General features: G+C 36.4%; 1 protein-coding gene and 1 long non-coding RNA gene across 4 annotated transcripts; both read right to left on the reverse strand.

The window, feature by feature from the left end:
* Positions 1 to 54318: 54318 nt before the first annotated feature.
* On the reverse strand, positions 54319 to 59077 carry LOC146438221 (uncharacterized). 2 transcript variants are annotated; one of them, XR_014852036.1, is made up of 4 exons: positions 58826 to 59077; positions 58557 to 58639; positions 55021 to 55086; positions 54319 to 54482 (listed from the first exon to the last, which is right to left on the reverse strand). It is a non-coding gene; the product is annotated as an uncharacterized LOC146438221 (long non-coding RNA). The 2 variants fall into 2 exon arrangements; XR_014852035.1 differs by lacking the exons at positions 54319 to 54482; positions 55021 to 55086 and adding an exon at positions 57298 to 57390.
* A 3329-nt stretch (positions 59078 to 62406) lies between these two features.
* SPOCK3 (SPARC (osteonectin), cwcv and kazal like domains proteoglycan 3) lies at positions 62407 to 210256 on the reverse strand. 2 transcript variants are annotated; one of them, XM_085058640.1, is made up of 11 exons: positions 210152 to 210256; positions 209635 to 209808; positions 152860 to 152905; positions 144406 to 144520; positions 118225 to 118351; positions 102101 to 102215; positions 76004 to 76123; positions 73391 to 73612; positions 66875 to 66937; positions 65554 to 65691; positions 62407 to 64553 (listed from the first exon to the last, which is right to left on the reverse strand). In XM_085058640.1, exons 2-11 carry the CDS (start codon positions 209806 to 209808, stop codon positions 64384 to 64386), a joined length of 1290 nt encoding a protein of 429 aa, XP_084914766.1. In that variant the 5' UTR covers positions 210152 to 210256; the 3' UTR covers positions 62407 to 64383. The 2 variants fall into 2 exon arrangements, with proteins under 2 accessions (XP_084914766.1, XP_084914765.1); XM_085058639.1 differs by lacking the exon at positions 210152 to 210256 and adding an exon at positions 209968 to 210079.
* Between the last annotated feature and the right edge of the window lie 78102 nt (positions 210257 to 288358).

Genomic DNA, 288358 nt, shown 5'->3' on the forward strand with positions numbered 1-288358 from the left:
GAACAGATGATTTTCAAGTTTAGTTTGATTTGCTAAGAATGTCCCACAACAACAGAAGGGGTTGCTTGTGCCAAGTTAATTTACAGTTAGCTTGAAATGAGCTGTCTTGACAAAAGTAGGTTTTGTTTTTGAATTCGTGTTACCTGACATATAGGACTTTACATAAGGTGACTTGCACAGTGTACTAAGGAGAATAAAAAAGATACAGATTTTTATTAGCTGCAACCAAAGCCAAAATTTTAAATTACAACTGAGATATATAAATTCAACTGAGATCTATATATAACATGATAACTTCAGGAATCTGTGTCACATGTGAATTTTAGGATTGCTTACACCAGCAGCACAATACAAATAAGTGAGGAGCAAAGCTGATACCCTCATGATGATCATACAAATTAAATGGTTCCTTGTAAGGGAAGAACATAAAAGCCTTTACAAACTGGAGTTTGGGGGCTAGAGTTGATCATTCTGTGTATATTAAGAATTACAATAACTTTCTATTATATTTATATTTTAAATTACATTACATTATTTATGTTAACTCATGAGATTACTTCTGTGAGTCTACATGTGGCCCCTTTACAATACATGTTCAAAAGTACTTAAGCAAAATTATTGTATGAAATATGCATGATAATCAAGTAAATGCAGACGTGAGATTTTTGTTGCTTTCTGTGTCAGGCTAGAATACAGCAAAAATTATTTCATGGGGGTTTTTTAAAGTAATTCTGATTCCAATCGCTTCCAAAAGTTGTCAGGTTAAAGATGATTTAGGAATTGTGGGAAAATGTGAACAAAACCTCCATAACAGTCTTATACTGGAATACTCAGAACTATCTGAAAGAACAAATTATGTCTCATGAGAAAAAGAATAAAATTCCAATTTTGATTCCTTAAAAGAATGTTGAGAAAGAGACACATGGTGTCTTCCCTCTGGGCAACATATTCTAGTGATTAGAACAAAATCTTTTCTGGTTTAATCAAGCTTTTTTTCCCTAAAAAGTATAACAGTTCTTAATGAAAGGTAGACCTTACACCACTGTGGCACATACTGGCTTAATTTAACCATAACGTATTTAGAAACACTCTTGTAAGCATTTCTAGATGAGAAATACCAAAAACTGAGGTTTTTCTCCCCAGTGTCTCTCTACACCTGTCTTTTTTTTTTCCTTAAGCTAGAGAAAGTCGTGACCATAATGATCTCAGGTGACACCATGCCAAATCCTTTCCCAATGTATCTGAGGTGACATGACAGTATATCACACAGTGAAGTAGAAGTTACCACCATCATGACCTGATGAAACCTAAAAAGAATGCTTGAGCTCTTATGTTATAGATTTTTCTGACTTTTAGCCCTCTCCTAGATAGAAGTAGAATACTTTGATCCGGCATTTTCATTCGCTGTTATCCAGAGAATAATAGGATCACAGAATTACTCCCTAGAATTTTTGCATAACCCCAACGTACAAAGATATGAACACATACTTTGTGGGCATTTTGATATACAAGACTTCTATAACAGGATTTAAATGCACTGTAAAGTAGAAGCATTTCTATTTCAATGTTTGCATAAATTGATTGTGACTAGGAAAAAAGCAACTTTGTTTTTTCAATCAAAAAAGCTTAGATATATCTAATCTAATGTGGAGCTTATTCAAAATCAACTCATATTAGTTGAAGGCTGAGCCCTTCAGACATTATCCACCTCAGTGAACCTCACAGGCTTTAATGGGATCATTTGAATATGACGACTATTTCATGGTGAACAGAGGTTAAAGGAACAGGTCTCAGATATATGCAATAAAGCAGAGGTGCACAAACAGAAGAAATACTGTAGAATAATTTTGTCTTCCTAATATGCATGAATATAAAACCTTTTTATATTACCTGAAAATTTTGATTTTGCTTATAAATATAGTTGAATCAGGAAATACATTTAGAACTCTCTATTTCTGACCTCATCCACACTGATTTCAAACCAATGTAATTTCATATACTTTAATTGTATTATTTTTGTTTTTCCTCATTGCAGACAGTCAGACCTAAACCCTTATTATCCCTCCAAATAAATTGCTCATTATTTTAACAGCTTCCTGAAGTCAGAGTTGCTCAGCATGTATCACATTTCTATTTCTTAAGATAGAAATGTAAAGCAGTTGGGGGTCTGCCTGATTTAAAGTCCAGATTTGCTTTGAGGAAGCAAAGATGATTTTTTGTTTCTCTGTTCACTGATGATATGTGGTCTTTTAGCTTCTCCAACTATATTTAGGACTCATCAGGCAGCATTACTGATAAAAGAAACAAGCTAAGCCCAGGTCTCAAACAAGGTAATCAAAGGTACTCACATCCTGCTGGGGGACTTAAACCACCCCAACATCTGCTGGGAAAGTAGCACAGTGAGCTGTAGGCAGTTCAGGACACTCCTGGAATGCATGGAGGATAACTTGTTGAGCCAGCCAGCAGACAGCCCCACCAGAGGGAATGCAGTACTGGATCTGACCAACACAAGGCAGGTAACTAGGGACATCAGGACTGGAGGCAGCCTGGGCTGTGGTGATTGTGCATTGTTGGAGTTTGCAGTCCTGAGGGATATGGCTCAGATATGGAGTGAAAGTAGGCCCCTGTGCTTTAGGAAAGAAAATTTCCAGCTCTTCAAGGATATGGTCAATAGGATCCACTGGAAGACTGCCCTCAGGGACAAAGGAGTGGAACAGAACTGGCAGATCTTTGAGAAGTCTTCCACAGAGTGCAAGAAGTGGCAATCCCCAAGAGCAAAAAAATTAGGCAAGAGACCAGCATGGCTGTGTAGGGAGCTGCTGGTCAAACTAAAGGGAAAAAGCAAACACACAAGCAGTGGATGCAAGGAAAGGTCACCTGGAAGAGTATAGAGATGAGGTCTGGTTGTATAGGGGTGAGGAAGGCCAAGGAGAAGCTGGAAATGAACCTGGCAAGGGATTCAAAGTATAGTAGGTATAGGTTAGCCAGAAAAGGAAGGTGAAAGAAGGTGTAGACCCCCTGGAAAACAACAATGGCAAACTGGTAACAGTGGATTAGGGGAAGGCTGAGGTACTCAACAACTTCTTCACCTCAGTCTTCAATGGCAACCTCTCTTGCCACATCGCTTGAGTGGATGAACAGCAAGATGGAGGCTGGGGGATCAAAGTGCTTCCCACTCCAAGTAACGATCAGGTTCATGACAACCTGAGGAACCTGAATGTAAATAAGTCTATGTACATAGATGAGATCTATGAGATCTGGCCCAGAATCCTGAGGGAAATGGCTAATGTTGTTGCCAAACCACTCACCCACTCTCCATGATATTTGAAAAGTCACAGCAGTCAGGTGAAGTCCCAGGCGACTGGTAAAAGGGAAACATTGTACCCATTTTTTAAAAAGGGTAGAAAGGAGGACTCTGGGAAGTTAATATAATTTTTAACAACACAGACAAAGGGATTGAGTGCACCCTCAGCAAATTGGCAGGGATCCTACAAGAAACATGGACAGAATTTTTTCAAAAGGGCATGTAATGAATGACAGGATAAGGAGGAATGGCTTCAAACTGAGAGTAGGTTTAGATTAGATATTAACAAGAAATTCTTTACTCTGAGGGTAGTGAGGCACTGGGACAGGTTGCCCAGAGAAGTTGTGGATGCCCCATCGCTGGAAGTGTTTAAAGCCAGGTTGGATGGGGCTCTGAGGAACCTGATCTAGTGGAAGGTGTCCCTCTCCATGGAAGAGAGTTTGGAACAAGATGATCTTTAAGATGGTCTCTTTCAAACCAAACCATTCTATGATTCCATTAAGTTTAAAAAAACCAAGAAAACAACCAACACACTATTTTGCTAAACCAGAGCCAGTGTGCTCCAGAGCAGTCCTCTGAGGCATCTGGAGACCTCCTCTACTCAAACACAGGCTTCGGTATTGTTACACAGGCTTGGATTTTAAAGGTATGAGTGGTCAATCTAATCCCTGAAAAAAACTGTGTGCATACTCAATTTCAGCACAAGTAATCCTGCTGAATTAATAAGTGTTTGGAAAGATGATGAAATATTTTCAGGTTTTAGAAGGCTGAAGGCTGGATGATGAACCACTCAAAAATTTAGTATTTTATCCCCTATTTACAAGATTGTAGCAGTATCTTATTTCAAGTCTTAAAACTGAATTATAAATTAAAAAAACTACAGATGAAAAGGCAGGCCAGGACATTTGGGGAAAGATGCAAAAACTGAAAAATGTTTCTTCTTAACTACTTCACTTGGAAAACTAAAAATAAAAAGCAAATATAAATCTATATCACTTGAAAACATAAATTAAACTTTTGCACATTTCTGGCATAAGATGGCAATTTAACTCATTAAATATGGCACTTGACTTACACCAAAATTGTGAGAAAGACAAGGCTACATTTTTTGAACTGCAAGTGCCTTTTCCTAGTGCTACAGATTGTTTAGAAAAAAAAGTAATTATTTTGAATTTCTTAATAAGTTTCCATGTGAGCAATTTGTCTAAAATAACACCTTCACCTTAGCCAAATAATTTCTGGATTAAAAGAAAGTGAAAAACACCCTTTCTACAATTAGTATGGGACCTTCTCTGTTTTGTTCCACATGGGGAATCTCTGCTAGAAGAATCAGTACACACTGTGGAGCAGAATCTAACAAGTCTAACAAAGAAACAAGATTGTTATGTCTTAACTGGTTTAAAGGGATTTTAAGTGCTCCTGCTGAGCACTTAATACTTTGGACTTAGTCTCCCACTGAGGTATTTTTATCAGCCAAAGATAGAATTGGAAATGCATAAATGTTTAATTCTATTTTGGCCTCCTTGTTCTCAGAGCAGGTTAAGTGCAGATACTTGCCATACTTTGGCAAAATGGTGTATTGAAACACTGAGTAAATATGGCTGTTTGTGTCTGTCCGAGATACACCCAGAGCAAAGGAAGATTAGGGAATGATCTCACCTGCAAGAGCCAAAATCTGCCCTATTGCCCAGCTGTTGGTTTGCTCTCTGGCTTCTGCTTGGACTCTGCATGCTGCTCTCTCCAAAGCAGTTCATTTAAAGACATCTTACAAAATGTTATGGGAATGTCACAGCATGAGTTTTAGATTCCTCCATAGTGCACAGCAATTATTGCAATTTCTGCCTCACATGGCAGAATATCTGAGTATAAAAGACACCTTCACAAAACAATGTGGACACAGGTTTGATTCAAAGTTACTTGAATAGGTGTAAAATCTAAAGGTTCCAAGAAGCTTTGAAAACAGAAACCAATCTTGTGTCATATCTAAGCCTTCTCTAGCTTCTGAAATGGATCTGTGTGAGTGGTACACACTAAAGGATAAATCATACACTTGTGCAGACTAAGTGAGGGTACCATAATAAAGTGGGAAACTTCTGGCTTTCTGCTGCAAACCTGTCTATCTGCTCCAATACCAACTCAGTATGAAGTAGGTGATTCCAACACTGAGTAGAAAGCCATTCTGAAGACAAAATGAACCAGGCAGATAGTCCCAGAGGCATGATTTTAAACAAAGATAGGTTCTGCCAGCCAAACCAAGTGAAGCAAACAAATGAACTCAAACTGACAAGCCTCATGACAGTAACTTCTAAGTTTTGAGAGTTAATCATGCTGCATTTTGACAGATCACTGATGAAATCTTTCAGATTTGCCTTGTCAGTCATTTATTAGCAGACATCTAATGAATAGCATATAAAGTAGGCTTGTTAAGTATAGTGCCTGCTGACAGTTCAATTTAAAAGTGAAGGGTATAGAAAATTCACTCCAGAGCAATTGTCAGTTTTTCCACAGGAAAAGCCTACTTTGTGTTAACAGTCTGCACAGGTCTGGTAGGGATGTCCTCCATCTGTGTGACCCTGGCTGCCACAAGGATACAACAACATTTAGCAAAGAAATAGTCGAGCACCCAGGCAAATACTACTGAAATGATGACATTACCATCTTAATTTCCTTACTTTGGAGAGATAATTAAAAGATACACCTTGAGGCGTATCAGTTATATTTGAAACTGATTTTATTGCAATTTTTTATTTTATTTATTTACAATCTGATTTATGAGAAGAATTATTATTCTCATTAATTTAAGCTATCTCTTTTCCCAACATAATACAGTATGTAAATAATAACATCTAGAATTAAACTTACAACATAAAATGCATGTTTATGAATTGGTTCCTATCCTATTGACTTTGGAAACAAGGTATAACAAAACAAAAAAATCCTTGCTGAATGTTCAAATCTTTAGGGAAAGAGATTAAAGCAGATTCAAAGGCTCCATTTATATTTTTTATATTGAAATATTTAACTTCTCACATACAAATACATTGGCCCATACAAACACAGCATTGCTAAAAAGCACAGTAAGACAAAATGACTGAAATGCAAATAGAAAAGCTAATTATGAGAAATTGATAAAATACCAGTTTATTGGTTTCTTTTAATATATATTCTGAAGGACCACAGTTTTTGTGAAGGAACCTTAGAGGTGTTCACTTGCAGTCTTCCAATTTTTTTACTTATGTTGGTTTAAAAAATTGAAACTCAGCTAGTTTTACAACTTTATCCCTCAAACAGGGATACAACTTACACTTCCAGAAAGAAAGTCATCTGCAGAGTTGCTGATCTTGGAGAGGACCAGAAAAGTAACTGCCTAAATTCCCCAAAAAATATTAAAATAAACCAGTAAAAATTTACTGTGCTCACAGAAAGACAAAAAGCAAATTGAATGGACATCAGCAGCCAATCTCATAAGTATCCAAACAGTAATTAAAAAATCTACCAACTTCACTGTCTGAGGAGGCTGCCAAAGCATAAATTCATTTGTTAAAACAAATATTTTAGACAGTTTGATAGCCAGATCTATGACAGCTGTGACAGTCTGATGACTTTAAAAAAAAAAAAAGGACGAGAGAGATATGGCACTTAATCAAACTTACTGAGTAAAACACACTTCCCTACTTTGCTACTTTAAAAGGACTACAGAACCCCCAAGTTTTTTACAGTAGATGTATTCTTCATCCTTAATTTTTTCATTCTGAGGCACAAAATTTCCTTCTACAAATATTTATTGCACCGAAAAGATCAGACTAAAATTATTGACTGTTGATGCATTTGAGAAAATCAAATAAGCTGATGTAGTTAGGATGGGGGTGGCTGTATCCCATCCCTTCTAAATCAACAGCAGATCTGAAAATTGTCAACAGCACAGACTGGTGGGACAGTTAAACTCTTCACTGGTCCTGGGAGGTTTGAATGTTAGACACTTGGCTACTGTGATTTGATCACAAAATTGGGGATCAAAGTAAATGACGGATTTGGGATCAGGGAGTTTATTTTGCTTTTGACCCCCTTCAGACAGGTAGGAACCATAGGACTCACATATGGATGAAAGAGATCTCCCTCCTGACCTGTCTTTCCAGGGATCTGGCACTGCCAGCACTGCACTCTCCTGTGCTGAGCCTGCAGCACCCCACAGCTCAATCTTCTGCAGACTGAAAGGGTTTAGATCAGCTTAAAATATTCAGTTCTATACAGCAGTGAGGCAAGGCATGTCACAGAGGTGGAGACTGAACAGTGTGAGACACAGGAACCTGGTCTGGGATGCCTACAACCCTGGACTTTAGGATACCTTGCATTCCTGGCACTGCCAGTGTAGGCTGGTAAAGAGAAAGAGCATGGGAGACAAACATATAAGCTACTACAAACTTAAGAAATATTACTCAGAACATTAAAATTATTACTCCTGGCTTTCTTATGCAAATTTCAATTTCCCATTATTAATGGCAAAGAATTACTGACCCTTATGGGAAATCTGTGCTGCAAAAAACTCTTGAAAAACACTCATTCTGGTCCTTAGGTTCATTGTGGAAGGTTTTAATCATTGCAATCACCACCGTGTGGGCTATAAACAGTAAACCCTGTTAACAGAAGCATAGAAAAGGTCAGAACACTGAAAAAAATGTTTTCCTTCCATACTTACCTCCAAACTGAGACCAAGAAGTAACTTCAATAATGGTAGTTATGGGACATTTTTCAAGACTTTGTCCCAACAGTCTAAAATCCTTATATATGTGGCACTAAAAACACCACTTCCCTTTCAGCCTTATACTCTGCAGCTCTTCTTCTTCACAACTCCATTCTAGTGTGTATCTAGACACATTATGGTTATAACAGCTCAGTCAGATAACTCAATTATTTAAGGAAAGCCATACCAGTGTGTCTACTTCCTTTCAGATTTGTAATCCAGATTTATTTATTTTTTTAGATAAAATATACAAGCACCTAATTTCTCATTCAGTAGCTTCAGTCCTTTGCAGCCAACTGATTTACTTGTGGATTATGCCAAACCACTCAAACAAACTTTATAGTTTATAGTTTAGTTTACAGGGCTTTATAGATTAAATAACTCTATGTGGATATTGCCAAGTGTATAAACATGACACATTGTTTGTTTCTGGTTTTAGACCTGACCCTGTCACTTTCTGGTTTATACGTTTTCCTTTCAACAATGAAGTTCAGATACTTTCACTATCTTTTGGCTGTTATTCATATTTGGCTACCCACACTTATTGTGATAATAGCTGCAAGTTCCCCACACCCCTTTCTTAACGACTGTACTTGTCACCTATTGTCCTGCCTTCCCTACTCCACATAGTCCTAGCCACGCCCCCAGTTTTCCCTATTGGTTCCTATACCCTAACCCCGCGTGGCCCTGGCCACTCCCTCGGGTTTCCCTATTGGTTCCTGTACCCTAACCCCACGTGGCCCTGGCCACTCCCTCGGGTTTCCCCTATTGGTTCCTGTACTCCTAACTCCGCCCCTGTACCTCCCCTGTACCCAGAGGTCACTGGGCCTGTGTGCTGTCCCTGCCCCTCTCTGTTTCCCTATAAAACCCCTTACCCTCCACCATCTTGCTGTCTATGCTCCACGTGTGTCTATGCTCCACGTGTGCTGAGCATGTGAGGCCGTCGCCCTCGAGGCATCTCTGCCTCAGGGAGGTCGTTGGCCTCTGCTGCACCATGCGAATAAACATCTTCCATGGACACAACGCATAGACCCTCCTCGCCTCCTTTATCACCGCCGGTTGTGGAAGCAGACAAACCAGAGCTAGCCTTATGGCTCCCCAGCCGGTGAGAGCGCAGTGTCCAGCCCTGGGACAGAGGGTTTGGAGCACTGAGGCGCTGAACCGGGCTGGGTAGAGAAGCTCTAGGGTAAAGTCTGCTGCAACATCCTCTAAACCGCAACAAATGGCGCCCAACGTGCGGCAGAAGCCACCCTGGAAAGCGTCCCCCTGCAGCCGCAACTGCGGCAGGGGAGTAGTCGCATTTGGGAAGCCATTTCCCCGACGAGAAGCTTGCATTCAGCGAGAAGACCGAAGGGGCGGCCGGTAGCCTCTAGAAAAAAGTCGCGCTTTTCAAAGAGGTCGGCCGAACGGTGGTGAACCATCCTGAGTGCTTTTTTTTTGATTCTCCGTGCTTGGTAAGCCCTCTGGAAAGCCCCTTAGGAGGGGAGCCGGTGGAGGCCTGGTCGGCTTGGTACGGGAGTCCCTTTTTTCTTTTTAGTTTGTTCTTTTTGCCTCGGGGTGGGTGGAGGGTTAGAGGTAGTGTCTTGTCGAGGTGAAGGGAGTCGCGCTCCATGCAAAGTCTCGACAAGAAAAAACCCACTTCTAACAAGGGGAGACCTAAGTTTTGTGCCCCCATTTTGGGAGAAGCTTTTCTTATAAAATTAGACATATTTTATATGGAATGGGGAATCAGCTGTTGTGTGGGTAGTTTTTGCGCGCGAGAGATAAAATAAACTAATCTGTGTTTTGTTTTATTTAGTTATCTAGCAGTAAAAAACCCTTGTTCTCTCCCTAATAAGCACCTTCCCCTGCATGCATCCCACAACATGGTGCCGGCCATGTGTTGGTGGCACCCCCTCCTCCACCAGCTCGTGCTCCCCCTCTGTCCCTCAGGAAACAGCTGATTGTACGTTTTTCAGCCTCTCCTGTCCCTTTCCCGGGTTAGAACTGATCACTCTAACTCGAGATCCCTGCTAACCTCCTTTCCTGTGCCCCAAACCTCAGCCGAGCTGACTCCACGTGTTTTCCAATATGGCGCCGGCCGCATGGTCAGGCACGCCATGTTGTCTTCTTCCCCTTGAAATTTTCCCGGGCTTGCCGAAGCTCCACCCCCTGCATTCCTCGTGTTCCGTTGTAGCCCCTCCCCCCGCGTCGGTGGGCGCTCCCTTCAGTTACAGATCCTTCCCCATCTGAGTGTTTCTCTTCAGTGCGGGTCCCTCCTCCCATCCTTTCAGGTGTTCCCTCTCAGCCAGAAGCAGCTATGGCCTGGCCGAGAGCGGAGCCGCACCTCCAGTTGCCCGCAGCAGGCTTAAAGGAGCCGGTGGGGCTGCACCTCTAGCTCCCCGCGGCAGACACTGCCCCCGGCGCCTGGTGAAGCTGCACCAAAGCAGTCCCTGAAGCTGTGCTGCTGTCCGGCCGTGCTGAGGCCTAGTAGAACTGTTCCAGACCCGGCAGAGCCACAGCAGGGAAGAGCTGTGTATCACCCAGCGGAGCTGCGCTGCGTCCAAAGTCTTCTCCCTCTCCTAAGCTGAGAAAGACTTCGGTGACAACCCCGTTGCTGCTGCAAACCCTGCCTTCATCTTAGCAGCCCCAGCAAAAGAAAAACAGACTACAAACATGACTGCAGTCTGAAAATTCAGCCTATACTAAACTCCAACAGCAAAATCAGCCAGCTGCATCATCGTTTCCCCCATACTCACAACAAAACTAATTTTGTTATTGCTTTACGTTATGTTGTTGTTTTGCCATTTTCCTGTTATTTAAAAATTTGCTATGAAAGCTTTTAGGAAAAGCCTTTCTTTCTTTAATTTAGTAAAAAATGGGGAAATATTGTGATAATAGCTGCAAGTTCCCCACACCCCTTTCTTAACGACTGTACTTGTCACCTATTGTCCTGCCTTCCCTACTCCACATAGTCCTAGCCACGCCCCCAGTTTTCCCTATTGGTTCCTATACCCTAACCCCGCGTGGCCCTGGCCACTCCCTCGGGTTTCCCTATTGGTTCCTGTACCCTAACCCCACGTGGCCCTGGCCACTCCCTCGGGTTTCCCCTATTGGTTCCTGTACTCCTAACTCCGCCCCTGTACCTCCCCTGTACCCAGAGGTCACTGGGCCTGTGTGCTGTCCCTGCCCCTCTCTGTTTCCCTATAAAACCCCTTACCCTCCACCATCTTGCTGTCTATGCTCCACGTGTGTCTATGCTCCACGTGTGCTGAGCATGTGAGGCCGTCGCCCTCGAGGCATCTCTGCCTCAGGGAGGTCGTTGGCCTCTGCTGCACCATGCGAATAAACATCTTCCATGGACACAACGCATAGACCCTCCTCGCCTCCTTTATCACCGCCGGTTGTGGAAGCAGACAAACCAGAGCTAGCCTTATGACTCCCCGGCCGGTGAGAGCGCAGTGTCCAGCCCTGGGACAGAGGGTTTGGAGCACTGAGGCGCTGAACCGGGCTGGGTAGAGAAGCTCTAGGGTAAAGTCTGCTGCAACATCCTCTAAACCGCAACACACACTGACAAATACTGCTCAACTATACTTCCATAAAGTTGTCCATGTGGGTTTTGTAACAAAAGCAAAGAAGGTTCAGAGATAAATGATTCAGTCTCTACAGCTCTTGGAAGCTGGTCAGCCTTTGACTGCTGAAAGATTAAAGGAAATGCATCTTGCTCTGAGTAATGAGTGAGGAGGGAAGAATCTATTTCTTAAAAGTAAAATGTTACCTAAACTATGGATCAGCTCGAATAGGGGTTTCAAGGTGCAGCTTTGTAGGAATTTGATAGATTTCACATCATTGGCTGACCAATTTATTTTCTGCCAGCCAAAACAATGTTTGTAAACTGTACTGCCTAGTGACTGATGATGCCAAGGGCAAACAATGAAAAGAGAATAAGAGAAGGGATGAAAAGAAGTTCAGCTGGCATAATGAGGAGAAATGGTTCTTCATCAATCTATCAGGCCTATGGCTCTGCAAGTTATAAATCACTGTCCTCAGCTTCACAGCCAGGATAAGCACAGCAAAATAAATCCATTAAAATACAGCATTCAGACTGCTGCATGTATTTTTATGTGGTAACAGGTTTGTTTTCCTGACAGCTTTACAGAAATGCCTCTTTTGTTGGAATTAATCCATACAGTTATAAACTGAGCTCTGTTCATGATATACATTAATATCTAAGCAACAAGAAATGTGAGGCACACTTTATTTGATAGTGTAAATCAGTTTCAATACTAAACTAAAGTACTGTTTTGAGCTAAACAGTGCTTTTTCATTGCCTCTATGCCAGACTCAGATGACAGGAGCACTCTACTGGGTCTCATTTCCTTTTGAATAATCCAAATCAAATGAAGATTGGTTTATGATTTTCTGCAGTTTGAATCTCTCAAAGCAAGTTTAATAAGAGAGTTACTGACTTCAAAATTGTCTGGTTTGCAATCAGGATATTATTAAACCTAACTGTAAAGAGAGCTCTGGATCTTCCATTTTTACTCTTAGGGTAGAATTGCTCTTTGATGTGATTCATATAACACCATTTTATATATATATATATACACAAACACACGCACACACACATATACACACATGTCTATTAATGAAGGAGATTCTTTCATTACTGAGGAAAATGAATGGCTCTTCATTGAATAGTGTATAGCAAAGCACTTATAAAGTGCCCCTGCCCCTGCCATGAACAGATCATTTTTTTGTACTATTTCTCATAGTTTCCATGCATTCACAATTGCAGTCTGTAAGTGAAAAGCAGTTTCAAGGCAAATTGTCTAGACATTAAATCTTATTTATATTGCAATATGATTTGTATATATATCCATCAAGTAAACCTAATGCCAACTTCTTTGGCAAAATTTCTCAAGAGATTACCCTCACCATGGTTTAAACTATCTATCATACTTATGATTTCTCATTTCATATGTCAAGAAAGAACTAAACACTGTTGTAAGGACATTTAGTTTTCTTGTGAGAATTGGATTTCATGTGAAACAAGACACAAGAAACTCAGTGTGCAGTGTCATAAATCATTAACACTGATTAATGAAACTCCTCTGTCATTAAGCACTCATAGTATGTTTAAATTCAAATTAAAAAATTTGACAATTCAGTTAGTATTTTCATAAGAAAATACGTAAATAAATTGCTTATAATACAGGAATTGAAATTTGAGAATAGGTTGTAAAAACTCTCCTACTAAAACCACAAAGCAATTGGCAAACACATTCTTACAGGTTGGTTTGGAATATATTGTATTAACATATTAAACTATGGGAGTCCCTATAAAGTCCTAAAAACCTCTGTTGACCCACACTGAAACTTGCAGTAATGTAGGCTTCAGGAGCACACATAACAATTAATAATATTTCAGACAAACTGTGCCAAACCATCCAAAGTTTTAAGAGGATTAGATGGAAAAGACTCAATCTCTCATAAGAAATAAAATTTTTACTGCACACATGTCCTTTGGGTAGCTACTTCTTTATTGTTACTTTAATTTTATTTTGCTCTAATTGTTTTAATTGAAATAGAAATAATATTACCAGTAAACTACTAGCTCTGGGCTTCAGATTAACTGTGTTTCCAGAGGACTTTTGAAGTTCAAATACGGGCATGTGTTCTGAAAATATCTAAATATGGTGCACCAGGGGCCACAGGGTCTGACACAGAGCTGTTTACACAGAGAAGACCACATTACATTATAGGATGCAAGTATCTGAGGTAAATGTTGTTTCTGAAGGGCCAAAATGTACTTACCTGCTAAACACTCCTCCCCACTCCAATGGGCTTTCCTCTGAATAAATGGCAGCAACAGAAGCTTTAGTCCATAAGTTCAATTAGGTCATAACTGACTGAAATCCTAATGCCTCTAGCAGACATTGGATGCACATAGAGCATAGAAGGGTGCTCTGTAGTCTAGCACAGCAGAGAAACATTACCTCAACCTCTTGCTAAGAATGAAGTAATTTCAGAAAGCAAGCTGGTTATATGACTTTGTGATGAGTCACTATCTTGAGCAGGGCTAAAAATTCCCCTTGGAACAATGATGCCCCATAAAGTCCATAGGCTGAATAGTGTGATGGCTAAAACCACTGCATGGAGAGTGGGCAAGTGGTGAACACCTCTGTGGTGCAGGGGAAAGGGAGGAGACAGGACATCAGTTATCTGCAGGTTCTAAGAAATCCAAGCTGCTTAATCACAATCTCTAACATACATGATAAATGTGTTAACAGTAATCAGCAGGAGGAAAACTGGCACAGCCAGGTCTCTTTGAATTAACAAATTCAGCCTGGAGAGAAACACTTAAAGGCACACAAAACCTGTGGAAAACTTCAAATTTGGAGAGACTTAGGACATATTAGTGGAGATATCACAGAATCCAAAGTGAAACATCATTTGAGCTCCTATGAGATATAGATAATGTCCAACAGCATGGGATATTTCTATATCACTCCCCTTTTAATCCAAGGGTAAATCTTTGCCAGGATACCAGCAATCATGAATTGATTGTAATCATTGCAGAGAAACAGACAACACTTTTATATAGTTATGTAAAAACCTTTGCTTTCTCAAGACTGGGAAAGGCTGGGAGTAAAATCAGTGGGAAAATGTAAATAGAAAAATGTATGTGAATCTCAGTAGAAACTACTTACTTTGGGATGTGTGGAGGTCTGATCTATCAATCATAGTTCCCTAGCCATAAAGGGATAAGCGTAGCCAAAGCTCTTCTGGTTCAGTACAAAGTAATGAACAGCTGCTAGAAGTACAAGAAGCATTCATTGTGAATTGAAAAGAAGAAAAAGATTAAAATTAAGAGCACTTAAATATTCTAAAGTGAATTGAGAAGGATGGGAAAAAAAAAACAATGAAAGGAAGGCTTAGGAAAGCACAGAGAACCAAAGAAACCTCAGCAGTGACTTGGGATTTTTAGCAGGTAGAAGCAAGATGCTAATAATGACAGAATGCATGATAAATAGTACCAACTGTTTAAAGTTCAACTATGATCACTGAAAATCATATCAAATTTCACAATCATACAAGTCTTGTACTGCAAAATACTCACCCAGCCCCAGAGCCAGGAGTGCTGCACGTCCTCACTCTACCTGCAGCACAGGAGGTGCAATCTGTTGTCCAGGCAGAGGGCTTCCACCATCACACAAATTCAATAGGGCATAGATGGACTGTGAGCAGTTAGCTCATTCCTCTTTCCATCGCTGGAAACTAAGGAAGTGGCTGCATGATGGATAGGGAATGAGTGGTTGCTTTGCAGTAAATGATTTTGGGGGTTTTATTCTGTTTCTGGTGTAATTTTATAACAGGAGAACTTCATTAAGAACCTTAGGAACTAAACTCATTATATTAAGATGTTTACATAAATATTGAAATATCTCACAAAAGAAAAGGGGCTGGTATTAGAGTATAACTACTGCAAGAAGAAAATAATATTAATGGTATGGAGACATCTGCTTATAGAGGTGGCATTATAAAATTATATATTCTTATAAAAAATACATGAGACTGGAGAGAATATTTGAAATACCTTCAAATTAGATAGAATGTTTTCTGCCTACATGAGTGGAATCTAAACTGCTGAGCAACCTAGTTGTCCTTTAAGTTATTGTTAACATCAAGACAAAGCAATTCTCTTACTCTTCAGTAAAAAATAAATCTGGCAGGCTAGGACTCCATTACCTTGCCTGGACTGATTAAGAACTTACCTCTGTATGGTATTGTTACTCTTCTCAGCTGGAAAAAAATGTAAAGAGAATAAAATATGATATCTCATTATTCTGCCAGGTTCTCTGGATCATCCAAGTGTGTTTTCATAAAGAATTATCCATATAATTCTTTATTTTCTGAACAAAAATGTGCAAGAAGAAAGCTGTTTACGTATTCTTCTCACTACAGACAAGTTCATGCAGAAAAATTATATGTAATTTCCTGTCCAATAGCTTGCTTACCAATTATATTTCTGACCCTTCACAGAAAAGGATTTTCATTCTTTCTAATGGATGGATAGATGGATGGATGGATGGAAGGAAGGAAGGAAGGAAGGAAGGAAGGAAGGAAGGAAGGAAGGAAGGAAGGAAGGAAGGAAACTAAGTGTTCTAGAACTAACCTCCTTACCATAGAGGGGACACAGAATTACTGTAATATAAATACCTTTGTGCCACCCACACATCAGTCACCACTCCCCACACTGTTACTATCCCAGACCTAAATTCCACCTACTTACAAGCTTTGTATCTATTCAATGATCCTTATCTCTCCTTTCATTATGAAATCAGAGGGGAAAAAAATGAAATTTATAATCCTGGTAGGAATCAGAAAGAACACACTTGTAAGTGCAAGGAATGCTCATTTAACACATTTGGAAGAAATATTTCAAAAAATCTGGCTTTAGAGGACCCACAGCACATTCTTTCCCACATTGTATTACAATTTACAGCATCTTTTAAGTGCACTTTATGAACATTTCTAACCTCACAAAGAGGTTAATCATCAGATAACACCATCAAAACATTTTCACTGGCTTTCCTTGAGCAACAAAAGAAATACTAAAACAATACAAATGTGCTTTACCATGGTGTTTTACTTACTTAAAAGTATTTCTTGTTGAGTTTTGTCTGTGTAAAAAGTAATATAAAAGTAGTATTTGGAGGATGAGTTTCTAATTCCATCAGACAGAAAACACTAAGGCTCAGGTCAAAATCTGGTATTTTCAAGTTTTTCTCATAATTCATGGATGTTTACATATAGGACAGAAGTTAATGGTACTGCATTATGAATCAATCAATATCAATTAAAGTGAAAATTAAACGCCTATCAACTAACATTAGGCCAATGGTATAATACAAATTGGAAGGTAAGTTTTTATGCAACAGAAAAAGAAAGAAAATTAATTTTTAAAAGGACTTCAAATACATTTTTGAAATAAATTAATACAATTTTAAATCCCATCAAACTGTAGAGATTATTTTAAATTAATCTTTTAAAATCCACTTTTAAAAATCCTTCTAGATGTAATCTATGGTTGAGATAAAAACCCAATTCCATTTTGGTTTTTTTTGTTGTTTTTGTTTATTTTCCAGGCAAAACAGACTATTCTATTTTGGATCACATGAGCTGCTATTAGAGTCAATGAATAATGATATTTCTTATGCAGCAGGGGCTTAGACAGTCCACATCATCTGTGGTTTATCCAAGGGGATTAATCATTTATAATCAAATCCAGGTGGATTAATCATGCCCTGGATAGGAAGACTCAAAGCTGGCTCTGTGCAGAGCCAGTCCAGGTTGTCTGGGCTTCTCAAGGCAGGTGAGGTGCAATAAAGATACTACTCTGTTTCCAGGCCACACTGTGAGCAGGAAAAGGTTCATCTCTTCTGCATTGTGCACAACCTCAGCCAGCCACACCCAAAGGCCCAAGTTAGTCATATTCACCACAAATTGGTTATCTTGAGCCCCATGAAAGTATTGAAAAATACAATGCAAAGACATGGGGGGTCACATGAGATCAGCTTGGGTGCTGTTGGATTTCCCAGTCTCCCTTCAGATGTTTCTGCAGCTCAGAGCAGCTGTGCACAAAGGACTGAAACCTTGGCTGCAGATTTACCAAATACTGGCTACATTTGTCATGGGTAACACAGCTTAGAAATTCGGTGTTTGCTTCAGTACTGTCCTCTCTTTTTAAGTGACACAGTCAAATTCATGAAGTCCTACACTGAGGTAGAACCTTGACCCTACTGGAGCAGAGCACTGGAGGCTTTACAGGCTGGGAGCTTCTGAGACAGCACCATGCTAACCGCTGTAAACAGAACAATCCTGAGCTCCATGTGTTGGAGAGAAAGACAGAAGTCTTCTTGAGTTGTATTCCTTTCCTCTTATCTGTACCAGGGCTGTCTACAAAACCTGTCACTGACTTTAGCTCTGCTCTCGTTTTCTGCACTGGCTTTCACATGATGGTTTGGAAGGGAAGAAAAAAAAGGAAGAAAACAGATAAGAAACAAGAGTTAAGGGGAAAGGCTCGTTTACCTACTTGTTTCATGTAGAACAAGTCAATTTTCTTCTTGGCTTATAGCAAATATTTTTTCATCACCTTCCTTATGTGCAAAACATCATTTTTGGCTACAAAATCTAGGTAAAAGCTGAAGGTGAAACAGGAGTTCAAAGACTAATAGGAATATCAGACCACATGACTCCCACACAACAAAGAACTAACTTTGTAGAACTAACTTCAAAGGTTGTTCAGGACTTGAGGCAGTAAAGTTTTGAAAACCTGTAGTGTGCAGATTCCACAGCCTCTTCGAGCAAGTTGTCCCAGTGTTAAACCACTGCCATTGTGAAGTTTTTTGGTTTTTTTTTCTTATGTCTAATCTTAATTTTCTTCACTAAAACATGCAAAAATTGAAACTACTACGTCTTATTCTGTCATTGTTCACCTCCAAGACATGTTAAAAACCACATCCTTTCTGTTCAGGTAACAATGAATCTACACTCCTCACATCATGATCAGCCTAACCATTAAACTAAAGCCAATCTCAAAATGTTTATTCCTCTCTGATTAATTTTTTTTAAATTTCATTTTAGATGCAAAGTTATTAATTTTAATATAAATTAACTACGACATCTAGATGATGGACTTTGCTATTTTTGCAATACATTGCTTGTAATATTGTATGATTGGAATATTTAGCCACCAGGTCAGTGTCAGATCATTAACCTATTCATCAGAAATTTTTACTGAATGAAAAACAGGCCTAGAAAATTAAAGCTTTCCTGCTTCTGTACCTTCTTCCTGATGTAGCATAGCTGTCATTGTATGTGGAAAAAAATAAAAAGAATACCATACACCTCTGCTAAAAACAAGTCAAGGGCAAGAAACCTTAGTGGTGATTTCAGACTCTAAGTGCTCATTATATGAATAGTATGTCAAAGTTTTTTATAAAAAGTACAAGAAAAAAAGTGAATTTTTAAGTTACAGACAATGAAATGTCATTCTATTTTCTTTCATTTAGAACCAAGATTATTCTTGACCTTTGGAGAAACCCGAAGTTTATTGTAAAGGAAAACTTAGTAGCTGCAGCTTGTACAAAGCTAAACAAGAATAAAGACATTCTAGTACAATAAGTCCAATTTAATATATGTTCCTCAAGGACTTTTGGTGCCACTTGTCACATATTTATAAGTGTCTTACATTTAAAAAGTTATAAACAAGTTATTATTTTCCTAATTTCAAGTCCTCTTACAGCGCAAGGAAAAAAAGTAAGTTATCTCGTTGCAATTCAAATTCAAAATTCAAGAATAAGTAAAAATAAAAAATTGCCTTTTTCTCCATGAAAAATTATAAAACCAGGTTCTGACACAGAAAATTCAAATGATGGTGGTGTTTTTCAGTGGTGACTGAGAAGTGATTGAATATGATAAGCAAAAGTGAGCATTATAAAGTAAATCTTTCAAAGCCTATTTTTACTTAAATGAATAAATGGGAAATTGGCTTATACCCCAATTTGCCTTTGGTTCTGTCTACATGAATTTTGAAAGGTGAATTATCACAAAAGAGCTTTGCAGTCACTAACATCCAGTGATAAAATGATCAGCAAATCTGCAGACAGAAAATAACTTTCTAAACTCAGACAGAATTTTACAGAATTTATTTTCAGACAAAAATACTCAAACAGTATTTTTGGAGGGTTTTGGGGGAAGCATGTCTGGTATTTTGTTTTCTTTTTGTAGCTGAGGTATGGACCAGCACACCAAAAGCCCTGTGATGTTTATGTAATGAAGCCTATGTTTGAAGGGCTTCTGGAAAAGAAAGAATCCCTGCCTTTCCTGCTCTTTCCTCGTAGATTTCAACCTTTTATGCACATTGTAGATGGGAGCACAAAATGATGACACCAATGTTCTTAGTCAAGCATCTACTGATTGTGATCATGGAAGAATGTTTTTTCCTGACCATTTTCACTATGTTCCTAAATCTGAAAAGAAACCAGTAGCAATAACATTAATTTGGATCAACACATAGAAAAGACTGGATAAAATCTATCCACTGATTATCATATGTTAAACTAATATTGAAATATCAGCACTTGTTTGCTGAAATATCAGTTGTTGTTGGAGAACTGCTCCCCCTTCCCAAAATGTCCTAGAATTTCACAGAACAGCTGAATAAATCAGAAATGCATTCTTGGTACATAATGAATGTCTGATAGAAAATTAAGATGTGTTTATGTTGATTGACAGTGGCAATGTAGAAAAGTAGATGAAGACAACAAAAGAGGTGTTAAGCAAGTTACAAAATAGAAAACAAAGTAAAAATGCATGAAAGCAAATGAAAATGGAAGAGTGAATTAAATTAAAAGAGCAGGAAAAATTATTAAAAGCAGAGTAAAAAGATAAAGATTAAACAGCATGAAGACCATGAAACAGAAATAGGAATTGACATGTAATGGAATTTGTTGTATAGAGCTATAAAAAAATAAGCAAAAGAAGGATATAATTTGGAAACAGATCAAGTGTTATAACAGATCAAGGTAAATATTATCTGCTAACAAGGAAAATGGTAATTTATGCCTCATATTAAGAGAAGATTTCTCTATATCTTCAGTTAAAATATAATGCTAGAAACAGTAAAAATGAGATGCTAATACAAAGGGCATTGATTAAGAAAATGAAGTTAATTTCTACATTATAAATTTGAGATTAACTGAAAAAGATTGCAGTTTTTGTGGCTATGAAAAGTACAGAAAAAGCAGTCCTGGCAAAGGCTGGCACCCAAGGGTTATTCAGTGAAATGATGCAGGATCTATAGCAGGAAGACATGAACTGAAGTTTAGAAGAGACCAGGCTAGATGAAAGGCATCTAGGAAACAATGTCTTTCCAAAAAATTGTAATAATAAATCAATAAAAAAAACTGGGATACTTCTTCTTCATTCTTATACTAGTACAGGATGTTGATTATAAAGGTGAACAGGTTTTTCTATTTAATTTTATAATAATAATTTTAATTAAATACATAGAGTGCCTGTGTGTGTACAGCTGTCTATTGGAATTTTTTTGGTGAGGACACATATGGGACTGCATGGACATATATTTATTTGGCTTTTAAAAATCAATTTATATTAATTCACTCAGCTATATGTAATCTACTCCAGGGGTTTAACCTTGAAGTTACCTACAGCCCTCCAAAGTTAGTCGTTAGACTAAAAAATAAACTGTTGCTACTTGTGCAAGGAGAAGGAAGTCAGGCTGCTGCTGTATGCCTTCTAACCCAGAGCACAGACTAAAGGTCAGAAGACATAAGTCTGCTGCAGTGAAATAGAAATATTTTGGAAAGAGGTGAAAAACTCTCAGGGACAAAGAAACCTGGAGAGGAAAGGGAACTCAATGAACTGGCTAATTCAGTGTACTTACAATCATCCCAAAGTCTGACTTTGATGATCATCATTGAATCTTAAAAAATGCTTCGGAGTAGTTGTCTCGTCCCATTTATTATCATTATTGTATGTTTTGTAATAGAGGCAAACATGAATCAAGTGTATTTAGTAGGCTATGCTGCACAAATGAGGAGAAGAAAGTTTCTTCTGTTGTGAAATAAGAGTCACAATAAACTGTGCAAGCAGAGATCACCAGGGAGAAGCAAACTCATGGCCTTAAAGTAACCAACCTGAAATCATTACAGATTAGCAAATATCAGGTAGAAATAGTGTCAAACTATTTCATCCTGGCTTGAAGAATTTTTAATGTACTAAACATTATGTAATTGTTATTGACTCACCCATTTTATTTTTATTTTTTTTAATTCCTTCTGTTGAAATGGTTTCTAAAGTCAAAATAGAAATAGTAGCTCTTTTTATAGCACCTATGTAATCAGTGTCTTAAGTACCAGGGCAACTGGCAAGCTAGGAAGGAAAGAACAGCAAAGCAAGGAGAAATAAAGGTAATGGTAAATGTCTCTTGTGAAATAAACCTGAAATACCACTGCAGACACTATAGGGATATTGACCTTTGAAATAAAGAAACTGCAAGGGTTTTTTGTTTGTTTTTTTTTTTGTATTCCACCCCATCTATGGTAATTTGAATGTCTATATTTATGGAGACAAATCTCCTAACTGTATATTTATGTCTTTTTACCACTATCTGTATCCTGTAACCTCTGTCTGTTTGTCCTTAGATTCTGAATGTCTTCTACCAGTCCTATTCCTGAATTTTTGGCAGGTGTCTAGGACATCATAGATAATGACAGAGATTGTAACTGCTTATCCAGTTAATGGGTTGCTTAAATACTGGAGTTTATAAAACAGCAGCATTAGGCTGGTTCAGAATAGTTGTCATTTAAGAGACATGATCTTCGAGTCTTATAAGACCCTTGTAAAGCTCAGGTGAAAATACATTCAGTTGATATGATCTAGATCCATAGTTTGAGCTGCAAGTGCAATATACAGTGCACTGTATAGAGTACACAGTTTACTGCAATATAGCAGTGAAGCTCATGAAAATATCCTTAAAAATGAAGAAAACAGGTTAGTGTCCTATTTATTACATAAGACAAGTGTAATAGTGAACTATTGCCATCTATAGTTTCATAACATCTACTGGTGCAGTGTCAGAGATTAACCTATGAAAGAAGGAAACAGATCTCTGAATAATGAAATGCTATTTATAAGCGTGGTCTCATTTGGTAAGGAAGATGCATGGAAAAGACAAATAGTTTAACCGTGACTCATAGTCAAATAGATCATGACTGGAATTACAGGTAATTATAATTTCTGAGTAATCCACCCTTGAGTTTGGACAAAGTGTCAAGGACTCTTGATTAGCAATCTGCCACCTCTATAATGCTGTAGTAGGAACAGGAAGCACAGAGGGCAGTCAAATCAACCTTCATTAATCTTGTATGCTTAAGCTTACAGCTCATGTATAAAGAGAAAATTAGGATAAATTACCAAGAGCCAGTGTTCTGCTGGAAAAAACCCCAAAAACCCCAGTGTCAATGACTTTCGTTGGCGTAAAATTTGGCATAAAAAAGTGTTTTAATCTATATTCACTGTCTGTGCTATATTGTAAGCTTATGTCCCTCAAGCAGATGGCACTCCAATTACTCATATTTGTAACAGACTTTTTCCCCCCTTCAGAAAAAACTAATGTGAGCTAAATTTCAAGCAACAAAGCAAAATTTTTAATTGTCTTCAGCTGGTAAGCTAGCTGTGGAAGACTTCTTAATCCTTCTACTTGTATCCTTGTGGAAACCCTTTAGGTCTCTTTTCATGGCATATTGTTTCCTCATTACTTCATCAGATGTGTTTTCATTAAGCTTGAGACAGATACATCGATCTGCACAAATCACAGTCTCCCTCAGACACAATTAGGATTAGAACAAAAAAAGAAGGAAGATGTAAATGTAACTCAAAATGTCTTTCTTAACTAGGATATGTGTCTTAGAATATATCAAGTCATCGGACTCAAAAGCTGTTCTAAACTTTTTTCTTTAGCATCTTAAATGCTCACAGGTCTTAAGGAACAGTAGCAGGAAACACTTTTGATGCAAGAGCACTGTATTAAAATATGAATTTGCTTCTGCAAATCTTAAGGGAAGTGATATTAATTTCTGATGGCAATGTTTAATACATCCTGTTCATACTCTACGTGTTGGTTTCCTATGGACACCAAAACCCAGGTTTTGAGAATTCTCATGGTTATATTTTTGCATTGAAAAATTAGCTTCTGAGATGTGATGATATGTGTAAATCTCTCACTGCTAAAATAATAAGGCAGACAACTGAAATGCAGGATTGGGGTTGAGAGAGGTCAACTGAACGAAAGCAAATAGGATCTGGTTCCAGCGACATTTTCTGTTAGAGCTTAGCAGTTATGGTGAATAAAGAAATATTAAAACCCTAGGGTTTCTACTGATAAAGGTTGCTATAAGATATAAAGGACAGAGTAGTCTGTGCCGTGCTGGAGCAACATTTAGGTACAGGTCATTCTCATGCACAAACCTCCTTTTTCTAGTTGGAGCTGATTTATAAGGGATAGGAGATTCCTTAAGGACAGGGAATATTAACAAAAAGTAGTATTTTGGAATTTTTTAAATTAATGCATTAAAAATGAAACCTAAAAAATGCACTTGAAAATGTCTGTGACAGAAGAAAATTATCCCACCTCATGCATCAGTTTGCGCAAGTTCACCACAGAGACAGCCCACAGAGGTAAGGAGGTCCTTGAGCTGGTCTAAACCTCTGTGATAAAACTGTTATCCTCTAAACCTGTTCACACAGCAAAGCTGTGCCAATACAAACAAATTTGTCAACATGCAAGTCTTGGTAAAAAAATCCATGAAGCTGATTATTTAAAGCTCAGCGTTAGCCCACAGCTACTAATCATAGTAAATGCCATTAATTCATATCCTCTAATAAGAGAAAGGAAGGATGTGTATGCCTCATTGATCTTCCACGTGCTAATTTCTGCCACTCCTGTGCTAAACCACAAAGAAGTTCCATAACCCTTTCTGATTTAACACACAGAAAGCTCTTATTCAGACTTATTCACTAGAAAATGGGCTAATTAACTTCTTGGTAGCCTTGAAGCACAGAGCTATCTTTTTCAGCAAAAAATGTATACTTCTGCATTTAAAATTGTGTGACCATTTACAAGATGTAAGTCCTTCCTATCAGACCATTGAAGTGTCTACAATTAATAATCTAGTTTCAGATAAGTCTAAATTTTTTTCGCAAGAGTAACTAACCCCCAATTTAAAAGGTATTTGATCAAATTTGAAATCAAACCATTACATTTAAAGGCCAAATTCTGAGGAAGCATAAATGAAGGCATGAAAACTTTACAAGATGACCACTAGGCTCTTATTCCTAAGCACCGGCACCTGACACTAAAAATGCTTGATAATTTTTTCACCTTTACCAGTGATTTTAAGGAGGGTCAACTTATCATTGAAGTTATTGCTGCAGTATTATACTTATTAAAAATACCAAGAAAATCACTCATCTTATCAATCTTTTTTGCTAACATAATAAGTAGCTATAGTACAATATGTTTAAGCACAGAAAAAAAAATTTAATCAACTCTGTGAATTTTATTCACTGAATGGTAGTGGATCTACCAGTCCTATCATGTGTGTTGTTCATTGTCCTTTCCCTGTGGTTTTTTAATGTACATGTTCTTCCAGTCTGTATACTAAACAGATATCAAGTTTACCTGGAACCCTTAACACCAGTAGTCATGCCATGTGCCATATGGAAGGTAATTTTTTCCCCCTGAGTCTTGCAGAAACATCCAGATTTTTTTCCCTCTGGTGTGACCAAATTATGAAAGTCAATATTGTAAGTATATATAAGAATATCTATCTATATATATATGTATAAGTATATATTGTATTATTATACATTATATGTTACATATTATAAGTATAACCACCATGCAATAGCTGGGAATCCTTGCATGCTGCTTTTCCACTAAGTCATTTGCAGGACTATACAGTCTTACATATTCCCAGCAGGTTAACATTTTACCATTTTTTTATTTTGAAGGCCATTGCAAGGAATTTTGCCATTTCCTCTCAAATTCACTTTGGTTGATCAAACATACCCTGGGAAAGACAGAAAAAAAATTAAAAGGATTTTTTTTTACTGTCCTGTTTTTTTACTGCAACTGTCACAGTTTATACTTTTGAGATTTCAAACTCTGTGAAATGATCACTCAGGATAGACACTCTGAACATAGTTAAAAGTAGGGACAGTGTATTTTCATCAGTTGGGTAGATTTTTCTAAGCAGCAGGCATGTTCTGTTGTTTCAGATATAAAGTGTGTTCTCTTCTGTTACTCACAGCAAGAAAATTACAGTTGGTTATTTTTATATGATGCTAGTAGGTTCAAATTTATTATATACCTCAGAAGAGTTTCTCATTTTGTTTGTCATTACAATTTTCAAAATAAAATTCTCCAGCTTGATAGGTAAGTTCTCATTGCACTTTGAGGTTTTGGGGTTTTCTTCACAAACTATGTATGCACATGATGGTCAGATTTATCTTAGCTGCATAGATTGAAAATCAAATCATTTTGAAAGTGTTTTCTCCAACAAGTGCATATTACAGGATATTATTAAAATAAGTTATGGAACTATGTAATGGTGCATTTTGTCTAATGGTAGAGAATAATTAAGCTATAAATACATGTTTAGATTATATTAAGTGGCATATTTTCCAGTTGATGCACAGGAAATTAGCCTTAAAAGTCCTATTAGTGTTAAGTGGAAGCTATATTACTAAATCTGCTTGCATCACTTTAAAGGTTTACCACTTATGTTAGAAGCACTCATGATATTCAGTGAGAGTGAAATGGTGCTTTTCTCACCATATAGATGTCAGAGTTGAAAATAATCATTACCTGACAATATTCATCACATTAAAGCATAATTTGTAACTTCTGCTACAATAATTCATATGTATTACTCTGTCAGATGCCACATAACTCATCCTGTTAATTTGAGAAAGATTGAAGCAACATACTATCAACCACATAACCACATACTAGAGCCAGCAGGTCAGGATCCAAATCTGCTTCTTATTCCCATTTCTTCTTTTAGATAGACTTATGCAATCAGAATAGATGCATAACAGGATGGACAAGTCACTTTCTGTTTTCCTGTTGGCCTGTCAGAAATTGTTACAATATTTGCAAAAATAGCACCTGTGTAGGAGAGAGACTAACTGCCCAGAGCAAAGCCAAAATCACAAGTCTCTGCCAGGGAGCTTACACATGTCTGCAAGAGCAATTGTCCCTTTTCTCTAAACCATGGTAAACATCTTCATACAGAATAATCACAGGTCATCCTGTGATTACATGGAGTTTTTGTATGTACAGGCATGAGATACAGCATGAGATTTCAAAATCAGTATCAACAGATAATGGGAAAACAAGTAAACATATATTATACTAAAGCAGGTAAAAGTGATGCAAGAAAATGCACACATTTTGTTATTCATGCCCTGAACTGTTCCTTTCTCTTGAAGAGGGACATCAAGAGATACAGATTCCAAATACGACAAGCCAAATATAATTATAGGTTTGTTATCACAAGAGGCATGCAAATGAAGCCCAGAAGTTATCATGGCTTTGAAAAGAAATTAGAAGTCTTGTTTTAAAATCTACCTTTTACAAAGTAATATTTAAAATGACTATATCAAAAAATATATACAACATTGATACCATGAATAAACAGCCAAAACAAATAAAACCATTTAAACCCAAAACAACAACAAAAAAATACATGTATGACTGTCTTTGAAGTTCAGATTATTCTTTTTAAAATGACTGAACAGGGAGGTCTATAAAAAATTCCTAGTACAGAAGCCTGCTTTTAGATCACTTAGGGGCTGTAAATTGTAAGGATGCAAGTCAACAGAAACACAAGTAGATAAGTTTTTATAATTATTGTCTTTAAAGATTATTATAGTTTTTAGGAAGAAGATGTAAAAAATATATATATTTCAAGAAGTATTCATGTCTCTCTTTGGTTGTTACAGTGTCTAGCTAGAAAAATGCAACTTGAAGTTGTTAGCACTTCATAATGTTATGGAGTTTGCACAAAACATTAATCTGAATGTCCCCTTGCTAGCTTCCTGTTGTGCTGAGGAATCATGATCAGGGGTTTCCTATTACTACATCCTTTGCTATTCAAATACCTTGATATATTTTTCTGCAATCTAGAAACTGCAGTACTGAAAAAAACCCTGGAACTGATTCCCATTCACTGTCACAGCCAGTAAAAAAAAAAAAAAAAAAAAAAAAAAAAGAAAATCTCAATGCCCTGAAAGATAGCCAGTGCAGATCTCATATTCTTCATCCCTGGATGCATCCATTCAGCTCTAAATGCAACCCCAAGCACCTCCCATGACTCCCATGAGACAGCTACTCCAAGCTTCACACCAGCACCATAACCAAGGCCTTTCTGATATCAATTGTTAGTGCTGTTTGTCAGCACCTTTGATGGATACACCTTTGGAGAGAAAATCAAACATATGGCAAAAGCAAAGACAGAGACAGAGACAGGGAGGCAGGAGCTGCCTGCAACTCAGCACTGCACTGCTTGGTGACAAACTGCAGCACTAGACCACTGAAAAACCTGCCCTGACACACAGACTCAGAACTGTGCACCCAGGGGTGCCACTCTGCATTCCTTTCTAAGTAAACAATCCTCATGTATATTAAAGTATCAGTTAAAAGCTTCACAAAAAAAAAATTACACATTGAGGGCTATCTTCTGGGAAAAGAGGCATTGCTAATTTTAGCCCTATATAGACAAGAATATATTTTATTGCACATAAATAGAGTAGACTTAAACCAGCTGATGAATATTGATGTTAACTTATGAAAATTCATGGTTTACATGGTGCATAGATAAAATAGGCACACACTTCTCCACCTGTTATCTTACCATAAAATTCATCCTTTCTGAGTTGTGCAACACTGGGGAATTTTAAGCTTCAGTATTTGGTGTATATGTGCCTTGCAGAAATTCCATCTTCTGAAACTTCTTCTGGGAAAGTATGTCCTGTGGTAAACTGCACTCAGTAATATTTCCCATTTCTTAGGACAGCCTCTATAAATGTACATACCTTGTCTCTCCTTCAAGTAGAATGTTAGCACATGAAAAATTATTTTGCCATTTCCATTGCAACATTCCCTGGGTTTTCTACAACCCAAGCTTTTAAAAGTAAGATTTAGTTACATGTTTCCATTTAAAAGTTGCTTAAGGGACTGAAAAAATACTTATTCTTGAATAAATATTCTACATACAAACTTGCCATACATTATTGTTTGTGAAGAATTATTCAGAAAAGCCAGGTATACAAACTGCCAGAATAAAGTATCATGCATTTCTTTAAAAAAAAAAGTTGAACAGTACATGCACTTCCTTCTTTTTAAAGCTAAGGGTAGGCTTATATTTAAAAAGTAAATATGAAGCTTATAAAACTTTAGATTTGAAAAACTGATGGATGATATATGTTTCTGGACCCTACTCTGGGAGTTAAAAATGATGCTGCATACACTAATATGAATAATATTTTTCTTTCCACAGCACACATAGTGTGTGCCCAATCCCGTAAATAAAGCCACATTGCTGGTGATTTCTCATTCGAGAAAGCCTGCCCTGTGTGAGACTTACTGTGAAAAACAGACTTTAAAATTGATGGCATGCTGTGAAAATGTTAGTTTGTATGTCATACATAGTGCTATGCCAGTTGTGAATTTTGATTTTTTGTGGGACTTTGGCAGTTGAGAAATGTTCAGGCTCAATAACGCTAAAACCACAAAAGCCTACATTTATCCACATCATGGGGAAGGCAGAGCACAAACCTTTTACAATTCTGCTCTACTTCACATAGGATTCATCCACCTTCAGTGAAATGAGTCTCAGCTGAAGGAAAACAACCCTTTGTGATGTGGTAAAGATGACCTCATGTCCAGGATCGAATGTTAAAATGACAGAAAAGGTAGGAACAATATTTTTATGTTGAAAGCAACCATTCACTAAGGTTTGTGGACTGAGGGAAATCTTTCTGCTCACAGCAATGGACCATTCTGCTGAGGAGATATTGTCAGAATTCAGGTGGAAGCAACTTTATTACACGAGCAATAGTGCATTCAGTTTGAAGGATTTCAGCATTTAGATTTTCAGAAACGTTAAAATACCTGCTATTTCTGAGTCCTCAATAGGTTTTAAAACCTCCACTCATTTTAGAAAAATTGGTTTCAGAATTGCTTCCAGCAAAAAAAAAAATTAAAAATGTAATAATCTTTGAAGCAAAATATATTTGTTTTAGTGAATTCAATATAAAAAAATGTTTTTTTCACCCAAGAAATTAACACTTTACACTTTTATCTATTTTACCTTTAATGAAGGTTTACATCTGACACTTTCTCTATGAGGTTCTTGGGATCTAGGACAGCACCATTTTCTTAAGAATCTCACCCTTCACATTTTCTGAACTGCCTACATAAAAGTTCTTTTAAATTTAATTTAGATTAATTTTCTCTGCTAGCATGCTCTCAAAATACTCCAAATAGCTCTTTATTACCTATATATTAATTTTATGCCAAATTAAGAGAGGAGTATAGAAAGCTATCCTACATCTGATCTCATTTCCATGTCTACTGTGCATATCCCAGCTGTTCATACATTTAATAAACTAGCCATGCAACCTGCCTCCCTACGTATTTCTTCCCATGTTGAAAACGTCCAGTCATGTATCCCTGTTGAAAGGGATGATGTATTCAAAACAGTGCTTCATATGCAGTCTTCATATGTAAGATTCATATATTCCATATAAAGATATGTAAGATATCTTACACATGTAAGATTCATGTGTTAGTTAAGCTGTAGCAAGGAACAGAACCTCAAAAGCTAACTGAGAGACCTCGTTAATTCAGTCCTCTGTTGTCACAAGAAACTGTGTTATGTAGACTTGCCATAAGAGCTTCCTCTTAATTTTAAATGCTATAAAATAATACAGAATCTAAGTACATGCCCATAAGTGTCTTGCTGTTGGGAAGCTCTGAGCAGTCAAATAATAAAAGACCCCCCAACAACAAAACAACAAATACAGGAAGACATTTGCTTTGTTAATGAGGTATAACATGCTTATTTCTTCAACTAGAAATACTTTAAAATGTAAATTAGAATGTTTTGATATTATTTGAGAATTAAAATGTAAAGGGTTTTACAAAATGAGCAATTCTGTAAAATGCTTGTAAGATACCAAGGATCATAGAAATACTGCAAGTATAAGTGTAATAGATATTTAATTAGGGGCATAAAATATAATGCATTGGGAAGCATTCATTAATTAGATGCTTTAAATCAAAAAGAGATTTAAGAAAGAGGTTTAAGCAGCTTTAGTCACAAGATGTCACCTTTTACATGTGCTGGCTACCTTGTTTTTCCATATCAAGAAGGTTGTGAGTATTCAAGAAGAAATAGATAGCCTATCAAGCATTTGTTTCTTTGTTCTCTGTCACATTATTTCACTGCTTACCAAAACAAAACAAACAAATAAAAAAATTAAAACCCCATCATCTGAAATGTGGTGACTAAGAAGCTTCCTTTGATACAGTTATGGAGGTTTTAACTAAGCTGCAATGATACTCTCTGACAAACATATAACTCCCCTTGTACATGGACTTCCCATAGAATTGGCCATAATGTATTCAGCACTAGGTCTTTGCCAATTACTAATTCTTGACAGAAAAAGTCAAATAATAAAAACCAAACCAAGCTATTTTCTACATTATTGAACCAATTTATTTTCCATAATTTTCAGCCAAAATCACTTTTAATTGAAAACATGCAGGTATTTTAACCAGCTTTATAAATGAAGTGTCAGAACTTTTCCCAAGTTCCTCTTTTTCCTCATTTTTCACACCTTCAATAATGAGAAACTGTTCAAACTGGTATCAAAGACATAGATTAATTCAGAGCAGCAGTTCAAAACCACATCAATACAATGGCCAGGGTATAGGTCTGTCATTCCCAAGTTAGGACTCATAGGCAGTACTTTGCCCACAAGATCCTCTCAGGTTGCTCATGTCTCCCATTTTCCACAACTATGTCATCTCATAGGCTGACTGGAAAAGCAACATGTGATGTTGCTTGCAGCATCCTATTAGAGTAGAAAAACTGGAGATCACTGTTTGAAGCACCAGATTTCATTAAACTTACTGAAGCCAGCAAAACCGAGAAAATGTTAATTCAGTATTTTTTCATCCCCCAGCAAATCTTGCAGCAGCAAATTAAGGGCTGTTAGTTAAATATTTGTTTTAATGTGTCTTGGAAAACATATTGATGTCTGACTTTGTTACTATTGCAGTTAAAAACTTTGTTGCTACCAAAAATAGAAACCAAATAATCAAATCTCAGTTGGTTCCTGAACATGTCTATTTCCAGCAATTTGTATTGCATTAGTAGTACATTAAAATTCTCCACAAGCACAATCAATTCTGAAGTTAGTTAAATGCTAAGCTTTTCCTCATTATAATGCCATTAAGGATGGAAGTGTCCCTTGATGTGATTAATGGACTCACACAGAAATTTGTGCTAAGCACTAGTCCATCGCTGGTACTTGCTTTTTTGGTGGCATTTACCTTGTATCTTTCTGGGATCTTTTCCTAAACAGTCAGAATACCTTCACCTGCGTTCAGTAACTTGTAACCTCTGCAGCTGGGAGAATTGGGTATTGAACTGCCTGCCACTTTGTTAAGAGCTTTTAATTTTTACTAAGCAAAGTTATTCTAACAATAGGACTGCAAATCTACTGGCTTCTGTAGTGCCTGTGGGAGGAAACTGTTCAATTAGGGTGAAGAAAGTATTTCTTTGCCTTGATTAACTGAGATCAAAGTGAGTGTGCTGCTGCCAAAGCCTAGGCAATGGCCCTGGTGATGTACCTCAAAGAGCTTTACAGTGAAGGTCATAGTAACATTGCTTCTCTTTTAATACTCTACATTTATTTTAAACCTCCTCTGCACTGCTTCTTTCCTCATTATGCAGTGTGTCTTCTGTGTTGATTTTCAGCTTGCCATTATTTCAAGACTGACTTTTCTTGTGGATACTATTTTCTTCTGTTCTCTCAAGAGGCTGTTATGGCAGGAAAATAGACTCCAAAATGTGCATTTCACATTGACAGCAAGGTGCAAGTGGGGTTTCCAAAAATACTTCTCTGGTGAGGTCTCACTGGCTCTAGTGGGAGCAGGATTGACACTTTGCCCTTCAGAAAATTCTGCATCATTTGTGACTGCCATTGCGAACTTGACCCCTTACTGTCACAACCAAGGAAATTAGTTTGCAATGTCTGGAATTCCACAGAGTCTATGAGTGCTGAAATTGGCCATCATCAGAAGCAATCCTCCAATTACCAAAATACCCTCTCTTTAGCCAGGAGAGTTTATGTACTCACAGCCTGATGCCTCCCACTCACATGCAGCTGCTTTCATTTGTTTTGCTTATGCTTGCTCAGTACACAAAGAATTCTGAGTGTTTAAATTTTTAGTAGGATTTTGAAATGGATTTGTGAAAGGAAGAGCAAAGAGAGTATTGAGGCAGTGCACTTACAAGTAAATACTCACATGCTAGTTCTGGAATTCAGAAAGGATTTTCTTTTGTCACTACACTGAAGATCCATGATTGATTTTCATTCTCCTTCAGAGCAGCCTTAAAGTTTCTCAGTATTAGCATTGAGAAATGCTCAATATCAGTTAGAAAAGCTAAGAACTGAAAGATAACAATCATAATCACAGCAGTTTAATCAATACTGAGGTTATTCTATTTTGCCCCTTTGTCAAACCTGCAAAACAAGGTGAAACAATACAGACTGTAGGATTATTTTTTCTTCAGTTTGTGGTATATAATGCTTGCTGAAATGTGGCCTAATTTTAGAAGGCACACCTGACCTTTCCTACAGGCAAAATTAAATGGGTCAGAAAAATCATCTTGAAACCTTTTTATGCCATGAGGATTTCAAGCTATTGCTGAAGTGCATGTCCTATCTATGATGAGAACAAGAACCTGGAAATTGGTAATTCTGGCAATATTCAGGGCCTTCACTTGACAGGCTACTGCCTGAACATCAGGAAAATAGAAAATCTGAAAACAACAAATCTTCCATCTTTTCCCTCGTGTACCTCAGCAAATTTCTTCTTTCTTACACTCCAGGAAATCAAGTTATGGAAACTCCTGGTTTTCCTCAGTCTAAGGTACATTTCAGGCACAGTTTTGCTGTGCAACTCCCTCTAACATCTCTTATAATACTGTGTGACCACCCAAGCTTTTCGTTGCAGCTTTAAATTTGCCAAGACAGCGACTTTCTAAGAAGAAAAAACCCTTCTATTGAATGACTATTTAGGACAAGATGAATTTCTTTCCATCTTTTCAAAGTTACCTTTTCTACTAAACCATTCTACTAAACTCTTCTTCAAAACCCTTTCATATGCCTTCCCTTTGAAGTGTCCTGGTTACTGTGGTGTGTATTTCAGGAGCTCTATAGCTCCAAGCCTCTTCTGGACTAGGTATACTTGTCAATCGTGAAGAAAATGTCACCAATGCTGGAACTTCAAAAGTGTTCAAACAAAATCTTTACTCATTTGACTCCTAAGAAAAGCTCACGTTTAACAGTTTGAATCATTCACTAAGTAAATGTTTGAATGAAGATTAATGAATCTATATAGAATTGAAACAACCAGTGCAAATGTTAGCACTTTGCTTCATTTCTAGTTACACTGAGGGTTTAATAGAACTACACGAAGTGTCAAATTAATTTCTTTTCAGAATTAATGTTTAAAATGTTCTCTATCTTCCTCCTTAGCCAAGGTGTAGTACACATACCTGGCTCTCAGTCCTACCCTTTCCAACAGAGCAGTCCAGCTCAAGGGACCACATCTGCCTGTGGTTTGGACCACATTGTGAAAGAAATTGCTTAAGCTGGGTTTTCAAAAAATCTCAAAATAGCCAAAGTAAACCTACTTGAATCCCTGCCACAAAGTTAATAGTGAGTTCTTTACATCTTCCTCTCTTCCTGCTCTCCTTCTTAGAACAAGCAGGATGGACAATAATATCAGATAGTTCATGATCATTGCTGATCCAGTGGAAATTGCTTGAGCAGGAAAAAGGATTTGTACCCACATTCAGAAATTTTAACTTTTGGAAATGAATTATTTTCATATTGAGCTACTCACTGGTCAGCTACCACAATGTAACCTCAAGAGAGGAAAAGAGGAAGACCCACTGCTTCCTACTGACCACTGAGAGGGAAAGAGAGAGAGAAAAAGTGATGGAAAGGTGTGGAGAACTACATACAATTAGTGGAGATTTTGTTGAGAAGCAACCAAGCATAGGATTACAGTTGGATTAAACCTGATTTTCCACCCTATGCTCCAAGCAAAGGAAAAGCCCTAAACATATGGAATACTTCAGACTGAAGGATCTTATCCATCCACTGATTAGTACCTGTAGCACTCATACCAGTAATGCCAGTAGCATTGGTACCAATAATACCAATAATTTTTAGCTTTGACAAAATGACAAACCTTCGGACACATGGCTTGTACACATGTTGTGGTCCATGCAAAAACCTGGTGGAGCCCCTTGAAGCTGAGTGAAAAAAAGCTATGAAAACTTCCCCTCTATCACTGAAGATGTGCTTTAGGACACAGGGAAGAGTTTTCTGAATCTGCATTCTTTTGGATTACCTAGTTGACTTAGTAAAAAAAAAACCTTTGAGGAAAAATAAAGGGTAACTTTACTTCCCGTTTCAAGCTGTGCTTTGGATTTGCCATTTATTTGAATTTCAAATTGTATGAATAAAATATTTATCTGGGAGGGTTTTTTATAGTTTTTTTTTTAACATACTAAGCAATTAATTTTTTTTTGAGGTAGACTAAATGCAAACTGAAAAACAGAACAGAATCTTGTATCTGCTCTTAGTGCTAGCACTTAAAAAGGGCAGGGTGTTTCAAAAGAAAAGCTGAGGATCAAAATACTTTTAATTTATTAATTATTTTAAAAACTAGTTCAGCTAACTTATTTGTGACTAAGCATATTATAAACAAAGTGGCTGTGAACATATACAATGGAATATATCATCATCATGAAAAAAATTCTTAATGTTTCCCTGCTTATATTATGAATAGTGCAAGTTTATCTCTGTTTTCTACCAATGAAATGCTGTCACAAGGCAATCTCTCAGTCATGGACCAGAGGGAATAAAAGGTAAGTAAAAGTAAAAAATCTAGAAATAAAACAGGAAAATGCAGCTTATATTAATAGTTTTATACATAAAATTGTAGTGGGTTTTGTAGCTACAATAATGGTACTGAGAAAAAGATCAGCAAATTAATTTTAATTAATAAGAATTAACCTCAAGCCGTTCACAAAAATAAGAGATTGGCTGCTTTCCTGCATCACCAATAGTATCTTAAAGTCAAAGCACATATCATGTAGAAATCTATTACAGGGCCAGAGGAAAGAAACACAGAATGGGCTTGTCACAACATGAAGAGAAAAGCAAGGAGAACAGAGAAACAGAGGTAGTTACCAGTGTAACAGGTATAAAGTATTATTACTAGTAGGGAGAGAGTTTGAGGCTATCAGCTTTTAATTGGCTTGATCACAAATTCACTGAAATCAATGAAAATCTTTCCAGCTATTTCAGCGGGGTTTGGAGTAGTTTTCACTATCTTATAACCAAGATGCAGTTGCCAAAACAATTATTTCTTCATTCCTCCTAGAAGGAGTTTTCTGAATAACCTTTAGTGGCAATTAATGCTTCTTAAGTTTCTTGAGTTATTAGCTGAAGAAGAAATACTTGCTGAATGTACTGCCTCAGAATGTGGTCACTGACCATATAACAAAACCAGGATTTGTAAAAAATAACCAAGAAATCATCAAGGACACTTTTCCATTCTAGTTAATGAAAGTATTGTCTTTGCAATATATATAATGCATTATATTTATAAAATGCGTGCAAGGATGCATTATTTTAAAAGACATTCTACACAAGAATATCACTAGAAATAACCACATTTTTCTATTAGTATTAAATCCTTACTCATGAAAATAGACCTTTTTATTATATGCTTTGTGTAGGTATTGCACAGAGAAGCTGTAAAGAGACATAGCAAGCACCTTTCTAGCCTCCAATCTCCACATTTCAAAGTATTTGTATCTGAGCATCAGCTCTCCTTTGAGAGAGATTTTCTCCATCACTGTTCTGAAGGCATTTGTTACTTAAATGTTGCAAAAGGGAAACATATGGACAAGCGAGATGAGGAAGTACTTAGAAAAGCCTCAGTAGTAAAATAGAGAAAATAGTAGTACAGTCTTAGCAGTAGCACTGTTCTTGTTTTCATGAAGTAATTGTTCAAATATATATATATATAAATGCATGTAATATTTCATGGAGTCTCTACTATCTGTCATTTTGCACATGTAAAATCACACTCAGCTCTTGAAAAAACAGTTGCATGTAAATCTGCTTCTGTGGCAAAAAATGTCCCAAATTCAAGGTCTACTTGCTACTACTTGCTGATTTTTATCCTTGTAATAGAACACAATGAATCTTTTGCCCTCCATCAGCTACAACCTTCTTTTAAATCTCTCCTCTGAGCAACAAGGTTTTCCTGACATTTATTTGTAAAGTTCTTTATTGTGCAAGAGAAAGCACAGAAACTTCAGTAGAGGCCAATGTCATTTTTGGCTGATGAATCCATTATTTCAGAGCTCTGGAGCACCCACATGGTGACAAAGCCATGCTGCTGAGAATAATGTAAAATTGAAAAATTTTCACATACAAAAATGAATGAGGTTTGCACCTTAAACCTTATACATAAGTATAATATTTATATTATAAAATATAATGCCTTTGAGTTGGACCGCTCTGTGGCAGAAATACAAATACTTAAAGACATAGAAGTACTCTGGACATAAAACAGAGATAAACAGTATGTACAGATACATGTGATGTCTGGCATAAAATCTAACTAAAGGTCACTTTTGTTATATAGATTCATCTTTTCTTTCATCTGTTGAGACACCCAAAGGAAAGCCTGAAAAGAAGTTCTGAATGGAACAGGATGGTCCATTGTGAATGGAACAGGATGGTCCATTCTGAAGAAAGAGGATGGTCCAAACAACATGACATTTTATAGATTACTTTCAAAGAATACCTCTGGTAATTCTTAGCTCTTAAATCAGAATGCCAAAAAACTTTTCCCTAACTTTCAAAAGAAGACATTCACTTATACAAAATCTTCATTTTTACATTTATATATGATTCAGTGGAAATGTTTGCTTTATCCGTTGATTATGCCTCTGGTTCAGGCAATATCTCACTGTCTCACACTATATTAATTAAAGATTTAATTTAATAAGCTTGTTCTCTCTCTCTTCTCTGTCATATATGTGTATAAGGATTTATAACAAAAAGGGCACTACAATTGCTGCGCCATGCTCCAAGCAGGGGAGAAACGGGCTGAGGGTGATGGTGTGTTTTCTGACCTGAGACCATTCTTTTACTCAACAGGTGGATAGCTAGTGAATTTTATGGGATGAATTGAATCCCAGGAATTGTGTATACATGTGTACATATATAAATATATATATAAATATATCTATATCTACACCTATATATATACGAATGTATGTACGTATACACAGTGCCTGTTCATGTCTAAGACAAGCCTTCTTGGGAAAAATGGGAATGTAGCACCTTCACAGGAAAGGGGAGCAAACACAGAGAGACTGACTCCTTGCTCTCTCAAGCTGGAAAGGCAAGAGATGAAAGGCAGAATAAACAAAAACATTGACAGGGCAAGAAAGACATATCTAAACGAACAGCTACACAGAAGTGTACGTAGATAAAAAATTAGAAATTATTTCATGCAGTTATCTGGCAAATGCTTTGGAGAAAAAAAACATGTTCAGAATGTGAACAGAGAAGAGATAATTCTGGCAATGTCTCATACAAAGAAAAGGTTATGTTCAAGGCCTAATTTTGCTGGTTGTCTAAACTAGCAACCACTTTTCATACATAAGAAAACTCTTATATCTTTCTCTCCTAAACTTTTAACAACAAATATTTTAAAGTTTTTTGGTTTTTGTTTTTGTTTATTTTTTAACTCTCAGGTATACCAGGAATGAAAGTTGGTCACTAAAATTAAGCCCTCACAAGAAGAGATGAAGTTCTTGCTGATCAAAGATTTTCTGTCTGGTAATGGTTTCCATCCCTTACAAAGGAGAGTCGTATATACCAGAAGTTGGTTTCTCCATGGGCTACTTCAACTTCCTGAAGAGTTTAACACTTCTTCTAATAGAGTCAGAGGTGAGAACTTACTTCAGGCTTCCTTTGATCTCAAGAAGGCTGTTCCCCAAGTCCTCTAACCTGCCTCACACATTTCAGTGATTGAAGAAACAGTGGCATTCAGTTAGCTGATGAAATGGTCACAAAACAGTGCAAATATATTACAAAAGTGAATTATTGAACACATCACCAAGGGCAGACTGCTGGCTCATCAGGAAACCTCCCACTTCAGCTCTTGATCTAACTCTTTCAATTACCACAAACACATGTAATCAAGAACATCCCAAGAACTTGTACAGTCACAAAGTAATTCTAAACACTCAGGATATCTGGCAGGTTCAAATTAAGCATTTGCTCTTATGGGTTCCAGAGGGAGCCTGATACTGGTTTTTAGGCATTTTCTTACTCTCAAAAAAATGATTTCAAGGTAGGAAATTCATAAGGAATTATGCAACATATTTGAAGTAACATGATATTATTCTTTACTGTCACTGACTTGTCACTATTTGGCCGGATCACTGAATGCTCTACCTACTGTTAATGGCTATCTTTGAATTTCTTCTAAAATATCTGAAATGGGTATTAGCCTGCTGAGACCCCTAGAGTAATTTTTCTTCAATAAAGACACATGTTATCCACCACTGGTCACATCAACAGGTGTATCAGATACTGTCATTCACTATGTTCAGCTCCTGAGATCTCAACCTACTTGATCTGAAATGTTGACAATTTTGGGGCAGAAAATAGCTTCCTTTGAGGAAGATTTTATTTTCCTACCTGTAACAGCTTGAAAAGCTTTTAACTCAGCAAACATTTCTGGGGGCAGGACCAATAATTTTTATTTTTATGATCTGAGCCCTGTATGTGATACTTAAACATTTTAAATAAGATGCTGTCCAAAGGGCATTTCTGTTGGCTTTGTCACACTGAGTAATCAGGTCTTGCTGATTTTTTGGAAAATGTCTGCTGTCTCAGGAAAAGAATCTGCAGGTTTATCTTACACTGACAGATGGTTTGGTTAATAAATGTGGCCACATCTCCAATGGTGTCATAGTCCTGGCAGCTGGTCAGCGTTGACTGAGTCGATGCACCGTTCTACATCCACGTATCTATAATCATCTCTTCTTCCTTCTTTCTGAGCTGTAAAGAGAACAACTTGCCACAGCCCATTTCAAATGTACATGATTTGTGAAGACTCCCTTGCCAGAGGAAAGCTTCCTCCTCTTCAGTGACACAGAAGGAGCAGTGACTTACTGAAAAGGCTCCTTTTAAAAGCTTGGTGGAAGAGCAGAAGGCACAAGCACTTAGGTCCTTCCCTCTCTACCCCAGTACAATTATAATGACCCTTGAGGGTCTCTTTTCCCACTCCTTGCAAATGCCTTTGTCAGTCTCAACGCCATGTCATCTCCTCAAATAAACAGCTTCCTCCTTGGACATGTCCACACTACCAAGAAAGCACAGGAAGTACATAAAGAGAAGAAAATGGCATGAAGTGATTCCCAGGCAGACTAGGTTTAGCAGAAAATGTTATGGTAAAAGCCTAAAGAAGACTAAATGTGTTGAAAGATGACTTTAAGGATAAATAGATGGGTAATTACACTGAATTAATTACCAAACATGGAGTTGAAAGACAACACATAACAGATTACAGTTGTCCTCATTAATTTTCAAAAGGTTCCTTTAAAATAGACATTTCTTAATCAAAGGGAACAGGTAACTGCAATAGAGAAAAAAAGGCCACCTAGTCTAGTTTCTTAAAAGTCAAATTTGAAAGTTTTTTTTTAAACCTTGTTTCTTCTTCTGTCTTTTTAAAGTAGTAACAAAGGGCTCTGTATTTTTCTGGAGTATTTAGCAAAAATTTCACCTTTTGAGACTCATGACTTTATAACATTGTATTTTTTACATATGAAAACGGGACACATTGTGCACACAGTTAGATAGCATGAACCAGTTTCTAGGACATCACATCCATGAAAAAATGTAGGCAATATTTCTAAAAGGAACCTTATAAATATTTTTCCAAATATTCTAGGGACATAGACTCTGTTCCTGTCACATTGAAAGAAGAGAAGGTGAGCAAAAAAGGAATTTCATAGAATAGGAGTTGAGCTATGTAGAAGTAAGGAAAAGTACCAGAGACTAGCAGGCTTTAAATATTTAAATAGTAGTCTCTCTAAACCAACAGACCGGTTTTAAAATTGAATGGTTACATTCTCCTTTTCCATTCCCCTTCCTCTTTCCCTTTTTTTTTTTTAATTACATCTTTAATTTTTCTTTTTAAGCCATGGCCTCAGTGACCAATAGGCAAAAAGACTGCAAAAACCCTTTTAGGAACAGAAACTTAGTCACCACTGCATTTCTGTTCATCTTTCCAAAGATTCCCCATGAGTCTGGATCCCTCACTTAATAATAAGATGGAACCAGATAACAAGACACTTGGATAACGCAAAAATCCCCAACCCAAATAAGTAACATGGTCTAAAAGCAGCTGTTTCTCTTCTACTCATTACCACCTTTTACTTTCAATTCCATTTTGTAATCCTGTGCATTGATGAGGCGATTGAGGCGAGGGGTTTTTATTCCCTTACCTTTGCTTATGGAATAGGAATGAAACTACTCTGAGCAACTCAAAATGTTTCTCCAGGTGTCTTCTGTCTCCTTTTCTCATGACAGCTTTCTGCAAAGTACCCACTTTGAGGAGACAGACAGGGTTATTCACTTCTAAACCAGGTTTTCCGTTACATCTAGAAAAAATGGCCAGTTTTATGTAATGACACATTTTGTAAATCTTGGACAAAATTCAGCTAAGTTACCTATCAGCACTAATGAAGTAATGAAAATAATAATTGCCCTCATTAACATTTCAGGTTCTTTTTATATTCATCATTTGCATGTTGGGCATATTGAGCATATTGAGATACTATTGCCACGGAGGATAAAAAGATAATTAGATATGGAACACGCTGCTGTGTTCTGAACTGTCGTTGTCCTCACCCCGTGTGTCTGAAGAAGAAGTGGTTAGCCAACACCCATTCCTGCAGCTGAAAGAAGTTAAAGGTCAGAATTTGCATGTTGCACCACTACAGCAAGAAAAAGTTATGCCTTTCACCTTCCCGCCTAAATGTAAAATTCACAAATGGTATAAAGAGGTTTGATACACTAAGACTCACTCTAACCATTTGCTAAGGTGGATTTGGAATCCAAATGTACCATTGTTTGTGGGAAAATACAGGGGAATATCTCAGAAACTGAGTCCATACTTCAGATGTTACCATTTCTTTTTTTTTTTTTTTTTTTTAAACAATTTACACTAGCATAGGTTTGTCTCATTTTGGCTCAGAAGAGATCAGCCTCCAAATGCATTCCATCTCAATGCTACATCTAATTAAAAGCCCAACTCTTCATATTTCTCCTCTAGCAAATTCACAGGGACTAAACACATAATACAGAGGTGCCTGGTCCACCTCAAACAGGTGCTGTCACCTCCATTTTCCTTTTCCAAGACCTGCTGCAAGGTCATCTGCCTTCTGTCTCCCCTGCAAACAAGCTTGTCTTCTCCTTTGCTCCTCAGGATACATAAATCCCTGAAATGAGATACTGGTTAACCTAATCTATTGCTCACTTCACAGAAACCTAACATCTTGGTTAAAGAAATGCCAGTAATGCTGCAATTGCTTTCATACAAACATACAAAAGAAACAGTAAATATCCTACCAATTTTTCAACTCATTTCTTCATGTAGGAGATCACAAGGTAAAATAGACAGGGAATAGATGTCCTATATCACTTGTTGGTAAACTGCAACTCAAAATGTATTTGCCAGTTTTATTCCTAAAGCTAGCTGGCCAAACATTAAATGCCTGATGGGAAGCTGATTGTCATATTTGTTTACAGCTGTTAAGTGACATCATAGAATCATGGCCTGGGTTGGAAGGGACCTTACAGAAATCTGTTTCCAACCCTCCTGCTATGGGCAGGGACACTTTCCACCAGACCAGGCTGCAGTCTCAGCATGGCCTTGACAACTTCCAGGGACTGGAAACCTGTGTCAATGCCTCACCACCTTCACAGCAAAGCATTTCTTCCTAATATCCAATCTAAACCTACTGCTTTTCAGTTTAAAGCCATTCTCCCTTATCCTGTCACTCCATGCTCTTGTATATAAAAATATGCTAAATGATGCATTTAAGGCTTTCTTAATATTATGTTTCCAATTACTGCCATTGCTGTAGGAATTCACCTGGGGTGAACAACAGAGGGGCTGGCCCAGGACACTGCCTTTGTGGTATGTCTGGATGAAAAGGTCTGCTGTTCCTCACCCCTCCTGCTCTCTCAACAGCACTGAGTTGTAAGCCCTGAGTTGAAGCACTGAGTTGTAAGCCCTGAATTTACAATGGCACCTTCCAAAGCATTCAGATTATAATTCTTGGAAGGAGTTTTTAAAAAAATTACTATAAGTACCCCTACCCCAGTTTCTTTAAATGTTTTTATTTAATCTAGGAATACTTCCCCCTGCCCCCTCCTCCCAATGACTGGCTTTAATATACCATTCATGTTGGAGAGGCTGTCATTTTGTTATCTTAAAAATAAAGTAAATAAGGAATAGATGGTGGGGGAGGATATTGTTGCCATTCATGTGTCATTTCATGAACTAAGGGTGATGAAGGGGCTCTGAAATTCTGGTTTATTTCTTTGCTCAAAAATAAGTGTTTCATCCTCACAGTTTCATGGTTAATTTTTCTCTTTTTTTCCCCACACAGCAAAGTGATGAAAATTCTGCTTCAGAGAAAAGCTGCAGTTAAAATGCAAGCATTGGCAGGGGAAAAGGTGTGGGCTTTTGCTCTGCTGTTTGTTAATCTTGGCAAAGAAATGAAATTACTGTCTGAGAAGGATCACAGCAGTGTATTGCACCTTTCACACTCAGCAGAGTCATGAACACGGTGAGAGAAGAGAGTCTCTTTTTTCTTCATAAAACATCTGACTTACTCTGACAAAGATCATGACAGACTAGTGGGTGGAACAAGACTGAAAGAAACAAACAACTGCTATACATGTTGTTTTATTTTTTTGTCTTGTAACATTCAACTCTAAATAATGCCTTCCCTTTGTTGTGTACAGGTGATGATGAGCTGCTCAGAGAGGTTTTTTTTTTAAATAAATATCTGAAATAAATAGTAAATAATGTCATACCATTATGCAAAGTCATGCAAGGCAACAACATATTTTGAAAACCTTTTAGAGAGTTCACTTCATCTATACTACATGAAAACAAAATCAATTCTGCTTAAAAATAACGTAAGTGATCTAGTAATTGGAGCAATCTTTTCAATACAGCTTGTGCAGTGACAGGAGAAAATGCAAAATATTTTTTATTCTCCAGAAAATGGCTCAAAGACAAAGTGAGCATAGCCCTTTGAGACCTGCAATAACCTACAATGAGGGCAATAGCCATCAAACAGAAAATATAACAGATGGCAGCATGGTTGCTTTACTCTCAGATACAGGTTACTGAACAGATGCCTTTAGGGCTTAATATTAGATTTTTTTTCCTTTCTTCTAGACCATGGCATAGCTTCATGCACATGCCATTTATAAAACAAATGCAAAACACCATAAGGAAATGAATAAAGTTTGAAATGGCAAAATGTCAGCAGAAATACAAATTTACAGAGGATAATGCAATTATCAATATTGCTGGTATACACTGAAACATAACCTTACTCTTTACAGTACACTGTATCTATCACACATTATTTTGAGCTATCTTACACCGTTCAAAAGTATACACATAAAATCTGTTATAAACCCTCAATTTCTTTGCCAGAAAGGTCAGCCACCCAATAGGCTAAAAGTCACCTCTCTTGGTTACCAGGTTTAAACACTCAAAAGTAGCAAGACTAGAATAGAGGAAAAAATCATCATACACAGTGAGCAGGGGGATTTCTACAAATACCTGAAAAGATAAAGCATAGATCACACATTGGTAGAACACATAACAGCTAGAAAAGTTATTTCTAACTCCTCAGGCACTACAGAATTTACAACTTGACCAAATGTATCTTCAAAATATGTTACTGTGCCTGTGCAGATCAGCCTCCTAACATGGATTCAGTCATGATAAATTGCTGTGATACATTACAAGACCCCTAAGGACAAACTAGGCTCTCAAGGTCCTGAGTCTTTTTTCTGTGTGACAAGACAAAACACCTTTTGTCTTCAATAAGACATGAATTTCGTCTAACAAATGCACACAAAAATACACTTGAGTGCAGACACAGGTTTTGAGTTGTGAGTTTTTTTGGTTTTTTTCATAAAATTCTTTTAAGATGAATTACAACTGTGCCAAGAAAATAAAAGGATCGTCTAGAGATTGGGCTAGTCTCTCTCTCACAATGGGATATTCCAAAATTAAAAATGGTGCAATCTTCATGGAATTTTAGTAAATAGTTCTTGGTTAGAACACTATTTGTTCTACTAAAACTGTATTCCTTAACCAAGGAAGAACAATGTTTAACAAATAAATTTGGCTTCCTTGTTTAAAAAAAGCACATTGTTTGCAGTAAAGAAACATTCAGATGGAAAGTACAGTGGCAACTGGGCATCACTGTCACTTCTACCATTTTAGAGAAGGAAAGGAAATTTCCTCCAGCTTTCTGGAGGAAAGCTGGAGGAAATACACAGGGATAGTGAAATACCTAAAACCAGATATTGTGTATCAGAGTACTTGCTGTAGCTTATACTGCTTTGTCAGAAATGCAGTGGCAGAAACACCACAGGGAACCTTCCCAAGTTTCACAGAAATTTTGACATGATATATTTTCCTAGGGAAAACAGGATAACCTTTAGCTGAGGATGAATAGAGAAGGTTTGCTTTCATTTTACCATGAACTTGCTATGACCTTATATCCTCTTTTCTCTGCCTCAATTCTCCTTCAGCATTGAGGCTACTTTCCAACACTTTATAAAATGTTTGGACAATGTGGCATTGAAAGTCGGTGGAAATCCAAAAGAAAGGCAAATTTAAAAGGCTATCTGAAGAAAACTTTAAGCACCCTCAAGGAAATACAGTAATTTAGGGTTAGGGAAATTCTATATCCCTCTAGTCAGTTTTTCATCATGCTTGAGTCACCATCACATCAGCTAATAATCAGAAAACAATTTATTTCACTGGATGCCAGTTATGGACACATCACCATCCTTATTTGACTTATTAACACAAAGTATTATGAAAATGAATTGTAAAAGAAGACCCCACCTACCCTACAGAAAGTAGCTACGGGGTATGTTTTCTTCCTTTTCACTTTCAACATCTTGAAGTACTCTCTTTCCATAGTGAACACACTGACATTAGCAGACTGGCTTGGTAATGACAGGATTTCACTTAAAGAAAAGTCTTTTACCTGATAGATTCATTCACAGGAAAACTTTTCCCATGATAGAGACATAGATACTAAATGCAAATGCTGAAAAGTAACTGATAGTTGTTTTAATTTTAGTCAGAAGATGCAAAAGTCCCACCCCCAAAAGAAACAAGGGTGCCTCAGCTCTAAGAGTAGCAGGAACACAGTGCTACTGCTCTTCACTTTTAAATAGGAACAACAGCAATATTCTCCAAAAAAGCCAAGCCAACACAAGAGCCACCTGTCAACCTATAACTTGAAAGGCAGCAGTCCTGGGATTTGTGCCTTATACTTTGTAGGAAAAACATGAAATATTATAATATACGCATGATTGGCCAAAATGTCATTCTGCAACTGAGATACCCTAATTACTCTTTACAAATCCTTTTCAGAAAAATTTCTGCCTAAGACAGAAGAGTTCACACTCTACACAATACCCTTATTTGTTTCCCAGAAACATGGCTGAACCTTTGCCTATATTAAAATTATTTCAGGGAGTTTGGGTCTAACTAACTAACTAACTAACCAGGGAACTGTGGCCTGTCTTCTTCACTGTTTATGGCTCTGACATTCTTTGTGTCATTAGCAGAATTTCAGTGCTCTTGGAAAAAAACCCAACAGATAAGAGAAAAAACCCCAACCCCTAAATAGTTGATATGGGTCTCCAGTAGCAAAGAATTAATGGAAGGTAAAATAACAGATGCTCAGCAGTTTGAGTAACTGCCAAATATACTTCAATAATCCCTATCAACAAATTTCTAATCTTGTTAGAAATTATGAATGCTTTATTAAGAGATTCATACCACTATCAAGCACATCATTCTTGACATTCCCCACCACAAAAATGAGTATTTGACTGAGCTGCCTATAATCCTTCGAAATATTGGTTCAAAATTTTTTCTTTTAATAAGATATTTTTAGTTGTCTAAAATTTACAAGTCTGTTTTCTTAAACTTCTGCAAACAATTATTAATTCATATAGATATTACTACACTTCTTTTTGAGAAGTGAATATTTTTAAAATGTATACTTTGTCTCAGGGCTCAAGGAAAACAAAATATTTAGTATCTTTTATACAGATGTCTTTCTTTGCATCTTTGCCTGTTTCCCTGTGAATGTGTTACTGCTTTGGACTCCTTTTATGCCTGCTACATTATTTAAAAAAGGGTACAGTGAGAAGGTGAGTTGTCTGAAGGGTAGTTCAAAAGTGTTATAGCAACTTCAGCGAAAAAAGCATCTGCTGACTTTACACCCTGAATAACCTCATGGATCACCTTCACGGATATTTCTAAAGATGCATTCATGCTCCTGAGAGGAAAAAACCCAAACAAAACAGTAATGCATTCTGTGGTTTTGTAAGTTCCATCACTGAAACACACTTCAGGGCAGCAGGTGTACTAATGTGACAGAGGAGAGTTTTGCTCATTAACTTCAGTGGTTTAAGTTAGAATAAGCTTTGACCCTAGAGCATTATCTTCTAATCTTTAGATGAAAGGAGGAAAAGCTACTTATGATATACCAGGACACAGAAACAGATGTCAGCTGCTGACCACAAAACAAGTCTTTGATATGCCAAAAAAAGGGAGCACTTTCCAGAAATTCCTGTTAATTCTCACTTTTGAGCACACCTCTGATTTTCAGAATGTCCACTTACTTGCATGAGCCCAAATATATAAAAAGTTTTTTCATTCTGGGTCAAGTGTAAACTGTAACCTCTTTCAATTCAGCCTGCACACAGATAAATAATTTTCTGCAGTGAAGGATTTTTCAAACTGATCCTATTTAAGAAGTGCTATTGAACTTCAGAAGAATGAATGTATCTTCAGAATCAATAAACACCCTATTCTGCTGTGACAACTGTCAATTCTTTACAGCTCATGTGTTTGTACTACCAAATATTAAAAAAAAAATTAACCAAAGGGAAAGAGTGCTCCTTGTTCAGACACTTTCTCACATATAAGCCCTTATTTTGTGTTTTTCCTTCAGCTGAGATCTCATTTCAGGAAGATGGATGGGGAATGAATACCACAGTCCAGCAACTATTATAAATATTTCACCTATGTTTACAGGGAAAAAAAAAACAACACCTTCCTGTGCACACAGACACTTCAGAAGCTTCTTGAAGGTACTCTGTCAAACAATAGAACAACATAAACAGCAGATGAAGTGGATCTATGTTCAGAACTGAACTACTTCATGAGGACATCCTGTCTGTCCTCAGTTACTGACCTGTGCCCAAAGACAAGAACTGTCCTGATGCACACATGGAGAACTTCTTTTTTGTGAATGCATGTAACAATATGTATTTTAATATTAGGAAATGCCCAGCTGCCATAGTTACCAAATTACTTTGGTGTGTCATTTCTCTACAACACAGTTTTACAGAATTTGTCTCAGCAATGCAGTAATTTGCAATGGCAGAAACCACAAAACACTAAGGTTTAGTTTTACAAACCTGTGTATTGCTCCATGCTTTCCTTTAGGCCTCCCAGGTACTACTCACACATGCACCAGGAAAAAGTATAGTTTGAGGCAAGACAAAGCCCTTGAGGATAAGGACCATCAATAGTAAGTGATTCTTGTAAGTAACAAATCAGTGATTTAAAGTATGGATTCAGGGGAAACAGCTTTTGAATACTAGGACAGAACTCACCTCACAAAATTCATTTTTATCCCTGTCAGCTCCATTCAGATAGATGCCATCTTTCCTCTACTAAAGGGATCCATACATTCTTACAACCACTAGCTCTGACAATTCTTGTGAGAACTATTTTCCCCAGTACATCATTATAAGTTTGCCTTTAAAATGAGTTATAAGTATCTAAGCCCAAAATATGCTAGACTGGCAGTTAAGGAAGTTCAGAGGAAGAGAAAAAGGTGCTAAGCCTGTCAGGCTGAGGTAGCAGAATGTTATTAATGCAGCTACCTAGCAAATCTGTCATGGGAGAAAGTGAAGCAAAAAGCAGCACTCTTCTTGTGTTCCACAGTAAATCTGAGTGTGGAGTATTTCCACTAGAAAAAAAGTTTCGAATTTTTTTATTGAGACCAATTGAGAAGCTCAGAAATTTTTTCATGGTAAGCCTAAATATGTCAAGGTCAGGTAATTACTTTGAAAAAATTTCCAGTAAAATTGTCCCTCCATGTTTATAAAGTTGCCAAAATAGCACAAAATTTAAAGCTGAACAGGGACTTCATTTTGAAAACTACTTAAGAAGCCAAGGATTCAGGTTCATGTAAATATTCAGTACCAAATTGTGAGCCTGAATAAGTGAACAAGAATGCATAACACATCCAGCATTTTTTATTTCAGAGCATGAGTATCTGAATAAACAATCTCTTTCAGATAATACATTACATCTGACTGGAAACAGAGTAAGTCAGCACAACTAATGATCTTTTTTTATTGTAGGTTTACTACCTACTTGCCCTGGTTCCAGCCAGAACAGGGTTAATCTATTGCAGTAGCTGGGAGGGAACACGGCTAGGACACAGATACTACCTCATGTCAATGCCAGGGTCAGGGAAAGTGCCTCTCTTCTGAGGAGAAAAAGTTCCTTCTGGTCAAGAAAACATGGTGGTGCAAGATGTCTGGTACTGTTTATTGTCACGGGCTCTGCAGTGAACATTTTTGTATGAGAATCACTTTCTCTATTGTACACATTTAAAATTAATATTTTTGCTGCTACTTGTTTTTTTCTTATCTCGCTGCTATTCCAGTAAACTGTTTTTACCTCAACCCATGATCTTTGCCTTGTGTTCCTCCAATTGGAGGGGGGGGGAGGGTGAGCAGGGCATGTTTTTTTCAGTGAGAGTACTAAGTTGGAGAATCCCACTCCTAAAATACAACACTGGTAAATGTTTCATGTTAAAATAGTGTAATTAGATGATCACAGAAATCTCATTTCAACCAATCTCTTTGCTGATGGGCTCAGTAAACCTTTCAAAATCCTCATAACTATAGAGAATAGAAAGTCCTTTTCCCTGATGGTGTTTTTTCCAGATAAACACATTTTTACATGACACAGATTTGGGGAAAACAAACCTCAGACAATAGATTTAATCCCTTAGTCTCTCTGAGCTTCAAATTTCATTCACTACAAAACAATTGGAAGACAGGCCAGTCAACATGCTAAGGGGAAATGTCCAGGTCCCCAGCAAGTAAATGACTGGTAGATGAGAGAGAAATGTGTACGCTTTGGAAAGAGAGTGGCTAAGAAGATTTTGCTTTCCTAGTGGTTTTCATCGAGAGCTAGGAGTGCAAAAGTAGAAAAGAATGTCTGGCTTACTACAGAACAGCGAGATGCTGGAAGTTCTTTGTGGTTAAGTTCTCATTTCACACACCCAGACTGTAAAATCCTGCGTGGCAGTACATTGCTCTCCCACCTTTCTACAGAATTAAATGTAGTAAAATTGAGCATTAGACCCCTTCAAAATTTTCATATCAAAGTGCTTTAAATGAGAGATGAATTAGACCATCTGGCTCAGGGAATTCAAATGACTTCACACTCACATTTGGTATTTAACTATAATTAGACCAATCTATCTGAAACTTTTCACTAGACAAACAAAAATTCCATTACACCCTTGTCCAGCCCTGCTGTCCTTGCACATAATTATGCAGCCCTTAAAGTACAGAGCTGTTATTCCCTTGTCATCCATAGAATACTTTCACTAGCAGAAGCTGGAAATCTGGAACAAAAAAATATTTTCTAAACCTGCCATTGGCTCCAAAGGGAAGTAGGATCAAACCTCCCATTCAATGCAACTCCATCATCCTGAAGCAGAGCAGCCTGGGGGATAAAAATCTCAGTGAACTCTGTTGGGTGTTGACAGCTGAGAATGACTGAAGAGCTGATCTACCGCTGAAGGGACACATGCTGCCCATGGACTCCACAGGTGGTATGTGGTAACAAATGTGGATCCCACACTAATCGTCATTTTTAATTTGATTTTACAGCACAGTCACCTTGTCACAGCAAGAACGATTATAAATCTGCCTGTAATGGATATTCATTGCTCCTCTGTATATATATTCCAGACACTCATAGAGTCATTTGCCAGTAACTTCATTACAGGGCATTTCCAAATTAACAGAGAAAAGAGTGATTTTATTTTAAACTCTTTTCAGGCCACTTAACTTTTTTTTACAGCAATTCAGGTGTAAAAATGTGAGAACTTGCTAATTATTATGTGTTTAGGGGATTAGCTAGACTTCTTTTTCTTACATTTGACAGGCAAATCAGCTTTGCGAGGCTGTGAAGTCTTCAGTGATAAAATGTTCCTCTGCATGTTGTCATTCTTTTTTTTTTGACTGCTAAGCAAATGAAAGTTTCCTGGACCCATTAAGGGTTTTTTTGTTTTTTTTTTTTTTTTGTTTGTTTGTTTGTTTTTTTCCAGGATGGTAAAAGGATTTAGAAATTTGCTTTCCTGCCAGTCCGATGTTAACTTACCAAGATACTGTGGGGGAGACTTAGGTTCAAAGATTAGCATTAAAAACATCTAAGGTGAAGGAACATGACCTTAAAAACAACCTGCATCACTAAGATTACAAGGAATTTATTCAATACATCCTACAATATTTAGACAATAAGGCAAGACTACCTTCTACTCAGGACATTTTTCTGTTCTTTCTCAGACAAAAATACTATTCACCAGACAATGAGGAATTATTTTCAAGTTGTGTAAAGACTTCTGTTTTCCTTCTGAATCACAAAAATTTGTAGAGAATAGGTGAAAAAAAAAATGGTATCCCATCAATCATCTTTCACCATGGAAATAATACAAAAAAGTTATTTTTATCCTTAAGTTGCCGTATCACATTGTAACAACTCACATTGTAACAACTCACATGGTAACAACTCACTTAATCAGAGATCTCGCAGCATGCTGCCAGTCCCAGTCCCTGCTGTCACTAGCAAATATGTCTTTTTGTGTCGTAAGTGTGGTGTGGCTAGCACAGGTTTTTCCCATGAGAATTTTCTCCTGTGTTTTATAAACAAAGATAAAGTTTGGATGTTATTAAAACAGTGTCTCAAGATTTGGACAGTTCAGGCCTGGCCAGTCAGGCCTAGGGGGAGGTTTCTGACTGACCAATCTGGGTGACCTCTGAAAAGTCTATATTTGGAATCAAAATAATAAACTCTCTCTTTTCTTGCCACACTGAGAACCTGGGTCTCTTTCTCTGCTAGCGGCTCAACAGCGACAGTGTGGAGCTACTCAAATCCTAATTCTCTTTACTTCGCCACAATAACTTTTCTTTCCAGACAGCTAACATACAATAAATATTTAAGCTACCTAATAAAGACAGACAGCAGAAAAATATGATTCAAAGATTTCTCTAGTGGTTTCATTTGTACTGCCTAAAAAACTGCTATTGAGAGTCCTGGTGTGAAAGAAATGGGGTGAGGATTGCCTTCTCCTCTCCCTGGGCTTCCTAGTTGACATTTGCTTCAATATTTCTGGGTGAAAACCAAATTACTTTTGCAAGTAGTCCAATGAAACCATGGCTATCTGTTCCTGAATGGTGAAATTAAATGAAGCTTTTAATCCCAGATTTATTTTAGGGTCAGATTGATAGTTAAATAAATCAAGTAGCAGGAGAAACAAACAAATTACTAAAGCCATTAGCAGACAGGATGCATAGATACAAAACAGAATGACACAGAAAACTTTGCAGTAACTTTCAACAATATGGAAATGGTAAAATCCCACAATTTTTTTTACTAAAAGAAGAAAAGGCCAGATCAGCAAAAACTATCAATCGAGCAAAAATCATTGATTAGAATAAAATTTTGTTGGAGAGTAGTGATCCATCACCTGTAGTAATCCTTAACAAGCACAACAGTTTCCTTGTATTCTTGAGTTAAAAATAATAAATGCTATGTGCTATACAGAACAGTCTGATTTTTGGGAGACGGAAGTCTTGTGAGTGTATTCATATCAACTTCTGGCCTATCCATTCAAACTTCTTTCCACAAATCTCAACTTCCCTCTATATCCTGTCTCCACCAAAACACTCTTCTACCCCAAAAAGTAATAAAAAACCATTTTCTGGAATTCACCAAGCACCAGCAGAAACTCTCATCAAATAGGAACATGTGTCTTCTTTACATAGAAAACAGTTGGTTACTCTGATCTGTATCACATCAACACATGGAAGGCTCAGAAAGATCTTGGCTCCATGTCAGAAAGTGGTACTTCAATAATGAGAGCCCCAAATAATGCACAGCTCTTTTCCAACACTCTCTAACAGCAAACAGATGAGGAAGAAGGGTTCACATGTACTAAAACCCATTTAAGATCAATGAGAAAACAGAACATGCTTTTCTTATTTCAATTTCACAGAATCACAGAATGGCTGAGGTTGGAAGGGACCTCAGGACATCATCCTCTCCAACCTTCTGTTCAAGCTGGACCACCTGGAACAGGTTGTCCAGGACCACATCCAGGTGGCTTTTGAATGCCTCCAAAGATGCAGATTCTAACACTCCTCTATGCTCGTTTCATAAAAATTACATTCACGAGAAAAATTAAGAAGCTGTCTTTAAAATGACGTAAAAAGGAAGATATACTGTGTTGTTTTCAGGGTTTTTTTTTCTTTTTAATTTCTAGTGAAGCCTAAACCTAAATTTTTTACCAAAAAATTTTGTGGTTTTTTTTTTAAATTGCTTTTAGGGCCTTTGCTAATGTTTAAGATTTTGACAAGATTAGTGGTCTATATGATCAGGAGAAGAACTTAAATACAAATAGAACATTGATAGGATTTCCAAGTTATTGCATAGCATACATTTAATATTTAATATATGTACACTTACGCAGTACTTGGCACATTTTAAAAGCAAAACGGGAAATTATGTAACTAAATCTTACCAAAATCTGGAACATATGCTATATAATAGAAACCTTTATTCCTGCAATTATTTCTTTTTATTTATTTCTTTAGAAACAAGGCCTTCCTGTTTGTAGATGGCAATCGAGGATTTATGAACACTCTTTTCTAAGCAGAAGTTAAGATTCATCTTCTGTGTAGCAAACACATGTCTGTAATATTCCATTTGCTCTGTCTTCTAGTGTTCAACCAAGAGTAGTCACTACCACAGCTTTTCTGGAATCAGCTCTTCCAAGAATGAATCCCATTCTGAAGCAGTAAGCATAGCAATACCCATGTCTACTAAACACTGCCTTCACAGACAGCATTAATCATAACCCTGGTCCTAACCTTGTAATATCAAATCGAATAAAAATCTTTTAACTACATTTGAAAGTTTCAGACTCTACCCTCAAAAATGAAGATGATAAATTTTGCTATCCCAGAAGGTGCACATTAAAAATACCTAAATTTGCAAACTGCAGGAAGACAGTGACACTTTTGTGGAATGACACTATCTTTCTATATATCTACATGCCAAACCACTAGTTTCTGGTGGATTACTAAGAAAGAACAAATCCTAAAAACAAACTAGTGTAAACATCCACTACCATGTAAAACACCTTTGGCCCCTACCCTTCAAACCAGAAAGTAAATGCAAAAAGGAAAGACATTTAATCAGGCATAAAACCCAAAACAAACATGTTTAAAGGAAATTTAAAAATTATTTCACAGGTAGAGTCCTGTATCAAAGGAAACAGCTTCCTAAAAATGCATATTAAGAAGCACATCTGAAGGCAGTACTAACCCTTGTTCTCCTCCATGAATCCTTCTTCTCTTCCATGAATTGACACACTTGGTCTTATAAATAAATCTGCAAAGAAAATAAGGAGCCTGAAAGGGCTAAGTAAAAACAATTAACTCAGAAACTTTAGGGAAATATGTGTCTCCTTTCTCTGCATTGTTCCTGTGGGGACATAAATGGGATTTGACCCTAGCTGAACTTGGCCTCATCCCTAAACACACACTGTACACACTGAGAAAATGCACTTAATCAGAAATGGGCAAGTACCAAATGAGAAAATTCTGAGGACTGACTCTGAGATGAAAGAATTTTGGCAGCTGTTAAAAAATTTTAGGTCTGGAAAATGTACGAGAAGGTATCCAGGTGAGATTTGCAGTGTTTCCTAGTGTTAGCAACATTAACAATAAATTCAAGTTAGTTACAACATTGCCAGCACAGTCACTATGGAATTATACTACTTCCATTATGGGATTTGGCAGGTGGTGGCAACTGCAGTTTTAAATTAAATTAAAGTAAGTATGAGATACAGGTTTTGTATGTATACATTTCATGCTCTAGGAAAAAAAAAAAGAACAATTAGGGAAAAAAAAGGGAGAAAGATAAATCTCTTAAAACTGCCTTAGTTAAAAAGGCATAAAATTACTTTTTATCCAGTAATAAAAAAAATCAAATAAATGAGTTTCAAATAACTTGAAATTATCATTTAACCAGGATTGACATAAAAATCTAGGTTCTAACAGGAGTACAGTATTAAATAATTTCTCATGAAAAAATAAAATTACATTTGAATTGTTATAAAGGTCTTTTTCTTCACAACCATGTTAGAGTAAATTAACAGTGACTCCTTTATGTCAGTCAAATGTTATTAATGTCAAAAATGTTGGTGAAAGAAAGCTTACTATTTTTACATCCATTTTTTTAAATACTGCCGAATGAGATCCTTAAGTAGGATGAACAATGCAATAGGACAAGGGGCAAAGGGCAGAAACTGATGGATGGGGAAGTTCCACCTGAACATGACGAAGAACTTCTTTACTGTGCAGGTGAACAAGCACTGAAACAGATTGGCCAGAGAGGGTGTGGAGTCTCCCTCACTGGAGATATTTAAGAGCTGTCTGGACACAATCCTGTGCCATGTGCTCTGGGGTGACCCTGCTTGAGCAGGGAGGTTGGACCAGGTGACACACTGGGGTTCTTTCCAGCATTACCCATTCTGCAATTCTTTGTAATTCTGTTACACGCAATACCAATTGAAGCCAATAGGTCACGCAGTATTTTTTTCCCTGAGGATCCAGATATGGGTTTCCCTGTCCTATTTGACAAGTAAGGGTGATAAGCCCCTCAGGTGCTCTTGCCTACCACTAAGTTTCCCTTTGAAGAATTTACAAAGAAAGTCAACTATGGCAAGACATGCAACCTGATTATTTGTACTTTTATAAATAATTAGACAAATTTCCACTAGATGAGCCCTCTTTCAGGGAACACTCCAAAGAAACAAGTGTGACAGAAAAGGTATTATAAGAGGGAAAATAATAGTGTGAACTTTTCTTAGTCAACTGCTTATTCCCAAGGAATATGAAGTAGTCCATTTGCTGCTGCACAAATCATATGTGAAGGGTCTTCTGCTTAAAGAGATCTAATTGAGCATATGAAATACTGAGACCAAGAGCAACCTTGGAGCCTGAGTGCTGAGTAATTTCTAGAAGAGTGGAATTATTTAGAGACAAAAAGGATAAAAATGAAGGTGTAGAACAGATGTAGATGCATGGAGAATTGATTTGTACAGCAGATAGCTGTGATGATTTGCAGTAGATAATAGCTTAGGAGAGTAGAAGAACAATGATCAGGCTCTTCACAGTCTTCACAAAAAAAGAAGTCTCGCCACTAAAATCACATTTAAAAATGGGAATAAGATATTACAGTTTAGATAAGTAGGAAGATATACAATTGAAAATCATACCTGCTCTCTTTGTAGCCAAGGCAAATTTTTCAGAGCATGTGTTGAATGCTTCGCGAGCCTGCTAAGAAGATGCCACTTGAAGGCCAACTTGTAGAAGCAGAGAGATGTGTAAAAAAAGTTCCAGTCTGGTTCTTTTAACAGCTTCAATAAGGATCTAACATATTCTTTCATAGTTAGAAAAAGGACTAGAAGTCACTTTCTGGAACAATGAAACAAATAAACCTGAGCAATGCCTAGAAGCATATTTATATTTTGTATTTTATTACTAAATCACAGCTGAGTTATCATCTTCCATAGGGCAAAGGCAAAGCTCAGTGGACATCACTTCCTTTGGTTCAATGCATCACATCTTAGATGCTCTGGCATTCCTTTACTGTGTTGATGATCATCTTTTGTGGCATGTGAAATTGATCCTACAGAACTCAAGGGAATGGAAGAAATGATACTACAGCATATTAACACACAAATTAAGCACTTAAAAAAAGAAAAATCACATGTTGAGAGATATGCATTGCAATCACTGTCTTAAGGGAGAGTGACTGGAATTTCTTCCCATGAGAAAAAGGTAGCTTTGGCAATTCACAGATGTTTGCTCCATGAGCTGGTGTAACCCCAGAAATGTTTAAATTTAATGTTGACTACAGATTGATGCAGACAAAGATCACAAAAATAACAGAGCCTTTAGTTAAAGTAACAAAGAGCAAGAACAGTGTGAGGCTTTCTCACCCTCAATATGTTGTTCTTTTCCATTATTCTGCATTGGTAGTTTACTATTTTTCACACTTCGGCATTGTTTTTTTCTCCTGTTTACAATAATTTACTTTTTTTTTTTTTAACAAGAGCTGCACCAAGGACACCTTAGAAAAATTAGAGACAAACCTCACAAGAGCAATATGTATTTCTTTTTGAGACAGATAAAATGGTAGGGAAAAGCAGATGGCTATTTTGGGCTAGTCCAGCCAGGAGAAATGCAAAGTTGACACAACTGACAGAGCAAATATCTTTCATAAAGATGAAGTACAGAGACCAGAGAGGCCACTGTTGTGGGACTATCCAGTCTGTATAACGTCACTATGCAAAAAGAGAAACATTTTTCCCTTTCTTCCACCACACTTGGGCAAGCACAAACAGCAGCAGCACCACAAAGCCCTCAGGCACATGCAATTCCCCTTCAGCAAACACTCTGTGTACAGCCCAACCCTCTGCTGAGACATCAGCTTCACAGGAGCAGGGAGGACAGCACAGAGATGAGCTCTGCCAGGTAGCAGAGGTGTCCAAAACACTGCCCTGCTCATGACAGCACCATTCGTTCTGCTGTGTCAAAGGACACATCAAGGCTCCTGATGGCACAGAGCAAGAAAAAGGCCTATCTCTGTACAGCAGTAAATAATAGGAATTTTGTGCAATTTTATTCCTGCTGTTGAAGATTATTAGGCCTTTTTTCCCCCACTGTTATGTAATGATATTCAAGAAGCAGTGGAGTTGGAGACAATTTAAAAGAAATTAACCACTAATTAACAGTAATAGACATGTTCCAGATTTGAAAGGGGGGAAAAAAAAAAGAGCTTCTTTAACTCACTTTCTCGCTATAATTGAAATCTAAGTATGGCAAATAACAGCTAACCAGGCAGCTACTCTTTATGGTTATGATGCAAGTCAGATCTATGAATCAAAGGAATGAACTGGAAATTAGGGGATCTGCTTATTACCTCCTTGGCCTTGAGACATTCCTAGTGTCAACGATGACATTTTTTATATCTACAAATTGATACAGAAAATTTATTTAGATGGTAATACTTTTTATCCATTATTGCTGATTCAAATGAAAGTAACTATGCAGAGTCTTACCTAAATCATGCATTTTAAGCTGCTGTGCCTTCAAAAGAGCCTCATTCCTATATTCTGGCAGGATTTCTAAGGACAGATCCTAGAGTCCTTACTGTTGAAGGCAGTAGTCCTGCTCAACATTTGATCTCCTTCTTTCATTGGAAACTAGTCTATGTTTCCAAATGCATGGGGGAATTGAGGGAAAGAAGTTCACTTGCACATGAAGAAACAGCCTGGTACCATCATCTTGCTCTGTTGCAGTTCATTTCACATTGTGCATGAGTTACACTAACCTATGAACTTGTGATGTCCATTTAGTCACAATTAACTAGTGATGACACAGCCCAGAGACATTAGCTTTGCACAGATCTTCATCACACTAAGCAAATATGAAAACTCCCCAAAACAAAATAAATACATAACCTTCCCTATAGATAAATTTGTTTTGTTCAGGTAGTTGCCACACATGTTACAACAATAAGAATTCTTAAGCCAGTTTTAACCATTTCAAATTCAATACTAGAATGCATGCCTCCTATGAATGAAGCATGGTTTTTACAGTAAGTTTTTACTTTGGGTGATTTGGCTTGGATTTATTCTAGTGGCATCTGTAAAATCTTCAAGACAAGGTTGTTGTCTTCAATAATGAATGCTCACAGTAGAAAACATAAAAACTTCACCCAACAGATTCTGAATTAAAGTATGTTTCAGTTCCTTAACACTAAAGCAGCACAATGGAATTAATGTGCATTAATAAATTTTATTACAAAAGTGCAATAAAACTGAGCAAGTTCTGAAGGAGTTTTGCATAATGCTCAAAGCCAATCAAATTTGAATTACAGTATACTTTCAAAGAACTGCACTATTCTTAAAAACTAAGGAAAAAGAATCATGGCATTATGGTTGCAAAATTGGACTCTTCCTATACATTGCTATTGCCAGGTGTTTTTTGAAACAAGAGAAAATCTCAGTAATCTTTGCTAGCTTTCAAGCAAAATCAACATGTTTTAATAAGCACTACCCTCTTCTGACACCCCAGACTCAAGAAATCTTCTTGTGGCCTTCCAGCCCCCTCAGGCACACAGAAATCAATCAGAAGTATCACATTTACAGCAGAAGAGATCCAATATCATCTTCTTCACAAAGACCAAAGTGCAGCAGACAATCTCACTGAAACACATCAGTGAAATAAAGGAATTGAGAGTCATCCCAAAAATGTGTATCTGACATCAATGGCAAGACCTATAGAGCAGACCCTCAGTGCCTTGTGCTGGGTACAGCTGGCTCTTTCAAAACTACACTTGCCTGATGAGCAGAATAATAACCTGAGTTGGAAGGATGAGCATTACCTTATTTTTTTTTTTTAAATTCAGCAGACTGCTGAATGCTCCATGAATTTACAGAATAGCTGTGAACGTTACACGCAGAGAGGGTGAACAGGTGACATCTCTGTCCATCTTGATTTTACCTCATATATTTCAAACATCTTGGTAAAAATGGTTACAGGCGTGAGCCCCAGTTCTGTGCATATCCCTGTCTGAAGTTTTAATCAGATTTTTCTATGGAGTTGTATGGAAAGCTGGTGAAAAGATGTAAAATGTCCTGCATTATTACTAACACTATAGCATGGAGGTTCTTTTTAAAAATAGGCACGCATATTTCACTTGTAAAACTCACCTTCAAGAAGACACATACCATGCAGAAGTATCTTTTTCTGGATTTGATTCAATTAGCATCTGAAACACAGCAAAAAATTCAAGTGGAGGTGTCATCTTATAGGCTAGGCAACTCTGCTTTCCATTCTTGCTCCAGCTCCTTAACTTCAGAGTAATTTCTACTGCCTTTTAACCGGATGAATCAACAAATTAGCAAGCTGCACCTACCCTGCACAGCAAGTACAGAGACACTGTTAACAGAAGTCCAGTTGTGACAAAAGGTTTCAATTCAGCATGTCCTTGTATTTGCCTTCAGGAGGGGGCTGAGTTTTTTAAAACTTGGTGTTTTAACTACTCACCCAGTGGCACCTGTTAAATTAGAGATTCTTCCAATCCATTGTATTCTTCTTCATGTTAATACCAATCTCTCTTCACACAGGAACTTGTTGACAAACTACTTTAGTGTCCAGTGCACTAGCTGAAATGAAATTGTGGATGATTTGCAACTAATATATTTAAATTAGTGGGAAAACAGTAAAAAGAATTAAAGTATTTCAAATAAATCTGTGCTTCCATAGATTCATTTAAATCTAATTTTCAAAAGCTTTTCATAATTAGAAATATACACACTGCTGTCATGAAGAATATGGAAATACAGATACTTTTTTATTTCCTGTGAAGCATTTAATTAATCCACTTCCTAATATACTTTTATTATTCTACCTGGGCAGTGGAATTTTTAAATAAGGATAATGAAAATCCAGTTCTTATCCATGTGCACAAAACAGGCAAATATTTTCCTACTATCATTATGGTCCACCTTCTTCAGTCTTGTACAATAATTTGATTTTTGTATAAGCAAACTAATGATGCTAATTCATTTACTTCTAAACCATGCACATTTGTGCCTCAACCCCAAATACGCCTTTCAGAGATTAAATAATATTTTATTGCACTGAGTTTGGTATTCCTTACTATTCAATGAAACTGAAAATTATAATTCCACATATTCTCAGAAGAGCACAAGGATTAATCACCATGTCTGAAAATCTTCAAATTTATATCGCTATCTTTGTGTGTTCTATAAATACATTTGCAGAACTGTGAGATCAAGGAAAAAACCAACAAATGACAGCAACACTGTAAAAATAGTCAAGGGCTCCTAAATGCTTTCTGCATGACTGTAGTCATGAGGACAGACATCTGTGCAAATTTCTGTGTTTTATGGAAAGAAGAAAACAACTTCTGAATGGTTTAGGTATATTTAGTACATTTATATTATCAGCCCTTGCCTTTGTTTATTCTACCTGCTCCTGATTTCCTGCATTTCTTTAATCCAGGAAAGAAGCACAGAGTGAAGTAGTTTCCACTTCATTTGGTATCATGAAAGATAAGCAACACCACAGTATTAATCCATAGACAGTTACCTATTTTATAAAAAATGAAAGACTGTTTTCAAAGGAAGACTAACAGTCAATTAACCTCTACTCTGGCTCTTCCTCAAGAATACGTAACAATTCAATTTTTTGTTGTTGCTGTTTTAGTTTTAGACCACAGAAATTATCCAAAATGATCCATATTCTCCACTGTCACTGTTCTTCAGTGAATTTTACTATCTTGACTCAGTTCTGAATTTATGATAAGTAGCTTTAATACTCAGGGACTAAAACGCATGCATACTCCCTCCTCTTTCAGTTCAGTGAGGAATTTTCAGGGAAAAAAGAATATAAACTTCTTTCATGCTCTTCTGCATGATAGTTGTTTTCAGAAAGGTCTTCATACTGCTATCCCTTTAGAGAAAACACATTATGAATTCTCTTTATATTATTCTCCTAATATCAAAAGTTTTAATGAAATGCATTTTCAGTTTGTCATCTAATGACCGCTTGACACATTAAAAAACTTCCCCACAACAGTACTTACTGTATCAGCCAATAATGACAACACTTTTTCTTTAGCTTCTTTATTTAAAATCAATTTATATATCAGTTAATTTCAGTCATAAGAAACTGTTCTCTGACAAAATCCCACTATCAGAATGGTAAACTCTTAACTATTTTCATTTAAGAAAATAACACAACTATGCCCCACAAATTATGACAGAGCTTAAAAAGAAGTATTTCTCTTTCTTTACTGTGTAATGAAGACAATGTAATAAAAGTACATAACAAAGCTATAGAAAAATCAGGGAAATTACAGAAAACCAGAAGGTCCCTATGGGTTTTGCCCTATTCAAATATTCTTTAACAGAAATAAAACATTAATGACTTTATTCAAATAAATACATATTTTAATAGGTAAAATGTATCTGAAACATGAATTCTTCTTGATTCTAAATTTCAGACTATGTAAAAAGTCAAAATGATGGGCTATACTGGCCAAAGATTGGTTACAAGAGTCTTTATTTTGCAAACTATACACAAACAGTAAAAAAGAAAATGCATTATACTTTTCAATATTACATAAGATCAACATTAGATTTAGTATTTACTGTGTAGAAATTAATTCAAATAAGAATCTGATTTTCCTTTTAATTAATGATGGGAAATCAGTGATTAATTTTTGAAATTATACAACCTGTAGAAATACATTATACAGGTCATATCAATTTTATTGTGGGCAGAAAAGAAACAGGATATGAATGAAGATGGTGGAGTCTCAAAATGTCTACACAATTAATTAACATGCTAACATAAATACAGTGATTAAAGTAATTTTCTCTACAGTCAAATCTTAAGTGCTACTCTACACAATAAGTATAATCTAGACCACATGGTAATTACATAATAATAGGAAAAAAATTAAAATAATCCATTTTCTTCATTCCAGCAGCAGTACCTATACTGGTATTAATTTGGTAATTGGGTGTGCTTAGCTATTGCCTAACATCCTATACTGGTATGCATGCTAAAACCTCTCTAGTTCTATTTTGCAAGGCACCTTTACAATACGTTCTCTAAGTTTCTGCACTAGTAACAGAAAACAACATGAATTAAGATGAAGAGCAAAACTATTTCCTGAAATAAGAAAATAAAAAGCATAATTATACATTGATTAAAAACTACCTTGGGGCAAGTGACAATACTCTGAAATACAGTCATGTATAAAGGGAATACCGTTTTAAGCAAATGTCTTTCCCCATGTAAATATTTTACGCTAGTCTCATTAGAGAGAAATACAGAGAAACCACAAAGGGTGAAGCGTTTAAGTAAATAATGATAAAGCTTATACGACCTTGACATGAAACCAAAGAAAGAAAAGATGAAAAAATTTTAGAATTACCAAACTCGTGCTTGTCTACGTTACTGCTTCTGAAAAATCCTTTCAATAATCTAGCTGTTTCCTAATAAAAATGTAACTACAAATGCAAACCCAAAGGAGGACTTAGCTATAGTTTTCCCTCCTGATTTTTCTCCACACCTTTGGTTAATTAAAAGCTGTTTGAGATGCTACTTGTGCACCAATGTTTTTTGACTGCAATACATCTCTGATTCATTAAATGGACAATTGCAGGGCCTAAAACACTGATGGAATTGAAGTTAAGTTCCAATATGCATTCTGAAGAGGACATGCACAGTTCCAGGTAAGGGCAAATATCTTTTCAGCAGAATTTTTAAGAGAGTGGTTGACTTTATAGTGTTTTCTACATATATATATTTCCAGTAGCACATAACATTTTTTTCTTCAGGCTAGAACTCCAATATGTTTTCTTCAGCGCAATGGCATTTAAAAACTCAAAAGCACATGATATAATTATTCTTATTTAAACAAAAAAAGTCTATGACTCCAGCTGCAATGTTTGAAATAATCATACAAAATATACATATTTGTTAGAACCCTTTTGATCTTGGAGAGCAAAGGGATTTTATGAAGCATCATCTTGTGAAATTTAGAAAGGTACAACATATGGACCCCTTAATATCATCAAATATATCCATCATGATCATCGTCATCATCATCATCATCTCCTTCATCTTCATCATCATCTTCCATTTCATCCTCATCATTCATTATTTCATCTTCATCATCTTCATCATCTGTCCATTCATGGAAATCACCAGAGGCAAAATCACCTGAAGTCTCTAAATCGATAGCTAAAAAGTTATGATAGTTATATCAATACATATCTATAGTATATTTTACATAATCATACAAAAGGCACACCAGAATATTTATTTTCAGGATAACTAAACTGTGTGACATAAAAAAAAACCATAAGTAATATGAAGATTCTTTTGTCATAAAAAAATCCACTTCAATATAACATTGAGAAATTCATTCTAACAAAAGGAGACAAATTTTAAGGATTTGAAGAGCTATAATGAGTGCTAGGAGCAATTGAAAAAAAATTAAGTCCAACTTACAGAGGACAACAAGGACTACTGATAATATACACTGACTATTGTTCACTTCTTACATATTATCTTGAACTGTATTGAACTGTCCATTTATCTAAAAAGGATCCTGGATCAGATGGACAATAGGCCTGAGCTTGTACCTCAAATTCTGTGTTCAATTTACTCTCTGCTTCAGGCTATGTTCTTTTGTTGGAGAAGAAGTGAAAAGCAGTCATAAATGACTTTTTTTTTTTTAAAGAGGAAAAATACTTTTTTATTTTTTCATCTTTTATATCTGGGACATCAAATAAAGGTGACATGGGAATTCCTGGAAGAAGCTGCACAGTGCTGTAGGGAAGGGAAAAATAAGGGAAGATTTAGTGTGCTAAAAACTTTTGGCAATTCCCTCAATTAAAAACTGAAAAAAATGTCAAATTGAATTCACTAGCATGCTGATTACCCAATGGAATTTCATGAAACATTCTGGGACTTATCTAATGCTGCTCTAGAAAATTAATATTTCCTGGGTTTATATAAACTATGCCAAACACATATAAGGGGTCTATTAATAGCTGACACAGTGACAGTAGTTCCAAAAAAAAATGAAGCAATAACAGCAACAAATTATAACTTGTTATTTTTTGTATCAAAATCCATGTAGTTGGGTCCCACATTTCTGACTGAAGAAATTCAACCTGGTTGGCAATCAAAGGGAAGAACACCTCTAAACCAAACACCACAAAAGTTCTTCACTTACCGCATTCCGCTGCGCCGTTTGTTCTGGATCCTGATACCTCATTGCCGTACCTGTCAACACACCAGCACTGCCCGAGGCTTCCATGGCACTGACTTGGTTTGTAATACCCATCCTCATCACAGAAGGGGATGTACTGCCCTGCAATATATATAAATGCATATATGTACATATATATAGATGTACATGTTGAGTAAGTATATCAAAACCAATGTCATGGCCAATACCAGACAGAAAGCAGTTATAGCAGAAAGCAATTTCCTTTTGCTTTTTCACCATTCCAGACTCTACACTGACTGATTCAGCAGTACTAAATTAGTTGACCCGAAGTGACTGAATACATCAAATGTGGGAGGGAAAATAACACATATCAGTCATTTATTTCAAGAAATAAAGTGAACAATCTTCCTTTAAATTTTTTGTTCATCCTGTGATACATATTCCTTACTCCCTGAATGTCTCAGTCAAGATTTTCTCTGTATTCGGATGAAAAGGCTCAAATGTAGGACCCACTCTTGAATGGGAAGTTCTATCATCTGTGGAGCACAAACAAGTCTGAATAGTAAGGGCCAGACTTCCTGACTAACAAACTATCTGCTAAAAGGAGTTATTTGCATTTAATCTGTATTTTACAAACCACTTATTTACATCCTAATATTTAATTATTCCATCACAGAAGACAAACTCAGCATAACACACCACAAAAAAACCTGTAAAAAATTCATATTAAATTTGCATTTATATGTACAAGAGAGGTTTACTTTGTGAAGCAGTGATTTGCCTACAGTTGAATAATCTACTGTTTATCACTTGGACCAAATGGAGACCACAATGATCAAAACATTCATATGAAAGCATTTGAAGTGTATAATTCTTGTTAGAAACCACCCTTAGCAGGAACACAGTTCTGACTGCTTTGGGCCAAGCCTTTTATTTCAGCTTTTACACAGTGGCTAGTGGTAAATGAAGACTTTACACTTCAGAAGTATTGCTGCAGTATAAACTGATTCACAACAAAGATTTCAATTACTTACAGAATAAGTAGTTAAGGGATCAGCAGAGATACTACTTCAGGAGTACCTTATGCTGTCCCCTCTGTAACTATAAAAATGTACCTTCTATCAGGGTAATAAAACAGATGTAAGAGCTTTTGGTAGGTAAGGTAATAAAACTAAGTTTAATAGCTTTCAAAAATTTCATAAATTTTGTTGCTGAGATTTACTGTGGTCTATCTTCATTGGATTAATATTGATTTTGTGTTGCTGTTTAACTAGGGTTATTTATGTAAGTAATAAAACCTTCAAAAGAATGATCTATGGCTCACCTAGGAGCTTCTTTCCTCCTTGCTGCTTCTGAATGTTGCTGAGTTCTGTCTGGCAAGGTGGATCTAAAATGACATACAAAATGTTAAACAGATTTCACAGTATCTAGGACAGAAAGCACATGACTACATTTTCACAGTGTGCTGTGTTGTAAGGGCACTCTAACTACTGATGTTATGAAACAGACATCTGAAATAAAAGAATTACCACACCTTGAGAATTACGAATCTGCACAGCACCTTGGATTTGTGCAGAATGCCCTCCCAGTTAACTCATCTCTCAGTGAGCATCTAGTCACTAGTTTGGAGGATAGAGGAATGTTACACCAAAATAGTAGGTCTATCACACCCTACTTTATCCACCTATAAAAATCAGAGTGCACTTGTGAAGCTTACTTCATGTTAGAAACTAGCAGCAGTTAGCAACAGGACAGCTCTTTTAATTTCTTCCTTTTTGTCCTCCTTGGAAGTCATGTTCAAATTTTGTGTTTCACATACTACACTAAGAAAGTAAGATTGTGATTCTCTGGCAACAATTTAAGACTGAATCCTATGGGTACAAAGCCCCATATGCAGCAAACTAACTTAAAAATGGAGGCCAAACTTTAGATGGCTCTAAGAAGCAGAATATGTATTAAAATTCAGTTTTCCATTCTTCAGTTATAGCTTATTGCAGTTCTGAATAATTTAGGTTTCTACTGTCCGTAAAAGAAAGTCACAGTATGCCCCATGAATGGAAAGAAAATAAGATGTGAATGTGTTTACATCACTGTTGAGTAAGTGAAAGAATCAAAGACAGCAAAGTATTAATTAATCTCTGAACACTGGCACTGTGTACCACATCAGACCATTAGCACCAGGTCATTTCTCATTCTGAATCAGCAATAGAATTACTGAGTTTACTCACAGGTGTCTGTAGCTTGCACAGTTCCCAGACAAAATCTTACATTCCATGAATATTAAATGCATTTTCCATTTTAGCAGACTCAATTTATAGTACATCTTTGCCATGTAATTAACTCAAGGATCCCTGTTTCTCCATGCAAATAGGAAAAGGTGTTGTGAGCTGGTTTAAAGATTACTAAGACTGGCTTAGTCCACTGAAGAAGAAGACACCTAAGACCAGAACCCAGTCCCTGTGCAGGGCACTCTGGTGACAAATGCCTAGATGAAGTGGGGATCAAAAATACACCTCAGGTGAACACAGAGACACTTGGCTGGCACAGCCTAGTTATTCCAATAGGCCTTTGGTATTATCTAAGAGAGTAAATAAAAAGTAGCAGACAATAATAACCCACTACTGACAACAGGGTGTTAATTTCTCTTGGTTTTACGTTTTAAATAACATTTACATATCCAATAAATTTAAAGAAGCTTATGTTTCCAGTGGCCTCAACTAGGGCGGGCCAGGCTTTTCACACTAAATCTATAATGATTCTTATTAGAGTGAAGGCCTTAAGAGCAAGCTCCAATTTCAAAATACTGTCAACAGGAGTCTTAATGCCAGGAGGAATTTTCAGGAGTTGTCTTTCCAGAAAACCAACCAATTTTCTGGGTGTGCTCTTGAAAAATCATTTAGACTTAATATCATTGGGGTATTGGGTTTTAAGAATTCAATATTTGAGTATTTGCTGAGGCTACATAAAGTTTTACTTTTTGTGTTGTAAGTAAGAAGTACTTTGATGATGACCATGCTTACTATTTCTTATTAGCTTTCAAAACTAAGGTTTCTGTCTTTCCCAATATTTGAAGATTTAAACTCTTAATGCTACTACATTCTGATGATCAATTATTTCCTAAACTAAAAGTATTTTCTACTAACCATTAATCTAATAAATTACAATCATTTATCACACAAATATCACAGGCTATAAGGATCTGGGATTGGGATGAATTTGGCAGAGTTAGGTTAATTATTGGACTATGCCACAGAACTATTCTATTCTATTCTATTCCATTCCATTCTATCCTCTCTTCCAAAAGAGACGGGAAACATGCTGATGAAGAAGAACTAGTCAAATAGGAAAAACACATGTATTTTTTTCCATGAAAAATAATCCTAAATTAGAAACACAGATCTGCACACAGGAGCAATAACATGTGGAAATGTAAAAATTATGGATGATGCCTAAAGAAAATGTCTTTTATAGCTATAAATCTTTGGTGACATAATTGCTAAAAGGAATACCACTAAGCAAGAGGTAACAAGGCAACATGAGAAAGTTACTTACCCAAAACACTCTTCTTCTCAGAAATTAGGTTGTCAAGATTCACACTTAAGCTTTGCTTCTCAGGGTAAAAGCAGCAAAAACTCTTAAAAATACTAAATCACTCTGGTGCTTAAAACTGTCAAAGAGAATGACAGGCTAGAAATCCAACCAATTGCTTTTGGTTCACATCACATGCTTTTTCCTCTCTTCCCAAATAGTAATGCCTCCCTTTTTATTTGCCAGTTAGTTCCTAAGTTTGAAAAGCTTTTTTTGTAGATTTCTGAAATTATTTCAATTAAAAAAGCAGAGTCGCTGGACAACTTATGGCAGTCTTAAGCCAAGGAAAAAAAAAAAATCCTTTACAAAAATAACTGTGGTGGCTTCTTTTGAAATAGCAATGAATCTGGCATCAGTCTTTCTGAAAACAAATAACATATCTAATCATCTTCATCCTTAATCTACTTTCACAGATGTGGCAGGAATTGTACTTCTGATAATATCAGTGCATTGCTATGAGGGAATCATGAACAGACACTCACAGTTCATCAGTGCTCAAAGTACTGATGCCCACCAGAGTATCCAGTGCTATTAACACTGGCCCTTGAGACATTAATATCCAGTCATGTCAAGAACTGCTTCAAGGCTAGCAGAATTAAGTTTTGATTTATCAAAATGGCACATTAACAGATCAACAGGAGTGAAACTGGCAGGTTTGACAAAAAATGTCTATGATTTTTAGCTGATAGGTCTCAAGAAGCTGCTACCCACAGAGTGAGCCTCCAACTTTTAGAGATTCTCCTTCTTATTCAAATACAAAACAGTGATTTTCCACCTACCTAACAGATAATATTTGGCAGAGCCCCTAGGTTATGGAATATGGTCCAGTGCAGATCAGGCTGCCTTGTGATGTCTTGCCTGTGCTTGGAGTTACGCATTATAATTGTTGGATGTCCAAGGTTTGTACTTCAGGGATCTGAAGCATCAATACCACACTTGAAGAATTCTAGAGGATCTCATTTATGATCATCATTTATCTTGATAAAGGCATGTTACACCTTCCTTTATAACCATCTACAAGATTGCAAGGACTTCAAACATATTTAAGACTGACAAATACAAACCATTACAATTATCATTCTTCAGTAAAAGGAACTGTTTTTAAAGTCATGAAGATATCTTCCAAGCATGACAGACAGAAGAGTCTGTAAGAAAACACACCTAGAGAAGTGCTGGACTTATAGAGCCATGCAGAGGCCTGCAGTAAAGAAATACTTTATTGCTAAGCATTAATATTCCCAGCAAAACTGGGTACTCTCCTACCCTGAATCAGTGATGAAACAGAACAAGGCTGCAGTAATGTATTACTGGCAGAAAGAAATTCAACCTATAAAAAGGCCAACATTGCAAAGGCCTCAGCATTTAAGTAAGCACTGAAGTGTCAAGTTAGCATTGAACAGCTAAGAAAGAAAGGTCTGAAGATGGGTGCTGAAACACTGGCATGAATTGTTGCAACTAGAGGTCCATAGTGACCAAAATGTACAGAAAGGCTTGCAAAGAGCACCAGCACAGTGCAGATTTTGAAGTACTGCAGAAATTCATTATAGTGCCCTGGATATATCTCAAAAATACTAAACTACATTTAAAGCAGAAAAAGGCAAAGAAAAACGCAGTAACTATCACTGGACCACACCTAAGTGTTTAAGCATTAGTCAAGGTGAGACAGCTACTACAGGAAGACAATTTTCTCCACAAGAAAGATCTGGCTTCAGTATTCATAAGAAGTTGCTTGTACTGACTAGAAGTGGTTAGCAGTGTGCAGTAATGGGTCTAGTGTAGCGTAATGCGCCATGACGGATCTCAAGCAGAAAGAATGAATGAAGGAGAGTTTCAAGTACTCTAATGGATGGTGAAGCTAAGATCAAAGACCATGAAGGCTTCTCAGATAATGACTCAAGCAAATACTATGTACTTTTAAAAGCACAATGAAATTGCTATCCCAGTATGATACATAAGATTGACTAAATTTTGTATTCCCTTTTGAACACCCTTCATCAACAACGGTATTGTAAAACCATTGATCTGCCCAGAAAGCACTACAAAGCTCAGTGAATATAGAGAACTGCCCTACATGGCTTGAAGCATTTTGTTGATACCAACCTATTTTAATGAACATCAGGAAGAAGAAGCTGAATTTCTCTGCTTTTCCATCTCTTTGCTATTAATAGCAAAGGCTTGGTTAAAGGCCTTTTTTAGATCATTAAATCTAGTAAAACATAACCAAACATGAACATAGTCCATGGTTTAGCATAACAATGCAAATTGCAAACAGAGAATTTAATGGGTTACTAATACACTAGGGAGCTAGGGCTCAGATAGTTGTGCAAGAGCTAATAGTAACGCATGACAAAAGAAGACTATAAGATTATTTTTTCTCCTTACATGAAAAAACTGAGAATACAGATTTTGATGACAGTGTTAATTTGGAAGGATGAAGTGCATGTATAATACGCAAGGGTTGCCGAAATAGAGATTTCACTTCATGAACAATGTTGAGGACACATCTTTTTTACTATATGCTCAAACACACTGTGGTATCGAAGACTACCTAATCTGTTTGAAATCAGCACCATATCTCAACACCATTGTCAAGACAGTGAGGAAATTGGTAAAAAAGGGAAAAAAAGCTTAATAATGTTGGGTTGTGCAACATCAAGAATCAGTGTCACTTAAAGATGGATCTGTTGGGGTACCATTAATAAAATTCTGCAGTGTTTTGATCAGTCTTTACAACACCATTCTCAGACTCTAGAAGTACACTGAGCAACTTTTTTACACAAGATGTGTTTATAGGTAAGAGAATGCAAAACTACTTGAAACTGATCTGTGGAAGCATTTCTTTGATGCCCTGGTTATGTCATGCATGCATTATATGAAATTGGTAGAAAAACCTTGGACCATGGCAGGCCACATGTAATGTGCAGCACTTCCTCAGACAATTGAAAAGAATTATGCTGCCCTCCAAAGAGTAAGGGTATTTATATATTAAGCTGAAATGATTGTGGTGTTTTTTTACATTACAAACAAATGAACAAAACATGTTAAGTTCTTTAAGAGGTACATTACTCCTGGGATGGGTCACCTCTAATTTGGTAGTTTTGTTAGCAGTGTACACATTCCTATAAAAAAAAAGCAAAAATTATCCTTCTACTATAAAATGAACAAGGTATTTTGAAAGTTTAAATGTTAACTTTTTAACAAGAAAGTTACCACAGAAAGTAAATATGCCACTTAGTATTTACCTACAGAAGTACAGCTTTATTTTATTTAGATTTACAACTGGCAGATGTGGCATGATAAAAACCTTTATTTGCATAGATATCAGATTGAAACCATAAATGTTGAATGTCAGTGGGAATTTATCAGGAGAGTTTTAAGGGTACAAGTGAGATTTAAAAATTGGTAATAAAATTTTCAAAAAGAGTGAATTAACTTTGCCAACTTTCCACCAAATCAGTTTTATCTCCTTTACCGGCAGTAGAAATTTGAACCCTGCTTGCTGCTTATACTTTAGAAAAACTCCCTCATGTCAGTGAGAAAAATCCAGGGGTTATTCTGACCAATTTCAGACAATATTTAATAACTGAATTCCTTGATATATTACAACTAGCTTGATTATATAATTATGTGATGTCTCACCTGTCTAAAATTGTTATATATTCCTCAGGAAAATAATGCTTACAGGTTGTGTTTATTTGTCTAACCAAAATCACATCAGAACATAAACAAGAGATTCAACTAGGCAATAAGAACCAACTGGTTTTAGGTCCAAATGACTGGAAATAACTTTATCCATAATGTTCATTCAGCTGTTTTAATAGGCTCACTGAACATTAATATACCCTACATTAGCAATAAAAAAAGTTTATTTTATAATGTAGGAAAAGTAGACTGGGAATTTAAGTAATTTCACTCTTTATTTTCATCTCTTTCCTCTACATATGTATTGAATGCTGGCATAAGGAAAAACATAGCTGTAAAAGCATTAGTGGCAGTTTTGCACTTAGAATCCTTGAATTTCTAGCAAGCCTTTCCATGCAGCTTGAGTTCTTTGGCTTTGTTTGTTTGAGATTTTTTTACTTCATTTTAGGTAATGAAGTAATTTCACCTTAGGTCACAAACCTTTACACAAATTCACTGTACAGCATTTAAGAGCTTGTAGTTCACTGTGATCTTCTTAATATGTTAAAAAAAGATAAAGCCCAACAGAAAGGTCAGTCCTACACAAATGCAGGTTGCTCTCATCTTTTACCTTGCTGTCTTTGGAAGCAGTAGCACCACTCATTGTTAGATATCAAACTGTCTTTGTATGTGTCACAAGAATTGAAGAAGGCCCTGGTGCACGGCTCGTTCTTGTCAAGGTAAATGCTTCCCAGCTCTGACTGGTCCAGCAGCAGGTCATAGTTCGTATCGAGCCTGTTAAACATCCAGCCAAGAGAGTCTTTGCAAATTGGCAAAATGCTCGTATCAAATCCTAAGAGGCAAAACAAAAATTATAAAAATTACATAGGAGGAAAGCTAGAGCAGCTGCTGATCTCTGCCACTGCAAAAGAATGCTGTACCATGGAAACAGCTCTGGTGGTACATAGATACTGAACATAAACACACACACCTTTTCTGGTTCATGTGCTGTGGGTCATGCCACAGGCCTATGTGGCCAGGCAGTTTGAGTACACATCCCAGTACAGAACAAGATTTAGGGCTACTAAACACCATTCTTCTCAAAACTTTTAAGTAAAAACTGAGCACTGAAAAAATGAGATTGGTAGATACGGCTATAGCAAAGCTGACATGAGAGCACATAGGAATTCCCAATTTCTACTGCTGTTGAAAATCAAGCCTGCATGCCTTTGTTGTTGTTCTGACAACAATAAAGAATCTGAAAAGTGCTTCTATACTGCAAAAGTTAGACAGATTTAATCCAGTAATTGTGTTTAGAAGTCATTAGATGTCCTTTTAGATATATATTTGTATATGGAAATGTCCATACTGTGGTAGAATGACCATTTCAGAAAGGACAAGTAAAAAGCTGATAGCATCAAAAACTCCCTGTAGAAGTCAGATCAACACATAAACTCCCTTTGCCCCAGAAATCCTAAATTAACTATGATTTTTTATCATGGTTATCTCACTTTTTCTAGTTCCCTGATGATCTGTTACACTAATTATTATTTTTGATACAAAGAAGAGGAAAAAAAGAAAAAAAAAAGAAAAAAAATAAAGCCAGGCATTTGACATTTATAAAGTTTTAATGTGTTTAAAGCCATTTTAAAACATAGCCAAGCATTCAGCCAAAGATCTGCCTTCCTCTTCAGCCCCTGATAAAATATCAATACAAAACTTATTTTCTGTGGATTATGAAGAGCAGTGAGATACAGGACCCAACTGAATGAATAAGGATATATAGTAAATATGTTATTCAACATTATCTGTAAAAGGTAGAATTATTTATTAGGTGTTTTTGATTACAAAAATCTGGAAGGATTCTCCATCTTAAAACATTATGTCTAAGGATTAATGTTCAGTACAAGATGATTTACCTGTAGGACTCTGTTCCTGAAGGCCTCCTAACACTTTCTCCCCTAGATCTGCTTTTAGCTCGAGATCCTCCTCATGATCTCGAAATATCGAAAGAGGACAACAGAAATATCCATATTTCTGTATATCCATATCCATATTGTAAATATATATTTACAGATATCGAAAGAGGACAACATGAAACATACTGTTACCTATTCTACCTTTTGTATACCTGCATGATGGGAGAAATTATTCTTGTACTCATGAACTTTTTCTGAATTTAGCACACTTGCCAGCTCACCAAACTGTAACAGAAGGGGCAGAAATAGAGCAACTATGATTTTAAATATTACAATGCTAACTAGAAAGGAATATCAAATAAAAGCCACTTTAAAGGTGGTATTCAATGACAGACCTTGTGGGCCAAAGTAAGTAATTGTAGATAATACCTCTGCATGTGGAAATTTAAGCTTAAGTTTATTGAAAGAGACACCACTTTCAAACATGAGACAAAATATTTTTAAATTAGCAATTGTGGTTCATGCTGGCAAAGCTCACATCATAAAGTATTTGTATTTTAGGACACTAGAAGACAGTTTTATGTTTTCAATAAACGATAGCAAGGAAAAGCAGAAATCCCCCAAACATCTGCTTATTTTACAGAATCAAAGAATAAGCTGAGTTGGAAGGGACCCACACAGATCATCAAGTCCAACTCCTCAGTCAGCTTCAAGTTATACTCTAAAAAGAAATAAATTTATCTGAAGAACAGTGAAAAAGAACTTTACAGTAGGACTTTACTCTTGGAACTATCAATGCACAGTTCAACTGCTATTCTAAATAAGTTCTTTGGTAATTACATTTTTAAAAACTATTCAAATATTTGAGGGGTTAAAAACTAATTATGCCCCCAACTGTTTCCATTTTAAGAGTACTCCTAGGTCTTTTCCAATTTCAAGTATAACCTTAAAAATTCCTTTTTACTTACAAGCTTCTTTTCCATCTGGTTTTCTGTACCAGTACCTACAGTGATATCAACTAGCAAAGATGGGTCACACATAACTAATGATCCTTTCCTTTTTTTCTTTCAATTTGATAGCATTCACAAATTAAAGCATTGTAAATGGTAGCTGTCCTGTCAAATGATATTGAAAGTTTAAAATGATTAGTACTAAGCCATAAATAGGAATCCAACTTCAGAAAAAACTGAAGTTATGGTTTTGTACATGTCTATTTAAATCACATGAAAATAAGGCACATGGCAATACAAAAGTAGCAATGGCAATACAAAAGTACAGAAAATCATCAAAGAAAGCATCAAATAAGACAAGCAGAAATTGCTTACTGGTTCTTTCAGGCCTTTGAACAATCCTAGTCTTCTTATTCTGAATTCCACTTTCATGAAGTGCCTTAAACCAGTCTCGCAATCTGTTTGCAACTTCCCTGAATTCCAGGTCACTGCATACTGGAAAACAAAATGCAGAGCTGTTTAATGTTTTTCTCCAGAATGCTAAACAGAACTTTTCAAATTATGCTAAAAAAAATCCCCCAAACCCCTACAAAAACCAAATCACATAAAATAAAACAAACATATAAGTTCCACAGCTTTTTTAAATTCATTCAATTCACTTGTATTGTTTAGGTACGCCTTCAAAACCCAACAAAGGTCCTCAGAAATAAGTGCCTGATGTATAAAGAAATAATAAAATTACAGATATCTAGAAATTAAAAACCTCATTCATATACTACTACAAACAGTTTTAGCACAGGAATTTTCACATCTTACTGCAGATGAGGCTGAGACACCCATGACAGTCTTCTGTCTTTTCATTTCCCTGTTCATTAAGGCAATACTAATGCAAGCCCTACCGGAACAGGTTGGAGATGTAATTTAGGTGATAATCATGAATACACAACCGGTTTTCTATGCTGAGGCATGAAAAGAGGAAATAGGGTTGACAGTAAAAGTGTTTCAACGGTGTGCTGGAAGCCTATATAATAGAAAGGAGCTTCACAGACCAAACTCATGAGCACCTAATGGCAAGCAGGCAACTGTACAGCTGCTTAGTGGTGGGAAGGATGGACTCTCTGACCAGAAATAGTAAAGGCAGAAAAAGCACATTAGACCGAAGAGAACATCGGTAGCACCAAGAGCAGTAGATTAGTAGCAGACTGGCTGAAGTGCTGTACAGTACTGGCAGTTCATATTTACTCCAGCCACAGAAGGTATTAGAGATGCGCAGTCAAGAGGCTTATTCACTGAGAAGACAAAGAATGGGCAGGCTTGAAACAAGTAGATATCACTCCCAGAATTCCATCTTCCCATGTGTTTGGAAAAAGGTAGAAGATAAAAGTAGTAATAGTATCTGGAAAAAGCCAAGAGCAGAAAAGACACCAGATGCATCCCTACTAAGGTAACAAAATACCTTCCACTGCCATTCGTAATAGCTGTCACTTCCAAATTGGGATCACTTTCCAAGTCGACCAGTAACGGAATAAGGTACAACCTGAAGAGCTCATACCTAAGTGGCAGAGCTTCACAGTGAAACTCTTGAAAATAAATCTCCAGTTTGCTTCTTTTTCCTTTATAGTGAGGCAATGCAACATATTTAGTGGCCTTCAGCACTTCATTAAATTGAACAACACTGTGAAACACCTATTTGTATTAAAATAAGATTGAAACGTCATTATGTCAACAACTATCAATGCCTGTACAAACACATGCATCTAAGCACTGGATTATTTATGCTTTACTGAAGTCTCTCTTGATACTTTGATTCTATCCATGAAAGACTTTAAGTACAATCTATACATACATTTGCATATGTTATAGACTGACATTTCTATAAAACTTGTATTTGTGCTTCACTCCTGTGTAACAGAACTATTTCTTTCCTGATAATTTGATAGGAAACTGGGAAAAAATAATCATAAACAGGCATGTGTACTCAAAAATGTATTACAACAACCAGATGAAAATGGTCTCCTGACCCAAGACTACGTATCATAACCCACAATTGTGGGATTTTTCTGTTTGTTACAGCAACACCTTCCTGTACCAACCCTTGCAATCAGTTGACAGGTCAGCATAAACAATCAGCTATTAACTTGGGACACCCTGCTCCTCTTTAATTTTCCCTTCCATTACAGCTGTATATTGGTTTGTATGGCCAGGGTTTGGTAGCAGGAGGCTACAGGAGTTGCTTCTGTGAGAAGCTGCCAGAAGCTTCCTCCATGTCCAGCAGAGCCAACATCAGCCAGCTCCAGGACAGTTCCACTGCTGGCCAAGGCCGAGCCAGTCAGGAATGAGAGTAACTCCTCTGTGGTTACACAAGTAAGAAGGAAAAGAAAGTCATTGCACAGATGGAATTGCAGCCAGAGTGGGATGAGAATCTGTGAGAGGAACAGCTCTGCAAACACCAAGGTCAGTGGAGAAGGAGGGACAGGAGGTGCTCCAGGCACCAGAGCTGGAATTCCTCTGCAGCCCATGGTGAAGATCATGGTGAGGGAGCTGTGCCCCTGAGCCCATGGAGGAGCATGGGGAAGCACAAATCCAGAAGCTCCCAGAGGAGACCTGGGCTGGAGCAGATGAATGCCTGAAAAATGTGAACCTATGGGAAACTCTTGCTGGGGAAGGCTCCTGTACTTCTAAATATATTATGATTAGTATTTAAAAGATATTTAAAACAAATTTAATTATTATTAACACAGTACATGAAACAATTACCTTGCATGAACCTGTTTCCAAGTTAAGTTATAAACACATAAACTCACCAATTGTCTATTAATGTTTTTTGCACGTTCTTACATCAGGAAAATAATCTGGAAACTGATCTACAGCTCTCAAACCTATGCATAGCAAATTGCAAAATTGCATACAACTCTATTGTTACATGCAGAAGACATATTTTAAAAATTTTCATTGAAGTATTTTGGTATGATATACATGAACAGCTAAAGCAAATTCCAGAACAACTCATGAACAATGTTATTTTCTTTAACATTCTTTCTATATTAATGTGCATTACAAGTAGGGTTCAAACTTATTCATAAGCATAGGAATTACTATAACTTAACACATTATGAATACTAGTTTTAATGTTGATTGAAACTTTAACTTTTTTTTTATTTGCATCAATCTGATCAGGCTACTCACCAGTCCACAAGGGTAAGTGGCACACTGAGCAGTCATCTTCAGATTATGAAAACAGCTCAATTTCTGGCTTACAGGGCAAGCACCACACTCAGGTATAGTCTAGAGGGAAATTTTGCTTCAAGAACTTATATATGTAGCGCCAATTTCAAACAGGCTGCTGAATAATAAATAATGCCTAACATATTTGTATTTCTCTATCGATCAGCTAAAGACCTTTCTTATCACATTGCAATAAGTCCAATTAAAAAAAAAATCTCTTTCCCGGAAGAAAATATTTTTGGTGATAAACAAGAAAAAATTGGGGAAAAGTAAGTCTGGGAGGTAGAACAAGAAATTCTGGAAGATGGTGATGGGCCTGTAAGCTTTAATATTAAGCAAGGTTAAATGAGATATTGGGAAGATTCACTGTTTTGAGTCTCTTGAATAAACACACACTGTGCATCAGCCTAGGATAAGGTAATTACGTTATAAAACATTTTAGTTTTGGTGAACCAGACAGCAGGTAATAAAATTCATGTCTGAAAAGATCTGAAAATTACTTGGAAATTATAAAGTATTCTCCGCTCAAACTTTAAAAAGTAGAAAGCATCTGACTCATACCAGAAAATAAAGAATAGACAATAAAACAAAATATATTCAGGTTATATAAAAATATTCAGGTTTTTGATAGTCATCAAAGGAATAGATACAAAAAACATGTTACTGTCTTATTTAAGAAGTAGCATTGAAAATAAGAAAGCTAATTCCTTTTTTTTTCATAGGTTTTCAGTTAATGAAATAATTTATGAAAAAATACATACATTGAGCATAGTCAGGGATTACTTCATTGTACCCAAGTCACTATAGACAGGGAATTTTTTGGTAATAAGAGATATTTCTGCCCACAGTGAGTATAGACTTAAATGCTCAGACATTTAATCCAGCAAAAAAAAAAGAATGCTGAGCATTCAGAAGTAATGCTAAAAAGTACACTGATTTTTGCCACATATATCACTGCCCATGAATATGTATGACTATAACTTCTGGAAAATAAGAGAATTTGTTAGTTCATTCAAAAAATAAGAAATGGTGATGCTTAAATATTAGCTTTATTTACAATCAGGTCTTTGAGCATTTCTCAGTATTAGTACACAGATTGCATATTACTTCTTTATATAATAATTATAATAACAACAGCAAATAATAATATTTTTCTTCCCCCCCCTTCCTTTTAGTTTCATAATAAAGTCATACTTCTATACTGCAGCCAAAATGACTAAAGCAATATTTGCACATTGAGTAAACTGAGGGCCTCAGACTTAGAGAAAGAATCCCACTTTAAGTTCAATATATACATAGAAAAGCTGAACTCTTACAATGTGAGTCATTAATTAGGCACAAAATTATTTCTAACATCTTCCACGCTGAAGATATGACTTTGGATGTCAAATAACTTCAACAATATACTTTTTTTTCTAAAAGCACTTACCACACTTCAGATTTTTGTTCCTGTTTTGACAAGTAAAAAGGAAAGAAGCAGCTAAGTAGCCTTTCAAATAGTAAGACAAACAATGTAATTTTCTCTCACACTGAAACTTATCAAGTTTTGCTCAACTTTTTGAGAACATTCAGATGAACATGTAACAGATGTAAAAGACTAAAGTCTAAAAAGTAGCTTTCAGAAAGTTTTAAGAAGCAGAGACCATATCCAGACATTACCACAGCTACCAATACAACTTGGTTTTCAGAGAGGCTGGGCTGCAGAACATAACAGTAATACGGAACAAAAAAATGTCAGATATATTTACTGATAATGTATACATTTGGCATTGTTTCTAGTCTGTATCCTGTCTCAGTACACTACCTGCCTCAGCTCTGCACTTACTCACATGGATTTATGTGAATGAAGTTCATGTTTTGTAACAGTGATGATCAACTTAACAATCCATTCATGAGAATGCTATTTGCCATTGGAACATGCTTGCTCAGGGTTATGCTGTATGATGAAAAAATTAAATTAATTAATGGGTTGATACATACTAGAAAATGTTTAGGCACTTTTCATCCCAGTGATGAGCTTGTAAAGATATGCAGTGGTAAAACTATTGTGTGAATTGGTCTGTACTGATTTAAAATAGGTCAAGATGAGGTAATTCAGATCTATTCAGACTATTATTTCACCTGATAGACTGGGAGATGAATCTTTAATGGCAAAAGACAGACAGCAAAGGTTGTAGAAGGCTAGACAGTAATCAAAAATGCATATTAAATCACATGAATCCACTCAGGAACCTGCCAAGAAGTACTCCTGTTTTTGTATAATGCCAATGCAAGGCCATCCTGCTATTTCAATCAATTTTAGTAGTCATTAAGAGACTTAGTACAAGGTAATATGAAGTCACTAGCTCAAAGGTTACTGGAGTCTACTGTCATTTCAAGCAATGAGACTGTGTTCTAAAACAAACTGCTATGCCTCTGCAAAAAATGATGTCAAAACTTATAGGTACTTAATCCAGATATATCTTTATGATAAATATTATTTAAATGTTAGGCTGAACCAACTGTTCAATCTGTTTTCACATAGAGTAAATGATTTGTGTTGGCATTTGAATATACTTTACAGCTTGAAAGTAAAATATTTGAAAATGCTGTATCAGCCTGAGTTTTTAGTCCCTTTCAACTCAAGCTAATTAATGAAGTAAAAATAGTGTTACTGAAAGCTGTAAAGACACACAGAATGTATTTCAGCACTAGCAAAATAGATTGAATTCCCTAACATATTTAAACCAGTCTTAGCTTCCTGACTTTAAAGAAATTAAGTTATTTTAACAGTGCTTACTTTTTATGTAAACACAGACACATAAAAATTATGCTTTAGCTTAGGTAGTATTGAATGGACATGGACACAATGAGCATACCGTAATACTGTTATATCAAGGAGTAGCTTTTGCTAAGTGAAGGGTCAAAAAAAGTGATTTAGAAAAAGGAAAAATAAGTGATAAACACACCACACACTTATGCAGATGATCTGCCCAGGATTGCTGGACATCCAGAAACCTGGTTTGAGCAGCAATTCTGAATCAGCTGTGAGCAGAATTACTTGCAGCAGTCTACAGCTGATGCTGATGAAGCCCAATACCTTTTCAATGCATTACCTGAGCATCTGTTCCAACACGTGCTTTTAAAAAAAACTTCTGAAAATACAGTAATGCTAAAACTGCCACTAGAACTCAGTGCTGCCTCTAAAGCCAGTATCTACTATAGCAAGCTGGAACATCACAGCACATATACCTACTCAGTGTCAGTACTCTGCACGGCTGCCACTCTGCACAGGTTTATGAATTTAGCCCTGAGGAGCTGATTGCTTGGACTGAAAATTCCTGGCTCCAGAATAAGGACTAATACCCATGTGGCTATCTCTAAATGTCTAAGAATTGTATTTAAGGGACTTACCATTCCTGCGATACAGAACGGCACTTCTAGCTCTGCATCATCTGTCACAAATGGGAAGAGTAACATATGGCAAAAAGAAATGTGCTAACAAAACCCATTAAATTTGGCAGAAGGACAAAAATCCCTTCAAACCTGTAAGTAAAGGATGGGACAGTAATTTCAGTAATCTTTTTACAGTCCCAAATGTACAGTTAGAAGTGTTTTTTTTTAAAAGAAGCTGTAAACTGAAAAAATTCATATGTATATTTCTATAAGCTGATGTTTATCAGCCATCTGTTACCTCTAGGGCCAGTGATTTCAGGAAGATACTACCTTGAAATTACCAAATAAAAGCATTCTGATTGCGTTACTGTTTAACTAAACATAATGAATTTTCTACTTCACTTAGTCTATGTTACGAGACAATTAATACAAATGCTGCAAATACTGTATCAGGGAACTGCAGCTGCTTCTTCTTACTGCCCCAAGTTAATGTTCCATAGAGTCATTCTGCACATGATTAATGCTTCAAAAAAAGCAAAATTATTTCAATTAAATTACATTTTCCTAAAAGAAATTTGATCTTTTGTGTCCTCATGGTTTCTAAAGGCTTCACATTTAAATATAACAATAATTTTGGAGTGCAGGAAACATAGTAGAAACCACAACATACAGAATTTACATGCCAAGTTACTGTCTTCAACTTAAAATATGTGGACTCACAGAAACATTGCAATTAAACAAGACAATACTGATTCCTTAGTTTCTCAGAAGGGTAGGTTCACAGACCTATTGTGGAATTTGCTAATTTATTTTTTGGAGGCTAGTCAATGTATATGGATTCCTTTGCTAACTGCTGCTAACCTTTACTTTTGGCTATCATGTCTTACCATGCTCTCTTATTCCAAACTATTCATTTCTGAGGATAAAATGATGTTATTAATCTGTAAATTGCATAATTATGAATACAGACAGCAAAGATACCAAAGAGATGTTCTACTGTAATATGCTATATTCCAAGATAATATCCAAATATTTCTGTATATTCAACTGAATCCTGTATTTCACATAATAGAAGAATGGGAAGTATCAAATTGGGACAGATCTGCAATCTTCTTAGTGGTGAAAGCTTTCAAGGAAATCATAAACCAAAAGTGTGGTATTTTTCCAAATTCAGTTTTAAGGATTCCTGAAAGCACTACATGGCTCTGGGACAAGGTCAGGACATTTTCTTCCCTTCAAGATTATGCCTGAGTCCTGCAAAGACTTCTTGCATTTGACATACAACCCCTTGAAACATCCTAGACAAAGATAAAGAGATCACTGAACAATGCTCTTCATAAAGAAAACTTAAAATATGAGTATCATTATTTCACCCTTTCAAATTAGATATTTTTTGAAATCAGAAATGTTCTCTGCTGATAAGAGAGAATAAGAGGTAAGACATCATGTCAGGTAACTGCACAGAACCTAGATGGGACTGATGGACCTTTCTATGATGACAGAAAATTACCATTGTTTCTCATTATGAGTATCTACTGGTTTGCACCTTTTCTCTAGCACAAAAGGGCAGCAGAATTAAACACTGAGCTGAACAATCATCCTTTAATAGAAATAAACTACAATCTGCCCTGCTAGTGTCTGGCATAAATGAATTTTACATCATACTGGATCCCACTGAAGTCTAACAGATTCAGGGCTGCATCACAGCAATTTACTTTTTTTATATTTAGATTGTGATCTTATGCTTTAAACCCTTTGTATTTACTCTAACCATTTCCCTGTGAGTTCTTGAATGTTTAATCGCTAACATTGGTCTTTAATCACATAACACTGTTTATTAAAGAGCACAGTTGCCTGTAGACCTTTCAATGAGGACCAAGAGGGTAGAATTACTCTAATTTAGCTAATTATTTGTATCTTCCCTAAAGTAAGGCCAACAGAAATAGACAAGCTCTTTCTCTACTATTGAAGAAACCCATGACAATTAATCCATTTTATAGTAAGGTAACCAAATTCCCCTGGCACAGGAATCACAGGCAGTGAGATGTAAACTCTAGTACACTGTACCACCACCTCAGTGAAATCAGAAGGCTGGTTAAGTAAATGTAATCTGCAGCTGTGTCTCCACATAAATTCACTAATCAAAAGTGTAAGGAGAAATGAAGAAACTAATGAGTTTAAAAAGATATGATTAGGGCACAAATATCCAAAATGTTTACAAATGCATACACGAAATATGTTAGCAAAGTGCAATTATGCATTCAGCACTAAATGGATTGTTCATGAATGTCTGATGTAGATCAGGGAATTTTTATGAGATGTATATGAATATTCATAGAGATAGGAATTTATTTACCCTTGGTAATTTCTAATGTGGTTATTCCTATACATATTTTAAATCCAAAAATCCTGCTTTATCAACAGTGATCCTCATATGTGTTACAGAGACTAGTTAATACACAGATTAGACTGTGTGTGACGTAAATCAACATCAGATCCAAACAAAACACAGTTAGGGATCATTCTTGGTACCATGACAGGTTTCAGCTCTTTTCCAGCTGTAGTCTTTCTGCTGTCTACTAGCAAGTACAGAAGTTTTTGAAATGAGCTGCTTACAGAAGGCACAAATCAGCAGTGTGTGTGCAGAACAAAAAGCTATCTTAAAATCCTTATCATATTGAAATCAGTTGTAAAATACTTGCTGATTTCAGTATAGCCAGAATTTTACCCCAATTTTGCTGCTGTCTAGACCAGCTACTTGGTTCTTTGAAGAGGAAAGGGATGCTAACGCCGATCAACACATCACATCAAGTGATGGTTGTTTAAACAATTCTGCTGACATTTTTCACAATGAAAAATTACATTTCATAAATTCTACAGTCCATTACAAGAAAAGAAAAATACAACCTTTTTTTTAAAAAAGAAATATTACATTTTTTGAAAAAAATTTATACAAGAAGATGTGTTGTATTTTAGACAAAATCCATTAGAATTACATCCAATTAGAATGTACACTGGTTTTCCACATGGTGATTAAGAACCTTTCAAGGCAAAAAGAGTATGGGCAATTAGAAATGCCAGGTAGTAATCTATTCAGTTATAATTTTACTTGTTAATCATAAGCCATGAAAGGCATTTGTACTAACTGGTTGTGCTGACTATCAGCACCACTGCCTACAGCTGAGAAGAACTGACAAATATCAACTGTGAGCCTCTTCACCACTGCATCTGAGAACTACTCTGAACTTTGGTCCCTAATAATGGCATCACTGTTCTGCACTCTTTACAAAATCTGTGGAAGTGTTTAAACTGCCAGTGACATCAGCAAGAGTCTGAAAACAATGCATCTGTAGCTGAGACTTAAAAGTGAAAAACAACATCAGTACTTTAATTATTTAAAGAAATAATGAAATACCTACTGACAATGGTTTTGATGTTATCCTAGTAAGAACAGTAAGAGATATTTATAGTGTGAAATTATGCCTATTTCCCACACAGATTCTTCTGTTCTCTGTCAAAAGACTTTTAACATCGTTTTCCAGCTATTATTCATTTTGTTACTGAAATTCAATTTCATGTATGTTTCTTCCCTTTTTGGGCCATACTCTCAGAAGTATTTTGTATTTCTGAAAACACATCAATAACTACAGAGAAACACACAGAAATATATATCACAGTGATATCTGCATTCCAGTGGTCACACAAAAGAAGGAAAGCTCCTCATTTCTCCAACAACTATTACCAAATTGCACCCACAGAGTCCTGTCAGACTCTTCTATTCTGTAAGGGCCAGCTGCAGCACTAGGCTGTTCAGGTAGTTTTAAAAGATAGAGGCCCTGTGAGCCACATGGGATCTCACTGTGGTCAAACCCCATGGTTTGCTACCACTGCACTGAGCTCAGAATGTCGTTGCTTTCCTGTCTGCATGGCTCATTGCCTCACTGTCAAGATGTCGATGTTGCTTCTCAAGGACTTGCAGAGGCGCAAATTCACATCTAGCAATGTGAAGCTGAGGCACAGCAAATGTGTGCAGGGAGTCCAAGATTCAACATCAGGTACCACCACCATAAAAATTAACTTGCAGTGTAATGGGTCCAAGTTTAAGAGTTTCTTCATGGCTCTTAGGTCATTAAACAAACAGAAATCCTGTTTCTGTTTAGTGGGAGTTTTGTCACCTATTTCAGTACCAGTTTTCCATTCAACAAATATGAAAAACCATTATTGCTACTGCATAAAACCTCAAAACTTCCTCCTGGTTTTACAGTTGCAATTTGAAGGCTATTGCTTGAATGTCTGAACAGACTTGGAATTTTATTTAGTTGCTGCTGTCTGCATATATTAATTAAAAGGACATAATCAACACATACTTCTATTTTAAGAACCAACACTGTTATTATTTCTTAATATGCAATCAACTTACAGAAAAAACCCACTAGTTTAGTCTCATTTTATACTGAATGCCCTGTTCAGAAACAAAGTTTCTAAGTTTTTAGGGCTGCTCATCGATTGGTAAGAGTTGGTAACTGTAATGAAAAATAATTATAACATAATTCTACAACATACTGTACACGGTGGAGAGTATCTTTTTATAACTTAAAATCACACCTGGAAGTCTAATTTATGGGCTTATTATTTTAAATAGGACTGGAGTATGGTCAGCAGTTGCCACTATGGTAATGTAGTTTAATTTTCTGTATAAATAACTTCAGTACAACTTCAACTAGTATTCTGAAATCAGCCAGTAATTTGAGCTGTGAAAAAATTTCTTTAAAAAAAAATTGCATTGAACCCTAATGTTTCTGAGTTGATAAGGGAAGTTACAATAAAAACAGACTTCCCACCAAACCCAAAGGCGTTCAATTTGCAATTTAAAATGGTATCAAAACTGTTGCTTAAGACTCAGAACATAAAAATAAAACAAAAACTCATTAAAGTTTCAAACTTTACAAGAAACTGACTTTCTTCTACAGGCTGAGAAATACAAAATATATAAAAAAACATAGAAAAGAATTTGTTTTTATTATCTTCCAGATAATAGAAATTAAATTTGTGAGCTTTGCTGTTTACGCCTCAAGGTACATTAATACTGCATTTGGGGCAAATCTATTAAACAAGAAGGTAAGTGGGCAGATTCCTAAATAGAATCAAATTAAAATAATGCCTACTCACTTAGAATGCTATTTCATTTGGAAGGGAGCTAAAATAGTCCAGCTGCCTGACCAGTTCAGGGCTGACCATAACCCAATGTGTGCTATTTAGGGCATTCTCCAAATGCCTCAAACACTGACAGGACTGGGGCATCAACCACCTCTCTAGGAAGGTTGTTCCAGTGCTTACTGCTGACCAGCATCCCCACATCCCTCTTGGCAGGGCTGCTCTCCAGCCACTCCTCTCCCAGTCTAGACCTGTGCCCAGCATTACTCAGGAATACTGTTTTTTTCAGCATGAGGGAGCTGTGCCCGAAAAAGATCAATGTACAACATTGATCCATTGAACTCAGAACCATTCCTGCTACCACCATGACACTGCTGTGTAAAATATCTGATGTAAACAAATAGCTGACCAAAAAAAAAATTAAATGAATACTGGATGTCTAGTCACTGCTTTAAGTCCAAGAATGCCCGAAAATTACGTAAGTATGTCAGAAGAAATTAATAAAAAATAAAACAGGAACCACCATCTTTTCAAAACACTGACATCAATCACCTGTGAGGAAAACGTAGGCAACAGCTCCTCTGACTATTCAGTCATTCAACAGTGATGTTAATTAGAAGAAACCTCCTGAGGATATAGGCAGTGGTAATGGCCCAAAGGGGAGCCATTCACACAAACTCTCCAAAACCTCCCTGAGAGGTAGTCAACTAGGTACATTAGGTATTTAGATTGTGTTTCTCACTTACTACACACATACAAAAAAATAGGTCAGCTCTTCAGCAGAAGATAGGAACATACACAGATATATGGTTGAAAATAATAATTAAAAAAATAGTGAGTTCCTCTCCTATCTAGACAAAGCAGCCAAGCATCTGCCTGGTGGGCACAAAACCATGCTCCCAAACCAAAGGCATAATTAAAGAATCATAATCTCCTTGCTATTCACATTTTCTCTCTTTTTTTTTTTTAACCTTTCTCCCCTTTCTAGGCTGTTTCTCTCTTTAGTTCCTCAAATTTTGAAGTGTCAGAGCTAATGATCCACACATTATTTATATTTTGTTGTACAGCACATAATCCAGGTGTCCCATTTAATCACTTTGGTCTTGAAAAGTTTCCTGTGAAATAAAGTACTTGTCGGTCAGCACATATTTCTGTAACAAAATACCTTTTATCATTATCATACTGTTATGCTGAGTGATTTTTTTTCTGGAGAAAATAATATGCATTCATTTTTTGAAAAATACTAAAATGTAAAACATTTTTTTACAGAAAGGTAAGATGCTGAGCATTTTAATCCAAATTAATTGATTGAGATTTATGGAATCGCTACAAAGAAATGCAGATAGGTGTAATTTTTTGTTTACATATAACCCTTTTCTCTTATAGTGTTGAAAGAAGGACAGAAATAGTCTTCATGAAAATGTCCATTTTTTTATACAGCCTGATCTTGCACAGAGTAAGCAAATTCAAAGTTGTAAAAAAATAAATAATGCAGTCTAACACTCAGACACTGATAGCAAAAAACAAGACTATCATCTCTATGAAGATCACAATAGGGACATGTACTTTGTTTTCATTGTTACTGTTTGGCTTCCATTGCTTCCACTCAAAATAATACTAATAAGCATTTATAATGCTTGATAAAGATTTTATATTTGCTTTTAATTTCTTTAACAGAATGACCCAATGTCCATGTGATACACTGGAACAAATTGCCCCACCACACAGGAAGAGTTCCCACACTTGAACTTTTTAGAATGCTGTTCTTTACCTACCCCAAGACTCTGCAAATAAAAAGGAAATTCAGATTGTAACAGAACAAGAGCAGAAGCTTTGACCAGACCATTTCATGTTCAGCTCTCCCAGAAGAGTGTACCACACACGTTTCAAGTCATTAAGCTGCAAGCCTCCAGGACACACCAGACTCACAGCACGTGCAGAGCAGGCGATCTGCACATATGGACTGCCTGTCTGCCTAGTGCTTAACAAACACGTCAACACCATCAGTCTCTTTGCAAATGCTTTCTTAATGGATATATGCATTTCTACTTCCATTACCGAGGTCCTAAACAGCAAAAGGGGCATTCTTCCAGTCTGAAGAAAGCTTGCTTCGAGGTAGAGCAACAGAAAAAAGAAATAGTAGATTGTGCAATAATTCGATCACCTCTGTGGTAATGAAATTCAGTACAATTTTATCTTTATGCCGTTTGCTTCTACATATAAATATATATAGCTAGGAATTTAAAAATTACTTCCAAGGCTCCTTGTGTCCTCTGTCCAAATGTCAAGAAAAAAATCTTTACCCTACTAAAATGCTTATGTCAGATTGAACTGAATGTTACATCACTGTGCCTGAGGCAGACGGAAAGCAAAGGGTGTTTTGCAGACTTTATGATTTGCAAACACTTTTTATGAGTTCATGTTCTGTTCATTATATTTGGTTTCTAGTCTACTACTACTGAGCATACTTTTCTGTATATCTTGTACATGAGCATGTTACCCTAGAAAATAAGCCACCCAGTTCCACAGAATAGTTTAATTGTTCTAGGTGCTTCATATATATATATAATATGCTTCATATATATATGAAGTATTATAACCTGTGCATTGTGTGTGCATGTAGGCAAACAATATTTTTTTTAAACATTTCTCTTAATTAGCAACTCTGACGTAAGTTAGGATATAAATCCAGAATCATTGTAAATTGTACAAAATTATATAGAAAATTTATGGATTTACATCACCACTTAAAAATTACAATGATTTTTTGTGGCAATTATATTTTGAGCTATAAATCACATTTTCATTACTATATTCCATGCCATATGTTAAGCTAACTCTTTCTCAACTTGCTCCTCGAAGACATGAGATCAAACTGTATTTCTTTCTCTATATTTTGGCTAAAAAAGAAAAATATGCATTTGCACACAGAAGCAAATTTAGTATTCTTTAATAAACATACACGTGCTAGAAAGCTGAGTTACTATACTCCCAACTGAGTGCTACATGCCTGCCAGTGCTGAGAACCTTTCTCAAGAAGCTAAAGAAATCAATTCCCCAGCATCACTCACTGACATCAATGAACTTCTAAAAACCCCCCATGGTATGCAGGAAAATCATCCTGACAGAGTGGCATCTCACACAACAAGATTTGTGCTGCCCACAAATGAAGACTGCAGAGGTGCTGGCTGCAACAAGTCCAGGCTGCTAATCCTTACAGTCAGTCAGAGCTCTCACTAATAATTAAAAGACCATCTGGATGAGCTATGGACATGGTAAATCAGTGCTTGCATTACAAAATCTACCTTTAACCCTAGTAAATGAAATTGTAGAGATGTCACAAAATAAACACATGTACACAATAACCTTGTGAATACCTGCACTGATCTCTAGCTCTCTTTTTCTAAGCAGCAAACTGTCACAGATGCTCATCTCTGACAACTGTCTGCACCCTTAACCTTGACACACTATATACTGTTGTATTTTATATATACATGTATATATATACACCTTGACACGCTATATGCTGTATTTTCAGCTTTGACTCAAAAAAAATACTTCTAAGCTATCAGTCAGTAGTCTTTAAAGCTGGTGAACAACTCTTCTAAATTATTCTAATCTGTCATAATTTTCTTTTAAACTTTCTTTCCTAATGTTATATATCCTATTTTCTTTGAAGTCTAGTTATGATCCAATGTTCAATTAAACTGTCAGAAACATCCCAATTGACTTGGATATATTTGTACAAACTCTGTTTTTTTCTCTTTAATAGATTTTAAAAGGGTGAAACACAAAACCAGAGAGCATCACTATTTTCTTTGTTTTTCTGAGCTGCAGCAGTATTTTAACTTTATTAACTCTGCACTCTTTTTGCATTCCTCTTCTGAAACTAAAACTTTAGAAAGAAGGTAACTATATAATACTGGCAATTTAGTGGCCTCTACCTTTGATATATCTTTTAATCCTCTTAAACTGTATACACAGAAATACTACAGAGTGTGATCAACTTCAAATATTGACCTTAAAAGAAAACTAGAACCAAAAAATCATATTCCTATGAGACATAGTAAACTGTGTGATAAAGTTGCTTAAAACCTTCAACTACACCTGAATTCAGATAAGTGGACAATCCTGCTGAAGAGACCAAACAAAACAAAACTGTCTTAATTACTTAGTTTCCATTTAAACTGGCTTTACAACTCTCTTTCTAGATGTTTCATGCTCTACTACTGTTCTGAGGAATTTATAGCAAACCTCTATTATAAAGAGGATAAATAATGCAAAAAATTTTGACAGGTATTATTAATGAAGACAAATCAATCCAGGATTTCTTATGACTTGTACTCTTAGCAATGGCAAATACAAGATTTGTTTAGGTCTTCTTCATACAAAAACCTGTTTCAGTACTAGTAAATCACAGTATGAAGCCATTTAATTTCAGGGGGTAGTTATGTTTTAAAGGTGCCACCATGCTAATGAGCCAAAGCTTAACAATTTGACACAACTGAGCAAGTGCTGATGCCTGCATGTGAGGTGGCTGTAGCACTTGCTCTTGCAGTATCAGCAAGAACAGTTAAAACAGATGCCACAGCTAATTTCATGGATCATGGTGCCTTCAGGGAAGAAGTTGGGTTTTTCATTTACCATGAAGACTTTAATGTTTTATTTAGAGGATTTCTGACACGTAAAGTAATCTGTATCTGGGATATAAAATAAAGATGCCAAGAAAAAATAAAATTAGTATTGTATTTTGTGATGCAGATAAAAAGCAACATAGTTGGGTAATTTTTACTGTACTTACTTTGAAGCACTATAGGATTGATCTAATAACTTCATTAATATATCTTTTCATAATGCTGATTCATCAAAAATACAAAAAAAAAAAAAAGTCTGTATTTACAAATATAAACCTGCCTTCTTGGCAGTGGAAACAGCCAAGATATGAAAACGTATCACTTGATTTAGAAATGCTGACACTAGTACATATTCTTACCAAGACCCTGAATAACGCTGTAGTAACCTACATGACTCAAAGCTAGCAGGACTATTTTGCATGCAAAGTAGGGACAGGGCGGTTTTTAAGCAAGAGAAAGATGCATTTTCAAAGACTCTCAGAAGCATGTAAGAATTGTCCTGGAGAGGAAGTATACTGGTAAATTTCTTTCTAACATTGCATCGTCATTTCAAACTTTTAGAAATTACCACAACTAGAAATGAGTGACATGAGCATGGCTTAGGTGTCATCACACCTTCAATGAACAGATAGACATTTTCAGAGCATCACTGAATACTCACATCCACATTCAATTGTTCAGTAGTGCCTCAGAACTTCATACCAACCGAGAGACCAATGGTTCTCAACAGTGAAATGGTGTTCAAATATTTATGCAAAAAAATTAAAACTGTAAATCAATGTTGTTCTTCTGTCTGTATGCTCAGGAGAGGGGAGAAAGATTTTTTTAGAGAAAACTAGTAGTTTTATGTGTAAGAACTGGTTATATATTTATTATTAAAAGAAAGAGGATATTGTGTAACCAAGTGAGGATATGCTGGTACCAAGTAAACTTTTTTCCTTGAGTAATGAATTACTGGAATATTTGCTTAAAATTAGATCAAGTAGAAACTAGTTACCATGACAGAGGTCATCTTCAAAGAATAAATGAGATCCCATACATATGCTAAAAAAAAATAAAATTGAAAGGGCCACCATATCACCAGGATATTAACTCTGCAATTAACACATTATCTGTCAGTTTCAGTGTAGCAGCTGTAAAAACATCAGCAATAGCTGCAAGAGGCAGACTTTTTAATCCCTGTCTTCTAAAGGACTTTGATATGATAAAGAAAATAGTAAAATTCTAGCAGCTGTTAGAACAGTCACTTCAGAAAAGTGATACTGCCACTATTTAACAGGGAGCACAGACAGCACAGTTGAAGCTGTAAAATAAATAGGCTGTTAGCATACTAAAGAGTCAATTAATATTATTGAGAACTGCTTGCAAAAAGGCTATCACATGTTCTTTAAATACCACTCAGTTTACATTCCACTTGAAAAGGATTCCATGAAACTCATTGATCCACATTCAGAACACTACTGAGCCATCATCAGTCCATTCCGGAGCTTCCTAAGGATCTCAAGTAGCTTCACTGTTCAATACACTGACAGACTTACAGAAAAAATAATTCAGAATTAGGTTACACAATTAGCACCAGATGTTCTACCTTCCAAAAATAAGAAGGAGGAGCAAATAAACTAATTTAAAGTAATTACCAGATTTACAAAAAAAAAAAAAAAAAAAAAAAAAAAGGATTTTTCGAACAGTTATCTCCCACTGGTGAGTAATGAAAGACTTTTAAATATTACTGCATATTGATGGTATAAAAATACTATCAGTAAAAAAATATTACCATCACATCAGTAATTGAGTCACAAGCATAGTAGCATCCTGTTAGCTTATTTGTACATTGCATGAACAGAAAGATAATGCTGATCCAGACACTTAGCATATGATCTGCATCTCTTTGGTTATTTATTCTCAATACAACTACTGTGACACACTTCTAAAGCCTTTAATGTACCATAAGATTGGCAAGGCCCCTTCATTTACATAATTAAGGCAATTATAGTCATTATAATTGAATGCAACAGCATTTTAATGGTCTGGACAATATTTAAGCTTCCAGCTTTACAATCCATGGAAGCTGGTTGGCAGACAGCAAAAGAAAATAATGAATATATCCTAAAAAAGCATGCTCTCATGACTACCTAAAATAGTTTAATAGAGTTTGTTGTGCTATACAGACAAACTTTCCAAACAATTTGGGTGTTTTGGGGACTCTAGGACAGAATTTGTTCATTCATCGTTTCAAGATCTAAGTTAAAACTAATGATTATAAAACAAAATGAAAACAGCATTCATTATCTTCTTTCATTATAACAGCTTGCGTAACTCAAAATTGCAGCAACACACACAACACCAACACTGTAGACAACTTTTTCACCTCTAAAGAAGACATATTAACCTTTTGAGTTCATTGGGGCTTACCCTCCTACTAAAACAGGAAAGGAAGTAAAGACATCAAACAAGTTAATCAGAATGTTCATATTAAATCATTTTAAAGAAACCTCCTACAGAAAAATCTTTTCCTCTGTGAAAAGCATATGAATACTTCGAGAACACTGAATGACTAATTACTCAGCTTGTGTATATATTCAGTCTTTACCCAAAAAGAACGAGTGCATAAATGGCCCTGAGTGTCAGAACAACCCCACAGAATTACAAAAAAGGCAATGCATTCGAAGCATCCACCCCAGTAAAGTATAAGTTTACTCCCACATACTTAGAGTGAACCAGCTGGCTTTGCTTGAAATGAACTTTGGGAAGTTAATCCTGAATTGCTCCCTACACGCAGAATGGACAAGGAATCCCATGCTGTGCCCATCTCCTCTAACATGCACACCTGCTTTCCAAGGCAGAACTTGCACAGGACATACATGCCCTCAGTGTCGTGTGATAAAAAGTACTCACACAGTAAGCAGAGATGCAACACTGACATTATTTTAGAAATCAAAAACTGTATTACACAAATACTTTTAACACAGGGCCAGACCTGCCGGTTCAACACTCACTGGTAACAGAGGAAACAGGAGAAGCAAGTTCTCCAAGTGAAGCCCACCACAGTAGGACAGAATGGCTTTCCACAGCATTGAGATCTTAGTTAGGACTTTTTCCATTTAAAAGTGAATTTGTGGAGGTGATGTTACATACCTGTATTTCACAAAACTGGATAGACTTGAGTACCATAAACTTCCAAAAGCAGCTATAAAAACTGGAATGACTTGGAAATAAACAGGCTAAATGAAGAGCAAAGACAAGGTGGTTCTAGGGAAGACTGTTGTTGCAAAGGTGCTTAGAACTGGAAGCAAAGAGCTGTTTCCAGCGATAGATATGTAATATTACCATCTTCCCTTTAGTGCTACAGCTCTTTGCAATATTGACAACAAGCACTCAGCTAACAATCCTTCCTAAGTATTACACTTAATCCTGGCAACAATAAAATGTTCTTCTTCAAAGCACTCTTGAATATGTCCTGCAGTGTTACAGGGATTATTTTTCATAAACATAGCATATACATACTAGACTTTTTATATAAACCATATTATTATGAAATGTACAATCTTCTCTTAAACCTTCACTTCTTCCTTTTAACAGTCAAGTTCAATGGAATTTTAATTGGTTCTGCAATTATGACTTCATTTCAGAGAATAACAAAAATATAGATCACTGCTCAAGTATATTCTACCTTTCTTCTTGGTTATTTTTTTACACCATCAGCTCCACTCTGATCTGAATAAATAGCATTGTTTTTACTAGAATGTCTCTGCCTCATTGCTCTGCCTGCATCTGTGATACCACTTCTTTTCTGCACAACACGTATTTCTCCCTTGTTCCCAAATATTCTAATCCCTGTAAGAACAGAAAGACAAAACAATCTTTTAGCCAAAAGGTCACCCACCAAAATACAAACCAATTCTAGTCGTTTTCGCACCATAAAGGTGTTTAAAACAAAGTAAACACACACTGTTCCATGCAGGAGAAGTTTAAAATTACAGGAGAAACAGGCATCTGGAGCAAAACTGACATATGGAGTCACTTCTACAGCCTAACAACAGCTTAGAGCTCTCCAGTCCTTCAAATACAGCCACAGGCCCCACATCACTTCCACATCACACACAGACAATACGTGGCAAGAAGCCTGTAACACTCCTTTCCCATCTTTCCCTGGTTCCAGAGGAAGGAAGCCCAGGTGTGTAGGTATGGGCTCCAGCTAAGCCCAGGCTAGCTGACCAGGGAACCAGGGATTGTGGGCATGCAGGTCAAATCACTCTCATTCCAAACACATCCTCTGTCATTCTACACCACATTAGATTGCTACTAATCACACTATATCAGATTACTACTAATTATGATGGAGAAGTCTCTTTTTAGAAAGTCTTGGTGTGGAGTTTGATTAATGAAAAGAAGATGCTGCTGACAATTTTACCTGGTTCACCATCACTCAAGAAAAAAGAGATATTCAGTGAAAAAATTTTAAAAGATTCATGCAAAAAATTACCTTGCCATTGAAGAAAAAAACAATAAAATTAGCTCCACTGACTTTCTCTATTACACAAACATAGTAATGAATCCTAAATAAATGCCTTTTACAAATAAAATAACAATATTTTTGTGCTAGCAAATTCCTGTTCTATCACAGATACGGAAATAATTTTCAGATACGAATGAACTGTTGCAAAGATTATTAGTCTGCTATCTCAGAAATAACCTACCATTTATAAAATATATAGTAAAGCACTAAAATGTGGTAAAACCATAGCACTTGTTAAAGACCAAGTAAAAACTGATCTATCATTCACCTTATATACAACAGAGGAAAAAAAAAGACATTCTTAATGAATTAGACTGACCGAATTTCAAAGCATAAAAATCTACACTGCATCAATTTTCACTTTATCTTCACATAGTTTCAATTTTTATATAATGTATACTTACTGCTCACCATTACTGTAAATGTATATAATGACTTAAAAAAGGTGAAAACCAGTATTTTAGCTTGCAATGCTTGGACAAATATAGGTATAAGATGAACAGCTTTAAGATTCAAAAGTAAAATCTATGTACTCTAGTACAAAAAGCACTAAAAGCAAAATGAACATTTACTTCTAAGTCAATACCTGCTGAAGAACTACAATAGATATACAATGATACATTTTAATTTCATAGCACCTTAAAAGTCAACAGGTTTCAGAAACAATAATAAAATAGTGTTCAGAAACATAAGTAGAGTAAGAAAGCTTACCTATGGAAAATGTCTTTTCCTCTAACCAGCAAACTGAGACACAATATTAGAGCCTATTTACATTTAAATCAATAGCAAAATTCACGCTGATGCTAGCAGTAAAGGCAAGTGCAGAAATACTAACCCAGATTGAATTTTTGTTGTGAGCCCACAATGACATTAAGCTCAAGCAGTGTATATCAAAACAGAAAAGACAAACTCCTGAATTTGAGAGCTTCCAATGATACCACTGATCATTATGCTCTCGTACTTTACGCTTCATCTAAAGACTATTTTGAGTAAAATCAACAAAATTTTCTAATGAAAATTAGGAAACTAAGAAAGCATAGAGATATTCTTTTAACGTTGCATTCTATAGAACTGCAGTAGCAATTACAGAAAAAATATCTTACTGAATATAAATGTATGGCTAAGAAGAACAGTAAACTAGAAAGCTGGCAATTACCTAGTGCAAATTTAACCTACATATATAAAGTATTGCTACCACCTATGCTTCCACACTTCTGAGACCACCTCCTTCCATTTACTGTGCAACTTCAGAGAAAGTTAACAACTGAGAGCACCTTGCCCATGATGAAAACCAGCACACTTCCCTTTGTGCTTCTTTTCATAGGCAGTCATTTTATTTTCTGTAACAAGCATGACAGTGTGAAATTAAATGTTACCATTAGATCTTTTCTAGAAAATATTTTAAAACATACTAACATATTTGTAAATAGAGACTGAATAGCACTATAACATGACATCAGTTTTCTTTGGTGGGTTATTTCTGTCTTGTTTGAAGTTTGAAAGTTAGATTTTACCCTTGACCACACAGCATGAACCTCTTCAATCTTACAGAGGGGAATTTTGCTCACTGTCTCATACATATCTCCTCTCCGGGCTACCCCATAACTGGTCACTGATAATTTCAGGCCTAATTGGTCTAGTGCATGTTAGTTTGAAAATAGAATTTTATTCCATTGATGTCATGTAGTTACTTTTTCAAAAGAGAAAAAGAGAATTATAAAACAGTGCTACCTGTCATTGAAAAGCAAATATACAAAATAGAGATTAGGAGTTAACACAAGTATTATTTTTGGCCCTCAATCTCTTTTATTTGTGAGGTGTGGAAACCAGTCTGTTCTCTCAGAATGTAAACAAAACAAAAGCTCTTTTTTGGCATCTACACCTGTACTATATGAAGAGTAGCAGAGGTCATGTATTGAAAAGATGATGCTATGCAAATTAAATCAGAGGATTTGGGAGAGTGCTGTTTGGCTGTTTGTCCCTCTGATGTACACAGAATCTTTAATCCCACTGTTATTTATCCCTGTCTCTTCACAGCAATTAACAATTCTGCAGTATTCAGTATAAAACAGGATGCACCTGAGAGAGCAGTCATATTCTGTGATTAAAGTCTTTCAGATGTGCTAACTGAAAATACTTCGGGCATGCAATGTTGCCTTTTCACCTCTTCTAGCAAAAGCTCAGAGTCATAGAGCATGATGTTTGTAAGAGCTTCCTTGTTACCTATATAGCCCTTCTCAGACACTGGAATAAAGAGAAGCCCTCTTTTTATCCCATGAATATAAGCATACCTCTCTTATTTCAGTGAAAATATCAACTGAGCTCTTAGCACAGGAATTATTAGAGATAAGTCAAAAATTACTGAGAACGAAGTCTTCTATTTCAATAGCTAATGAAAATGCATAGTCAGTATTTTACCAACAATGCATTTGTTGCTTTTGCCATTTAAATTGCAGGACCTTCAACTGGCCCTGAGCTTTTGGGTATGACTGCATATTCCAGCTAAATCTTACTTCTATGTCAGGGCAGAAACACAGCCTTCTTTGTATGAAAAAGATATCCAAGGACATAATCCAGGAGGATGCTGCAGTACGTATCAGCCAAATCTTTGAAATAGACTGGGAGACCAGGATCCTGGCCATGTCACAGCACAGATTTGACACAGTGTTAGTGCAGCTCAACAGGGAAATAAAACAAAACACTCCTAAAATTTTTAGTTTTAAAAATAATTAAACTTTCCCAGTGTATGTACTCTAGAGTAGAGCAAGTTTGAGACAACTAACAATGGATGCTTTTCTTAGACACTTTTGAAGGTCTTTGACCACAGTTAAGAGCTGGTAGCCATACACTCACTCATCTGCTGATGAAATTTCTACAGAAATGCCTGTGGTCCTCATTGACCACACTCCTTTAGACTGGTGTACCCAGTGGGACTTTGCCATTGGTGTTGCCAAACATCTCATATTCATGTGCTGTGACTATAGAGAAACATACCCCAGGTATTTGATCCAGGCAAGCACAAAAACCAAACAAACCAGTCCAGAAACACTGTATGTCTTGAAGATTTTGAATGTAACTAATATTTTATGCAATCTTTTATTTACTTATTTAGTCAATAAGCCTTTGTGTAACCTAAATAACAAGCAAAAGAGAAACAGAAGGAAATGCCTGCAATGATGCAGTGAGTGCAGCACCGTTTAAGGCAGAGTGAATAATCTTTATCTCAATTCTGAATGGATGTGAAACATCCATTTTTTTAAGTTTTATTTCAGAGACTGATGTATTCCTTCCTCTGCATCATTCGGCAGCTTTTGAAAGATGTCAAATGCTACAGCTGATCACACAGAATGCTGTTTTCTGGGACCTCCCTTTTTCTTTTCTGGAAGGTGAGCTTCAAAAGACCTCAGTCCTCCAAGCTCTACCTTCCTAAGAAATAATTACCAATCAAATATGATTTTTCTAAGATCATAGAGTCCAACCACTAGAACACTTTATGTAGCTCCATTTAAAGACAAAAAATGGTATTCTTTTAACCTTTGTTATAAGAACTTCCGTTGTAAGAAATCTTGTATTCTGTCACAAAAAAAGCTGAAATTTCAGTAATGATACCCTGCTCACTTTCATATTTCTCAAGTTTCCTGGCATTTGACTTTGTAAAGAAGATATATTAACAAATTTCAGCGTTGCAGTAAAATGTAGCATTTGGAAAAGCCCTGTATTTTGCTTGCTCTGACAATCTGTCAGGACAGGATTAGTGGTAATTCCCATACCCATGAGACCCTTTTTCTTTGTCTTTTACATAACTAGGCACAAGTAATCTTGACCCCTTGGCAACTTGAATCATCAAGAAGAGTTCATTCTTAATTAAAAACAATTCCCATTTTTGAAGAAAAAAAATTGTGTCTAGATTTTTTTCAGTGTTTTAGGACAGGAGTATGAAAAATAGAATATGCTTGAAAGAATACATATCAGGACAAAGATAACTGCATCAGGTGAAACAACTTCCAGCAGAGAAAATTATCTTAATTTAATTACCCACATTATCTTAATTTCACGTCATGCCCACTGGTAAGCAAATGTTCCCATATCCATCCTGGAGATACAGAAATTATTGCTAGTGGATACTGCAACCACTTTAGGGTTACACTGTATTTTTTTATCAAAGGGGCCACATTAGCTCTGCAATGCTGGGTCTTCCAGTGCTTTTCATTCTGTTTAACAATGCGAGCAGATGACATATTTATCTATTCATTTTCAAGATACTACACGAAATAGTAAATTAATTCTTTAAAAAAACATCCAGACTATCATTTTCCAGAGGGGTTACAGCACAGGGAGTATTTAATTACATATATCAGTTAATATTTAATTACACAATCAATTATATTGCCAAAGACAAGAAAAGTGACCTAAAGAAGCATTTCAGAGCAGTTTAATTGACTTGTATGCCTGAACACAGTTTAATCCTTTTAGTGGCCATCTTCATTCATTGTTAAAAGAAAATTAATTTGTTTTTAAAACTAGGAAAAAACCCCATAGTTTTGGCAGTAGCTACAGCTTATAATGAAAACAGTAAGACTATCCTGTACAATAAATCTGGAATAGTGCTTCAAACTATACTGAAATACAAATGTTAATGCAGGAATGCAGTATTTGTTTCTTTTATTGTTATAATGTTGCTACAGGGAAAAAAACACCATCTGTAAAAACTAATTTTGCTATATTATCAATGATACTTGTGCATAAAGATTTTAGTTTACTCATCAAAAGTGTTACTAAGCAGAAAAAGAAAAAAAATTCATCTAACAGAGATCAGTCTAAAGACATTTTAAAAATCCAGGCCTCCAATCTATGCTTTTCTTGCCAAATTCAGGTCCACGGTAGCCTAAAACCTCATGACAATTCTCTGCTCAGAAGCACCAAAGCCAGTATCATGTTTTGTTTAACAACAACCTTCCATAATCACCTGGAAGCCACTGAAATACAAGCATGCTTTAGCGACTATTTTTCTTCTGCAGTTTGTTCCATCTGCACCAATGGCTAAGCAATGCAAAGCCACTTCATTTTCTAGCAGCCTAATCTCACTCATGGTCCAAAAGAAAGTTGATTTGTTCCTATCAAACACTTTTCAAATGAAGTCACTTACATAATACAGCCTTTACTAACAGATCTACAATGCAACTGCTTGCTCCTAGGACCAGCAACAAGGACTTCTAAGTTTCTTTCTATCACACTTTGTTTTCTTGAATATTTAATTGAAAACACTGGAGGAAAGAATTAGCTTCTTCTTCTTTCTTAAATACACCTATAAGCATATCAAGGAGTATTAAATGGCAAATAAGAAAGAACAGCAGTAACTCATACAATAGCTCATTTGAAAAATACCATGGTATTTTACTACAGGTACAACTTCAAAGCCCTTGGCAAAGAAAACAACCTTGAACAAAATAAAGCTGGTTTTATTCAAGAACAATCAGTGTTTCTGATAACTGTAATATTCTGTGAGCAAAATATTCCTTCCTTCTGGAAATGAGTATTAAAAATATTACATGAATTATCATCACTCACCTCTCCTGTCATTTCTGCCTGCATTTGTGGATTTGTCAGAAGGGCAAGGGCAACGTCCTTCACATTTCACTGAAATTTGTTTTCCTGAGACACAGGCTTGATAGTCTAATTTGCACTGTAAGGAGAGAGAATTACTATCGTTAATATAAACATACTTCATAACAAAAAATCACAGTTCCAAGAATTTTGAAGCAATCTTTCATTAAATGCTTAAATCTTTGCAGACACAGCTGCTAAGAAAAGCCATCTGCAGTATATCCTACTTTCATAAGAAAAATTACATGAAATAAAGGTAGAGTTTTTGGTTCCTAACCTGGCTACAGTTTCAGACTCAATTCAAGCAAGAATGCACTTGTGGTGTGAGACTGATTTGAATATGCATGCTAAATGGAAATACACTGTATTGATTTTATCTGTATTATTTGACCAAATAAACACAGCAACAACATTCATTATGGATAGGAAGCAATAAACACTAACTTGTTATAGAATTTATCTCTCAATTTCTATCTTTAAGATGACAGTATCCTGGCAAAAAGCATTAACAAATAAAATGAAAAGCTGTGCCTAATGTAATTCTGCATATTCACTATCATTTCTGATATAGAAGCATTAATTTGTGTGGTTCTGAGATGTATACTTCCAGCTCCAACTCAGAAACCATACACAAACTAACTACATCTAACTGAGAAACAGAATTATTGCTTATATAATAAGCATATAAAAAATTGTTTATATAATAAGCATATAAAAATAATGTGGTTAAAAACTACATAGAGAAAATAATGTCATTGTCATTCTTACTGAAAAACTGAATTTTTCTTCCAGTAAAACAGTTCCGTACATAGAGATCTGTCTCTGGGATGTTTTGCCAATGTATTACCAGGAAAAATACAAAGGAAAAAGAGGTGGGGAAGGCATCTACAAAGAGCTTTTCTAGAAGTGAAAGAAGAAAGATTGTCATGAAGAGCACTTAATCCTTGAACAAAAGATGGAAGATGTCTCATTAAACAGGTAAAGGACACAGAAGCATGTGAGTCAGAAAAACAGTTCAAGTAACAAAAATATGAAGTGTTTTCTATGCATCACAACACTTCAGAACAATCTCACTAGAATTTGTCTCTTTTATTCCCTGACTCATCTTTTGCAAGGATATCTAACTTCACTGTAATGCAATTTTGTTATACAATTACAGGATTGCCAGTAAGCCCTAAAGTCAAAGTTTCTCTCTCTCCTAGAAACATGTAGGCAGTAGGAGCACTGTAGCTATGCAAGAATCAAGGAGCCTCCTGAAAGACTGCACTTGAGTAGTGCAGTATGCACATGTAAGCACTGTGCATTTAGAGAACTTTATCAACTTTTCAAGCAGTCAGGCTTCTAGTCCTGTCACACTCTCATGCAGTTCTGTACCTTGCATAACCTGAACTGCATCACTGTATACATTTTGCACCACAGCCAGTACCAAAAAGACAGAAATTATTGCCTCAAATTTTTTGTATTTAAATGAAGTCATTATTGCACTTCAGTTTTGAATGTGTCACCTTGTGCCAAAAAGGCATGGCTAAAGGAAAATGACACTAAAAGAACCTTTCAATTCTACCACAAAAGCCCCAACTTAACTGCTCCAATTAAAAGCTATATTGCACTAATATCTCATAAACGACTGGAAAACAGAAGCAAAACAAACACCTGCCTATGCTGATTTTGAAACAACTGAATACTTTTTCTACCTCAATTATCCTGGCTGTACAGGAGTGTGCTTGCATTAGCTATGACGCCCACCAGCCCTCCCTCCAGACAGTACATGACCTAATTCGTATTTTAATACTCAAAACAGTATTTGGAGCTCATGGAAGGGATTATAGCTCAAATTTAATACTTGTTGTTGCTAAAAAAAATATGTCTTTCCTTATTTTGATATCTGAGAATTTTTATTACTCAAATTTAGTAGTTTTAAGGAGTCAAACCTACAGATAGCTATGCTTTAGGCTTTGATTACTCCGCTTGGTGAGACCACCACTTAAAATTTGACATATAAACCATTCCAGGTTTGTTTTACTAAGAATTAGAGTACAAAGAGTGAGGAAAAAAAAGTAATACGTTTCTTTAATTTCTGAAGATTTTTTAATCCTCTGTTTGAGAGATTATTCTTTACAGATTCCAGTGCTCCTAACTTTAATTCACTCAAAATGTTGCTGAAGAGACTAGTAGAGACTTCACAGGTGTCTCAACTAACATAAGTTGTGAGTTTAGTCCTTTTGATTTATTTTTCTTTGAAGTTGTCTACTCAGTCCTATTTGCCCAAAAACACTTGTTTAACACTGTCCTTTTAAATCCTAAAAAAAGACTTAATGCCCAACACCTGCCACAGGCAGAGAATACATGAGATTCTGAGTGCAAGGTCAGTACATAACACTTCCAAATCAGTACTCCCATTCACAGGTATGAAAAAATTTTACCCTCACTGAACTCATTTCAAGGACAGGAAGGCAGCAGAGACATATTCATAGTTTTTTGGAAACAAAGCAACATCATGGCTCTTGCATCAGTTGGAAATGAATCAAGGCTGTTCTGACAATTTCCTAACCAGGAACAGAACTCTGGTTCAAACCTCTTGTCATCATTCCCCAAATTAACAGTGCACTGGGATACTGTAAAGATAGCTCAGCTGAATAAAGGTGGGTCTAACTTCCTTCAATGTTACACTCAAGCTGGTAGGAGAGCAAGCAACATACCTGAAAAACTCCACAGAAAAAGAAACCACTGACATACAGGCTATGAGGACACTGAGAAAGAGTGCTAAAAAAGGAGAGCTAGTGGGAGGGGATTCACACCAGGGCACTCAAAAGAGCAGGCTGATTTCATCACAAGATCTCTCCCCATGCTTTTCAATGGTCTTGGGAATCTGGAGAGTCAACAGGAAGCTGACAAATGCTGACCCTGGTAACTACCAGTTTGTCAATCCCACCTCCATGCCTGGTAAAATTATGGAGATTATTCTGGGAGTTACCAAAAGAGATATGAAGGACAATGCAATCATTGGTCACAGCCAGGACAGCTCCATGAGGATGATGTCCAACTTGACAATTTCCTTTTACGACAAAGTTACCCACCTAGCTGACCAAGGGAAGCCAGTTGATTTAATCATTTTGAATTTTGAAGTTTTGGGTGCCAGAGTATAAGAAAGACATTAAGCCAACAGAGAGCCTCCAAAGGAGAGCCACAAAGATGGTGAAGGGCCTTGAGGTGAAGCTGTATGAGGAGCAGCTGAGGTCACTTGGTCTGCTCAGCCTGGAGGAGACTGAGGGGAGACCTCATTGCAGTCTGCAACTTCCTCATGAGGGGAAGAGGAGGGGCAGGCACTCATCTCTCCTCTGTGGTGACAGTGACAGGACCCAAGGGAATGGCCTGAAGCTGAGTCAGGGGAAGTTTAGCTTGGATGTCAGGAAAAGGTGCTTCACCATTCACTCTTCTCCACCTTTTGGTGTTTGGGCACTGAACAGTCTCCTCAGCGCAGTGGTCCCAGCACCAAGCCTGACAGAGTTCAAGAGGTGTCTGGACAATGCTCTCAGGCACATGGGGATTCTTGGGGATGTCTTGTGCAGGGCCAGGAGCTGGACACAAGGATTCTTGTGGGTCCCTTCCAATTCAAGTTATTCTATGATTGTAATGGGTTGGAAGATGAAATAAAGGATATCCTATTAAACATGGAAGAGTTTTAGAAGATAGGAATATAATAAAAATATTCCTAATATTAAAATAGGCTAAAATATAATGTAATTCAATACAGAAAATTGCTATGTTCTGTTAGGTAGACAAAATAATTGAGAATTAACAACAAGCTGGAGCAACTGGCTAGACACCCATTCTAAAGGAAAAATAAAAGTCTAGTGATCATTAAGAACAATTGAGCAGTGTTTAAAAACATCACCATACCAGGATATATAAATGGCAGTGCAATCTGCAAAACATATAAGATAACTTCACATAGCTCTGGCAGCACTGTGCAGCTTGTGACAAGGTTTCAAACAAGACAGGAATTAACTGAAAAGGGAGTAACAGGAATAATGAGAATCCTAGAAAATAGCAAAAAGTGGCTGAAGACCTGGGTCTTAAGAAAAGAGGTTTCACAAAACCGCTGTCAAATAAGTAAAAGGCATCAGAAAGGTACCTGAAAAGAATACCATGATGAATGTTAAAAGAAATAATTGTCTCAAATTGCTACAGAAAAGTATCAGATTAGACACTTGGCAGACTTTTTAAGAAGGGTAGTAACATCTTAAATCATTGGAGAAGCTTTCTGAATCTTAATAACTATCTGTACAACCAGGCTTAGATAAATCTGTTGAGAATTACACCTGTGTAACTTATCTTGCTTTGAGAAAATGGGTGGGTCTGATGGCATCAACCTTATTCAGTTGGGAAGTACACCTGAACCAGTGTCAAGAGATTATTGCTTGCATAAATCTTGTTCACTTACTGAAGAGTTTGAAAGATGTATAATGAATGAACCAGGGAGATGGCACAAAAGAAAAGAAAAGTAATGCTTATACTGGTCTATTGATCCTAGATAACTTCAGCAAAATTTTATTTGGTACTGAGTGTATTTGTGCTTTCCTGGGCTCTTGAAAACCTGACATACGATTTGGGAACATGTTAAATATTTTTAGAATAAACTAAAACAAAAATTAGTTTAATCTATAAATGCTTTGCAATGTGCAAATATTAACAAAAATCATTAAATTGGATATCCACATCTCACATAAAATTTATTTGCTTTCATCTGCAGAACCTTCTTCTCTCTGTAAGAAGACATCACACAGAGGGACAGTGTGTGAGACAGCTGTAAATTAGTTGCTATTTGCAGACTTCTCAAAATGTACAAGGAATAAAGACATATTAAAGTAGATGAGGAAATTAGTTTAACTGTCTCGCTACCATACAATAAAAGACGTAAGAGTGTACTGACAGCAATTTCCTGACTAGATAAAAGGGAGGTGTGTCCATTCTGTGTGTTATGTCAGTGAAGAAAGCAACAGAATTAAGATTGCATCATAAGTCAACACAAAAAGAAAGATGAAGTGCTTGTGTGACATCGACTTTGGCATTTCCTATAATTTTATCAATTTACTTTTTCTCACAGACTTAATTCTGTTCCTTTTTGAGAACGCTAAAACCTCAGTGCAAGATGTCATTTCTCCACAACAGTACTGTCTTGCCAGGAATATCTAGCGGCTTTTAAACAATACCAACTCAAACTAAGTAACAAGGGTACATGTGACTTCTCTGGCAAGTAAAGAAGAGAAGCTCAAGAACTAGTGCCTTGAGGTACAATCTGCAGACACTCCCTCCAATCCCTCTTTTCCATCTGTATACATCCTGGGCAGCTGGAAGCAGATGTGGTACATCCTGGGCAGCTGAAATTACCTGCCAGGATATTCATCTAGACGTCCAGTGAATACTGTGCCCATTATGTAATTCAAACCCTTCACACTGAAAGACTTAAGTTTGGCCAGATACATCAACACACCCTTTTCTAAACAGAAGCATAACTGTAGTATTGGACAAAGTGCGAATTCAGTGTTAAAATATTCTAGATATTTTCATCTCCTGAGGTGCTGATACTTACAGAAGTGCTTTCTAGAACCCCATCACATTTAATACTGAGCTTTTAGTAAACTGCCTTTTAGATAAAAAATAATTAATATTTATGCAACTGTAAAGTGTCTCATCTTTGAAAGGTTAAACCATCACCTTAAAGTGTACCTTATCTCAATGACAGCTCAGTAGAAGTCCCTGATGTTTTTGTACATTTAAAAATCAAATAGGTCATGCTACCCAATTCTAAGAAAAAATATACAGATGAATAATTAAATTCAGATTCTCCTGATAATTATCTGTTCACATGCTACAAACAGAATTGCTGGCTTAATTTGGAATATCCTCTCAAAACTATAATTTCCTACCAAAAAATGCTCACAATTCTTTCCTGTATATTTTCTAGATGATCAGCAATTCATGGTCACAAAATTTCTGTATGATGCAATTAACAGGATCTCTGAGAAAAGAGCTCTTTGCTAGAGTACCACAAAGCTGTATTTCTTCCAGTATCCCTATATGTTTCATGGATAAAAATCTTTTCCAGAGAGCTCCACATTCACACATCAATACACATCTGTTTTCTCTCTCATTTGAACCTGGTATCTCTGACAGCTGAACAGATAATGTCTGATCACTGTACTCTGTACTATGTGCTTTCAACTTATCTTCATGCTGTTTTCTTATCCACATTCCCTCCTTTCAAATTTTATTCCTATTTCACTATGTTACATACATTCCCCAGCTCAAAATTTGCCTTTACTTCGTGCAAAATGTTATGTGAAATTATGCCCTCAGATTTAAGTCTAAGTAAAATATGTAAAGAATCTCTCTTTTTTAACTCAGTAGGTGATTCCTGTTGCCAAACATAGGGGCAGGGTGAGCAGGGTGAGTGCTGATCAGGTATGTTCCACGTCCAGTTCATGCAGTAGCCTAAAATTAAAAGCTTGAAATCATTGAAGTCAGGTCAACCAGATATTCAGTCTTTTCTGAACACCCTAGAAAGCATATTAAGTCACAGAAACATGCCAATGGATGCCTACTGGGATTAGTTAAATTAGGCACCTACTTATCTCTGCTTTCCTACTTACAGGCTGCTAGAGACACATGATGCTGAGGAGCTTCTGCAAATCCTTCTAAGAATTTATCTGTTTTTAAAATCAGCTGTCTGCATTTTTAGACACCTCTACTCAGTTTGGAAAATATATACCTCACCATCTTAGTCTATACATATTGCAAACAGGTTAGCTAATACTTTATACCATCAAATGAGAACACAAAGCTTAATTAATGGTAAATCCCTACTTGAAACACGCTGTTTCCAGTAAATTAATAAGTATTAATAATAATGCTTAAATAAAAATATTTTTACACAAATATTAATGTATTTGCGTAAAAAATGTAATATATTTCCTCACATCAAAATTAGTATTTCCATATTCCTTGAAGACAATCAATTCTGTAACAAACAAGATATTTCAAATACAAAAAAAAATTAAATTATGGCGTTTTAAAAAACTTATTCAAAAAAGGGGTAAAAATATACAACTGTGTTACTCCTCATCTTGACTTATTCCAAAAATACAAACATTCATGCAGCTAAAAAATGTACTAAAAGCTTCCTGTAAACACGCTTAACACAAAATAATAAATCTCTTTCTGACATACACAATCATATACTTAAATCCATAAATTCTGGCTCTCACTTAGAGCTCTTGCCCATACAGTCCAAACCTCAGTACTTCATCAGGATCCTTATTTCAAACTTCTGCATCATATTTATCAGACCTGAGCTAGAGATGCACAGAATGTCTCTCAACACTGTATGTATGTGAGATCCTTGGTATGCCCCGTTGCTGGCATTCAGAATTTTCCAATTTGGCTAAAATTTCTTGAGAGACAGAAGAATAAGTATGGCTCAGATAAAACTAAATTTACATTTCTAAGTTCCTACTTCAAATCTGAAAAATAACATTCAATGAAAAATTTTCAATGTGAATAAAAACATTTCATTCTCCTACACAACCGCCTTAAAAATAGCTGACCATATTGCTTAAAAAATCAGCTAGTAAAGGTCTTCACTGATTTTCAGCTGGCATGCAAATTTCTGAGTAATGGCAATGGTAAAATAGAAGTAATGGCTAAATTGTAAAACCTTACAACAAGACACAAATGGCTTCCAAAAGTACAGAATGTTTTGTTAAAACAATTTGCTTATTCCTTATTAACATGCATTATCACTGTATTTTTAATGTGATATGACTTCCTAAGCCATGCTGGCTGATTGCATCACTAATTAAACAAGTTCAATTTATCCAATTATATCTAAGTTGAAATATTTATAAAGTTGTATCTGAGCTAAAATAGCATCTAAAGGGCATGCTCATTAGTCTTCAATTACAGGAAAAATAATAGAAGTTCTAAAACCAATGTGCACAGACCTAGACAGTCCATACTTGCCTATCCCATCAAAGTTTCAAAGACATTTAAACTACTTTTTGTCAACTGTGGTGAAAAAGAAAAAAAAAAGAGAAAGAGGAAAAAAAACGAAAAAAAGTTCTGTATAGTTAGTTACATGTAAGTGAAATATCTAGGCAGTTTCAGTTTTCTTACCAGCATATTGCCTGTACAGCTCTCTGCTTTTTTGTCCACCTAAAAATGTATGCTAATATTCACTTGAACTCCAAGTGCTAGAGTTAGTTTATTAAATAGTCCAAAATACAAGGCTCCATGTGCTATCAGTGACAAAAATATTTATGAAATTCCACATTCATAATAGTTTTCACTCTGTCAGGAAAGAAACACAGTGTTGCACAAGTGGGAGTTAATATTCCAAAGCATGACTGTTTTTCACTAGACTACGTATCTCTTCTTGAGCTTAAAGTGATATATCTTGTCTAAATCTTTCCACTTGGTGCTGTCAGTACTTGATTTCAAAAACATGCAAAAATTATCCTTGTTCTGTGTCAAACACATATGGATTAAAACCAGGGCGATAAAAAGCCAAGTCTTCATATGTTATGTTATGTTCTGAATGAAGAGCCAGAGTGACAAATTTTACTACAACAATGCCTATTTTTCTCTTCCACTAAGTCCCTGGTGGCCGAAGATGTTACCTTTATTTTGTTGTTGACACACTGCTATGATGCAGAGGACCTACCTCTGATATTCAGTCATATGTCTGAATTTGTTTTCAATGAAATATCCACGTAGTAATTGACTCACATTTAAAATATTTCATTGCTGGCTTGCCAAAATTACAAATTTTTTTAAAAACCCGAAACAGGAGACTTGGAAGACCTTTAATGTTACAGACATTTTATCTCATTGGTATCTAACAAATTACTAGAACTGAAGCTTTTCTTTTTCTCCAGGCCAACATGATTAGTTTAGAGCACTGCTGGTGTAAATCTCTGTTATTGTATCTGAAACCTAAATTTCACAGTATTTCAGTTTCTTGTAAGTGCAGATGTGACCTGCATGAACACTGTGTAAGAATACCTTTCTAGAAGCTAAGCACGTTTTCTGTTTGATTACTAAATTTAATTACATGTTCTAAAAATTTTTATTTTAATAACTCCATTCTAACAATTTTCACTTCATTTGCAGTTCTGTAGCTAATTGCTACAGAATACTTTCACTGGGTAAAGATCTGAGCCAGCTCTCACTTGCCATTTGCTGGTTTCCATCTCAACTTTATAATCCCATTCTTATCACAGACTGTTACTATAAACTCAAAATCTGTCCCCTAGGTTGACGTTATTTCACTTCATGTCATCTTTAACCATTCTCATTCCTTATTAAAAACTTATTTTCCACTTGTTTCAAAATAAATGCCTAAACAGTAGCCTCCCAAGATCACATAAGTCCCTTATCCCACATAACTATCTCTTGAATTATTACCATCCTTATCCCCTACTTCACTGAAACCACATTGTTTAATGAGCTTCCACTTGGTAAATTTGAGGCAATTGTCTCTTGATCTCCTTCTTGCAACCAACACAATTAATCACTAACTTCTACACTATTTTCTCAGCTGCCTTAATGTTTCAAACAACTACAAAACATAACATTTATTGTCTCAACACTTCAGACCCTCCTGCCATGGGCAGATAAATCTGCTTTTCTCAAAGCCCCTTCCACGCTGGCCTTGAACACTTCCAGGGATGGGAATCCACAACATTTCTGGGCAACCTGTGCTAGTGACCCATCACCTGTATAATAAATAATTTCTTCCTAATATATAAACTAAACTTACCCATGGTCTGTTTAAAACCATTCTTCCTTATCCTATCACTACATACACTTGCAGAAAGTCTCTCTCCAGCTGTCTTGTGGTTCCCTTTCTTGGCTCCTCTATCACTTGGAGAATGAAATTCTCCTGAATGCATTCCTGGACCCTCCTGGAATGCTTATGCCCTGCTGAGTTGTCCCTACAACAGGTAATGGGGGTGGCTGAAGTCCCCCATGAGGACCAGGGCTTGTGAAAGTGAGGCTGCTGACACCTGTCTACAGAATACCTCATTCACTTGTTGTTCCTGGTGTGGTGGCCAGTAGCAGCCCCCACTTTACTGTCACCTGTCCCTGTCTCCCTTTAATCCTGACCCTTAAACGCTTGGTCAGTGTCTCATCCATTCCAAGGTGAAGCACCACGTAAAGGAATTACATAGATGAAGCCTTTGGAAAATATTTTCCAGCCCGTAAAGTATCACTTCTTAATTTTTATTGAAGTAATAAAGTTTATGTATTTTTAATGCAAATTCAATACATAATTTTATATTAAACAAACACAGTATTCTGGAAATGAAAAAGGGAATAAAATTCAATTCTTGCTAGTATAAATACATCATCCTAGTCTAAGAAATACTGAATTGCTCAGAATTTCAGAACATTAACATTTCTATAAAGCATTTTGTTATCTAAGTTATTGTGTTCTTTCTCTACAGCTGCTAAATTTCTTTAGCAGCTATTGATTTTGAATGCAGCAGGTAAAGAAGAGACTAGTTACATATAATATGATACAATTTGGAATTTTTAGTACATCAGCCTATCTGACAATCTGGATTAAATAAAGTTAGTCACCCTTATCATATTTCTCTGCCTTTTTTTTTGAATACCACATCCTGTCAATATGAAGGTTCCAGATAAAATTTCAGGTCTTACTGGCAAAACCCGTCCATGTCTGATTTTCCAGCTTCTGCCAATCTCATTTCCTTCTTTTTTCATTGTTTGCCCTTTTAAAGCATTTAAACAATAAACAACCAGTTTCTACCATTTCTGTAAAGATCCAAAGCACACTCTGGGATCAATCAAGCAAGATACATTTTATCTTTATTGCTGTCTATTGTCAGTCTCAATCAAGAAAAGTTTTTTACAGGGTTTTTGTTGTTTGTGGGGTTTTCTAAGGGAAGAGAAGGGGGCAGAAGAAGGGCTGGCCATGGTTTGTTGGTCCTGCCAACAACTCTGTTTTATTTGCCAGTGTACCTCAGCCACAAGGTCATTGTAACAGTACAACACAGATTTGGTCTGTGGAAGGTTTTAAACTTTTCCACTTTGAACGGGGTGATTTTGGCTGGGTGTTGCTTGGGCTAGAGACATACATCTTAATTTTGAGATGTCCCTTTTGACAAAATGTACCTTTATTAGAAAAAGAAATCGGTGTGGCAGAGCACCTGGAAGAAGCTGCTTCTTCCAGCGCAAAAGTAAAGACCTGAATGCTGTCATACAACTTTTTTCAGAGAGATTACATTATTTTATTACTAAAGATGGCAGGCAATGATTTAACCTTATTATTTTTGGCTACATTTCAACTGACTGTTGAGTGTACAGCAGATTGCTTAGTAACAAGGCAGATAAAAATGGAAAGCCATAGTGGATTAGCCCAATTTAAGAAGTAAGACTGACATACATTGAATCAGGCTTGTGAAAAATACTTTCATTTACTAGTACAAAATAGGTATCTATTTTGTAAAAGCAATTCTATTTCTAGCAATCTCTTCTGAAGTAGGAAAGAACTTTCAACAGCTCAGGCATGTGACCTGAAAGCTCACAATACGCTAATTAATCCATTTAAATCACTTTAATTTACATAAAATCCCAATCCTTAAAATAAAAACAAACTTTAAAAATGTCAACACATGTTTATGTTTCTTCCCAACAACCTGTCTTATACCAAAAACACCACTAAGAGATATAGATAAAGTCTTAAAAGTATCTGAAATTAATAAAGACAGCAATTATTTTAAAAATTAAAATGTTAAATATGGGATGCCCTGAGAATAAAAATCTAGCAATTCAGATTAATGCAAAATGATAAACAAAACTTGAATAGAGTATTAAACTTGTCCCTTGACACAGCACAATTTTATCCCCTGACTCTCTTTCGACCCTTCTCAGAGAAAGAAATTGTAATATGGGAGACTGAAGAAAGTATTTGAATATTAGAAAGATCTAAATCCGCATACCTGTCTACCTTTCAAGAATTCATATGCTCTTTTCTGACTACTTTTCTACAGTTTGTCTCTTAGTCTGAGAAGCTAATTTGGACCCATTACTTTTGCAAAACATAATTTTTATTGCTATTTATATATACAGGGTTGTCATCAATAACATGAAGCTTTCATAGGTAGGAAAAAATCTATTTCATTAAATACTCACTACCAATATGAAACCATCTTGAGCAAATTGTTGCTAACAACAGAACTGCTAAAATGATCCTGGAATAAAATCATGAGGCAATGGACATAATTTAAAGATTAAGTTATTTCTGCAGTGTTTTCAAAATACTGGAAGCACTGTTCATTGATCTTACTTAAAGTTAGATTTTGTTAAAGTGGGACTAACTGTCAACCACATTCAATTTAAGAAAGAAAACTTCAGCCTGTTATACCAAATACCAGAGCTGTAACCAAGATATGCAAAATCCACTCAAAAGAAAATTCATCTCCATGACTGTGGTTTTTTTCCCTCTTAGCCATTTTTCTGAATGCCCACTTATAATATAGTGCAATATGGGAGAACTGTTCCAACAGAAGCATCCAAGTCTGGGCATGACCATCTCATCCTCAGTTAGACCAGCTTTACAGCATGTGCTGCACAGCAGTGAGTTGCTTCCCTTGGTGAAAGACTGGCAGCAGGTGGGCTGCTGCCCCAAACCACTCCTTCTGAGCTGCACTTCATGTAACTTTACTTCCCCATTAATCCCAGGAAAGATGAAGCTACAAACAGGCTGCTTTTTTCACGGAGAATGTAAAATATATTGGGATACCAAGGCCTTATGCTACAGCACTGCTGGAGAATTCCTAGTGCAAAAATGCATACTGCACCTTCAAGTGCCAAAGTTTAGAGAAATGCTGAAGGTAAAAACAGACCAACTGTAGAACACACACAGTATTATTAAAAGGCTATTAAGTAAAAATTGTAACACCGCCCTGCCAAGGAAATGGCAAGATCTCCTTATACTGAATTTCTTCTCACACAATGATGAGAATGCACACTTTGATTACTCAACATTTCAGCATGTTATATTTTTGTTTCAACATTCTTGTAAGGCTAACAACAAATACCTTACACCTGCTACTTTTCTTTTACACTGACTGCATGAGATTAATTGAGACCTGACAACACAGAAAACCAAACCTCGACTGCAAAAATGAGCAGAAAACAGAACATCCTTACCTGACTCTGGAAATGCTCAGTTCAGGAGATAACCTTTCTTTCTAGACAGTCCACCTATTTTATCATCTTATTTTTCTCTGTTTGCTTTCCAAAGCAAAACACATGTATGAAATAGCTACAGTTACATGACTTACTTAATACTAGCATTTCATGGGCTTGTCCTGAAAAGCAAGGATATACTCCCAAAACAGTATCCATCTGACAAATGTTAAGTGCCTGGCTGTGTTCTATAATACTATTACTATTCAATGGCTTATTTTCAGAAAATGTATTATACAATTTTCCAAGGTCATTGATGAATGCATTCTAAATACAAGAAAATTGCTGTATAAACTCCTACTGGACCTTGACAACACAATGAAACAAACTTTGCCTGGAGTACAGGAGCACAAATATTCAAAAACACTGCTTTCAAAAAACACAAAAATTTTCAAAAACACTGCTTTCAAAATAACCTGGCAAGGACCTCTATTTTGATGCAATTGGTACCACAGAATATGAAATTCTCACAAACATGAAAGGAAATGAAAATAAATATTTATAGGCTAATATAGATCTTCTGTGGTAATAAACATTTTTAGCATTTTTTCTTCCATTAGCTTAGAGTTGAAATCTACCATTACAAGGTAGTGGAAGACAAAAGGACAACCCTGCAAAACACCTGTGATGGTATGCTACTTCTGCACTGATTGCATGCAACGGATATTGAGGTCGGATGACAAGTACTACTGCACTGACTGCAGCACTGACAATGAACTGAATGGAAGCACAGTGTGTCTATTTAATCCACTCATTTCTCATCATTCCCTTTAAGAAGCACAGCTGCACCTTTAACACATGAACTGATTTTAAAATATCTGCATCTCATCAATATTTATAGACTTTTGTACACCTACTCCAGACCAGACAAGTCACTTCTACCTATAGGACGATTTAGAATACACCATTCCTATATGGTAAAATAGGAAATAAACAATGAGGTTTAAGTGGGGTGATTTTTATATTACATTAGGAACAACATAGGGAGAGATTGTAATGAATCAAGTATTCAGAATTTTAAAAATAAAAATGTCGCTCATCTGGTATTAACTATATTAACTTATATATCTCATCTATTTAAATTGCAAAATTGTAGAGACTACCATCTGTATTACATGTATCTGCAGCCTGGGTTTGACACTTAAAGATTGCCTGAACCTTTGAATGGCAAGGCAAAGTAAATACTAAATGACAGCATCACCTAATGTCTAGTAAGATGCCAGGATACTTCTAGCTCATAAAAAAACATAGGCAGGAGATTATAGTTAATGAAAATAAAAATACTTTTCAAATTCCTAAATTAAAGTCATAATGTCAATGAAAGGAGTATTTTTAGCCATGCTGAAGAGTCCAAAATTCATTTGTAGGGCCTCAGATAACCTGGTGTAGGCATTAGAAATTTTTTAAATTGCTTTGTTTAAAGGAAAACTAGGATTCTAGACCAAATCCCTATAATCAAATATTCAAGATAGTTTGAAAAAAACTCTAACATAAGACTTAGGATAAAAGCCTAAGAATTGTCAGGGTTTAGGAAGCAATAGTTATATCTGATGTTTTTATGTTATCAGGAAGAAAATATTCTTGGAGAGGATACTTGGTGTTCAAGCCAACATCCAGTCACTCCTGGAAAATAATTCTTTTTTGTAAACGGCATATGTGACTACAGACGTGTAAACTTAGATGTGATTAGATTGTGATTACAGGAAAAAACCAAAAACTTCAACAAATGGAAACTCGAAAAATCTTTAGATACTAGGAAATATCCTAAAGGTATTTTGTTTAAAAGGCTACATGTAATTTTTTTCTTCATAAATAACAAACACAGAGCTTTTTCATCTCCATCATTTTAATCTAGTATTATACTTCTCTTGAAACACTGGATATTATCTACTAATGAAACAATTTGTTAGTGTAAGGAAACAGTGTCAGTAAGACAGAATACAGTAGCTCCTTTCACACTACTGAATTGCATGCTGTTTCTAAGAAAAATGAGTTCACCGAGAGCCCACACTTTTTTCTATTAGAGAGGACTCAGTTGTTAACATTGACTGAGCATTATTCTGCTGAAAGTTTTAAGGAAGGATGCTAAACAAATTAATTTGTTTTCAGCATTATGAAGCCAATCCATCTCACAATCTCACCTCTGCACTATATTAATGCAGTCCCAGGATTTTTGGACTTCAGCAGGAGCAGCAAAAAATAGTTCATCCAAACAAGACTGGATAAACTGATAGCAACATTTAAAATTTATTATTTTATCTCTAAATTAGTATGAGAGAAAATACAGGAGGGGTATGGACTAGAGAAAGAAGATTTGATAATGATCTTAAAACTCATAATATGCCACTGCAAGGAAAGATATGCAACAATTACTTACATTATTTTTTTTCCTGGGTATGTTACACCTATGTCTAAACGCCTGGAATTTGAAGCACACCTTCACTGCTCAACTGGAAAATCTGACTTAACGTGTCTATCCTACCCCCAAGGTGGGGACACCCAACGTTTTTGCTTCCTCAAAACCCTGCCATGTTGTCTCTCACAGACAGACTTAACCTGGGCTCTGTTACATTGTGGAGCTCTCTTACAATGTGCTGTTCCAGGTATTACTGGTTCATACTGCTTAGGGTTTGCTACCATTTTGCTTTTGTATCATACAATATACTAGAATTGTAGGTTGCATTTTGTAATACATATTTTAGCAAAAACAAATAAACATTGATTTGTGTTATAATACAGTATTTTATTTTCCAAGAGCTGGAATTGACTGAACAATGAAAGATTAATTTAGTTCTTTATTCAATTCTTACCTGAGAAGAATATGTATGACCATCTGATCCACAAACAGGATTGGTATAAACTACTGGACACTGCTTGCAGTTTGATGAAATGGGACCACCCCTCCACTGTTTATGGCCTAAACCAGCCTCTTTCATACTGTAAGTAAACAAAAAGTATGTAATTCTGATAAGCAGTAGTAAAAATAGAACATATTCAGGGTATTTTAACGAGCCTTTACAAACAGTAAGCCATACATAATTTGAACCATAAAGTTTTCCTCTATGTAAAGAGCTGCCAATGTCTTTGGTATAAACTTCTTCACATTTGTACTTTACTCACTATAGTGATACTTGATGGCTGCATATTTTTTCCCTTTCTAAGACATGAGTAGAAAAAGGTGATTAAGATGATGCTCTGCTGTTACACTTAGTGATCAGTCAAAGATGTTGGAATTACATGGCACTGAATCTTCTTTTTGTTATAAAACAGTATGAATAGAACTGTTGTATCAATACTGCTCTTCAATGAGGCAACATTTAAGCTTTAGAGAACTCTACAATAAACACTTCTATAGAAACAGGGAGGTGGTCCTTCAGAGTATTGTTTGCCCCACTTTGAACACTGCCTTTCACTGTTTACAATTTGCAAAATTCAGTCAACACTTAATATGAAGTTCAAAGGGAAGAAAGGAGATAATCCACTGGAGCACAGAATCAATCTACACGAGCATATATGTGTACCCTCATATAAACAGATATATAGACCTAGATGGATCACTTCAGCTTAGGAAAAAGCTATGCTGGGTCAGACTAAATGTCTAAAGTAATTTACTGATGCTTCTTCACACTACTTTTGTAACTTTCAGTTACAGTGGCATATGGCCATCTTCACACAGACATGCTTATTCTCTGTAGCTTTGAATTAATTTTTACTCATTAATTTTTCCAACTTTTTTTTCAACTATGAAAGCCTTTAGCAGCCACTGTATCCTGAATAAGCTACTTTATGATCCAAAAATATATGAAGAAGTAACTTCCTGCATATAAATTTAAAAAAAAAATAAATAAACAGTAACACGTGATTTTTAAACTGTGTTTTCTTCTTGGTATCTTGATGAGGAATCTAAAATTGATTACACCTAGAATACAGCAATGACTTCTCAGGACACACACAAATGTTTAAACTTATAAAATCTCAAATCAAGTATTCCTTAATGGAGTATAACTTTTTCATATTGGTTCACCTACAGAAAATCAAGAACTATTTTGTTAGTAATGAATCATTGTTTGAGAAGAACTTGTCTGTTCTATGTCTGGAATAATAAAAAGAAATGTGAGAAAATAAACTCCTCACCCTCTGGTTTTATAATGAGCAGAGTAAAAGGCTAAAAGCACACACCTAAGAGTAAACTCGTGGTGACAAAAAATGAAAGCCCAATTTCAAGCTATGCTATGTTGTGTAAAATTTTGGCTGTAAATGTGGTCTTTTAGAAGAAAAAAAGAACCAAAAACCAAACCAACATGGAAATCCAGAGATGTTTACATTCAGGTTATGCTGTGTGATGAAATTTTGAACTTCACAGATTTTTTACAGTGTAAACAGGAACCTGAGATGTTGTACACAGAAGCTGTCAGTCACTATTGAAAAAGCCAGTAATAGCTTCAGTTACATGTAGCATAATGACTAATAAAATATCAGTACAGGAAGTTTTTATGTCCACCAGGAAATATTAAAAAGAAAACAATTCAAACATACTACCTTATCAATAAATAACAATCCTTTCTGATGAGTCACATAATTTGAAGACTAAGTAAAAATCATCTCATTTCTAGTTTAGCAAAAAAAGCTGAACTATATATTTGGTTATGTAAAACATATAGAAAAAACTGGACTATTGCTGCTCCTTTCACTTGACTGAGAGTTTTCCAATCATTCACATGAGTTCCAGCATCATTAGATTATACAGATGGTTGTATCTTTCTCTAACTTCTTGTTACTTTTATACCTCACAATTATCCAGAAGTGCCCCCAGTAGCCTGAGGCTTCTGACAGGACCAGCATCCCAACTATCAACCTGACACAATCCCTATTTATCAGAGGTAGAGTAACTTTAAAATGCTGTACAAACCAATTGCAAAAGTTCCAGACATCTACAGAGAAAAGGTCATTGGCGTCAGCAAAATCCAGAAACTGGAAGCAGAATTTGTGAGCCACACAGGGGCAGTTGGTGTAGATGCCTAAAACACACCAAAGAAAGGACTAGCGGCGCTCAGTGTTTTAGTATATATGCACCCTTGGGCATGCCCTTGAGATAAAGACAGGAAGAGACAGAGAAAGGAGAAAAAAAAAAGAAACATCCCATTTTAGATGAAGAGAAGGAAAATCACCTGAAAGAAAAGAAAATGGGGTGTCTCAGAAAGTATTGCAAGGAGGACAGAAACTAGAACAAGCTCAGAATGCAGAAATTGCAGCTCTGTGATGAGTGGAGAGGTACGAAGAAAACAGAAAATATTTGATGTAGTCAGATAGATTACCTTCTCTCAACAACCTCTGCTTTGTTAGGCTTTTAAATGCAAACTGTTCCAGGGTACTTATATAGCTGAAGAGCGTCAAGTTGCCTCTTTTACACCTTCAGCAGATCACTGTTACCAAAATTGGCTTTTATATAACTAATAAGATTTTTGTAATAAACACATAGACCTGTTTTTTCCAAACTTGTAATGAAAGGTACAATGATAAAGAAATTAAAAATAATGCTCTGAAGGTATCAATCCAGAGATACCTGGCCATGGAAATCGTTTGTATGGATATCTATTCAGAAGTTTTAGCACAATGATGCTGAAAGTGGGCTGTATTGTCAAAGCCGCTGAACAGTTATTTTTGACTGCCAGTCACTGAGATGATGGGAAAATAGGAAAAGTCAATTAAAAATAATTTTAATGCTAGTTATGTGCACTTCATAAAATACCTGAATAATGCATTTTACTTATATACTCCAACATTTCCTTTCACCATTATTTAACTGCATTTGTTTCTGTTGACTATTTCTTTGTAAGCAGGTGTTGGGGTTATGTTTTTTCACAGCTAGGCAATGAGCACACTCACAAACTACTGACATGGAAATAACAGAAACTACTGTGATGATAAAAATTATCTTGATATGTGATCATTGGTGTATGTCAAAAATATCCTAAAATAGGCACAAAACTTTTCTGTAATACATGTAATTAGTTATCACTTATGTGAACTATGCAAATATAGCATTATATATTTACATTTTTAAATGTTGACATGAAGAAAAAATAGCAAACAAGGCAGTTAATTCACTTTCATAAATCACTTGTTTCTTCCTTGTATTTATTATAATTCAATATGCAAGAAGAAAAGCCAGACCACTGCAAATTGCAGCTAATAAAATTTTGCCATTTAATTTTGTGATTCTACTGCAATCACCATAAATTATTCTGGCACTTGTTAGTATGTTGTCACGTGAAATATATGATGTAATTCCACCAAAACTCTTCCACAAAAAACTTCCCAAAAAGGCTTTGGTATCTGTCTTGTAATAAAATAACTATTACTGAATGCAACCTCCACCTTATCTGATATTGTTGACACCTAACGGGTAAAATTAAATATATGGGCTTAATTTTCCAGCAATGCTTGTGATTGCATTAATTTGCATACACCAAACTGTGCATGCCTGCCTAGAAACATAATTAGCCAATCTGCCCAATTAGTCTAGCCTATGTACCTGTTTGCATACATAAACTTACCTTCCTGTATACACAGTGATTGTGCCTGCAAATACTTGGAGAATACTTAATGTAACCCATTGGAAATTTAGCTTCAAGCAACTCTTTGGAAACATGACTTATTTAATGATATCTGTAAAATGCATGAGTGCCCAATTCAACTGAAAAATTGTATTTTACAGCCAGATTTCATAATCTTCAAGCACATTTTTTCAAATAAAAAAATCGTACAAAAAATCTGATTTACTAAAAACCAATCTTTGAAAGAACTCATGTAACTCTTCTCTGACAACTACATTTGCATCTTTAGTAGATTTTAGAGTTATTCCAATGTAGAGAGTCTGCCTGATTACATTTTGCCATGGTCTTTGGGAGACACAGTCAACCTGTGTCAGATTAACATAATCAGAAAAACCACTTGTATCATAAAATCTATTTGCTTTCTTTAGAGTTGCCTGAATTTCCTTCAAAGTTGCCTTTTCATGTAGAAACCTCTTGGAAAAAAACTATAGTAGTCAATATACTCCTAAGATGTTTCTTTCAAATGTCAAAACCTTCCCAAATATGTTATTGCCAGTCTTTTTGAGTATGTCTATATTATTTTCACTTGTTTCTTTACTTTGCACTATCCTTAACAAATAAAAGAAAAATCCATCTGAAGAAACTAGTAACAACAACTGAATAAACCTGAGACAAATAAAACAAAAACTAGTAAGATTAATGTGGGAATCAAAATAAAATTCATTGTAGCAACTTTAAGGTAACAGTATTAGTAAGATATTTGTATTTATTGATAACCAGTCTTAGTGTTCAGCAGGTGTGAGATTACAGAAATTCAACTATTGTTTTTCCCCCAACACCTCAGCCCGAGACATGAGATTAGAAAATTATGTATGATCTATCATTTTTGTAAGGATCACTAAGCATATACATACTCAGAATAATTTCAGAATTCAGAAGAATATTTATTTTTGTGCATGTTAAAAAATGCTATTTACTCATCTGCATCAGCAAACAGAAATAAGTAGATATCATAAGGAGATAACTTCTCACTATCTCCTTCCACCTACCTGCACTATTAAATAGATATGTTTACACTTTAAGATAGTTCCTTTATTCTATATGTCTATACACTAAAATAAAATCTAAACCTTATGAACTAAAAAAGTTTTAAGTAATACTGCCAAAATTTCCCAGAATAGTATCTGTTTTATTTAGATTGAGTGAGTTAGCAAGTGTACCATTTTAATAAGATAAAAAAGCAAAGACTGCACCACAACACAGAAATCATAGGATCATGAAATATTTTAGGCTTGAGGGAACCTTAAAGATCATCTTGTTCCAATCCCCCTGCCATGGGCAGGGACACACCTTCCTCTAGACCAGGTTGCTCAGAGCCCCATACAGCCTAGCCTTGAACATTGCTAAGGATTGGGCATCCACAGCTGCTCTGGGCAACTCTTCCATTGCCCTCACAGTGAAGGCTTTTTTCTCCAGTATCTAATCTAAACCTATCTTTCAATCCTGTCACTAAATGCCCTTGGAAAAAGACTCTCTCCAGGCCTCTTGCAGGCCCCCTTTAAAAGGGTGTACCACAAGGTGTTCTCAGAGCCTTCTCTTCTCCAGGCTGAACAACCCCATCTCTCTCAGCCTGTCTCCAATGGAGAGGTGCTCCAGCCTGCCTCTGAATTCACTTCATCCTGTCCACATCCTTTTAATGCTGGAGGTCCCAGAGGTGGATGCAGCACTCCAGGTGGGGTCTAACAAGAGTGGATGGAGAGGGAGAATCACCTCCCTCAGCTGCTGGCCATGCTGCTTTGGGTGCAGCCTAGGATACAGCTGGATTTCTGAGTTGCAAGTGCACATGGCCAGATCATGCCCAGCAGCCCAAAATCCTTCTGGGCAGGGCTGCTCTCAGTCTGTTCATCCCCAGCCTGTGTTGATATCAGGGGCTGTTGTGACCCAGGTGAAACACCTTGCACTTGGTCTTGTTAAACATCATGAAATTCCCATGGGTCCAATTCTCCAGCTTGTCCAGGACCCTCGGGATGGCACCCTGTCCTTCAGGTGCGTCAGCTGCACCACTCAGCTTGGTGTCATCTGCAAATTTGCTGAGATCCATTCAGGTGGAACTTCCTGTCCAACATTATTTACAGAGATTCCTACTACAGATCTGACATAGTCCATGCATTTCCAATATATTTAACTAGAAATGGACACATCCAAATGGCTGAAGCAGATTTGCTTAGCAAATGCTGGAGATGTGGAATGTATTAATGTATATAACAGACCTCATTTTCTGTCACAGAAATCACGCGCTCAGATTTTTTCCAAAGACAGAGATGAAAGTTGACCCTTAACATCTGCAATAACTCTATCACAATATCTTTTTAAATTAGCAGATCCATAAAATTACTTCAAGAGAAACAAGCGAGGCACATTTGCATAAATAATACCTAGATAATAAGACTATTAAGCAAATTAGTATTTACCACTTTTACCCCACACTTTCATTTGCAGTATGACTTTTGTGTATGTTTTGCCTTTTAATCCTGCCTACTCCACACATTCCACTTGGAAGTCCTGAGCCACAGAGGCTGTCAAAACTTTAGACTCACCCAGTAAAGGTAAGAGGTGAGCATAAACCATGCTCTTTCTGTCTCTAAGAAATCTAGACATTTTTGTCAATGAAGCACCAAAGCACGCTCCACCACCCCACCCCATATCTGCACTTCAGACCATGAGAATAGGGAAGAATGGCATGTATTTCCCAGTTAACTCACAGCTAAGTGTCTAGCTTTCCTCCTATGGACTGAGGTTTTAATATGGCATGGATGAATAACCTTGGCACACACTTCTGACAAAACTCCTGAATTGCAAGGAAGAGCTATCAGAAATTACGTAGAGTGGAACCACGCAATATAGGAAAGGTTAAACTGCAGACAGAACAAAGATTGTTGAATAAGGTCAGTCAGGAGTGGAGGAAAAACAAGCCACAAGTCTGACAAGTTATAAAATCATAAAAGCAAAAACAGACAGAAGTTTAAACAACACTGAAGGTCAGTCCATTTCAATGAGCCATGAAAGTCAACACATGCTATACATAGAACTGTCTGGCCAGCAAGGACCCACTGAGTATCTGGCAAGAGGTGGAGAGCATCATCAATACAGTCCAACGGCAAATTAGTCCTAGCTAAATACTGTGTCCATTTGGCAATAAACAATTTTATACTTTTAGGTGGCATATATCCTGCATACAGAGCCTTTATGCCCTGTAAAAACTGCTTGATTAAAGTGGTCCAGAGCGCAAAGATTAAGACGACAGTTTCACAAGTTAAGCATATGCTGGAAGGAAACCTTGGATGAAGCAGAACAATCCACCTATCCACCTATCACAGGATGTCTAATTTGGCTCTTCGCCACAGTTATTTTGGCCTCCAATGTAGGAGCTAAAGAACAGTAAAGTTACAGAAAAAGGTCTTTCAATTATTTTGAAACCATCTCAAAATGTATTGTCATTTAAATTATAAAGATGCTTCATTTACTAGATATTGTTTTCACATATGAGAGATCATCCAAAATTACCTTGGCAACATTGACTTCATAATTTTTAAGCTTATCAACTCACCTACTGTTTTAACTACTTGAAGTTAGAGGACTTCCACCACTTCATATAAGTACTGACCTAAACACGACTTCTTTCCTTTCACTGGATATATGCATTTTTACCCACTGAACAGACAGTAAGAAAATAAGGATCTCCTAGCTCACAGAGTAACTTAAGTGCTATTAAAAAAAGAAAAAAAAAAGGCTTTATTTAACCTACAAAATCTTAAACATTCCATGACATCTCTCACGAATAATCTATAGTTAAATCTTTCACAACAGAAACTGACAGTAACAAAGTTGAGAAGATTTAAATCCCTCAGTGACTACATGGGATGCTCACAATTTTAAGTCTATGCAGAATTGAGGCCTCAAAGAATTTAATACACATTTGTTTGATACAATATATATGCAGTATTACAAAAGATACTGAGATTCCATGCACACACATACCCCACTTCGGTTAAGCAATTATGTACTATAGAAAGATTTTTAATAGTGTATATTAACTTATGAACTTAGACTTCACCTTTTGACCACTTGCCAAGATATGCAAATGTCTTTCATAAGTGCTTTTTATGCTAATCTAAGTGCTTGACCTTGTCATAATGCAATGTTTCAATAATTTCTTAGAACTATTAAGTTTTCGCGAAACTGTTTTCATTTTACAAAGCTGGAAGAATTACAAAACATTTATCAAACCTATATTTTTCTACTTTGAAAAGACAGAACATTATATAGATTTTGTGTGTATACTCAACCTTGCAGAGACTACTTCTTTGAATATAACTATATTCAGTATGTATAAATTCTGTTGGAAAAGACATCAATTTGTGTTCCAAGGAAAGCAGAGATTATTCAACATTTTTCAAAACAGATAACACAGAAGCAAAAGTAATCTCTTTTTTCTTTTACACATTATTTAATAAAGCAGAAACCTTTTTACACCTTTTGTTAAAAAAGAAAATAGTTCTCATCAGTCAATAGAGATAATTTTAACAACTACATCTAATAACCAGGGTATTGTGTCACATCTTAAATTCTTAGTAGTTTGCTGAACAGGAATCCAAAATTCCCTAATAGTAAGCAAAGTGCAATAATTTCATTTGATTAGCACCATTTAAAATGGGTGTCTTATGTTTCAGCATGTTTAGCAGTTGCAAAACTGCAAGGTAGGGTATTGGTTTAATTTTTTAATGATTATTGAGATTATTGAGACAGAATTCAAAGTTAGTAATTCAGAATCTGTTTTGCATAATATGATGCTTTCTGCTTTCCCTATATTTGATAGTTCAATTGAAGACTTAGTTCTCATTACAAAGAATCTTAATGCTTTTGATTCATAAAAAATGAGCAAATACAAATAACAAACATAAAAAACAAATTAAAATAAATGAAAAAAATCAAATTACTAATAACCACTTCTACAACCCAAAGCAGACAGACAGTAACAATATTTTGATTAATAGTACAAGGATATCCATTCCTACAACACTCACTACTTTATGTTGAACATAATTACAGAATAATTTTCACAAGAAAACAGCTACTGTTTCTATTGGCTCAAAACACTGCCTGCCACAAAAATTTTCTTTCACCATTATAAGAATAAACTGATATTCCACTCATCAGATTCAGAACCCTGCTGAGTGATTCTCACAAAATCTATCATTTGCATTGCCTGGCAAGTGCAGGTTGCACCCCTGCTGCCCATGCTCACAGCTCTTCCTTTCCTCTTGCAGGATCAGTCACAGTGTCCCCTTGAAAATACAGACAGAAAAGAAGGAAGAAACATACATTTACCAGCATCACAGTAATCAATATCTCAAAGAAGGATTTCCATTTTCTTCCTTTAATGTCACCAACATATGTCTGCTCTCTCAATGACTTAAATTTATGTTTGCTATACTCAACTCTTTAGGTAGGCTTACAGGTAGAAAACATCAGTTATTGATCAATTTCAAAAGAACAATGTTTGGGTTTTTTTTCCTTCTGAGTAGTAAGAAAATAAACATACTTTGAGCCAAAATTGAAAAACTGAAGGAGAGACATAAGGAACTACATGCCTCTCCAGATTGTATTTAGCAACTCTGAGCTCCTCATAACACCTGTGAGGAATAATAAGCCACTTTTACAAAGAATACATTCAAAGTATTCATGTTCACAGATCTGAATAACCCTTAATTGCATAAATTACTCAGGGTTGCTTCAGAGTCCCTTCACAGCACAAAACCTTGCCATCATTTTAATAAATGTTCTTTGCTCTTTCGTATAGTTTTAGAGTGAGTGATACTTCCCTCTTTCCCAGCCACTGTGCTAGCTTTCATTGTACAGTACTTAAGTCCATTCATCAGTGTGTCCATTTGTGTGGTTGATGCTGCACTCACCACCTACAGCTCAGCTTCTTAACCCTGCCAGGTTTAATTTCTTGTTCTCCCTGCCTCCAGAAGTGCCACAATCCTTTTGCTCAAAGAGGTAAAAATGGGATTTTTTACATTAAACTGCTGTATTACAGGCATTATGTAATAGAATTCTATCTACCCTGGACTCACATTTACATTAAACAACTTTGAACTGGACTCATACTGATCTAAATCAAGAATAATTCTGCTAAACAAGGAAACCATGTAACAGATCTCTTGATATATAATCTACTGTCTGGTGCTGAGGATTAGTACAGGCGCACGTAAGAATAGGACAAGGGGTAATGTCTTTACACTGAAAAAAGGTTTAAATCAGATATAGAAAGAAATTTCTCACTATGAGGGTGGTGAGGCACTGGAATAGGCTGCCCAGAGAAGTTGTGGATGTCCCACCCGTGGGAGTGTTCAAGGCCAGGGTGGATGGGGTTTTGAGCAACATGGTCTAGAGGAAGGTGTTCTTGCCCATTGCAGGGGGATTGCACTAGATTAATTTAAGGCTCTTTCCAACCCAAACCATTCTATGAGTAAGGCTTGAAATAGGCCAGATGTCTTGATAATTCCAGTGCTAGTATTACTTGCCCTTAATTCTACAGACAAAGTAATTTCAAAAGCATACAGACAATAACTTGTCTGTAGTTAGATATTCTAAGGCATAGCACACACATGGACAGAAAATTGTGTTATGCAATGGTGCTCAGGATTACAAGTAACATCTATATGGTGTTTAAATTAAAACTAAAGAACTATTATCTCAAACCAGTTTTGCTATCATGGTTACAGTAGGTCACTTTTGACAAAGGCTGTGATGTTTTTAGATCACAGCCTTTTTGGTGCTGTTAATCAGGTGTTAAAAGAGCACTGGCAAGCTACAAACAACACTGCTTTGCAGTTCATGAGTTTTTTAGGAGAATGATCTATGCCTGTGAATCAGTGCTCACTAAACTTCTGGATTCTGGTGCTGGTTAATAGCTGTTGCATGTCTATGAAAGAGAGAATTCCTTTAGATCGTGTAGACAACTGTCATCTTACTGTACTGCAATCTTCTAAGTGCTCCTTAGACAGATGGAAGAGCACCTATCAGCACCAATTTTCTTACTCCTGCAGAGGGAGAGGGAGAGGAAAAAAAAAACAAGCAAAAAAGAGACAGAAAGGCTTTCAGCTTGGTATTATCTTTTCTGCCAGTATGATATCTTCTGAGTTTATGAATGATGTCTGAAAAGATCAGAAAATGGGAAGATAAAGCTGACAAGCTTTTATCATGTAGCGGTCTGCTCAGACAAAACATATAGCAACAAGTGTATAGTAAGATGATAAATGATCAAAAATGGGTTGTCAAACTGTTAGCCACAGAGGAACATCTGCTGGAATATACTAACTTATTCTATTCATATTCTTTTATATTAAAAGAGTGTCAAAAATTTCCTTTTTCTTTTTTCCACTTGCTAGCTCAGGTCAGAGCCTGACCAGGCAGTGACATTCACACATGCCATGATAATCCCAAACCATCAGAAAGTACCATTCCTATTACACATTCACTGTGCAACAGCTCTGCACACTGTGGCCACCCATACTGGCAAATATGCAGAAATTCACTGAACAAGTGTATCAAACTCTGTTCAGCTTCATGGGAGAAGAGGGAAAAACTCTGATAAATATAAAAGCCTGTTCAACAAAGCATTGCACCAGCTAAACATATTAAAAGAAAGAGCAACACCTGCACAGCCTCCATTTTGGCTGCATATTGCTTGTGTTTGCCCTTGTTTTTCAGAACTTAACCATATTTTTCAATAATACTGATGTTCCCTAAATGCTAGCTGTAATTTGTAATACCCCTGTAATTTGTAATTTTATCTCTGATCAGATCCAGGGAACGTTGACAGGGACTCTCACTGGAGGGAAGAAAAGTTCCCTTCACAATTAGGAAGCAATTTAGCTTTCTCTATATATTGCAAGTAGAGATTTTTACAGCTTGAAAACATTCAAATTTTAAATAATTTATAGTCGGTTTTACTTATTAAGCTGCTTTTGTCATAGATATATTAAACCCACAGAGATAGATACAGTTTTTGCTGTATTGGAAATAAACCAAACAGTTTAAAACAAAACTTTGCTACTTACAATGGCATCTATAAATGAAAGCATTTTTAAAACATAAAAGATTATTTCTGCCATTGCTCGAGGCAAGAAAATCAAAGAGATTTAAAGTGCTAGGTTTTCTAGCCTGATAATTCACACATATATAAATAGATCATTTTACAGATGAAAATTTAATGCAAAACAGACATATCCATGATGAAATATGTGTGCCAGAATATCAGTGAAAAACAAATTGTCAATAATACTGCCAAAAGTAGTTTTACTAACTACTGTAATGTTATTTCACATTATTTAGCTTAGCATGACAGAAGTTCCCATTTATCTATGCTGACATTATATTTCCCATTAAGTCGATCAGAAAAAACAAAATCAATTTGATTGCATAAAATAACCTGGTAGCCAAAAAACTGGATATAACTTCTTCTGCCAGTGAGAAGGTCAGTAACATTCCTATTTTCATTCCTTTTCTTTTCCTTTTAATGTCCATAAACATCAACAATATGGCCTCTTCCTTACTTTTTCTTTCTTCCTTCCTCAATTACTCTCATGTGGCTATTATAAAATGGTACCTACAGGATAATACACAATATATTCCTTCTCCATTCAAGCCACCCTAAAGCATCTCTTACCAGACATGACTGCATAAACATTAGGCCATGCTGAATAAAAATATGAAGTACTGCGATGAAGAAAAGTAATGTAGAAAAATGGAGAAGAGTTATTTGAAGAGAGAAAAAAAGAGTAAAAACTACATTTTTGTTGTTAAAAGAGCAAATTGTAAATAAAAAAAAACATGTTATAAAAGGTAAAACAACAATAATCAATATTCCTGGAATGGTAATTCAAAGGGAACTGTGGTTCAGCTTCTAGGGCTTTGTTTGTACTTTGACGTCTTCATTCTGCAGCACAAAAAAAATTGGAAAATCTGAAAAATTGGAGTACTTCAAAAATTGTTTCCAACTGTTCAGAAAAACTGAAAAATCAGATACCTAAGGCCTCACCTTTTGCATTGCTCAATTACTCCTACAGGATCTACATTTTCACACAACAGGAGCCCTTGCTGATGTCTCAGCTGGACACCCCTGGTACCCTGCATACTGTAATACAATATTGATCCTGATTTTGCTGCCTAATTTCATCTTCGAATTCATGACTCTGCCAAACAAAAAATGCACCACTCAGCCTCATGGCTGCATGTGTTTACAAATACTTTGCTTTAGAAGACAACCACAAATTCAGCTTTGAAGTGCCAAAATTGCAACCTGGTAAGAGTGACAAAAATGCTGCAGTCACATGGGAGAAGGAAAAAATAACCTATTGAGAGATGACAAATGGAAACAGATATTTTCTGCCCCCTCTGCGGGACACAAAATAGCATTTCATAATTTGCTTGGAAAGCATCTGCTTGCAGAAAAGGAGGATTTTTTTTTAATTTAAAAAATCCTGAGAGCAGACAGTGCTACTTTTTCCAGTGGCATTTTCCTTCTCTACTTCATAATTTAGCTCAATTTTTATTTTTATTGCAGTCTTTATAGGTTTAGGCATATATAAATAACTGTATTTTTTGGTATCTAAATTACTTTGGTAAGACAGTAAATTATGGAATTAATTGGACTAGTGTCCAGTCTGCTGATTAAATATGGAACCTCCTTGTAGACAGCAACTGGAAAGCTGGAAAGGAACAGCTAAATGGAACAGCTAAAAGGAACTTAACAGGAAAGTGACCAGAGGCAAAACTTACAACTCTGTTGCAAAAAATAGGTTTGCCACATGCCAAAAAAATCAACTGTATTACCTGTATGCTAGCTTAGATGATTACTCTAGCTCTTCACACACATTTCTGAAGTTTCTTTTTCACCACAATGGTGGTGGACCAAAAACCCTGTGGCAGTAATGTCTTCCAAAGTTAAACAAGTTTTTTTAATTTGTTTGGAATCTGATGCCTCGTGTATTCTCCTATTTCCTTCATTATGAGGGTAAATTAAACTAACTAAGCAATGATTATGGAAATAAAATCCTGTCACAGCCATTCTTAGCAAGTTACCTTTAAGTGCCCGTTTTTCAGTGTCTTCACCCAGATATCTCATAAGGTTTTTGATCATATTTTTAACAGCTCAGAAGTGTTTCTGTTTCTAGTATGTGTCATTTGTCAAGGTGGCCACAGATAACAGGGCTATTAAATGAATTGTGAGACCTCAATCAAACTGATTTCTTAACATTTACAAACTATTCTCTTTATCATTCTTTACAAATTTCTATGCTTTGTTTGCTTTTACTGCATCTGCATAAGTTTTCCAAGTCCTTTATAACGATACTTCATGTTTGCTTATCAGTTGAACATATAAGCAACTACTGATCCCATTAGAAATTATCTTGTTTTACAATTTGAAGATCGAGGAGGTAAATTAGAGCCTGACAAAAATATTGCAATGTAGGTGAAAAACCTCCAGCATTTGTACTTTGAAGTAAATAGTTATATGATGTCATATAACTTCTTTCTAGATGCCAGTACACTGCAAGAACAGGAAAGAAATTCAGTTTTCAAGACATCTCAAATCTGTAAAAAAGAAAAGCTGAAGTCAGCCCAGAAGTGTTGCTGTTGTGAGTTCTCTGTGAAAAAACTGTATGGGTAGAAAAGTCAAAAGTACAGAGGTCTCCAGTGTTCACTATAATAATGAATATGGGAACAGCAAGCCCTCACATCCTAACATGTAAGTGTTTTTAATGACATCTAAGATCATCCAAAAGATCTTGGCTGTACCTTCATACCTTTTAGAGACTCTAGTAGCATGCCCCAAAGATACAGAATCAATAATCTCAGGATATCACTCTCCTGTAGTCTTATGTTTATCACTCTACTCCCCAGCTTAAATCTTCTCTCAGACAATCTTTTCTCATATTTGCTTCAACCTTGCACCAATGAGTTTGGGGCAGAAGAGATGATATCTGGGTCTATCTTTAAGTAGAAGGCAGAACAGAAAAAGCTTGGAACATAACTTGTGTTGAATTTAGGGATCAAAACTTCAAGTAAGTATGCAAATCTTCATACTACAAACATCCACTGGCAATTAATGTGCAAATGGTGAAGCCAAAGGCAAGTGGAATGCATTCTTCAAGATGTGCAAATGTTTTCAGAAATATTTAGGTGCCCAGAATTTCATCTGATCAAGAAATTAAGTAATCCCTAACTTACAGTAAAGTTAGTAATTTTAAACATTGACATGTATGAAATTCTCTGACAAGAAAAAGCCCACGTAGGTATATTCCTCTATAAAAGATCTTTCCCAGAGGCATGATTTCTAAGATTCAAAAGGCTGTGTTTTACAACAGTTTTTTTAGACTCTGAATTAAAATAATCTACAGTTAGAGGAAGAATAATAACTAGAAAGCAGAACAGAAAAATGATGTTCCCATACAGAGTCATGCTTGAAAACACGAAGAATTAAATAATTTTAAATCACAGTGAAAAAATTAAGCATTGATGACTACATATCTTCTAAGATGATAATTTTGGATGGCTCGATCCATAAGTATTATGAACCAGTTCAGTGGTCTGTTAATGTTTCTACTCCTTTAGTTACTGGAGAAAAGTTGTCCTGAGCACAGGACAAAATTGACATTTCTTTTTCTGCGTGGTTCTGTTAGTTTGTTTTGAGATGGGTTTTTTTGTTTCTTATTGCTTTATGGAACAGTCTAGGAATTGCAAGTCTATTAAAATAGTGCTATCTTGTAAGCATTAAGCTGTTGCTATAGCACCTGCAACTTAAGGCAACACTCAATCCATAAAGCTGCAATATATCCTGAACTCTGTGCACTTCTGCAATCTTGTAAAAAACAAACACCCTACTATTACAAAATGCTCATATAAATTTTACCCCCAAAGTTTACCTGCCCTGGAATGTTCAAATGTATCATTGAAGGTCTGTAGTTGGAATATGTATCCCTCAAAGGAATTGAACCAGAACACGCTGGATTCACAGCTATTCTGAGTTCACGTTTCCTCAGGTATAACCTCTTCTTTGCCTCACTTATAAGTTTTGTTTAGACAGAATTTGAGTATTTGTCTGAGATTTCCAGACACAGAATCTAGGGTGCCACACATCATGTGGATAGTCTGTGCATGTACAATAAACCCAAGACACCCCTGAAACTACCAGACAGATAGGGTCTGAATTAAGGCAGTAGATCAGGATTCAGGAAGCTTTAAATCCAGCTCTAACTGTATTGTGATTATAAGCATTTTCTATTATTATTATGACTACTACTAATACAGAAGATGCATAAGGGTTTTAAGAAAAGTATTTGTGTGGTGTAAGCTTTCCAGTAGGTAGGTTTTGACATAAAATGAAGAAAAAAAGATACTTGTTTTAGGCAATACGGATCTAATATAGAATATATAGTGGGAAAAGCTACACACCAAAGTAAAATATTTCTTGTTATCTTGTAGCAGACTACAGCATTTTGTAAAGCAAACATACTTTAGACAATCTGAACACATGGAAAGGGTTTTGGCATTTGATTTCTAACAAAAGATAAAAATACCACCAGACACAAAACCCCCTTATATAATTGACCATGTAACAAAGATGAACACTTAGACTCCTGATACGCCTTTAGAATCCAGAGTACACTATGTGATTTCCAAAAGCAGTAATACATTTTACTGTGAAGTCGCAATAAATGCACATACTTGATTCTATGATGACAAACACCTCCAGCTACTACAATTAATGTATTTCTCAACATTGGAAACCTTAAATGTATTGTTTTACATGACTGGAAATCAGTACAATGCTTTCTATTCCCTGAACAGTACTCCTACTCTGTTTCACACACTATACTTTTCCCACCACTGGTACCTAAGCAAAACAACAGATGTATTCAGAGCCTATAAAAGCAACTTATGAACCAAAACTTTCACATAAAATGAAATGCATAAGAACAGATGCTAGGCAGTAGTAAAAGTATGTCATTATAATCAAAATCAAAATTTAAAACCTGTGAAAGAACCTTTCATATACAAGCATCCTAAAGTTCTATTGTGTTCCATTACCCAGTGATACAATACTGAAAGGAAAAAAACCCAAAACCAAACCAAACCAAAAACAAACCAAAACCAAAACAAACAAACAAACAAAAAACCCACAACCAAATCCCTAAGCACACAACCCACAAAGAAATTCCAAACTGAGCACTAACTAATCACAAATGTTTGCATCAGCTATTTTACAATTTACACTAATTCTAATAAAGTACACTAAAAACTGATACTGACAGCTAATTTCTAAAGCACCATAAAGACATATTACAAGCTCGAAAAGTGTTTTTAGGAAGGGACATTGAACTGTTCCTGAATTCACTTACCTGCTTTTTCTAATAAAGGAATATTCAAAGATTTAATTCCTATAATTTTGTGTTTACAATTGTACACAATGTGTTTTAAATCTGTGAACTACAATTATAACTTTATAATTAAGGGCAGAGAAATAATTTATAAGCACCCTCTCCATCACTCTTCCTGGTTTTTTTTAACAAAACAGCAATCTTTTAAAGTAGATTCTCAGGAATACTGTAAGGGAAAAGACCATTTTAAAAAAACACAACAAAAGCTCACACACCACTTTTTATAAACGGGACAGTACATTAACACCCCCCAGGATTAGTCAAAATTGTACACTGTACCAGCAAAGCTTTCCTAGATAACACATCACATTCTTTCCTGTGACTCAGTTTATGAACAGAAATGTCCTAACTCACTGCTGCTTAGCAGGTGGTACAACTGACTCTGCCTTCAGCCACTGTCAGCAAGACAAAAATACAGCAAGCTGAAATCCGTTTTCCTGAAAAAATTTCAATCCTAATTTATAACCTCACTGCAGAATTTCTAAGTAGGATTCTCATGATCACAGAAAAAAGTATCATGCCAACTGATTATCCAGTGCACCCTCTCACTCCTACAGGGAGCTGAGAATGTGAACAAGCTTCTCACTGGAGCAGGTAGAACATGAGTAGGCCCAGGACTTACTAAATTAACTGAAGTCCATATGATTTAGACTAGCATAGGACTCCACATTTTCCTTAAAAAAAGGTCTATCATGGATTTTTTAATGGGAAAAGTATAGTGGAAAACACCTGTTCTTCTAACAAATAAAATACAAAGGCTCTGTTTAGGTCTCCTTTATTTAAAATCTGCTTTACATTACTAAAACAAAACAAAAAAAAAAAAAAAAAACAAAAAAAACCAAAACCAATCTGAACATTAAAACATTAGTATTTTAGATTTATATGGACACAATTTGGGGAGGACAGGGGTCAGATAAGTTTTTTTTTCATAAGGACAGCAATTTTTGAGTTTTGAATCTGGACAGCAAGAAGTATAAATACTGTATTGCTTAGTTCCAACCTTAATAAATAGTAATGCTGATACAGAAAATACTGATACTGCAATATACAATGCAATCAACACAGGTGTCTTCCACTACTGTTTGCCAAAGTTCCATATAGAGAGACAATGAATTCCATGAGAGGATCCTGTTTTCCTCTAGCTCTGTTCCCATAACTCTTACTAAAATGAATGCAGGAAACACAAGCTCACCAAGGAATTAATGGGCCTTCACAACATATGCAGAATGCATGATGCACAGTGTTAGTTGTCTTTTTTCCTCCCCAATGCAATGAAATGGAGAGTAAAAAAAGAAGCTTCATCCTCTCACTTTAATATATTAAATTGTATAGCATATAAAATTCTCCAGCATGTTCAAATTCTCACCTCTCTTAAGCACATAAAAGTCCAAATTATTTTCTCAGCAAGTTCAATTAAGCAGTGGCTAAGCAAATTTCCTTTTCAGTACTTTGTCGAGTGCAAGTATGATCACAATGGCATAGTTACACAATAATTGGTCTAATCAAAGCTATATAATGTCAGTATTGTGAATGAAGTAGTGTTGCTCATTAGCCTATTACAAAAGAATTACTGTAAATTCAGCCTACGTGCAGCATCACTTCCTGTGCAAACAAACACAGATAATGCAACAAGCTTGAAACACTGCCAAGCTGGCAGACTGGCAGCACAAATTATGCAAAGAACCAGAAAGCCTTCAGCAGATTCAATAGAGCTTGGAGGATAAGAATGATTAAGTGTTTCTGTGTACAACTACAAATCACAGTAATGAATCAGAGTAAAATTTCCAATAAGGGACTTAACTGCACCAGCTGGCCTTCTTCAACAGCATTATAATGTGAAATGATGACATCCTAAGTAGTGGTGTTTGCAACTTTCACAAAATCTGCCCAAAGCAAGTCCTTTGTTTTGCTTCAGTTTTTTGAAAGCTTGTTTGTTTTGGTTTTTCAAATAATAAAATGCTGCAGCACCTAAAAATACAGGAAAGCTGTATATAAAAACTATACTGTTCCTTTTTCTCTGCTTATTTTCCTTTTTTTTTCCAGCCAAAGGAGAAAATTTTCCATATCAGCTCTAATAGATTCACTTTCAAAACTGCTCAGACTACTTAATACAACTTCAGATTTGCAGTTACATAATTTTTTCTTTTCCCTTTTTAAATCAGAAACTTAGCTGTAACTAGTCTAAATTAAAACCCCTCTTTGCTTTATTGCAGAGGAGAGGAGATAGCAAAATACCTCAGATTCCAAACTATGATGTTTTGGAAATCTGGGATACATGTATGAACAATGTATCAATGTACAATATGAACAAAAAGAATACACATTCATGTGTACATATTTATTCATATATATGTATGTGCATATATGTATGTACATGTGCACACATATGTCATGTATACATGTTTCTCCCATATAGACACAAATAGGCCTCTCACATATTTGGACTTCTTCACTTTTTATGCTTGGGGAGATAATCTCAGCCATGCAGTACCCACATGAATAGAAACAGAAGAGGTCTTGGCTTGCTTTCACAGTGGAAGCAGTGTTACTCTGAGCTTCTGTCACCTCATCCAGGCTAACCCACATCATGCTCCAAGGCCCAACACTCATCACTTCCAAGCTGAGATGGAACATTTTCAAGTTAAAATACTATGGTGACCATACACAGGGAAGAACTAATAATCTAACTCACATAAAATATATTTCGGCTGGTTTTCCATATTCTTCAGAAAAACTAGAAGAGGGCAGAGTCTAATACAAGATAATGGTTTAGATGACCAATGATTTGAACCCAAATCAGCACTTCAAAATGTCATTTAAACCAAAACCCTGAAGGAACTTGTAACAAGATTAAATGCTACCACAAAATCTATGAAGCTATCTAATTCCTCTACTTTAATAAACTGGATTAGATGATTCAACATCTTTACCACTATCAGCTTCTGTGAGTCTATAATAAAGTGACACTCTTTAATATGCTTTAATATTGCAACTGTTATAATTTGAAGACTGCACTCACAGGCAGAAATATTACAGAATTTTTATTAATCCCAAAATTCAGGTCCTACTCCATACAGGCTTGGGGCAGTGAATATTGTCACTACACCTAAGTTAATTTTACAGAACTCTTTAGAGACACTAATTCTTAGAGAGTGAATTCTGTATCATTAGGCCTTCAATATTGCTCATCTCTACTCAGCTGTGTACCTGGTCAGTCTGTACACTTCTCTGGAACCTGCCTTGTGGGGCTCTAGAACAAAAAGAGCCACTATAATCTTTTATTTTGACTTAAATAAATGCTTTCTTATTAAGATTTCCAGTCATGCCTAGTGAATCCTTGACATTTTCCAGGTGATCAACATCTGTAACTGAAATGCTTTTACCATGAAAAAGTCACCTCTCCTACCTTAACCTTTACTTTAATAAAATGGGATGAGGTTTTTTGAGAAGTGCTAGTATGACCAGAATCTATGGCTTAGTTAGTATTTATTGGGAATCAGTTACTACTGCTTCCTACTCTGAAACCTAAGAAGAAATGATTGGAGAAGGTAAAAAAAATCCAACAAAGAAATAGGAAGTTTGGTATCATTATACAACTAAGTGCTGTCAGGTCTTAAAACATTGCTATTCCATCTTAACATGCTATGGATATAACATGGCAGAGACAAATGCAATCAATTTCTGCCATAGCAGGGAACCACTGTGTTGATATGCACAATTCACATAAACAAACTCATAAGAGCATAGCAGGTCCTCCTCAGTGGGGGCACAGGGCATTATGGCTGGTGGGGAATTCAGAAATGAGACAGATCTACATCTGCCTAGAAAGATTGCACACAGCTTTAATGCACTGAATAATTTAATGCCTCCAAGCATTGATTGATTAAACGTATCCAATCAGTTTTACACAGTACTTCTCTTCTACTTATGGAAGAAGAAAAAGAGACTGGTTGCTATGTGATTCCACTAGGATCATGAGTAAGTACAGGATTAGTCATCAGGTTCTAATACATCAAAGAGTACTGGGATTTACTTGAAACATGATTTTTGGCCCAAAACTGTTTTGAAATTTCCTGATTTTCAGAACTTTTAAACAAATCATGTTGAGAGAGTCTTCACCAGCTCCCAGCCATAAGCAGTCAAATCTTAGAATGAGCTGTAAAATAACTAGGTCTCAGCTGAATTAATCTCCTTTGTAAATTGTCTGCTGCATCTGGTTTGAGATAAAAGCAAAGAGAAACATTTAAAGAAGACGGTGCCCACACCTCTTCTTTCTTTCTTCTAACCTTTAAGTGTTAGGCTGAAATATTTTTGACAAACATGGACTACAAAAAGGATTCCAATAAAAGTAATTCAACTGAAACCACAGGTACTGTCCCATGTTTTCTGTTATGCTTTCATTAAAATTCTCTGCTGGGTGGCAACTCCTCCCCATTTTTTCATGTTTTTCTGCTCTTCATCTGCAGCTAACCTACTGGCTTAGAACTTCATCTCTACAATGCTTAGTTTAGTACCATAGCCTATTATTCATAGAATAATAGTCTTAGTGAAAACTACAGTATGTGTCAATATAATTGTCTGTTTCAAATCTAAGAAAAAGTTAACACATTCCTCATCAGGACATGTAAAACTACGACAGCTCACTGCTGGACCAACTTTTCCAGTTTTCTGAGCTTGGTTAGTTACCCAGCTTGCATGGCTTTAATGAGCTCCTATATGTTGTGGTGTCTGCACAGATCCTTTCTTTCCTTGTTCAAAGTGGCAACAACAAGTACATGAAGATTTAAAGATTTGTCTCTACCACCTACTGCTCTGCATATACAAAAGGCACACATCCCACTGTTGGCACTATGAAATGCCCATTACCACCTACAACCCTCTCCTCTGACTCATCCCTTTTTATTTCCTGTCCAACTGTCTTCTGGCTGAACACTCACATAACTCCTTTCCTCTTCCCCAGGCTCACAGGGGTGAATTCATAGTTGCCAGAGATTCTTAGTACTGCAGATGCGAATAACTGAATCTCCTGAGAGTGAAATTAGTGGAAACTAAAATGAATAGACAATTTCTGAGTGTGATGAATATCCTGCCTGTAACCATAACACTCACATCAACACATCCCAGTACTGGTAATACTGTATTCTCATATTCTGCAACTTTTATTTGTAACAGAATATATATCTATATATTTACTATATATATATATATATATATATGCATACTCCAAAGCATTTCATTATGCCATATAAAGACCTTTGCAGGGTTTTTTCCCCATAAAGCCCTTTCACTCAACCAGTAAAGATAAACCAGAAAGCACAATGGGACGGCAGAACATCATTCCGCCAAAAGGAAAAGTTAATTACAAATTTCCAAATTTCCAAGAACCAATGAGACATCTATTTTACACCATAGTTTGAATCACCTGTTTATGGTACATTCCAGTGCAGGTAGATACTCTGTTCCCACAGCAATCCACATGGGAATAACTTGAACAACATTTATATATATATAAATATATATATATATATAAAATATATATATATATATATATATATATCCTGCATGTTTTCCCCTCCTCAAGTACATTCTCTCTTTCACAGAATACAGCTAAGAGTGTAGCATACAGAACACAGCTTCCAACACAGTTAAGAGCCAGCAGAGATGCAAATGCTACCTGTTACCAACAAAAATCTTGCTCCTTTAAGCATGTCACTGCAATTTCTAAAATTCTGGTACTTCAAACCATTCTCATGACCAGTGATGTACAACACTTATTTCATCTTTGTGTCAAATGCTATTCAGTCTTTCCAGGACAGTATACAAAAGAAGCTCTTGTCTCGGGGTGCTGTGGCACCGCAGGAGTGTGCTAGAAGTGGACTTGCCATCTTGGCAGTCTACCAGAAAAGGAAATGAGCCTTGAGAGGAGACTGAGGGAAGACCATGATCTCAGCTGCCATGGAAACCAAGGAAATAGCAAAACCATAGGCTTGCCTGACCCACAACTCCATGAAAAAAACAGGGAGACTCAGTAGCTGGTTTTGAAACCATTCAAAGGCAAGCACACTGCAGCAAGATCACAGTGCTGAGATCCCCAAGCTAATAGAAATTTTAATACTTCTGAAAGCATGGGTAGAATCATCACTAAAGTGTGCTGTCACATTAATTAATCCTGCTGGGACCTTGTCATATCATGTCACTACGAGCCTTGCAGGTGGCTGGGATATCCACCCATGCTTCACTGTGCGGCACTGAGGTGCCCTCAGCAATCCAAACAGGGCTACAATAGTTTGGAGATTGTACTGTGCAGATAAGAACACCTGGGACAGCATGGGCTGAATAACAATGTCTCTGCACAGATGTTTTTTCTACAAGTCAATTTCTTAGAGCCAACAAAAGAAATTACTAAATTGATTCCTCCATTTGATAAAATTAACAGTCTTCACTGATTAGCAGCCTCTCTGTTTATGCTATTACCTAAAAAAAGTAACAATTTATAAACAGAAATTTATGAACGAGATAGAGCTGCTTGGGAATGCTGCTTCTAATAATAGAGAATTTATTAACAAATCAGAGCATTTCTTGATGACATTACAGAAAAATCTATCCAGTTTTAACTGTATTTCATGCCTCTTTCCCTGGGGTAGCCCAAAGGTGCCCATAAACTTTTTATTTATCTTGAAAGTATGCACAGTCTCCCCTGACAGTCTCTGGAGGATCCTCTTTGCTCCTGTATCAATTCACATACTTAAAACTACTTTTCCTGGGTAAGTCTTGGGAAAAAATCTCTTGAACATCTATGGATTTAAACAGTAAAATATGTCTAAATTGAAATCTATGGGCGAATTATTTATGAAGAATTCCCACTAGTTCATGAAAAAGGTCTCAGCTACTTTTCCAGAAAACATCCCCAACTGCTTTTCCTTAATTATTCATATTATCTGATCCTGGAAGAACAACACATGTGCACACACGCAAACTAAGAATATTGAGATGAAATTTTGTAAATATTCATTCCCAACAGATCACACACAAAATGTTAGAAATGGATACTGGTAGACAGGTTATATTGTCAATCATCAAGTTATGCTTTCTCATCTAATTTTTACCAAGACTCACGAGAGTGGACTAGTCTTTTGGGAACTCTGAAAAGCAGATGGCCCTACTGATAATCAGTATGCAAACTGTATATACAAGTAAAGGAATGACACACTGGGCAGAAAAAATTAATAGTGGTAAAGAGACTCAGCAGACATGACTGCTTGTGTTTATGATATTCATACTTTTATCCCATCATGTTACAGAAAGGTCACAAACTGCGTGAAGAAAAACCTTTTTAGAAAGAAAGCACAAAGCAAATGATTTCTCCTTGTATGTGGTAATCTGGGGGATAGGGAGAGCTAAGCTTGGGAAAACCCAGTACTGGCTCAGCACAAGTAGGCAGAAAATCGCTTCATCTACATTACAAGATTAGATTTATAGTGCTTTTTACAATCACCAAGTTGCTGCCATTCCAAAGTTTCCCATTATCAATCGCATTATATTCAGACAAGTTTTGCCTTTTAAAATATTACTTTCTAAAACAGTATCTAGGACTGTGGGAGGAATAATATAGGGATGAAGGCTGATGTAAAAAAGTTTCTTAATTCAACAAGAGTATGCATCTTCATCTAATCTAAAAAAGTTTTCAGGCGTCATCTACTGCTTGTATACTTAACTTGGAGCTCATTTTCAGTGTTTTTTCCATGACGTGTAATACCTCTTAGAAATTTTGAATTATTATGCTGCTTTTTCACAGTTAACAATGATATCTCCCTGACACTTCACATGCAACTGAAATTAGACTACCTAGCCTTTTCTGATAGTAATTCTTGCACCTTTCACAGCACCTTATCAAACTAAAATGTCTAGTTCTACACCGAGATTGTTTAATATAAACAGTGTAACTCTACAAATACTGTTGAATTTTTTTGTTAATTAAGTGCAGCTGCACACCAAGAACATTTTAAACTCTTCCTTTCACTGCGTACTATCTTGCTTGTTTGAAAAGCTCCAGATGGATGTATTTAACATAACTAGACACTCAGAAGAACATTCCTTATATCATTCATAAAACTGTACTTGAAATGATCCAACACACAAGGAAGTCTTATTTTCCTCAGCTCTTTTCAGCCCCTACTGAGCAAAGCACTTTAACAGACACTTATGTAAATCAATTTATTGAAATTTAGCCATTTTACTACGTCCTGTTTCCCACAATGAAGTCTGAAAAAAAAGAACAATCTCATGTCAAAAACACAGTTGGACTCCATCGCCTTAGCACACAATAGTCATGACTATGCTAAGTGTATGGTTCAGGTCCCACACATTCATATTTCTGCCTCAGATAAAGCCACAAAAAATACATGAACTTGTCATATATTTGCTTTTTACATTTAATTAGTCCAGCATGCATAGAAAATCAGAACAAGAGAATCTTGTACAGAAGAAGAGAAAAAGAAGAGGGGAAAAAACCCCACCAATCTCAAACAACTTATACTTTATCAGGCTGCTACCTACATTTTACAGGCAATTTTGAGTTGTCTAGCTTCATATAAGAAGTGGTGATGTCAAAGTAATGTACAGCAGTAGGATACTAGCACAATAATTTTATTCCTTTGGTACTGGCACAGTGGGTATTTCCCTAAATGCATTTGTACCAGCAGCTTCCAATATTTAAATATGTACACCTTCTAGCTTACCAGCTTATCAAAAATATCAAATATTGAACATTAAAATCAAATTACGCATACATAAGGACTTCTAAAATCTACTTCTACTCTGTTCATATGGTGTTAAGTAACTAAACTAATTATAATGGATTTATGGTTCACAAGTCAGTCATGAACACTATAAAAATGTCTATAGGATTAACTTCTGAAGTATTTACCTGTGCGTAAGCCTTCGGTGGCTAATGCAAACAGCAGTTTGTTGATCCTGTGCAACACAGACTTTATGGCGACTACATTTCATCTTCAAACATGGATCTTTAGCCGGATCTAAAGCTAAAAATAGTTTTAGAAAGTTGTTAACAGTTTTCTAGAATATGAAATTAAGGCAAGAAACACCACACATAGAACCCACCCAGTGTGTGGAGGGGGCTGCCCTGCTACTTGTACAGTGCTGGACTGAAAGGAACCAGGAAAAAATACAGCTCTTGTGTGGGTAAGAAAGTGCTCACTGCTACATTCTCTTAAAAATTGCCACTCTCTCTGACTGTAATCCCCAAATAATGGTATTTCCACCTTTAATGCAGTTTCCCTAAAGTGTTTACTAAGACACCACCAAGTTCTTCCTACTCAACATTAAGTGATGAACAATGACACTGAATATACTGAGAAATTATTACTCAGATGAGATTTTAGTAAAAGAAAACATAACCAAAAACATAACCTAAAACATGCAGGTGAGTGATTGGTATGACTCCATCTTTAAATATAAATTCTACCTCCTTCTAGGCTTCTATTTCTGCTTTGTGGTTTGTTTTTTGTTTTGTTTATTTAGCTGGTCCTTTAGCCATTGTACATACTCATTTTTGAAGTACAATTCTAACTAAAAAGAGTGATTTCTGGCTATAACACTTTATAAGCCAAATAATGCTTGATTTTGCTTACTACTAAATTTGCACTTTGCTTGAACAGTCATGCCTACATGGCTATAAAATAGAAAAGCATCTGCCAATTTAAGCTCTCACAAGGAACAATCAATTTCTCCCATCTCCATGGTGTCCTTTTGGGTAGATCTAAGTATTCCAGAACCAGTTTTTTTACCCCTGTAGATATCCTTTTTTTAATCAAGAAAGCTATGAACAACTGGAATTCAGTTTTACTGTGTTCTTCTTCACATTAGCATGCTACTTCCAGTATTCAGTTGTATTTCAGAAATGCTCTTTTCCCATTTCTTTCACCTGTTTATAAAATATCACAGAATCACCAAATATTCTGAGTTGGAAGGGACCCACAAAGACCATCAAGTTCAACTCTCAGCCTTGCACAGGACATTCCCAACAATAATACCATGCGTCTGTAAGCATAGATTTGTATATATATTTTCTGAAAGAAAATTTATGTTTCTCCTGTTCTTCACAATCAAAAGTAATCTTTTAAGCACATCTCTATTTGACCTGACAGATGATTTTAAGCTAAGCCTGCTAACCATGCATGTACCCAGAAGAAAGTACTGAGCTGATCATAAGTTGCAATTTTGACACATGATGTTGTAGTGTTAAGTGTGATTAAATATAGTCTGAGCAGTGACTTTTCAGTTTTATTTTTCTTAATAATACATTTAGCTGTGCGAAACAAATACATCCTATTATCAACAAAGCAGGAAAGTGCTGGAATCATTACTATAATAATTCAATGCAGACAGAAAATAAGTATTTTGTTAATTGCATCAAAAGATATATGAAAAGATGGATTCTTCTTCCACACACTTTTATTTCTACAGTAAACTAGCCATAAAACCACAAGTAATCCAGAATAAATCTGATTACAACAATTCTATACGAATGGGAAGCAAATGCAGCAAAAAAAAAAAAAAAAAAAAAAAAAAAAAAAAAAAAAAAAAAAAAAAAAGATTGAACTAGGGTAAGAGAGTTGGAGTCAAAATTAAGGAGATCATGCCCTTCTCCAATTTCCTTTAGGTTTTACATTCCATTTCAAATACTTTCTCTGCCTAAAGTCAGGCAGAATGCAATGCCAGCCACTGGTAAGCAAGAACAGATAATCAGTTAAGGTACTGGTCCAAGTACCACTTCCCAGAATGCTCCCTGATGGAGCCAGTAAGGTAGCAATACTGGAATATGGTCTAACTTTACATAACTCTTCTGTAAAATGGAATAGGTTAATGAAATAAAAAAGCGCAAGCAAGAGAGATCTGGAATCATATAAGGATGCTGAGATTAGCGGGAAGTAGAAAACAGGTTTCAGGGAAAAGGATGAACAGTGGAGATCATGTAACCATTCCCACTGAAATGGTTACTTGATTGCGAAAGTTCTTGGGACTCCGAAGGTGTGTTTTGACAATTCTGTTAAATTTAGCAAGCCATAAAATATGGTTTTGGCAATATTTTACATTTTGGCAAAATGTTCCACGCAGAACCCAACCTTACAAGCAAGAGACGGTAATTTCCAATTTTGTCTTTATGAAAACATAAAGATAGGTATCAAATGGAAACCAGGACATCATCAGTTCTTACAGTACCAATGTAATCTTTCAGTATTTGCTGACTCAGTGCTTATCATGCCCTGCATGTAACCCTTGATCACCTCAGGTGAGGAATTTATACTCCTTACAAAGCAAGAATGGCTATGGGCCTGTAAGGGCTACTATCTAAGCAAGGTGAGTAAGCAGCAGAGCCATGGGTGCCAAAATCACAAGACCATTTTTATATTCCAAAGCATGTTCAACACTCATGGTCTTGCCATTGACATTAACTCACATTATCACTCCATGAACTGCTGAACTTGCTCTCTGTCAGCTATGAGCTCCCTGTATAAGTGTTTTTTCCTCACCTCACATGTCACACAGAGCCCCTCTTTTCCCAGTATTTTTTGGTGAAACTTTCTCAGTCACTGAACCAATTTTACCAATGCAGAAGTCAGAGAAGAATGTATATCCTCGGAAACATTTTTTAAACAGCAGGGGAGAGACCAGATAAACAACTGAAATAAAAATGCAGATTTTTGGACTGTATAAAAGTTAACTAACTGAAGGGTCAATGTCTGCCTGGACTAACAACATGCCAGAGGATAAACCAAGAAAGAACACAGAAAGAAATGTTGTTAGAAACTGTGAAAACTACTATAAGCCTTCCTCTGTTTCTCCTCTGAACATCAGATGCTCTTGTCAACCCTATAAAGTACAACAGCATTCACATCACCTGCCATTAGTAATTTTGCCATCTTTGAAAAGACTAAAAAAAAATTAGATATTCACAAAAGGATGGAAACACCCTTTTTTTAGCCTGTCTAATTTGATACTTGGAATTGACAAATGAACAATTTGCATGGGAAATGAAGGCTAAACCACAAGAAAAACATTTTTTTTTAAAACCAGGGGCTGAAGTTCCTCATGCTGGGGAAGAACTGGAATCCCCTTACAATGCAGGGACATAGCTGACTATCTGTCTGATATCTACAAGGAGTCATCCCAAATATTTTAAACTGCTATGAAAATGCATAAATTTATTCCAGGAAAAGTACCATAGATTTCCTCTAAGTATGTAACTCACTTATATCAAGAAATACATGGCAGTATGTCTTTACTTCTTTCCTACATCTCCTAGCTATCCCTGACAAAACATTCCTGGCATTCCCTCATCGCACCCAGAGTAGGCAGATTTGCACAGACAACACCACATTTCTTTCCATTTCTACTAAAATAAACAGCTTTGAAACAGTACAATGTTCACACCAAAAACATCACGAAGGTCAAAATCCCACAGTGGAACTGATGTATTCCTCGCAAATACTTTCTTCAACATGAAACAGGTATCAATATGAGTTTTTATCCAATTAGAATTTACTAAAATATCATCGTATTTATGAAAGTTACAGGTCTTTCTTTCCCCCATAACTGAAATGAAATCATCAATTGTACAGCACAATTACACTGCTATTGAAAACAGATGAAGGTTTTCACTGTGGAGAGGAGACTTTAGACGTAAGAAGTATATTTATGTAAGTCTTGTCAGAAATCATCTCCGTAGTACTGTATCAGCTGACTTCCTGGAATGACACATACAACCAGCTCCTAAAGATGCAGATCTGATCTTAGCTTTAACAACTTGATAATGTTCAGTTTTACACAGCTTCTAATATTCAGGAAAGTGTACTTGCTATAGGTTATTTGTCTACATGCCTACTTTACGTTTGTCCATATATATGGCTACAATAGCATGAAATGTCATGTTAATTAAATTTCAACACAGAAAAATATCACTGTTGCAAAATACATTTCAAAACTAAAATGCTTTTATCATCTACCATTTCTCTAAGATCTTGCCTTGTAAGTGACAAGTAAGTTGGTCTGCTGAAAAATTATAGAGCGCAACTAGGAACTTCTGGTGACTTCCACAGATGAATGTGGATTTGTTCTCACATGCTAAGGAAGCAATTAATCAAAAACTTGAGTCAACTATTACTAATGAATCTATTTATTTATTTATAGTTCAAATTTGGAGAAGCAATTAAGAAAAGCTTCCCATCATCCCTTATGTAAGTTAATTTACAGTGAGCACTCCTAAAAATTGATATTAGTCAGAACATCATATTTATAGGGATTATAACAGGAAAAAAAGAAAATTTAATCAGAAATAAATAACACAGGAATACTCTTAACAGGAGCTCTGTGTCTGAAACTACAGTAAATTATCATTATTCCACAATCTTCTGAGTGCATTCTAACATGTTCCTTACTTTCTACTCCCAGTAAAATGAAACGCATAAAAAGGTTAAGGACAAAGTTTTCAGACTTAGTCTATTTCCTTCCTCCAGAGTTCTGATTCATTTCTGAAGGGCAAAATAAGAAGCAATTAGATATGTTGTTTCCACTTACCAAAACTTAGCTATGCTTTGTGCATCCCATGAGTAGTTCAACTCCTCTACATTAAAAGGTAAGTCTGAGGTTTTTGCCTACATAGTTTTCATATTTGACAATGAAGGGAGAAAAAACTTTATCTGAAAGTTTTAACTAGAATATTAATAATCAGGCAAATGCTTAGGTTGTAACCCAAGGCAGACAGAGCTGTAGAAGGGAATGACTCATATTGTCTCCTTTGATAAACCACACAATTCCTGAAAGTACCTAAAAACCATCAGTGTCTTTACTTTTCCATTTTGAAAAATGACAATTTCTCCCCTGCTATAGTAGGATTTTTCACTGAGAAGTGCTGTGGGTCTGCATAATTGCAGAATGCCAGTACCACAATTTCCTAGCTCCAGCAGGGATGAGAGCAAGGCAGAACATATAAACGTACGGTACTGTCAGCTAACATGGAACCCAGACAGACGTTTAATTGAAATTAATACTGATAATGGTTATCTTTTGCCTAAATTGTACAGTACAATTGGAAAGCCGTAACTAGAGAAGCAGATGTGTTTTATCCAGTGAACCTGAGTTAGGAGCCAAGTCTGTGAACTGTATAGGAAAAGCACTTGCATGGTATTACCACAGCAGATAAATTTATAAAAGAGAAATAATAAAAGAATCATTTAAACACAGGATAAGATAATTAAGAAAAAGCACTCTTAATGAGTTCCTCAGACATCTACTAGAGATCTTTCCTGGCAAGGGCTAGTTGAAAGTATCATAAAGCAGTGGGAATCTGTTTAACATAGGATTTAGTTAGTGAGCAGGATTCCTAAACATACCTAAATACCTGAAACTGGAAACTCTTGTCCAGATTAAAAATAGTTTAGTCTTAATAGTAAATAAGCATGAAGTATTGTTAAAAGCTTTTTAGTTATTCTCTTTTTGAAATTCATAGTGTCCTCCTACAAAGACACCATTTCTTTACCTGAGACGATATTTTAAAGTGCTATATGATACATTTTAATTGCAATGCACTGCAACTTATCTTGAAAGTAATGGATATACATTTCTAGTTTAAAAACATCAATAGTTCTACTATAAAAAGTAGACTATGAGAGCACATATCAAATACAACAAAGTTTAATCTACATGACTGTTTTCAGTCTTCAACTAATGGATCTTCATAAAGCTCCCTTATGACTTCCCAGGGCTTGCAAATGAGTGAACCAAATTATTTTACTGAATGTTACTCTAAATTATTTCAGTTCACAGCACAGAAACATATTCGCAAATTATAAAGATGTGTTTGCATATGTTTGGATATCCTTAGTTACCCAAATGATTACAGAACTAGGTAGATGAAATATACAGAGCTAAAAGACAAACATTAAACTAACACAAGAGAAATCGTTTCAAAATCTGGTTTTGTTGTACAACAGTATCTCGAGTATTCCTGCTGTAAACAAACATCTAATATAACCTGATACTACAAAAGCCAAAAATAATTCAATGGAATGGTCTACAAGAAATGTTATAAATACATCTACAAACCAACTATACCTTCAGGGTGTTCAACCTCCACAGAAATGTCATTCTGCATTTTTTCAATTACATGAATATATTCCACTGTTCCTCCAAGGTATTTCTATTGAGCAAAGGAAAACATCTTTTCCACTTTTAAAAATTACACCAGTGTTTTGTGTATGCAATTTCATTCAATAGTTACACCCTCCAAGCTTTGCTACCATCTGTAGACTGAAAATAAAATGTACCAGAAGTATCCTGAATATTTTCATCTCATGTAAAAGAGGCATATGAACAAAATGTGTCAGAAAACATTGTATGTGTATGAAGAGGTAAATTTGAGTATGCATTGATAAAACATAAATTAAAGCTACTAAGGTAGTCAACTCAGAATAGTCCTAAACACCAAACATCCTACTTGCTTATTTCTCAAACCACTGAAAGAGCAAAACTTGCCTTTTAGCAGTAACTAAATACGATAATAGAACACTCATATTTATTCCAACAATAATACCTGCCCCACCTAATTGTTTATTAACAAATTACATTGCAATATTTATCAAAATACATAAACATTTAGGGGTGTGTACATATTCATACACATATGAAATATATAGTCAAAACATTTAAATGTTTCTCTATGTTATAAGGATATAAGCAAACGAGTTCAATGCGAACAAGTTCTCTTTCAGTCTAATGTCAAATGCTGCTTTAAGACATGGTGTTGGTGGATTGCAATGCAAATCACAGTATTTTCCCATCTTTTAAAAAAGATTTTGCAGCCCAGGAATAAATACTGTTATACATTTCCATGGAAAGGGCTAACCTCCTAGAATGCTTGGACATATATTTCCATATAGCCTCTCTTATTAATACAAATAGATTTACACATCTGTCTACATGAGCAATTCTGACATACTTCAACACATTAACATTAGAAGGCCTTTCAAAATACACTGAAGTATAGAAGAATAAATTAAAACACTCTTCACAGAATCATAAAATAGTTCAGGTTGGAAAGGATCTTAAAGACCATGTAGTTCCAATGCCCCTGCTCACTGCTAGCAGTGAACCTGCCACCAGACCATGTTACTCAGAGCCCCATCCAGCCTAGTCTTGAACACCTCCTGGGATGGGAAGTTCACAATCTCTCTGGGCAACTTATCCCAGGGCCTCACCCCATCTTATAGTAAGGAATTTCTTCCAAATATCTAATCTAAACCTAGCTTCCTCCTCCTTCAGGCTATTGCCTCTTGTCCTATCACAAGTCCTTGTAAAAAGTCCATTCTCACCAGCTTTTATTCAGGCCCATTTAGGGACTGGAAGGCTTAAATTTAGGACACTCCTTTTTTTAAATAAAAATATATGCACAACTACCAATTCTTTGAACCAATGATTTTTCAAATATTACAACAAAATAATATCCCTTATAAGTCAGTATCCATTTTGGAGAAAGTTCTTTAAATTGAACAAACACTATCTTTGCAACATATTTTTTTCTTGGTCTCTTGTTTACAAGCCCCTGCACTGTTTCTTCATTGCATTTATGCCACTGGTACTATCAGAAAAGACAAAGTCAATGGAGCACTTCACATAGCAATTAAAAAAAGTGTCAAGATTCTCAGCAGTTTCAAAATGGCAGCAATACACTCTGAAACAACACACATGAAGGGGGTTATATTGACAGTAAATACTACGTTCCAATGTCTGGGGAGGGAATGTGTAATGAGAATATTTGCTGCATTTGCTCATATTATTCTCACCCTAAAACTGTTGTACTCCAGCATTCCCAAAGCTCCAGCTGCATTTTGCCTCAAGACAGATCACTTGAACATGACACACTCCCAAAATTGGTTTTCTAGATAATCTTTTATCCACTGGATATAAAGAGACATTCAAATCTTAGTAATACTCTTCTTGACTGCAAAAGACAAATATTATGTTGCATGCCTGTTTTTTGTCAGATGCCCTACTGAAAACACATCAGTTCTTAACTTTTACAATTAAAACAAAATCTTCCAAAACTCATATTTATCCAAGGGAAACTTTAAGCTACTTTGGAGGTTTCTAATGTTCCCATCTCTTTCTCTAATCAATAAATATTTGAAAAAATCACAGATATAAAATGGTGATTAGTCTGAATTTCTGGTCCTCTTTAAATCAATTATTTGAAGACAGAGCCAATAACACAAATTAACAGAATTCTGCAAGTATTCCAGAAGAGGAGCACAAATATAATTACTTAAATTTTATCCCACACAAGTAACAAGGAGTGGAATCTTACCTTGATCAAATGGTTTACCCGGACTCCATGTACGAAAATAATCATCCTGGAGGGGGAGAAACAACCTAAATTTAGTAAAACATAAGGAATCCATGAAAAGCTCACAGTAGCATGAAAGACAGAAGAAGCATACCAACCTCTACTTCCTAGAAAAGGCAAGCAGCAAAATAAAACAAAAAAGGAGAGAAAAAGATTACAGTTATCATAATGGGACAAATTACTTATACAGAATAAAAGTGTAATTCAGATGCTATTTGCATTGCTCACAAAATAAAAATGCTATTCAAAAATGTTACTTACTAGCATTTAAAATAGAAAATGTATTATTCACAGTACTCGCATAGGTAAGGTTTCTAACGCTATTTTTAAAATGTTACAGTAATTTTCCTTTAACTTCTAAGGTATTGATAAAATTAATTACATTTTCAGTGTATGATTTTTCAAAAGTAAAGCTTCGAAGTCATCATCAATAAAATACAGCTATTTTGAAGAATATGTGAATTTTAGCAAAATAATTTGCTATGTCATTTTAATGGCATCAGTAAGATCTTTCATTAAGTCAGTCTAATTAGCTCTATTTTTTATGAATCATCTTCATAAACATAAAATATCTTCCTAATTATGTCATCAGCTGTATTAGGCTTCAATTCCAAGAATGAAAAACTTGAATTAAATAAATTGCTTTCAAGATTATGAGAAATTTGATTATAAATTACAAATTCATAGCCAAGAGAATAGATTGATCTGCACATCTGAGATAACAGGTGGCACGGAAAAATGGCTGGAATTATTTATTATTATGTTTAATCTAACTAACCATTTTCTACAACAAAATAGATTAAAAAAATGTACCAAACATTTTAAAGTCTGCATAAATTAAACTTAACAAAATGCAGTGGGTGTACTGTCAAATCCAGCAGTTCCATCCCACTTGCTAAAAGATCACTGTAAAGAAACCTCAGTTTATATAAAATTTAACTACTGAGAAAATGTGAATCTCATACATTTGTTAAAGTCACACTGTCAGAATTAAAAATGATCAAGCATTAAATACATCTTTGCAGCTACAGAACATTTGTTGGGTTTTTACCCCAAATGAAAAGAAAAAAAAAAACAAAAAAGGGTTGCAGCCTAAATCGTATTTCACTGATTTTGTCTTATTAGTAAAAATGTTATTATGAAAATGTGTACTTTAGAAGAGAAAGAAAGAAATTAGCAGAATCTAGAAGTGCAAAATAGAACTGTATTTCTGCACCCATACTTACCCATTCCTTTACTCTGGTGCTGCACAGATTAACAATCTACAAAGCAGTATATACAATTTGCCTTTTAATTACTGTATTTTTAAAGTAATAAAATACACATATGCATGTCAATTTTTTTAATAACATGAGAAATAAGCAGAAATTACAATTTTTACAGTATTTTGCAAATATTCCTCTTAACAGTGAATATGATGTTATTCCTACAGTGGTGTTCTGAGCAGGTTTGAACCAGTGGTAATGCAATGCTGTTCCATGAATCACACCACAGTGGCAAAACTTAAAATTCTTGAAAAAACATCAAAGTGATAGATTCTCTTTCTACTAAATCAACAATGTTCACCCACAACGAGCCCATTCAGGAAACAGGCTTATTATTAAAATGGTGCAAAATTAGAATATCTAGAACATAAAGCTATTAGAACTAAAGAGACATCATCCTGAGTGTGACAAAAATCCCTTCTAAGGCAAAACATCCTTAATTTTGCTTAAGGAAGAACGAACAAGCGTGGCTTGTATAAATTATATGTTCCCAAGTTGGCCTCAAACCATCCAGAAGATAAAGCAATTCTTGTTCATCTCCATACTACAGACAACTTCACAGATCCCAAATACAATCTCCCTCAGGCATTGCTAGAAACCTTGCTGACTTACTTCTGTCTACAGAGCAACTCTGTACCTTACTCACTAGCATTCTCTGAATCTTTTCCAAGTCTATTTTATTGGTAACTAGAATTGTGCAGAGCATTCAAGATGAAGTAGTATTATGGATCTATGCACAACACAACACTATTTTGTTCTGTATTCTTCTCCCCAATATGCATACCTCTCTACTGTCTTTGTAGATTGTGTGTGTGGTTTTGCTTTTTTATTGTACTATGATCTGAATGGATTATGGTTTGCATGGAATTTTCTATTTTAAATCCAAAATATAAATACTCATATACCATATATACCTATACTGATTTTCCTAAAGAATTAATTTTTCAAATCAGCTGTTACATTAAAAAAATCCACTTATGTTACACAAAATCCCTATATACTTCTATAAAGAATTAAAATTGTTAATCAATTATCAGATTAAGTAAAGAATTTCCTTCAATAAATTATAGCTTCAAAATTTTACAGATGTTCCTAAAGCTGTTTAAACTTCATAAGAACCTGGCTTCTTGTTACATTCAGATCTTTCCTGATCTTGAGTCACTAAGTTTGATTACAATAATGTTCAATACCCTTTGCAGAACATAATCAAGATCATAATACAATTTACAAAGTCTCATTTTTGTGATTTTAATATCACAAAAAGAATGAATGAACGAACAAATGAATACACAGTTTACAGTGAAGGCTGGGTAGCATCAGAGCATCTCTAGGTAAAGTATCCTTTAACAATCTATAAATGCAAAAGGCAATGTCTCAGGACAGAGCCTATGTCTTCTGAATTTCTTCAGGGTTTTCCTTGCCTTTGTCCTGAGCATGTTAAAGGGCAAGTCGTAAAAGTACACAGAACAAAGTTACAGGTTTGTTACAGAAACCATACCACTGTTTAAACATTTTCCAGCTACAGGTATTCAGACATTTTAAACAGAAAATTCATCCTTACTGCTCCACTTGAAACTATGTGAAACGTCAGTATTTCTTTCAAGTGTCTCTTTGAAAGACACAAAGCACTTGTAATAGCCATGGATGATGGATTTCAATGAGTTTAATATCCATGCCTTAAAATTATGCATGGTTTAAGCATTACACTCATTCAGGGTCATTGTGATGAAGTGTTTCTAAGAACTTAAACTCATGCTACAATTATATATGCACTTTGAGACTAATAATTTTTTTCTTTTTCCTGAAAAGGTCTTACTATAACGAGAAAAAAAAAAAAAGACCTGTGTCCTCTGAAAATCTGACAACCCTATAAAAAGAACCAAAACAGCAGCCACATGACCAAAACAGCAGTTAATCAGAAAATATATTAAAAAATAGAAAAGAAAATATATATATATTCTGCCTTGAACACTTTTATTGCTTCTTTTTAGACTTCAACATTCTTCTATATGAATTCTCTCATTCTTCTACATGAATTCTCTCATTCTTGAAAGGGAGTTAAGTAAGTTTTAAGAAATACACATTTAGGTATATTAAAAGAAAAAAAAATCAACTGGAAAAAAAAAAACAAAACCAAACAGCAAAACCCTAACCTATACATGACAATGTAGTTATGCAGCAGAAGTTTTCATCTTTCAATAGACACAGAACCCATGATTCTATTACTCTTCTTTCCTCTGTAGCACATTTGTTACATTATTTAACTGATCTCTCCTCTGCAATGTTTTCTGTAGATGCTGCCATCCCTTGAATTATTATCCCACAGAAATATAAAGAGCATAGAAATACATGGTAGGTAAGATGACTGACTCAGAGAACAGTAGGTGTCCAAGGGCAAGGAAGGAAGTTTCCTCACAAATATTTTCAGACCAAGGTTGACCTGAAAAACTGGATAAAGAAAACTTAGCCCTTGTTTTGTATTCAACATTTTAGTTCTAGTATGGTCCCTACAATAAAAGCTAATATATTAAAATCAAAGGTTATTTGTAACAGAGAATCCATGAAAATTGAAGCAGTTTTCTGAACTTATAATTATCGCTGTATTTTACTGAACACCATTTCACTGCCACAATACCGAGATTTTGTTATTTATGTGACTTAAAAACTACCAATATTAGAAGAAGAATAACAGGCAACTCTACAATGTCAGGCTTCATTTATAATAACTTTTCAAGAAACCATACTTCTAACAGTCACCAAAGGAGGAAAGACAAGATTTCCTGAACATTATTCAATGGCACACTTAATTCTGCCCATACAAAATTCCATTCAGACTTTATATGACTTAGCATCATGCAAAGAATACATTTTTTGTATTGTATGGATGGCCACCCTATTCCCACAGAGGGGTTGGTTTCCATTTAACAAAGAAGAGCTATATAACAATTTGCAGATGCACGTGAAATTGCATTTGACAATTTCAGAAGGAAAAGTTTTTCTGGCTGGACATGCTCCCTATTAAAACTTAAAAACTACAGTATTAGATTTAGATTTTTTTCCTCGCTATCTTTGGCTGTTTTCCTATTGAGTATTTCATTCTTTTTAATTTCAAGGAGTTTTTAATAGGCTTTCTATTCAAATTCTTCTATCTGCATCTCAAGTACACACATCTGCTTCTCATCTGACACGAAAGCTCTTTACCTCTTTTAGGCTAGGTCTTTGCTATTTGGTAGCAAGGCTATTTTCAGACTCCACTCCAACAAGCCAACTCAGCCAAGCCAACTGTCCCACCTCATAGCTATCCCCTTGCCTCAAGCTCACTTCTGCAGCAAACTTGAGCTCACCAAGTATCTCCCCTTCAGTCTTTGCACCAGTCCAAAAGCAAAGGGTTTCACTCATCCACCCCAAACCTTCCCAGTGACTCTGCAACTTGTATTTGTATCCTAAGTCTTACTAAAAGAGCTGGCATAGGGTTGTCATCTGATACCTCTGCACCAATCTCTTTCCAGTGCTGGAAAAAGAAAACAGGAAACATGCAGAATTTTTTTTTCCATTTGTATTTTGCTCCAGGACCTTCAGTCTAATGTCAGTGAGATTGTCATTATCCCATGAAGCCTTAAATTGCTGATCACATGGAAACTGTTACAGGAATGAGAGGATGAGACAACAACAAAACTGCCATCATATGGGAAATCTACCACTCCTAACCACTGCAGTGCCCTCAAATAAATGAGGGCCACAGACAGCATACACAGAGTAACTAAGATACACGCACCCAACAAGAGTACTGCCCCAAAATATAAGCTGTAACTGAGGAAGCATAAGTTGCACCAGGAGAATACATTACGCTTGTGTACTGGAAAATTCTTCAGCCCGAAACCTGAGCCAGTCTGGAATTCTCAGCCAGGATGCAGACATGCTGTTCAGCAGCATGTGGATACTCACTTGCCTATCAGGCACTGGTTTTTATCTCCTCTGACCTGCACAGCCTAATGATTATCCGTAAGTCATGAGAGCACTCTACTGTACAAATGTAGAGTGTTAGTTTAGCCAGTTAAGTGCAGGATATTGTACACAGGAGAATAAGGCAGATCCCACACTCCCCAGCACCGTATTTACTATCATAGCATCTTACATTTCTCAGAACATCTGTGAAGGCAAGAAGCCAGGACTGACCATGTGCTCCTTAGCACATTTTTTACTAACTGTCTCTGGTGCATTCAATAGTTTGCTTGATCTGTCAGACCTTATGTGATGTGATATAGCTACAGGTAGAACTAGGAACAGAACTAGTTCCAGGAGGACAGGGACTGTTTATCTAGCCCATTTTAGGATCAATACTTTCTGCTCAACAGGATCTCCCTCTTCTTACCAGCTGAAATACCTGCTATGCTTCCCATAAAGCCACTTAAGACACTCAGGCACACACGAAAGATTGAGCCTTGCTGCAAAACTCCTTTGCTAGTTGTCTGGCACTCAGTCTCCATGAGCAGGGTGCAGGGATGACAGGTGACAGGACACTGGTTTGCTGCTCAGTGCCAGCCCCCAGGGAGGCTGATGTCAGCTTCCTGTGCTGCTCCAGCTCCTGGCCATACCACCCCTGAGGCCTGTATTCATGGGGCTGGCAAAGCACAGTCAGAATCAATGGCTGCTTCCACTGACTCTGGCACTCAGCTCCCCACATTCAGTGTTTATGCCGCTCCCTTTCCTTTGCCCCATGCTTCTGGCACCATTGATGAAGCTGGGCTAGGAGCCACCACTTTTCAGCCCTGTCTCTGTTGCACAGCTCCCATTCAGTAAGATTTCCGTGGATGCTGTTTATTTGGTACTAACAGCATTACTAACAGCACGTTTGAATTGCACAGTATTTGAAATCACTTGCCAAGAAATACCAAATGCTCACTAAAGTACATATTCAGAAATACAGAGAAAACACTGAAAAACATTTTGAAAAGGAAGGAACTAATATCAAGGCAAAAATTACTCCCTGATCTCTGTAAACAATGCCACAGTACAGCCAAAAGCAGCAAAACAGTAACAGTCTATACAGGGAACTCAGATCACATCTGTGGGGCTGGAGGGAATTTACCTTGGTATGTTGGAAGAGAATGACAATATGATTGTGAGGCTATGGTTTGTGTCTACAAAAAAACCCGTGAACTGTATAAAGGGGATCTCTGGGAACTGCCATAAACGGCTAACATCTTAAAAAATAAAAGCTAGGAAAGAAATACTCAGTTCAGAGACCCACCAAGGGTGCTTGACCAGCCACCCAGAGAGCCTTGTACAATGAAGTAACAGTTCTGTGCACAAGGAGGGAATGGTGGGTGCAGTGCACCTTCTGTATCAAATGCTGCACTATTCCACAAATGACAGGAGCTCATGTAACTTGTCTTTTCAAACTCTTCTCCCTCCCTCCCTCCCCCCCCCCACTTCCTGTATAATGCAGCTATACAAACTGTTGCATCATGTTCAGGACAGAAGTCCTGTGAGATGTGAAGGACACACAGAGGGCACAAGAAGAGTAACAGTCTAGGTTTTAAAGGTCTACTAAATATCTAAGAAAGGTATTTGAAAGGGCCTTGCTTATTATGCAGTTTATGGAAAACATTTTTTCAACCATATCTGACCACAAGAAGAGGGGGGAAAAAAGTGCTACCCATCAATTTTTATTCAGGAAGATGAATTTTTTTGTCTTTTTAGCATATCAGGGATAAAAACCTGGAATCAGTTACAAAACAGATACTATAGCTTGCTGACATTACCTTTGTTTCTTTGTTTTTCAGCCTGGAGAAAATTCATTACAAAGATAATCATGAGATCTACCATGTCATGCCAGTTGCATAGACAGAATTTTGGTATGTTTCTCCCAGCAGAGGGAAAAAAAAGTCTCTTTTATGCTAAGGCTTAGAACAATGTTCTAGTCTACCTCTCATTGCCATGGAGACAAAGAACACCCTAGTGTGAAAACAGTCCATAACTGAATAAATTAAGGAATACAAAATATTATGAGAGAGGAATTACAGTGTTGTTGTCATTACAAAGCAAATAAGAACAGATGTGGCAACAGAAAATGGGATGGAAGGAAAACCATATTGCAACTTAATAGAAGGAAGCTGTTAAAATTATTGGCCTCCATTCAAGAGTGCTACACAGATATTAAGAAAGTAATTAGTATCTACAATTAAGGAATTTAAGTAAGATCTCATGCAGTTTAAAGTCAATAATAAAACAAGTATACAGACAAGAGACAATAAGGTCAATAACAAAAAAAAAAGAACTATCTTCTATTTAACTCAGTCACCCCTTTCGATTTGTAGGATACGAAGAAATTCCCACACTTCTTGCCAACATTAGAAAGTACAAATTTGGCAAATTGGAGAACAACATAGAAAAAGCACATACAGATTTCAGGGTGATAGTTTATTTAGTACAGTAACACTAGTATATGATGTGATAAAGGAAAATACATATTTTAGCAAGCAACATATATTTGAATTGGGTTTCATTATTAGATAAATTAGGAAAAGATCAGCTGTCTCACTGAAAAGAAATAGTTACCCTACAGATGAAAGGAACTTCACTGGCATATCATAGCCTGCTTGTTTAAACAAAACCAAATCAGGGTTCATTTCACAGAAAAACATTTGCAAGCCAAATGCCCCATGTGCTTAAGAAGAAATTTAGGCTTTAGTTCATCTCTTTAAGATATGTTCTTCACAAGGACAACTTCTTTTCAAAAACTTGCCAGTCTTTGTAACAAGAATTTGTAAGATTTGTGCTCATTCAACCTGTATTTAAAATAAAATTTAAGTGTAAAATTCACAATATCACTATATTACTTACCTCTTCTGCAATTTGCCTAATCAGATACTTCTTTTCAAGAAAAGCTCGGTTTATATTAGCAGAGATTAATATAACACTACAATATTTCTCAGATAAAACAACAGAGGCTGCTGTCTCAAAAAGCTTTCTAATGTTCCAATTTTTCAAGCATTAGTTCTAGCATATCTGGAATTTAAATGTTTTCTCATCCCTCAGAAACACCTGTCTTGTGATGTTTTTCATTATTGTATCTACAAATATTAAATAGTAAAAATGCAGAAAACACTACACATTCCAATTATTTCCTCCCTTGACAAGCCACATTAAGGCAAGAGAGTTGCAACAGTTTCAAATAAAATGCACGATGGTGATACCAAGCAGATAAATAAGAACTTTAGGCAGAATCTTACTGACAGTGAAGTTTAAGAATCCCAAACAAAAGTAAATTAATTTTAAAGAAATTACAGATGTTTTGTTTCCTAACTCCCCTCACCATGTTTGTGTTATGAAGAGTTAGGGTTGTTTCGGTATCCTAACCATGTGTGGTGAAAAGAGAATGTAAGGAATTCCCACATGAAGTAAATACTGCCTAGGGTACTTTGTATCCTAATTTATTAAGATTCATTAAAACAATATTAATAAATACTACTTTTCATAAAATACCAAGAAAATGAGGACATATTACAGAGAAACATGAAAGAGTCAAAACACTTTACTTACTGTGCATCTACAGAAACCATAAAATAGCTGAGAAACAGTGGCCTCCTGTCTTTCAAACTGCAGGTGTAGCTTTACTAACAGCAGGGGCAGCAGCAGCAAAAAGGACTCAGACCAATTCAGCTTCCCCTATTAATACTCCCAGACACAGCAAGAAATCTATGTGACACCTTTGCTTTCCCCTCTGAATTCTTCATTTTTCAAAGCAGCTGATCTAGCCCTAGTTTTAGTCCAAATGTTTGGGAATAGTCCTAAAGAAGTTTTTCTAAGTCAGCTCCTACAGGGCTCTTCTCTTAGGCATGTTAATGTACCAGACATCTTCTGCTCATTTACACACATCTTAGCTCAGCAAGTGAGGGAAAAAAAATGAGGGTCCCTCATCCTCCTAAATATATATGGAGATACTACCCTTAACATCATCCTAAATGCCTTTATTGAGCAGAGGGGACAACTTGTACAAAACCACACTGTGATACCATGTATTTTTTATGGCTATTTTTAATCACTAAATGTTGTTATCTGTCAAATCTGCTCCATCAGAATTGGCTTCCTCAGAAATTACTGAAGAATGTTTCTCCTCCAAAATGGCTATCTTCCACTGGTTCTAAAGAAAATAGAGCCATTAGCCACTTATGTTAAGAGCAAAGACTGGGTTCATTCTCATTACAAGTAACAGCAGCTGTTCAGAGAAAGAACAATTCAATATGCAGGGCTCCATAAGAGAGTATTATTTCTCAGACCCTAAAGCAGTAACTTTTACTGATGAAGCTCAAAGAAGAAGAAATAAATAAAAGCATTCAAAGGATCAGTAAAGGAATCTACAGAATTTTATGCACAAATGGAAGTTTAGAAATTACTGCATTATTCTTTTATTAAGTTCACACAGGATAATGAACAAATATATCACCAAGTGCTGGATTTCTTGAAGGAATTATTCTTACATGCAACCTAAATTTAGCTCAAAGTAATTGACCCATTTCTTGTAGATCTTAGTGACTGCATTATTCTGAAATATGATGTTTTCATATGCACTATACTATGAAGTTCCTGCTTTATACACAAAACTCCAATCAACTTTGGCATGTGGTGCCATAAGATGCTCTGCAATGCATCCCTTCTAGAACAGCAGAACAAGGATCAAGAAGCAGCCCATTCCTAAATGGTTTCCGAAACATTGGCATAGATCCTCTGATAACAGACATCCTGAATGTGAAACAGGACAGGACAAAGTCCTACAGTAAGAAATGTCAGACAGCATGAGTAAATAATGTCTCATTACCTGTGTTGGGAACTGATGAAGCAAAAACTACCCTAAATTTAAGACTAGCAACTTTTGAAAGAAAAATGTCTACTGGCTGGTATCCCTGCTTATATTGTAAGCAGCATCTTACAATGTGCACTAATGGACTCTACTATAGTCTCCAAATTTCATTTACTGATCACCTACTCTTTACCCTAAGGCTTCATCTCTTTAATTTCTCCTTGAAATTTTTCACTGTTTTTTTCTTTAAAAATTACATTTTGCTTATTTGATTCTTTAGGGCTTCTCCAGATCTCAAGGACACCAGCAGGAATATTTTCACACAAGGTAAATCTTTGAATGCTAACTCCCTTTCACTGATTCTATCAAAGGACTAGTTTACACACACGAAAACTGCAAAGCCATGTTTATCACAATGCTTGGTTCTTACCTGCAAACTGCCAGTACCAAGTTTCTGTGAACTATTACAACAAAATACCACAACCAACACAAAAGATTATTTAACAGTCAAAGAAATTATGTCATGTTACTTTCACACCTTACTGTACCCCCAGCATGGGAAAGATGGATGCCCTTTCCCATCTAAAAGAGAATTCTGTTATCTCAGTCCCTCAGGTCTTATGTCAGGTTATTATGGCCTTTAATCTCAAACCTAACAGATTCGGACCTTGCCAGGATGACTGACAAAGGATAATCACACTGGCTGCAGGAAACCCTGCTGATGCTTCAGAACATGACACACCAAGTCCATGCTGAACTCGCAGAGGAGCAGTGTATTAGGAAGGACTATGCTGTTAGAAGGATTTTTACTTCTGAGGGACTTAACACCAAAGACTTGACTGTTTTACTTTGGCCAGATTCTTGGCAGCTATAATTACAACTGACACAACCCTTCACACACACGCACACCCTGAAAAGGAAGATTAGCCTTTTTGGTATCCAATTAGGAAATTGCTTTCTGCATTCTTGAGATTTCCCTGTGCTTCAAGAACAGTGAGAGTCTTCAATTTGCCTTAAAATAGAATTATATTGCTGAGCACTAAAAATCTGCTGTATCCTGCCCCAGAATGAGATTAATTTCAATGTTGCCAAATGTTAATCGTTTGTACAGCATACAGTGCAATTTATTTTGGGATCTTTCCAAAGAGAAGACAATTTGTGAACTTCAGCCTCTTCCTAATCTTTCTCTTGCTTTCTTAGTTTCTGAGTTAAGCCCTGATATAGTGCTCCATGGTGAGGATGAAAAAACACAGAAGTCTCTACTCTTTCTCACAAAAAACTATTGTCATTTCTGTTCAGAAATATTCTGTAGTACTTTAATGAGACTTATCTTTGTTAAAAGCCTAAACTGAGCTAAAATGATAGAAGATCAAATTAAATATTCTTTTTATAGCACCTCTAAACCCCAGTCTACATTCCTGTAAGAACCTCCACAGCTTTATGCTATCAAAAAAAAATTGTTGAAAATCACCTCACCTCATTTTTCTATACCAATTTTCTAAGCCTAGATTTCAGGAACATTTCCCCATAGACTTGACCCAAAATCCAGATAAGCCCATTAAGGTTCTTTCCAATATTTTTCCCACCCTGGGACCAGGATTCACCATTATTATAATCACTACAGGAAAAAGAAAAAAAAAAAAAAAGTCATACCTGAAGTATGCAGGAAAAGAGACTTTGAAATACAACTAATTGTAATAATTTGCCAAACATATCCAGCCTGCCTGTAGTTTTATTTTTCACACTATCCTAAACTCCAACAGAAAAAAATAATTACTGATCTTTTAATAGCTGAAAGAGGGTGGAATTACTCGCCACTACTTTCTTTTTAACACAGAGGATCTGTATTCAGAGCTTACTTCATGAGGAAATACCAAGTAGCATAGCCTGTCTTATTAAAACACTGACATTAAATAATACTTCTATCACTAATTAAACTCATTCTCTTCTCTCCATTTTACGGTGATGTCACTATAAAAATGAAGCATTTTTCTAAACAAGGTTTGTTTAATACAGCATGTCAAATTCAACAAGGTATTATATGTGTCTGGCAGTAGATTCCCTGCCCATGTAAGGTCTGATAGAGGAGAGATCTAGTAGAAAAGAGCTGAGGCCTCCCAATTCCAAACATGGAAATGAGATTACAAAGAAAACATCATAGTTACCTATTCTATTAAATTAATTCCATGTTGATTCTGAAAGAAATACATTATATAAGCGGAAGGAGAATCAGACTTCTGTCTGCATGTCCTCTTTGCCTGACATATCCTTGAAATGTTGACAATAATATTTGATTGCAGTTTGTCGTGTAAAGAGCACAGATTTTGCAGCTATCAGGTAGACTAGAAGAACTCAACTAAAACCAGAAGGACTTTGGTAGTAAGCACAGATATACTTGTAGAGAATGACAGCTCAATGCAGCAGATACAGTGCTAATGACAATTTAGAAAATCCTGATCTATCATAAAACTAAATAACTAACATACTGCACATATCATTGCCTTTCTCTGTCATGTAAGTTTTGCAATAAAAAAGTTACATACCAAGGCCAGGGATCAAATCCTTAGTGCCTTTACTGTGTGTTTGCCTACAAACTCTGCATGTCAAGTTGTCTTAGTTACGGTGACAAACAAGCAGCAGCAGAATGTCATGGCTGTCAATGTACTAGTTCCAAAATGAAAACAAAGCAACATACCAAATCTTTGCAGTGAATTCAACACTAGCAAGAACTACAGCTAACATTTAAAACTAGATGCCAAGTCCTTCTTCAGTCTATGCAAATGTGCAGTAATAACACACTTTACAAATAAATTGCAATCATAGCTGAAGACTATCTTTTATTATTTCTAATGGCCTATATGTGCCACCTTCCTTCTGCTGAAAAGAAAAACAACAGTCTGAAAGGGCACTTGAGTACATTAACATTTCAGTTCATTTCTTCTCAGTGATACTTAAAAGATAGATTGAGTTTCCATCCTCAACTAGTCGTATTTTGTCAGAATCAGCTCTACTTTGCTTTGGAGATAGAAGCCAAAAAAGGAAAACATTTTCCAGGTCCACAGCTATGACCTACTGCATTGAAACAACAATCTTCCCTGTTAAATACGTGAGAGAACCTGTCTGCTTTGGACTGTGGGGTCAGTTGGGATCTGGATCCTTATGCCAAGCCTTTGCATCCAGAGTCCAGTTTTTGCTATGGACCTTGAAATACTGTAGGAAAATCATGGTGTCTTTGAACAAATTACATTTTTTTTCTAAATTCTCTACTACAGCATCCCTCTCAGATTTAAGGAGACATACTTCAACAACGCTGCTATATCCAAAACTAGGTAACAGTGCACCAGCCTCACTCAAAAAAATCCTGGGCCTGAGACTGTGTTTTCCTCCAGCCCCCTCTCTTGTCACTATGAAGTGAAATTCAAAGGAATAAAAAAAAAAAAAATAGTTGCCCCAGCAGCATCAGTGCTAAAACAGGGTCAGAGGAGAAGTATGTCTCCAAGCTGCCCTGCTGAGAAATTCTAAAACCTACTGATAAAAGAAAAGAGGTAGAATTAGTCTACTCTTTGCTACTACAATCAACACAGAAAAAGATGTATTTGCTCTCATGAGATTGGGAAATTACTGCACAAAAACCACTGTGCACACAGATGAAGAGAGACAGTAAGACAGCCACAACAGAAACTACCTTTGTAAGGTATAAAAATTTGTCTATCCTCCATTCTATATTCTTTTTAACTAGACTAGAAAGCAAGTTTCCTAGTTTGGTAGTGGCACTTAGCAACTGTTTCTAAATTTGTAAACCAGTGCACATATCTAGGTGTTTGTGGTGAAGTACCCATAAATACACAAAATTTTTCCAAAACATATTCTGCAATTCTGTAATTATGTATCATTTGTGTTACATCTAAAAAGAAAATTACTTATTTATTGTATCATTCTCCCTCAAATAGTTCCTATACCCTGCTGATTAAATAAGCTAGGAAATAATGGATAGTTGCACATTCTGAGTTAGGAAAGAAGTGCACATCTTGTAAACTTCCTCAACAGAACAGCACCAGAGTCAATAGTTAAAGCTTGCAATTTACATTCACAAATTACACAAAATATTATCACAAACTGTTTAGTGAACAAGGTGTTAATACCCTCCTTGTATTTCTTAAGTATAGCAAAGTCTCTTATTTAATATTAATCTTCCATATAATCATAAAATAAATCCCAGTTGTAAACAACCTCTGGAAGTCCTCTAGTCTTAACCACTGCTTAAAGTATGTCCAAGTACAAAGGGTTGCACAGAGTCATGCCCAGTCAAACTCTGAGTATCTCTGGGAACAGAGATTCCAACTCCTGGTCTGGGCAACCCATTCCACTGCTTTTCTGCTCCAATAAGAAATTGTTTTTATTTCACTTAGGGTTTCCGTGTTTTAACCTGTGCTTTACCTCTAATCCCATCCTGCCTAACAGTAAGGACAACAGCCTAGCTCTACCGTCTCTAACACAAAGGACAGTTGAAAATAGCAAGAAAATCTGTCTTAGTCTTCACTCTTTAAGATCATTTTCTCTTCTTCCTCTCATGCAAACACTTTTCAAGGACATTCTAAACATTTCTTGAGAGACAATTAGCAAAATCAAGTAAGTCCATGCTTATTTTAATGCAGTGGACATTCAGTATTACAAGAGATTTCCAAGTTTGGGATTAAAAGAATCTATATAGCACGTAAATGAGAATTACAACCTAAAAAATACATTTTTTACCCTCTATGTATAGCTTATCACCCCCCGCCCCCCAAAAAAAACCCAAAAAATCCACAAACCAAAAAACCCACAGATCTGTTTTATTCCTGTCAGGCCCTAGAATATAGTCAAGTCAGCTCTTCTTCTACAGCATAGATTGAATACTGGAGCTGAGCCTATGAATATCCTGCCAATTTCTGAGTTGTTATACTGTATTAGCATCGACAAGCCTTATTTTCAGCCACACAAAACATTTTCAAGAAGACGACAGCCCAACAATTTTTTCTAATAAAGCATTTCATGTGTGATGCTTTGTACAACAGCTGACATGCTTAGATAATAACACGACCTATGAAAGAACAGAAGCACAACAAACATGTCTGTAGTGATAAGACAAAGGTTAATGGTTTTACACTGATAAGAACACAAATACAGACTAGATAAAAGGAACAAATTTTTTCATGAGGGTAATGAGACACTGGAACAGATTGCCCAGAGGGGTGGCAGATGCCCCATCTCTGGAAACATTCAAAGCCAGATTGGATGGGACTCTGAGCAACCTGGCCTAGGTGAAGATGTCCCTGCTCATGGCAGAGGAGTTGTACTAAAGACCTTTAAAAGATCTCTTTCAACCCAAACTACTCTATGACTCTATGAAATGCATTGAAACCCTTTTTTATTGAAAGAACTATGTATTTCTATATAATATTCTAAAGTATGATAATACTTAGCAAAACTAAGAGGAGAACTGTTCTACAATACTGTTCTACAATACTGTTCTACAATGCTAACCGTATCTTTATTTCAAATCTCTACTCAATACATAGCAAGCTCTTGATTGCCTTTTATGATGAAATCTATTCAGTAAAGAAAAGCAAGTATTTCCATGTTCTTCCTGGCTGGACAGCACTGCTTGCAGCCATATCAGGATCAATGGCTGCATCCGTTTGCAAAGCTGAGCTCTCGTCACCTTCCAGATCCCAACTCAGTGCATCCTCTGGAAGTGGGAAGCAACATGTTTGAACTTAACCACAATATCCTGTTGAACAGAATCCCATATTGCTGAAACTCCTTTGGCTTTTTACCCCAAGCCCCTTTATACTAAGTCATCTTTAAGTTTTCAGATAATGACACAGAGAATGAGAGAGTTGACCTTACTTGTTTTGCTTTGCAGTGAAGGCGTATGAAGAAACAATATCGCCCTTTCAATTCAGATGCATATCTGCATGCAGATTTACTGTCTGAATAACTTTGGCTAATATTAAGGAACTTATTGTCTCAGAGCTAGAGAGTTCAGTTTCAGATTTTAAAGTAGGTACTGGGGAAAAGTGCTTTTCAGTTCTCATCCTCCCACTACACATATCATTAGCCTCACTGCAGCTTTCCTACTCACACAGAAATATTAAGACTACTGGAATATTTACAGACATCTGAATGTGGAAAACAACTTTTTACAGAGTTCTTACACATTACAGTCAAATACAAAAGAATTCCACTGTGTATTATTGCCAACAGCAAGAAGCAAATCTTCACTAAAGCACCAAAGTACTTACATTAAAAATAAGCAACACATTTTTGGAATTCAAAAAAAAAAAAAATTTAAAACTTTTATAATGGTACGCTTCCTTTTAGTTTTCACTAGAAAGTAGAGACTGTGTCTGAAGTGGCCAGTGAGAACTACTGATTTGCTACACAGCTTGATGTTTTACTATGTACATGCACACAAATCTAAGAAATTGCTCATTATCTACCTGCTTATAAGATATCAAGCCTGTTTTTTTCCAGAAGTCTACTGAAACCACACAAATCCTGTTTCAGAATTATGTACCAAAGTCCATACATATATTCATTACACTTGCACAAATCAGCTTTTCTTTCAATGTGTTTACTTAATTCCACAGTAAAATATGACAGATCAGATGGTTTTGTTCCGAGGTATACAGATATACACACACGTATGAGCAACATTAATAACAGAATATGTGTCTCTACATAGATAATGTTATGTTTTAGTTTTTTTTAATAATCTGCATTTTAGTTTGTAAGCATTATATTTAACTAGAAAATACTTTTTCCTGAAAAATTGAGGAATATGAAAATGAAGCAAAATAAGCAAGGCACCCACTGGAGCAACTGCTCACATTAAACTACTAAACACAGAAACAGAATGATCACAAGAAATACACAAATAATGAAGAAACACAAAACTCAAGTCTACACAGAATCCAAAATCATATTTTCTTATCCTTTACAAACAAAAACAATTTAGGACAATACAAAACAACTTCAAGAGCTGGATCATTTATTTTTTGGATGTTTACATGTAACACATACTTGCACTGCTATCACTTGAGTTGCAATAGAACTCTACCAAAAAGTAGTGTGCTATGTTTGTAACTGGGACAAATCAAAATACCTCAAAAAAACCAAAAAAACAAACAAACTCAAAAACTACCAAACCCGCAAACACAGAAGACATTTAAGAGTTTATCAACAGCCTACTTTAAGATGTAAACTTGAACACAATAACTAACAGCTTCTTCTGTTAATTCACAGAACTATCAGCATCAGAAGAAGAGCATCAGAAGAAGAGAAGTTCAAGTTGGCATGAACATCTGAAGACTGTTTTAATTTCACCCATGCTGCAAAGCAGGGTCAACCAGAGCAGGTTGCTCAGGGCCACGTTCAGTTGGGACTTTAATTCTTTAATTCACTATGACAGCTTGCATGAAAGAAATGTTATTGAAACTTTACATGCTGTCTGTGCAGTTTATTCTGCAGCAAAACATTACAGATTAATTGGTTGACTTGTATTTTGAAGTGGAATCAAGTTTAAGAACTTACACTGATTTATGGTATGCTCACTCTGATATGCAACCTTACTCTGAGTTTCACAGACAGAAAATCCATGTGGAATCTCCCTTGAAAAAGTCTTTTAATAAGAGTAGTCAGGTTTCTAAGTGTAACATTCTCTTCAGGTATTCTCTTCAGTGTCTGTTCCATTAGACATGACAATGCTACAGTATTGATCCATCACTTCCATTTCATTAAACATTTAACAGCTGCTTTTGTGCAAAAAATTTACTTTTATTAACTTTTTTTATATTACACTCAGAATATTACTACTTTCTTCAGGTTAGAAAGCTTGAATATTCAAAAATAAACACAGGAACAAGAGATGACATTACAGTACACATAACTTGAAGTACAAACTAACTTTATCTTCCTCTTTCATCCTGTAGTTCTGTGCCTTCACTACCTATTCTGCACTTTGAAACATGACTGGAACACAACTACAATGACTCCTGAATCCTTTGCCCTTGAAGTCAGGTATGGTTCATCTCTAGTTCATGGAAAATCCCTTCCACTTAATAGATGCAAGATAGGAGCATGCAGGTACTAGACTGTATCATACTGTATATCAACAGGACCAGTAAAGGCATCAGCCTTAAAAGTTTAAGTATTCAATAATTTCTAAATGCTTGATTTCATAACATTCATATTCTAAGGATCAGCCCAATATCTGTAAATCAGATTGGGAGTATTAAGGAATTTGGGTTTTTTCAGAGCTTAGTAGTGAAATTACTTGGCCTACGTAACACAGGATGTTAGGGTAAGTAAATACTGCCTTTTTTCTGGCCTTAAAATTATCCATCAACAATCTTTGCTTCCTTGAACATTCTCTGTGGGTCTACATATCCCAGGATCAGTATATGGAGAATTGGAGACCATCAAGTTTAAAAAAAAAGGCTACGTTATTAGAAATATTTTACAAAGCAAAATCAGGACAGATATTCCAAAGTCACCAGTTGCCTATATTCACTGCAAAGGATATCAGTCCTTGCACTCCAACTAGTCAAACTAACATTGCTAAGGGTGCTACTAATGCAGAGCTCACTGTAAAATCCCCTTATATCATGCTCAGCTCCTGCCACATTTATCAGTCATATTCTTGCTAAATACATGAACGATTTTTTTGTTCAGTTTCAATAGAATAAAAAGGCTGATTTGTCATATTTCTTTTATGTCAATATATCACTCACTACATGAAAGAAGACATCCTGTTTTGCCACCTAAAATCTCCTTACTTTTGGTAGGTTTTTTTTGGTCAGCTTTTTTCTAACCCTAGACACATTTCAATGGTACCTTCAACACCTTTCTGCTACCTACATCTTCCTTATTTTTGGCACTCTTTTTTGGTTGGTTTTTTTTTTGGTTGGTTCTTTTTTTCCTTACCTTAAGGCGCTTTATAAACAACATGGATGGCACTCCGCAATTTCAAAAGAAAATAAACATGATGCTGGTTATTTACACTGTGTTGTAGGGGTGTTATCTTTGCTCATACTATAAAAACATATACTTAAAACTCCACTGATCTGACTCAGATCTGCTTTGTTCCTGCTTTACCAGAGAAGCATCAGAATGATTCAATAGTAATACTTTTACAGTTTGACTTGATGGTCTTAAGGATCTTTTCCAACCTTTTTCTATCTCTGCTTCTACATAAGTCATTGAACAGTCTTAAATGTTGCACACCCCCGCCATCTCCAACATAAGGAGGCACCTTTAAGCAACAGATCTCTTACATACACCACAATGCAAATAGGAATCAACATGACAAAATACTACAAGATTTGTAGCCTATTATTTCCACAAAATCCCTCAAGAGCATTTGAGAAAGAAAGGAGAAATTATAGCCACACATGGCCCAAGCTCATTCAAACTAAAAGGAACACAGCAAATCAAAAGAAAAAAAAAGGTACTTTTAAAAATGGTATCACTGAAATGACTCCAAACCAAAGCAGTCTTACACTTCACGTGCTCAGCTCCTTTCTGTCAGTCAACTTGTCTTCTGTCAATTCATCTTACTGTAAATCTGAAAGTTTCAAGCATCTTAAGGCTTGAGTGAAATTTCCTTTGAATATTTTGTACAAAATATGCATGCCTTGACTGACAAAGCCAATTACTCATTCTCCTACTGCATCTATTTCAAACAAGTATACCAGGAAGAAATTAATTCCTTAGGAAACTTATACAATTTATGCCAAGTGCCAGTCCTCCCATCCCTCTGCAATGAGCATCAATGCTCATTCTTCAGGCTGAGTTTTTGACAGTGCACAATGTATCCTAGAAGACTGTTTCTCCAGGTTATTTCTGGTTTGGTCTTTCTTTAATATCTTGTATAATCAGTAACACCAACAGAATTTAAAGGACCACATTTTAAAGGCACTGCTGCTTGCCTTTCCAAAATGCAATATCCACTCCTTGGCCATACCTTACCAGAAAACAAAACGATAATCGTCATCAGAAACTAGAAAAAATAAGTACCACAAAAACAAAGTGTAAAAACACACTTCGTGAAATAGAAAAATGTCACTCCCTATCTGTGCCATATTATGAAATTCCTGAAAGATACTGAGATCTCAACGATAAGGACAAAGCAATGTGCAATCACAGAAGAAGTCCTCCTTGCCTACACCAGTCACCAGCTGGTGGTTTTTCAGCCATTCCTCAAAGAAAAGTGTTGCAGTGGTGATATTCCATACTTATGGCTCCAACCTATCTCAATTATTAAAACCTACCACTACAGGTCTATTCATAGAATGTACAGTGATAAATATGGGAAACTGGAACTACTCAGAATAGGGCTGATGAATCCTAGTTCATTAACGGAGGTGCTGGTTGTGCTTACTAATCTCCAGATCTCTTTTTTTAAACTCAATTGAGGGGTGAGCAGAGAAGGAATGACAATGTGCCCCACAGAATTATACAGGAACTTAAACATATCTTGTAATTTGTTTTCTGTTATTTTCTAATAGTTGCTAATATATGATTTGACTTTCTTTTTGGTCAGCTGGCTGATATTAGTAATGGTAAAGTTCTGTAACTCATCACTTGAATTCTGAATGTATACTAACTGGACTGCTTACAGAAGAAATACTGCTCAAACAAAATTAATTAGAATTTTTTTTCTGGGAGTGTTTCCACCGTTTTGTGCTCTCTCCCTTATTCCAAGGAATTATCCCACAAGGTTACAACCAAGTGAAAGGAGAGAGAAAATGCAAAGGAATGCTTAAGTATAATTTCAACAGCATTATATTGTAATGACTCTTATAAACAAAAGTCTTAGGTCTCTAGTGTTTTCAGTTCACTGATAAACAGCAACTAAAAATCAAATTAATCAATAGAGACACAAGAAACACAGCTAACAATGAAAAAGGATAAAGCCTTCAATACTGCAATTTTAACAGGATCCCTGGCAGAGAACCAGGGTACATAGTGCCTATAATACATAAATACCTGGAAAGGATCAATTCCTGAAGCCGTGCAGGCCAGGACTCTGCAACATGTTATTCATTACAGCAAACGTTTCATGGTACAATTTCTAGAACATCAAATTTTATGTAAAGCAAGAATCTGCCAATTGCACCAAAAAACAAAAATTCCCTCCAATACTCCTGATCTGCAGTAATGACAGTGAACATTTGATAGTACCCATGCTGCATGTTGATACATCCTAGTTTTAAAATAAACAGACAAGGTTTCATACATACCTTATCCAATGCCCTCATTTTAAAACTCCATGAAGAGTTAAGGCAACCATTCTCAAGTGAACAGTTTCAAGAATTCAGCAAGTTTCCATTCAGAAACAACATATCTCACAGTGTTTCTATGATAGCTGGCTTCATTAGGACTCTAAAATATCTGAGTCATCCTTTGTTTTGTCTGTTTGCCATACTAAAGTATTGATTTTGCATGAGGGAAAGGACAATAATAATTTTAAAAGATTGAACTATAATTAAGTTCATAAAAAATAAATTTTACACATGTATTTAAGTACATACAGAATTAATAAATTATCTGCCTTGACTGCAGCTGTTGTGGTTGAAAAGACAGAGAACTAAAAGAAGAAAAAATAAAAAAAAAGGTAATGCCAACCGAGTGGGACAGAAGACAAAGCACTCAACTCAGTCTACACTGATGAAGTGGGTAATTGTCCTGAGGAGAGGAATACATGTGGGGGAGTACTTCAGCACTAATCCATCATGTAATGCCTCTAAATTAGAACCAAAATGGGAGTCTGGGAGAAGCAGCTACCTCTGACTTCCACAATTTATGAACAATCTATGACTACAGCAGCAAATCAAAGTTTGCTAAGTATTCTTATAGATAGAATGAAGACAAATTTTGTGAAAACCTTGTCTCTCACAAGAGACAGGCTTCACTGCAGGACAGTAGTGAAAGCAAACATGCAGAAGCAAGGAGGCAGAACTCCAGCAAGACAGAATAAAAGTACTGAAAGACAGAAGCCATGCAAATAGGAACTGGCAGCATGCTGTACTAAGCCTGGCTGGGATGGAGTTCATTCTCATATAGCAGCGTGATGTTTAGATTTGCAACTGAAACACTGTTGGCAACACAGCAATGTTTTAGCTATTACTGTTTGCTTATTTTCTGACATTATCTTACTTGAGACTAAAGGAAAACTTAAAGTTATTCGCATGTATTGCTCCATTCTCCAAGTCCATGCTTGGAAGCTTTGCAAGTCTCAAGTATCCATTTCCTGCTATCAGTGCACATCAGCCTGCCCATTAAAAACACAGGTAATTATTGCATGGGTAGATACAACACATTTTTTTCCAAACGGTATTTATGAAGATGATTTATTTTGTTCAAATCTAAACCACGTTTCTTTAAAGTATACACTGTGTCTAATTAAAATATCTATAATCACAAATCTAGCATACATCTTAAATAAAAAGGGATCACAAACTAACATTTAATGCTGTATTTAAGATCACATCTTATATAAAAAGGGATTTATCCTGCTCTTTTTTGATGTTACAGTGATACCACACATAGGTTGTTATCTACACAGTCTGTATGGTACACAAGCTCAGTGAGCTGGGATGAAGATTTTGTCTCCTGTATAGAGACAGATAAAAGTAGGGAAGGGAAAAATTTAAAAAAAAAAAAAAGAAAAAAAAAGCACCACAACCAAACAGGTTTGTTGGAAGTAAAGAATAACTGCACTCAGAATTGAGAGAAAACCCAATGATCTCCAGTCTATAACCACACAGAAACTTTGAAACTGGAAGATTGAAATTGCAAGTAGCTATTTGCAACATTCAAACAGGAAGGGAGAAACTGACTCTTCCTAAACTTTTAGCAGTGTTAAGCTCAAGTAAAGAATACTTGATGCTTCCTTTGAAGACTACACACTGGCAAGAGACCCACATAAGCTCTGAAGATCTCAAGGAAACTTTGTAACATTAAAGGTGACAAATTCGCCCCACTCTGCTATTGAAGTAAAACAACAAGGAGCAGTTTACTTCAGTGACTGAACTTTGAGATTACCTCACTCCTTTCTATAAATGTAACTTCCTGGATTTAAATATACATGTAAAATGCAAATGTCTCTCACGAGGTGATAAAAATGTATCAGAATATTATTCACCTAAAAACATCCCTATGCTCACTGAACAATGGCAAAGCTCTGGCACCTGCCTACACTTGGCCATTACCAGCAGTCAAATTATATCTACATTTTTGATCATTATCTGAGACAGTCCCATAATATCAGCTTCAGTTATGTGCACATTAAACCTAAATGACCTCATTTAGGTTTATAAATGAGGTTAAAAAACCTCATAAATCCAAAATTCTTGATTACATTCCAAAAATATACATCACATGCTCATTCTCTAAATTACATAGGAGTTACTGAAAACTGTGTGTCATAGTTTTGGTTCATTTATATAAATTCTCTTCATGAGGAAGAAAAACTAAAGAGTAAAAGTGTAGAATACTAATTTTGTAATTCTGCAAGCGATCTTCACAATTTTAAAATTGTTTCTTGTATCCTATTTGAAGCCTGGGTATTCCAAACCAGAAGGCACCATTAAGACTTCTATCCACAATTTTTCCACATTTCACAAACTCACTATTGTACTATATGATCCCTGAGGGCCCATAATACCTACTAAGGTTTACTCAATGGCCTCAGTATTTTAGATTCCTCTAAAAGGAATTTAATAGGTCATTTAACTATCACTTTTGTAGCTTACTGTTTTCCGATTCCCTCTATATTGACTGTTGCCTAAATCTTCAGAAAATTTCATCTTCATTGATATTAACTTTTTGAAGATCAGTGAACTGAGAAGACAACAAGCAATAGTTAGATGCTTAAAAATGTAGATCACTGTATGAAAAGAGTCTATTCCAAGTACTTGTGATGGAAGTGTACAATTTGCCTTTGAATAAAATGGACCCATGTCAAAATGTGTTTCTGGAGACACTCTTTTGTCTTTCTAACCTGAAGTGCTGTATGTCTCTCCTGTTCTTTGTAGCAGCAATACATCAGTTCATTCCAGTTAAATTTGATGCCAGGAGAAAGTACAGAAGAGCCTACCTTACAAAAAATGCCTAAATATAGCCTGCGAACTGTAAATCAAGTCATGACTATCACAATCCAGTTTTTTTGCTCAAGACAAATTTCTGCACAAAACAAGGTGGCAATTAAAGTATCACCATAATACCTAATGAGAGCTAAGTTCAATGTGACAATCAAGTCCACTCTGAAAATATGCACCATAACATTATTCTTTAGTGAAAGCCAAAGATTAGAGGACAGACTATATAAGAATGATAGGAAGGTAGGATATGAAGAGCAAAGAGTTCAGTTAACAAATTCCCTGGCAAATTGCTGTTTTATCCTTTTTCTTATCTGATAATCTGATAAAAAAACCAGCACTGATAAAATTCAAACACCTTCAGAGTCTGTAAGTACTGCAAATGCTAACTTCCTAATTTATAAGCACTGTATCTAACACACTAAAGCAGCTGTTAACCTGAGGTAAAGAAAAGAACTGCTGAATTGATTGTAGCTTGATCAGAAATGTTGTAATTGTTTTATTGGTACACCACACAAGTGATGGAAGTGACAACTGACATTTCTTAAGAACATCACTGTTTTCCAAATAGCAGTGATCCCACAGCCACTTTAATAGTTAAAAAACCCTTTAGTGTAAGAGGAAAGAAGACTAATCTTTTCTAAGTTTTCAAAAGTAGGAAAAGCGATCACTGACAGACACAGGTACAAATCAAGTGCTAGGAAATCCAAAATAACTGATTAAGAAGGGAAAAAAAGATAAATATAAGGTCAAATTTAAGGAACACAGGAGTAACTTTATATTCACTGAAGACCAAAATACAAACCTAAATATATTTTTCCTTCTTTATTGGATGCAAATGTTCGTTGAATGCCTGTCGAAAATCAAAGTCAAAAATATCCAAGATAATTTTTGTTCCTTCTTTAAGTAGAAGGCAAATGATGTAGTCATAGCTGCTGAAATCCTTTCAACTCAGGAGTATCTTAAGATCTAGTTTAACCACAAGGCCAAGTCAGCTCCTGGTTAAATTCTATGGAACTACAGATTATATATGCTTCATATAATTCAGTTAAATGGAATACTGTTCTTAATTTTTAAATATCCATATAGGACAAGGTCTAGAATACAAAATAAAACCATTATCCCACCAGAAGGATAGCAATTTGCTTTCAAAGCTGCAACTACAGCCATGAATGGTGAGACAGAACACAAAAGAGAGGAGCAGCTATAGCACACTACAGAAATAAAGACTGAGAAATTGTGTATAGCGCATTACAGAAATAAAGATACTGTAGAAGTACAGATTTCCAGAATATGTTTTTTTTAAGAGGAAGCCTCTTTAACTACTTTGATGCTTTTATCTGCTGTCTTAGCTGCTTCTTATCAGCAACCATCAGACATAAGCCACTGGGCTAGAGACTTTGAGCTCAACTTGTTTTATTTTCCCTCATATATTTCATACAAAGAAGTCATACAAGAGCAAGAAAGAAAACAAAAGGCAAGCCAATGGCTAGCTTAACATCTCTAAGGCTGTGCATCACTGGCTTGCCTTCTTGCAAGCAAACAGTGTAATGTTTCAAACAAACAATACAAAGCTGTAAATCTATGAACATGACATACAGTTCAAGTCAAATAGGATAGCTATCTTTAAATCAGTATCATATGTGTCATACACTTTATCTACTCCTTAAAGCTTATTTGATTGTGAGAGAAATACTAAAGGACAGAACTAAAATATAGAAATTTGCATGCGATCTTATCAGACTATAAATGTTACATACCCTTCTAATATTTGATATATGGATTGAACATTTTGATTCCAAACAGCCTTATTATTGTATAACTTTAAGAAAAATTGATCTTATTTCTTCTGTCAACTCTGCTACATTTGAAGAAAATATTCCAGAGACATTGATACAGTTATTTCAGACACTTTTTCAGAAAGATAAAGTCCAAATATGTTTCATTAGAAGCAGAGATCATAACTGACTCCTGAAAAACTCCAGATTTAATTTAAATATGGGAAGAACTACAAAGCGGACTGCTAATAGCCAGCACCACACAAAGCAACAGGCATCTGTGGATTTGTCTCTCAATGAAGGCATTGGGTTTTTTCCCCTAAAAGATCTTAAGCTTTAAATCCCCACAGTATTTACAATATCAAATAGATCAACTGGTTTATTTTTAGAACAATCCACTTAGACCCTAGAGAAGAGACACAAAAAGCTGAATGAGTGTAACTACAAATTTGGTTGCATTAACCAGCAAAAGACAATTATACAGTGGAGGCAGACTGTTTTTCCCTCAATAATTACTTCATTAAGGTGCAGCCTATAATTCACTAAGTGCACATAACTAAAACAATAATAATAAAAGAACCTTGAAAGTAAGACTGTTTGTTAAACAAACAAGCCAAATTGCCTTTGAAAAATGCAGGATCACATAGTTAAATATAGAACACATGTTGACAATGATAGAAGAATAAGATTAGTTGAAAATATCAGGGTTTTTAAAGAACTCTAACACAGAAAGCAACTATGCATCCTATGTCATTAAGGTTCAACCTGTCAAGAACTTATCAGAGCCAGTTTTGAAGCAGCCAAAAGGAATACAATTATTGAAAAGACATTTTTTCTTTCCTATGTTCCATCCTTGAACTGTCACCTATCTCATGCAGAGGCAGCAAGAACAGAAAAGGCAGAGAAAGGAAAGCCATCCATGTGAGTTTTTCTGATGCATGTGGAAAACCCTCTGTTACTGTGTGAACAGAACACTTCTGGGGAATTTGTTTGCCTCAATAATTCAGTTGATTAGTCATGAATCACCTCCCCTGGAGCTGTGTGAGAAACGTAAGTAACACACTAATAAATACATCAAGTTCCTACTTTTGCAGTTACTTTTAAAACAAATTTTCCTCTCTAGGAGTCATTTGGAGTAGATATCCCTGCATCTATTCAAGGAGAGCAAGCCAGGTAGGTCAAGTCTGAGGGAGAAGAAAGAAGGAAATGTTTATCATTAATACAGATAGGAGTTCAAACAGGACAGGAGTTGGTAGCAATGCCATGACAACAATTTCTAAACTAATTTGAAAACACGTTCAATATTCATTCAGGAAAGAATCTTATGTAACACTATAGGCATGCCTTCTTCAGTTGGATATGCCAGAAACACCATTTTAGTTCTAAATATGAAATTGTACTACATTAGGACTTGATATTTCTTTGCTTAAATCAACCAAATTTTTATTAAGGTATTATAAAATTATCTCCCACATTATTATTATTATGTTATAAAAATTAATGCAACTATTGTTCCAATTGTAATGTCATCAATTCTTTTCTATAATACAAGGCTGCCTGCTACAGGGGAACTTCAAAGCCATTTTTCAGAAATTCTGAAAGAACACTCTCTAATTTTTTATTAAAATAAGATGTTTAAAGTTTAAAAAATAAGTATCTATTGAATACTGAGTATTTTCATGTGTTCATCCACTCTGAAAAAAAAGGAACAAAGTATACATTATTACACATACAGTTTTACCAAAATAAAAGATGGGATTTTGACTCTTCTCATGCTGTGTCTTAACTGAAAAGAAAAGCATTAGATGTATCAAATAAGTCTAAGACTCATTTTGAGTTTGATCCACCATAGAGATGAGGCACAAGCAAGTATTTGAGGTTTGCCACCTGCTTGAAGAGGAAAAGCTAGTTTCTAGTCTTTTTTGTGTTTTCTTGGATTTTTTAAAGACTTGGGGATATACCTCCACACAATGACACATTCATCTTAGCCACTCGATCTTTCAAAAGAAAACCTTTGTGAAATGTAATGATAAGGCCAAGATGTCATGGAAAATATATCAAACTGCCACTAATGAAAATGGTCCTTTACTGTAACTCATTTTAGTAGGTAACTGTATACAGACCTAGAAGTAAAAATGCTCCCTCTACCAGAGATTACAGAAATATAATTATATTACAACATATCATCTACAAAGTGCACCCACTGCAAACTTGTCAAATACTTAATTTACTTTGTCAGGATCCTTTTCCAACTGTTAAGTCCTCTAATTTTATAATTACCAATTCTATATGAATCAAATGCAAAATTTCCACAAGGTCACATGAATCCCCAAGAACAAACTCAACAAATATATTTATAAATGTTTACAAAGAATGACAAAAAAATTTATTATAAATACCAAGGAGAAAATGCACTCACCTACATTTTCATATCAGCATGAAAACTGACACTAAATTAAGTTATTTTAGTATTCCCTTCCAACAAGATATGCATTTCATTACATATACTGTTTCATCTGACAACCACAATTTTACATCAAATAGAAAAAAATACTCTTTCAAGGAAATTCAAATAAAAATTAAGATATATCTATCAGTACACAATGACAGAAGATGGTATCAATTTAAGCTACTAAATTTGGTGACTATAATCAATACCCTGCTTGTTAAGCAGTTGAAAGTTTAGAGTAGACACTTTTATTTATTCTTAGTATACTTTAATTTTGCACATAATTTTTAAAAGAAATCTACCCTATTTCTATTTCTAATGACCTAAAAATACATAAACATTGAGATGTGTCATCTTTCATACCTAAACTGAGAACAAATTCAGTACCTGTCTCAGGCAAAACTTTCCTGAAATTTTGTCTAGTAAAGTGGTTTGCTTTACAGGGAACGTAAATAACAAAGTTCTATGCAAGTGTAAAAGGAAACTCCTGGAACTACTTTGAGTTACAGAACAAAATCTGGTCTTATTTCAAAAATGTGGGATGAATGTCAGTGTTTTCCCTGTCAGGGAAATGGATTTTAGAATAGTTAATCCCAACCTTACACGACTAAAGATGTCCTATTGTAAACAAAATAGCCTCTTTGATAGCCTCATACTGATTAACTCTTTCAAATTGTGAAGAGAAACAAAAGACTCACAGACAATCTTCTGCTTGCATATGCCATCAAAACCTATCCAGCAGTAAGATGTAAAACTAGCTTTGTGATGTTTACATCATTCCTACAGAAGAGTCACATGCTGTTTCAATGTTGGTCTTTCAGGTTATTGTTGCCATACAATGAGCCAAGACAAGATGACTTCTTCAGTGAAAAAGTGAATTTCCTTAAAAAAAAATTTACTATTAATGTAGAGAAAAAAAAAATCAAATTATATTGACATGAAGAACTGCAGTTGACTTTGAAGAACACACAGAAGGGGGGAGCATATACATTTCGTTTGCCCTCTGGTGGCCAATTCCAATGCTGGCTACATTTAGACAAGGATGCACTTCGGGATCAGTTAATTAGAAGGCAGTAGGTATGTTACAATTGCTTTTACAGCTCTCCATCTAACCCCTCATATATTTTTAGCACACTACTACAGCTGTTAATTTGGTATTCCTTCTACAGTTTCCAGCGACACACCTTTGAGTGTCTACCAAACCACTTGAACAGATCCAGTCATTGGCCAGGTTTGAGATATTTTAAAAACTACCAGAGCGTAACTTTTTAATCTCCTGGAAAGATAAAAAGGTGCAAATGGAGGACAGACAGTTTTGAGGACAGAATAACAGACTGACTTATGCTACTAGAATTCAGTAAGTCAGAGCATAAAACAGAACTCAAGAAAAAATTACTGGAGTTTCCCGAAAGCACGTGTGGATTTGTCTGTATAGGTAAGTGACAACTACCACTCAAAAGCAAATTGTTACCACCATGAACTTTTAAGTGTAGAGAATTTAATTCAGTAGAATCTTTGAGAACATTTCTTGGAAGAAATTGATGAAAAAACTCACAGCAGAACAGAACAAACCTGAAATAATCTGTAGCTACTAAGCTGTCAAATGTGACAAGAAGCCATTTCAGGTTCTGCAGAAGATCAGGTCTGACTGTTGAACAGAAATAGCACATTAAAAATTTCACAATTTTCAGTTCTGGACAGACAGTCTGATAAGCATTATTCGAGAATATGTAACTCTTTGTGATTCTGAGCAGCAACACATCAAGTAGACCAGTATGCACCACAAGACAAAGCTTTAAAAAATATTAAAAAAATTACTTAAAAAAATTCCTTTCCATTTTCTTCTCCCCAGATTGGACTGGTCAGAAACAACCATATGCCACAACCACACACTACTCATCAAATCCAGGATTAATGTCATCCTTCTTTGCAAGCAATGAGCCTGGTAGATTCTCAAAGGGGCTTTCTTTTGCACAAGTTTCAAGTGTATGAAATTTTAAAAGGACTCAAGAATTCAAGAGTTTGCTGAAAATACAGGCTTTATTTGTCAACAACATTGACATTAACAGTTTATTCCAATGAGGATCTCAGGCAATCCTGCAGCCCCATTATTGCAACATCCAACAAAAGTATTCTGATTGCAAACATACAAAAGGCTGCCAATTCTGTCTCACACACTAAATAAATGCACAGAGGCAGCTGCCCGAGTACTTGGAAAGACCAAAAGCAAGATGAGAATACATTACTCTCTAGTGACTGCCTACCAGCTAAAGAATAAATTGTGAACATTTGCTTGTATATTCTGTATAATACAGCCAGGTAAAGGGGGAACTTCTATGTGCAACTAAGTGGGAAGGGTGGGGGGTAACAACCCAAAAAGAAACCCAGTGACTTGGATAATGAGACATACTATTGCACATGAGCCAACTACTTAGTTTAAAACAGCCTAGAATAAGCATAGCCTTAAAATTACAAAGTCATTCTGAATAGGTTTTATAAATAAATTGGGAAACTGTGGATGGAATGATGAAATAATTACCTTGCTTAGTTGCAGTCATTTTAACTGTATTGGAGATTCGTAACATCTTTTCCCTTATACCACTTTTGTCAAATATCTGACTATTTGATTTGTATAGTGAAAGATTTATGGAGGAAAGAACTGATGCAATGATGATAAAGCCTGTAATATTACTGGCTGCTCCGAAGTGCCTTTGTATCACTTTCAAATAGCAGCATTATGCCTTTGTGGCTTTTGCTTTTTTATCGTAAGTAGTTTTGCTACTTGAGTAAATGGTGGAGTAAACGGACAGTCTTTGTCATAAAATAACAGATTTGCGAATACACAAGATACACAAAGCCTTCCCTTTCCAGGTGTATCTTTCATACAGGCAAAAAGGATTACAAACCAGACATCTGCCAGCAATATAAGCTACTGCAGAAAATTGATGGGAGGGGGAAAGTGGGGAATGCCCCAGAATATCTGCCTGGCTTTTCGTCCAACAATTCTTTAATATGAAGCTCTAACCAGTTATAAGAAGAGTCATTTTAATAGTCCTGATCCAAGGTTTCTTCACTAGTCACATTAATTGTAGCATTAAAATCTCTTTTTTTTAATAAGCAACCTTTTGAAACTGCCCAGTTCTCTCCTTCCAGAAGAAATGTGGCACTGTCCATTCTATAGGACTTTGTGATGTTTTTCAAAACACAAAGTAAAAAAAAAATACCATTTTCTTCTTGAATATATACACACTTTACAAGAAAAACATACCCACACACACAGTCAAAAGCAGTCCTTTGTTTAGAACTCAGATTCATCTACAATAACCTAGAATAAGAAACTGATCACTGGCACAAGACACAAAAGTCAAACTGGAGAACCAGAGTTCATTTTAACACTACTGATTAAGTAAGCTTTCTTTCCAGCGTAGTATTAGACAATAGGAGCATTCTATCCAGATAAAAAGTATTGTCAGGGCTCTTCAAAACAGAGTTACTCACTTTCAATGGGATTAGAGAATATTAGGTTCACTGGAGAAAAGTACACTTCCAGAAAGAAAAATAAGACATCTACCACCAGATGGTCACAGCTCTGTATGACAAAAACAATGAAAAAAGAGCTTAGGATTTGCCAAGAACTAGAGAGCTCATCTTCAGGCTACCCTAATATAGGAGAAGTCACAAATCCAAAGCCTGAGGTACATTCAATGAGGGTACATTCAATTTGAATAAAAAGGAGTCAGACTTCAGAGTGAAAGACTACTTTGCCATAAATCTATTTTGCCATGTGACATTAGAATACAATAACTGTTTTCCTACTACAGTGGATAAACTGTTTTCTATAAGGAAAACTGTAATGCAATGATTTTAAATTACTGCTATGAAATGGTACTGGAGGTTTTAAACAAAATACAATTTCTGACTCCATACAACCAGATTTTTTCTAGTTTCACTGGAGAAAACAGGACGATGGGACTATACTTGCACCTCCTCTACACTTACTCAAAAAATGTGAAGTTTCAAGAGCATCAAATAGCCAATTGGCAAGAGTATCAAAGTTAAATGAATGTCATACAGACTGAGGCATGAAGATCTATTGTTAACACGTCCTATCCCAGTCAGATTTTTGAAAAAGTTGCTGAAACACTCAAAAAATAGAAGATATCATAGAAGCATAGAGTGCTTTGGTATGCAAAAGACCTTAAAGATGGTCTGGTTCTAACTCTCCTGCCATCGATGGGGAGCCTTTCACTAGACCAGGTTACTCAAAGCCCTGTCCAGCTTGGTGTTCTACACTTCCAGGGATGGGGCATCCACAACTGCTCTGGACAGCATTTTCCAATGTCTCACCACCTCCACAGTAAAGGATTTCTTCTTAATATCTTATTTAAACCTCCCTTCCTTCAGTTTGAAACCATTCCCCCTTCTCCTATCACTACACGCCCTTGCAATAACTCCCTCTCCAGCTCTCTTGCAGCCCCCTTTAGGTACTAGAAGGTGTCTCTAAGGTCTCTCCAGAGCCTTCTGTTCTCCAGCCTAAGCAACCCCAACTCTCTCAGCTTGGCTTCACAGGAGGGGAACTTCAGGCACCTGACCATTTTCACAGCCCTTCTCTGGACTTGTTCCATTTCATCTATGTCCTTCTTATGCTGGGGGCCCCAGAGCTGGATGCAGCACTCCAGGTGGGGTCTCATGAAAGTAGAATAGAGTAATCACCTTCCTCAATCTGCTGGCCACACTTCTTGTGATGCAGCCCAGGACATGGCTGGCTTTCTGGCAGAAAGTGCACACTTATGGGTCACGTCGAGCTTCTCATCCACCAAGTCCTTCCCAGGGTGCTCTCCGTCCATTCCCCACCCAGCCTGCATCTGGCTTGGGGCTGCCCTAACCCAGGTACAGGACCTTGCCCTTGGCCTTGTGGAACTTCATGAGGTTCACACAAGCCTATCTCTCAAGCCTGTCTGGGTCCCTCTGGATGCCATCCCTTCCCTCCAGCATGTTGACCACACCACAGAACTCAGTGCTGTCAGCAAACCTACTGAGGGTACCCTCAATCCCAGGGTCCATGTCAACAGCAACAATGTTAAACAACAACACTGCCAACACCAACCCCTGAAGAATCCTTATCATCTCCATTTGGACATCAAGATGTTGACCACAACCCTTTCAGTGCAGCCTTCCAGCTAATTCCTGATCCACTGAGTGATCCACCCACCAAATGCTTATCTCTCCAGTTTAGAGTCTACAGTGTCATTCAGGACAGTGTCATACACTCTTCACAATTCCCAGAAGATGATACCAGTTGCTTTTAACATATCCACCAACACTGTAATCCCATCACAGAAGGCCATGTTGGCTATCACCAATCACTTGGAGTTTCCAGGAGGAATTTCTCCATGATCTTGTTGGACACTGAGGTAAGACTGACTGGCCTGTGGTTTCCCAGGTCTTCCATATCTCCCTTTTTTAAAATGAGGGTTATGTTTCCCCTTTTCCAGAAGGAACTTCACTAGACTGCCACAACTTCTCAAATATGATGGTCAGTGGCTTCTCCACTTCCTTGGACAGTTCCCACAGTTCCCACAGTTGTATCTCATCATGTCCCATAGACTTGTTCCCTTGCACAATACAGAGCCCCAGTTCTAATTCACATGATTTTTTAAAAGCATTACTCTGTATTTTAAACAGTTCTTACTCCCAGCTGCTCAAAATTTCTTTGCTCACTTTACTCCATTAAGTAAAAGCTTCCATTTAATGCACTCAAATGACTTTTTGAAATAATTTTACATTGCCCATTCGTATAACACAGTCTACTTTGGATTCTTCTTTCCAGAATATCTTCTTAAGCATATCCTGTTGCCCAAAATTACTTTAATTTTATATGTAAAAGTCAAACATTCTTATAGTCCATAATAAAAGACTTTTTCACTAGCTCGAAAAATAAATTCAAATCACTGAATGTTTGCTAAAAGAACTACTCATAAACCCCTCTTCTATTTTGGCTGAAGGAGAAAGAATGCTTTTAGTCAGGATGTTTCAGTTGTTAAGAAGCCACCAAAATCCATCCTTAGGCTGATGCCTCTGCCTTCACTCCCATCCCACTTTCTAAAACAACATTCCTTACTTAACACTCTACATTCAGAAAACTTGTACTTTGAACTCTCATTGCCTCTCAGGCTAAGGCTATGTAGGCCAAGAAAAAGATATTTGCAGTGAAAGTTGCTTTGGATCAGAAAACATGGTGAAAATGGTGTCACTTTCTTTTTTTCCCCAATGTTTTGGGCATTTTGGGCCAAAATCTCAAGCTTTTTCTTTCCATAGGTAGTTTAATACATTGTGCTATTTTCTTTTTTTTTTTTTTTCACTCAAAAACAAACAGCTGCAGTGCAAAGCTTACAGGTGTCACAATAATTCTTTTGTATGAACAGTAAGAACTTATTAAATACTATGTAATGAATCCCTATATAACCAGAGTATGGCAGCTAGTATACACAAAGCCGTTTTGTTTACCTAATTTCTTGCTTTTCAGATTTTTCTTGTTTTCTCCTTTCTGGCTTTCCTATGCACTGATGTATCTGTATATTTTGCCTCATATTCATGCTCTTTTCACATAATTTATGAAGTTAGGGTCTTTTTAAACCCTGGCTTCATCTGTTTTCATTTCCTCTTCCAAATTTACTAGTGATCCTTCAATGCATTACTCTGATCAGCAGCTTTTGAAGGTTCTCCTTTAAACTACAGAATATAAATGGATGTTGAGTGACAGAAGAGCAATTCACAGCTACAAAGCTACACTTCCTTAACAAAGTGCAGCACACCTAAGAATGTTATTGCTGTATCTCCCTGGAGAAACAAAAACCCACTCTGCAGACTGCTGCAGTACTGCAAAAACAGAATTCTTGACAAAATATATATGCCTACATCTTTCAGAGAAAGTACTGTAACACAGCACACGTGGGGCAGCAGAAAGAATGTTCCCAGACATTCATACCCAGAGTGCATTAATCAGCAGTGTCTTCAAGGACCAATCCACAGCACACTTAAGTATTCTAAATATTTCCAAGAATTTCAGGTCATGCTCTTTATCAGTCCTACACCATACATAAAGTACACTGCAATATTTCACGCTTAAACAAGCTAAGCTGAAGATCTGACACTTCTGTGAAAAAAATGAGAAATAATTAATCAAAAATATAGAATGTATCTTCTCTGACACAGGTGTGGTCATAAAAAGTGTCAGCTTTCATAAAAGGGTATCAATTCATCAACAATTTTATTGACATTAAAGGATAGAAAAATAAAAATCTGGAAAAGTTCCTGCAGATAATAACTCTATTTTATTCTTCAGGAATAACCTTAAACATGGTTGGAATAGAAGTAGGCTGAAACAAAGTAATTAAATTTTTATTAATGCAAGCTAGCAAAAATAGGTCATTTACATCCGAATCTTTTTTCTCTGAAAAAAATGTTGAAAAGAAAATAATATTCATAATTTAGAAGAATTGAAAAAGAGAAATAGCTAAAATGTAAGGATAGAAATCAGGTAAGGAAAATGGGAAATATAACTCCTTATAAAAAGAAAAATGAATACATAATGATTTGGGAATTACACAAAGAAGATTTATCAAAATTTTTTCACTATTAGGGTGAAATATGTATTTATCCATTGGAAACTGCACAATATCCTGACATCCTTAAGAAGTAGCATTCTTGTTATCAAAACTTTTCTTGACCTGCTTCTTTCCATTTTCTCAGGTTCTAAGGATTTGTATCCCAATGGCAAAGATACAAACTATGACAGAAGTAGATTTTGTGGAACTTAAAAAAAGGCATGACGGGTTGTAGAAAATAGCTTTTTTCTTCACTTCTATTTCTTCTATCAAAACCTTTCTGAAATAAAAATTAAAATCTCCTCTTGCCTTATCACAGGACTCTTTCTTCCACCCTAGCACAAAGGAATGCATGAAGCTTTGAGGTAAGTGACATTCAGATTAAAGCAAAACTCCTCCATGAAGACTACATTCATAACTATGAAGAAAGGCAACACAATTACTGTACAGCAATAATTATCTACAGTGGAAATTATCTAGAGCAATCCTACCAAGAATTATTCAGCACTGGAAAATTTGATGCATGACATATTTCTGCCAACTGGCTGTTGCCAAATGTGATGAAGTAAAGGATAAAAAAAATTCAGCATGCAAGAGATGGGGAGGGAAACAGGAAAGAAATACAAGAGCATGAAAGACAGAAACACTGGTCAAATCTTCCTGTCTTGGTATAACTAAAGTAAGTAAAGTATTTACTATTTTCAGCTGTACTGATGTGCACATTTATCAGACCAAGATCCTGGGGTTAGAGATGTACAGGTACAGAGCACAGACCTTGCACACATGCTCTGATTTGAGGCAGAGATGGTAACAGCCAGTCAGCAAAAACAACACAGCCATGAAGAGCTCGAAGTCCTTTCATTCCTCTGATGATAATGCTAGCAATTTACTCCTGCCTGGACTGTATTCTTAACGATTTGGATGGAGGGAGAAAGAAACTTAGGTATAGTTTTAAAAGGCTCACACAAGGAGGAAAAGTGAAGAAATATCTCTTGAGAAAGAGACTCAGGCCCTTGGAAAGCAGAATTTGTGCTCACAGCAGATTTGCCCTTTCAAACAAGTGTGGTATCCATTAAGCTCATTCCCCTTTTAAACAACTCTTCCTTTTAATTACAGCTCAAATTATGTGGAAAAGGGATGACCTTTCAGTAGATAAAAACTTTAGCAAAATTTCTCTGTCTCCAACTGTCACACTAATCAATGCTGGAAGGCTTGAAAGCCTTAAAAATGTCTTACTAATTCCTCTGTTTCAGGTATTACACAAAGAAAAACAGAAAATGGAGTAATGTACAGGAACACAGTTAACAAAGTAGAAAGGCTACTCTAACATTAAGTAATAACATCTATTTTAACATAAATTATACCTAGACTATTATATACACACTTGAGGAATCTCAAAATACTCTCATAATTATTAAGTGTCTTGGAAGAGTAATAACAACATCCAATCTCAATCATGTGCTTTTCCATGACAGTCATCTTTTATTTTGGTACTTTGTGGTCGAGCTCTTAATCTGCCCTTACAGGAAAAGGGGAGATGCAATAGCCTTAAGCAAATTAAATTACACCTCTAAAAATATTTGAACACTTATCTCTTTTCCTCAGGCTGCTTTATCTTTGAGAACCTTGAAGAAACATCAATAGGAAGATGCTGCTCCTGTTTTGCTTCTCAACGGGCAAATTACTTAAATATTATGTGCGTATGTAGCAAATGATATGAACATCTCAAACAATGCTTTCACTCAGTTTGAAGTTTTCTCCTCTCTCCAATCACTGTCAGAAACAGACAACACAAAACCCATCTCTCCCTTCTATTCTAGAGTTTTCATTGTGTGTACTCTTATTTTCCACTTTCAATTTAATTCTTTTCTCTTCATTCTTTACTTCAGAAGTGAGGTTAACCGTGGCCAAAAAATACCTCAAGAAAGACTCTTTCTTCCTCTCATACCTAATTTCAGTTGCTACAACAAGAAGAGTCAAAGAAAACATATACTCTGAAAATCAAAAAGCAGTCACTTCTAACCTTTGGGGGTCCTGAATTAAGTCCCAGCTGAAATATCAAAAGTTCTGTAGAAGTATAGCTGATTTATGAATAGCATTAGTAAGCAGAGCCCCAGATCTCCATGGGATCTTCCTCTGATACTCATAAGCATTTGGAGAGCTCTGAAGCATTACTGAAAGAAGAAACAAAACTTCTGAAGTGTGTCAAATATGTTCTTTAAAATTTTTTTTTTTCTTTTTCATTTGAATTAAAATTTAGTTACCAAGTCAGAAAAATTAGGACACCAGCAACTGAAATATTTTTTCAGGTTTCAGGATTAACAATGAATAAACTAAATGTATTTGAGACCTTTATGATAATAGCAGTGGTTTTCAGTTGCCTCCAAATAATTGCACACCAACTTTTACAACATTGCCATTGAATGATTTCTGGTTTCAGAAAGCAATACATATCCTACTAGCCACAATACATACATTTGTTTAAAAGGTTATTTAAAAATAAACTCAGTGGACTAACTCCTGCCTACAAGCAAGCTGGCTAACAGTTTTGCATTAACTTTCCACTTGGAGGTAGTAAAAATGAGGTTTATATTAAGCTATTTCATACAAAGGCACTTAAGCACTTTGCTGTAAAACTATACACTTTGTTCAAAGTACCACACAGATACATTCAAATCACCTCTGCACACCAAACTCAAATACCAAAATCACTGAAAGTGTGAGTATATATTGCTTTTTTAGGCATTGCTGAGAAACAGGATAAACTTGCTTGCTTAATGCCCTTACAAAGCTATATTATTCCTATATTATTATTATTATTACTTCCATACTCTCACTCATTACATGCATCTCTTGAGAGCATTTTGCCAGGCAGATACACCTTTAGTCTCTCCACAGGGAGATATCAGAAGGAAGAGCTAAAGCATTTGCTCTCTATACCTACTTATTTTACATTAATCATCACATACATGTATCAGTTGTTAATAGCAATTTCGTAATCAGGACTCAATTCAGAAGATTAGTTGTACTTTAGAAAAATATTACCTGTTTCCATAACTCAACATAAAACTCAAAGATATATTTCCATCACTGACAGAAAAAGTGCTCAGTAGAAATTAATAACCACAGAAGTGACAGGTGCCCTGACAACAAATGTTTTTTTTAAGCAAATAATAAAGAGTCACAGTAAGAAGTAAGGTCCTCCATTTTCATTTGGGAAGCAAAGTCATTCCAGGATGCTCTCTATACTCACTGTAATCAATACAGCAAGGATAACATGCTGTGCATTTGTCACAAACTGATTTAAGTCTTCCTAACATTCCCAACTTAAATGAAATATTTCTCTATGACACAAAAGGTTCATACACATGACAAACGTAACAAGTCAGTATTTTTGCAAGAGTCCTTTTAAAACAAAATAATGAAAACTTATAATTTTTGACTGCAAAAGAAAGAAAAAAAAAGACAACAAAACTAAAGAAATAAAAGAGCTCTTCATTTTCCTACAAACTTAATTCATGCCATACCACATATAGCAAGGTATCCAATAAAAAGAACCTACAACACCCTTTCCTCAAGCTCAGGTCTGTCATTAGAATTAAAGATAATGTAAAATGAGCATCTGGCCTCATCTGTTTTTTCCTAGTCTAAAAAAAAGAGAAGAACATTAACATCTCAGACCTACAGTTAACAGTCAAAGAATTTTTATTAAAAAAAAAAAATCCACCATGTGCATATATATATGCACACACTAAAAAAAAATCTGCTCCTCCTGCAAACATCCACTTATTTGCCCTGCTGTTTTGTGCCTAAATAGATCTAAAACACGTAACACTGGCTCTAAAAATCCAGCTATGAAGAAATTACCCTACTGTTGCTATAATTTTTTACATCAGTGAGAATATCCTTCTAGTGTTTGTTGCATATACATCAACATTTTATTTTCTTGTTTCCCCTAGAGAAACACTCAGATTTCTTTGTTCCATTAGTTATCTAATAAAGCAACACAAAAGTAAACATTAGAGACAAAGATATGAAAAACATTGTAGTAGACCAATAAAAACAAATAGGAAAATATATGAACCCGTAAAGTATATGAAATTACTCCTTAAAAACAGAAAGCAAACGTTAAGAATATTTACTCTGTCTTTTTAAATAGACTATGTATGCTAAGAAATTATTCACCAAGCAACCAAATCCAAATGCTAATCTAATAACAAGAAAATTTAATTATGTGCAGCATCTTCTTTGGTTGCTTAGTCATTTGGGTTTGTTTGGGGTTTTTTAAAATACCATCTAAGAACCACATATAGCTCTTTATATAATCAATCACCTAAATCCCTCAAGAAATATGATGCCTGTTCTGAAACCACACTGGAATATCACACTCATTATGAATCAGTGATATGGAGTAGCAAGGTACTGACAGAAACAACCAAGAAATGGACTGACTGCAAAGAAATTTTAGTATTGTAAAATAACTGCATGAATTGGAAGACCCTAATAGCACTCATGCATAGCAATACACCACACATCTATTTTTCATCCAAAAGTTTTCATCACATGTTTTACAGGGTTTTTTTTTTTCAATAATTTTGAGTACATAATTTTCATTCTTACGTCAGAGTTCTACCTTGAATTCACTACAACCCATGAGAACCTTTCCCATATAAACAGCACTTCTGGTGATTTTTTTTTTACCCCAGATAGTGTTGTGTAACAGTTAATACTACAAGTCCATGAGCATGTAACTAACTTTCCATACCAAGTTTCTCCAAAAAAAAATGTACCTACACTTCCTACAAAAAAGTCCTAATGAAGACAAATTGACTGTTTACAGTTTCAAACATTTCAGTGAAAATCATCAGATCTGCTGAAAATAATTTTACATCAAAAAGTCCACATTTTGTAAGAAAACTATACAGAAATCCCACTGGATAAGGCTATTTTCAATCTAAAAACTGACTGCTTTCTACACACATTCAATTTAAAACCTACTTTCATCTTCTGCTGATTTCATCAATAGTCCTACAAAACCTGAAACAATTTTTTATCAACACAAAATTTTCCCAAGATACTCAAAAATATACAAATCTAGGTCAGAATAGTGTCTTTAGAGTAGCAGCTCTAGAAGAATGCAAGCACATAAACTATGGGAATTGGCTGCTAAAAGACACCTGGCCCATAGCTCATGATATTCAAGTTACATTTCATAATGTTAAGTGGTCCCCTAGGATATAAAAAATTGAGGTCATGCTCTTGATTTCTGCTGTTCTTGATTAGTTATTGCTTATTCTTCAGTAAGTTATTGTGAAAGACCTACAACAAAAACATCTGCAGAAGAACAGGTAAGTTTACAAATAAGGCAAGTTTCTACAATTCAGGTACTGTAAGCCAGGGTTCAAAATAAACTGTTGATTTATGTGTTACACAAATGTTTTATTTTAAAAGAGCTAAACCGCACGAAGGGGTGGGTGGCTTGTGTCCTGACATAAAGGAAATGTAGAATTTTGAGGCAGAGAAGAGTACACTAAAAAGATGGGATACACAGCTGAAGCTGCAGAAACAGAGTGCCATCTTAAATTCTAACACAATCTTACTTTTAGCTTCACTGTTTAACATAAAATTTTAAAACATGTCCAAATACGATAAACTATGTTAACTACCAAAAAGATTTTGGGTTTCTTGATGTATATTCCTTTTTAATAAACTTTACAATATTGAATAGTGTTTGCTCAATAGGTATGCCGGCAAATAACAATCTAGAAATTAATCAACATGTTTTTACACACCCAATCTGATATTTACTGGCACCAGTACTATTTGCCCTTGCACAATGGATCCCTCCACAGATTCTATGCTTTGGATACTTATACTGCATTAGTAATGAGAAACTTAATTTAAAAAAAGTTTGCAAGTTCCAATGGTCGAAAAAAAGCAGTAGTTTTAACATTTTCTTTAAAAAAGTACCTAATCATTTCAGACGCTGCAGTAGTTTGACAGTTTATCATATTTACTTTTTTTTGTGCATGAAATGTGAATTAGGCTGTCAGAGTAACAGATGCTACAATTAATCTTTCCAAAGTAGCACTAATTTTGACTTTAATGTCAAAGTAATCTTCGTGTATCAAACCCACCAATAAGGCATTACCTATGCCAAAAGCAAACAACTCAACAATTTTATCTGTTAAAAGAACCCACACTATTGGAATGAACAGCAAAAAAAGGAACTGGCCAGATAGTAACATAAATTAATGATTTCACTTCATGCAATCACAGCAAGTGATTTCAAAGGAAGCCTACTCACAAGTCTTACATTAGCCACAGGCCTAAACTCTTTGCTGGATAGAACACAGAGCACTCAAGATATGAGAAATTCAAAATTATATTATATTCAAAATTATATTCAAATGCAGAAATCACACCCAGTAATCATTAACTAGGATGACTACACTGTCGGTTTGCTTCAACTTAGAAACCCAGTGTCAGAACACATGTAAGACTGATATCAACCTATCAAAGTATTGGTCAATGGCACTGAACTAAAACTGAATCTTTATAGTTAGATGCTATAGGAACAAATCAGTATACCTGGCCATTTCACCATTGATAGTTCAAGATGCATTAAGCGTGTTCAAGCATTAATGACTCTTGTAAAAATTAAGACTTGGCACTCAGCCTTATTTTCATCACATTACTAAGAGATTTAAGGAAACAAGCAAGCTATTTTTAATGTAGTAAAATACAGACTCCTAGAAATTAACAAGGAATCTGATCTAGTAAAAGAACCAGATAAATTCCACTTCTCCAAATAAACACATATAGTAGGCTGCCTATACAGAGTAACCAGACATCCCTGAGATAAGAACTCTGGGTACTCAAATGCCTTCAGATGAGTATGTTCTCATAAATTGAACTGTTCTGTTCTCAGAAGAAATCATGAAATAATACTCATGTGATCATAAAAGTCATTTTTATTTAAAAACCCTCTGAAGTTTTCTTAAGCTTTCTCCCTAGAGTGCTGATTTAATTGCTGTGTGCAAGAAAATAGAGAGAAAACAACATAGATTGAACAATGACAATGAACTAGGTGAGAAACAGTAAATCAAAGGACAATATGGAATAATTATTTCATATTTGTGTTATTTTCTTAACTTTAAAACAAAGGTTATGGGAGTGGTGCAGCACTATTTTCTATTTAGCAAAAAACCTAAGTATTCTATTGTTGCATACGACTTCACATATTTTCTTCAAACTTTTCTCAGAAAGCTAATACATAGTATTTGAATAAGATTTCAGGGTTCTTCCCTGTCTTACAAATCTACTTGGCAGCAGAGACACCAGCCAGTCATTACCTGTCCCTGTTCCTAACACCTCAAGCCAATAATCACTCAGAACAGCAACACACAGATAAATAACAGTACCAAGTCCTTAATTGTACATTGTTGGAGTGAAGCCCTTAACCTCCTTTTAATCCCCTATAACTTGATTATTTCTCAAACCTTTTGCAGGGCATTTTCCCTACCAAACTGCCCTGGTTTATAATAGAAATTAGGTACATAAATCCTTCTAAATGAAAAATAAAACCAAAAAACCACAAAAATACAAAAGTACATGCATTTTGAAAAGCAGAAGGTATTACCTAAGAGTCACAATCAAATTTCACAGAATATACATAAAAATAAAACAGATTCTTGTTATAGACAGCTAACTTAAGCAAGCACACCACTCACCCAAATCCTTCTTTAAGAAATTTAAACTTGGAGGAGGAAAGCAGGAAGGCTTCCAGATTCATACAGTCTACTTGTCAGAAAGGACAAAAATAGTCCAGCTCTGAACTTTCACTTAAAACTTAAATCTCAAATAGATTTACAAAAAATTCTTCCAAATTCATGACCTAACTGATGACAAGATCTGGAATTCTGATCTGAATTGACACTCAAGTTTTTTAGATAAGTTCTATGTCTGATACAATGCAGCTGCACTGAACAGTTTTCCACTAATCTAGGTCCAGGGAGGCAGGGAGTTCACAGGCTCACTAAGTCTGCCCCCCAAGGATGGCTGGTGCTGCTGACCTTCCATTTCAGAGTTTATCATCTCATGCACTGAACTGCTTAAAACAGAAATGATCTTGACTATTTAGATCCACGTTGAAAAAGGAAAAAGTTCTTTCTTCTCCCATTTCCCAGTTCTCATACCAGATACATAAAAATAAACTGGTGTAGAAAAGGCATAAAATCACTGGTTCCTGTCTGAAGACTCCAAGCATCACTAACAATTGAGAAGTCTCTGGGACTGACCTGGGACTTGAACCTGGTGTAAAGGTTGAATAGACAAGGATATTTATCACTGTGACCAGTGTCAAAGAAATCTCCATATGCAGGAAGTACATGCTGTGAATCCCTACAGCTGACATAACAGCAATAAAATGTTGACTTCCATTTCATTCTACCCTCATTTCTAGTTTTCCGGTGAATGTCATAAAAGGAAGGTGACGTAAAATAATTTTAATTTAGTGAAAATATTTTAATATAAACAGCCCAATCATTGTGTTGCCTAGTCAAGGATGGAAATGACAAATAGCTTAACAGATTTCTGAATAAAGATGAGGGAAAAATTCAAATGTTAGAAACATGAAGCGATTCAGTAACTTTATAAGAAAATACATCTGAGAAGTATAAATCTGAAGTATAACAGAACTTCACTTAAGACTAGTGAAATAAGTGGGATATACCATAATATGAACAGAGATTACATACAGACTTCAAAAAATTTAATTATGAGACAATGGTATTTCTTACCTAAACCAGCTTTTGACTTGCTCTGCCTACGGATTTGTACCTTCCTCAGAGCACCCAGGAAGTAACAACACCAGATGATCAATCTACTCTAGCACCAGACGAAAGGAGAAACTACTGTGTAAATCCATTCCAGCACTTTGCTTTGCCATAAACTCTATGATTTCCCACAGAATTAAGCCATGCAACAGATGCTTTAATACCTCTGATAAAATAGGTTACTCGTTTCATTTTTAACAGTATTATTATCTATACAAATGGTCTTTCTGATACAGGATCTTGCCTCAGATATATTGTCTGCTATGCACTGTGCAGCTACTTTAATGCTTGTCTGATTTTATCTTTTTCTACTTCGTAATTGTCACCCTCCAATTTAATTGACTTTCTGTACTGTTTTGCACAGTGTAACATGTGATCCAGCTAAAGAGGAAAGCAGAGTGATCATACAATATGCAATTCACTGTAGGAAACTGGCATGTAAAGGCAGCACAGAGGCACCTACCTGCAACTCCTGAAACAATGCAGCAAATCTTTAAATACACAAACAGAAATCCTTGAAGATGAATTAGCCAAAATGAAATACTTTGATTCAGGTCAGTGAAAAGGAAAGATTGTTTTCTACCCGCACCTCACAAAGGGCTGAAGAGAGGAGGTGAGGGGAAGAGCCACAGCATAAAACGCAAGCAACAACTTATTCAGGAAAATAATTCATTGAAAAGGAAAGTAAAATCTCCAGTCAAATACAGTAACTAAACAAAACAAACAATGTTTTCATTGTACTCCATAAATAGCAACAAACTTGGAATTCACTTATACCTAATAAAGCAAAAAGGAAAAAAATGGAAAAAAAACCTCCCACACAACAATCTTGGTATTTATAATACTTTAGACCACTAGATAGGATTTTCTAATGAAAAGAAAATTATTGGATGGATGTCTTAGTTTGTTCTCCAGTTCAAGTTTGCTTTCTTTCCATTTTTGAAAGATGCAAAATATATCCAGAAGTCTGTTTTGTAGTCTTAGTGATCAAATACAGATTTAAAATAAGCAGAGGGGCATAATTCTACCTCTTGCAAACATCAGTGACCTCAAATAGACAAGAGTCCCTATAAACCAGGCTCAGATTCAGTCTAATACAACATCATCCCAGAGAAGTCCACAGTGAAGATCTGATAAAATAGGGGGGAAAAAGCAATCCTGTATCTTCAAGCAGAAATGTTGCACTTCCTGCAAAACTCATTGAAAATACACTATTTGAATGACTTCCTTTAACAACTCAGACATTACAGGGTAAGATGACTACACATCACTGATGCTTTTCAAATTTGAAATTACAATTAATTCAGCATTATGAAGATTATTTTTTTCCTTCAATCAACCACTTCTCTTGATAAACAAGAGACATAAAATAATACATCACAACGTCTTTTGTTTCATGCTTATGCTTGATTACTCTTGGCAGGTTTTTTTGGTCTAATGAGCAAGCTGTTTGGCTGCAGCTACCTAAGTTAAGCAACTGAAAAATTCATTTGTCAAATCTGAAAATACACCTACTTCATTTTCAAGCTTAAATTCGTTCTATTGCAGTATAAATGAATGATGCACAATAACATATTTTAACTCAGCTGTACAAATACTGTGAAAAATTTTATAGCTATTGAAATTTTACCTTCAACTAGTACTTTTTTCAGTACTAAAAACATCTTTCTGATATAACTAAGCAAGAGTAGGATCAGTGTCTGTGGGAATTAAGCATGTGCAAATTACTAACCTTTATCTGCATTAGAATAAAAAGCATAAATATCAGTAGAAAAAGCAGCACTATACAGATATTACTAACCAGATGAACATTTTATTATTAACAATGTTTGACAGCAACTTATAATATTTTAGGGAAAATATTTCTTAACATTCATGTTGTTGAATAGTCCAACTACACTCAAACTGGGCTGGAAAGCCACAGTCCAACTGTAAAAAAATTCCAGATCCCCTTACTTTCCAACCAAAGGAATATCTGCTTGACAAGAAAGATCTTTTTAAAACCTAAACTATCTAAGATACCATCACATTTTACAACCCGATAAGCAATGTTAGAATCAAACATCAGCTTTGCTTCACAGAGTAATTTCTCACATTTCCTAAAGTATTATTTGTGTAACTTCTCCCAGCTTTCTTGGAGAAGCTGGAGTTCAAACAAACATTTTCTTGACAATCTCTACATGTTTGTAGCAATACTTGCTTTGTTCTTATGTGATATTTATAGGCATGTAAAAAAAGAGGTAGTTCTTCCAGTCAGTGAACTGAAACTATTGCAGATAACTGCCTCACAAATCTGAGATATGAATTCAGAATTATTATTTTATTCTGCACACCACAAACATTGTAACACCCATGTCACTTTCAGTGTACATTCAAAAATGATCTGCAATCAATGGGATATCAAATGGTAAGATAAAACTGCAGACGTCGTGAGGCTGGGCCTATAAAATACTTCTAATATTCTGTGAGGTATTTTGCTTCTCAGAATGAGGGACAGACAGCATAAAATCACTTTACATTTTTACTGATCTGAGGTACCAGTTGGCATATGCATGTGAGTGTGTGTGTGTGCCCCCACAGACATGTGGCATCATTCATCTATTATTAAAAAAAACCCAAAAAACAAACCAAAACCCACACAAAAGCTCAACTTTTCCATGTGCTGAACATCAAATACTCTACAATATCAGTACTTTAGAACCTTCTGGGGGAAAAATATTATTGTCTTCCAATGAGTTAGTGACTCAAAAATGCCTTCTTTTTACAGAAGCTGTGCTACAATTCAAATCTAGTCAACTTGGAGGAAAAAGTGATAGTTTCATACGCCCTAAGAAACTATCATTTTTATACAGGAATGGGAAAAAAAGAAAAAAGAGAGAGAGGAATTGTAAATGTTCTGCATATGTAAAAAGTATGCAAAGACAGAAAGGTGTGGTAGCATCTGTCCAAACCACAATTCTACCACTGTGCAGAACCCAGTTTATAAATACACGTTCAGTCCTAGTGAAGAACATTGAAATATTTTGAGGTTTTATATGTCTGTATTATTCAATCTGCAGTACAAAACTACAGAGTTAATTCTACTTCTGCATATCCCTCCCTCTCCATCTTCATGAGGATACACCCGCAGATCTCAGAGAAAGCTCATGATTCATAGTCATGTTACACTTAACTTGGCTAAGACGTTACTTCAGTAACTACAAGGAAGTTTTGGTCATATATCCCTGCATGCTTTGAGAGGATACTTTCTTTTGAGGTGTCCATGAATATCAGTGGATATCACAAGTGGAACCAATTGCCTCTTTTTCTAACATAATTGAGTCTTTTCCTTAATAGTGTAGAGAAATTCTGTCCATGCATGCCCCAGCCAGAGTTCATCAAAAAAGAACTTACTATTGTCTTCCAATGAATTAGTCACTCAAAAATGTCTTCAATTTACAGAGGCTGTGCTACAATCCAAATAAGACTGTCTACCTCATTCTTAGTATGCTTAAAGACTTGAACACCAACTTAACACAACAAATATGCATCTTTGTGATTATCTTAATGAAAATTCTGAAGCCGTTTCCCTATCTTCCTTGAGATTTGAATTGGCTTGCATTTCAACATCATTGGTGATCTTTCATATAAAAACAACTGGCTTTTATTGACAATGCACACAAGAAAATTTTATGAAGATGGTAGAATAGAAATTTTTTTAAACAGCGAATCAGCATAAGAAAAATCAAGCACTCGTCCCAGCCATTGTCATATTTGAGCCAAAGAAGGAAACGCTTCCAGATCAGATCAGTATGAATATAAGTGGTATTCTTCCTTATTCTTCTGCAAAACAGCACAAATCTGTTGCCTAGATCATCTGGGAATATTGCAGCTAATTAATTCCTTCACAGTACAGGCCATAGAGAGCAAACCTTAATCGGTGCCAGTAGCACACAAAGATGCCCAAAACCTGAAATGCTTTTGCCAAACTAGAATTTTTGGGTGTAATATAATCTGTCAGGATAAAAATAAATAAGCCACTATATACAGGCATGCATGTTGTCCAATCCAATGGTCTACTCTGGCCCTAAACATTATGAATACAAAGAGTTCTCAGAACTTGGCATGGACTTTCTACATCTGACCAAAGTGGTTATCTAACTCTTGCAAAAGGCTGGAATGGCACTTTCTGCAATGGATTCTTGACACGGCTGCTTTACCAACCAATCAATTGATTCCACTTTTAAGAATCACTGTTTGAGTTTTCTCCTGAAGTGTTTCAGTCACCAACAAAAACCCTGCCAAATCCTTAAACATATATGCATCATTAAATGTAGATCCCCACACTCTTCATATTAATAACTTCCCATCTGTTTTAATGGATGGCATGAATGGTAAAACACAGATCATTTTTCATATGCAGTAGCATATAACAAGGCGTAAATTCTGTACTTCTCACTGCTATGCTACAAAGATTTAACAACTGGAATGAATTTCATCATCAAGTGCAAGCTCAAAAAATGTCAAAGCAGCTTGTTTTCAGCTGTATGCAGGCCCAAGTTTAAGTGCACCACATAAAATTGTTTAATGACTAGCAGGCTTTTCTAGAGAGATACTGAACAAGCTGCAAACTGACAATCTCTTCTGAGTTGATGAGTACGTATCACATGAGAAAATAAAAAATTAGTTCATGAGAATTTTCTGCAGCAAAATGTCAAGCACTGGATAGTCTGTAATAACAATATATTAAGATAAAACTTTCTGGAAGTGGCAAAATACCAAAAAGTTTGAATTATTTAAATCTTTTAAACCCATTGTGTTCTGTTAAAGCAGCGACTTGCAAAGATAGTAACAGAGCAGTGAAATCACATCCTCACTGTAATGTGAAAGCTTTGTCATGGGTTATAATTTCTTACTAGCTCTCCTTGTGTCCCGTCCAAGGTTGCTACCTTACACTGCACCACCTTTTTTAGGTACATCATTAATTCCTACATATTTTTCCCTACTGTGATCTATTAGCATGAAAGGGGAAAGTAAAAGTGAAAAACCATTTTAAAAAAATCTAACAAATAACTAAAGATGGTTCAAACAAGGTAAGAATGCCCAGTGAAGCTCTGAACACTGACATTACCAGCCACTAACTTTTCTCTTTCAGAATTTAAATTTCAAGAAATAGGAAAAATACAAGAACTTTTAATACAATCCACTATGTTAGCATTTACTAGCATTGCCTCCATAGTATTTGTTTCTAAAGCAAACAGGCAAGATTTTTAGCATTAAGCATACTGCGACTTACAGATGCAGAAAAAGAAGCTCTCAATGGTTTCCAAGACATTAAAATGTTCTTTTTAATTTATCAGGTTAAGACAATATAATAGAAAAACCACAAACAACAGGAGAAACACCACTGCAAAATCAATATAAAAATTTTAGAAGGTCTACATTAGAAAAATTAACACAAAACAAACCTACAGCTATTTTACTAGAATACATTCTCAATACTGATAGAAAAGTGATGGAAATACCTTGGTTAGAATAAAAGTTTCCTTATGCTTGAATACATGAGAGCTGCTCTAAAGCTAGGCATTAAAAAAGTAACCAGCTGCTTAAAGATTTTCTTATTTCATTCAGCATATCTTGCAGGGAAGGGAGGGGGAGTAGGAACAACACAGACACACCACAAATCATGACACAACATGGACATGACACAGAAAGAACACTCGACTACTTCAACTCAGTCAAAGGACTCACATTCAGAAACTGGCCAACACTAGAAAAAAATACTAATCCAAGCTATTACTTCTCTTTTCTGCAGATAGTTACATCAAATGCTTCAATTATTATGAATTAATAGAAACAGAGAAGATGGGAAAAAAGAGTTAATGGTCTCAGTCTAAAAATATTCTAATTCTGCTCAATCCACTGTTTTCTACATTTTGCCACCCCTTACAAAACCCCTTGGACATCTTTCCTTTCTGATTGTGAAACCAAGATAGCCTATGCAGTTTCTGTTACTGCTACCATCTATTTGTGCATTACAAAGCTATTTATACTACACTATAACAAGCACAGATGGCTAAAGTCAATCCCAATAAGATTTAATGGAAAGACAAGAGAAGACTGGGTATCCATAGCCACTAAATAACCTACAGCATATAAAATAAAGATTATTCTTCAGAGAAAGGAGATAAAGATAAGATGAAACAATGTTATCAGCTTTACTTTAGATTATGAGGGCAATCTAAGGAAAAGCACATTACCATTTACTTAACTTCTAAACGTTAGCTATATAAAGAGCTTGCAAGTTAATGCCTTCCAAGAGACTTTTAAGAGTTCAATGTTAACAATAGCTTGAGATTAGTAGACTACTTTTTCAGACAAAAAAATTTTTGTCACTAGAAACAGGCAGCAAAAACAGACCATAGGAAAAGTATCATGTCAAAGAAAAAAAGGAACCTGTACTTGAGAATGCATTAAAAGCACATATAAAAATTAGAAGTCTTTGTCCACAACATAGAAGAAAGGAAAAATTAAGATTTCCATTACTCTTACCCATTATAATTTGTCACGTTCAATTTAGAAATTATGAACAATTCAACAGCTTCTTAAATTGCCTTAATTAATTAAAATTAATACAAATCCCTAACATTCTCCCATATTTTACAGTTTAAAAAAGAGTGGTCAAGTCCTTATTAGTTTCATTTCAAAGGCGGTAATAACAGGTGAAGGCACAAAATACTTATTCTTTCTGTCAGACCTCCTAGGTTTCAAAATTTTTCCTCCTTCACCACATTAATAAAACTCTGATATAAAATAAGTCACAGAAAAAAAGTGATTCTACTTCAGAAGTGCCAGTAAGTTTCAGCTAACAGACTGGTACATGAAAAAGATTCAATGCCCTATTTGCAAAAGTAACTTGATCTTATTCCAAGTTCTTGGTTTAACTTAGGCCTAAGGCAACATAACAAAGAAGCATTATAATCTTTCACATTTTGCAATTCCATTTTTTCCTCATGAAATGATCATGACACATGTATGTCATAAAAGAGCTACCATACCCTGAACCCTGAACAGGCTTTTTACCCTGAACCATAAAAAGTACAGGAGAAATAAGCCTACTAAAACTTTTTTCACAACTAATGAATTAACATGAGTTAGAGGCAAGACGAGGAGTGCTGCACTATCAAATCCTAAATACTGACTTCCTCTAAAGCACATCTGGTATCCTCCATAAGCCAGGAGGTCTTCTTGTCCAATGAAAAAACCTTGTTGAACAAAAGTCCTCCTCCTCTTCAAAAAAAGTTAGTGGTACTCCACTCTGGAAGCATGAAAACTTTCCAAATATTTACACGGTAATTCCACAATGAAGTGCGAAGAACTTGTGAAAAAATCCTTAAAAGAGCCTTTGGCTTGCTCAGTTGTACAAAGATGTAGTTGTGATCCAGAGCTGGACAGAGATGTTCTGTGCAAGCAGTCATGAACAGTTGGTGTGGAGCTTCGTTGAGGGGCAGTGCTTGTTTTTGAGAAGCCTTAAACCTCCAAAACAGACAAGAGAATAATGAATGCTGACTATCACTGAATTGGTACGGAGACCTAGTATTTGATTTACCTCCTTTCCAAATGCAAAGGTTTAGTTTTCACTAATGTTGAAAAAACATACTCCTTCAAAACTTCCAAAAGACTCCTCTGGGAAGTCAACATGAGCTGCCCAAACTTTCCACATCTTGTAAAAGGCAATGCAGTTGATGGTCAATGTGAGAACATTCCACAGTGAAGCAGAGTAAAAAGGAGTCCTACCAGTGCAAACTTCGTCTTCAGAGGTGATTGGTTTTATGCCATGTTCAATTTTCTTCTACCCTCTTTACCTTTGATAACTGTATGAACATGGTGGGATGATAGTTAACACTGCAGCATGATGCAGCTGGTTACAATGATCAAGCAATCCTATTATTTCATAGCAATACTATGCCACAGTTCAGCTGTGGAGTTAATTTATCAACTTAAAATTGAAAATACAGGAATCACTTAAAAGGTAAAAATCACTAACAAGCAAGTTAGAACACAATAATCTCTCTTCAAGCAGCAAGTAAAATTTACCGTCTAAAATACAGTCTTTTTAATGAACACAAATGCACAAGACACTGTTTACAAATATCAATTACTCAAATGAGTTATTCTATAGAAGTAACTCAATAAAAGTCATTGAATTTTAAAGAAATAACAATTAAAATTTCTGAAAAGAAAGTCTGAAAGACTGTCAGATAGTGATACAACACACTACTATGGCTGTATGCAATTTTGTCCAACTGACTGTAAAGAAGACATAAAAAGACAAAGTGAATATAAACTACAAAGCCATTGTGGTTTTGCTCTAGGATTAAAAACATCACCACTATTTGGAAGGTAATCAGAAAAAAAAAAAGAATAATTCCTATATTCTGTTCTTCTCCACAGATTTACAGCATTATGAGTAACAAAGGCTTGCTAGATAAGATTTAGGATGTTCAAAGTAGGAGAGTATAAATGTAATGCCACTTCTCAATCACATTTTTCAAAAGGAATAATCTTTGTTTCAGACAAACTGCAGTATATATATATGTATTTATCAAATGTCTAGTGCTCATCATAGCTAAAACCATTTCCACAAAGCACTACCAATAAAACCAAATGTGAATGAAGAAGACAGCCCTAACAGCATCTACTGAAAAGCCTCAATTCCCAAGCCTGAAATTAACAGAGTACACATTCCCAAGGGCTAGAACCTTCCAGCATCATGAGACCATTGGCTGCTGAAGCAGCCTAACCAGGCAGCTTGGAAAACCTCAATAAACACATCAACCCTGAGACTTATTCTAATGACAGACGTGAATAGTTGCAGCTTCTCAGCAACTGGACTGCAGCAGCACTAAAACTGGGTTAAAAACTCTTCCTCCCCAGCTATTTCAGGCAAAACGTAAACATACCTTTGTATATAACCCCAAAATGTTTGACTTGCACCTACAGCGTAGAGGAAGTTGATATTTGACATGTCCCACCTCATCCATTTTTAAGATGGAAAGTCTCCTATTTAAAAATAAGACCATTCTCAATTTTTGCACAAGAAAAAGACGTGGGAAGGTAGGTAACCTCTAATACACATCTAGTTTCCCACTGGTTACACGTTAAGGCACAGTTCTTGCCTAGACCTATTTCATTATTTTCAACAGATTTGTCAGAATGATCCAGGCCTTTCAAAAGAATTGAAGAGTCAGTTAGCATTCTGCCTGTAAAAAGTACTGAAAAGATCTTAGCTAATAATCTCACATCAATAACACTGACAAAACTGACATTTTAGTGAATGTTGAGAGCTAGCTTTGGGGGTTGGTGTTTGACTTGGTTTTTGGCTTTTTATAAATAAAATATCATATCCTGGTTTATCAGGCTCTGTAAGGGTTCCCTTCCTGAATGACTGTGTTCTTTCTCAGTGTGATCTAAAACTCTTAGGAAACTGAGCCAATGAGCCAGAAGTCAGGGTCATTATCTTTCACATTAATCAGTTCTGTCAGTTAAGTCTGAAGTTAAGCCTTTAAATACTTCTTTTCACACTAGAATTCCATCTCACCCTTACATCTGTAGGGTATTTAAAGCCCACAAAAACATCCTACTCGTACCAGAAAATTAAATTACAAACACAGGCCTTGCATACCTTGATTTTAACTCTGCAAGACAGCTACCCCTACAAATGTTTCAATTGCTGCTGTTCTGTTCCGTAACAGGAGGCCACATTTGAATCACTAATTACACTGCTAATCACAATTTCAAAAGCAACAAATTACAGTTTATTAGTAAGTTTACTAATTATATAAAAATGTAGGAAGTTAACAAAACTTCTCCACCATGTTATATTTAAGGATGATAACTGGTAAGTGCTCTTCCAAGATATTTTTTCTAATGCATTCTTGTACTAGTAGATTAATGCATAATTTTAGGGGGGTTATAGTTATATGTTATGAATTACTGAAAACTATCCATGCTTTCATGAGAGAACCTTGTGAAGTATTAAGAACATCCATAAATATTCCAGATTGAGTACCAATCAATAGGACATAAGCATTTTGCACAAGAAATAACAGCATACTCTTCACTGAAGTACCAGCCTTATAAAACTTACAAAGTGTAAAAATAAGCCAGCATGTTTGTAAATTGACTCAGAAGAATCTGCATGCAGTACTTCCTCAAAGCAGTCACTCTTAAAACCCTTGGGGACACCTACTTGTCACAGAATAAATTATCTGGCTAATATCCAATATTACAGTACATGTCAGTGGGCACCCAGGAGACAGGCATTAGAGAGCACTTAGCTTCCTCCGCCTTGCAGGGTAGTCCTCACATAAATTACTCTGCCCAATTATAAAACATAACTGCTGTACCTATTTTAGAGTTTTCTAGAACAATTTTAATCCTAGAACATTTCTACAGCACCAGATGTTGGCTTTTTTTTTCTTCCAAAATCACAGGTCCCAAAGCACAGCACACTAAATAGGTATTTTTCACATGAACCTAAGCTCCTTTTTTTTTAAGATATTATTCAAGGCAAACAAAAATATCTGACTACTGACTGGAAGTGTTCTGAAACACTAGAATTATGCTGTTTAATATAACCTATTGGGAAAATAAGTTTTCCCACAACTCTAACAGTAATTCTTTCCTAGTTGCTTAATATAGATAGTCAAGTTTGTATGCTACACGCAACACAGATGTAAAGCCAGTAAATACATGCATCCCAAGTCACTCCAAGTCTCAGAAAAATAAGAGACTTCTTGGAGACATTTACTTCAGTTTGCTACAGCAAACAGCAGCCACCAGCAAGCTGCAGAACAAGAGGAAACCTGTTGCCCCTGAAGTTGCAAACCAAATCAATGCTTTACCCCAAATCTAAGAAATCCAGTAGGCTAAACAGTAAAGAAAACAGAAAATTATTTTGCACGGTTGGAATTCGGATTTTTATAAGTGACACCTAGGATAATGGATGATCAAAAACAAAAAATCTTTTCCACTGAAGAAATGTGAAGGACTTTAGAAAATCAGTCGTGTTTCTCGCAACTCGCAGCAAAGGCAGCCCGAACTACGCGCACAGGCGAAGTCCGCTGAGGACAGAGGCACCTTACAGCGGCAGGTTTCGTAACTGCCGAGATTCGGGTCAGGCTGGGGCTGCTGCTCCCGCGCTCCGAGCACGGCGCTCCGCACCCCGCGCACGGCCGCGCTGACCCCGCAGCCCCCGGCCGGCAGCGCTGCCCTGCTCCCCCCGCCCGCCCTGCCCTGCCGGCACTCCTGACAGGCACGGCGAGTCGCGGCGTTCCCGCTGCCAGGTGCGCGGGGAGCGCACAGAGGGAGGGACAGAGGCAGGGAAGGGGCTCTGCTCCCGGCGGCACTGGCCGAGCGGCGGCGGGGTGAGCCCCTGTCCCTGTCCGGACCCCACCGCATCCCTGCCCGCAGCCCTCGCTGCTCCGCGGCGGGGCGGGAAACGCGGGGCGGGAGGACAAACGCGGCTCCCCCGCTTCAGCCCCTGGCGACCCGCGGGGCTAAAGGGGCTCCCGCGGCGCGGCCCGCTGGGCCCCCAAGGTGCGGGCTGGGCTCCCCGCACGGCCCGGGGCTCGCCGGGCGCTCCTGGCCGCGCCGCGGCGGCAGCGCACCGGGAGCTGCCCGGCGGGACCTCCATCCTCCTCGCCGCGGCGCCGCAGGGAATTCAAATAAGCATTAAAATTCGGGGAGAAGGGGAGAAGTTGAGGCTGCACCCCGGCCCCCGCTCCCCAAGGGATGCCCTCCGGAACGGAACCAGCGGGAGGGGGCCGGGCGCGGCAGCCGGCCGTGGCAGGGTAGAAGGGCTGAACTTACGTCTCGGAATTTGTTCCACTGCCCGACCTCCTTGTCGTACTGGGAGATGGTCGTGAGCCATTGTTTATCGTCCAGAAAATTGCCGCTGTCCGGTCTGCCCCCGGCCGCCGCCGCCGCCGGGCTGCACCAGGCTGCCGCACACACGCACACCAAGGCTGCCGCCGCCGCGAGCATCTGGGCGAGAGGAGACACGGGCAGGGGGTTACCCACGGCGGAGCCGAGCCCCGGCCGGGGGCCGCCGGCGGAGGACGGGACGGCCGCCCGCGGCGGGCCCCCCGGCCCGGCGGAGAGCGGCGAGGGGGCAGGGGAAGGGGAGGCCGCCCGGCCCGTCACCTTGCCGGAGCCCCGCGCTCCTCGCCGCGGCCGGAAAGGCGGCCCCGCGCCCGCTCCCTCCCCGCACGCGCCGCCGTCTGCGGCCGCCCGTCCGTCCGTCCGTCCGCCCCGCTCCCGCGCCGCGCGCCGCCCGCCCCTCGCCCCGCCCCGCCCCGCCCCGCGCCCCGCCGCGCGCCCGCCGCACCGGGAGAGGCGCGCGCCCGCCGCTCCCGCCCGGAGCAGCGCCCCGGGAACCGCGGCGGGCCGGAGAGCGGGCGGACAGACGGACAGACGGACAGACGGAGCTGCAGCGCGCCCCGCCTGGCCCCGCACCGCCGCGCTGCGCCGCCGCCTCCTCCAGGTGGGGGTGCGTGCCGCTGGAACTTCGCTGCGGCTGCGTTAGCGCCTCGCACCCCGAGCTGGATCGGCGGCAAGCCCCAGGCGGACACGATGCTTCAAAACTCACAGTCGTGTCAAGATAGAACTTCCCGCGCCTTCGGGGCAAGGAGAGACACAAGCTCGCGGATCCCCTGAGTGCTGATGGAGGCACATTGTGATGCCGCCTGCCCGTGTTATGCCCTTTTCTAAGGATTGCGCACTCTTCCCTCTCTTTCTGGCTTTTGTCTTTTGAACAGCAACTGTACGTTAACTCAAAGCCTTCAATGACATTTGGTTGCTTTCCCGAATTAGTTAAATTTAATTTAGAATTGAGCAAGGTGCATAAATAGTTCAATTACCTTTCCAGCATAGCTGCCTCCATGTTTAATTTTTAATTCCATCTGCCATCCTGTTGACCTAATTAATCTAATTTTTAATGTTCGCCTTATTCCCTAGACTTGAGTAACACTCAGCTTTTTAGGTTTGTGTTAGCTGCACGTTGCAAGGTTTCTGTAGAGGGAGTGGGGCAGAGACTGCGGAAGAGGTGTGGGGCTCTCCCGTGTTGGGAGCAGCTGCCTCCTGCCAGCTCCACTGGGGAGACACTGCGGCCACTGCTAAGCCCTTCGGCAAGGCTGGGGGTTCCTCTGTGGAAGCACAGCTAAGAAAGGGCAGAAAATGCCGTGCGGAGAGAAGTGGGAGCAGACACAGTGAGAAACAACAGGGAGCACCAGGGTCAGAGAGAGGTGAGAAGGTGCTGTCCGTGGCAGAGCACTGCAGACGCTAGAAGAGCAAAAGCATATACCCAAAGAAGCTGTGGCAAGCCCAGAGCAGAGCACATTTTCCTGAAGAACTGCAGCCCATGGAAAAGCCATGCCAGAGCAGAGGAAAAGTGTGAGAAGGAAGGAGCAGTGATGAGAAACTGTTACGTACTGACTGTATGTGCCCTAAATTCTCCCTGTGCTGGTCAGAGAGAGAGGAGTCTGGAATGAAGTTGAGCCTGGGAAAAGAAGGGAGAGAAGGTGTTGTTTTAACATGTGTCTTCTTTCCCGCTACTCAAACGAGCTATTTCATTTTTATTTTAATTGGCAATACATTAATCTTCTCCTATTCAGGTTTGTTTTGTCTGCAACAGTAACTGGTAAACAATATTCCTGTTTTTATGTTTACCCATGAGCTCTCTCACTCCAGTGCTTCCTATATTGTCCTGCTGGGGAGAGGGGCTGTGAGCAGCTGGGTGAACATTTGGCTGTTAGCCAAGACTAACCCACCACGAGGTTGCCAAGTATGTTGAGAACACAAGACTCCCAGTGTAGCAGCTGAAAGTATTTTCTGCGGTAAAAAATTAGATACTTTCAGACTTGGAACTAAGGTCGAGTCCATCAAGAGATTCTCTGATGGCAGAAAAATGCCACTTCGTGCAAAAAGAGAAGTGATTATGAGATTGTAACTGATCCTGGCAAGTTTTGATTTTGGTTACAAACTGTAACTACAGACAGATAGTAAAGTATTAATTAAATCAAATAACCTACATCATACACTACCTAATACATGCCATTTTGTTCCTAAACTTCTATCACTAAAATCAATGAAAATCCTGTCACCCGTATAACAGATAGAGAGGATGACTGCCAGATTAGGATTTATGTGCCTGACTCTGAAAATGCTACCTATCCAGAATGATATTATATTCTGTAAAAAATGAATCATGATATTCAAAGCAAAGGATAGAGGGACTGCACAGAGGCTAAACAGGAATCAATAAAACAATCATGTTTTTCTCAGGGTGGGTTATAGAGTCAGTCCTTTGTAAAATCATTCTCTGACAATCCAGTTTGTATTTGTCACTCTTAATGTTAATTTCCTAAAAATTGCTTTGCCCTTTGGCAAAGAAGAGATTTCTCTATAAAGCTAATGATTTTTTAAGAAAGAATTACTTATTTAAACTTTTTTAACAGCATCCCAGTTCCTGAATTTGTGTTTTCCCATACCCAGCAATCAAGGTAGTCTAATTTGGTTTTGTTTTGCTTCATCTGTGTTTGACAATTTCATCCAGATAATATTAGTTAGTACTTTTCAGTTTTTGTTCATCTTTCTATACTTAGGGAAAAGGAATAAAAGTGACTAGGACTTGCATTTAGTAAAAATCCCTAGAAAAGGGAAATCTTGTATGGTTTGAGTTTTACAGAAGTTTCACTGCAATTTGTCCAAAAAGTGATCTTCAACACCTATGACTGCAGTTTCTACTGACAACACATACTAATGATCAATTATATGTAATTTTGTCTGAACCAAGCTATTTGAAGCCTTTAATAATTCTAAATGTATTCCTTATAATTTTAAGCACTCTGATCTCCACATAATTGGTTTAAGAGCCTCATTCTGATCAAGGACTTTGCACAAGTTGGTAATTCCATTTATTCAAGCACACAATGATACTTGATTGAAATGGCATTTTGAAGATACAAAACTGAGAAGTTTTCTTTGTTTTTTCCTCAATAATTTCACTTTTCTTCAAAGATTAAACTTGTACCTTGAGAAACATTCTTTCCTTTATTTTAAATGTACATACATTTCTTACAGAAAATATACGTGTATTGTTACGTGCTGATGAGTTTTACAATAGCATCTTTAAGATGTGACAGGGAACCAGTTACTTCAGCAGTGGTAATAGAATATTACTAATGGTAAGATGAACATCATTTTAAACTGAGGGTTTGTCCAGTCAAGAAGCATTGCTGTTATTAACAAAAAAATTCTTTCTTCTTGATTCCAAAATATTATCTATTTTGCATTTTTTGGGGTAACATACCTATTTTAATATAAAGACTTACCAATTTAAAATCATAACTGTTCAGATGTCTTTACCTCTGACTAGCTGATGGAGCCCCAGGGAGGTAGCAAAGAAGATGGTGCAGCTGGTAATATACTTGTATATTACAATACTGGCATGAGCAATATCGTTGTTGCACAAGGAAAAGGATGGAAAGAGAAAAAAAGTGGAAGTATATATTTAAATATGTGGTTTACATACACATCTGTATGTTATAGCAAAAAGTGTTGGAATTATGCAATATAGGCATCAAGATATATATTGGAAGAAAGTTTGTATGCATAGGTTACTGACAGAGCAGAAGGGACATGCTGGGAAATTATTAAGAAATGTAAAGAAATTTATGCCCTGAACACTGTGTCACAAAAGTGCTTTACTCTTCCTGCAAATGAAGAATGTGTTCACTTAAGGCCATAAAGTATGGAGGTAATTTTTTTAAACTACTTTAACTGCAAGGGCTGTGTTATTATATTTGAATAAACTTATGTTGAAGAGAATCCCAAGGGAATATCTCAGTATCCCCTTGCCCACAAGCAAAGCCAGATATGCCTTGTCACTGCTGGCAGATGTCAATCCAAATCTACTTCTAGACCACAGAATCACCATCGGTGGAGTCTGTCAGTGATAGCAACTCCACACTGATCTATGTCAGTGAGTTTTACTAGACAAACTTTACAAGAGGTTTCCAATATCTGAAAACAGGTTGATCTTGTTGCAATTTAAGCTTATCGCTTATGGTGGATCCTATTCACCAAAAGCAGGAAGAACAAATTACTCTGTTCCTCTGATCAGCAGTCTTTCCCATATTGGAAACTACTGTAACCCTAGTCTGTATTTCACCCTTCTGATATATTTGTTACCATATTTTTATCCTGTCCTTTTAATCTTATACCATGGCTTTGAGATCTCTGATCACTTTGTCATCGCACTGAATCTTCCAGATTGGGCTATATGGTTTCTTCTTTGTCAATGTCTAGAGCACTAGAACACCATTGAAGAGCAGAAATTTAATTCATAAGCATAAGTGATTTTGGCATGATAGGATTTGCATCTTCTTTGGTATCTTCCAGACATTTAGACATAGTGTGCTGAATTATCTTTCCCTGTATTTTCCAGAAATTGATAGTAGAATGACAAGTTTCATTTTCTGACCCTTTTTCAACCCATCTTTTGAAGGTCCCTTTTTTAAAGAAGCCCTTTAATTTGCTTTGGTTTTTACAGTTATCTGGTACCTGCTTTTCTCTGCAGTTTCTCAAAAGCAATGACTAGCAATTCTGAGGTCCTTTCAAATAATTCTGTGAATATTCAGGGGCAGAGTTCATAAGATGATTACAATAATCACATTTTTACAAAAATTACAAAATGGATTCATTACAGACAAAGTCTTATCTAAGCCGGTTTTTTTCTTGCTATTGCTGTGATGACTGAGCTAACCAACTACATGCCATTAGTGATTGGTACTTAGGTTTAAAATTATTGTTTCTTCTATTTCTCTCCTTACTACATTCTTCTTCTACAATGGGACACTTCCTTTCCTTTCATCTTCTTTATACTAATACTCATTATGTTTGCAATGCTTTCTTACTAATTTTTATGTCTTTTGCGAGTTGCATCTCAACTTCTCTTTGACTTTTGCTACTTGTGTCTTGAACTGATTTGAAGTATTCATCTCTCATTCTTCTTTGGCTTTCAGCTTCAGGACACTTAAGACTTCAAGACTCAATGTATTTGTCTTCTGTGGCTTTCCCTATTCTTCTGTTATTACTGCAATTTAATCCTTAATATTTTTCCTGTAGGGTAAATGCTCCAAGGTGAACTCTTTTCTTGTCCAGTGAACAATTTAAACTGTATGTTAAAATTTACAACACAATAGTAAACAGTGTCTTGATGCCAAGGGCAATCTTCTATGTCTACATATTAATTCTTTTAGATGCAGGTTATTCATTATAAATTGGAAAGCCTTCTCATCTGACTGTTCTCAGTAGATCCATAAAAAATCTGAAGATTTCCTACCCATGAGTTTTATCTGGCACACATCAGAGCTTCCAGAAAAAAGAGAATGGTTTTCTGTGTCCTAGTCCCAGACACACCCTTTCAAAGCAAACATTGCATGCAGCAGATTTGCTGTGAATGAAACCATCATAACATCGTAAGACTGATGGAGCCTTTAAACCAATGCCTATTAAGCCCTCCCTGTGTTATTCATAATTTCCCTGAGAAAAATTTTCCTATTTTCAGCAGCTCCAGCTAGTTTATATGTACGTTATACAGAAGTACTCCACTTCAAGAGCTGTGGCTAAATTTTCAGATTTGGCTTCATTTAAGCACCAAAAAATATTGGGTGTCTAGCTGAGATTTGTGTGTTGGATGGTGACCTGTTTTAACCATCTCACACCATAAAATCTCAACAGAAGCAATCCAGAAGTTGGGTGGGACATAGGTACCCTTTGTGAACTTCTCTAATTTCTCTCACCATTCTCACCATTTTCTATTATTAAGTATCCTAGAAATGTAAGGAGTAAGTCAGCAGTTTTCTAATTCATACCCCCTATGGTTTATGTTTTCCAAAGTATGTGACTGAAGAAGGTCTTCCATGTGTTTTTCATTCTCAGGCAAAATTGACAAATAACAATAAGCGAAGAGAATGTGGTACTTCTGCTATTTTTACCCACTGAAAATTTCCTGTCTGCTCAAATATATTGGTCAGAAATACAGTTGTACAATTTGAGTTATGCTCAACAAAAGGTACCAAGGTAAAAGTATGATATGAAAAGTATAATTGGTATGGGTTACCTTATTTCTCTATGGATTTTCAAGCTTGAACTAAGTTATAAACATAATTAAGTAAATTCACTTGTATAACATACCTGAGCAAGTAATTCTAGTGCAGACAAAACTAGAAGATGATGTAAGGAAACTTTTAGCTCTTCAGTCTTTTGAATAAGAATGAAAAAAACACAAAAAAAAAATTACATAACAGCAGAAGAGTCTTGGCTTTTAAAAATTTTCCCTCTGAAATGCACTCTCCTGGTTTTTTCCACTATGTAGATCACCAGCATCTTTTAAGAAATGTCTCTGCAACACCGTTTGAAAAAACATTAATTATTCTAATCATTGTGGTTGATTAAACAGGTAGGGGACCCTTTTTGATTCTTCATTTACCACTTTTTCCTCCTTTCTGAGAGTTCTGCACAGCTGGAGATTTTCAGCCCCATTGTAGCCTCCTCATCTTAGTGAAGTTCTTTTGGCATGCTAATTAATCTCCTTCCTAATATTTACTCTCCCTGACCACAAGCCATTGTCTGCTCTTACATCTTATTTTGAAGAGACAGGGTTCTTGAATGTCTTTCTTAACAAGAGCTCTAGCTTATACATAATGTTGCAAACAAGAAATTTATTTAATGACAAATTTCTAACCTTGAGACATTTTCCAGGGTTTTTTTAAACATTTTACACAACTTTTCTTTGGGTTTTTTTGTGCAAAACTAGGTTTAGTGTTTTTCTGTTTTGCCAAAACACTAATCAAAATTGTAAGGTTTACTCAAATACTTAAACCAATTTTTAATGCTATTTATCCAATAGAGAAACATTCTGCTTCATATTAATTCATATTTCAGGCTTTTTTTGAATCTTTTTTATTGAGAAACCTATGTTTTCCTATAAAATGTTTTATGCATTATATCCAAAGCATTGGATACAATATATTTTGTTATTCTATATTGGACATATATTAGTTATTATATATCAGATATCCTACCAAGCTTATCTTTTTAATAGTGCATGTATTATGAAACACTTCTAATGTATTCATTGACACTGAGACTGTCACAGAGGATTTAATAAAATCTAAATAATTCTAATAATGTCTAAAAATGTTCATAGTAAGGTGTAATTTATGAAGAAAGATATCCTTTATCAAAATGTTTTACAGGAGAAATAAAGGAAACTAGGCTTAAGTTTTTGGACATCAAAGATGGGTAGCTACATATTTGGCCTAATGTCATGTCTCTGAAAGATGTAAGTCTTTACAACTTAAAAGGGAATCAAAGTCTTCACAAAAGCAAAAGCTAAGCTGATTAAACTAGAGCCACCTTGCTCCTTTTTTCTGTCAGCAGCTGAGCAAAGGCCTTCCCCCACAGGTATCCTGTATTTTATAGTGGTGACTGGTTTACACGCAATACTTCATTGACTAACTGTGGGCTGATGAATTAACCCATGGAACTAGCTAGAGACAGTTATATAATTTAGGGTTTGGCTGAACTCACCATGCCTCCTCCTCCTAAAACATCTCCTTACTATAGAATCATAGAATCACTTAGGTTAGCAAGGACGTCTAAGATCATCAAGTCCAACCATTAACCCAGCACTGCCAACCCCATCCCAAACCATGGCTGTAAGTGCCACATCTATGTGTCTTTTAAGTAACTCCAGGGATGGTTACAAGCACTTTCCTGGGCAGCCTGTTCCAGTGCTTGACAGCCCTTTCCATGAAAAAATTTTTCGTAATATTCAGTCTAAACCTCCTCAGGCACAGGTTGAAGCTGTTTCTTCTTGTCATCTGGGAGAACAGACTGACCCCCACCTGGCTACAGCCTCTTTTCCGGCAGCTGTAGAGAGTGATAAGGTCTCCCCTGAGCCTCCTCTTCTCCAGGCTGAACAACCCCAGCTCCCTCAGCTGTTCCTCATAAGATTTGTGCTCCAGACGACCCTTCACCTGCTCTGCTGCCCTTCTCTGGACATGCTCCTGCATCCCAAAGTCCTTCCTGTGTGAGTGGCCTGGAACTGAACACAGGATTCAAGGTGTGGCCTCACCAGTGCCGAGTACGGAGGGACAATCACTGCCCTGGTCCTGCTGATACAATCTCATGCCATTTTTTCTGACACAAGCCAGGATGCCATTGGCCTTCTCAGCCACCTGGGCACACTGCCAGTTGACCCAGGTCTTTTTCCAATGGGCAGCTTTCCAGCTGCTCTTGCCCAAGCCTGCAGTGCTGCATGGGGCTGTGGTGAAGTGCAGGACCCAGTACTTGGCCTTGTTAAGCCTCAGGCGGTTTGCTTCAGCTCATGATCCAGCCTGTCCAGATCCCTCTGTAGAGCTTTGCAACCTTTCAGCAGACCACCACTCCCTCCAACTTGATGGTAATCTGGAGCACTGGACACATTCAAAGGAATTTTGCTATGAAAGTCAAGCTTTGCTTAGTTAACATTTTAGATTTAGAGCAACGTGTAAGCATTAAAGGAATCTGTATTACAACAGAAGAGGGATCTTAGTCAGCTTTACAGTTCAATCACAAACCATATCTATGGCTGTGTTTCTAGAGCCGTGTAAGACATTTCAGAGTTACTTGGGTTAACTGGCTTATTTTTCTTCTAGAAAACCACATTTACAGTTGAAGCCAAGTCCATTCCTAATCAAATACATAATTTGACAGGAGTACACATTTGTGCCCATTACATTAATTTGTTTTGGGCCTGTAGGCACTATTACACATGCTGTATGTCTTACCTTGTTACCAATTCATTTAGAAGTGAGAGGAGGCTACGCAATTAAGTACAGTTTCTTTGCAAATAACCTCAATATAACGTCTAGGTCCCTGCAATGACATTACTTCTTTATCCCTTTTTTATGAATGTGCTGCAATCATTAAGCCTTCTGTATAACTTAAAAGTAAGTTAAATTGATCATAAATTTGCAAAAAAAATAAGGTTATTTAGGAACTTTTGGAATATAACTCAGAAGAGTCTCTGCACTTTCTACCCAATTTTTAAATACAAAAATATCAATTTTACTGCAGGAAAAAAACCCTCTCAATGACAAATTTCTTCACAGACCCCACTTACAGAAATTTCATTCATTAACACCACCAATAGCTTTCTCGTCTTTCTGTCATTTCCTGTTTTTCTAAATCACTTCTTTCCAACTGATTTCCTTTTCTACAGTTTTCAGAATACAAATACGAAGTTTCTCTTTTGCCTGTTCCTTTTCATCTTTTTTCATCTCTCCCTTATTCTCTCACTTCAGTTAATTGCTTTGGCTGTATTCTATCTTAATAATCATATATATGGTCTATTTCAGAAGTGGAAAATTGATATGGAACAACAAGACCACAGCAACAAACAACACTGGTGTAGAGCAGAGTTGGACTTCCAGATTACCAGGACTGATAAAGCTATCGGGAGTAGATTGGTACTAATCTATAGATTATTGCAGTTTCCAGCCTAATCTCTCTATATTGAACTGGACATTTTGGATTGGCAGCAGTGTTTCACAACTGGCAGCTTGTCTTAATCAGGACATCTAGGAACTAAATATTTTTCTGTATGATCATTCTTGTAACTATTTTGATTTTTTCATCACCTTTAATACATTAAAAATCAGGAAAAAATTCTAAAGCAAACAAACAAATAACCCACAACCAAACAAAATAAACCACAAACCACCAGAAAATAACCCAAGGAACATGGGAAAGGAAATCCACTTCCATGGTACTCCAATTAACAGATAATCCAGGTAAACATTAAAATGTGTTAGTGCAAAATAATTTCTTCCTGTAGGATGCCAATTCTGCTTATAGACGGGGCATTTGCAGATAGAAAAATTTTAACCAGCCAAACTGAAAGATTTCATTTTGTCAAAATTTAGATGACCTACTAAAAAGTAGTTTTCATCATAATTAATTGGCTGCAATTTGTAGTTTCTGTATTTCAAAGGCTAAATTTCTCAGAGTCCTAGACTCTGTGGGCCAGATATGTCTAAACCTCAAAGGAGACCATAACAAATTGCAGATGATGTAGTTTTGTCACAGAGCCTGGTCAAAGACCTGGAAATTCCGAACCATCTGGCTTCTTAGGTAGACCATAGAAGAGAATAGAAATATAAAGTGTTTAGATAATAAAGAAGTAATTTAGAGATACCAGTAGATACAATTTGCCATTCAATTAAAACTAATGTTTTAACTCAAGGCAATCAAAACACTGAAAAAAATCCTTTTTAAAGTTAGGATTTTACAAATAGTTTTATGACATTGACTTTTCATCTCAATCTGACATGGAAGAAAATGTGAAAGGAATGAAATATTTTACACATTGTAAGGATTCTCAAAAGCAGTTTATAAATGTATTGGAAATTTTCATGCCCCTTACTCAAAGATGATTTTCTATTAGGATGATCTGTTTCAAAGGGCAGCAGAGACCACAGGGAAAATTACCATATTTCCAATCTCAAATCTAAATCCCTCTGAGATGGCAGTTTTCCCACAACCATAGCAAACATTTTCTTCCTAGCATAGACCCATAGTATACCAAATGGCTGTGCATACAGAGGAGAGTGAGGACAAGACATTGCTAACCTAGACAGATAGAGGGCTTTAAACGTCTGTAGTATACCCAGAATTTAATCCAGCTAGGTTTAAATAGATAACTTAGGTCACAGGTTTAACATTTCTACTGAATTTTTCTGGTCTTGAATAGGGATCCTATGCTTTTCTACAGTGTATTTTGTTATTCTGTGGTGCCTTTACAGACACCAGTGAAGGTGCAAGTGTAAGGCTGATGGTAACCCACTGAGCTACGCTCTAGATTCAGCAGTACCCCACCAGTAGACCTCAGCTCCTCCAGAGCCTCCTATAGAGCTCAACAGAAATGCAGAAATTTATTGGCACAGCTGATGAAACTTTCTTCTTCCCTTTCTCCTACTTTGCATGTGGCTAGGCCACATACTAGACCATAGGTTGACCTTCAATTAAAAGCTTTTCAAAGAATAATTGTTGGGATAGGATCCCAAATTTCCCTTTATCTTCAGTCATTGCACAAGAGACATAATTTCCCTGTATCATAATTACCTAGAGTACTCCTTCCTTGCTCCAGGATTCACTTGAAGGAGGCTGCTTGTGTTTCAGAGAAACCCCTAATACCCAGCATAGTCTCTCCTAAAGCCAAATATAAGTCATCACTGAAATTGTAAGAGAGAAAAGAAGGCTGGTCCTTTCAGGATTTTTTATTCTTTTGTACAAAAGCAGTTCTGGACTCTACACAGAAATTTAATTTTTATGTATCACTCTGAATGCTACACTCAATGGCAAGAGGGAGAGTCAAGAACATAGGAGCTGAAATTTGCCTGCATCTTTGAGAATACAAACCCCAAACTATCAACACCTTTGAAGGAGGGGTTGCATTCATTAAGGGATGCAAATCCAGACCAATTCTAGGAAATCATTGTCTGAGTTTTTCCAAAACCCTGCATAGTGTCCAGCCTCATGTTTATCAGAACTCTGATCCTGATAACAGGGTCTCTCTCAGATTCAGAGTTACAGAACAGGAACAGTTTCAGCCACATGATAGAAGACTTCCTTTCAATCGAGGTGGAGGAATGTCCCCATTCTTCATCCTCTAACTTTTTGTATTGGTGACTACATATCAGAGTCATAATGCTGGGGTTTCTCAATCTTTCCTTTTTGAGAGAGACTCACAATAAACAATTACATTTTCACCTAAAGTACCCCTGGAAGAGGGAGGGAATCATGCACCAAGAGAAGTTTTAAAACCAGCAATGAGTGAATGACATAGAGATTTCTGACTTTTGACATTAACCTGTAACTATCACAATAGTATGAAAATAAATTACAAGATTTTAGAAGAGACCATAGTTCTCAGACCAAAGTAGAAGCTATGGTGAAGTGATAGGTAATATTTTGAGACATGGCACAGACATTTTTAGACAGTGTCATAAAACTTGTGCGTAGGAAATCATCTTGATACTTCCTCTCAGAGATTGTTCTGAAAATATAGTGCATAGAATTAGAACAACAGAAGCAAATTATATGTTTCACATAGAACATCAAATGAATAGGCTGCATTGATCAATATATACCAAGTCACATTATAAATGCCAGAACTCTGTACTAATCGCTAAAGACTTAAAATTATGTTTGAATCTGATTATTCCTAATCCTAGGCCACATACACAGCTAATATAAAAAGACAGAGAGTTATAAAGCATGCAATGAATGCTTTTCTCTGAATAATAAACTTGGTATTTAAAATATAATTGTCCTTTCCATAACTTGTTCAAAGTGTTTTCATCAATCTAAAAAAGCGTGCGTACAAATTGATTAAAATGCCTGTTGCTCTAATCCCTTATTAGATTTTTGGAGTGGGGTTTTTAAGAGGTTACAGTAAATGAAACTGAAAGGTAAATGCTGAAATCTTGGACGTCTGACTTATAATGCATATACGTAGATTTGTATTTTATAGTGCCACTACTCCCTCTTTGCTTTTTCTTTTGTTTTTTTTTTTTTACTTTTTGAGTGCCAGGTACTTCATTTTTTCCCCCATTTCTCCATTTCTCTGATCCTATTCAGATATACACACTTGCAAACTACTCTGTGCAGCTAAAAATGAAGCTATTTTGTCATATATACAATGCCAATGCACTTGCAGGGAATGAAATATACGTTTGGGTTAAAGGTCTGAAGAATAGCAGTAGTTAACAATAGACATACTCTGAATATTTGGAAAGCTTTTATGTTTTTTCCCTTTAATTCAAAGAGTATTAAATTATAAATTTATTCAAAAGCATATGGGTAATAAATAGGGAAGCATTAACTAATGTTAGGTTAATGGTTACAAGCTGACAATGAAGATTAAGAACATGATAGTCTTATGAGAGTGTCTGTGAGGTCTAAGCAGGAATAAGATATTTAATAGTAATCTTCATTAACTGACTCAAATCAAGGAGAATACATTAAACACCTCTGTTCCTTAAGACACAGTCATCCCTACATTAATTTTTAAATTGAATTTAGTCAAAGATTCAAGAATTCAAGGAACACGACTAAAAGTTAGCTACCAAAATATTCTTATATTTTAAAATTTACTTCTAGAAACCTGCTTAAACAGACAGCCATGCTCACGTTAACATCTCACCACGGTAGCCGGTTTATGGAATGTACCGTTTGTACAATTTTCCTGGAGTACTAGGGAGAGGAACGCCCCCCGGTGGTGGCTGGGAACAGCATTTGTTCATTCAGCCTCAGTCGAGATGGGGATGAGAGCTGAGTAATTACAATTTTGATACTTGCACACCGTCCTAGCAATATTTCTCTCCATTCCTCGTTTTAAAAATATAATATTTAATTTAATTGTTTAATTATTTATTTAGATAAACTGGATATTATTTGTCTTTCTGGGTGTGTTTTTGTTTGTCCCTTACACTGTAACTAGTTATACCTACAAAAATTCTTGATCCTGGAAGCCTTGCTTGCAGATACTAGAACTGTGCCTTTACGATGATGTTAAGGTTTTCTGGTACCCCAGTGTGATTGCAGATATGTTTCAGGACTGTTGTTCTTTGAAAAGCTAATGCAAGAGCATCAGTAAGAACCATGTAGTAGACTGTTGTAGTGACAAGCATTTTAATGTCAATAGAAGTCTGTTGTGTAGGTCTGTCTTTAGAATCAGTTGTGTCTCCTCTCAGCATGTCATTCTCCTGCTACAGCACTGCAGCAAGCAGGCAAGTAGTGCTATCACCCTGAAGCAACATGATGCCAGACCCAAGTCCCATAGTCTTCCCTGAAAATCTGTGCATCCTTGGAAGACAATAGAAGCTGGAATTAAAGCATTATGAGAGCAGCTTATCTTCTTTAGGTTCTTGAAAAGCATCTGAAATTGTTCCATGAATACCAAGGAAATATAACAATTTTTCAAATTGTAAGCCTGTCACAAATTAATAGATCTATGTTCATGTGTTTAGTATACCAGATTATATGACAAAAGGAAGACTGCCTCTTGTTAATGAAGAAAATATGTGGGTCATATTATCAGATGCTATATTGGTGTTGTTGGCAATTTCATGGAAAATGACTGAACATTTTTTACTACTGTTTCCTACAGATAATATTTTGTGGGAAAGATTTAAACAAAGCCAATTCATTGTTAATAATAAATCCACTTTCAGGAATACAAAAGGAAAATTTATGTACAGGTCATAATTCTGACACAGAAAAGGAGGCAAGATCAAAAGAAATGCTTCCTGGAGAAAGTAGCTCAGCCCAGAGATGAAATGAGAAGTGCAACAGGATAGTTTGTCATTTTCAGGCAGCAAAGACAAATTCTGCAAAGACATCCATAAAACCTCCACATCTGTGGAAATGTTTACACTTGAGCTGCCTAGGAAATATATTTCAAAGCAGCAAAGCCATCCACCCGAACTGAGACAACAGTTCACATCGCTAGCTCCACCACTTAGAAAACAGTACTGAGGTCAAATATAGGATAAGATTAAGCAAAAAGCTCACAGCGACATTTTTTAAAATATGAAATTTAAGCCACTTTTCATAAGCTTTGACTGTTAATGTGTCTGGGTATTGTTAGTAAGTTATTGTTTGTGTCAAATGATATGCTGCATCTGAACACTAATTTAAAATGGGCTTTTGCAAATCATGTACTATGCGTACTTGAGCCAAGTACAGCAAACAATTACAATGATTACCCATTTTTGACTCTGCTAGAGCTGCATCACAATGCATGATGGATGCCTGGCACTCTGAGGCATTCTTTTAAGTCACCCTCAGCCAAGCACACTAAATGAACAGCTTGTGTAACTTCTATCTAGCTGTTGAAGGAGCAGCTAGCTTTCAGCTTTGTATTTATTCTTTCCACTTAACTTTTTTTTTTTTTAATAACAATGTCATATTCCAGATTTGTGGAACGGCAGATATGGTCCATAAAAACGGTATTACTATCAGCCAGATCTCCCAGTGATTCACTTGTACTCACAAAAATACTCTGTACATACAAACAGCATTAGGGATTGACATGTGGAGTGTATCCATACCAGTTGTGGTATCTTGGGATGTGTTAGCTTTTGTTTTCTGCATTGCTTAGACGAAACACCTTCCTGTAGGACTCAGTATCTCCATCTGCACAACTATCATCCCTGTTGAAACCACTTGGGCACTGACACAAATCAGTACAGAGCTGCATATTTCCCTTATACTTTCAAAGAAGCTCTGCTATTTTAGTGTTTCCATCTTTAAGAGTCTCAGATGAGGCAAGCTCCAGACTTGAAAAATTTGCACATACACAGTTGATTATATTGTTTCTACATCATAATACTGCCAAGCTGTTTTTCAAATATTTAGAAACACCAGTTCACAGGGTGCAGAACTAATTGCCAAGATTCTGATAGAACTTGAAACAGCTGCATGTTTACCTCACCTTCAACTTTCTCATTTCCAAGCTAATCCACAGTAGTTTAGTAACTGAAATGCTGTAGAAACCATGCACCTTGTTTCTAAATTGGAGATGGGAACACTCTGAGCTGCACAGGATTTACCTTTGAGAGAAGAGTGAGGGCAAAGGTCAGTCAGAGGTGACCACGGGAGGAAAGGCCCAGATGATAAGATTGTAACAGGAAAAGGAACTGTGACTCCTTGGATTTGATCACCGTGAATTCTTCAGGTGAAGTATTTCTATCCAATAGTGAACTAGGTGAAGGTATGGGAGGCACAGAAATCTGCTGGCAGAATTTCCCCTGAGGAGGACAGTTTTAACAAGAAGAGAAATCAAATATAACCTCTAGATCAGTGCATGCTGTTGTTACCTGTTTACTGGCAGAATTTCTCAGTATAGATGTGATTGTAAAAGGAGAATTTTTAGAACCTTGGGGATCTTTCCAGATTCCTGTTTGTCTTTCCTTGGCTGAAGTGCATAGGTTTTGAAAAAGGTAATAGCAAGCTTGTATGTTCTATATTCTGTTGTATTGCACACATTTTTTGTTTTTTGTTTTTTGTTTTTTTAAACTATGGACTTTTATCACAAAATCAGTTAGTATAACATAAATTTTGCTTAAATGTAAAATGGCAGTCTAAAGAACTTTCTTTTATTTCTCCATGTATTAGCATTTTACTCTGTCCTCCAGGCTGCCAAAAGAGTATGCAACTTTTAAAAGCATATCTAATGGCAGAAAGAATCTACCTGTCCATCCATTTCCTTACATTAAAGTCATACCTCTTCCAACTATTCAGTGACTTTATTATCAGGACACATTTTTCCCAAGTGCCATTGGACACTACCATGGTGCCAAAAGAGGCAACGTGTCCTTCCGACCTCACCCCATTCTTTGCCTCAAGAATAGCATGCTTCGGAGTCTCTAAGATTTTAATAGGACATCTAAAAAGTTTGAATAGTCCTCACAGAATAGCTCTTCCTTCAAAGCAATCACAAAATGCAAAACATACTGCAAGTGTGGAATTTATTTTTGCTACATAAAGCATTATAAGTTTTGCTTTTGGAGATGAATATAACATTTTCAGAAGTTCCATTAAATTGTGTATAAAATAGACTCTGATTCTACAAACACAGTACTATTTTTAAGGTACACATTTTTAACCCTGTGTGGTTTTCTTTCTTGCCACTAAAAAATACCAGACAAGCCAAACCCAAGAATTCAAATAGGCATTGCTAAATTTAGCTTCTGCATATTCTGGATGCACTACTAAGCACTTAAATAACAAGCTCATCCTCCCAGAACACAATACAGGAAACAGTGCATAGCAGACTCAGCTTACCTTGTAGAAAGCCACGTGCAATGCAGTCAGGTTGAGTGGGCCTGGGTTTTTCCACTGAGGCACAGCAAAATGCTGGCCTCTGGTTGAACTTCTGTCCACAGCTATTGGTCTCAAACAACTTCTGGAGAGTGGAAAAAGTACATCAGCACTACTAAGCTGCTTTTTGCCTCCCAGATAAGCTGTGCTATACATACTTCCCTCTGTTCCCCTAATCCCTTCAGCGTCTCACCTAATGCGGTCTTCATTGATTGAGCTTTATGAACACTCCTTGCAAATGAACTTTAACAAAACCCTGAAAGGCATCATCGTTTGTGAGCAATAAGATCTTCTCTCAGACAGCTTTCTTGAAGTAGGTGAATTAAGGACTTTTGAAGAAATATTAAACTGTATTTGTGCCAAAGTACCAGATCATGAAAATTTTCTGTTAATCAAGACTTATGGTTTAACTGATGGTTGCAAATTTGACCTAGCAGAACTGAAAAGTAGTAAATCTCCAGAAGTACCCATCAACTACAGGATTGTTTAGTCCTCCTTCCATTAGCCCCTCTGTAATGTCATTTTCAGCACCCAAAGACTTGGCCTCCAGTAGTTTCTTGCTCCTGACTGTCAACTATGGTGTGCCATATCAAGTTTGTAAATAGGGAAGAAAAGATACCTTGCAATCTCACAGGAAGGTTACACTGTTTTTTGGGGATTTTTAATGATTACTCTTAATTTCATCACTTGTCATCTCTCTGTCTTCTTTGGCATTGGTTTGATTATTTTTTCCTTCCTCTGAAAAACACTCATTTTAAGATGAAGGGATTCCAATTCCACCTCCAATTAAAGAGGAATGGTCTCTCCTTTCATAGTCTCATGCATATCATTCCTTGAGATAACAGTCATCTGGAAGGCAAGGACTTTGTAAGTCTTCTTCTTTAAGAGATTGCATGACACAGATGGAAAAGAGAAGTCTGAAAGCTATAGCAGAAATAGACATTTGATTCTTTCTTTTATTTACTGTAACTGGAAAAAAATTACTTCGGTAAGAGAGAGTTAAACAGCATTGCACTCTACAATGACTATTATTGAAATTAATTGACAGTGTTCAGTTTTTCTTTACATCATTTAGAAATTGACCAATGCTGTTTATGCTAAAACAGCATAAACATTGTTAACCAATTCTATTTCCTAATTCAGTCAAATTTCCTCCTTCAATTTCAGTATTTCATATTTCAAAACTTACCGTGACATCTATATCAACCAAGTAAACTTATCCCATAGAGTCCCAAACAGATTTAGATGTTTCAAATTTATAACTCACTCTGAAGTCAATAATGTACATACAAAATATGTATATTATTGAAAAGATGCTCAGGTTTTCCAGATAACAACATTACTAAAATCCACGCTGCCTGCTTTTCCCTGTCAAAACAGACTTAAAAAATACAATATTTTCAGCATAAAATCAGTGGGATCTTACAATATAAAAATTATTCTTCATATTTTTCATAGCACATAACACTTCTTAATATTTTTTAATCTAATATTTGCATCTGTGTTTCACAGAGAAGTTTATCACATCAGGTAGAACTGAAAAAGAAGTATTATTTACAGTTGAGAGCTATGTAAATATTTTCTTATTCACTACCTGGTAAATACAATATATGGTAAAAACTGGAAAATGTAATTATATGGTTTTTCCATTCCTCCAGCCTGCCGTATGATTAAAGAAATCTTCACATACACTGCTAGGTCAGTTACCCTCTTAGGGGTTTTCTTGTTGTTCCACATCTAGTGGGTTGCTTATATGAGTAGATACTTTCAGAAGCATAGCAGTTGCAAAACTCAAGTTCATCTCCATGGTAACAACCACATTTTCACTGGAAATATCAGTTAGTTTGAAAACTTTCCACATACTTGTAATCAACATGGAGGTAGAAAGCATATAGTATTGTTTTATTAGAATGTAGGGTGATATTAAAGTGCTGTGGAATCAATATACAATGGTACTTTGAAAGACAACTGGTAGGCAGGAGTAGAAGTAATTTAAATCTAAGTCCTATTATGAAGGCTATTTAATTTCTGACTGAATAAAATAATTATTACTAAAGGAGGTTTTCATGGCAACAGTCTTTGTGATTATTTCTTCTGAAAAGACTAGTTCATTACACTATTTGGTACTAGAAAAATGAATCAAGTATGTCTCCAATTTGTGGGCATATTGATGGAAAATCCATGCAGAAACTATCAGAACAATATATTTTATTTGCTCTTTTATTTAGTTTCTTTAGAATCTAGGTTTCAAAATTAAAAACCCCTTATAAAATACTTCTAAAGACTATATTAATCTCCAAATGTGTATTAACCCTGGTACAAGGCTCCTATTTTTAGTAGAGCATTCCATTTTTTTTTACTTTTCTGCCATATTTTCAAATGAACCACAGTATTTCACTTCCTTCTCTTTCCTTTTATTTGAAGTTTTACACAAGTAGGAGCTGTTAATGGGCAACACAATGTCCCTTCCTGGACAGACAGACCAAGAGAAACTAACTCATCCATTTCATTTCTGTATCCACTGTGTACAGATCTTCTCTCCTATTTAAGACTTTTCATTTTGACTTTAGTGGGCATCATTTGTGAACTGATTCACTGCCAGTTAAAGGATGCTCATCCAAGGCACACAGTTTGTTCAGCTCATTCTTTAAATTACATTCAATATTTTATTTTTGTATTCTGCTATTTAAGTTTTTCAGTACTATTACAACAGGTTAGAGTTGTCAACAGCCTCCTGCACTTCAAAAACTTTCAAAAAAACTTTCAAAGAAAAAAAAATCCTGTAATTTTAGAAGTGCAATTGTGAAAAGCACAATTTAATTTTCGATGTCTTTTAGACTATAGTTTGGTAAAAGCAGCTTAATGTTTAAAAAATAAATGTTTAATCCTTTAAAACATTGAAAAAAAAATACTAGTCCCTAAATGACAGTCTTTTCTACTGACTTCAATAATCTCTAGCTATGACCTCACATTCCTATACAAGATACTTTTAAGACTATCTAGACTCAGTTTCAAAATGAAATATATATTTAGCATTAATTTCATCTGTACTATTTCTTAAGATATATATCTTATTATACACTATGTATTCATATACTCCGTGTGTACACATAACAAAGAGGACTTATGAAAGCTTGTGAACGCCAAGATACAAATTATTCTAGGGACCTGTATCAATTCAGAAGAGACAATGAAGGAAAAAGGCAGGACATAATTCAGAGTTAAAGCTTATTTCAGTCATTAAAATTACAGAAACCCAGTTGGAATGACAAAAACCCCAGCCACCAGCACAAACCTACTGGAAGAACTCCAAGCATTTACAAGATCCACTAAGAGAAAGTGAGTACTTTGTCAGTCTTAAAATATGATTTGTTAGCAAAAGTGAATCTATAAAACAACACTGCAAGAGAATCACAGAGTAAGCAGAAAATGCATTATTCAGAATTCAGAAGGAACTAAACAGAAGTTTAATCAATATTTTTTTTCTTCTGCAATACACTCCTTACAAAATTTTATTGCATGTTGAGTATTTGAAGTACCTAATGAAACATTTAGGATGTGCACAATGTCATAGGAAGAAACCTTCCCTGCAGCTAGAACAAAACAGAGAGAGAAGTGAAAATATTTCTGGATAAATGAACTCTTCAAATGAAAAATGGGACAGCTGAGTGGAGAAATAGCACCACTTTGGAAAGAATCAAAATATTCTGAGAAGTTATTATAAAGCTTCAGTGTATTGTCTCATGGTGAGAATGTACGGTCTTGGATTTTTTCCCCCGAGTTGTGGTGAATATAGGTCAGATTTCAAAGTCATGCTGCTTGTTGAACATTTGGTTTATTGTTATGCAGGTTATGATGATATCCCATGGCCCAATCAATTCTAGCATTGCTCTGTGCTGTATTTCTTTTTGCAGCTGAATGGCTATTAGCTCAACACAAAATTGATTTTTCAGAGAAGAGGCTGTGCACGGCAAACAACAAATACTGTTATCTGATGCACAACTGGAAAATTCATTTTGAGATAGTTTTTAGGATACCTGGTGAGTAGGTTACAGTCCCTGAAAGTCTGAAGGGGAAAGCATATGGAATTTTTCACCAAGTCAAGCAAACATTATGTTTAGCCAAAGAGAACACACTAGCAGATAGATCAGTAAATCTCTCTGAATTGGCCTATTCAAGACACAGAGGCAGGCTAGATCCAAAGCAATTTACTTTCCTTCCAGGAACTAGAAGGCAGCTAAGGAAATAACTATGATTTGCAGAGTAAATACTCCCATCTTTCTTCATTCATAAAAGAATTTAGCTAATGATTTGATCCTAAGGGTTTTGTTTAATAAATAGCTGTGAAATGATGTTCTGTACAGGGATGTTAATCACAAAGTTTGGATATGCAGTAACTGAAAAGAGATATTGTGTAGCACTTTGCAATGTGAACAGCTCCCTGTCAATCTGCACCATCTCTTTACAAGCCATGATGTTCTGACTTTATTTTTCTTTCTCCTTTTTTACATCTTAGTTTTCTTTGCTTTATTTCCTTTCTTACATAGCAATAAGAAGATAATTGTGCACAGCATGTTTAATAAGATTTTTCTATTTTATTTATGCCTTCTCTTTTCACTTTGTCTGCTCTACTTGTGACTTCTTTTACTTCCTTCTCTTAAAAAATAAGAAACCCTCCCAACAGTGTAGAAGACATTTGACTCCTGGTTCTAGTTCCACGCACTACCATAGCTCTAAGTGGAACTGACTGGGTCAGTGAATCACATATACTTTAAACTGATCTATTTGAAACACAAATCATCTCATTCTGGTCATACCTATCCATTTTCAGTGCCTGAAATAAGAAAATTCCTCTTTTAACCCATGATCTAACAGCATCTGACACACATAAGCTTGGATGATGATGGTCTACAATCATAATTTACTTATACAGAGTTAATATCCATTTCTAAGCCATCTTTTTCTTTAAAATCTTTAATGGAAGGCTAGACTGAGGCAGGAGAGAAGGGGAGGGGAAGGTTACTTTAAGAAAGGAAAAAAAAAAAGAAAAGAAATCTATATTCAAGATTGTGAAAACAGGCTTCTAAGTATTCATAAGCTCTAGCATAGCCAATTAAATAAACCTGAAAATTTAATGCATTTTATATTTTTAAAAGTTCTTAAGACACTGATATTTCTAAAAATAAATTCATATAGATTTTATCTAAAGTCTCTAAATCCCCTCTCTAACTTTAGTAGACAGCTGTGTACAAATGAAATTGTTCTGAATACCAGGAGCTGTTCCTGTGATGTGCTGACACTTCCCTGTTCTAGTGTCTGATCTGATTCCCTGGTTGCCTAGTTTTTACCTCCACTTTCCATGGCAAAATTGCTTTCTTCCCTCCTCTGCTGTTTCTGTGACTAACTGGTGTTAACTGAGCCTTTGCACAGAAGAGAGTGTGCCTGAGACACCAACAATCCTATTTAGTCTTCAACTCCAAGTGAATCATTTGTCGCTACTGTGCATGTTAGGAGGAGATGAGACTCTTAGATGATACGAAGACAAGACACAGAACATTTTACTGTTAGATGCTTCTGGAGGTGGCAAGGGAATCTGAGAAAAGAGGAAGAGCTTTAAAGTTATCACGTGTGCCTGAATGATTCCTGAGTAAATGCCATAAATTTAATTAAAAGGTATCTTAAAAGAAAAAGAAAAAAAGTGTTTTACCCATTAGACTATGTCATGATTAGGAAAAAAATCCAATTTGAAGCCTGAAGCTTGTGACTTAACTAGCATCACTGATAATATGGAAGGAAGCCTTTTCCCTTATTCTGTGAATCTAGAACAAATGGGAAAAGAGCAAGAAGGATGCACATGAACCTACACAAAATACCTGGTAGCTCCCAGATGTTACAATGACATTGTCACCTGGGACATTGGCCCTTAGTACTGATCACGGTCAGAGTAATGTCAGAATTATAGTCCTGACTCATATGAAACCCTATGCTGGAAAGAATAACATAAAGAGTTTATGTGCAGCCAATAATAGTTGGTAGCTTTTCAAACAAAAGAGTTTATCTATTCCCATGCAAATGATCAGGCTGGGGTGTGGTGCTGGGGATGCTGTATTTGCATGTACTCAGTGCTACAGGCACCAGTGGAGTGGTGCCATTCCAGAGGTATGTCTGATTCCCCATAAATGCTAAACAATTGCTGAAAGGCAAGGTCTTAGAAGGAAAAAAAATATGAACAGGAAGCTGACTCTGAAAATATAATTCTAAATTTTAACTTATGCCATTCTTAGACTGTCATCATGCTGAGGGGGAGAAAAGCTGAAAAATTTATACGCAATGGCAACAGAAGTTTTAAAGCAGCACAGTTTGAACACAGAAATATACTTTGCAGAGCACAGCTCACTTTACAGAATAGTTTGAGAAGTTTCAGAGATATTAAATCAGACCAACAGATTATCTGAAAATTGTCTTACAAGTGGAAATCATTCACAATGCTTCCTTGTATTTGACGAGTTTCATCTTTTCCTTTTCCTTTAGCAAGACTGTTGTGCAACAAAGGGATTGCAGATGAGGGAGAGAATACCATGAAATTGCATTGGATTTTGACTGTGTAAACTCAAATTAATCCATAAACCCACAAGCTTTCTATTAATTTTAGAGAATTTCTTAGAAAGGACACTATGGCTTTGGTAATGAATGGAAATTGGAAAAACTAACATGTTCAAAGATGAGTACCAGGTAAACACATTCTTCACCAAGTTCTTTGAAGATGCAACTGTTAATATAGGTAAGAGGAACTAAGGGAAATAGCTCTCTGAAATAATCAGATAGCCTTTCACCACTTCCTTCTATATCAAAAGGAAAAATAATTGAAGAAGAGAGTCACAGAATAATATCTAAGTCATTGGAAACACAGATGGGCCAAAGTTACAAAACTGAATTTCTGGTAGCTCCATGCTTGCAGTTGAACACTGAAATATTTTCATACTTATTCAAGAACCAAACCAACTCTTTTTTTTTTTTTTAGCATACAAATAAGTTAGGATAAAAACATGAAATTTGTAAACCAAAAATTTTTTTTTTCTCAAAATAGCTGAACTGGGAGATTATGATCTTGGTTCTCTGCATCACGAAGAGGGGACTATGCCATTAGATTATATCCCATTAGCAAAAGGTCCATGAGAATGGAACAACACACTGTATTTGTCATCTGGACAATGGCCTTCCTTGTCCTGGGTCAGCACAGACCCAAGAGCTCTGCTTTGCTTTTCAAATATGATCAACATTTCACATTAAATTTCACATGGTTCTGATATCAAAACTTTTCACAGTTCTACTCAGAAGATCCTGTTAAGAGTCAGTATGTGATATCACCAGCCACTTACCATCACAGCATATTAGCATTGTAATGTGCACTGCTTCTGTCACTCTGCTGAGGTAGGTGGCTCATCCCACCATTAAACACTTAGAAGGCACTGATGCGTTTGTTTAATTAAAATTGCATATGTCTTCTTCATCTGGCCTTATCTTATTTGCAAAGAATTTATCCCAGAAGTTTCCATAAAATACGATTTATCTTCCTTGCAGTTTTCCATCACTAAAAGCACATGTTCTGAATCACAGTCCTGAAAAAAAATTTTCCCTCATTTCCTCAGGGGTTTTGTTTGTTATTTAATTCTCCAATTATTTTAAATTTTATTTTAAAGTTCTTTAATAATTTATCCAATAAATGGTTATTCTACCAGAATTATTTTAACTTCTTTGATTAATTTTTACATAGTTAGGAAGTGATTTGGTCTTTACTACATTAATTAATTACAAAGATGAAGAGATTCTTCTCTTTTATCAGGGCTGATCAGACAATCAAAGACAGGTGAAAGTCTTAATACTTCATTGGATTAGATTCAGTTCTGAATTTCTAAATTGTAAAAGGTTATTTGAACCTCTGGTTTTATTCTAAACACTTGTAATTTAAAGACATCAAAGATTATCCATGGGATATGCAGGCTACAAAATTTCTTTATGTAATTTCCACCATCTCCCAAATGCTGAAGGGAAAAATGAGTGCATAGCCCTGTGTCCCTTACCTGCCTGCAGACACACACGGCTGACCTTACATACACATCCCTTACATGCTTAAAATGCCCACCTTGCTTTTTCCCACTTTCTTTGAAGGACCTTTATTTCATGGAGGGGAAACAATGATGTATTTTTATTTGTCAGGTAAGTTAAATAAACTCCATTGTCCCTCACACACAAAATCAAGCAGCTCCTTCCTCACCTCTTGGTTCCATATGCCAGTTGTTCCTGTCTGGGGCTACACTCCTTTTATCTACTTCAGTTCCCTGGGGAAAAGTTCATACAACACTTACTCTCATTTCGCAGCATGTTTCTCCCCATAGAAAGACCCTTTGTCATTTGTTCCAGGCTGCCTACAAAAGAGGCTGGAAAACACTGTGGAGGTTATTAGAATGGAAAGACCTACTGTTCAATGCAACACAGTATCCTGAAGTACTAAAGCAACTAAGAGGTAACAGGAGGAAGGAATACAAATGGATGGAAAACTCATGAAGCTCTCCCTTATCTACTTCCAACAGGCATTAGAAATGGAAAAAAAAGATGGTCTTTCACTTTTTATTGCTGAATTTGGAATATGTGGTTCTAAATTAGATGCTCTTGCTCCCTGTTGCTTTATGTAATAGGTAGAGGAATTTTAATAGACTTACTGATGTCCCAAATTAATTTCGTTTCCTAGTGATCCAGTTAAATGTATTTTCAAACTGTCAAGATAGCTTAAAAATCAATTTTGATATCTCCCTAAGGTCTAGCAGTTCCTATTTGCTCTCCCAAATCATCTGGGAAATAGGTGGGACAGCAAGCTTTCCCTCATCTCAGTATGGAAGGAGAAGTTTCTAATAAAAATTCTTTCATTTGTGAGTTTCTTCTTCTACATTCTGTAAGCAGCTGGCTAGAAATATATGTCACTATTTAAAAAGCACAGGGCATGGTTCAGGGCACAAGTGATGCATTCAAAAATCACACACGCACTCTTCTCAGCTTCTTTTCTCTCATGAAGTGTTATTACACCCTTGGTGTCTACACCCAACATGATGGAAGATGAACACTCCCAACGATGTGACAACATCAGAGGCATCACTTGCAACTACTTCAGCAGTCAACAACAGAACCAAAAATGATGAAAGATAAAGTAAGAACTGTAATGTGAATTAAAGCAAAAATTACTGGTATCACAAGTGTTGAATATATTTTACATGAGATACTCTTCTCTGGGTATATGCTCCTCAAATCCAATAGTAAATATGGCTACTTACAAATACAGAGAAAAATTATTAAAATATTTTCTCTTAATTTATATATTTATAATCCTGAATCTGTAACTGACTTGTTTTATGAATCACCTTACTAATATGCCAAGGGAACCCACAGAGAGAAAAATTACAGATCTGTCAAGCTCTTCTGATGATTAGTACTTGTACAGAGCTCAAAACTCTTAGATTGCATCTCCAGAGGTCTTGCTACATTAAATTGCAGTATAAATAGCTGGTTTCTTCAGAATTATTTGCTGGATTCTTTAGGGATATATTATCATATCAGCTCTAAGTCACTGTATACTGCTTGTGACCTTCTTTCTGAAGCAGGGAACTTTGTTCTTAGAAAAGTTCCCTTGAAATATAAATTATGCTGGGTTACTGTGGTCATACTAACATTTAAATTCATACGTTTGTAGAACTGTCTTCATGTACAACTGCTCACGTTTTTATCTAGAAACAAAAATGAGAGTATTAAAAAAATCTCATTCTGAATCTTCTGTGGTTTTCTAGTGTTGAACAAAACCAAGAATTTATAGCAGAGTGTAGCAAGACAGCCTACAAGCCATTTTTTTTTCCTTTATACATTAACAAGTATTGAGTACAAAGAATCTCCTGCCATGATTGTTGCATTGCACTGTTGACAATTTTCCTTGCTGGGCAAAGAAATCTCTATCAGTCTTGATGAAAAGTATATAATCATTTTCTGAACTGCATTTATCATCATCATAATTTTAAACGTCCTGCTTTTCTTAGCCACGGCGTTTTCATTAAAGCCTCCTGTTGATGCTCATTTCCTCACGCTGCTGCAGAACTCCATTTCTAGGCAGGGGACATCACAATTATAAAAACTTCAAGAGACTGTTGAATAGCTAAGTTTCCCCTTTTCCAGGACAAATCAATAAAGCAAAGCAGTCAGTCTCTTCTCAGTTCCAAGCCACATGGACTTTTACTCATTGACCAAATGCAAGGAAACCACTCCAGGGCAAAATAACATATTAACTTTCTTTGTATTTCTGAGAGGAACACTATGACAAACAACTTACTGACTCTTCTCCTATATTAAATTTGGGTTGTACAATGATAATATTGTTTTGTAGAACACTGAAAAAATCAAACAAAAACACACACACAAGTACAAACAAGAGTCCAAACCCTCATCCCAACTGTATTCATGCAAAGGCCAGACATATACCTGAGTAATGAATGTACATTTACCCATTCTTTCCAAGGTTTTTAGACATCTCAAGTGGATCAGCCACTGCTTCTCGCTAACCTAAATGCCTCCAGTAAACAGAGACACTACAAATTATCCAAATACCACCGGGAGATGAGGGATGACAAAGATGTTCACTGGGAGGAGCTGGCATGCACATCAGGGCTCAGAGCTAAGCTGTTTTGCCTGACCCTAGCTGGAACTCTGGTTAGGCTTTCTGTAGGGTAACCAAGCACAGGAGCTCCCTGCTCCTCCCTCCAGCCAGGCTCACACATCTAAAGTCTGTCTCTAAAGATCTACCTTCATGCAGATTATGAGGTTCTCCAAGCAACTTAGTAAGAACACATCTTGGCTGATATGAAAACACTAATTAAACATGTGCAAATGAAAAAATCTTGTATTAAAAACTTTTTTATTGATTATTGTAAAGCAGAAATTAAAATTATGGTGCATTTTACTATCCAAGATCTGGCCCACATTAAAACCTCAATTATTTGGCTATCAATAAGGAACAAATCTGATGTAACAAATTAGCCTAGAGTTACACTAATGACAGAACTGAATCTCACACCTCACAGCTGAAAGGTTACTTTATACGCTACATTATACTTGCTCCCAGCAGCACTGTCAAAATTTTAAAGGATAAAACTTAAAATTCAAAATGAAATCAAAGTATATTATACAGCAATTAAATATAAGTACTTTTTTTCCAACTTCTCATATGGTCTTTTTATTGTTCTAGTCTCAGGTCTGTTTCTGTTGGCAGGAAATACCAATACATTTGAAAAGCTTTGCATTAAATTGCCTTTCTATGCCATTCTACATGCTTGGCCTAAACAGAGTAATTTTTTTTCCCCTTAACTACTCTAAACCACATAGAAAGAAAGAAATTGCAAAACATGATTTCCCATATGAATTATCGCATTTCTTGTGATTAAATTTCAGGCAGTTATAATGTTATCTGTTTCTTTTGACAAGTACAATTATTGTTGGCATGTGGACCCAAATTGTATTTCACTCTGAAAAAAGAGCTCATTACAGTCGGAAAAGTCTCTAGTAAAAGGAAGGCATAGGAAAAAGTACTTTATAAATATTGACTTACCCTTAGTACCTGTCAGCAAAAATGCAAATGGTCACAAATCATAGCTGTAAAGGAAATACAATGAAACCAAGAAAGAGATAGTATTATGCACTGGCAACAGTAAAGTGATTTTCAGATTTCCATGTGTCCAAACTGAAAACAGCCTAAACAAAACAAAGATGCTCTAGATGGACGTTTTGTTTCATAATTAACATTATTGGATAGAATATTTTGTATCTATGTTAATTTTGTGAGATAGTTCAAAACCATCATATGGTTCACAGCTCTCCTATTCAGTTTCTTGCCTGGTATATTTGACCATATACATCAGCATTTTAAATTACCCATGACCTGAGGGTGCAGCCTGATTCCTGATCTGAACCCATCCACTGTTGCTCATTGTCAAGAAGCCAAAACTTTGCAGGGATGACACTGAGCATTTAGTTAGCAAGTGGATCCTGCCCTCTTGGAGAAATGGTGTTCCTGGATATTCAGAGAACCTCCATACCAAAAATCATGTTTCCTGATGCCTTAGAAATAAACTTACTGTTCCAGCAATAAGATCTGTCACAATGAATAACAATTCTGAGGCCACTGGGGAAGCAGTTTTTTCTAAAATCAGAATCTAAATTTATTTACCAGTATGGTCTAGTATGTAATATAGTCACTAGAAAAGACAGTTTGGGGAGAGGGGTTGTGCAGGGGAGAGAGTGAGTATGCATTCCTTGCTGCATTCCCTTCCCTTACATTAAACTGCTTCCTTGAAAGTTTATTGCAATCACTGTGTGTCGTTAACTGCAGTGTCTTAGTACAGTTCATACCAACTTTCCCCACTCTCAGTTCCAAACATGAAACCAGGACAATTAGGAATGCCTCCTGGCTCCTCAGGTGAAACCCTGGCTCTGTTCACTAGGATCACAACTCATCTGCTCTGATTGAGCTTCTCTTTGAAACCTTTTGCACTCATGTAGCTGATCAGTCAAAGCAAGCTAGAGGAATACACAGCCTGCACAATGGCTTTTTCAAGTATATACACTGGTAAGTTATGTAGAAAGCCCTGAATTAATTTATTATTCAAATCTTAAGCTGGCTCACTGTTTTGTTTCTGTTATGTGGTCTTTTCTTTCTTTTAAATCCCACACATAGAATTAAGTGGCTCATTGATATGTCACGTAGAAAAATAATTCAAAATACCACTTTATTCTTTTGCCTCCTGCCTTCTAGTCATTTTTTCTCCTCCTGAACACAGAAGCCAACTTCATATACATTGCTGACACAAAACAGTTTTAAGTTTCTTTTTCCCAGAAATAGCTTTTTGTTACAGGACAGCAAAAGTAATGATTCAATTTTATATTTGTTTTATTCATAGCAGTTCCAGGCTTTTACTGAAACTATCATTGCAGAAGCATAGCCATTTAAAACAGACTTCAGAGATTTTATTTAGTGCAGTCAACTGTGCTTTAGCTACATGTATAAGCCTTGATTTGCAACTGTTCAATAGACAGCAAAGGCTGGGTTCCTTTTTACCTCCACGAAGATATTTAGAAAACACGGATTGCTTAAAAAAAAAAAAGGTAAAAAATCCACATATGCTCTTCTTCACATATCCTACTCCCTCTAGCATATGAAAGGTTGATTGAAGAACAAACATCATATGAAACAAAAAATACCAGAATGCACATTTTATCAACTGTATCAGGGAAAGTAGCGCAGGAAGAAGGTCAACTGCAATGGTAAAGAACATCAGATGGTAAGAAAGACAGGGAAGTAACCTTGTTTGTTTTGCCTGTTAAATGAATGATATATACTGCTGTACGTCTGTAGAATAATTTCATGAGACCTGTGAAAAAGGCAGTGGTATTGTCTGGGAGAAGAACTGCAGATCTGGAATTTGGGAGACATTTCTAGGGATATTTGTAAGTCTCAATCTTCCTCTTAGGTAAATCAGAAGGATTTCTGCCACTGGCTTTAAAAGGGAGTAAGATTGATTCTTTTGGTTTCCTGACAAGGCAAAAGGAAAAAGGCTGTCCATTAACTCATATGTCAAAAGAGAAAAAGTAAAGCAGGTGAATTTAATATTAGAGAATACTTCAATGAAGCACTTTCATTCAATATAAACACCCAAGAATGAAAACACTACAACAAAAATAAAGCTATTTTTTAATATGAGTATCTTTTAAAAAACGTAAAATACTCTAAGAAAACATGATCAAAATTTGCAAGGAGAGCAAGAATAGGAGGTAACTGAAATTCACCCAAGGTGAAATCAAAAGAAAGTAGGGCAGCAAAGACAAATTTTATCAAGTATCATTGACTAATCAAAAACAATAGAAGCAATGAGAATAGTTTTAAGTATTAAATACTCTGAAAAACTGAAAGGAATTCAAAATTCCTAGGTGAATCAGAAGCAGACTGAAGAATAAAAAGAGGTTGTCTCTCCATTATAGGAGAGGAGAAAAGAGAAATATTCACACACACAGAGCAATCTCACTGCAGTAAGATCTTCAGTTATAGTATGCATATTTAGTTCTCTAAAAGTCAGAAAATTAACTGTGTGTGGGTATCCCACCTTTAAGCAGGAATTCTATTGTGAGTTTGGATTAAGTGTTCTTGTAACTACTTTTTAAGGTCGATAGTCTTAGACTCTGTCTTTGCTCCATTTAAAACACATTTCTGTCTCTTGCTGTGTTCATTTGTTAGCATTAAAATACTTTCCTTTAAAGTTTGAAGTAGTCCACCCACTTGTATCCAGTTTGTATTGGACCACATGCCACACTTAGCCTGATTCATGTGACGTACTTATTATTTGGTCCATTTTATCTCTGAAAAAAATCACACTAGAAGATTCCATGAAGAAGTATTTGTTCGGCTTAGACAGAAAAGCATTTCTCTTTTTATTTTCCCATTATTTTGAAAATCTAAATGTTAAAGCAGTAATTCTTCCACTGTATACTCCCTCATGTACCTCTACTCCCCCAGAAATAACATCTCCTTGGTTCCCTGAAGCATAAGACTGGAGCTGTGTATCACATTATTGTGCTTACTTATTTCAAAATTGCTTATTCCTCTTGCTTTGGCACTCAATTCAAAACAAATGAGGGATTTTATATCGTTCCTGAATTTTGATGTAGGTTGTAATAGTAGCAAGCAGCAGTACATTTTGGCAGTTCTATGGAAAGCCTCCAAAGGTTGCTTTTAATGTTTTCTGAGTATTTATTTAGGCAAAATAACTAAATATCAGCCATATGTTTTCATTTATTAACAGTCCCTCAGGAGCACAGGCAATCAATGTCTTGACTTAGTGGCTTTTCTAATTTGCTTTTAAAAGTGTTTGGTTTGGGGATTTTTTTCTTCATTTCTGTCTCTTGCTATGTATTTATTCTGGCAAGGGCATAGTTTAAAGAGAGGAGACACAAGACCTGCATTTGTCAAAAATCCCTGTTGAGTCCACAGTCTCAAGTACAGCCTTAACAGTTTCACTGTCACCAGAAATGAGATTTAATCCTAAATAGGACAGTGCATCATGTCAGTTTTCCAAAATAGGTTTTATGCTGTAATTTCTTAAGATCTTTTCGATATCTGAAAACTTATCTTACAGAGTTACCTCAAGATGAAGACAGAGATCTTGAACTTGCTTTTGACATTTTGACCTAAGCCTGAGGGATGGAATGGATGGGATGGGATGGGATGGGATGGGATGGGATGGGATGGGACAAATATGTTCACAAAAGGCTGTTTTGCTGATGAGATATGTTTTATAAGTGTACAGAGGTTCATGCTTCCTAAATGCTGAAAATTTTCACTATGAAATCAGAATGTTTGCTCAACAAAAGCTCCTGTTCAGAAATGGCAAGACATATATATAAGCAAGACCAGTGATAAATGCTGCCTTGCACATCCTCCCTTATCACACAGCTCAACGTTCAGAAAGCAAACAATTAATGGAAAATTAAACATCAGTTAGGGAATGGAGTTTCAATGCAGCACAGAATGAGGTGTAAAACATAAGTGTGGTTAACACACAAACTGAAAGCCTTTGTGCTTTTCCTTTGCTTTTCTCGGTTAGAAATGTTAGATTTCTTCATGGCAAACAATTATTTTCAATTCATAAATAACTATATATATAAAAACCTGAAATCATTAATAGTTCCAACTATCCTTATATCTCTGATACCATAGCAAAAAAACAAGATCACACCCAGTGAACCTGTCATTGCTCAACAAGAAACAAAACCTAATTCCTTGTAGCAATAACATGCCATTATTGTCATTAAAAATATGGTAATCCTCTTGAGAAGGATAGTTGCTAAGAATACAGGAAAAGCTGACCTTACTGGAATTCAGCCCTGAATTTGTTGCCAAATTATTTGTGCCAAAATGCAGGAAACTTCTTTGGGTTACAAGCAAATGGAGAGAAAATTATCCATCCCAGGTACCCAAGACAAGTTCTGCAGGGGTTGAAGTTATGCATGACATAAAATATTCCATCAAGATTTAGTATCTATTATTAATAAAAAAATATTAATTCACCCTAGAATCCTATTGCTTTCTGTACTATAAAAGTTAGCTATCGTCCTGTCTTGGTTAGATGACCAGCCAGCCCTAAAGATAAAAGTACTAAAAATGCAAATGGGGAATTGGAGACCAAGATAAAGAAATGGCAGATTTATTATTCAATTACTATATATTTTCTGCCTTTAGATGAAGAAAGAGGATTGATGGACTGCTGCGTACCATATTGAATGGTGTAATACAGTTAGCAATTGTAGTGCACAGATAGCAATGGAAATGGGTCTGAAAAGATTAGTCATGTATTAAAATAGACAAAGTACTCTGTCTAGCGATACATTGCTAAGAGACTGGAAGGAAATGAAGATGGAAATGAAGAAAGTTTTTTTGTCACACTAATCAAAAGCCTGAAAAATATTAGAACATTACAACTATTCAGAAAATAGCCATAGAAGAGACTCTGGTCGCTTTACCAGTCTGAAACAAAACTGTCAATACACCCTCTTCATTCATAGCCAGGAAAAAGAAAAACTTTTTGGAGAATGATCCTCCTAGCACTACCTGAAGTACCACAATTGATGTGCATTTGCAATCTCCCTGACAGCAGAGTGCAAAAACCAGAAGTCTCTCATGCTGTCATGACATAAGCTTACTTACCCTGGCACTCCAGCAGATTTTGGTGCATCCACTGATCTGTAGATTATGCAAACAAAACTTCTGACTTCTGGAAGTCCTATGACTGCAGAGCAGATTCATACAAACCATAGTCTGGCTTGAAGAAAAAGCAGAGGGAGTAAAGCTAGGTTTTCTTGCCATGAACCTTCAGTATTGGTTTCTCCATACTCTCACTTTGGCAGAGAAGTAAATGGAGGTTTGAGGCATTTTGTAAATGGAGGTTTGAGCACAAGCTCACATCACATATGTTAAGATTCTCTTTGCACAAAACATAATGCCACCCTCCCATAAATGACAGAAGATACAGTTTTAAGAAAGTGTTTCTAGAAGGATAATGTCTTATTTTCTGTTCAAAAACAGGTTCAGTGTATTTATAAAATAACTGAGCACTACTGAGGTAGGATGAACAGAGATATGGACATATTAATTTAATATCAGCTTTACTATAAAGGATATATTCCACAGTGAGCAGGGGTCATGAAAAACATGCTCTGACAGAGACCGAACATGAATTTAAGAGATAAATTTCATAATTAACTTGCTAGAAATCTTTTAAGATCTTACCATTGCAGCAGGCATGTGGAAATGTTGTGCACTTTAGTTTTTCAGAAGTATCTGATAAGAGCATACCCTGAATATTGCCTAAAAAAATAAGGCAAGAAGGAAGCATAACAAAAGATCCGAGCACCACGTGTGGGGTAAGAGCAGAGCTGAAGCAAATAGAAGCTGGTGACTGGGTTGCAGACCAGGCCACATGACCTCATGAGGAAGCAAAGATGTTCTGCTGATCTCCTGAACTCCCCTGTGTGGGAATGCCAAGCACTTTGTATGCGAAGCAAAGGACTCCAGCAACAGACAATCACTTCTTCTCCCAGACAGGGAGCTGAAGCTGACACAAATTAAGGAGAAGGGAGGTGCAAGATACCCCACGAGTAAGAATGAAAGAATTTACTTTTCCTCTTATGTTAAGCAATAAGTGAGTTGTGATTCAGTCTTCATCTGATCTCTGCTATTTGCCAGGACTGTGCACTAGTGTTTGGTGAGCTGTCAGAGTCCTGAACAGAGCTGCACCAGAATTGCCAAAGGTGGGCTTATAGGATTTAATAATTTACTCGAGTGGAAACAAAACAAAACAACGATATCAAGAAGACCCATCCACCAAACACAAAGCCAAAATACAGCTTGCTGCTTGTGCTATATTTTAAAAGTATGGTACTTTTTATTAAAATTATTGTCAAAGCAGGGAAATTGGTATTTTAAAATGCATTGGAAAGGCCTACCATTTTGCATCCATTTAGAGAAATGGGTTTGTTTTAGCCTGTTCGGAAGTGGGGGCAACGGCTGAGCAAGAGACAGGATCATTTAAGATGCATACAGAGAGAAAACAGCATGAGCAAGATGACATTGCCACATCAAGCAACAGAGTCAATCTATTTCAGTAAGAAGAGGATTAGAATAAGGAATAAATCAGGCAAGTGGTATCAGAATTCCCTGGTAGTGCTTTTTCCTATAGAAACCCCACTGAATAAATTCAAACTTTTCAGACCAAGAACCTTGCACAAATGCATAAAAGTAAAATCCTCCAAGACCTTATTTTGCACCAGTTTTCTCCACATGGCATTAAATAACCAGGTGAAGCTGTTTTCTACCAGATATTACATTGTTTCAGGAATTTAGAACATGTGTAGAGAATAAAGACAAGAGCTTTCCTAGAGGCAGAAGCTGCTCCTATGGGCAAGGAGACAAATTGTGTAATGCTGAGCTAGATGCTACTGCTGCATCTGATAGGATCTATGTCCACAGCACAGTGCAGTGCTGTGCTGGCTCCACTGAGGCTAAACAAAGCAGACAAAGTAGGGATGCCATACTAATGCAGATCTGCTGAACTCTGCATGCAAGCAAAGAGAGGTTACTGTACAGCAACACACCAATGTGAACTGTGACAGCAGTGCAGACTTGTAGGATTGCTTAGGTTGAAAGATACTGTTAAGATTATCAAGTCCAACTATTAACAACTCCCAAGGCCACCACAAAATCGTACCCCCAAGTGCCATATCTGCATATCTCTTAAATACCACCAGAGATGGTGACTCTACCATTTGGCAGCCTGTTCCAATGCCTGGCCACCGTTTCAGTGAAGAAATGGTTCCTAATATCCAATCTAAGCCTCTTCTGGCAGAGCCTGAGGCCCTTCCCTCTTGTCCTGTCACTAGTGAGCTGTGAGAAGAGACCAACCCCCCTACAACATCCCTCCTTTCAGGCAGCTGTAGACAGCGATAAGATCCCCCTGAACCTCCTTTTTTCCAGGCTAAGCAACCCCAGCTCCCTCAGCCCTTCCTCACAAGACTTGTGCCCCAGACCCTTCACCTGTTTCTCTCTCCAGCACCTCAATGAGTTTCCTGTGGTGAGGGGCCCAGAACTGGACACAGTACTCGAGGTGTGGTCTCACAAGTGTTGAGTCCAGGGGGATGATCCCTGCCCTGGTCCTGCTGGCCACACTACTGCTGATTCTAGCTGATGTGTGATGTTTGCATAGTCATTGATACTTAGCTTCACAGCTGGAGACCAACACAATATTCCACTTATATACACATCTTGAGACTGTGGAGTTTGAGTCTCTGAATAGTCACAACTGTGTCTAAAGCTGATCAGAACTGTGCTTTCAAGGCATGAAGTTTGCAATGCAAGCTGTTCCAAAGAAGAAAGCCAGACGCTGCTCCAATATTGATGTTGTTTGATGTCCCACATCTTCTGTTTGGGAAATGGAACAGTATCCCTTTTCTCAGTATCATGAAAATTAGTTTATGCATTCGGATAGAATAATGAAGGTTTACAGAAAAGCATATGAGTAACATAATTTTACATCTCTAGTAGGGTTAGAACAATGAGCACTAGATAAATTTGAGTGCCATGTACAGAGCAATAAGATTAAAAGGTTAACTAATATTTCCTACCTTTAATTGCCATGCACATGCTTCACACTGAATAAATCCAGGGGCCTGGAGTGGTTAAGAGAGCAGTATGTTACCCCATTAAGGCCATTGCCACTCATTTGCTCAAAATGACAATGTTGAAATGATCGTGGCAGTAACCACTTCTAAGTATTTGACTTTGCAATTCTAGAAATAATATTAAATTCTTTAAAAAGGCTCCAAGTTAGACCATAACTAATGCAGACAAGCCAGTCTGCCTCCTAATACATTTTTATGATGCTCTTCTTCTCACCCTCTACCCTTTCCCAAAGGGCAGAGATTTCCACTTGAATCCAAAATATGTAAATAACTCAAATGCAACACTATTACCTTCCAGACATACAAAGGCTTAAAAAAATGTGTCACAGAGCCAATGCAGTAGAAGATCTATGGCTGACAGGAAAAAAAATGAAGCTTGTATCAGGATAAACTATATGTCCAGATGATCTTATTTCAGGGTCTCTTTTTTTCTCTTGTCCCTATCCAATCTCTATGTAAAAATAAACAAATCTACTACCATTCATAGTGATAACAACATAACATTGGTACCCTGCTCCCTGCCCCTCACACCACTGCTATTGGGCTCCCACTTGTAATCAAAACCATGAAGAAAAAGGTTCTGCTGTTATGTCAGACCCCGTTTCCACATGGACTAGCCCTGAGGGAATTTTACCACAACTGCTTGGAAATGCAGTCATGTTAGTACAACCAGTATTTGTATCTGCTTGGCAACATATTAAAAAGAAAAATCAATTGCTATCGAACTTTAAGTCCAATAAGCTCTTATTATGAACAGGTAACAACACAACTATACCATGACAATGACTTTATGTCATCACACAATTACAATGTCAGGCTAGCCTTACCCACTAACAGATGACATTACTTTTACAACCAGTTTGATCACAAAAAAATTATAATCTCATCACCCAGTAGTATCAATTGTGCATGGTGTCAGATCAGTTTGAAGAAATAATTAGTTTCTGTACTGGAATTCACCAGGAAGAGTATATTAGCATACATATACAGAGTTTTCATTTGAACATAAGCTGTGTAAAACAATAAATGTATGGGTGCAGAACTACAGTGCACAAAATCCAGCAAAAATTGAGAAGCTTTATACACCCAGATATTTTCATTACCCTCCTGGCAGGCTATCACAGAAAACACACATTTTATCCTCATTATTTCACAGGAAATTTACCAAAGATAAAACCCCAAGCATTATTTTCATTTTGTTTTTCGGGGGAAGTGTCTATATTACCTACTAAACTTTATTTCAGGATATGAAATCTTTGTAGATTTGTGTGTGCACTCTGAGAGAACATGGGCAAAGCTGCAAGTTAGTCTCCTCAGCATGACTGCACGGACACAGGGAAGCCATCTTTTCATGTTGCAGGATGTTGATAGTCTTTCTAGTCCTCTATTTAAAAGTTCAAAATGATGCTTTAGCAAATAAATAGCTTTTCAGGACACCAATACACTGGTTTGAGTCCTTACATGTAAGATTAGGATGTGCTGTGAGTGAGCCTCTATTCATCCCTAAATATTTTATATCTCACTGTAATGTTAAAGAGATGAGGCATTTAAAATCCCCCAAAAATCTAAGTTCAGGATCAAGTCCATTGAGCAGCAAGACTGATGCAAATAAATTATTTTTCAGCTTTTTTTTTTCTGCAGGAATAGTTCCACATTGTGGACTGACATCAAATAATAGGCTAAATTTACTACATTTCCTTTTTTTGGACACTTTTTTAGAAAGAGTTCAGGGAGACCTGGAGGACTCAAAGATTGCAGACTGGAAGACACTTTTCTAGCACCCTTCCTTTGTTTCTTCACCATTAGAAACCAGAGAAGGCATCTGAATCTTCTATCCTGAGGTGCTGTCACCCAAAAGCTGCTAAGCTGTCTGACAGGAGGAAAAAAATCTGTTTCACCACCTACATAAAATTTTATTGTATTAAAAAGAGAAAATAAAGGCAAGGCTGCCATGCCTAGCCAGTGTTTGAGGCCTAATTATGGGGCACACCTAGAACAGAAGTGCCAGAAAAGTCCTCTGAAAGACTTAAGCATCACTTGCCCTAATTTCTAGATCTTTACAAAGCTTAGGTAAAAGTCAGATGGTCAGACTGGGGCAGCTGTGTGGCTACATCAAGCAAGAGCCTACATAAATGCCAGATCAGATAAGGAGGAGGTACTGAGTTTTCAGAGAAGGTGACTACTAAATAGAACTGTTTGAACACAAGTATGGGCTTGAAGTCTGTTTAAATTCCATTTTAATGTTCAGTGTCTCTCTGTATGACTCAGTAAGACTTGTAGACGCCTGCGTATTATTGAAAGTCAATGAGAAGGAAGTCCTGAGTCACCAAAGTACTTTTTTCTTTATTGTCATTTCCATTAAGACAATGTGATGTAATTATTTATGTCAAATACTACTGCAAGATTTTTACAGCAAAGAGATACAAGACTTTCGTATTGACACTAAGTAAAAACACAATGTCACATGAGTTTTATAATCCTAATAGAAAGAGGAGTTAAGTAGTCTTCTGGACTCTTGCTGCTATCTGAGCTAAATGAAAGTATTAAATTCAATTATTAGTCTGCAATGTCTCTTTTTTTTTTTTCCTCTGTGTACATAATTACTTTTTGAAAGGAACAGAAGTGATTTTTTAATTATTTTTTCCTACACATCTTTTGTTCATTATTATTTGGCTGTACTTAGGAAAAAAGGATTTGTAAACCACAATTGTTCTTTGAAGTACATCCAAGCTAATTACACAAACAACAATATAAACCCAACATAATTCAGGCAATTTTTAGCACACACACAAACTCCTTTTTTGCTTATAGAACTTTCCAATTTGTATTCTGAGACCATAATAGCAGTCCTTTTCTCCAACAGACTTAAAAGGTATGCAAGTATTGGTAGTACGCACTTCGGAATGCAAACCAAGATGTGCACTTAGCAACTGACAGCTCACAGAGCAACTCCTGTTCTCTGTGATCTCCTCCACTGATCAGAGATTCCACTGGAGTGCTATAACCCTGCTATTGCTAACTGCAGGAGTGCAGACCATTAGGCTTAGAAACACTATATTTCAATTTTTTTTTTTCCTTTCTTACTGCAGTTTGCTACTGGAGAACTTCAGCTTTGAATTGTGAACTGTGAAACAAAGGGGAAAAGTAAAACATACCTCGTGAGAAGTATCAAACATGTTCCAGTTTTTTAGCCAACACTACAACTTCCGGAACAAAAGGAGAACTTTCAGACCCTCTTCCAGAAAGTGAGTCTACAACAGAAGGCAAACTTGTCTCTGCAAACATCTGAGAGTCAGCAAGCAAGAGGTTCAGCTGCAGAACCAGGAAGTGCAAGGGATCCAGCACAGTGAGATTTTTAGCATGGTGCAGAAACAGAATTTGGTCTGCTTGGGAAAACTGCTCAGGAAAAGTCCCATGAGGAGCAGCTGAGTGAGCTGGGAAGTTTAGCCTGGAAAAAAGGAGGTTAGAGGGAAACCTTATCGTTCTCTACAACTGCCTGAATGGAGGGATATTGTAGAGGGGTTGTCTCTTCTCACAGCTAACAAGTGACAGGACAAGGGGAAGGGGCCTCAAGCTGTGCCAGAAGAGGTTTAGATGAAATATTAGGAAATTTTTTTTCACTGAAAGGGCAGTCAAGTATTGAAACAGGCTGCCAAGTGGTAGACTCACCATCCCTGGCAGTATGAAAAGACATGTAGGCATGGCACTTAAGCCCATGGTTTCAGCTGGGCATGGCAGGGCTGGGAAAATGGTTGGACTTGATGTTCTTAGAGATCTTTTCCAACTTCAGTGATTCTATGATTCTATCCTCCGCTAATGCATGAAATGCATTCTAAGGCTTAGCACACTCAAATTAGGGACTCCTGGCAGGTGATCATAGAAATTACCTGGCAGTTCTTCCACCCCAAATGTGCTAGATGTCAATAGGGAAAGCTTCCATTTCTTCAGCTTCTATCATTTCTTAGAGCAAAGTCCACTTAAATTTGAAAACAGGGACGCAATTTCAATTTCCAAGTGCAGGACACAATTTAAATGTATGTCTATCACTGAGAATAAATTATCTTAAGAAGTGCCAGGTCATTATGTTTATTCTGTTTATAATTGTTTTGTTTTCCTTTTAATTTTCAGCTTTTGTTTTATTTATTCTGCTGAATAGATTCTTGTTTGTCTGGCTTTTTACCCCTATTGTCCTTGCTACATAATCTAGATTCATCAGTAATACAAATAGCCTGAAAGCAGAAAAACAAAGCCCTGTGAAACAGAACACCTTCAGTACTCACCTTTCAATACTGTATATTGTAGTTATACATTTAAGTTCATAGGTTAGCATGTCCAGTTAAGCATCTAGTTATGCTGATCAATGCCTTTGTCCATTTAAATACCTGAACGAGGCCAGTTTCTGCAGTCTCTGATTTAGGTACACAGTTACTGATTTTTAAAAAAACTTTGATAAGCATGAGATCTGTGTTTATTCCACTCTCCTCTGTTATTATTACTGCTTTCCAAGTATCAGGTATTGATATAATTTAAATTCAGAGAATAATTGAGTGCTCAGTTAAGTGCGCAATAACCCAGGCAAATATGCAGTTCCAGATATCCTCTAAAATTTGTACTTCTAAGTAACATGCAGTATGTTTATAAATTACTGACCTGATAAAAATCACTTTGCTGACATAAATTTAGCTCTGTGTTCATTCATTTCTAGCAGGCTCTTGGGAAGAAACAGATGACTAAGGCATAAAAAATTTCAAAATGCATAGATGCAAGTAAATCAAGAAGAACACAAAACCACCACTGTTGCATCTTAATTTTGCAAAAAACTAGAAGATTATGGCAAGAAATTTCTACTCTGATGAAATTTCAATAGCTTGTATTTATGTTGAAGGCTTTGGGGTTTTTTAAATCCAAATTTATAGACACCTCTTCAGGAAGGGTTATTTGTTGAATATAAACCTCAAAACAGCATTCTATTTTATTCATTTGAAAGTATAAAAATCTGCTAATCATCATTATTTCTAAGTATTTAGATGTCCTGAAGAGAGTTATCTTACATATAGGGCATATCACTCTGTTATATGAATTTGCACACACCTAAATTACTGACTTTACTGCAACTTCAACACTTTCAGAAGGCATCCATTCTATGTTTTTCACGTCAAAACTAATCCTGAGGAAAAATCTGTCATTTAATTCCTACAAGAAACATGTATACTTATACTAAATGGAAGCCACAAATGTACATTGGATCCTAACCCTATGGAACACCATCTGGCTACACTAGCTGGATGATATGAACCAGGGCAATGAGAAACAGCGATGAGAAGCAAAGCTAGTCATTCACTTAAAAAGAAATAGTTCAACACAGCCTTCTCTTGTGACACATTCAATACGATAGCCAGGAGTGGCAGGGTGCTAATTACTCTAGTGATGTGATCCATTTTCTAAATAGTGAGAACATCAATAATTCATCAGAAGTGGCTGTTAAAAAATTTAATGTCTGACAATCCAAGCCTGGCAAATAGAAAGATAATCTTTTGTGTCTACTGGTTGGCATTCAGAGGCTTTCTTTTCATTATAAAATATAAATGCATTGTTCCTGCTTGAGGCAGTCTAGATTATGAAAGATGACAGATGTATAATGTTTCTAGCTTTGATTGTTTCAGGTAGGAAGGCAGAACCCAGCCGACAAAAATGCAGATGTCACATATTTAATGAAAATGAGGTTTACAAATATGTTTAATAAAGTCTGAATGGTTTCTGCTAATAGTAGCAGCCCAATTACATGGTAGTGAGTATAGCTACATAAACAGAAAAATATGAAGTAATCAGGTGGCTCTGCTGGCTGAATATTGCACTTCCAGTTAAGAAAAATCCCCTGCTTATTCACAAGAGCTTCATTTAGCTGTTGGCATCAACATTTCAGAGAGAGAGCATTAACAATTACAAAGTCAAAGCATAGTGCAGAAATGGACTAGCAAGACATTCTCTTTGCTTACATAAATTTCTAGCTTTTATATTTCTGCAGCAATGTAGGCAAAAACAAGTGATAAAAACCTTCCTGTTTAACTGTGTCAGAGTGTAATTTTCCGATAGGTGTTGTTTGAATAGAAAAGGTTAGAAAGGTGTTACCTGTTTGGCAAAAAATTAGAACATAAGTACCTGCATAAGCTCTGAAGAAAAGCATTACTCTCAGCTATTCAAAGGTATTTAGGTAATTCTGGCAAAGGTATTCTGGCAAGTCCAGAATGACTTGAAATCAGTGGCAATTAGGTGTTCAAATAAGAATTAGGTTCTCAAATAGCTTTGTGGATATGGGCCTATGTCCCAGACCTAAACAGGTTAAATGCTTCAATTAGAATTTAAGTGGATCATAATATAATAGTCCTACTACAAGAAAATGGGTTTAGCAGTGCTATTTCTCTCCTTTAGAAGCTCAAACAAAAAATTTAATGAAGGTCTTACAAAACAATCTCAGCATAGACAAACTGCTTAAACACCCAAATCCTTGAATCATCAATATTTCAGCCCTCATGATTTGTCTCATCATAGACCAACAGACAGAGCTTTATACTGTTTTCTAAGTCCCAAATGTAATCCTTCATTAAAATTTAGATTGATCCCTAAAGAAGATACTTCACACATTTTTGCCTCTGATAACTGATAATTGAATTTTATCAGTTTTATGATTAAGGTAGAAGCTGAGAGCATGCTTATATTGTCTGCCACATAATGTGAGGCACTTGAAATTTTTACTTTCCTAAATTCCTGTGACATTACCTGCAACTTTTCATTTCTGGCAACTCTAAGTAATAAATTTCATTTTAACTTCAAAGTCCTCTCACAAGTACAAGCTACCCACAAGGAAAAAGTGGTTCTAGTCCAGGATTAACAAGTACCTACAGACACCTGTGATCTTCATTTCACTTTAGGCTCTTAAAAGGGAACTTTTCTCTTATTTACCACCCAGACTACTTCCATGGTAAATCAAGCTGAAATTCTTACATAATACACGTAGTCACTCCTCAAAACTTTGGAAAAAGGGAAAGGTATTGCTTTTCTGAGAGTGGGTCCATGGAAATCCAGAAATAATCTCTCAAAACTTAAAACAGTTTGTGTGAGAAGATGAGTGATCTTGTAGCATGTATTCCTTGTAGAGACAAGAGCTAAATGGGTTGCATGCATATCAGAAAACAATGTATCCGTGAACTCAGCTGAAAGAACAGTTCTCAAGGAACTGTAAACTGATAAAAAATCATGCCAGGAAAACTGAAGAAAAGATAATTCCAAACTCAGCTTGTAAAATGAGATAGGAAAAAAACCTCACAAAAGATACCTTCTAAAAACCCCACCAACATTAATCTACCTACGAGCCTAACCAAACTATTTGCAAAATCTTACAGCATACCTGATATATTAAAAGAAATTAATCTATAGCATTTGTACAGAGATGATACTTTGCATGAACTCCTACCAGAAATGCCCAGCCTCTATAATTTAAGGCTGATTTTAATCCTTTATCTTCTGTCTGGATCATTTAAGGTTTATTAAATCCTGCGATTAACTGTTAACCAACTTTGATAATTGCTTTTCTCTGAACAAAAAAAAAAAAATCAATTTTATCTCTTTTCCAGTCACTAAATCAATGTCTGGGAAAAATAAAGATATATTTTCATCCCTTTAGATTTATAATTTATTTTTATTCTTGATAATTACAGGCATCCTACCCACATAACTCTTGTGTTGAGAGTATAGTCCCTTATGTATTACTTTGTGAAAGTCAAATCTATATGCTAATAGGAAAAAAGCCTTACCAAACAAGAAAACATCACAGATACTTTAGAGATTGTTACATCTCTTCACTAGGAACCAGTCCCACCCGAATGGGAAATAAAGAGGAGGAAAAAACCAAACACAGAACACAAAAAAAACCCCAAACCAAACAAGCAAAGATATCCATTAAGCCACGTTTTATGACTCATCACTTCTGACAACATAAGCAAGGACATGAAGGGAGAGATTTCCCAAAAATGCTGGTAGCTCAGTGTGTAATAACTTTGAGAGTTTACTTATGGCCCATCATGTATTCAAGGCAAAATTAATCAATGTCTCCAACTAATGGTGGAAGAAATGCATTTCTGGGGACACAAACTTTTTCACTGAATAAAAAACTGACAGCCTGAAGCCGGGTGGAGCACTGGATTTTTAGGAAGTCCAGTATTTCAGAAGTCAAAGATAAAAAACAATTATAATTCAGAGGGAAACTAGAAATAAATTTCACAATAAAGTAAAATTTTGTGTAAATACATCTTTCAAGGCCAGGCTGGATAAGGCCTTGAGCAACCTGGTATAGTAGGAGGTATCCTTGCCCACAGGACAGGAAGTGGGGACTAGGTAATCTTTGAGGTCCCTTCCAACCCCTGAAAATTCTATGAATATTATTTGGAATTATGTTGACATGTTTGCATAATGTTGCCTATGTGCAAATACAACTGGATTTCAGTAAAAATATATAATAAAGTTAAATTTAATTTTTTTTTCTCCTTGAAAAATGATAGTGCCATAGACTCAAAGTGTATTGATCCATTGTTCTGAATATTAGAAATTGCAAACTCTGTTCTTCACTGTGTTTTATGGAAGCCTTCTGCAAACTCTGCTTCCCATTTCAGCTTAACCTAGGAAATTTTTCAGAAGACATTTCCTAGCTCGCATCAGCCCATATCACCATCACTTAGTGTACTTCCAGCTGCTGCCCTGGAGCTACTCTGGCAGAGGTTCCTGTAGTCTGTTCTGCAGCCATTATTTTGCACAGCTTACCAAAGTCTTAGTAACTTTTTATTTAATATTTGTTTAAATGTTGTTCTCTCTCAATTTGCAGATGAAATACTGTGTGTGCCTATTCAAAATCCTATGTATTTGGTATTTTTGAGTTATTCCTCTGTTTTGTTATTACCTACTGAACATGAACATAAAATGTAACAATTTAACTTTTGAGAAATTCCTAGTGCCCAATTTCCAACTATTATATCATTTGATTACTTACCTAAATAATTTTTGGGATATTTTTCCCTGCAGTAGTTAAAATATTTACCACGTAAATATCTCCCTTTTATTCCTCTGCAGGTGGCTAAAGCATTACTTTTGTGATAAATCTAAAGGTCATCTTCATCAGGCAGCATTAAAGGAAATAAAGGAATAATCTTTCACAGATGTTTATTTCCATAGCAGACTAGAGAAGCCATTAGAATGTTACTGTGATTTTGTTACCTTTGGGGAACGTTTATTATTTAGCTGTCACCATTAAAAATTCAAAGCAGCGGGTCAGCAAGGCAAGCTTAGATGAGATTCTCCTACCACCCCCATTTATGCTAAGCAACTGGGGAAAGACAGAGACACGAAACAAAAAAAAGTGAAAACAGAATAGGTTGCCCTTAGAAACAGTAACTTCAAGCACTCTAACAGCTGCAAAATTTGACTTAAAAATACACAGATTTACAGCGATTTTTTTTCCAGAAACTTTACCCAACATAAACCTAGGTAATTATAAGAAGTAGCAGAGAGGCAATGATTTGAACAGCACATTAATTTGAAGAGCAGCACTCAGATTTGGGCAGGAATAAGTCCTTTTGGGTTTTTTTTACCATCAAAGAGCTCTGTACTGTGCAACATTAAGCCAGCAACAAACTCTGCACTGGCGCTTCTCTTTGGTGTGGTGTCAAGTAATATATCTGGCATGACCAAACCCTTTACTTTGGCTATGTAAATCTTGTAGGAACGGAATAAGGACTTCAGATTACTTTGTTGGTTTGAAACTGAGACCATGTTTCTGGAGATCCACAGGATACAACCTGCCACATCTGTCCTTTTGCTAATGTCCACAGCTCCTCAAAGCTGAGAGGTGAGAGAGTAAGGCAGCTCAGAACTGCTCTTCCATCATTGCCACATTTCCAAAAGGGACTCTACACCCCTGGGCATGAGCTTTGTATGGGGCATTTTAATTTTTTTTCCTTCTTTTTTACTCAAAACTGAATTTACAGTTGATTTCCTATATCCTACAAAATTTTACTAGTGAGCTGTCTGAAGTGGCCAGTAAAGGATGCTAGAAAGAGGAATGTACTTGAAACGTTACCCTTTCCCAGGTTTAGACACTGATTTATAGGATGTAGAGAGAGAGCCCCTCTGTGTGAACAGGCTTGTCAGCACACATCTTTTGAATTAGAGAAACAATTCAAGCAAACAAGACAAAATAGAAAACAAGCTTCTATTCACCTACCTCACAATTTTGTCTTCAGTAGTTAAAGAATTCACAGAAAAAAATTTAAATAATTAAAAAATTAAAAACAACCCCCCCAAAAACTAAACAACAGAACAAAACCAAAAAAACACAAAATAAACAAAAAACCTAAACAAACAAAGAGCACACAAAAAAAAAACCCAAAAAAAACCCACTACACCCAAAAGCAAGAAATGTGAATTGAGCCACAAGGGCAGAAAGCTGCTGCCAGAGTCCTCAGCCCAAACTATCAGTTATTCTAACCTGAGGGCAGTCTTCCTACTGAAACCATGATAGGACATAGGAAGGAGGTTAAGGCTTGTAAATTTAAATTAGTCATCCCTATCAATCAATTAACATTTAGCTAATAATTTCCAACCCAGATCTAATTAAGTGTCTTGAGCTGAGTGTAGCTACCCAGACTTTCTATCATCAAAGGAGCACAAACATCACCTGCCTCCATGGGAGTCACTCCCAGAGGGCTTCTTGCTGCATCCCCAAAGTGTACAGAAGGAGCAGAGGACAAGTTCTTCCTCAGCTTAAACATCTTGGTTAGATAGCTAAAGTTTGCAGGGATGAAACCGAGCTATAGAATCAGTAGGCATAGAAAAGTTTTACTGGGTTGGCTAAGCCAGATTTGTCTCATATTATACAGAAACATGCTTAGAGGACTGAGTTACATCCCTTCCTGAGGAATGTGGCCCAAATGGATTTCCATGTCAGAAAATTAATTTATTCAGACATCCCATAAAAACTAGCAAATGACCTAACACCTATGGCTGTGACATAAATCTTACATTGACTTATTTTTGTAGTGCACTTGCCAGTCATGCACTGTATATTATAAAACCCAGAGATCTCCAAAACAAATATCCATTCTTCATGTGAACAGGAAAGGACACCACCACAATCTATATCTGCCTCAGAGTTTATCAAGAAACATTAAGCCTATGAAAACTCCTTGCTTAAATTTGAGGTTAGAATCAATTCCTTGGTTATTGACAAAGAAATTAAAGTATTCCACATATTCCAAGGAGAAGTGTGATGTTTGAAGGGTTGAGGTTATATTGGTTCCAGCTGGTATATACTGTTAAAATCTTAGAGCTGCCAATTAGTAAATTCAAATGAAGAGACAGGGAATAAGTCCCTCTTAGACTGTGACAAAATAGAAGAGACTGAATGTTGATTTTTTTTTTTAATACTTCAAATGGATATCCAATGGTCAGCTCAATAGGTAGAAAATAAAGCCCCTGCTACAGACTATCTCATGTGTTCTGTTTCTTTAAAGTTGTTCCATTTTCCACACCATTACTGAACATGCTCTTTCTCAATTCAGTACTCATGCGAGAAACACCTTGTTCTGGGGGACCCTAAGTAATGCTGCTTTCCACCTGAAAAGTCTAAGTCTCCTTCCCCTCTGCAGTCAGCTCTGCTGCAGGGTTATGCAGAGATGCTCTGAAGTCATTCAGGTTTCATACAGGCATCCCAACACGCAGCAGTAATGCCTAACTTAAAAAAGTGAGTATGTTTGTGGGCACATGAGGCAGTGGTGTGTGGCAGTGATGTGGCTGAAGCCACATGTTAAACACGTTTAGCATTCATGTCTCTCATTTTAACAGAGGCTGTATTTTCTCCTTCCTGCTTCTAGGCTTTTGAGAACTTCACTCAATGGGGAGACTGTTCACAGTTCTTAGCATCTGCTAAGAGAAAGGTTGCAAAGGGAGCAACACAGTTTGCCTAGGATCAAAAATACCCTTGAAGATGCTTCTTTTTTCTCTCCAGACACAATGGCTAGAGGGACTCCTAATTTAGACAGCCCAGCCAAGTGCTTAACATTACCTCTGCAACAATCAGCCACATCAATTTTCCTCTTTGCTTTTCAAGTTGTTATGAACTATAACCCACACACATTTGCTAAGAGAACAGTGGTCATGCCTGACAGATTGCCTCCAAACTAAAATATGCCTGAAGTAATGGCTCTACAGAGCCCTGCTATTTGAGATAATTGTGTTGTTTAATTTTGGTAATGACATTTTAAAATAAATACTGAGGCACTGATTGAAAAGTATCTGTATTTTTCTGTTCCTTCTTCTTGCACATATTGTTGTTTCTATTGTCTGGTAATATCTTCAGCAAATTTCAACAGAACACTGGCAAAATTAACTATTTTTGCCTTACAAGTTTTGATAAAATAAAAGTCACCCTTTAATAGAAACCTATTTTCTGACCTTGTGACTTTATATGTGAAATATGCAGAAGAGAATAACACAGATAAAATCTGTCCTGTTAACTCCTCTTTTATAGCTAAAAATACTCCTGGAAAGTATTTCCAAACACATGAAGCTCAAGAAACTGATTGGGAATAGTCAGCCAGGATTCAGGAAGGGGAAATCATGATTGACAACAATAGACGCCAGCAGTACACCCCTGGAGCAAATATAGGCCAACAGTATCCCCCAGCTGCATAAGGATCCTTCCTCTCAGGTGATTCTTCCTGTCTTCTCAGCAAAGATGAGTCCACCTCTCAAGTGCTGAGACCAGTGCGGGGCTTCTCAGTAGATGCAAGAGAAGGACTTGTTTGTGTGAGTCCAACATAGGACTGCAAAGATGATTAAGCAACTGGAGCATTTCTCATATGAGCTCAGAGAGCTGGGACTGTTCAGCCTGGAAAAGAGAAGGCTCATGGGGGATCTCAGCATGTATAAACATCTGATCAGAAAAAATTATGAAGAGGAGCCAGACTCTCTGTGCAGGGAGATTGGACTAGAAGACATCCAGCGGTCCCTTCCATATTTACCATTTTGTGATTCTGTGGTTCTGTGAACTAATGTTGTATGTATTTTTTTTTTTTTCACCCGAAGATCTTAAGTAAAGCATGTATCTCAAGACAAAATTCAAGAGTAAAAATCTTAAAAACTCCCCGGGCAGGGAGAAAGAATCAGCTGGGCAACAATAACTCAGATTAGTTAGGGGTCTCCTGCCTTACCTGAAAAAAATTGAAGTCTGCTTTTATGGATATGTACAAAAGAGCTAATACGATTCTTTTAGGTAAAGAGGAAAAGGGTAAGGTAAAAATGTAATCCAAATTATATCATTAAATGGCAAAAAACATTATGTGGAGCACCAAAACTCCCTGGGGCAAGTAAATGAAGGGTCACTAGTGGGGCTTATCCCAGTGTTGCTCAAAAGGGGAAAGATGAAAATAGCAGGAATATACAGTTGATAAATGGGACACATTCCCATAAGTCAGAATGCATTTTTAAGACACATAGCAAAGTAATTTCTTTCTCAAAATCTTGCACTGAAAATATATAAGCCCTGTTGTCTCCAGACACTCTCTGAAATAAATATTTCTTTACCTTATAGTCTCTTCCTTGTAAGAGTACACTTATTCCATTCTGTACCAAATTGAAAACATTTTTGTCCTTCTGTAGGGCTCCTCCTTTCTCTGCCTCAGTTTCTCATTTGTTACATGGCAAAATCACATTTTCAAACTTGACAGGAATGTTAGTACTACAATATATTAAAGGCTGAGGGGTTTAGATATTATATTGATACAGACTATACAAATGATAAGTGGTTCTATCATCTGTATTTATAAAAACAGTAATAGAAATGATCATAGAATTATCTTTAAATTCCACTATTAGAAAACCATGGTGGTGTCTATAATTTTTTCACTTTGTTCCTATAGAAAAAATGGCTTCTGTAGAACAAACTAAAAGAAAATAGACTAAAATATTACCTTTTCTGTAACACTCTCATTTCTCTCCTGTCTAGTCATATACTGTATTTTAAAATTCCGTTCATCCTATTTTCACTCTTTCAAAATCACTCTGTCAGGTTCTCCAGTTCCATTCTTTTATGTTTAAATAAATAATGAAAAATTAAGTGATTTGGGTTTGGGGGGAGTGGGGGGTTCTGCCTACTGGCTGATATCATTGTTCTGTGTTAGCATATGTTCTTCAGATATGCCTCTCAAAAATGTGGAGGCATATCTGAAGAACTAAAAAAAGAACTCCTAAAAATGCTACAAACCTAAAGCTGCAGCCATCTGGAGCAAGAGCAATGACTGCCATGAACTTACATACCTCAGACTCTGAAAGGTTTCCAAGCGGAATGAATTCACATCTGTCAGAGAAACAGGCAGACTTTTATGCAATGGAATGTAACGTGGCACTTAGATGCAATTAAAATTATAATTAGAGAGCCTTATCTAATGTGCTCACAGTAATCTGGGATCTTTTTTTTCTGGTAGAGACAGAAAGGAAGGCCCAGTCTAGAACAGAGATTGATCTAATGGCTGCTGGCATGTTGTTCCTTCCCCAGGAATGGCTCCTCTTGCTTGGAACAACCCCAGGCACAGCCAGCTGCTGCTATTCCCATAAAGCTATTTATGTTTTTGAAGCCCAAGAGCAACTGTTTCAGGTTCTTGGCTATACATCTTTACCAAATAAGGTTACCTGACTTCCTGATTTCCAGCCTAAATTGCATCTTAATACAGGTTATATAAGAAGCAAGATGCAGACTGTTTATTAACACTGATACACCTTGGAAATCAGAACTAGCTGTGTGCTCCCTGCCTGTTTTGTTTGATTCAGAGAATCAAACCTTCATTCTACAGGTCTGAGACCTCATGTGAGCAGGGCAAAGCTGCCCACTCCATTCATATTCAGCATGTGGACAGATTGTCACGGGAGAGGTGTAGGGTGAAATGGATTCTGGTCTCCCCTCAGCTGAAAACTCAGCAATGAGATTGGGCACTGCATGGCCATCACAGTTGTAGGGGCTGCCTATAAACTGGCTCCATGCCCAAACATCCTCAATGAAGAATAACATTCTTTTTAGTAGACTTAATCATCTATGATTAAGTCTATTAAGTCCCCCTCAGAATTTGGATTTGCTGTGTTCAATCTCTAGATTCACCATAAATATGAAAATTAATTTGGTATAACATTCAAAGACTGAAAAGCAGCTAAAATGACATATTTTACCTATTGTCATTTCACAGTAAGGATAATTGAGGTTTACTTCCTGTGCCATTCTAAAAGAAAGTAACAGGTAAGGTATTCAACCCTGTTTGCTTTAGAACCTCTTAGAAATTATAACAATTGTGTTTCTAGAGTTTACATATTTAATAAAGGAGTGATTTTAACTATTTCAAAGAACATGAACTAATTTCTATACCTGCAAGAGAACTATCTTTGCGGCTTTACAAATATGAATGACATTATAGAAGAGCATGGCACAGCCTTACTCATCTTGACAAGCTCAAGGCAATGATGAATGATTTCTGAGAGAAAAATCTGTCATTATGGTTTTTAGTACTCACGGGAAGGGACAGTAAATAATGCACTGAGTAAGTGTTCAGAAACACATTGGTATAGTTTGTAGATGTTATATAAAACAATTTTTAATAACTGTTATCAAAGAGCACTAAGTTCATCAGCTGTCATAATGAAATGAGAATATATTTTGTAGGTTATAATTTTAAAACTCTTCAGTATGACTCTTTAGTATGAGAAAAATCAGGAAATGAAAAGTAAACATATCTTCTGAACTCCTTTTTTGTTCCCAGGCAGCCCTGCATGAGGTAATTGTATGTTAATACAACCAGGATGCTACATAACACCTAAAACAGCTTAGCAAGAAACCAATTCATTTCACTATGTTTAAATAGTTTTTTAAATGTTACAGGTAAATTTCTGTGATCTACTGCTTTAGTTATTTGACTAGGAAGACCAGAATTCTCTTGTGGAAGAATCTGAGGGAGTTGGTACAAAAAGGATATTCTCTGACAATCTTTTTTTTTTTATGCTTACAGCAGACTGCCACAAAGGTCCACTATCATGAGAAACAAATAGTGTCCCCAAGCTGAGTGGTAGGTCTGTGTCCCCTGAGCTTCTGCCCCAGCCCTCAAACTGCAAAGCTGAGACTTCCCTAAAGTGAATTTCAGATGGCTTGCTTCACTCTGCAGCTGAGACAGGCTGAGAAGATACATGCTTCCTGTTCCTGTAGCCCAAACGAGACAAACAAGATCTTGTAAGGCAGCAGTAACACAGCTTGAACTCTGCATCATGCACAGGTTTGCTTTTAGCTCAGTGTCCTGTCCCCTACAGTCAGGGTCCCTAAACTTCACCTGTGGCAAGTGTGAATTAGCAGGTGACAATTGTGTCCTTTGCCTGAGGTCACATACAGTCACAGTTTACTTTAAAACCCTTAATTTTTTCATTCAATAATGTCTTGTACAATATGAAAGCAGTTTATTCTTTTTTAATGAACACATGGCAAATTAAAGCGTTCAGAATGGTTATTTTTTAATGAAAAATATGCTTGAGTGCATTGCTGCTGTACAACTGACATCATGAAGAAGAGCAGGATTTTCAAAAGCATCTTCAGAAGTGATTCTGTTAAAAACACATGATGCTTTTAATCCATTAGCTCCTGACTTCTGATGTGAATTTCCTGACTGCTTGGAGCTAGTGGCAGAAACTCCAGGCATTTCAGAGGTCACAGTTTCACTCCTGATGTAAGTTTTTCCAGTTACAATAAAATATGAGCATTTAGTAGTTATATAACTTATTTTCCAGCATTTCCCTTCTTAGTGTCATCACTAAGTTTAAAGAAATTATTACACAGTTGACATGGATTTTACATCTCTATTTTAAGAATATTGTCTTTCAGCTAAGCACGTTGCCCACGGCAAAGAACTTACTACCAATATAAATTACATACATTCAAGCATAAAGAGAACGATCTCAGAACTGAAAACGATATTGAAAAGCTGAAAAGGTATTGAAAAATACATTGACCTAGTGACAAATATTGTTCAACATAAATAATTTTTTCAAAAGTCAAAATACCAGTGCCATGTTGTTTCACTAAATTAAGTAAGGGGAGTGGCTGAGGCACAGCCATTTCAGAATTCTGGAAGACAAAATTGGAGATACACTTTCTTTATTGCTTTACTGAATATCACTGTATGCTCTCTGAATCCATGCTAATGGCTATGACATATCCTACAAACATGATAGAAAAAAAATGAACTATTATTCTGCTATTAGGAAAAAAAAACCACTAAGAAGCATTTATGGGTTTTCATATCTAGCTCATACAAATTTAAAGACCAAAGTTTGTCTTCACTGTAAGCAAGGGGATAATTTGGCCAAAAGTTATAAAACCTCATGTGCAAACAATAAAAGCGTGACTATCAATATGAAGTATTTGTTATGTTTCTGGAACATGGGGAATCTTTTATCAGCTGAACAGAAAATAACAATCAGAGACCAGAAAATTGCACAGGAAAAAATAATATTGTGGAAAAGGAGCCCATGTCTAACAGACTTTGAAAATATTCTACAGATTTACTTTAAATGTATAATAATTTTTCACATAATGATCATATTCAAAATACAAGCATGATAAATCATGCACACATAATAAAATCAGGTCAGTAGGGTGTCAGCTTTTCACTGAAGCCCTGTCTCAGTAAACACTTACCTTTGCTTCCACCAATGAGTCTATGCGTTCAGAGTGGCCACCAGGAGATCCCTGCCTTCTTAATTCCGAAGTGGCCCATGTGGCCAACCAGAAATGCAAGCTGAGAGTCTTAAGTCAAGATCAACAACCCTCCCAAAACACAGAGGTTGAAGGTTGGAACAACCAGTGAGATGAAGTGCTTTAAAGACAAGCTTATCTTACTCTGCTGGAATCATTGTACATCATTGTTGATGTACAAGAGTCTAAGACAAAATATATTTTGAGTTTCATAAATATAAAGTTACAAAAACTTACAGAAGCAGGTGCTTGACAGGAAAGAAGATCAGACCACATTTTTCAGCTTCTGATCCACAGATCTTCCTCTTCCCTTCTATCTCCAGCTGCCAAACTTCAGGCATTCAGATATATAGGACAAGAGTTGGTTCCAAAGCATATCCAACATTTCCTGTGAGCATTTCATGGAGAATGTTAGGACCATGAGGCCCTTGAAGTCAATTCTTCTCCTTTTTTTGCCCCTTCTCAGTCCAAACATCATGAGGAGGAACTTCGACTATTTTTTCAGAAAGCAAGTGTGCTGGTGTTCAGCAAAGCACTAAGCAGATTCTTAGCCCATTTTGATGATGAGTACAGTCTAGTACTCTCATGCTAGCTTTAGTACTGGGCCCAGACACGATGCTAATCAGAAAATTTGAGGTCATTATGAGCATGGGAGATGATAATCCAAGGCTTTATCTTTGAAAGATAGAATGACAAACACGTTTAAGCATAGCTGTTGTTTTCAATTGTTGTAAAGATGATACTTCCCTGCGGAACTGCACAGACTGCAAAGTGAAAAAACCCTGAGTTTGATTTTACTTAATTAAAATATAAGAGAAAAATATTAGTTGGAGTGGAAGTTATACAGTAATTATTTGGAGGATTTCAATTAAAAAAAGAGTACTCACTTCTTAGATTCTAATTCTTGTGTTCTTGTGTGCTCAGTAAAGATGTCATATATTAAGTTAGAAATCCAGTAGGCAATTTACATTTTAATAGCTCAGAAGCAGATTTCTATGGAGTGCTATAGAGGAACACATCTCTTTTGGATTATCCAGGCATTTATTACGTGCACTAGTCATCCAAAATTTTTCAGGATGTAACTTTTTCCAGCAGAGTTTAAGCTTCAACAGATTCACAAAAGACATCCATTCAAATAATTATAAAAACAGAGCATGTGACTAATTAGATAAGACCAGGTCTTGAAATACTTCCTGATTATCCATCAAAGCCAATTTTCACAATCCTTTTCCCTTTAAGAGAATTGTATTAGTACCATTCCCCAGTGATTCTATTGCAATAGATTGATTTGTCTTTCAGACAAAAGAATACATCTGAGAAAATTACAAAAAAAGCACCTGTTTTTTTAGCAACTAACCTTCAGAATAGTTTCAATACACCCCTTAATCTTTCTGTATGACCTTGAAAGAGAAAAGTATTGACAAGCTTCACAAAGCCCTATGGCTCAACACACCCCCAGGAAAGAGCTCCATAACCAATTCCCAAAGTTACCCACACATTCCAGTGAGACAAATGTGAACAGTAAGTAAACCCTGGACATTAAGAAGGTCTCTTTTTAACTCTGCCAGTGCTAACAGTTAACAGCCCATGATGGAAACAGAAATGCAATTAGTGATTACCCTGTACCCTTGTAAGCTCTCTCTGTTAACAGGCACCACTCTGGACACCAGACACTCTAATTGGTTGCTTGCTCCTTCTCTAATGAAGTTGTCCACAAGTGTCTGAAAAGTGGTGTCCCTAAGACTACAGCTTCAGAATAAACAAGTGAATCACACTGATTTTTCAGTTGTCATTGAGTTTGTTTTTCAGGGAACAGTATAGGATTACTGCATAACCTTTTTCAGTGCTTTATATATGTTGGGCTATATATTTCCCATTTCTTCCAACACGGGAAGCAAAATTTTCTTGATGTTTTGTACTGTGTGTGCATATCACAAGATCAGGGATATTTTAGCTGTTCAACAGCATTATGAACAACATTTTAATAGGCTTTCAATAATCTTCTCAATATATCATCAAGGAAATTTTAAAGACTGCTTTAATGTATATTTTTGGGAAAAAAAAAAACCAAAACAGAATAAAGTTCAAGTCCTCAGTAAAGCAGAGGATGCTTTTATTTCAAAGATACTTTTATACAATAAAAATATTGTACAAGAGTATTTCAACGGTTATTTTACTTCCCATGTTCCTAAGTTACAATTCCTTTTTATTAAAAAGTTGTTATTGCCAGAAATCAATTTAAACATTCATTCAGTACAGGGAATCTGTTGCCTTTTATGTTTTGAGGGAGACACTGATCGCCCCTGAAGAAAATAATAACATTTGTATTACTGTAAACAATTGCTGGCATTTCTCAGTAGCTAGATAGGTCCTACTACATCAACTGTTTTAGAAAAAACAGTTAGAAGGAAATAGTAACTTCAGTGGAAACTTTATTCAAAATAGACAAGGGTTTTGAAGAGAAAAAAAATAGATTCTTACAGTATCTTACATATATAAAAAATATTGCTGGTTACCATCAAAATTAAATGCAGCTAAAATGTGAGAAAAACAGTGTAACTAAAAAAAATGTAACAAAATAATATCAGTATCAATAGAAAATTACATATGCACTAAGCAAGCTGAAGAGCTACCTCAGAGTTTGTGTCAGCACCATGAAATATTGCTAGACCAGCAGTTTTCTTTTTGCAGATGTTTTACTATGACCTTATTAGTTTGGCTTTTACAGATATAGCTGTCAAATTCACAGCAAAATGGAAAAAGTGTTGATCCTACTATGCAGTAGTGCTGGGACATCCTTTCTTATTTTTCCCCATCAGCACTATTTTACATCAAATTAATGATTTGGTATGATTTGCAGAACAAAAGAATTACCACAGGAGGTAAAATTGATACATTAATGTAACTCAGCATGAACACTTTTACTGGAAAAACTAATGCTTTTAATTCAATATTGAGCTAAAGAATACTCCTTTCCTCATTCCAGTCATCCTACAAGATTTCCTACAAGATACAGATTAATTTCACATAGTTTTTTATTTAGGCTTTAACGCTATTATCAATAGTCATGCCACTTTTTCAAATAATGTCTTTACCTGAACTTATTGAAATGAATGCTAGCACTTGTTATTGATAGTAATTATGAAGTGAATTATAATCTGATCCATAAATGGATAACAGAAATCTCTAAATTTTACACTTGAAAGGAGACTCAAAATTGACCTGTAGGAACTGGGGAGGTGGAATGGGGGGAAGAGGGGTAGCAGGAGGGCAGGGTGTAGTTAGTCTTCACTCCCACATTTAATGCTTTTTCCTTTTCCCTAGCCAATTTGACATCTCTGTATTAGCATACTTACTGGGTCTTTACTGGTTATCATCAGCTATTGCTCTAAATGGATACTTTTGAATCATTGTCCTTAACACTATTTCAGGAGTCAATTTTAAATCTGTTACTTGACGGTCTAAATTCACTTGTCTGTGTCTAGTGTAGGCATTTTGATTATGATTTAGCTATCTAATCTTCTCTGATACATCCTTGAGGGACAATGACCCACACAGAGGAGGTCAATAGGGCAGAGGATAACCCACACTACTTTGCAGTGGTGACTGGAGGTCAGGCAGGATGCTTTAATACATCTAAGCTGTCACTAGATGCCAATGCTTATGGGAAACCAAATTTCACCCTCAGAAATGAAAGCAAAGATGGAAGACTAAAGGAACTTGACCTGCTCACTCACCTTTTAAAATTATCTTTCCCAAATGAGGTTAAAGAAGACAGAGTATTGAGTCCCTACTATGGCAAATAGAACCCTTGGCTGTGGATCTCTGGCAATAGCTGATGATTAGTAGGAAAGAGCCTGTGAGTATCAAGGGCACTTATAACACAGTCTGAAAAAAAATCTCATATGGCACACTAAATACTATTGAGAGGAGATAGTTAGAAATCATATTAAAAAAACTTTCCTGACACACACACAGAAATCAAGTTGCCAAATAGCTTTTCAAATGCTGTATTTCGTTGATTCCTACTGCTTGAGACTCCTGACCAAACAAAAGAAGAACATATTTTTAAGAAATGTGTTATGAAGAGCAAACTTGCACTAGAAGAACAGAGACCTCCTGACCAAAAAGGTCCTCTCCAATTCCTACTCACTGTGTTATATACAAGAATATCGAGTCAGATTTTTTCCAACACCATATACCATTAAAAATATGATTCATTTTCACCCTCTGCTTCAGCTGTCTTGAGTTTTGTTCAGTTATTAAAATCCATGGGTTGTACATATGGAGATGGTATTTTTCAGGGGGTAAGAGCCAGGGGAGGAAAGCAGCCAAAACACATTTCATACTGTTTAATTGTTAACATGCTTCATCAGACAGTTTGGCCTCTTCAGTGTAAAGCTTATTTGAGCAATGCCCAGGCAAGGTCACAAGGGCTCCCTCCTGGCAGAGTGGGCAAAGACCCCTCACTTTGGAGGAAAGGCAGGTTACCCATAAAGGTGCAGGCCATGCTGTCCTACTTCCCCCAGCTACCCCTTACCTAACACACGTAGCCAGCTGGATAAGGAGGAGCTGAAGAGACCCTGAACTCATGTATCAGCCTTCTGGAGCTCAGTTGTGACATTTTGGTGTCTTGCACTTGAAATACACCTGGAGGATGGCATGGTGATCTGTCACCACAAGTGATTCACAGGTTTAAAGCACAAAGAGCCCATCCTCAGGAACAGTAAACCTTGGCTAGCAGGTTAAGACATTAATTAGGGGAGTCTGTGATTTAGATATGCAGAAAGACTAAAACTGAAAAACAAGAAGCTTATCTCTAACCCTGGTAATTTAGCTATAATTTCTTCTGCTGTGACCTTCCTGTGAAGTGCTTCCAATAGATATGAGACCTCCACTAAGAGCATGACAATCACCTGATAGAAACGATCTTCTCCCTTGAAACAGGAACTAATTAGCATAAAAATCAATACATGGATTCTGCTTAATTATCATAAATAACTGCAGTGAGTCATTAATGGCAAAGGACTCTTCCTTTTTGGGCACAGGTGAGTTTTTCTTAGTTTAACATATGTAAAAATTACTTTGGGTATTTGTTTTTGCATTTGTGTACCATTCTATTTGGCATAAACTCAGAAACTTCACTGTAATAGTAAAAAATAGAAACTTAAAAAAACCAATAACTTGTGTAAAGGAAAATTTCATTGTAAAAATTCAAGAAAAATTAGCAGAATGGGCAGAAGAAAAAGGAAAATACACGAATAAATAACAGAATTTTAAGACTGAGGACAGATGAATGTATGTTCATGTCAATTGACAGTTTTACATGTATGTCATGGCTATTCATTCAACTCCTGCCCAGTTCTGGTCTAACACAATGCTCATGATAAGGCCTCATGTTTGCTGAGAACAGTGCCAGATCAACTTTGATTCAATTAATATGTCGTCCTATAAATTTAAGAGATCCAGTTGAATAAATATTTGGTCAAAGTAAGAAATGTGCGTGACCATGGTAGATAAGAATATACAGACAAATGTGAACAAATATTTCCAAGATGCAGTTATATCAGGTTTTGATAATCGCCTAAGTCAGATGTTAACTGGGATTGTGTATTACAACTGAATATTTTTTATGAGTCTGGGAATTATATATCATATATGAGATGTAAAACATACTGTGTGTGTGCTACTTACAAGAAAGGCAATTTACCTCTGCCTGCAAGCACAAGAAAAACTGTGAGAAATTACAAAAAGTGTGTTTTAAAAATTATGTCTACATGTTTAATCTTATACATTTATTTCACCAAATGTAAGTAAGAATTAAGTTGTGAACTAGAAAGTCTTCTCTGAATTTTTGGAATGGAACAAATTTACTGACTACATATTATTTTCTTTTTATGTAAACTCTCATCATCATTAAAAGAAATATTTGCACCGCAGAATTCCAGCTCTTTCAAATATATATTAAAAATGTTAGTAACATAAATAATGACAGCCCATTAGACAAATTATATTATGGATATAAATATGTGTGAGCCCCAGAAAAACATTTCTTTTTTAATCTGGAAATCATGTTTACTGTTTAGAAATACACTTCAGTCTGCTGGCATGAAGGAAGAGTAACATATTCAGCACTCCTTATAGAACGTTGATAAGAATTGCTGCGTTATTAGAAATACTTCTCATCCAGTATTGAATGTTCTCTTTTAGCAGGAATTTGTATTTAAAAGTTTCATATCATAGGAATGAAGTCCTCTACTATGAAAAAGAAAAAATGGCAGTATGAGTAGGTTACAGATAGATAAACATTCCTAGGAAAGCTCTGAATCTTATAGTGTAAACAAATGCGCTTTATTTTTGTAATTAATAGTAAAAACAGTAGTAGTAGTAGAATTACTAATATCACCACTTTCTTTCTCCCTGACGTCTACTAACAGTAGTTTAGGATGAAACATCTGAAAATCTCAGCCCTGGGACCCAAAAAAAGGGACTGTCATTTTCAGAAGTTTGAGTGAAGGTTTTCAGAAAACTGTAAGCCTAGGAATAATACAGTTTTCATTAACAAGTCTTTTAAGTTTGCAGGTTTATGTCTGAGGTTTGAACTTGATCCTACCCTAGGGTGTACATAAGCAATTGGAGCAGAGTGCAACTGAAAACAAAAACTGGCCTTCCACCATCTGAGGATTTTAACTTAATGGCTTCACAGTAATTTTTACAGGACATTACAGCATTGTCAAGATTACTGCTGAACTTTGCAGAGCAGTACTGAATCTGCTGCTTTGGGACTTATGCTATTATTAACCAAATATGGAAGGATAATTTGCTCTTTGTACAAAGTCCTATTCCTTTCCTCTGAAGCCTTAGTGCTGGCCCGGACAACTGGTGGTCATCTTTTTTCCAGTTTAGGTATTTACTTTTCCAGAAGTACATTTTCCAAATTAAAGGTCTTGATACTGTTTCAACTGGAGTCCACTGTGCAGTTTAACCATGATTTAAAACTGGCTTTAATCCAAATAGATGATATGTCACCTGTGTAGCAGACAACCTTTAAATGACATAATATAATATGAAAAACACTTGCTGTATAGTCAGGTAATTAACTGTATGAATAACTGTGCAATTTTTCTGCTATAGTTTAATTTGTAAAAAAAATGTGAATCACCTATAAGTTGGTAGTCCTTATGCAAATACTGTTCGTGCACTGTAAATTTTCAATTTCCCTATTTTAATTCGCATCTTTTTTATTTGTCATCAAAATGCACATTTTCTCATTAAAATGGTCTAAGTAATGATATAGGGATGATATTCTTCAGGGCCTTTTAATTTTCAATTCTAGTCACCTGTGAATTATATATTCTTTAATACTTGAGTGAAGACCTGCCATTAGTGAGATCATAATAAATATGACTTGTTATCAGAATACAAATGGAAAATAAAACTGTACTCTAAAAATTATGAGTCCCCTGGGATGAGTTAGCCCTTGATTTATACTAGTGCCCTGAAGACTATAAGGCTATGACAAACCATTCTCATTACCTATGCTCTGTCTACATTTATCTATTGATTACTTCAGGGCAGACAGTTACACATTTACAATATGCTCATTACAAAAACAGAAAGGCAGAGAGACTTCCAATAAATTTTTACACAGAAACATCCATATTCCAATAAGAATTGGAATGGTCAGACTTGTTATAAAAATTAAGTTAATCTACAAAACTGCTGACAATATTTTGGTTGTAAAAGTAAAAATACCTTGCAGACATCACTCATGGCAAACAGGCTCTCTCCTAAACACCACTGATTTGGGGTGAAGATGAATGCAATGACTAGAACTAAGAAATTTCCCTGTGTGAAAGGAACTTAAGAGCAGATCATCATTCACCCCAAAAGCTCACCCTTTTCTGAGGCACTTCCCTAGTCTGTGAGGAAGCACAGGGGTTTGCAAAGGCTTGAATGTACTATGTCGCTTTAGGCAGACAGCATTTTTTTGTCTACATAAAAAGGGACTGTATCTTAGGGAAATTTTCCTCTGCTGTATAATAAACTCTCCATGTGTTGCTTTTTTTTTTTTTCTTTTAGTCTCTGCTATGTTTTCTAATATTTTACTATCCAATATAGAATAACAACAGAAAGATAGAAATTAAGGGAAATTCTGCCAATTCTCACCCAATAAGGTACCAAGCAAAGTTAGCAACACCAAGCCTGTGACTTGGAAACTTCTCTTTAATTCAACACAAGGTGCCAGTTGTTAATCTGAAATATCTCACAAGAAGAAATATTGAAAGTCTGTGCAACATGAGTAATAAGAATTTCCGTGAGTTCTATGTGCAGATCATACAGAATATATTTACACAGAAAGAGGAAGAAATATAGAGTTGGGAGGGTTTTTTGTATAAAAGCGATGTGCCTTCTTCTTTTCAAAAAATAATAACTGCAAGCAAGCATTTTGTTTTCGCTCTCCATTCCATCTTTATCAGAATTCTGCATCACACCCTGTCCAGAAAACACTTCCTCACCTCAAATCAGGTTTTTCCACTTGCTTTTTCAAGAGAAGTTTTTTCTCCTGGGACCATTTTACTCTCACTGAGCTACATCTCAATCAGCAGACAATTCACTGAGTAGACTCAGTTTGAATTCTTGTTTCATCTAGTCACACTCAATTGAGCATAGATGCTGGTGATCATTAAAGGCCATGGCCTTCTTCTGGCAGCTTTGTGGAAAACATCCAGAATCCACACAGTGACTGAATTTCATATTCCCCTGAAATGAGAGGTGTGCACAGTGTAATGAGATGACCTTCTGTTGCTCTTGCCCCAGTACACTCACACAGAGACATTCTCATACTTCCAGCAGAAATAGTCATGAAACCTGAGAGCTACAGACTTAAGGCTGAGTAATCCTACCAAGTGCAGCTGTTATCTCAGCCTCCTGGGAGCATAAGAGACACAGCTGAATTACATGGAGCCACCAGGTCAAAGTCTGCAATCTCCAAAGTGTATGTAGGGAAATTTCATGTGTTTTCCCCCCAGTGAGTTTTCACCAGAAGTTTTAAAGATGATCCAATCCAGGATGAAAGGTATGTACACTTGTATGCCTGGGACTTATTAGTACAAATGTCTCCTTTGTGTCTTGGTATATTCTCAAAAGGCTTCAACCATTTCTCTCATCCATAACTTTAAACCAGCTTTAGAATATTTGCATCAATGCAAAGAAAAATATTGTCTTGGTTATATATTAATGTCATTATATAAAACTTCAAGATATTGCACAATCTCATCTTTCAAATGGATATTAAAAAAGGTAGGGGGGCTCAAAACTCATTTACATGTAAAAAAATATTCAGCCACTGCCTTCTGATCTTACTTTGGCAAAAATGGTATTGATTAAATCACTGTAGAACAGAAAAAAGTCCAAATATAATGGAAATTAAGTAAAACATTTTCTATGAGAGAATGAAAGGAAAATATTGTATTTTGGTTGGTTTTATGTCAACCTCAGAGAACAGCCTAGGTATGTTTTAAGCAAAAATACAGACGCAAAGTAACAAAGCAGTAAGTTCAGCTCTTTCTAGTGATTCCAAAAAAACAGATTTCAGAGTCATTAAGAATAGAGAATATGCACTAGGTCATGTATTCCATCTCCTTACCAGGCCAAGACATTTTGGCTAATGTGCAAGTCATTTGGAAAAAAATCACCTTTTTTGTGGATAATAGTATAACTTGTTTAAATAGCTTTGAAATAAGGGCAATATTGAAATATAAGGCAATTAAGCTCACACTTCCATTATTATACTGTTTGGCTTACAATGATTTTCTGCAAAGGCAGTTTATTGAGAACGTGGTACATCAGCTCACATTATGAATGCTGGTTTTGCAATGCAGGAAGCCTGTTTATTTATTTATAAGGGACAGCTTAGATTCTATCAGCTGCAGTATTGTCAGGCAGGAACAACCAGCTGACTCACTGATGCTGGGGCCGGAGCATGTCCTGGCAGAAAATTCTGCCCATACAACTAATGGCCAAGACAGAAATGAGCTTAAATCCAATCCTTATGGTGTCAGATGAGGTTGTAAATGCACCTTTTTGGTAAAGACTTCTCCCAGAATCACTGCTCTTAAAACGCATGTGTAGACAGTCACAGTTTTCTTCCTTTCAGCATTACAAGCATGGAGAAGAGTAAACATAGTATTTTGCTCCAGATTTTTCTAATCTCTGAGGCTTTTATTGAGGATTTTACCCTCAGGCAATTGTTACCAATGTTTAACGTAAACAGCCAAGTCCAATAACAGGACTTCTCCTAGTGTACAGTGAGATGATAAGGTGCCAGTTCACAGTCATTACACAGGAAAAGAGCATCTCTCCATTCTGCCCTGCTCCCTGTTTGCTGTTGGCTGTTAAGGGAGCTAAAATCTCAACATCACAAGCAAATGATACACAAAACTGAAGTCATTATATAAAGTGTTCAGTGTACTTTCAGACTGCACACACAACCATTGCAGCAGTTCATACTTGTGGATATTGGGCAGATTAAATTCACAAGAAATAGAACTAATAAGCAGGAACTTCAGGAAGTAAACAAGTAGGTTATTAAATCTGCTTACGACAGTAGCTAATAATCCTCATATAGGTAAGGCATCCAAATATCATCACTGCAACCAATTATCATTTGCTCTCCCATTTTTTCTATATGCACTTAATAACATTTACCAGGCAAAATAAAAAAATGCATGAAGCCCTAAAATCACAGAATGAATGCTAATATGTCAGATTTGTTGTAGGATTATAGGATATGTGGAAAATATTTATAACCCTTCATATAATGTTCAAATGGGGTAATCTGTATCGATTCAGACTGTGGAATTGTACAGAATATGCCACCTCTAGCTATTCTATTCACAGAACAGTGTAATTTTCCCACAGATTATTTATACAGTACACAGAGAAGAATTTGAAGTGATTGAAGAGGCTGCCAAACACCATACTCTGCCTTCAGGATATAGATGATACCTTTAGAATGGGTGAAAGGCTAATTAATCTTGAACTGTTCATGGATGATATATAAGATAATATGCCTTAGCCTGACAGCATTTTTGGAAGACAGACAACTAAAAATGGAGCCACAATTTTCTTCTCAAGACAGCACACATACAAAAATCAGACAAGAGAGTTTTATATCCAGCTGCATGAGAATTTGAATGCCACTTGAAACACAGCTTGAAACTCAATCTTCACTGGAAATATTATAGATAGCTAAAGGGCAGACTGGTTGAGTTTGACAGAATCCACAGTTTCAGGCCTTGAACAGGTATTTTACTGGGGGAAAAGGTTGCTATATATGTTTTACTGTACTATCACTTTCTAGCAATAAATCTGCTGCTTTCTAACAGATGCAGCTTTCATGGCAAATTACAACTACATTCTTCAATTTTCCCAAAGAGAGCCATCAAGACATAAGCATCCCATAATGAGGCAACATTCTTCTTTACTGTTTCATTTATACTTGTTCAATGTACATACATACCTGTCATTATTGTTCTTATTCCTTATCTTATGTCTAAAATGAGGTGACAAGTTTCCTAAACAATGACTATATCAATACAGAAGTCATGGCTTTCTCCTGAGTGAAAGAGAATTTAAAGATTTCATGTCTAGTTAGTCCAAACTGGGAAAAAACAGAGCATCAAAAAATAAATTGCTCTGCTTCCTAGATAAATTTTGCAGCTTCCACTGTACTTAGTGGCTAGATTTCTTCCTGTACCTGACCTAAGAGGTTTCAAGTGATTGACAATAATCAAGCTCTTTTGTTCTACAGATGTACCTGGCAACTTTTGGAGTTATATGAGCAATAGATAGCAAAGGGTGAGATTTTTGGGTCTTTTTGTGCTTAGTCCTACGGCTATCCTCTTTAGGTACTGAAAGGTAAGAAATATATGGGACATAAATTAATTATATGGGCATCTGACTTTTTCCAATCGCCTTGATGGAAAGACAAGATATAATATCTGATATAGCAAAACTTAGCCACATGAAATTTTACCGTAACATCATTCCTGAGTGGTGGGAAGGGGCAAGGCAGAGATGACATGGTTTTATCACCCAAGAGAACAGGATTGTTTAATCTATAAATACAAAGAATTAACCTCTTTCACATTTTTTTTTTACCACATTCCCCTGTCTTGTACTATTTCATGCTGTACACAACACAACTTTAAGTGCAATCAAAAGCCAGATTGTATTTGCATTGACATTTGAAAGAAGTATTTTCTCTTTTGCAAATGACATCAAGAATTGTGCCTACCTGCTACTTAACCCACTGGAAATGTGATTACTTGCAGCTATCCAGATGGGTCATTGCAGGTAGCAGATCCCCCCTGCGGCTCACATATTTTTAGCGTGAGTCTCTAATGTAAGTCTTCACCCTTGCTTATATATCCCAGAGTACCTTTTTCAATGGTTTGTTTAATTATGGCTTCATTTGAAATGGCCTAGCATAACACTAATTTGGACACTAGAAAAATACTTACTTTCATAAGTCATATTTTTGATCTCAGATTTCTGTGATTTGTTTGGGGCTTGGTTTTTGGTTTTGTGGGTTTTTTTTTTAAATCTAAACATATATCACTATGACATCAAGTCACCACTATCTCATTTTCAGCTACTCTGCCTGACACCACATAGTAAGGGCACATGCCCCTATCAGACAAAAATAATTTGTTTATCATTCACAAATCTCCACAGTCTCAGTACTCTGCAGGTTAACATAATTCTTTACAAACTATTTAACACTTCACTGTTCAAAGGATTGACAATGAAAGCAGACACCACTTACTTCTTTAGGCAATCCACCACTTTTGCACTTGTACCATTTTTTGTACCATTATTTGTGGAGATACTGGGATATATGAGAGATGCTTAATTATGGTTTATGCCACAGAAATTTTGGTGGTGAAAACAAGTGTTTAGTTCTGGAAATGTCAGCTTAGGAAAAATTAACGAGGCTGTGTCAACACCCAATGATGCAAAGAGACAAATGATTCAATATCGCTCTTTCATTACTGCCAGCCTTTAAAAAGTCTATTTTTATCCTATAACTTTTTTTCAGCCATCAGCTTATTCTGGGGATCATCAATAACTCTAAAAATGAGACAAACATATCAAGAGTGAACTTTTTTACAAATTAAGCCTGGGTAAACATCTCATTCTTCCATCATGAGATAGTATTTTTCCAATATTAGAAGTAAAGCTGAATTTTTATTTTCTCCACAGAACCTCACTGAATACAATAGCATAGCATACAGTACAATACAGTAAAAATATGCCTATGTTGTTACCTTCTTGTGAGTGGAAACTGATTTACTAACTTGTAGAATTAGAGAAAGATTCTTTTTGGAATTCTGTCATTGACTTGACAGCTATCTTTGCATAAGGTCAGTAAGTCACTGAACTGTCGTGAGTTTAATTACTCCTGGTAAAACACTTAGCAGTTTCTGAACAGAAAAAGGCTATATAACATTCTAAGTGCTCAGGTTAACTGGTCCTGGGATTGACATACAAATAGCACACTGCCCCCAGTTGAATCAAGTAATTTTTGCTGTAATATAATAAACTGGTCCTTTATTAACTGGGAAGAAAGTATGTGTCAGTGTTAAGAAAACTGAAAGTTGCCTTTGTAGCAACTGAAATTTGGAAAAGGTAAGTAAAAATTTAAAAGTTGGTATCTGGCAAAGAAAAAAAGGGGTTTTGTTATCAGGAAAAACTAAAATGCTAAAAACTGGTAACTCCCTCTAGGGCCATCAAGCACAGTCTCCTGCTACAACAAACAATGTACATAACCAATCCTTTTTTTCAACTAATCAAAGAAGAGCAATTAGTTTTGAGGGCTTGCTTCTCCACTGTTCCTGTTTCAAGGCTGTTCCAGAATACAACTCCTACAGTTGTTTTGTTTTAGAATAGAAAATATGTTTACTCAGGCCCATTACTGTTGTTATTTAAAGTTTTCTTTACCTTTTACCTTAAACAGCAACTTTCTGTGTCAAACTACTTACCCGACTGAAGGCATCAATAGGATTGGTAGGGAAAGCAATCCTACCCTTCTGTGGACTGTGGTTTTCCAAGTGCTGAGGAATCCACGTGTTCCAGGTAGCTGGATTTGCTGGCTGCCAACTGAGCTGCACATTGAGGTGCCCATTGAGCTGGGGTGGGAGACTGAGACAAGGCTGTGAACAGACAGAGCTTTGGGGTAACTAAGGGCACCAAGATGGGTGATGGCAGCCAGCTGAATGGACATGAGAGACACAGCAGGAGCTGGGAATTGCTGACCTTTTGGATAACAAAGGAGATGAAGAGCGGTGATGCTAGCAGGATGGATGGACACAGAGAGGGGACAGGAGCCGAAGACTCACAGGAAGAGCAAGCCAGGTGTGCGGGTACACACTGTGAGGGAGTAGAAGCCCAGGGGCTCCTTTGCTGGGGTTCCTCTCCGAGGCACCAGCTCTGGAGGATTCTCTGAAGGGACTCTGGTCCCAGCAGTTCCAGTCCCTGGCCTTGGGAGTGTTACTGCCAGAGACTCTCGTGAATGGTCAGACTGGAAACTTTCCTTAACATAAGCTAGGCAGGGATCTTTTAGCCTTGCCCCATACGGTATGTCCTGTGCTGTCCCGATCATCCCACAAGCTCTTTAGTGAAACTTCCAGTTTAAAAGTTCACTATTTTAAAATCCATAACCTGTAACTATTTTCAAGTACAAGGAAATTTAAAATAGCAAATTACTTGAATCAGATGAGACTAGATCAGTAGTCAGTAGTCAGGGCTGTGGCTACAAAAATGTTAGGGAAGAGAGGCACCTGCCATAAAGAAAGAAGACTGAACTCATCAGGCTGTCATTTAATGTTCTCATATAAGAACAAACATATAATATGTCATGCTTGTGAATTATGAGGCAGGGATTTATTCTTGCTGGATTTTGTGTTTTTCTTTAACCAGACAATTCTTGAATTACATGCATGAAAGTATGCTAGTAGTTTTGGAATATGATTGGCCATCATGTCACCAATACCTTTTACAAAAGCACAAATACTTTCTCTATCTCTGAACTTACACATTCTAGGAAGGCTTTTGTCTTTTTCAAAGCTCTATTACATAGAGATTCTATTATTAACTCAGTCTCTGTCTTTATCACTCATTTTTAATTTACAGTAGACTTTTTATTAGCAGTTCTTAAGCACCTGACCTTGTACTAGAACATTTCATTCCATTTCTATTAATGCTGTTTTAAGGTCACCCTGATCTTCCTATGTATTACTCTCATCTTCCTGTGAATTTTCAGTGTCTCTCAACTTGGAGTGATTACCAGACTTTTTCTATCTGGCTGATGACATTTCAGTAGTACTTTATTGTTTCACATTGTTTAGGATGATGTGCATGACTGAGAAACAGTGACAAGAACAGGTGGATGTCATACATGTAGCTGGTAAGAAACACTGACTTCACTGACCACCGTGATATAAGGCACAAAGAGAAACAGCTGGAATGCTACTGCTTCATGTGGGCTCCAGAGTCACATCACTATATTTTCAGCATTTAAATGAAATCTATTATTACTTCTTATACTAGCAGTGATTTTCAAGTAAAATCACTTTCAAACATTATTCAGCCCACTGAGCATTTTACCCACCATTAGAACACAACTGCCTAATTTAGAATCCTAATTTAAGTATGACAGCCAGGTGCCCACACTTACATGGAATTATCCTGGACTTTTCTGACTAGTTTCTAAGTAATAGACATCACCTTAATCCAAACTCTTCTCCACACAGTGGCACTTTAAAACATGACAATGGAAAAAAAAATTCACATGTATTATTCAACACTTTGGAACCTTTCCTATGGACTATTCTATGGACTTCTTTCTAGCAGATTTGGTCCTCTTAATTTGAAAGTGAATATCCATGAAACCAGTATTAAAACAGTAAAGTACCATGTATGTGAGCAAGAACATGTACGATGCTATGTCAAACAATACATACAAAGTCCCTGTGGGCATTTTGCATACACAACACAAACAGTGGCATTTATTTTGCTACTTTACATACTTTGGTACTTAAAAATTTATTACAATAATTTTATTTATTTTTACCTTTATCAAGGTACTTTACATACAAATGTCATCCCAGTCACAGATTAGGACCCTTCTCTTGTAGATTAAATTAATACTTTCTAAATCAGTCTTAATCATTCCAATTTTATCTACAACAGCATATTTTCTCTCTTAAATGGATAATTGGTTTATTGCTAGCTCTGGCAAGGACATTTTTCATAAAAAATCTTGTAGATTGCTTTGAGTCCAAATGCATATGTAGTATTTTTATAAACACATGTGACTGGGTGAACAGAATGATCTTCCTGGCTCTTTTAAAATTAATTACCTTAAAAAAAAGAAGAAACCAACCAAAACAAGAAACCCCAACAACTTGCATCAGTCAATACATGTTCTTATAACCAATATAAATCCAAATGAGCAGGAGAGAAAATGCTGTGGCTCTGCTCCCATGCACCTGCACAGAAATCCCTGACTGCTGCTCTCAATTCTTCAGTGGCAGAAAGGATAATTTAATCTCAGGATCACAAGTCTTTCTGTTTCTCTAGTAGATGCTGGAGTGATGCATCAGCCCTGTCTGTATGTCACAACTTTCTGCTAGCACCCTGCTTCCAAATTCTGGTTCTGAAGTTGTAGAAGTGATATTTGGACTGTAGTAAAGAATAAAATGGGCAGAAAATGGTTCTTTTTGTTAAACCACCCAAACAGGTACAAGCAGGTACAACATGGGATATTGCAACACAAATTCTATTTCTGTTCTACATTCCACTTTAGGATCATAAATGCTTTTAATGAGCTTTCTGAGATTGAGTAGTCATTAAATAAGGGAAAGTGATGTGAGGCTTAAGCACCTGAGCAGGAGCTCAGAGGAGATGCACTCTTAAAATTTGTAGGGATATGAGAAGAATATGCAGCACCTCACAGTGAAGGGGCACTGGGAGAGAACAGAAGCATGTTGCAACTCAGCCAGGGAAAAGAGCAGTGTGAACTGGATATTCTTTGTATCAAGGGAATCAAAGACAGACCTTCAGGATGAGAAATACAGCATGGTAGCTTTCACATGCAACCACAGAAAGGAGAGATTTGCCTTTCTGAAAACCTTCTCCTCCTCCTTCAAACAGATTTGCAGCCTGGAAGCTTGTAGACACTTCCCATTGTGCTAGGTGCTCTGTTTCTCCATCTGCATTTTTCATACACTGTTTCTGCAGTGAATTTGTTTTTTCAAGGCCAATCCAGCATTGTTCAATACACATATATTTCTGTGTTGTGCATCTCTCTGTGTAAAGGAGATGAACAACATCCTTCAAGGAAAATCTTAAAGCAGAATCTCAAAGGCAATGGATTTGAATAAGAAATATAGCATTTTCCTTTCAAGAGAAAATGAAAGCAACCACTCTTCCACAGAACACCCACAGAATGAGCTGAAACATTAATGAGCAAAATGGAACACAGACGAGTTCCTTTGCCTGCTTTATTGGCTCTGCTTTTCCATGAATGGCAGAAGATATAAATATTATTGTTAGCCTTGGGGCTTTCTTCAAAAATGCTTGTCTGTATCAACTCATATTGTGAAAAAGTGTCAGTAGCTGTGTTAAACCACTGCAGGCTGAAACTGAAAAATGGCACAATAATTTTTTCAACTAGTGCATGCAAGATCAAAGCTGTTAAGAGGGGATGACAGGTGGCATAAACGTCCCAAGGCCTTGACTCACTAGACACATACCAGCAACCACTATAATAAAAATAGTCCCAGTAAAAACATCATAAAAAGCAGCAAGCAGCCTGTTATATCTTTGACCTCGGGGTCATTCCACCAAGAGATCATCTGGCAGCCCAGTGAGAAATGTGTAATTGTATTTTATTCTCAAACACTAAGCTAGAAGTGTCAGATATTAAAATAGCAGAAAGACATTTTAAAAGACATATTTATATTGATTGCAACAATAAAACCAATGCCAAAGTACAATGTCTTTATGGATACCCATCGTCAAAGAAATTGTATAGTTTTACATGACTCTGGTTTTGTTCTGCAATTTTGTTAATGTTCTGGTTTCAGACTTGTAACTCTTCGGTTAAAAGGATTTAGTTATAGTTAGTAGTTAATGAAGACTAATTCATAATCTATGTAATGACTAATATTATTTTGTAGCAGATAGTACATGTCAGAGCTAGACTTCTAGCAAACCATATTAATATTTGTAATTCAAAAATTAAAAGGACTATACCTAGTCTTTGAAAAAAGTTATGAAAATAGAATAAATACAGGGTTTTTGTCTCTATTCTGTAATGTGTTTTTCTACCTTCTAAAGAAATTTTGTACAACTATAATCATGTTGGAAAGGAACCTGTGTAACCTAACAGTTTTTATTTGGACTACTTGCAGAATCTTGAAATATGTATCGAAGTAGATAGATGAGTGGTTAGGTGTCTGCTTTGGTAAAGAAATAGAATAATGATAAGAATTAATAGAAAAAAGGATGTCAGGTATTAGTACTACACAGACTAGATTTAGATGTTACTTCTTTGGGTTAAAGGAAAACAACTTGTCTTTTCCAACACGGTACATAAAATGTAGTGATATTCTCTGTGATAATAACCCGAAGGCCTTAGGAGACACACAAAAAATGCAAAGTTCACACAGGAAAAAATAAAGCTAAAGCATTATTTATAGGGACGTGCTTGGGCCCTTAACCTGTAAATAAATCATGCTGGGATTTTTTCATGTGAATGAAGCCTCAGATTTATTCCTCCAGAGAAAGACATGAAAGCCAACACTGCTTTTTGAAGCAGACCTGGTACCACAGTAGCTTAGAGGTGGAATGGAGTTCATTTCAATGTTATTTAAGCTCCAGCTCTGCAGTGTTTAAAGTGGTCTTACATGAGCCTGCAGAGGGAGAGCTCCAAACCACACCTGAGCTGACAAAGGAGGAACAGAGGCAAGCAGAGCTGCAGAGTAAGGGGCTCTGCTCTGTAGAGAACAAGGGCACATTCTCCCAAATCAGGCTGTGAAATCCCACTTGTTCATAAGAGGAAGGTAAACTGGCCACTGATTAATGGTCATTTTCAGACACACACAGCACACAGGAAATGTTTACCTGTTGTTCTCAGAAGTAGCACAGGCAGCTAAGCATCTCACTAATACTTCACGGCTTCAGGTACATATTGAGCATGGCAAGTTGGGCACTCTATTTTGGTGGAGTTATTTTGCACCACACTACAGCTCAGGTTTACCACTCTACTTTGCCAACCAAGGAGACCCACTACCAAATCACAGGCAAAGAGCTCGTGCTGGGGCTGCTGTGTCACATGCACAGCCCTGTGAGGGCAGAGGCACATCCAGGGCAGAGCCCCTGCGGCTGACACACAGTGCCCTGCTCCACCTCTGCTCCCAGATGAAAAGGTGAGTCTTGCCCAGGGCTGCCGGCAGACAGACACCTTACTGTTATGCAGACAAACCGGTGACTCCCAGCCTGCAGGGGCTGTCTGGGCATGCAGATTACCCAGGTACCCTTCTTGCATAAAATTCAATGTCAGTGTGCTCAGTGTAAAGAATTATATTTTTCCACATGCTCTTTACACCATGGTTAAATAGGAAAATTGGCGCTATTACTTAAAAACACAAGTGTTTTATAAACTCAAAGAGTCCGACTATTCCACATAATTTCAGATGAACACATATATCTTTCTGACTCCTAACTGAGAAAGGTAAAGATAATATTTGTATGAGAGAAAAAAAACCACACAAAAGAAAACCCCACCAAGCCAGCTCTCAGACACTTCCCAACCCAATCATGTTTTGAGAATTCTAATGTTGACTGAGTAAAGCAGTGAGCCTCAGCTACTGCACATACACTGAACCTGAGCATCAGACTGATGCACTAATACACTAAGCCTGAGCATCAGACAGTTACTGCACTCAAGCTGAATTGACAAATGCTTCCAGTGCCTTAAAATGGATGTCTCTGTCTTGAGTTAGTGACTGCTTCATAATTCCAAACAGCAAATGAAAGGACAGGAGCCTGAAAATCAAAGCCCAAAAGGGAGATAATTCTCTGACAATTTGAGTTTACTATCTTTGTTTAATTGCCAGTTATACACAGTGGATTTCCATCAAACAAGCAAACAAATGTGAATGTTTCTATGGAAGAGACATTGCTTTTCTTTCTCTTTTCCTCTTAAGCAATTATGAAGTTAAAAGAACAGATAAGGAGAGGCAGCAAATCTTCTTTCCTTAAGTGAACAATTGTTCAGGACTGTCAACGTTATAGTTCATGTGAGGCAAGTAGTACTTGCCCCTAAAATAGTTTGCTGGTAGAGACTGTGCATTACTACAGAAGCATGCAGTGCCTAACATTTAAAGAAAAGCAAATCATAAGTTTAAAAATAAATCAGGCATACCATGTTTTTTACAGGTGTAAGGATTGCTGTTGTAATTTCCCTAAGTGCTGTAAGAACATGCCCTACCTGCTGTGTACAATATCTGCTGATCAGGTTTCTCCAGAGCAAATGTAACCTCAGTATTTGATTTCTAAGAACTATCTGTTTATCACAGAGACTACTATAATCTTCTGTCTTTGAGAGCTGTAATTATTTTTTTGCTCTACCTTTTTATGTAATACTGCTCCTTTTCCTGTATCAAATGCCTGCTTGAAAACGTAAATGCTAATGCCAAATAATTTGCATGAAGGAAAAACAAAGCAATTGTTTTCTAATTGTTGGCATAAAGCAATTTGACTTTTGAAGCAGTAAAAATAATTGGTGACAATATTGTTACAACATATTTAAATGAGTAAAGCATTGATCCTACAGGGGAGCATAATTAGCACAGCAGAAGTCATGAGGGGAGGGACTTAAAAAAATTGTTGGAAAGTGACTTGAATTTTAAGTAAGTTGAATTGCTATTTTTGTTATACATATATTATGCCTAGAGTTGCCCAGATACTAGTCTTGATGGAATAAAGAAAAGCATGAGCTACAATGATTTCTTTCCTTAATAAATACTTTGTTTAATAGGTACTTTCATTATTATCTTTCCTGGAGAGACTCTAAAAGCAGTGGTGAGGGATGCAGCCTTGCATGCTGGTTACAAGCAGTGCAGCTCAAGCATCTCCCCTGCTATGTGGCACTGAGTGTCCAGGTCGCCAAACCTGAAGATGGCAAATGGGAGGTCAGAACAGCACAGGAACTGCAGCTCAGGGGGTAAAGGAGCAGGGAAGCCTCACCAAGCAGGGAACACCAGCCGTGATGGTGGCAAAGGGAGGAGGAGCAGGCTCATGACAGAGGAGAGTGAGAAGGGAGTTGCACTATCTTGAGCTGCTGGCTATGCTACCAGCATGTCAGGGTGAGGAAGGGAGGCTAACACCCCGCGCCCGTGTGGAGCATGTTCAAGGAGAAGGACGAAAAGAGGAAGGCAAGATCTAATTTTTCATTTAAAAACTAGACTTAAGCCAGATGATGCAATGCTTCTGCTATACCAATTACAGCTTAAATCAAAGAAGCCAAAAAGCAGGTGTGCTATTGCTATGATATAAAGTAAACTTAGAGGCCCTGCAGACCAGTCTCTGTGGGTTTGGAAAAGCCTCCTACCAAGGCAGCAAAGAGGGGCTCCCAAAGTGCCCCGCAGAGCCATGTACTAGTAGAGCACAGCTGCTGAGGTCCGCAGGCAGAGGGAGGAGCAGGGCAGCTGGGTGTGCTGGGAGAGCACTCAGAGGTGTGCAGGGAGAGACTGGCAGAGCTTAGAAACATCGGGGATGGCCCCACACACCACAGAAAGGGTATGTGATGGGACACTAGCATTCCAGGGGCAGCCAGGAGGTGAGCAGAAGCTGTTACATCACCTTGAATGTTTATTGCTTCCCCATTTGCTAGTGGGGAATTATAGCAAGTCAAGCTGTTTTGACTCCAAGTCCTTAAAGAAAAGAAAAGCTAGTACAGCTGTGTTAACTCTTTGATATTAGTGATGTTGCCAATGCAAGACTTAAATAAATGTAAGTGACCTGTGCAGGTTTGGACATTGTAGTGTAAAGGGCAGCACTCATCCTCTGACTATGGCAGCATCTCCTCTGATTTTCACATTGAAGGAATGTTTCCTCAAGTCTGAGTTTCTGCTGAAGTAAAACTGTGGCTCTTTCAATGACAAGTAACCATGAGCAAACCAACATGATGTAAGTTGGATAGATTCTGTTCAATTTCATTCTGCTCTGACAACTGACACAGCTTTCCTGTGATGTAATCATAATTAATAATTTATAAATCATTCATAATTAATTTTTCACTTGCTTTTCTTAATTTTAAGTAAGCACTGTGACAAAACTGTCTAATTGAAATCAGCCATAGACCAAGACTCAAGATTCCTGGGCAGAAAGTTTAGATTAATATGAAAAACATATTCTGAGTTGCTACACTTGATCATTGGGGAAGCTGGTTAATTACCATAAAGTCATTATCACACAGGCTGAAGTATAAACTGAAGTGGATTGAATCCTGTGATCATCAATATGCTCAGGAAGTCTGGTAACTAGGCTTGTCATCTCTATAAATTATACTCTGTGAGATCTCTAACCAAAGCTGTCAGCACATCAGAGAGGAGATGTAAGACTGAAAGGAAAAAAAAAAAGAAAATAAAAGTAGAAATATCTCATAGCTGTCATCTCTGTTTCTCCAGACAGACCTTTTTATCCCAAAATCTAGGTAAAAATCCTGGGAAGGAGAGATCATCACAATCACAGCCACCTCACTGAAGTCAGTGAGCTAGGACCCTCTAGTATTTGCACACAAGTATTTGTTCTGCTACTACAAACATTGAGACTGGCATAAGTGTAACTATTTTTGTTCTCAATTATTAATCTGCAAAACTTCAAAACTTTGTCTCGTGCTACATTAAAAAAAATAGAGAAGTTGTAATCCATCATGCCAATTTACAATGATGATAGTGGAAAATAGCCCAAGATAATAGAAGTAAGTTCAGGTAAAGGATTTTTTCTCTTCACTCACTGTTTGCATAAGAGCACTTATATCAGTGAAGTGGTAGGGAAAGTGGTTGGAGACACTTTTAAGAAGAAATCTCAGGACAAAGTGGATGATCATTGTTCTCAATTGGATTAAATGATTGTCGGGTATATAAAGCATTAAGGGAAGAAAAGAAAAATAGTATTAAGCCTTGAGATAAAAATTCAAAGAGTATATCGACACTACTATTGCCCACTGAAAGGGCTTGGAGGCTAGGAAAAATTACTTCTACATTTGAGAACTAAAAAGCTATTTGGAATGAACCAAGACTACCTTCCTATTTCTTACCTTTATTATTTCAGTGTTTAGCAAGTGATTCTTGCTTGGTTTCTGCAGACACAGTTGAACAAAACTCAGGCATGGGAGCTGCCCTAAGGTCAATGAAACTAATCACAATTCACATGGTTACAGCAAAACACGAGCTTAAATTTAGCTGTGTACTGAAGCACTTTGATGGATTTTATTTTGTATGAGGTGGTTATGCTTATGCAAATCCAACATACTCTTGCAGCACCTACTTACAAAAAGCTTTTATTGAAATCTTCATGACAGTCCAATTTAAAGGAGGAGCAGAGTATCTCTAGGTCTGCAATATTTTAATTATCCTCTTAAAAAAAACCCTTAAAGACACATTACAATACATTATTAAATGAGCATGCACTGTACTGATGAGAGCAATTTCTGTTCACACAAAGCTTTTCACTTCCATTCATTGACTCATTACATACTACACATCAAACTTTAAAGCTATCACATAGTCTCAGGCCAAAGAGGTGCTTTCCAAGACTAATTTGTCTGATTATCCATTCTTTATTAACCATCTGGAGTGCCAGTTCTTTCCTTCAGGCCTA

The sequence above is a fragment of the Lichenostomus cassidix genome, chromosome 4 (assembly GCF_008360975.1).
Source record: "Lichenostomus cassidix isolate B80296 chromosome 4, HeHo_3.0, whole genome shotgun sequence".
NCBI classification, from domain to species: Eukaryota; Metazoa; Chordata; class Aves; order Passeriformes; family Meliphagidae; genus Lichenostomus; species Lichenostomus cassidix.

What these genes read in the sequence shown, in the direction of transcription:
- SPOCK3 (XM_085058640.1), bottom strand. Translation starts at nt 209,808, where the DNA reads ATGCTCGCGGCGGCGGCAGCCTTGGTGTGCGTGTGTGCGGCAGCCTGG. An exon ending in GTCATACATATTCTTCTCAG is followed by an intron (nt 102,216 to 118,224) that starts GTAAGAATTGAA and finishes CTCTCCTTACAG; the next exon opens with TGCAAATTAGACTATCAAGC. An exon ending in AGGCAGAAATGACAGGAGAG is followed by an intron (nt 76,124 to 102,100) that starts GTGAGTGATGAT and finishes TTTGTTTTCCAG; the next exon opens with TATGCAGTGACCTGGAATTC.